The sequence below is a fragment of the Parus major genome, chromosome 1, assembly GCF_001522545.3.
Source record: "Parus major isolate Abel chromosome 1, Parus_major1.1, whole genome shotgun sequence".
Taxonomy (NCBI): Eukaryota; Metazoa; Chordata; class Aves; order Passeriformes; family Paridae; genus Parus; species Parus major.
Genome location: NC_031768.1, coordinates 69,900,598 through 70,188,955, shown reverse-complemented (window position 1 = coordinate 70,188,955; position 288,358 = coordinate 69,900,598). Strand labels below are relative to the sequence as shown.

Below are 288,358 nucleotides of genomic sequence, written 5' to 3'. Positions count from 1 at the left end.
TTCACTCTTTAAGCCTAGGCAACTACAACTTAACATAAATATCTGAAAAGCAGTAAAAAAATTTAGCATCCCTGTTAACAGCCCTGTAAGGAATCAAGACTTAAGCCATTTCTGAGTAATACCATTTTCTTAAGACTCTTGAATGACACAGGTTCCTTCTGCTTTTCAGCTAACAGAGACAACGTAGGTCAAGCTGTGAGCCAGATAATAGTGCTTTAGCTGGCTAAAGATATCTATTCATTGTACCAGCAAAAGAAATGGGCAGAAGGAAGCAACTGTTTTGCCCTTTGGTCAAATTAAAGTACCCAACAGAAGCTTTTGGTTTCTACCTTCTACATTTTAAGAATAAAATTGACAAAGAAAAGGGACTAAAATGTGGAATCTCAGTAAAGTGTATTTCTGCTCTAAGGTACTTTGTTGTCAATGATGAGTAACCATTTACACTACTTGAGTAAATGGCATTGTTTACATCAGAATCAGGTCTCAGTTATTTTAATACACTCTCAGTAATACATCTTCGAAGTTCAAATAAGTCCAGTGAGCTGAATAATATTCTGTTCAACTTCTGTAAGAATGCACACACTGCTTCTGCTTGCTATCAAGACCTGAAGGATACAAGTATTTGACTTTAGAGGCTGTTGTTACGAAAAATTGCATAATGAATTTCTGAGTTTTCCAGGTGGAACACCTTATCTCCTCTACTGCTTTTTTTAATGGTTTGCTAAATATGGCAGATGGCACTGAGTGTAGCTAACAAATTCTTATGCTACCAACAAGTATCAGGGATTATTGTCTTGCATTATAAAATATTTCTATGGAAGTTTTCTAACCATCTCTAAGAGGAAGTATTAAGAAATATAATATCTAATTAGTTAAGAGGATTATAGTTCTGAGAGGTGCCTCCACTGACAGTCTTTGACATTGGTTACATTTTTTTAGAATTAAAAATGTATTTTTAAACATTATATCACATTATATATATACACCAAAAAAAACCCTTTAGTTTTGCAAGATATATTCACTTCTAATGCTCAATGCACCAAAAATGTACCTCTCACTTTGCTTTCCCATCCTGTTTGTTACTCAGGTAGAAAAGGGAGAGATAACAGTATGGATGACAGTATTTTTTAAGTCCATATGCATTACTCTTATCCGCAGGTAAGTTATTAGTATCACTACAAATTTTGAAATAACCTATCTCTTCCTTATGAGCATATGGCATTTCATTCATTCTTCTAAAGCACTGAGATACTCAGCTGAGCATTCTTAAATACTCCTAAGGCAGGTTCTTTTACATGATGTTGCAAATTTTTAGGATGTGGGCATTTGGCTTCCACTTCCCCATAGGCTCATTTTGAGAGATTTTTCATGTGGGAGGCTTAAAAGATGTTTTATGTTCAACTGGGATTCTGTGCAACCTTAACACCCAAGATTTATAAATGTATGTGATACAGAAAGGTGTTTATGATATCAACACACCGAAATACTCATAAAAATGCCTTCTGCTTTTATTATTTCTGTAAGGAAAAAAAGAGAAAAAATGTACTCAAAGTAGTTCTTTCCTTTCTTTATAAGAGAAAAATTTAAAAAAAAAAATTCAAATGCTTCAGTCTGAGCAGGAAGAGCATATACTCCTAAAAATACGGATCATACTTATCTCACCAATGACAGTACCATTTCTTTTAACCTGTATGTAATTTATGATCATTGCTGCTTGTGCCCAGGAGCAATATGCTATTTAAAATGATAGTGTGTGATTCCATGACAACTGGCAGGTGCCTTATAAAGCCTTTCTTTGTTCAAAATGTGCAGGTGAGTTATTATACTTTAACACAGGAGAAACAGAGCTCTGGTGGATTTTACTCAGTGCATGAGCAAGCTGCAAATAAAGTCAAAGATTATTTTTATACCTACCTATAGGCTTCACAAATACCAATTGCAACAGCTGCAATGGAAAGTCAAATAAAATAGACTGCCCCACATGCTGCTGTATAAATATAACAAGCTCAAATTTTTAGCCAAACTGCTTTCTTCTTTTAGATGTTGCTGACTACAGCAGAATCATGAGTCTGTGTACTGTCCTTTTCCCTTTGCTAACAAGTCAGGGAAACTTTTTTTGAAAAACAAAAGAAAACTAACTTGTAGGCACTTTTCTCTCCTTTTCCATTTAGCTAGTTCATTTGTTTTAACTATCTCATTTGATAAATAGTGGAGAATCACTTGGTGTAATTATAGGTTTGAATGCATATGTTATTTAATATTCCAGTTAGCAGGAAGAACTCAGAGGCTGTCTTGTGCTTGACTTCTGGGATCACTGGTACAAACAGATGTCCCCATTACCTTTACCCACTCAGGAACACAAAAAAATAGTGGCAATATCTTAAATTAGCATCTATTTCAGCTTCTGAAGCACAGCATCTGCTTCCACTCAAACAGCTGAATATGTAGCCCACACCAAGACTGGATTCTATATATGCAGAAAGCCTAATTTCTATGGATCTCAAAAAGAAGTTGTGATCTTTTGCAACCTAAAGTATCAGATCTGAACATAGCACCATCATCCTTGGATGTAAGAGTTTAAAGCTTGATCTAGTATTTCCTGGAGCCAGTGGAAAGACTCATATTATCTTTGGCTTACTTGGGATCACACCAGAAGCTCATGGTCTGATTCTGCAAGCCACAAAATGTAAAGCCCTGTAGTAGCACCTTTTGCTTCCTGTGAAGGCTGGTCAAGCTCAGAAAGTAAAAAAGAAATGACAAATTGGGCAGATGATAAAAATTACAAAAAAAAAAGGCAAAAAAAGAAAACAGGTTTTAGTCTCTCCATTTAAGTTTTTCAGCACAAAAAAAAAAGTTTATTTTTATCACTGAAATGCTGATGTATTTTTACAGACTTCACCTGTCTGAAGTTGAACAGACACCATGATTTTAAGTGAGCAGTTCAAAAGTTTCTCAGCAAAAATCAGAAGGATGGAAGACCTTGATCTCTTCAGTATATTGATAAGGGCTGTCATAAATGGGAGCAGTTTCTTAGCTCCTGCTCCTGCCTGATAAGGATAGTCTCATCACCTGCTGGCAATAACCTGAGTTTTCATAAGCTGTATTAGCACCAATTCTGTATTTGTTCACTGTGTGACTCCACAAGGATGCCACTACCTTTGAAAAATCGTGTTGACATTGGAACATTTCTGTAATTGTGTTTTCAGATCTTTCTGTTGTGTCTTGCCTACATCCTGCTGAGAAAGGTTCTTCTGGTATGAAGTAGCTTAAGCCACAACTGGACACCAGTGTGTCTGTGCAGGAAATCACACAAGTTAATCGTGGGCAGAGACCATGAGCAGAAATCACACAAGTTAATCGTGGGCAGAGACCATGAGCTGAAATCACACAGGTTAATTGTGGGCAGAGACCACGATCAGAAACAACACAGGTTAATCGTGGGCTTTGAATGAGAAATCTGTAGCAGCTCCTCTTACATGAGTAGAGAAAGCCATCAGAGGTCAGGGCTTCAGCTTGTCTGTCATGAGACATGCAGGGATTTTTTGTCTCCTTTTAAGAGCAAGAGGCCTTAGATTTAACTCAGATTGAGAAGGGGGTGCTGCAGATTCAGTACCATTTTGTAAGTGCTGTGGTTCTTTCCTTGCTCTTTAGGGAAAACTTGTGTGATCCTATTCTAGCTCTGCTTGTCTGCCTTGCCTCCCAAATAGCTTATCTCCCCCAAACCCAGTGACCAGTGAAATCCAAACTAGTGGAAGTTTTTTGGTTTCTAATACAATCTGCTTCTTGCCAGTGCAAAAAAAGGCACCTGAGGCAGCCTGTTAAGGACCTGCACTGATGAAATTGGAGGTTTAACCTTGATTAGACATCAGAGGATCCACGTGGCGTGAGCCATTATTAACATTGTCAAGAAGTGAAAAGCTTCATTCATAGATCTTGCCTGCTTAGACATCAAAGTCAAGCAACCTCAAAAGAAATCTGTGGGGAACCAGGCATCTTTAGTTCTCATATTGATCATACTACTTGTTCTGAAAGTTTCATCCAAGCTCTAGCAGTGTTTGACCTTGCAGAAGGAACATGATGTACAAACAATGCAAAAGCCTGGGCTTGCTTTCTTCTTAAAGTTAACACCAGGTGAATAATAGATATAAAGTCATATATTCTGTAAATCATCTCATTTTCTGCAAATAACATCCCTAAAAAATTACATCGGAGAAAATTATATTAAGTTTTCTAGTATAAATCACAAAATCTCAGATTAATCATTCCTGTGCCTTGCAAAACATTCAGTGTCTGCTGTTCATATACCAGAAAGAAAGCTTTTTAGCTGGGTAGAGGTATAAATTTGTTCATTAGAGAAAACAAATACAATATGAGCATGGATCCAACCAAAATAAATTTTTTAGTTCAAGTGAATCTTCCAGGTAGTTTCTAGGTGATATATTCCCAGACCTTATCACAGCCTAAAACAGAGAGTGACTAAATGATACCACATTTCTCATCAAGGTACAGTCTGTCTCAGAAGGTGTCTGTTAGACAAGGCATTTATTTTGTTTGTGGAATTCCTGTGGCTATCACTGGGAATTCTTGTGAAGGAAGGCAGAACAAATCATGCAATGAAATTATCCACTGCGGTTCTTTAACTATATCAGATAATTTTAAAATGATATTATACTCTCTTAAGGGTTTAGATAAGGTTTTCCATCAACTGTTTTTAAGGAGAGGAAGTATTTTCAAAGAACAAACTTTAGCTGGATAAAGGACAAAAAGCAATTCAGTGAAATGTGCACTTCTATTTTTTAAAATTCTACCCAAACTTTTGATCCTAAATGCAAATCTAAGAACAACTGATAGCACGGGAAAAATAAATAGAAAATATATTGAAAATATTTTTTTGTACTCAGAAGTCTTTTATAGGTTTTAAATTTTAAAAATGATCCAGAGGGAATCTTTACATGGTTTTAAAATTCTGACTTAAATAAACAAACAAACAAATAAATCAATTCAATTATCTACAATAACAATTATTTTCTTTTAAACTAGTCAAAAGAAAGTAAGTAGGGGAAATTACAAAGAAGCCTGCAGGTGAGGAGAAATGGCTATGGAAAGAAGTAATCCAACGTGTGGGAGGAGACACAAATGGAACTGCAGCTGACCAAGAGGCTATCTCATACACAGCCCTGCTCAGCATATAGAGCTGGGGGAGAAGGAGGAAAGGGGAACCTTTGGAATAGTGGATGTTTGTCTCCCCAGGTCACCATTGGGCATGGTGGAGCCCTGCTCTCCTGGGGATGGCTGAACACACCTGCCTGGCCACAGGAAGGTGTGAAAAAGTTCCTTGTTTTGCTTTGCTTGTGTGTGTGGCTTTTGCCCTGTTACACTGTCTGTATCTCAGCCTCTGTGTTCTCTCCCTTTTACCCTTCCTATTCTCTTCCCCCTCCCACCAGGGTTGGGTAAGCCAATGGCTGTGTGTGCCTTGATTCCAGCTGGGGTTAAACCACAGCACCATTTCGCTCAGTCTGATCTGGAATGCTTGAAGAAGAGATCAGGACTTGTATGATAAAAGACAAACCTAGTCATGGGACTTTATTCAGCAAATGCACGTAATTTTCTAAAACTTACAAAAGTGGGAAGTGAAGAACCAAGGTGAGCCCTACCAGCTCCCTCAGGCAGGGTGAAAAGAACCACTGCATCTTTCCCCAACCCCATGGGGCACCCTCACCCACAGGGAGCCTCTGGAGACCCCAGACCCAGGGGGCTGGAGCCACAGTAGAGCGTGGTGGGACACCCAACTACAGAGGGCTTCTCCACCTGAGGAGACAAAACAGATGCTCCAGACAGGAATCTACCTTTTGACCAGCAGATTTGTGTTTAGATGCTGGTCAGGCAGTGACTCATTATTTTCAGGAGACACTGACCTTTCTCACACACTGGGGAAGTGCCTCCTGCTCCAGAACAGGAGTGGCACATTGTGCATTTGGCTTGAAGTCACAAAAGATAGAGGTGGAAAATTTACAAAAGCACAGGGCTGTGACCTTACCATTTGTGCTTTTATGAGGCATCTAACTTGGTATTTACAAGATAGCAATTATATTATTTTAATGTCGATGGCAAATGTTTACAAGAATGTAGCTATTTGATGAAATATAAAGAGAGAGGTTAAATAGCTCGTTTACTTTAACCTAAATGCTTAATTAAATAGCAAGAGAATATTCATTGGATAGTATGGTTTAACAAATATGTGAGCATTATATATATTAGTACTTTAAAATACGCTATTGATGTTGTACCTCATTAGTTAAACAGTCCCTCTGTTAATATGGTTTAAAAAATATGTAAGCAATACATATTAATATTTTAAAGTACACTATTGACGTTGTACCTCATTAGTAAAACAACCCCTCTGTTAATAGCACATTAGAAGTACTTACACTGTCAACAGTCCTGATTCCTAATTTGTATTACCTCAGTGCTGGTTTATTTTGCCCTGTTCACAGATCCCCAGACATTTACTCAAAAACCCAACAAAATATAACATTCGGTTCCCAGCTGTCTAACCTTGTGGAAATAGAATGCAAAATCATTCATTTTATGGGCTTTTGAAGTTACAGTCCAAGATACAAAAACTCATTTTGAAGTTATCTGAAAATTTCCAATGAGAATAAATATGGAATTCCAGAATCTAATTGAAGTCTAATAAAAAACATTTCTTTGAGATACACATTTTTCTAAAACAAGTTCTGCCTTACTAGTTGAGGTGCTGTAGTTAATGCTACTTCTTCATTAAAAACCCTTTTAAAAGATTTTTTTGTTCTTTGTTCTATAATATTACTGGAAAGAAAAAGGGAAAATTCTTGATGCTTTAATTTTTACATAGCATGCATTAGGCAATTACTACATTTATACACAAATACTACGTTTATATATTGTGTTTATATCTTTGGAATAAATGGCACCCACAGATATAATACGTCCTTACCTCCCTACACCATCATACTTTTAAGAAATACTTGAAGTCTCAAAACAAATCTCTTTCTTAATACCTTGACTAATACATTTTAATAAACCTTTAGCATTTTTTGTTAAAGATGTTGTGAAAAGAGAAGGTAATAGTTACAAAAATGAAATATGAGGCATTTAGGTATTTTAATAGTATCTTTTTTCTTTCCCACTAACTGTAAGGTGCTATTATGAGTTAGGAGCTCCTTTTCTGCCCTGTGACAAATTTCCAAGATGATGATTCTTGAACAGATTATTTTCATATGAGGACACCATTTTGCAGAATACATTTTTCAGTAGAAGAAGAAAAGCAAAGATGCTTTTCTGGTGATTTCATATAAGTTTGCTTGTATGAGGCTTCTTGACTTTCTCTGATGCTTCTTTGAAGAACTATGGCACTAGACCTTTAAATTTTCTCACGTCCACCATACTTTTACTCCCGACATTCAGTTTACAATCAGAACATTTATTCCTGAGAATCAGTTAATGACAATATAACAATGCTAAGTATTTATATCTGGCAAAGTGTTCAGCCTGAAAATGGTACCATAGTTCTTTTGATTTGATAAATATTCAGTATTAAAATCCCTAATGGTGTTATTGAAAACATCGTCACTCTAAGGTATTTCTATCTTGTTTGCATTTAAACAAATCTTACCTCTCCAGATCTTTTCAGGTTTAGTAAGTTCTAGTACCACCAGGGAAAATTTCACCTCTGACTTCTTTTTCACATTCCCCTTCTTTCTTAATACTACACTGAAGCAGCTCTTCCTTGTCACTTGTAGTCTAAATTTCTTAGTATCAAGATTTCCTTCTGTTTTATCTTGTCTGCCTCAACAGCCAAGCAATATAAATATTGCTGGCATTCCTGTTTATTTCAGTGCTGTTAAATTATCAGTGTAGCGCTGCCTACAAGGCAGAAGTTGCAGAACTTTCCACCCACCACTAATGCTGTGCTTACCAAACATTATTTTTCATACAACATAATATTGTTACCTCAACATCAGGTAATTGGCCTGATATTCCTCTTTTATCTCCATTCTTTGTGGGAACCAATCATCCAGTTAATTGCAATTTCAGTCTTGTCATGAATTTTCACTCTTCTTTCCCTGGAGGATGTACCTGTTGTACAGAGAAGTGTGTTCTGTCATAGCTTCCACCAGGAAAAACCCACAAAACAACAAACCCACAAAAAACCAGCCCTGATAATTTAATCTCTTCATGAGCAAATATACCCTGCCTGGTGAGTGACTAAGTTAATGGTACAATAATATTTGTGTTGTTAAAAGTTTCCCAGTGCCTTAGGTCACAATAACTTATGACATGAACAGCTCATCAATTGCCCCTAGGAAAGCCATGAGAAAAGAGTGGGGTTCACAGAGCCTGAGACTTTTCATCACAATCATAAAGACCAATAAACCATGCAATAAACCAGAAGTCCTTGGGTGGCTTGGGAGATTCCCACAATAATTTCATAAGCTAATTTTCTTGACAGATGACAGCACCTGGATCCCACGATTATCAGCTATCAGAAGAAACTACGGGGTGGCCATGTGTCACCTCCACTTTGCAGAGGCATGGTTTTTACTTTCTCTACCGCCTCCTATAATCTTGACTTTACACTTGATATTTGGCCTTAATATCCATGTTTACCCAGTGCTGTACTAAAAATAAAACTTAATTGGGATAATTCATTTACTCGGTGCCTGCTCATTTTTCTTGTCTAAGAAATAAACCAGCCACTTACCAAGTCCAACTCTACCCAGCTGCTCAAAATTACTTCTTATAAGAGGAGGACCTTCACATTAAGCACTACAGCCATATGTTCAATGAGCATTAGTCCTTATTTGCCTGGTCAAGTCCAACAGGGTAAGCTCCAGAGGAGTCTGCTGCCCTAGGCAAGCTGCCCAGCCCAGTCTGCTCCTGAATGCCCAGCCAACCTTGCCAGCTCGTGGAAACAGTACCTGTGCAAATGTGCTGCCCCTGGAAACTGGCTGTCCCAAGCAGCTCCCCCGTTCCCTCCCCGAGGAGAGCACTTTCTCCCAGATCAAATGTAATTTGGCAGTATTGTGAAAGTCTCTGGGTGAAAAAAATAAAAAATACATCTTCTCAGGGTTCATTAATTACTTTGCAGATGGGAAATACAACAAAAAAAGACCAGCAAGAAATCACTGTATAACTTGTTTGTCCCAGTAAATGTTTCCAGATGAAATTATATCCTACCAGATTCTCAAAATGTCAATGCAGATGCGCACCAACACTAATTATATGACAGGCTGTGGAAAGGATTAGTCCTACAAAACATATCATGCTGGGAAACCAAAGGACCAAAAAGAACAGTAATTTTTATCTAACCACAGAAATTTAAGTGGGCTAATGAGCCTTGTATCAAAAAAACAAAACTAATCAACAGACATAACAACTGTGAGAATTAACTTTTATGTGAAGTTATAGAGGGACTTTCTGCACAGTCCACAATATTTTAATTAGTTTTTGTTTTCCTTCTGTTACATAAACTGGTTTCACCATCCTGATGTTACCATTTAAATTACATTTCTTATTCATTTAAAGTAGTTTCAGTGCTACAATTGTCAGTAGTTAGTGCTACTTACCAGACTTCTGTGTCCAACATAATTAGATGCTGTTGTCCTACAAATTATTTCTAGGTATGTTTCAAGTGCTCCAATTATGCCCAGTGCACTGCATTACAAGGAAAACCATTGTTGCTTTAGTGTCTAGTGTACTGTCCATGGATAAAATCACCTGCACTGAGAGTGTTTAACTGCAGATTCAAGAAAGTCACTGCACAATAAACTCTCCTAAGTTGAAACAGAGAAAATGAACTTTTTTTCAAAAAATCTTCTGTTAGTTTTTAGCAAGATACAAAATTCAAACAAATGTGTTGTAGCTATCTAAATGACTGGCTAAATAACTCTGGCCATTTTCTTATGTGTGTCTTGTTCCAGATATTTTCAAGAGAAATGCCAAATTAGACCACTGCTCTATAAAATTTTATAAAGGTGGTGTCACATCTCTCTGCCTCTCCTCTATTTGCACTAGAAAGGAGAAAAATCATTTTAATATCAAACTGCTGAAAACTTTGTTGTGCATTTCCCATCATTGGAGATGTCCAAGGTCAGATTTGCAGACATTTGAGCAACCTGTTCTGGTTGAAGATGCCCTGCCTGTGGCAGCGGGATGAACTAGGTGGACATAGAATCATAAAGTGGCTTGGGCTGGAAGGGACCTTAAAGGTCATCTTGTTCCAAAACCCCAGCCATGGGTAGAGACACCTCCCACTAGACCAGGTTGCTCAGAGCTTCATCCAATCTGTCCTTGACCATTCTAGGGGTGGAACTACCACAGCTTCTCTGGGCAGCCTTTTCCAGTGCCTCACTGACATGACAGTAAAGAATTTCTTCCTAATATCTAAACTAAAGCTGCATTCTTTCAGTTTGAAGCCATTCCCCTTTCTTCTGTCCCTACAAGCTCTCTCTGTAGACAGTCTCTCTTCATCTTTCTTGTGGGCTCCCACCAGGTACCAGAAGGATCCAACCCCAAATCCATCCTATGTTTATATCAAATTAAAGCCACACCATTTTTTCTGCATTTGTTAAAGTGTTGTCCATAAATCTGTCAGTATCTCTGGTCCCATCTCCCCATATATCTCCCAAACTTCTCTGACTATTCTGCTAGTGAACAATTACATTTTTATCCCATCTCCCATGTTGGTTGTCATGAATGGACAATAACAACATTTCAGATACTTCAGATGTCCTCACATAGTGACAAAGTAGTTGATACCAGCTATTTTAATTATTTTTAATCTCTCTGGGTGGGATTCTCATTTCTGTACCCAAAGAGTAGCTATCTGGATTCAAACTAGTCATTCTTTACACAGCCAGCCAAAAGAAAGAGTTAGATTCAGGGTAGCCCTTTATCTGACCTATTTTAAAGGTCTTTTTTAAGGAAGAAGTGTTCCATGCCTTAGAACTATCTATTTCTTGTTCAGATAAATCATATCTTCTGCATCTAATCAAGTTCTTACTGCCACCAGTGACCTTGTTTTTCTTATGCTTCTAACATTTATCTCCAAAGTAACGATACAAGAAGTCCTGGAACAGGTTGTTCAAATTTGTTCAAAGTAAATCTATGCAAAAGATCTTCAAAACTAGACCTGAGTCTATCAGCTTGAGCTTTCCATCCTGAAAGGTTTTGAAAAATTTTATCTCTAACGAAATAGAACAAAAAGTTAAAATGTTGACATTTTACCTGACTCAACTATATTAAAAGAACAATAAAACTCAGCTAAAAAATGGTTGGTCTTAATATATCTGAAAAATTCTTTCTCCTTTTCTCTATACTTAAAAAACCCATTCAAATCTTCAGGAACATATTATATAAAATTTGGAAATGTATTGAAATTTTTATTTTAAAAGTTGAAAGGGCATCTTTCAACCATGTCAGTGTGACATCAGAAGGCTTCAAAGCCCATGCTGCTCTCCTACTGAGGTTTGCTTTTGACAGATAATTATTTTCTGACCTCAGACTCATATGAAAATTCCTGATGGATTGCAGGTAAAGTAAATTTAAATTTAAAAAAATGTCTTAACATAGATCAAGGTAGGTAAGGCTCACATTTCATATTAGTCCTAGCATGTCTGTATTTATTTCATACTCATTTTCACTTACTGTTGTAAAACTGAACAACTCAGCTTGGTTAGCAGTTATCACAGATGTTTCCAGATTGATGTGTTATGAGCTTGGTTCAAAGCCAGGACTCACTTCAAAGGCATGCTGGAGTAAAGCCATCTGTCTTTCTAAGGCCAGCACCTGTTCCAGGCAGCTCTCTAAACTTCACAAGATTGCCTAAATAATTGTGCTCCTCAGAGGCCCCTAATGGCACAGGAACACTGTGCAGGACAAGCACTGCCTTTGTGGAGTCCTGGTGACTGGACACCCACAGACATCACGCATCCTGGAGGTGCCATGGTGTGTCTGGGGAAAAACCTTCGTGGTAGACAACATGAGCTTGTTGTTGAAGTATTCAGCAGTGTTGGGACCTAACCTGATTTTATTCTGCACTGTCTAAAATGAGTTTAGAAATATAAAAGTAATTATTTCCCATTTCAGTTTGGCAAGAGTTGAATTTTTGATAATTTCAACAGGACTTACCTGGCCATCTGTGTCTTCCTCAGATTTCATTCTGGAGAAATGGCAGGCACTGAGCACAGACCCTGCTAAATCTAATTCATACTAGGCTACAAAGGATCAAACTGAGGGACTAGCAAGCCAACCTCTTCTGTTATTCTAGAAATTACAACTCTTGAATTAATATGGAAAGATTTCACTATCAGAAAATTAGGTCATCTGCTTCCCACCATATCAATATTTGTTTCACTGCTTTTACATGCAAGAGTATGTCTTCAGTGGCTCAAAAAACCCCATGTGGCCAGTTTGGGTAAATGCCTTTGTTCAATTTGTGCTGTAACTTTTCATTGTTGAATTGATTTCCCAATCCCATCAACAACAGGGTGGCCTTGAGCTTCTGGAAATGTGGTTTTTGCAGTACCACTATTTCAAACTAAAAATTCCTTCCTGAATCAAAGTATCTTTAGGCTGAAATTTCTCATGTTTTTACTAGACTCAAATAATGGGTTTGGAAATATCAGTCAATTCCATCTGACTGCTTGAGATAGAGAAGTAAAAAAAAAAAAATCTCTTTCATGTTTTAAGAACTTTCAGATGCTATACTTATATATGGATAATTGAAAGCCAGCATCTGTGCAAACACATATACAATTCTCCTTAACTGTGGACTTAATCTTTTTACATTTGATTACAGTTCTTTATTAAAAGGAAAAATAAAAGTGCAAAAATTTGAAAGGTTTTGGTTCACATATGAAACTACAGTTTGAAAAATAATATTTGCTAATTGGATCCAGGTGTTCTGTGTTCTTCTTGCTGCAGTGGAAGCAGCTAGTGCCTTCTTGTATTGATATTGTCATTCAAGAGCAAACAACTCTATCATTTCTACAGTCAGACAATGTTCACCTGAGAACTCCTTGCTGACATTTAGACCAAGGCAAAGCCCTAATTGCTGATAAAAGCTGGGAGCTGCCTGCAGGATGCTCGGTGACGATAAACTGGAGGAGTTCCTTCCCCAGCCCAGGGATTTGGCAGCCCAGCAAAGGGCTGAAAGTTGTGGGCATGCTCAGGGCAACTTTGTGCTCCTGAAACTGCTCCATGTGCAAGTCTTCTGGTCAGGGTCACTACAACAGGGCAGGAGAAAGCCTTGTTTTGTCACTTGCCTGCAGTTTCCACAGATGCTTCTGTACTTCAAAGGGCAGAGAAATGACAGAAGAAATTCATACTCTTTTAAGATAATACGTAACACAGTAGGGATGAATCCCACTAAGGAGCTATCTCCTGCAAACAGGACTGAGACAACCAGCTTATGTTAAACACCCCGTGTCTAGATGGAGAGAGATAGGCATGATGAATGTCATGTCATGTATCAAACACTTGAACCAAAATTAGAGTAAAGCTGTGGAGAAACCTGTAAATTTATTTTTTTTTAATGATGGTGTGGCAGTGCTGCAATAACTGTGTTTGCTCTTCCCAAAACCTTACAGGTTTTGATTGACTGTAAAACATTGCCAATTGCATACTAACTGTGACTTCATACATCCTTACAGCTGTTTAAACAGGTCTCTATGTGTTAAAAGAGATAAAAGATAGGTTAAAAAGAAAGAACCAGCATGACTTCCACTATAAGAATAGAGGAAAAAAGAGCACAAAGAACCCAGCACAACTTGGAGGTACTTCATCCCTAATGCAGGTGACAGCATAGGTAGGAAATTTATCTCTTCTATAATGCAAAAGAAATAGTTCACACATCCAGGCATAATGTCTAGAAAGTTACAGCTCATCAATCTTCATCCATTTAGGGTTCATTTAGATATTTTCTCATTTTATTCCTTTTTTTTTTTTTTTTTAACTTGAAGAGGCTGCAGAAGAGGCAGGGATTCAAACAAAGTGAGAAATTCGTATTCTAATGTTACACTGAAGTCATATTCATGTGCACTCCACATGTACGTACACACAAAAATTCGCAAACCCTTTGTCAATAAGAGCTAATCATATTAAAAAACCAAAGGCTTTCTGGGCTCTTTGGTAAATTTAATGTATCTTCTTATAAAGTAATGGGTTCTAATTGGCAATATTAAAGGGAAGAAAACACTGGGAACACTAAAATATCCTTCAATTATTTCACTGTTTTTCAAGGGATGTGAAAGAGACTTTTCAGTGGACATTTATTTCTTTAGGAAAAAAAAAAGAAACACCAAATGTTTATTTTTAAAAGCAATATGTTTAAGAAAAAGACATAATTGGTCATCAATAAGGACGTTTGTCAGTTATTAGCAACAATAAAGTACACTGCAAATTAAAAGGAAGTCTTATACTCGTGTTTCTTTGAATTATTGCAATGCCCTGGAAAAATCATGTCCATAGAAGGAATTCAGTTGTAAATCATTTTATAATAAAAAGACAGGAAATAAAAATACATAGATTATGAAGCATTTAACATTTTTATTTTCATAGTTTGATCAATCATTCATACTAGAGGAATAAGAATGTTTAATTTATTTACATTATACATTTATTTCATAATAACTTCTGAATTTTTTAATGAAGTGGTAAAGATCCCACTCTTTCAATGTACTTGGATCATATTGCAGTGAAGTGAGATCACATGTTTGAGAAGCTCAATCTTCTCCTGGATTGAGATTCACTTGCAAAGAGCTAGAGGACATTGCTTTCAAATAAATCATAAGAAGAAGAGCAAGAAAAGATCTTCTAAAGGATGTCATAAAACAGGTTTTGACAGTCAGCTGATAAACAGAGCTGAAGAAAAGTGAAAACTAGGACAAAAGATAAAATGCGTAAGGGGTTCACAGGAATACTGATGCAAAACAGTATATTGAGAAGTCACTAATACTGGAAGGAAAGAGCCTATGATGACAGAAACCATTAGAAAACCCCTTAGGCATACAAAACATTTTCTGAAAAAGGAAATTAAATTTGCAAGTTATTGATGTTAAAGCCTAAAACTACTCAGGAGCTATCTGTGATTTTATATACAACACCAACTGCTAAGGGTTATTTACAATCTGTAACAGAGTATATGCTACTTTTGTAACTTTTTATGAATAAAATTCTATATATCATTCTTCTAAGAAATGGGAAGAAAATTCTAGAAATAGCAAACTTGCCAAAGCAATGTGAAACTTGGAAAGAAATAACAAAAAAGAAGCTCTCCTGAGTAAGACTAAGTATTGCTCTAGCCCAGTTTCTTGTCCCTGGCAATGACTAATGCTGAATGCCTAGGAAAGAACAAAAAAGAGGACAAGCAAATAGTGATACCTCCTGTATATATTCTTCTCACATCCAAAAATAATGGATTAGAGGTTTCCTGAGCCAAAGGTTTGACGTATTTTATTGCTGTTTTTATTTAATAGTCCTGTGTAGCTTTCTCTTCTGAGCATGTGTCTCACCCTTTTTCTTTACTCAGTGTCAGCCTCTGCAAGTCGTGTTCCACTCTTTCTTGCACCAGTGGAGTTTCACAGCTTTACCAGTGCTGTGTGAACACTTCTCTCTTGCAATAATCACCTTCTTCCACTTCACTTTTCTTTCAAAAATCACTTTTCTCTGTTTTTCTCATCTTTGCCACTCACTATTTGAACGAACCTAATTGTATTTTAACCTGGCCAAACTTTTTCCAAGGGGGACAGTCTTTGTCAGTGTTGTTCCCTCTGTAGAAGCTTCCCTAGAGCTGGTTTCCTTGTTTCCTCCTCTATGCTTTCACTAATTATTAACTTGAATCAAAAATGTTTTCACTGTTGCAGAGCAATGGGCTAATCAAGGAAACCTCAAGGGAGGATTCAATACAAAGCCTGGTAAAACTCCAGAACCTGCTTGTTTTCCAAGTACTATTTAAGTAAAGTACAAGTACATTTTAAGTAAAACTTAGTCCATAAATGGGTTTAAGAGTATTATACTAGCAAAAACACTTATTATGAGAACCTACTGTTTTGGACCCCTCAAGCTGCTGGAAAAAGCCTGAGACATTACTTGAAAAGGTCCTTTAATTAATCTTTCTGTTCAAAGACAAGGTGACATAATTTAAGATAGGAGATTTTAGTATGATCAAGTATATCAAGCCATCTCATCTGGTCCTACTGTTGTTCGATTGCAAAAGAAAAGGTTCATGTAAACCAATTGGTTAGTCTGGAATTTCTCTAACCTGATTTAAATCATGTTCTCAGAGTGCAGAAACCATGACTGAGTCAAAATCATGAGGATCAGAAAAGATGAGATCACATTGAATGATTATTAGAAACTTGCAGAATGACAGATCAAATGAAATAATATTTTGTTTAATAAATGAAGAAGAAATTTTTAAAAAGAGGGTTATGTCAAGGACATTTTCTGCATTTACAGTCTCTTCACAATTATTCTAGATAAAGCAAAGAATGCCATTGGGCTGCTTAAAGGAAGACTGACACTGACTGAATAGAGAAGAGGATTTAAAAACTAACTGACATTATCAAATCAACTACTTTAAAGCAATAGTGAATTGCAAGTACTTTAATCCATCTCTTAAATTTACGAGAAAGGTTATGTAAATCTTGTAACATAAATTTTATTTTTTTTAAAGTGGATTCTTCAAATATATCAACACATTATTAGACAAAACTTCTTTCCAATGTCAGCAAGAAATAGAGAGAAGAGGTATTATTCCAAATGGTTTACCTCAATCTATAATCCCAGTATTTAAAAATGAGAGCAGGCCATTGAATAACATGGATTTGTGAGCAGTTCCAGAAGGAATATTGGGAGCAAAACAATTAATTCTCTTGTGTTGGAGAGGATTTTTGCTATCATTAGACATTTTTTTCTATTCCCTATCTTGTCTGAGTTTCTGAGGTCCATGTCAGTAGTGAAACTTCTCCTGGCATGGCTGAAACAAGGAAAAGAGAACCATCTCCTTGCCCTTGACTGATGCAGGAGACCCAGGCATTCCCCTTCAGCCTCACCCTGTGTGATCAGGAAATTTTGTAATTAATGTAGCTGTACCTGGTAGAACTGAGTCTGTGCCTGGCCACAACACTTTCTCCTGGGGTGACAGAGGCCCAACAGTGTTTGCTAGGGCCATGGGGAAACTCTGGCCTTTCAGTTTACACCGGCTTCTTTTCAGTGTGTCACTGTCACCCAGCTTGGGGCTTGGGGTTTGACTGTGCCAAGTCTACCTGGCTGCTCTTGGTGGTCTGATGACCAAGGTCATCGTTTCACCCTGCCTACTTGGTCCTTTAGAAGCCTCTTTTGAGTAACACCAAAGCCACAAGTTCAGCAGGAAGATAAACAAGTCATAGAAATAATGCAGGTGTTTCTCAGTTCACTATTCACCTCTCATGGGGCAAAATACTACAGCCTGTTCCCATAATTGAATCACTACGGTTCTTGAGGTTGAGGTCAATAATTTGCTGGGGAAGATAAGCACAATGTCAATGAAACATGTACACATCTGTGTCAGCAACTAATTTTGCTCACAATCTAGGGAGACAAAAATGGACCTAACAAATAACTGATAAAATATTTTAAAGAAAAATCTATTACCAGAACAACCAAAAACTTATTTCCTTAGATCAAGGAAGTAGCAGCAGCAGCAGCAGGTGTACTTCTCTCTCTGTCCTTACTCCCTGTCCTTTGCCTTTTTTAGCCAACATGCCTGAATCACCTCCACTGCCTTTCCAGCACTGAGGAGATGACTCCAAGCCAGGTCTGCCTACAGCCCCTGGAATGAGAGCCTAGGGTGGCATTTGACCTGCTTTTGTACTCAAGCCATTACACTGTGCACTCACAGACTTTCACAGTACCTCCCATCACTGAACACAGAAATGCAGCACAGAAGTGGTACTAGAAAAAAATTCACCAAACCACTCTTCCTATAAAGAAAAAAAGCTATACCTACTGTCCTGGTAATATGGCTGTGCTGAAATAAGTGATAAAAGGCAAATGCAAGACAAAACTGGTTTAATGTGATGCCCCAAAAATAGCACCTGTGTTCCCTGAATTGACACAGAGAAACCCCAGAGATGTTCTCAGAGCAAGTGATTCCACCTACCTGGGAATGACTTTTCAATATAAAGAAGAGATGGAGACATCTGAAATAGAGAGAGAAAATAGAAATATGCAGAGGGACTTTGCTGTAAATCATTTAAAAAGAAAAAAAAAAGCTTTAGAAATTGACCCAGCTTTATCTCAAGGAAATGTGGAGGCTGTAAATACATTGACTGGAAAAATATCCCAAATAAATCTACTTTTCCTGCTATTCTGGCTTGCTGAGAGTGACAAATCACTTGATATAACCCTTATTCATTTTAATACACCTTGAAAACCTAATAAAGTCTTTTAAAGCAGAAATGCTTTGAAACTTTTTCTTCTGTCATAGGGAAGGATGCCCCTATTATGCTGAGGTGAAGGAGTTTAATTTCCATTTATGATTAAGGAAAATACATGGATAAGTTGCTGCAGTGAGAGAGTTAAAGTCTACCATATTTCACAATGGCATATTTATGACCAACACAATGTGATGCTCTCATTCACTCACAAAGAGAACGACATATACGAGCCAACAGCAATCCCAAACCTCAGAGGAATCACTCACTACTTCAGCTTCCCGTTTAGTGAAAATAAATTATTTTAATCTGTAACAAGCACTGCAAAAATTTAAATAAGTGAACAATAAATACATAATAATAGGAGCAGATATTCTTTTCCTCTGCTAATTTCTCAGTTATGATAGAATTTAATGAGGCTTTTAAAATAAAAATATACTAAATACTTACTACCATAAATGTCCTTGAAAAAAACTAAAAAATAAAGAGGAGTAAAATCCATAGTGAAAATAAATGGGCCAGATACTATCTTCTGTTCCAACCCTTCATACAATCCTGTCAGGGTATAAGGCACACCACCTGTGGAGGTAGGAGTCCGTGTTCCCACATGATTCACTTAAGCTGCTCTAGAGGATTTCCTCAAACATCCCTTTCCTTAAACACCTCCACCTCCCCGAGCTGTACATGCTGTGCTCTCTCTCTCTCTCTCAGGGGAAGCAGCAGAGAATTTGACTCAATGCTTCTTTGCTCCCTAAAACTCTTGATGAGAACGGGACTGATGGCCCAATCAGGATTTTCCCTGCTTTCCCCTACTATCAACAATTCAGCAAAGTTACACTCTGAAGGAAGGCCAGAACTGGCAAAGTTGCCATCCTACAGCTCTCCCCAGCCAAGACTTGTTTGCCTGGCCTGGTGGGGCTTGCTGATGTGCAGCTCCTTAGGGCTCTGCCACTGGTGTGCTCCTGTGTTCAGACAAGCACAGTCCATCTCTTGGGCATTCTTAGTGTGCTTTCTGCTCACATACCGCAATTTAAATTCCCTTATATAACATCCTCAAAGTAATGGATTTTACAATGGACATGGCACTTGTAGGCATCCTAACAGAATGCTCTATTTTTGGTATGATTGCTTTGGATGACACCAGTGGATATGGGAAACTGAATGAAATACAACTCTCAAAAAAGCGGTAAACTTCTGAAACCTTTTATGTTCTCTTTTAAAATAAGTTTATTTGGAAAACTTGTCAAGGCCACTGCTTTTTAAAACTCATTTTCCACTTCTGTATCCTTGAAACACTTTAAAAATGTTTACTTGATTAAAAACTGACCACTCAACCTTGTCAAATGCTTTTCCTGCATGTAAAGACAAAGGAATGCATTGAGATAGTAAATTATAATAATCCCATAATCCTAAGAGCATGTTTACAGAGTTTTCATATTGCTAATTGCCAAGGGAGTTGGCATTTAATTACTTTCTACAATCTTCACACAATATTTCTCTTTTGTCTTAGCTTTTTAGAAAATGCAGTTACACTTTTTCTCAAATTACCTGAAAGACCCTAAATAATATCTGGTGTGATGAAAGATTTTATTTATCTATCATATCTGAAATTTAAATACAGTTTAATTTATTTTACATGTTGAGATTTCATATGAGTTTACTCTTTGACAGTCTTGTTATTTATTTTGTGTTTATTTTGTTTTCTTTCAAATTTATGCAAGATTAATAAATATATCTCTCACAGTATTGGCAGCTTTACAGATAATTTTATTAATTTTCATTCTTACACTCCATAATAACTTCCTCGGAAAGTTCACCTTTTATTTCCTCCTCCTTGGACCCTTGCCCAAATTCATATTCAAACAAAACTCACATTAAAGCTAAGAAAGAACTGCTGGAATAAGATTTTAAAGATTACGTCAAAACTCTTCAAGGCATAAATAAGCTGCCTGCACCAATATTACTTCTTTGTTTACACATTTATTTCAAAATTAATGCTATGAAATATCTTTTCACATAAAATATGAGAAATATGAGAAACTGTTTAAATGGCTGAAAGGGAAAATTAAGCCACAACACTAGATGAAAAGGTGTTTCCTGCACCATTAAGGAACATTTTATTCTGAAAAGCTGGAATTTAAAAGTAAGCAAAGTAACTTTGCTGATGAAACAGGATAGCATTTTCCTTTTCAAACAAATGTTTGTGATATTTAATGAAAGAAACAACAAAACAAACCCAAACAAACCCAAAACCCAAACCACCAAACTCCTTTCAGTAGGATCATACCAAGGAAACAAATCTGCTGTAAGGAACTAATTCCTTACAATCCTGTGCTCTGCAAAAAGATTTTTATAATTTTACAAAGTGTTCAACAGATCTCAGCAAAACATTTGTTTGAAGTACACAACTAATAGTTGTGTACAATTATACAAAGAGTAACCAAAACTGCTCGTGCCACAAACAGTATTTGTTTAAAATTTTCTGACAAAAAAAAAACAAACATAGATACTTTAAAAATCTTAGCTATTTTTTTTTTTGTATAATGTTTCTAATTTTTAAATCAACCTAAGAAATTCTTTAAAGGCAAGAATTTCAGGCTAAAGAATTTTACTTCAACTCCTAACACAAAATATTTCCTTGATGTTTCTTTTCTTGTCTGTTCATTTGTTTGTTTCTTTGGAGAGGGTTGTTCTTTTATTCTTTTTGTTGTTTTGTTTGGTCACAGAGCTGCAAATTCTTTTGTCTGCACAGCTGAACTGGCCACATGTCACCTAAAGCAGCAGAGAAGCTTCACGGAAAGCCAGCCCTGTCTCCAATTCAGAATACTTTTGGTTTGATCTGTAATGCATAGGGCACATCTTTGATTAAAAAGCTGCATGGCAGCAGTTAGTAAGATTCAGTCATCAGGGAATAGACATTATTCTCTTCAGAGAGTCTTCATAAACTGTAGAAGTTGAATTAAAATGAAATATTATTTTTTTTTCCTAGAACTTAATCCTCAATTAATTTCAGTAATCCTTAACACATTCATGGTTTGGGGGTGAATGTTAACAATTAGCTGTTAATCTAATTGTGTGATATACATGTAAAAACAGTTAACCCAAAATTTTTAATAGATCTTCTTTAAAGCATTTTTTCTAAATGACACTGGACAGAATTGGTAACCAAAATTGTATCCCTTCTTGCTACGATGTCATTTGGGGAAAAAGCATTTCTGCCACCGCCTCATCACTGAACACTGCAATGAACAATTCTCAGACAAATTTGAATTAAAATTCCTTTAAACTTCATTACCAGCCTTCTTAGCATGTTAAGCTCCAGCTGGCCAGTTCCTCACTCCCGAGCAGTTCCTGTACCTTTACCTTGGAACAAAGCAGAGTCATCCGTGTGATGGCCGTACCCATGGCACTGATGTGACTCTGTCTCCAGACATCGGGGATGATGGCCACCTTTATGAGCTAATAATTTTTGAGTGAGACATAACATTTTCATAGAGGAGGTGAGGGCTTGAGGGCTTCTTCTCCCATGCATCTCTGCAGGGATGAGATGCTGCTGGGGCAGCCCCTGTCTTCACTGCGTCTCTCTTCACTGCAAGGGTGGAAGAGAGATGAAGCCATCATCTTCCAATATTTCCTCAGAAGACTGATTTATTGATCTGTAATGATTTTCTACTTCACAGGAACACAAAGCTGACAGCAATAACAGCTGCTGTTGCACCAGATCACTAGAGATTTACGGAGTTTCTTGTTTCCAAGGAGTATTGCTGCAGTGTGGAGGTCACAGCCCTGACAGAGAACCGGCTCACAATGTTATACGGCTTTATTGCTGTAAAACTTCGAATCTAAACAAATAAATGTGTCCAATGCAATATAGTTCTCTTTTATGTCCTGGGCAAGTCTGCAGTTTCCATGGTTACCAAGGGACAGCCTAGTAGAGGAACAATCCACATTTTCTTTCAGCAGATTTTTTTGGGACTATCCTTTGGAAAAGTTGTACAGAATAAATCATCATTTATGAAGTCAACATATCCAACACATCTCTTGAATTTGCTGTTTATTTAGAAATTTGTTCAAAAATCAATTGCACAATTTAAACCATATTAGGGCAACTTTGAATATTCCTCATTCAAAACCAGCATGTCTTATAATGTGCATAGTCTTTATTTACATGGTTTACTGTGTCGTTCCTTCTAGAAATTAAAAAAAATTACCGTTACTTATTTCATATTATTTTAAAATTATTTAAATAAATCAAAACTATACTTCTAGAAATATTTCTGTCCACCAGGATCTATCTTTCTCTGGAAGACAAATGTGCACCCCACTCCTTTTTTTCTTGCCTTTTATTGCTGTGAAAATGCCTTAAGTTGTGTAACATACCTAAGTACTTTGAGTCCTAAGATTGGGCTTTGGGCTCACTATCCCATATCTGTTTAACAATCATGTTTAATCAGAATCTTACTATACCAATAGCAACAATAATGGTAACAACGGTGATGCAGTATGTTACAAACACTAGGTATTGACATTAAAGGTTGGCATCAAAGATTATCAACAGCATTCAAAAATAAAATGTCAAAATGGCAACATTTTAACGGTTGCATCTCATCTCTCCAGGTTGTTTGGAATTCTCGAACCTGATTTTAGTCACATGCAGGACCCAGTTTTAACTTCCTGACATAATTTTTCCTTTTCATATTTATTACTTTTCTTTTTTTCTCAGATGCCCATTTGAAAAAACCTTCTCCTTCCTTAGGAGGAAGCTCAGAGTGCTTGTTAAGAGTTGTTGAGGGGTTGCAAGGACAAAAAACCTCAGATTCTACCTCAACCCCATCCTAGTTCTTGCAAATCAAAGCAGGAGTAGTGCCCCCCATCAGATGAGAGCTGGTGTCATGAGGCTGAGCAGTTTCTAGCAGGGCAACCCAGACCTTTGGGCTAACCAGGTAAATCTCACAGAGTTTTTGATGCCTTCCTGAACTCTCCCTAGTGGGAGAGGTGATGAGCCCTGCCCTCTGCAACACCAAGTGCCACATTCAGCTGTCCAGCTTGGGGAAACTACTAGCTGTGTCAGGTGAACTGGAAAAGGAATTAATATTGTCCAAGAACCCAAAGGTGTATTTTCCATATGCAGCTGTCTGTAGCCCATAAAAAACCACATGCAGAGACTCTCAGTACATGGCTTACAGTGTCCATGTGTGGCTTTTCTCTGCTGAGCCATGGCCTAACACAACACTGCAGACCCTGCCTCAGCAGCCACCTGGCCAGAAAGAGCACAGTGAGGTCTTTCAGCAGCTTCTTTTGTAGCAGCCTTTCCTCACAGTTCTTTCTAAATTTTTTATTTTTTTTACTTTATTCATTTAAATAAAGCCTCTAAAACAAAGGCAGAACTTCAGGAACTGTTCTGTTAGAGCTGTGTGGCATGAGACCATCACCAGCTTTCTGCAGGCTTAATGCAGCTGAACAGTCTTCATCTATTTTCTTGTTGTATCGTGTTATAAATTAACATATCATTTTATGCCGTCTATTTCCTCTGCTTTTCATGTTTCTCTCATATTTACTATCACAGAAAATTTTAAAGCAGGTCTGTTAGCTCACTTTTCTCTAATAAGAACTCTAAATTTTCATTTACTGAATATATTAATTCTTCTGTGTTCTCATGTCATTTTTGCTTTCTTCTCTAAAAGTAAGAAAAGCTCTGAGATTGGTATCATCTTCACATTTAATTAATGAGATTTCTATTCCCTGAATAAGCTTCCCTGACATGTCTGCAGATGATGCAAACTATATTCACACTGCACATTACCATTAATGTACTAAGTGACCATATACTATTTTAATAATAGTACTAGTAATTATTACACTGTTTTCTGCCTACACAAACATGATTATACAGAAGAATGCATTCAGTGTTCTTAAGTCTTTAATACTGCCCAAAATGTATCTTCTTTGCTTCTGAAAATTATTACCTTTGGCTGTTTTGTCTTCATTATAATGTCTCTTCTAGCTCAACCAAGAACCCCTTTACTCAAATGCTCTGACAGCTACTTTTGAACTGTGAATTGAATTAGGTGGAGAATATAAAGTTTGACTTTAAAGAAATCAAACTGCTATTAAGTATTTAGTTGGAAGGATCTTATTGCCACTGTTGATATCATGGAAGTAAAACATTGATTTAAAAAGTATAATAAACACCTAATAATGCAGTGAAAAATTAAACCAATCGATGTGCTCACAGATTTAAATGCCAAAATTTCTGTTATCTCATTTTGAGCTCTCAGGTATGTGAAACTTTTCTGAATCTTTTTCAGAGGACTATTTCACTTTGAAATAATCACTATTCCCTTCTTCCTGCCAGGAAAGCAGCTGAATAAACTTCCAGGTAAACTCTCCAATCAAAGGGTTGGAGAGCATGTCTGCTAATGATTAATATTTAGTATTATTGGTGGGAATATAATTAAAGGCCAAGATATGGCCCCTCTGGTATATAGCTTATAATTTCATTTATGTAAAGCCTTATACATTTAGATCTGTGTAAGGATTTCAGGGTAAAATATTTCTCTGCTGACAGACACAGCACTAAAAAGAGACACTATTTGGGATCCTCCCTTCAGCAAATGAAACCAACCCTTTTCAAGTTAACTATGCTCACAGCTTTTCATTAGCAATTTATTACAATTAAAGACCCAAGAGCAGAGAGAGTCTCAAAGATTTCTCAAAATGCCCTGTAAAATCTGTGATAGAACAAACTGGCAATTCCACTTGGACTAAATATCTAGAGCAGTGGGAGCACAATTTTCAAGTATTTTAACTCTGGAAATTTTAGTGAGATTTACCCAATATCCTCCTGAATTAAAAAAGAATATTTTATTCTGCCGAGTTTAAGAGGAAACCTGGTGAAAAGAACCCTAGGGGTGATCTTATCAATGTGTACTGATACCTGTTTGGAAGGAATTGAGATAAGGGAGCTGGAATCTGCTCAGTAGTGCCCAGTGCCATCTCCCTCTGTAGAGATATTCAAAACCCAACGAGGCACAGCCCTGGGCAACCTCATTTAGCTGACTCTGCTCGAGCAGGTGGGGATGGACTAGACAATCTCAGGAAGTCCCTTCCAACCTCAACCACTTTGTGATTTTTTGAAATCTATCTTTGGAATAAGCATCTTCTCCTAAGCGACTTCTCCTTATCCTATTCTAAACACTGTGTGGGTTTTGAGCGCAGTGTTTTTTTTAAACCCTAAAACCATAAAAGAAAAGTGTGGGAGATTTAAGTAATTTAGGGAATTTCTTTATCAGATTTTTAAAACTTCTGATTTGTCAGCTTATAATAAGATCTTTGTATCTAGAATATTCTGTATTAGAGAGAACACTTTATTAGCCCAATACCAATTTCAATATCTGCATCTGATTATCAAATACATCTTTGTTTTAATGCTTCTTTGATTTATGTCTTTTAATGATGAATTTGTTTGATCTGCAAGCTCACATTTCATTATAGTTATAATGAAACTGTGAATTATAATTTTTAAGATGATTCCACTGTTTTACAGGGAGATGGATTCCACAACTCTTTCTCATTTTATGACTAAGAGCTATTTATTCAATGAGACTTTTTTTGTAACTCCTAGTCATTAATATACAATGTATTTACCTTTCCTCTGAGCTAAGGAGGTTTCATTTTTAAACCTCTGACTCTACAAAAGAGAAAATTTCTTTAACCTTAAGCCTTATAAGTTTTGTATAACTGTCCATTTCCCAGTTGTCCTCTTTACCTGTCCAGCTGATGCTGATGGATGTACTGTCCTGGGTCAGGCTGTTGGTTCTGTCTTTCTACTGACAGCTGTAAAGTGCTTCCATATTACAACTTGTTATACTGCTAATACGATTACTAATGAACTTTAATTTCCAAGATTTTGATTTATGGCTCCACATTGCATTATACTTGCCTCTCCTCATGACTGATATTTTTTGATCCTAAGATGTTCATAGAGAAATATATTTCTTTATTTGATTGCTTTAGTAATCATCATTTTTGTCACTGTACTGAATGGTAATAGGATAAGCATGTACCACAACTGGCCTTAGACTGGATGAAGTGTTATTAATCAGGTCCAATAAAATAACTGTTTTTAAAGACCAGTGATTTGAAGCTGCTTATAGCCTTGGGTCAGTCCCTCAAGGATAGGATCTTGAATTGTTGCTCCTAGGGGTCATTATATTAGTGATGCTGATTTGACCTTTTTTAACTCAGGTCCCAGGTGTCATCTATCTGTACAAGAAGCTGTTATTCATGAGTTCATGAATACCTTTAAATAACTTTGATCTTTTCCTCTTGGTATTGTTTTCAGGACTTTTGAGATTAGCTTAAAACTGATCCAGTAGCTATGTCACCAAAATACAGAAACTCAGTTTATCCCTGAAGAGCAATGTTTGGGTGCAGTGGCAGATAGCTCTTGTTTTGAAGGACCTTACACTGAGGCTGCTCTGTATTCTGAGTGCTAAGAGGATGTGTCTAAATGAAATCAATCGTTGACACTCGGTCTTGTGCTCCATTATGGCAGGGGAACTCTGCAGCACTCAGATCTCCTTCTGCTTCTCTCTGGCTCTGCAGTACATTGCTCACTGCACAGCCCTACAACCCAGTGGGAGAATTTTATTTATCCACAGGAGGAGCCTGGGCAGCACATCCCACTGTGGAGCACACAGGAGGCTGAGTACACCAGCAGTGATCACAGTTGCCTGCAAAGAGCACTCTGTCCTCATTAGTCCTCTCTCCTCATTAGTACAAAGGCTTTTAAGTGTTTCCAAATGCTCCTGTGATTTGAGATAGAGGTATCCTGACACTTGGTGATATTTTCCAGATTTGAATGTTACTTGGTGATACATGTAAGAAAAAAAATTGCTCAGTGCTTCTTTTAATAAATTAGGTAGATCAAATTCTCAATGTACTCATCTAATGGGAGATGTACAGAGTTTGTTTAAAGCTGGTTTCTGCAGAAGGAAGGGAAAGGGAAAGGGAAAAGGAAAGGGAAAGGGAAAGGGAAAGGGAAAGGGAAAGGGAAAGGGAAAGGGAAAGGGAAAGGGAAAGGGAAAGGGAAAGCTACTGGTGAACTTGATAAAATTTGTGTTACATTTTGAATTAATTATTTTCTGGGAATGCCTACAAGGAAACTGACAGTTTGTCTGTAGCTGATTAATTGATTGATTGATTGATGGATGGATTAATTGAAGACATCAGCATGAATGATAATAGTCCAATGCCAATTGCAGATTGTATTTTTTTTATTATTTAGAAATACATTGTACATATTCACATTTCATATTTTTAAAATACAAGCAGGTGTGGGAGAAATTTATTGTGGTAGAGGAAATAGGGGTTGAACTGTTAACACTGGAGTTTCAAATGCACACAGAAACACACACCCTCCCTCTTCAAATGGGCTTTGTCTGTCAATAGAAGCAGATTTAGATGTAGTTCTGAGATACTTGCTCCATGCATGCACAGAGCCTGAAATAACTACCTAGAGATAATGTCCAGATAGACAGAGACTGAGACTCAGCTGAACTCAACTCAATTTTCAAGGTAGTGTGAACACTTGGAGGTAAAGGAGTTGTGTTGACTTCAATGGACAGGCACACAGCTGAAGCACCATGCTGTACTTTGTAACCATGAAGTTTCAAATTGCTTTATCTTTCACTGCACAATCGTATCATTTTTCATTATATTTCTGTGCGTTCCTTTCATGAGAATTATTACATTATCAAGCAGAGCAGAAAAATGAGACATAGGAGTTACAGTTTCCTGCAAAAGAAGTGCCAGATATAATAGTTTTCTCTTTAACACATTCCCTTTCTTAGGCAGCCTGCCAGTTATTGTCTTTGAACGAACAAAGCTCTGGAAAGGTTTCAGAACCCTAATATGTCTTTTTCAAGCAACTTTGTCCATTTAAACTCTTTCTGAATGTTATCTATTGCATTAACAATAATGCATGTTCAGATGTTCTTCTGAGCATCCCATTAGGCTGTACTTAATGACTAGGTGCTTGGTAAATTATCTAATTTTCCCCATATTCATAAGTCTACTAGTCCTTTAAGCGTGATGCAAGACCTATAACACAGCTCCCCAGTGAAAAAAGTGAATTAAACCAGACTTCTTCTTCTCATTGGCTGATTTAATCTGCTTGGTTAGGTGAGACTATTGCATCCACACAGAACAGGCTACTTTTGCTCCACTGAAATATTTTTAGGAGGTGAGATTCTAATTGCTAGTTCTCTGCATGGACTTGTTCTTATTTATTGGATGTTGTAATGAATAAATTATCTGTACTTCCTTAATAGGATTGGTTTTTCATTTATCTTTTTAATGGGAGGAAACAAAGGCTCTAATAAAGCATCCTGTTAGAGATTTAGATACCTGGTTGCAGCAGAGCACACAATAAACTAGGCAGGATGTTTTTTGGATTGGTTAGAATGCAGATGACTAGCAAAATATCCCCAAATAGTGTCTAAAATCCTTGGCCTCCCCACTTCTTGCTTTTCTCTGAGGCATCTGAGTCTGTTCTTTGTCTACACAAAGCAGTTCTGAATCAGCAACACATTTGCTATGAGTTGAAAGCCCCCCAGACCTTCAGCAGCTGAATCAGAGATATGAATGGCAAGGGGATGCGTGGCTCTTCTCACCAGGTGCAAAGATTTCCTGGTAAAGCAGCTGCATCGATCCTTCCCTTGATTGTGGAGCTGGAGAGATCTCTGCAGTTCCTGTGCTGATAGGCAGACCAAGAGGAAGAGGGTTGTGAGGGGAAAAAAAGGTCTCTTTTTATGTTTTTTCCAGATGATTAACTAGCTTTTGTTGAATCTGATAAAGCTGCATACATTCACTGCTGTTTAGGAATACTTTACTGTGGAGTCTGAAAGATCTCATAGATGAGGCTGGTCTGAAACTTATGTAGGTTTTTTCAGCCAGCATGGTCAGATTCTTCTAAATTTCAGCTGGTCTATAAAGGACAACATCACTTCCAAAGTGTGTCTTGAATTGTGAAAATCATTCTATGCAGAAGAATTCTCCTTAGGAACATTCAAAAAAGCAAAATTCAGGAATGATTGAAAAAAAGTCTTTACGTAATATCTTACATTGAATCATCTATTTCAAAGATGTGGTGTACTTTAATATACAGCAATTGCTACAGATCATTTGCAATAACAAGAAAATACTTAGCTCTTGTTTTGGAACATGAGAGGTATTAAAATGTTTGTTCTGAGAAAATATTTCTTGATGAGTTGGATTTAAAACAAGAATGCCGAGAAAAGAAATGCTGAGTATTAGTAAGGAATTACTTATCAGGCAGATGTTCAGAACCAGCCAGGCATGATCTCTTCCTTTCTGAGTGTTTTTCATGTGTCTGTTGGGCTTACATGGCAAGGTTTAGGTAGTGGGTGGCTGCAGGGGTGGCTTCTGATAGAAGCTGCCAGAAGCTTCCCCCATATTCTACAGAGCCAATGCCAGCTGACTCTGAGACAGAACCATCACAGACCAAGTCCAAAACCATCAGTGATGGTGGTAGGACCTCTGGAATAACAGACTGAGAAACAGGAGAGGAGTAGCAGCAGAAGCTGGAGCCAGGAGTGAGAATATGTGAGAGAAAAAGCCCTGCAGACACCAAGATCATGTGTAAAGAGGGGCAGGAGGTGCTCCAGGCACCAGGGCTGAGATTGCCCTGCAGCCCCTGGTGCACACCATGGTGAGGCAGCCCTGCCCCTGCAGCCCATGGACAACCATGGTGGGGCAGAGACCCACCTGCAGCTCATGGAGGTTCCCACGCTGGAGCAAGTGGGTGTCTGAAGAAAGCTGTGTCCCCATGGAAAGCCCACAGTGGAGCAGGCTCCTGGCAGGACCTGTTAGCCTACGGAAGGACCCACACTGGAGCAACCTGTTCCTGAAGAATCCACACTGGAGCAGTTAGTGAAGACCTGCAGCCTATGGGAAGGACTCAGGTGGGAGAAGTTCATTGAGTTTGCAGTCTCCTGAGGGAGGGACCCCAGGCTGGAGCAGAGGAGGAGTGTGAGGAGTTCTTCCCTGAGGAGCAAGAAGCAGCAGAGACATGTGATAAACTGACTGCAGCCTCCACTCCCAGCACCCCATTCCCCCTGCACCATGCTAGGAAGAGGTAGAGAAGTCAGGAGTGAAGTCAAGTCTGTGAATAGGGAAGCGGTGGTGGAAACATATTGTAAGAGTTGTTTTTATTTCACATTATCCTACTCTGACTTGATTAGTAATAAATCAAATTACTTTTCCCCAGTTCTGTACATCATGGTAATTGGTGAGTGATCTCTTCCTGCCCTTATCTCAACCCATGAGAGTTTTCTTCTACTTTCTCTCTTCTGTCCATCTGAGAGGGCAGTGACAGAGTGGCTTTGGTCAACATGAGGCAGGTGTCAATCCACAACAGTGTGACTTCACAGTACAGTGATTTGAATATGAATGTTTTATAGCCAGAATTGTGAAAGATCTTTAACTGAATTTGGGGCCCTAACACCCTATTTTGGTAATTTCAGAGATATGTTGTTTACTTGCATATTTGCATTTGAAAGAATTGTTTTTAATTAGTCAGGGAAATAAAAAATAGGGAATAAAAATTAGATCATGTAGGTAAAAGTAATACAGATATTTAAACCCTTTAAGTGGATACTTTATTCTGTACTTGAACCAAGTTTTTTGACAAGGAAAAGGCATTTTCTGTCAATGTTTATTTTAATCTAATCTATTTCATTATTATAAACCATGTTAAGTTCTTTTTATTTTCATGTTGTTCTTCTACTTTTGATACATAATTTTATTTTCTCTACATCACCCCTGATTTTTGGAACCTTAGGCTGATACTTACCTTCAAAGTATGCTTATGCTGCCACTGAGTAACATAATCAAGCATTTCATAATTATTTTCTCTTAACATGTTTACAGGCTTCACTACCCCTTTTTTATCCTTTTAGTTGATGATTCTTAGCACAAAGAAGATTCAAGTGGCATGAAATATTTCCAGAAATTCAGGCTAAATAGAACAATGCTTCAGTTATTCTGGTCTGACTAGCAAAAAGGTTTTTTTCTTTGCATATCGACTTCATATGGAGCAAAACAACATACCTGGGCAGCGGGAGATGAGGCATCATTAGGAAATAATTTCACAACAAGAAGCACAGATAAAAGATGGTTGCTCTTCTAAACATTATCATGTACACAGGGCAACTTTAACATTCTTTACCACAGTAGGTCAGGACTAAGAAAGTTTTTAATCCTAAATACTTATTCATATTTTTAAAGAATATTTTAGAATGCATCCTAAAAGTGCATTGGACACGTTCAGCTGGCCAGCAGAATAACCTGCCTGTGATCACCACAGAAGCAAACACTATCCAGTAATCTCTCTGAAAAAATTGGTTTTACCATTGTATAGTATCCACCTGAAAACTAGATCCATTAATGTGGAGGTTATCCAATGTTGTTACATTTTTCTTCAGTGGCTGGTAGTTATATGGCCATTTCTAGTAATTTCTAACAGGTAGAGGCTGCCTGCAGGACTGCTAGTCAGCAAGATGCTGGGCTGCAGTCTTAGGAAAAGCAGTGTCCCAGTGTGTGACCTTGGCAGGTTACTCAATTTCCACCCACTCAGCTTCAATCAGTCCCCCTGGAAAATTGATTGAATGACAGTCTCACAGAAAATCACATGTTGTAAGCACTGAATTTTCTTGGGTAAAATTACAGTATTTTTAGGAATTAGAAAAATATTTAATTACAATTTTGTTGATAGTCCCTGTGCTTACAATCAGTATTTTATTTTTGTATATGTATAAATATATATAAGTGATGGCTTCTCTAAGAGAGGAATTTAGCTCTAAGACCAAGGGTATGTCTATGCAAGTACCCAATCATGCGCTAAAGGGGTGGATTAGTAAACCAAAATAGGTGTGCTGAGCCCCTTAATCCCACATAACTCATGGTTTATGGATATTATCTGGTTAGAGATGGTCTGGTCTCCTGGATTGAACATGATTATGAAACATGCACCTTGAATTTGTTTGAAGAGCTGTTTGAAGCTCTTGAAACTTCTTGGTTTCATATGTCTGTGTGCACTTGTGATTGAGTGATGTGATGAGCCCTGGATGGCAGATCCCCATTGAGTTTTCACCAAAAGACATCTAGTTCCTACCCCCAAACTGCTTTGTAAGTTCTGAGATATGGGAAATGAGATTATTCAGGACTTCCCTACAAGCTCACACTGTTGTTCCAGCCTGAAGCCCTAATGGAGATGGGGCCACATCATCTGAGTGGCATGAAGGCCAATGGAAGTACCTGCCTTAGGTTTAAAAATAACAGAGAGACATTTTATCAGGTTATCACTCAGTGTGCCAATACTACGTTTTGCATAAATGTAAATCTCAGAAGTGTGAAAGATGCCATAGTCAAGAAATATGCTGGCACTACCAGTGAGTCACAGGTGAAAGAGAAAAATTAATCTGACCACTGAGAAACATCTCCCAGACTGCACTATTTTCCCTACTGGACTTGGACCATCTTCCTGTACTGTCAGCAGCCAAATGTGATTCAGTGGCTGGATAGTCATACTTGCTCAGGTGCATGGAGCATCCCAGCTGCAAAACCACCGAGACACAAGACATCACACCCCACACACCTAAGGCCAAGGAATCAGGCCACCAGAAATAACCTCCTGTTTAAAGCTGCTTTGCTATCAAGTCTCCTTGCCAAGGTATGTTGTGTCATTTGGAACTGCTGAGTCAAGAATTGCGCTTATTTGTGCAGATGACAAGTTACCAAACTTACCCTGAATGTCCGCAGTTGGTGGCTTGGCATGACTGGGCATTTGAAGGTCAGATGAGCCACCCAGAGCTGACATTCCTAATATGGAAGATACATTTAGATATTTAGATAGGTCAGTGTTGTATTTTTCTTGTCATCCCTCCTTCCCTGTAATAGTTGCTACAGACTATGCTCAGCATAACACTACAATTAGCTTTAGGAGAGAGTTTTGGGTTTGTGCTTTGGCTATATTCTAGCCAATGAGAGCTTTCCTCATCTTAATCTTGAGTAAGTGAATCAATGAGAATGGCTGTGCAGTGCAGGACCACAGTGATCTTCTTGACAAAGCAAGTATGGTCTCAGAAGTTTTTCTGGTGCTGCTGGGAAATAGCTGAATATTTGCATGGATCTGGGAATGTGAAGAATCACATTCCCTCAGTGAAGAGGGTAGATTTTAATAGGGGGATATGTCTGGTTGCCCTATAGCTATGGAACAGTCCCTTGCAGCCCTCTGCCAAAGCTTTATCTGTGTGTGGGTAAAATGGACCAGGACCACAGCCATGGCCTTAACTGACATTTGGGACTTTGGGGAAGATGAGGAGGAGCACACAAGTGGGATCCCCACACCTTACTTCTGGGAGCAGGATGAGATCCCTGACTCCAGGCTTGTGGCAGAAGCACAGCTCTTGGGGCAGAAGCACAGCTCTTGGGGCAGAAGCACACCTCTAGAGAGCCTACATCTCCCACTTGCTGTGAGATGCAAAAGCTCCAAACAACCCTGGTCCATGCAAAGCCAGGAACCCAGCCTTCAGGTGCAGCTGGAGGCAGAAGGATATGAGTGAGGGATGGGGGACTGGTTGAGTCAGGCTCATCTAGCATGCCAGTGCCAGCAGAGTGTGATGCAGACCTCTCAGGGGAAGATCTATTAAACAAAATCAGAATTGTCATGGCCCAAGCACTACAGGAGAGACAAAGCAGACACCCACTCCTGTCATGTGTCACACAAGCAGGCTGTACCTTCACCAAGCAGACTGAGGGTGTCAGGAATGTAGACACACAGAGAACACATCCAATGGCTTGTGAATGATAGGATGTCTCACAAAGGCAACACAGGACAGTTTTCCCGTATGTCATATTCATATAATGCCAAAAACCCCAGAACTGCACGTGACATTTATATCTCTGCTTGTGCATAAATTATTACTTTTAATAAAGTGACCATTTCAGTCCTGAGTTTGAGTCCCAGAAAAGATGGAAGTTGTTGAACTGATGTTTTATCTTCTGCATCACTCTTATTCTATGCCAATGGACAGAGGATCAGTAACCCAAACTGCAGAAATTTATTCCTGCCATAGGGGTGATACTTTAGCATCCCCTACATGGGTACTGGTACTTGCAAAATATTCATCTGTGCCCTCCCTCCCAATATATGCAGAGACAGTAAGTCTTCCCTATATGTACATGGTCTCGGAAGCTAATCACTTTGTCTTTATATAACCTTGGGAGTATGTCACATTCTCACTTTCTAATTTCTATACAGTTATTGCATTCTAGGAAAAGTCCATTTAGTCTTTATCCAGCTGTCAGAACCATTAAAGTATATATATACTTTATGAGAAATAGCAAGAAACTTCTTCTTAAAAAGCATTTCAAACATTCAGTTTACTGCCAGTGTTTATATATGAAATAGAAGTAAAAAATATTGCCAGTATTAAAAGAGACAGGACATTTGCAGCTGGTTCCCCAGCTGCACCAAATTCTTTGCAGAATGTATAATCATGAAGCACTATCTCATTTTATAAGATGCCTCAAACTAGTTTGATGGAATAGTCTTATAATTGTTAGTGCAAACCCCCAAAAGATTTAGTAGACAGCTTTGATCTTTTCATTTCTTGATCCTAAAATATGATAATTTTTACTAATTGTAATTAAAAAAATTAATGAATTTTAAATAAACCAGCAAGTGAAAAGGTTACAAGCTGATACACTATAATTTTTGTATTAACACAAAACAAAAGTGTGAAATGGTAAATAAGGAACATGTGCAGTGAACTTATACTGATCATAAGTACATATGGAAAGCTGCTTCTGAAAAAAAATTGACTATTTTTCACTTGAAAATGCAGAAGGTATAAATTAGTAGCTCTTCATTGTATACAAAATGAGCCAACTACAAAAGATTTGTATTATGTGACTGACACTTTTTATACCCTTGAAAAGAATTTCAAAAATATCTAAATGACTTACATGAAGTCACTGGTAATTAACCTTCATCATTTCTTGCATGCTTTTGAAAATACTTAACAATTCAGGCTAGAATTTTTATGAGCTTAGAACTCATTCCTGGAGCTAGATTTTCTGAAGAGGTTAACAATGAACTCCCCCTGAAATGCTAGAATAAACAGCCGTATATCAAGAGTTCAAGAGGACAGCAAGTCAAGCTCTGCTAGAGCTTTCAAAGGTTATTTGAAACAGTGGCAAATATTTCTCAAATATTTTAATTAAAATAAAGCAAGGAAAAAGAAATCTGTTGAGAAGGTCAAGATTAAAGATAATCATGAAAGGTCCTCAAAACTAAATGAACACTTGCTTCACTTGTCAATACAATTAATGATGTTGAATTTGGGGGCAAAGCAGGACCATAATGGGAATGGAAATTATCTCAACTTAAGTGGAAACAAAACTCCAAGATACTAGTGAATTTTGACTAAAGCTTTGGTAGAGCTGTCATATTGGCTTGCAGATTCTGCAGTCAGGTTTCTCTAACGTTGTATTGCTCACTTTGTTTAGCAAATCTTTACTATGTTTTAAAAAGGAAAACCCAGGACATTGATAGCTTCCTCTGATTTGTTTTATTGCACTTGAAAAACACTATCTTTTTGCCTTTACTGAAGATCTTAAGATTGCTATAGAGAATCATTCTGAGGAAGGGTGGTACAGATGTTATGGTCACATGTGGATCAACTGTTCTTCATGTCTGAAATAAACATTTCCCATGCTATTAACCAAAATTAGAAGTACTGGTAGTGTTAACCATGTAGCCCAGTGTTTCATATCCATTGTCTGGAGAGTGATGTCCCAGATGTCTGGAGGGTAGTAAAGGTACTGCCCATACTAAAGAAGACAGACCTATTTGACCTGGGTCACTGCAGGATAAACAGGTGGAGGATTTTAAGGGGGCAGGTTAAGGAGAGGTGGCAGTAGGTAGCTGTTGAAACTAAGTATTCAAACAGAATGCAGACATTGCTGTAGATTAGATCTCAGCCTTATCATTTTTGTTTCTATCAAACTGGGTTCAACAAGCCCATGTGCCAGGTCCTACACTTTGATCACAACAACCCCACACAGCACTACCAGCTGAGGGCAGCGTGGCTGGAAAGTGACCCACCAGAAGAGGACCTGGGGATGCTGGTTGACAGCAGCTGAAAGTGATCTAGTGCGGCCAAGGTGGCCAGGTGGCCAAGAAGGACAATGGTACTCTGGCCTGGATCAGCAATAGTGCGGCAAGCAGCACTAAGGAAGTGATTCTTCCCCTGTACTCGGCACTGGCAAGACCACACCTCAACCACCTTGTTCAGTTCTGGGCCCCTCCATGAAGGAAGGATATTGAGGGGCTGGAACAGATTCAGAGAAGAGAAATGAGGTCTGGAGCACAAGTCTGATGAGGAGTGGATGAGAGAGCTTCTCCAAATTGTTTATTCTGGAAAAAAGGATGCTTGGGGGGAACCTCACTGCTCTCTGGAACTGCCTGAAAGGAGGGTGTAGCCATGTGGGAGTCGGACTCTTCTGCCAGGTAACAAGTGACAGGATGAGGGGGGACAGTCTCACACTGCACCAGGGGAGGTTTAAGTTGGACATCAGGAAGAACTTCTTCACAGAAAGGGTAATTAGGTGTTGGAATGGATTGCCCAGGGAGGTGGTGGAGTCATCACCCCTGGAGGAGTTTAAGGAAAGACTGGACATAGCACTCACCACCATGGTCTGGCTGACAAGGTTGTTGTCCAAGGCTGGACTCAACAACCACAAAGATCTTTTTCAACCTAATTGATTCTGTGATACTGTGATAAGGATCACAGGGAACAAGCTAAGTGCCATGTTCACAGATCTGTGTTTATCACCTTTAGCTCAGGCACCTCACTTCAGTTACTTAGCAAGTCTGTTGCCCAGAAGCCAATTAAAAGAGATAGAAAGGGACATGTTTAGAGAGCAATTCTGTTCTGAACCTTTGCTGGAACCACTTACATTTGTTGATGGACTACACAAGGAGCACACTGCCCTAAGAAAACTCTTTGAAGAGAGTCAGGGGAACTTATGCTGTGAGTTAGAAGGTAAATTAATGAAAATTATTATAAGGGGAGGTAACAATAGGTTTTTTTTTATTTGTGAAACAACAAAAATACATCACTAGGAAGCATTAGTTGTACAGGTAGTGAAGCATCATTCCTGCTGTAGAAAGTGCTCATGACACCTCATCTTTAATACGACACAAAACTTGTCACCAATGCTCAAGAAGAGTGACTTTGACTTGAGAAAGGTAAAAAGCACCATAAGCTTTGCTTGCTTGGTTTGACAAAATACAGGCTAATAAAATATATGGCTGTTAATAAAGACATATTGGGTTAAACTCTAAGAGAAAATAAAACTATTTATGCTAAAGAATAATGGGGGATAATAAACTGATCACAAGTATCTTTTAATTCTGACCCTACTGAAATAAATCTACCCACTGACCTGTCTGGAGCAACTTTCCAGAAAGGGTAACATGAGCAAAATATGTTTTCATGTTTAGAATTGAATTAGAGAACTTTGTGAAGGGAATTTGTGTATCCTGTTTGCCTGCAAGGGCAGAGAACTGTCTGCAAAGACTAAGGAGATTGTACCTTCATTGCTAAGCTCTTGTGAATGTCAGTGAACATGGGAATGAGGGTTGCTGGTTGCTGAAATATCTAGAAAATCTATTCCAGCTGAGTTGCTGAGCTGATTTTAAAATGTACCCTGCCATTTTAAAATTAAAGCCTATACGTACTTTGATACCGAACTAAGATCAGACAAAAATGACAGTAAAAAGTATAAAACCTCCTGTGTATGAAGCTCAGAATTTCTGTCTGGATTTGCCATTCTAAGGACTGGCTCTCATTCAGACTTGGGAATAGTAACAGTTTATCATGACATTGCTGTAAAGTCACTATCAGATGGCTAGCCTGCAACCTGCTTTTGCAGAAGTGAATATCAGGAGAAAACTTCAGATTCTTAAGTCTCTGGGAAATGAGTCATATAATCTAGGAATAACAAAAAATCTCCATCATTATGGGCATTATCTCTGCTTCCCATACCTATTGCCCCCCAAAAAAATCCATGTGTCCTTCATGGCATATGGCTAGCATAAGAAATGAGATTAACTTCAATTATTAGATAATAAAATATTTTCCATGTTCAGAGTCAAAATTGGCGTTGTAGTCTCTCTCTGATGGCATTCTTCGTTTTTGGTTTTTTTTTTCAAAAGCCAGGACAAGGTAGGAAAGATGGGAGTTAAGAGAGTTGGAAAGCTGGATACATCTTGGAGAGTAAGTCTGTGCTAGAAGTAGATGAGAGATGCAGTCAAAATATTCAGGATACGCAGAAACCCAGGAAAAACTGGGACTCTACAGAAGACACCAGCATTAAAGACATGAATCATAGTGTTAACCACACAGAAACCTGTGTGCATTAGTCCTCTTTGTAGTGTTCTGCCTTTTAGACTATAAACTCTTCAGGGCAGGACCTTGTCTTTCTCTGCAGTCAGATTTTTTCAATCAGAGTAATTGAATGTATACAAAATGGGGAAAAATAGCAGGAAACTTCATACTTGCCAAGTAAATAGCACAGACAACAGTTTTTTTAAAATGACTTCACGATGTATGAGATTCCTCAATACTGTTAAGGGATATACACTAATAAAATAATGTTTCTTCTAACATAACATTGTGTACTATGAGTTGGACAACAAATTTTATTCCAACATTGATTTCATCTAGTAACCAGATAGCATCAGACCACGGAGAGCCTTTGTTGCATGAAGGAGCAATTTAAAAAGAGTAAACAAAATATTCTCCTGAGGTTTACTTGAAATAAAAGAAAATAAATATCTGTAATTTGTAAATTTGATAACTTTACAGCTAAAGTTGTGGCATTGAAGACTTTGTAGCTATATTGTATTATTTCATATTAGCAGTCAACACAAAAGTTCCTGTACCTATTGGGCCTTATGAGAAAACTTTGTGCTTTGCATGTTGATGTTTTCCTGTATGAAATCCTGCCTAGGTCTGGTAGCTGAAGTGCTAAGCTAATCTCCCTTTTTCTGCAGAGATAATAACATGCTAATAGAAACTCCTGACAAGTGACTTGTATTATTTAGCAATTAGCAACTGCCACTGTAATAGAATTGAAACATCAGCAAGGACAAAATGTGAAAAATGGTACATTTTTCTCCCTGGAACCATTGTTATGTTGGAGTGCTGTGCTTCTGCAAAGTAAAACCATTGCAGGGTTGATTTAATGAAGACATTTTGAAACATACAAGTGCTTTCATTTTATCTTTCCTCATCAGTAGCTTCAGATAGTCCAGGACTGAATTTCTCCAAATTCTGTGTTGTTTAAGAAATACAACAAAGACCATAATTTTTTTTGCTCAGCATGGAAATTCAGCAGCTTTCTCCATTTTGCAGGTATATTATTTTAAATTAACCAGTACAAATGAAAGGAGGCACAAGCACAGCACAAGAGCACAATTCAAATAATGCATTTCCCTCACAAGTTCGTCTGGTTTCCCAGAGCATTTTGGTTGCACTGAAAGAAACACCAGCAGGGACTTGAGAAGAAGAACATCGTGGAGAACCCTCCTACTTCAGCCAGTCACCCAGAGAGGAGAAGCTGCTGCCTCCCAGCAGCTCGGTGCTGCTCTGGGACTGGGTGTGGGGCACCAGATGCAAACGGCACACAGCAGCACCACTGCACCAGAGTGCACCAAGCCCAGCAGCAACACTAGGTCAGCTCAACACAGTGTGATAAAAGTATTGCATCTCTTCTTTTTAAATTGTCCAGTTACATGCCTTTTCTCAAATAACAATGCAGAATTTGGTCTCTATTGCTTATGTCAGCAGATGGATCAGAGCAAATGGGATCTTTCTCCCTATGACTACTTAAATAATGACAGGTCAGTCCAACACCTCCCTACAAAAAGATTTAGCCTTCTGATCAAGAAAAGAATAAGCCCTGCTCTCAATGCGCTTTTATCCTGACCCATCTGATTTTCACATGTTTTTGCAAACTTTGTCACTATTTATGTATCTTAGATCTTATTTCAAAAATTTCATAATACATACAGATTAGCCTTTTGCTGATCAATGTGTTTTAAACTGGCTTCAGACTTTTGCAAGTCAAACAATACCTTGCTTTCTCCTACTTGGAAAGAGCTCTGTGTAAAAACCACAAAATCACCTTGTTCTCCAACAAATCCTCCCTTTAGTGCCATGTTTATACATGGAAAGTGCCAAGACATGAGTTAGACTGCAAATGCACTTTGACCCATGCTAAGGTCTATGAAGAAGCAAGAGAGCCTCAATGTTTCTGTCCTATCCTTTTAATTGCACTCATCTTCTGCCTTTCCTTCTATTCTCCTAGAAACCTGGGAGTGGAGAAGAGATTATTTTTTTTTAATTTGTTTTTGTGGAGGGCCTAATATATGCAGGTGTCTGCTTATGGATACAGATACTAAGTGATATAGAAATAAAAGTAATTTATAGGATTAGAAAGAATACTTGATATCAAAACCTTTTTTTTTTTTTTTTTACTCATTAATGAACAATTTCTATCTTTAATTGCCAGTTTCACAAGCTAAAAAGGGACTCTTCTGTGAGGAAGGTAGATACTCTGTTCTCTCACTACATAATCTAAAAGAATTATCTTCAGAGGCACGGGTTTTCTGTTGCTTTTTGCACTGCCCTGGCTGGGTGAAAACACAGAGGTCATTGCTAAAACAAAGCAGGGCCTGAGTCACAGTCTCTTGAAGGATGGAGTTTATATATTTATATATATGCACATACATATAAATAACCCCAAGAAGAGGCATTCTATCAGGTTTCACTAGCACCAGTTGGAACAAGCCTCTTCAAATAAAGCTTATAAAAAGGAAAGATGGTGACAAGACCTACATGCACTGAGACATCACTGCTACTTATGGGAGTACTTATAAAGAAAACTTCCAAACAAATGGACACCAGAGAAAAAAAATTAAGACTCTGCTCCTTTTCTTATCAAGCAAAGACATTAGAAAAGGAACCTCCGTGTTCTAGTTTATGAGAAAGATTTTACTAGTTACCAATAATTTAGTGCTACCAGAGTAATGGCAAAAATTGAGATAAATGATGCGATATAAACTAACATGATATTAAAACCAGTGGATTACAAGTTGTCCAAAAAATATAGGACTAAAGAGATCTTAAAACAATTGAATGTAATAGTTTGCAAACAGATATAAAAGAGAAACAAATTTAGCAGGCTTATTATGTTGGCTCTTTTATTTTAAAAACAGTAAAAATCTTGCAATAATTATAACACATTTTGCTGTCACTCCCTAATAATTTTAATGTCAGTAATTGCTCCCAGTGGTTAAAACTGTATGACAGCAGGGACACTAAAAATTTTCTTTACTAATAAGATATAAAAAGTTAATTGGAAAGCCAACAGGAAAGGAAAATATGTTATGTACGATGGTATATTTGGAATTTAAATTGCTCAGAATTAACTTTGCCATAGACTACTCACTCATAAATAGAAAATAAATTTGCTGAGAATTACAAAACTGCTGGCTTGTGGATAACCAAGAGGGAAATCTCAATATTTTCTTGAAATATTACCTATCTATATAATTTTTGTATTAGAAAATGATAAAATTTACAATGGAGCTGCATCTAGAGGATTTGTAGAAGTTACCAAGAAGGAGACAAAATTGTATTGCATATAAAAGTTCTTGGAGAAAAAAGGGAGAATCTGTTAATTAGAAAATGCCTCATCTATCCTGATGAACAGAGTTTGTTTTGATGTCTAAGTTGTTTCAAAGAAGAAGGCTATTATTTCCCATATGACAGCTATAAAAAGGGAATGATTTTTAGGGACTGTGCTGTCACAGCAATAGCCATCAGCTCAGAAAGTCTCAGATGCCCAGGTTTGTGGTGAGCAGATGAATTTAGTGCAGGTGGGACAGAATGAGTGATGTTCACATTGCTCAACATTAAATTACTAAAATGTATAGACTTACTTCTGAAGTAGTTGCTTTCAGAACATTTAAAGTCATGAGGAAGAACTAAAGGCATTTAAATCACCCCCTATCAGCCAGGTCCACATTTCTTCTTTGGCAGTGAAGAAGGACCTCTGTGGCCAGCTCAGCTAGAGCCACCTGCATTTTATCACATGAATCTGTCCTGCTCTGTGTCACTTTTACTTTGTTTTAAATCCATTTGAAACTCTGAGTCACATCTAAAAGTTCAAGTCACACCCTTTGGCAAGTAAACTACTTTTAGGTTTGAGAATTCAGCATAGTGCTCCATAGTTCCTGCTCAGAAACCCATGCAGATGCTGATATTAAGATTACTAGGTCTACAACCAAGAAGATGAGCTCAAAGATTTTGTCATGTCACATGGATTTCTGAATTTCTGTATCAACTGAAAGGAGTCTACCTGAGGGCTAGAAAGGATCTGAAGAAGGTGACTTCTCATTAGGAGAAAAGCTTTGTTCATCTATGCAGTAGGAAAAGATGGCACAGACATCTCCTGGTGTATGAGTTTCCTTGTTAACAAAATGTCTGGTTTCCTCATAGATCTCCAGTGAATAGAGCCACTGGTATAAATTAACAGCTTAGCTGCTGGTACAGACAAGAAATGCCAATTGGAAAGGAAAACTTTCAAGCAGAGATGTGAAAACAAGCACCAAACTGTGACATGAAGTCAGGATTCCTTACTTAGGACTCTGAGGCTACTCCCCATACAATGAGGTTAAAACCAGCCATTTATCTCTATATCCCATTTTAATATTTCATTATTATATTTGTATTTGCTTTTTTATTGTATACATTTGTGTCTTACAAGTAGCATGACACATCACTATCTTTTGAAAAGTTGTTTATAGATTTCAGTTGTTTTTTGGTTTTTTTTTGACAGAAATACTGAGGTAGCACAAGACACTTAACAGTCCAGTGAAATAAAGGAGTTGATTTGTCACTGATCCAATTTCAGCAGCAGCCTGCTCACCACTCTTGAGCAACCAGACTAATCATCAAAGCGAATGAATGCAGAGATAACTCCACAGTCCATTCCCCCACCCTATACTGTCTACAAAAATACTTGGTATCAGGTAAAAAAGACCCACAAAGAAGCATCCTTTAAAAGAAACATTTTGTTTAGCAAATAAATCACAATACATAAAACTATCCTATGCCACAGAGGAAACAGCAAGCCCAGCAGAGTTCCTCTGCTCCTGAGTGTAGGAGTCCACAGCTGCAGAAGCATTTTCACAGAATAGATGGGGAAATTAAAATATTGCCTAGGGCTACTCACATTTAACACCCCACTATCTTATAATACTACTGTAAATAAAGGACGGCAAACACACTGCAGCGTGTTATCATGTGAACACTCTCTCCTATGTTTATAAAACTTTTAATCTGTAGAAAGATCCTAATTATCTGTTTCAAATTCCAGTCAGTGTCACAGAAAGAGCACTGAGTCATGGGGCAGAGGATTCTGACACTGGGGTCACTTTCCTCCACTCAAGAAAATTTACGCTGGCACAGGTTCTTCATTTCAGTAAGCCCAGAAAGAAACTAAGCAATACAGGAGCGTTAGGGAAAAGTCTCCCCTTGAAGAGGTAGAAATAGTGCTGTGTTTGCTTGACACTTTTTTTTAATCTTTTCCACATCAGTGGGATAATATTAATTAGCAGAGATGAGTAATCCATGCTGAACATAATCAGTCCAACTTTCCCAGGTGGTTCTCCTCTCTTGGTCAAGTTTATTATTCATTTTAAGCTAAAACTTATCTTACTCTTTACTTGTCTTTGGCAATTGCATTGATACTTTCTTATTTCATTTTCCACTAAAAAATGAAATCCGCTTTACTTTTGGATCCTGTTGTGAGAATACAGAAGATGTGAGACACTTTGTGACATGGAAATAACATAAGATATTGCTCATTCACTTCAACATCAGAGTCTTTGAAAATAGGAATGATATCAAACAGAGTCTTTGAAAATAGCAATGATATCAAAGCAGCATAGTGTGGAATTATAATTGGGAACAATTGATGACAATTCCAAGCCTTCTTTCTTCTTTCTAGAGGAAGGAGGTTTATATAGAGGCATTGATACCTTAATATAGTTCATGATAAGAAATATCATTCATAGAAGAATGATTGTGATGATGATAAAGTATCTATTTTTTTGCCATTAAAACATATATGCAGCTTTTAATTTTATTTCTGATACCTGTGAATTTTTCTTTATTTGCCAATTTGTCTTCTTGTAGTGAAAAATAATTTTCAGGTTTTCAACTTTTCTTAATCTCTACATGAAAAAAGGGGTTTTATGACTGAGATTTGTGGTGGTTGCTGTTGCCAGTTAAACTGCCTTATAAACTAATTTAGAGACCCACCCTGCAATTAATAACGTATGAACAGACTGGTGCACCCTTACAGAGATCCACAGATGTCTGCAGGACTTCTTGATCCTTTATCATCCTACAGCGTGCTGTTAGATCAAGACCTTGAAAGGTTAAACAGGAGCCCAACCCATGTTACTTTGATAATGTGGGCTACTTTAAAAACTGTGTTGAAAACCTGAAAAATGCTGAGTTTGGGTCATTTGCTGTATTTAATTGTGATTTGGAAAGGATAGTGTATCAATTTTGATTTCTTGGGGGTTTGGTTTGGGATTGTTGTTGTTGTTTTTTGTTCTTTACTTTAAACATCAGAAGGAAAAAAAAAGAAAAGCATAGTATGAATAAGTCCCTGAATATGAAAAAGACTAAACTAGGAACATAGAATGCCAAATGTTTATACATTCACAGAAATCTTCCAAAAATGGAAAAGGTGCTACTAGAGCATTACAGTATGGCAAGAGGTAAGACTAACAGATCCTTGATAGTTACCAAGACTTCCTGGGTTTTGAAGCAGTGGGAAAAGCTACAGTGTATAAAAAAAGGAACAGATTTTATTGTTTCACTGAAGTTATTAACTATTACTACATTTGAAATCAGCAACAAACTATTTATTTCCTAGCAAAATCGACATATCTTTGTGTCTATGCCACCAATCTGGAAACTTTCTTGATTCTTGTAAAGAACTGTTAAAACTTTTGGTTTTCTTCTGTTTAATTAAGGCAGTAAGTTTGGACTCATGTCTGTTGCAAAAGTAAGAACAGAAGATGACAGATTTTCTTTAGCAAAGGAAGAAAATTTAAAATCTATGATTAAAGAAATGTGAAGAAAAGGGAGATGAGGCTAGCAATTTCTTATAGTATAGCTTTTATAACAAATACATCCTGTTTTGTTTACAAATATTTGATATTTATGGCAGTATCTTCCTTGTCCAGCTAGCATTCTTCTCTTTATTACTGAGCAACTCACTAGCTCTGTAAAAACAACATTTTTTCACTTCATGAAACTATCATCTGCTAACTGTAAATATAAATTCACATCATATGTAGCTATATTACGAGCTGACAATATTCTCAGTCTCAAAATTCTCAATGTTTTCCCATATCTTGAACTTTAGAACACATTGCCCATATCTGTAATCCTACAGAAAGTAGAAATTACCTGAAGTGGAGAAAAAATATTAGTTTAACTTGCTTTGGGTTTTGTTCATCACACATCACCAAAGCCTCAAATACTGACCACAGAATTGCTTCCTATGTTATCAAACCTGAAGATAATTAACAAGACTGAAAAGGTCTTTTCAGGGGTGGTTCTCTGCTACTTCAGTTTTGGAGACCAAGACTGGTGATCTCTCTGGAAGGGATCTGTTTCCAATGAGAAGTAATCTGTTTGCAGAAGCAGGACTTGAGGTACAGCTTCAGAACTGCATGATGTGGTTTGGGCAGTCAGATCAGTGGAAAACACTGTCTCATTTGCCACTGGAATCTGTGGGGGAAAACCCCAACTTTATCAAAAAATATTCAGAGTTGTATACTATCTGCTTAGCTTGCTAAATCAGACAATTTAAAATATTTGAAAATTGTCTATACAAGTATTATTATAAAAGCATTCTTTTTTTTTTTCCTTTTTTTTTCTCTTTATATATCTCTTAATAATATATTAGTTTCTCTGCTTTCAGTATGTGGTATTATCAATATCAGAATGTTTCATCTGAATGACAAGCTTAACCACACTGCTTTGTTTTGCAATTTGAATTAGCATTATTTTCACTGCCAGCTCTATGGAAGTCAGTTCTGACTCAGGTTATTTCATATGACATCAAGCAATTTAAGCCACAACTTCCTGCAAAAAGAATTATCCCATTCTCCTTGAGAACCAGGACATGCAGTGTTTGATTTCTCCTGTCTTTATTCACACTCTATTTCCTAAGGAGTAGCAAAAGATATTTATTCTTCTTACCCCAATGCAAGCAGCATCAAGTGTGGCTTCAACTCAAGAAAACCAGGGGAAAAGAGAGGTGACAAGCCAGGATCTGGGAAATATGCTCTTCTCTTGTATTTGAATTCTACTGATCCATCAGCAGACAACAATACCACACCTCTTTGTGTGGACTTGAGAAAGCACAGCTGGCATCAATAAATTCTGTACCTCTAACAGCAAACAGAGCAGGAGGAGATAAGTATAGGTGAGAAAATATGTTTCATCTTCAGAAACAGAGCCAGAGACCCTTGGGAGATTCTAAGCAGAACACTATTTAAATTGTGAGGGATTCAAATAACTTCATATATCTTTCTCATGCTAAACCTGCAGTTTCTATTCTGTTCTATCCTGAGCAAGATTCCTGGGTTCACTCTTGGTTGATAGGAAGATACAGGCAGTAAAAGGACCAATCCTTATATTCTAGCCACAACAGTTGCCTAAAATATATGGAAGGGATTCCCACTGCAGCCTTTCTACTCTACAGAAAGACACAGGGCAATTATTTTAGGGTAGAATTGAAGGGTTAAAGAACTGGCCTCAGAACTCCCCACTCCTAAGCACAGCTACATCTCGGAACTTAACTCTCTAGCTTGATTAATATAAACCTCACAGATAAAATGATAAAGAATCAGTAAAAACTGCAGTGAGAATAATTTAGCTATTTGAAAGCTTTGAAACAGTTGCACTTCATCTTTGAAGTCTAAGGAAGCAAGACTTTGTGAAGTCCTACTTTTTAATTTAATTTTCCTTTTGTTCAATGAGTCATCTTTTCATAAGGCTTTACCATCATTCTGTAGCAAAAATAATGTATCAGACATCAATGTATAAGGTCAAAGATGAGCTTTGATGACATTTGAAATTTGAAAGCAGTCTTTAGTAATTACAGTTTCCATTTGGATTAGCAGTTTATTATATAATGCTTCATATTTCAGAAAAAAAATACACTTGATAATTATTTAATTTATTATATTTAGTGACAGCATATTTCAGAGAACTTTCAGCAAATTTTTCAGGCACATTTGTTACTTTCAAGTTTAAATCCCACAGAACATTAATAGCTCTTATGCTACTAGAGATACTTAGTTTGAATTCCTCATGTTTATTCCAATAGAAATTGAAAAACCCAACTGGTTTAGGTTTAGGAGTCTGACCACAGACTCATTCATGTATAGGTAATATATATCTTGGTAATTTATCTTTGTGTAAGATAGCCTTTCTAAATGCAAAGGTCTTTTCTTTTGAAGGCCAGCTAAGACCTATGCACCATGTTAAAAAACTCCATTTAAGATTGGTTTGGTAAAAATATTAGATTTTCTATAAAACTAATATTATATTAGTATTATATTAATTATATTAATATAGTATTTAATAAAATAAATATTTTAACATTTATTAGTTAGGATTTAGAATTAATGTAAGCAGTGTACAAAAATGCAGTGGGTCTACTCAAAAAGGGAAAAAAAACAAACCCAATTATAATCTACTATTCCTCTACAGTCAGGTACATTAGGCAGTCTACAGACATACAGCATTAAAGCAAAAGGCCAGTTCTTTCAGAAATGTGTTGGTAATTTGATATATCAGACCACATATGGGAGTAAAAACAACTTCACTGGTATTACACTAGAGGTAGCTTTGGTGGGGAGGGTGAACCACTCATTAGCTAAAACAAAAATCAACACTTAACTTTCTAAACAGTCTCCTCTAAATAAGTTTTCTAAGTAGACCTGTCAAGGATGATTGTCTGGAATAAGTGTGAACTGGCCTCAGTTCAGTGGGTCTCTCCCACCTCCTAAGTCAGCAATGTACTAACAATGATTCTTCCAGTCTTTTCAGTCAGGTCCTCCCTACTGGCAACACAGTTTCCCACTGTATTTTTTTATAATGATACTGTGAAATACTTCTCCTTTGCTGCTTGAGACTACAGCTCAGGCATTCAAGCCACCTTTTCTGACACACTCAGAGGCAAATCCACTAGTTTTACAACTTTATTTAGTTGCACAATATCACAATTACCTTTTCTCCATTTTCAGTCCCCTAGACCATTGTAAATAAAACCTTCAAGCACCAGACTTATTAGAATGAATCAGGTTCTTTTTGATGTGTGGCTAGCACGTAGACATATGTAGACATAATGTAGAATTTGCTCTTGAAGTTGGACTCAAAATGGTACCAAAGCTCCATAATTAAGTTAATTTTCTCTTCAGAGAGTATTTTCAGACAAAAGCTTTTTTTCCTATTTTAAATTATACAGACTAGAGTGAAGTCATTACGTACAATTTCAGTACACTGCACTAAGAAAAATAATCATTTTCAGCAAAAAAGAAAAGCCATGACATTGTTCTGATGATTTTGAATACTGCAGACAAAGTTTTTGTATAAATCTACAGTCAGTCAGAAAGTGATTGAATAAAATATTAATGCAACACAAAAACTAATTGGAGTATTTTAAGAAAATTACTGATTATCAGGTTTACAGTATTATCTTATTATCTGGAAATATTTGGAGCCTGAAGAATCTGACCAGCACATGTAGACAAGGTCAACAAGAAAGAAGCACTATTTTTTCTTGTTCAGTTCTTTGTACAGACTTGGAGACTGTTTCACTAAGGGAAAGAGAATTGCTTACCAGGAGTGCTGAAGAGATAGGGGTGACCACCCTGTCTGACCTCCTGGCCATAGAGCCATGACTTTAGTAGGTATCATCAACACAGTCAGAAATTTTCCCCTGATTTCTCACCACACCTCTGCTCCCATGACAATCAGAAACTACAGCAGCCTCTATTTCTATATGTTTCTTTTCCATTGCCAAATCAGCACTTTGTACTCAAATATTTACATAATATTAAGATTACACATAATCATTTCTGAAGGAAAGAAGCATTTATTTTTGGTTACCAGCTTTTCTGTTCTGGACTCTATCCACATAAAATCTTATTATCAATGAAAAAGCTGTGACTGCATTCCTTGTGGAATGTTGGCCATTTAATGGCAGTGAAACAATTTTTAAACAAAAATTAGTTAGATAAAAAGGTCATATTTAAAGTCAGAGAGTCAGTCTCAATACTTTCTTACAGCTGATGGTAAACTACACAGTTGTATTTGGTTTGCATAGGCAAACTCTCATAGCGGGAAGGGGCTACAGGGGTGGCTTCTGTGAGAAGCTGCCAGAAGCTTTCCTCATGTCCAGCAGAGCCAATGCCAGGCAGCTCCAAAGATGGACACACCGCTGGTCAAGCCTGGGCTGATTAGAAATGGTGGTAATGCCTCTGATATAATGTATTTAAGAACAATTTTTTAAGAAGTTACTGCACAGATGTAACTGTGGCCAGGGCAGAGCAGGGTGAGAACACTGGGAGAGGGTCAGCCCTGCAGATCCCAAGTGCAGAAGGAGGGGCAGGAGGTGCTCCAGGCACTGGAGCTGAGGTTCCCCTGCAGCCCATGATGAAGCAGCTGTACCCCTGGAGATCCACAGGGGTGCAGAGATCCACCTGCAGCCCATGGAGGAGCCCACGCTGGAGCAGGTGGGTGCCTGGAGGAGGCTGTGACCCCATGGGAGGCCCCTGGGGAGAGGAGCCCATGCTGGAGCAGCCTGTCCTTGAAGGGCTGCAGCCCAGGAAAGAGTGACCCACATGGCAGCAGTTTGAGCAGGACTGCTGCTCATGAGATGGACTCACACTGGAGAGTTCATGGAGAACCGTCTCCCACGGGAGAGACCCACGGTGCAGCAGGGGAGTGACTCCCCTCCCTGAGCAGCGGGTGAAGCAACATGTGATGAGCTGACAATGACCCATTCACTGAGCCACTGGGGAAGGAGGCAGAGCTCAGGAAGGAGGGAGGGGTGGATGGAAGGTGTTTTGAAGGCTTTATTTTACATCTCATTACACTGCTCTATCAAACCACTGATTTTGTTAGCAATAAATGAAATTAATATCTCTAATTCAAGCCTGTTTTGCCCATGACAAAATTTGGTGAGTGATCTCTCCTGATCCTTAGTTCATGAACCCTTTTTTATATTTTGTCTCCACTGTCCAGATATGGACAGGAGTGTTAGAAAGGCTTTGGGGGGTGCCTGCCATCCAGCCAGGGTCAAGCCACTACAGCAATTTATAATTTCCTGTTCCATATCCCTGGGACACTTAATAAATTGTTTGTGTTTGGACTTCTTCCAAAGTTCAGAAATCCTTTTCTCCAAAATGGACATTCTAGATGTCTTTAAAATATTCATTTAACTTTTCAGTCTATTTGCCCCTTCCCAGAACCACATGTTTTGTTCTGTTTCAAAATCAAGATGAAGTACAACCTAGATTCCATAGAAAGTCTTGCAGGTTTTCCAGCAACGCCAATAAAAGGATTCTTAGCAATAAGATTAAATTTATTACTATCCAAGAAACTTCTGTATTACAATAATTAAATAGCCTATTTAATCCTACTTAGATGCACATTAATAAAACAAAAACTTATTTGCAAATAGTCTTCCTAAAATATGTAAAAAAATATTTTATATGTGCCTATATACATACATATGTTATCTAAAAAGGCCATGGATTTTTGAGGGTTTTTTTCTGAGCTCTCTGAATTTTAAATGGAAAACTGTACACTCTATAAGTATGTATTTTGAAGTGTGAGGCACTTTCCTTGCTTTCTGCTTAAAAATATTCCAATTTGAAACACTGGATAAAAAAGAAAAAATCAGAAGAACAATATTCTAAATAGTCAATGTATGAGTGCAAAGTTATGAAGCTATTATAAGCTAGTTTATTTTTCTGTGCTGCTTAGATCCAAACTCTCGCAAGAATAATATGAAACTTCATTTTTTTACTCGGGGTCTTCCATGGAAAATGTGGTCTTCCACATCTGAACTAACCAGAAGGTTGAAAACCTGGTCATCACACTGATTTCTATTGCTTTGACTTCAGACAAAAGGGCACTGCCTACTGGGCCATTTATATCATCCCATTTGGAAACAGAAGTTTTCCATGACAGATATATACATTCCTAGGTTGTGTACCAATCAAGTGTGAGTTCACCTGTCAAAATCATAGGCCAAGGCCAAACAGCCACAGGTAGCTCAGAAACAACATGGAAAATATTATCATAATAATAAAAGAAAGGTTTACCAAGTTTATGCATTCTCACTGGTGATTGGCTTTAATTGTTTTTCTCCTTTAACTAGATAAGAACTAATGAAGAAAAAAAGTGTTTCTTTGATTGTAAACTAAACAAAACTCATCAGAGACCTTTATTCTGAATTTCAGATTTGAACAAATTAACTTTCACCTTCTGTTATACTAAGACAAGAGATTATTATAATTTATGGTTAAAGAAGGGGAAAAAAGAAAATATTAAAATAATTTATTTTCTCTTCCTTAGCCTGCACCACTGATCTCAGGCAGAATTGTGTTTCTTAGCCCTCCTGTGATGTACCTGCAGGGTAGATGGGAGGACAATTGGAGAATTCACTCCAGCTCTGATGTGGGCAAAACTGACCATGTAGGCACGCAAGAAGTATTACATATATTCAGAAAACTGCTGCTTTTTGCATTTGCTTTGTATTTATGAGTCTTCAGCAGTAGTCAAGCTCCAACACCAGGCTGTAAATTACTTTATTACAATATTAACAAAGGCACTAGCATGTGGGAAATCCAGAGGTTTGTTTTCATTGTATGCTGTAATCAAATGAGAACTGCTTGCATACAGTTGAACAAAGCCGACAAGAAAATTTTGAGACCTTGAATAGCTATGTTAGGTGAGTTTTATAATGCAGGTAGCCAACAATTTAAAACTCTTTGACTACAGTAAAGATTTAGGGATGGTTATTATTTCATTGTCTCAAATTGTAAAGATTTAACTTCTTATTCTAGAGCAAGATAATGGGAGTGAAAACATTGAAAGGCAAAAAGCTATTTTTATCAATTACTTCTCCTCTGAGTATGTAATCCTCATTTGAAAGAAACTCATAAGTGGAAAATAAATCCTTCAAAACAATTTTCATAGCTACTCTCACTAGAATAATTTAGACTAAATACCTCATTATATTAATGCAAATTAGTTTTTATTATACAATAGATACCTTTAAATAAATCCTTGTCATTTAAGTAAATTCAGGAACTATCAAAACACTTCAGGAATGTATGAGTACCCTACACACAGGAAAGGAAAAATGAGCTTCACAAATCATTGGACTGAGCAAAAATATATACATAAGTGTAGTTTACATTTTGAATGTTGGTTGTGTGCAGGTATCAATGCAGATCACAGGGAAATGGCTATGGAGCTTCTGAGAGTCTCCTCAGATCATCCATTTAACATGGATGCTTAATATTAATTACCAGTAAATAATAATAATTGGTTTCTATTTGACCATTAAAATATTCAAGGTCTGGTGTCACCTCAAATAGTCCTGTTCTGAGGGGCTTACTACAGAAGAGGTTTTTTTTCCATACATGCATTTTACCCCTAAATGAAATGCATCTGAAATGTTGATTTTTTGTTCCAAGGGATTCTCATTTGTCTTCTGTTAAGGACTGATATCCATAAGAAACAAAATAACCTTCTATGTCTTCCTTGAACCCCTCAGGAACTTTCTTCTTATATTGCACATGGGGATAACATGAATAGCTTAAAGCCATTGCAATTATAATGTTTAATTTCAACACTATATCTATTCCCATAGTTTATTACTTTTTTCAGTATTCCTGCTATATGATTTTATCTCAAGTCTTTCATGAATTAGCCAAACTACAATATAAGTACTAAGTATACTGCATTTTCTGTCTTCAAGTATAGACATCTTCTAATACAATTAACATTCTTTCAATACTTTACAAATAATTACAAGCATAATGGAACTTGAGAAGCAACATAATACAGACAAACAGGCAAGATAATTTTTTTATTATTGCTTTAAGAAAGAGGATTCCTCCTGAAAAGAGGAAAAGAGACAATTAAAAGGATGACAGTCCTGGACTTCAGAAGAGCAGATTTTAATCTGTTCAGGGATTTGCTTGGAAGGATCCCAAGAAAATGAGAAGAGTCCTGGCTGCCATTAGGGAGGTGCTGCCAGCAAGCTGACCACCGGCCACCTCTGGAGTGCAGCGTCCACCTCTGGGGTCTCCAGTACAAGGAGTGAGTCCATTGACTGACAATGAAGAAAACTGAAGGGATTTTTAGAGATTGAAGCATCTATCATACAAGAATCTAAGATACAATTTTTAGAGACTGAAGCAGCCAACAACATGAGAAAGGATGCTTTACTTCTAGAAGAGGGCTTTCATTAAGAATCTTATCCATGTTTATATGGACTTGATGGAGAGTAGTGAAAAAGGCAGAGCCAGATTCTACTCAGTGACAGGACAAGAAATGGGTATAAATTAAATTCAAAAAAGTCCACTTGCACTTATGAAGAAGCTTTTTAATTATGAAAGTGGTCAAGTACTGGCACAGGTTGTCCAGAAAGGTTTTGGAGTCTACATCCTCAGAGATACTAAAAACCTGACTGGAGATGGCCCTGCTCTTTCTGACCCCTGATGGACTAGATGTTCTCCAGAGGTCCCTTGCCACCTCAGCTGTTCTGTGACTTGGTAACATTTGTAAACACTGAGCTTCCTTTCAAAAGCAATCACAGGTGTGAAAGAAAGCCAGACTATATGGTCTATCTGAATATTTCATGGACTAAAACAAAGGGAAGTGAGTATTCTCCTTTGTGAAAAGGAATTAAGTTCACCTGAAGTAGACTTGCAGACGAAAGTTCATAGAGACAATTTGTTCTATTCTTCTCAGTCTTGTTCTACCATTAAAAGGCAACAAATCTGACTGCTCAGATTTAAAATGTGATGTTCATTTTGAAGGCTATTCAAAAGCAAGAGCTGGCAAAGACAGTTTAAGGCTCAGTGAGCATCAGGCAATACATATCACAGCTGTGAGCCCTGGAAGGCTATTGATCCATTACCCTCTTCTAATTGTTAATGGAGGTACAAATATCCTAACTGACATGACACTGAAACTAATAGCTCCAGGCACCTGTAGAAACCTCACGGATTTCCACTTTAACTGTAGACTCAAAAATTTTATCACAAGCATGGGAGAAAATAAAGTCTGTCATAAAAATACTTACAAGCATAAAGTAGCACTTGATTAACATACATATTATTATTTGTGGGACTTGCAGGTGCCTTTGAGAACCTAGACAGGGCTCTTCTTCAATAACACTTTACATTTTTCCATGGTACTTTACAATCACAGACAATGGGGATATTTATGGATTAAAGAAAAATCAATTAGAAACTCAGTCCTTGGTTCTCCAGATTTCCCCCCAAGGTCTTCATGCTACAATGGTTACTATGAGGATTAAAGATCAAGATTTCAAACTAATTTGGTTTGTTTTTTTTTTTTATAGATGATTGATGAAAAGCACTAAAATCTGGAGAGTTAATATATTGAGTCAACATTGTAAAGTACCTAAGTTAATTGGAATACTAAGCCACAATTTTCTCAAAAATGATTTAGGGCCAGATTTGCAAAGACATTTAGATAAAGACAGAGGCAGCCATAAGCAATTCATACATCAAATAGTAAAATAGTATTAAATCCCCATTTACCATCCATAAATATTTTAGGTAATTATACAACTATTAAAATATGTTCCTCAGACATTTTGAAACAGAGATTTGGATATGATATCCAGACACATGCAAGGGATTCAAGAGCCTTAACTCTAACAGTCTTCCCAACTATGATTTTAAATCACTAAGTCACCTTGTAAAAATGGGACAGGCTTCAAAGTTACTTACATGCTTTTGAGAAGGCCACTATATTAGAAAATGAGTTAACATTTACCCAGCCTGGTCACAGTAGCCTGAAGAACATTAGATTTCAGAACCACAAGTAGGATACTAGGATCTTAACTTAAAAATCTATTTAGATATAAAAATTAATGTTTATATGTAGTGCTCAATCTGAACTCAACTATGTAGTTTTAAAACAATGCTAAAAAAATATAATATTAAGTCTGCAAAATTAACTATGCAGAGATTAGAAAATGTTAGATTTAAGATTTTCCTGTGTAACTTTACATTTGCTTTCAGGTGCTTGGGTGCCTTATTTAACTGTATGGTCATAAAATACTTTTCTCTGAGGATCTGCCTCATTCAGGGAATGACAGTGCCCACAGAACTAATCAAAGTTCTGTACTTAATGAGTCTATAACATGATTGCATGCAAATTTATGCACAAATGGCCAGTTGTTCATCTAAATGGCTACTTGTATATGTCATTATCTGATTTCCATGCATAATCACTGAAATTAGACACAGATTTAAAATGTAAGACCATAGTGTTTGCTGCTGAAAAATATGACTTAATCCATGTATTAGTCATGCCTATTAATCAATCATTTACTTACAATATGTTTACATTAATCAGCTGCTCTTTGCATAACTTACATTCCTCCTTGCCTACAAGATTGATCCTGCTCCTTTTACCTAATCACTGTGTCTGTCATTCAGGAGGCAGACACTACAGGCACCTCTGCCAAATAGCAATCTGCCTCTCCTATGGCTGCAATCTGTGATCTATGGACTCTGTACTCAGTTATCCCATATAAACTGAGAACAACCTTAAACTAGGACAGATCTATGCATCAGAATTAGGTAATATTCCCCATTCCAAGTAGTATGAGGTTCTATTCCTCACACATTTAAGGAAATTTTCAAAAACTCTGTATCAGTTCTGAATATGTACTTCTAACTGGCCCTTCCCCAGTGCAATCCAAGATTGAAGCCACAAATTCTAAAGGCCAGAAGCAGAAAAGTGCAAGAAAAGCATGAAGACACGTTACTCTTTATCAAGCAAACATGTTGCATTTAATTTGGATGACTTGCTGACCTCATCTTATATTTTCAATTCCTTACATTCTAAATTCTCAATACAGGCTCATCTACCTTCACTTTTACATGAAGTATTAATGGGAGGACCAGATGACCTCTATATTTTGCAGGGAACAGGCCACTACTATTTTGTGATCCATATGGCAGTCTGTTCTGCTATATATGCACTATTATCTGTATAAACACCCAGAGATAAGGAGAAGATATCAGTAAAACATATGTGTACGTGATCTTCCTTAAGTCTAGGCAAGCAAATAAAGTCTGTTGCACGGAGATCTTAGCCGTAAGATAATTATTACACATGCATTAATCAGAGAAAAACTGAAATGGAATAAAGATGTCAGCAGCAGTAAGCATTATTTCAGGATCTCTGAAGGCACTGTGAAGCAGAAGAGGCTTACAAAAAAAGAGCTGTGCATTAAAAGGGTTCCCTGAGGCCATGAAGCTCAGTAATCAGTCAGGTACTAGTTTTCAAAATACATTAAAATTAATTTTAAAATTAATCTAGACTCATATCCAGGTGGCAGTATGCTTCTTTGATGACCTTTGGTGAGACACATCAGTGATACCACCAGACTGAAACTAACACTTAGAGAAAGACAAGGTGCTCTGGGAAAACAGGAGGCAACTGCACTGAGCACCACTGCTCCACAGGTCTCATAATTAAGCTGAGCCAACTCCAAAAAGAGACTATAGAGATGAGAGTTACTATGTGACCATTTGACTGTGACTATGCTTTTAGTGCATGTGTTTAATTAGATTGTTACACTTAATGGCTTGCAGCATCTGTCAGCATATTCCTCATGATAAACCTTCTTCAGGATAACTGTATGAAGCTGAAGCAGAGAACCCTCCCTGCTCTTTTCAACCATTGCTCAGAATGCCCAAATTCCTTGACAATGCATATGTGGAAAAAATTAATCTGACTGAGAGCTTTCCTGTTCAAGCATGGGAAAATAAAAATAGCAGGGCCAGTGTCCCTTGAGCTAATACTGTTAGTACCACTAAAATGATAATTCTAGCAATCCCAATCCCCATAGACTTTGTCTTGGTGGGAATGGGCATGACAGAAGAGCACAAAATACTGTAATCTGCTTTCCATTTTTATGACATTTAGGTAGGCCTTATAACATCAGTGTCCCACTGGCAGCAGCTCTACAAGTAAGCGTATTGAGGGTATGTCATGGATGTGTTATGGAGCCATATGATAACGTACATGCAAACTTCAGCATAAAAAGGTCTTGCTTTTTCAAACATTACTGGCATACACATTTTCTAAAACAACTTGACATGTTGCTTAGAATTCACATTTCCTTCTTTTATCCCTATTTATTAATCTATCCTTTTTTAAGACCTTTATATAATACAGGCCCTCTCTCTAATCAATGGAGAGAGAGTAATTTTAAAAGCACCAACTAATTCTACCAGTTTAAGAAAAATGAACTATTTTGTATAATTCCACTTGTGCTGAGTCACAGCAAAATTTCAAACTAAAATTTCAAACCAAAACCAGAGTAAAAACCTGTTATATCTGAATGATGGTTGTTTGCTACTCATCCTGAAATGACTGACTACATTACACACATCTACAGATTCTCTTGTATGCTGCTTTCACCCCTTTTATTGTTACTTCTTTTCATCTAAGTCATAAAGGAAACACAAACATTATCTTTCTTCTCCATTCAAATTAATTTCCATTCCCATTATTCTATCAGCAACCTGATAAAAACACTCCTTTAACTTCAGAAAAGATCTATGCAAAGCAGAAAGAAATAATAAATCTATTTGAAATGTAAAGATAAACTGAAATATGCACATGGAAACTTCCACGACCGATTCATAAGGAAGTGATGGAGGGAATGCCTAGCTCCTAACGTCTATTATGCGAAACTAAATTATTTTTTTATTCTTTACAAAGATATTCACGTATCCTCTAATGCAGAGAAACATCATGAACATACAGGGGAGATAGGAGGCAGATAAACAGATCAAGAATAGCTCTGTGTGTGATACAGGGCTGCTGCCACCACTTGAAAGGAGATGGAAAGCAAGGTGCAATCATTGAAAGCAAGGCATCTTTGCTTGTCTCAACATGAAGAAGTGTACTCCTCTAACCACTTGTTCTGTAATCATCTATACTTGGGTAAAGGCATTCAAAAATTTTTGCTAAACTTTTCTTGAAAATGAGCATTTCTTTACTCTCCCAAAGATTAGAAATTTCCCAAGGAATTTTGAAAACAAAGTTCTGAAATACTACTGAATCCTCTTAATAAGTTGTCTAATATATAGCCTCCCCAAAAATTATTAATAAATCTAGCTGTTTTATTTTGAATAGATGTTTTATTAGTTTATTATGGTTTTTTTATTTTTTTTATCTTGTGAACACCTTGAGGTACCACTTGTATGTTCTATTTCTCCACCAAACCAGGCACCCTAGACAGACCCTTTTTACAAGAAAGTTTGCACCTTTTATTTGATGATGCTCCTAAAATATTTACCATAAAGCAAAACTAAAGAACCTTTTTCATTCTTTTAGAACATCTTTAAGTATGGTTTTATTTTTGAATACCCTAGTGTCATTGAAGACATCACCAGCTGAATGTTTTGCACTGAATGTTTTATAATTGTATGATATTTCCTCATGACAGTAAGAATTGTATTCATAATTATGCAGACTGAGGTGTGGCAGATTCCATTCCTTGCTGAAATGAAGAAATAAACCTGTGAATGTTATCCACAGGCAATCAAGTTACATTCAATCAACTAATGAACACTTTTCCTGTGAGCATATTAAGTGCATCCCTGCATGAATGAGTATGAATAATGTCACTTACTGTATCTGAAGCAGGTGACAGTTGAAGCAAGAGGAAAAAGTGAAGACAATTTCCCAAAAAGTATTTTCAGCTTCACAGTCTGTGCTTTAAAATAAACCAAGTGTGGTAGACAAACCTTGACGAATTAAAACGCAAGGTTCTCTACCGTTCCACAAATCATGTAACAATGATAAGAATTTTACTTGGAGACTTGAAGGTGCATTATCTCAGCTGAAGGTTTTTTATTTTAAATGAAGCATCACTGAAGTGCTTGATGGGCGTATATGAAAGGAAAAGTTTTCCTTTCTGATTTAATGTTCTATGTCTAAAGTCTATGGCTCATATTCTGAGCAGCATCACCTTCAAAAAAAGGAAAGGATCCATGCCATTTTACACCACATGATGATCTACTTCCTGCTCCTCCTCCCAAAACGATATTGGATATTTAGAAACACTCACTCCATTTGCTTCTTCTGATAAATGTATTTCACAACAATTTCTATGCAATTGTAATGGTTTTAAATATCTCAATGTATATATTAAAAAAAATTGGTGGAGGTCACACAAGGAATGTATTAGATTACGTCCCTTTACCTCTTTGAAATATTATAAATTTATCTATTACTGTAGTGCTTAAAGATTCAGCTTACCTTCATTTAATAGTTAATATAAGTAACTATATGATAGAACCCTATGCTCAGTTTGCTAAAATTAATTTGTTCTGTCACCAGGCTTTGATAAGACTCAGAATGTAATTTTTTACAATACTTGCAGTTGTTCACATCAGTCTTGGAGGTTTGCACTCTCACATCACATACAGACTTTGATGAGAGGTGCATAAAACCTTAATGCTTAATTAATTAGTTGTTGCTAGTTGTAAATCACATTCTCAGGGAAGGGTCAAGAACAGAGGCCAGCTTGCACGACAAGCAAGAGACAAACTAAGTTAGGCAGCACAAACTACAAGCATGTAAGAGAAGCCTTTCAGAAAGCCTTTCAGAGAGAATTAGGTGCCTCTAATTCGGCTGAAGGAAACTGAATGGGAGACAGCTTCAGATTAGATCCTCTCTGATTTAAGTCACATATTTTATCCTCATTCTACCACTAAAGAAAACACATTACCCATAGTTAAATGTTAGGATCAAGGGCCATCAGTTCTTTGCCTAAAAATATCAGAATTGTTGTGCTCTCCTGTCATATAAGACACAGAACTTTTCAATAACACTGTGTTGATTCCAGCCACAGAAACTACAAGAACTTTAGCTGTCCTTGGGAAATGGAAAACAGGAAGGTTCAATCAAAAATGAAACCCCAATAATGAGCTTAATACAAGATCCAAACCTAGGGAGTGAACCCCATGCAGACAGTCCTTGTTTTACTTGTATTCCTATTCTGCAATTATTCCCTTGTAAATTATTACATTTTGTGTGAAACCTTACATGTTCATTAGCACAGAAGTTGAAAGGAAATACCTCTAAGCTCCGGACAGTGTGCATGCTAGAAGCACACTGTGCACAGATTTCTGCTGGAGCTTTCACTGCAAACAGGTTGCAGTAGAGGAGAAAGGATTCTGTTAACACCAGTTTTCCCCAAGTGTTTAAAGACAGCACTAAGATCCTTCTTATATATGTAGCTTTTGCCTTGGTGGATTTTACACTGGAAATGCAGATACAGTAATGGCTGCATTCTCTTGTTCAGCATGGTGATTGTTTTTCTCACATCACTGAAGGCTGGGTGTGGAGTGCTTGAAGTGAACAAGCTTAATGTCCCTTCTGCCAACATTTTTTAAAATCCTCTATATCATGGTTATTACACTTTACATGGAAGTATGTATTGCTGCAAGCAAGTGGTTAGTTTCCATTGTCTGTTACTATGTTTTTATTGTCCATAATTGTCTTGCTAATTCATGACACTGTCTTATTGTTATTGTATAATGGGAATGATTATGTAAAATGTTCCAACATGCATGAAATTTCAGTGTTATAAAAATCTCATATAAAAAGCAAAACCCAGATGTTAATTCAAAATTGAATGCAGATTTCAGATATTTGGCATCTCCATTGTTTTTACTCCCTGAGCATATGGCTGAAACTTATTTTAATATACTCTGTTTCTCATACAAATTTTAGAAACTGAAAAGCAGCTATGATTAATAAAAACAATTCTGAGTGAAATTATGATGCCTGCTGAATGTCTTCTTGGGCATGTAGGCAATGACAAATCAATTTCTAGTATGCTTTGTGACAGCTGAATGTAGCTGTGCAACCCTTAAGCTGAAGCAGTTTAATTAAACCTTGGCATTTTAACAGAATAAAAGAAAATTAGCTATCCTATTTCATTTCCCTATAGTGTAAACAGAGTGTATGACAGGCATCTGTGTGATATATAATTAATCCCACCAGTCAAAAAATTATTTCAAGGATAGTTATGAAGACTTCAGCTCATGTATACAATAAAGTTTATATCCAAAAGTTGCTCATTATGTATTCCTCAAATTACTTAATGAGATGATTTATTGTTGTACACACTGTGAAAGAGAAAAGTATGGTTATATATAAAAGTAGATGGATTATACATTCATATTTGTAACTTCAAAGAAAGAAAACTAGAAGCAACTTGCACCTAACAGAACTAGAGAAAAAGGTCTTCAAAGTACATTTCATGTGCTACAAAAACTGTGTGTAAGGAAGAAATACTTTTCATTACATTTTAATAAAATATTTAATAAAATATTTATTCATTGGTTTGAAATAGGCATCAATGAAGTATGAAAAAAGCATAGCATCTTTACTAATAACACTGAATGACATCAAAGTATATTATTGAACAGCAATTTATGTTTAAATTGATTTTAATAAGCATGCAATTCATAATCAAGCCAATTTTCAATTAAGTGATAATTGAACAGTGACAGCAGGGTGACATACTGCTGCACAGTGGAGCAGAAGCAGCAGAAAGGGTAAAGAAAGTTTCCACATATATCCTGAAGGGGAAAAGAAATAAGCACATAAGTTCTCAGCTAGCCAGGAAACATTTACTAAAATTTCAGATTCTGTAGGGTGTTTTAACTGGCTTTCAGCTGCTGCTCCAGAAGGACAGTTGTCTCCTACAAATCCCATGGTACACCATTTTGATCCCATGGTTGCCTTGGATATACTAGAGCACACCAGGCCCATTTGGTTGTGTAAGCAAATGAATCAAGGCCCAGGTCCCTGCTGATGATCATGGAAGTGTAAACCTTTAGTTTACAGTTAGATATAGATGGGCAGGTTTCTAAATCTCAAACTGAATCCTATCCTTAGAACAGAAGTGAAAAAAACAAACAGTGGGAATAAGCATACATCCACATATAAGTATCTAATGTCATTTGAGTTGTCTTATGTTGTCCAAGAAACCCTTATGGGACAAAGGACAAGGAGGGAACGTGCACACTGCAGGCTGCCAAGTAGGATACCCCTAGGGCATATCAAAGAGCACTGGACCCTACAGATGTCAAATTGACAGGAGTTTCATAACATTTATTTGCCTGTAAGACAAAACAGTGGCTCAGTGGTGCACCTAATCTTAGAGGGTTTCTGATTTGATGTAAAGCCCTCTATTCACAAGCAGTCCTGAACTGACACATACTCAGAGCAACTTGGCCTCCACAGCTCAGTGCCACGATCCCACCTGACCTGAAGTGAGACAGATCAAACAGCCCAAAGAACCCAACATGCAAGCTCTACACAGAGAACTACAAGTGCTTCTATTAGAGACACACAGCAAAAGTGGTGGCTCTGTTTCTCCCAGTTGCCTGTAGAAATAAATGGACTTCTGTCTCCCTCATCACTTAGGAATATATCCACTAATGTGTTTATGCAAGTCAAGTTGAATTGACCAGTAGATACCATAAAGAGGGAGACATGCTCTTCTTGGAGGTGAACTGGGCTGGGAGGAGAGGAAACAGATTGGAACACAGAAAATTCAGAGCAGATATTAAGGGGATAAAATTACCTTGAGGGCTATCCAAATTTTGAACAGAGAGGTTGTCTACAGACTCTGAGATGTTCAAGGCTCAGCTTCACATGGCCCAGAGCAACCTGACCTAATTAGAGCTACTTTGAGCAAGGAATGAATGAAGATGACCTCCAGAGCTCCTGTTAGAACAGAACTACTCTATGAAGTAATAATTAATTAATTTAATCACTTAATTAAAAAATAATGAATGAAGCAATTGCTCTATGAAGGTAATTTTAAGCATACGGCTTTAGATACACACATACTTCATTGACACTAGAATGCAACAGGTTTCAGTTAATCTTCACAGTTAATGGAGACTCTCCTTCTTGGTCTGAAATACAGGAACTTACCTTAGGTTCCCTAAGGCACACATATGGTGCTATCAAAGATAGGATTCTCATAATGAAATCCAAAATAACACAGAGGTTAACCAAAGAGCTAAGAAACAATGCCCACAGAAGGATATCTAGCCTTTCATTCCTTCACTCTTCAGAACTTCTAAAGAATTAAACCAATGTACTCACAAACTCAGCAGTGGAAATACTGATCCTAGAAATAACAAGTTATTCAGGAACTACATTTATGCCTATAATAACACTGAGGGTTGAAAAGTTGAACCAGAACTGGGAGTAGTGGGAGTTTACAGGAGATTTTAAAACACTTTTCCTACATTATGTCTGTATAAGCAAGTCTCACCTCTATTACATTTATCCTAAATGAATTTATGTTTTGCAAAGAAAATTTATATCCTGCACTAGTTGCACAGAAGCAGGATCTATTTTGTCATCCTTTTCAAAGCCATAATACAAGCCTGTATTTTGTTTGAGAAAAAATATGTTTAATACTAAAATAAAGGCTGAGATACTTTTTTTCCTTTTTTTAACTGAGAAAATATGCTAAAGAATTCTATGATTTAATAGTGCCTTTCTTCGTGACTATTTCATCTCAATTACCATTCCTGAATTCATGAGACTGGGCTTCAATTTTGCAAAGGTAGCCACAACTCTAAAGTAGCTATTTTATTCTGGCTGCCATTTGCTATAATTCCCTCCTTTTCAGTGCGAAATTATCTGTGTCTCTTCATTGTGTTTCAGAACAGCAGAAACACAGGACTGAGGGTTCTCAGAACATCCTGTATTCCTTTAGGAGTCCCAAGTGATCTGCCACACCAGAATCTAACTTCAGAATCTTTCTGAACTTCTGTAAGAACATAGAGCAGAAATTCTTCTATAAGCAGATAGGGGACAATTTGGGGTACACTCTGTCACTAACTTCTCGTAGAAAAATAGAGTTTCAAATATCATTGTAGCCTCAAGACTGAAGGGGAAAGTCACTTTATTTGGGAACAAGCAATTCTGAAAGGCTCTAAATTATTTGGGGATTTCGTAACAGTCCAAATTTTTCCTTTTTGAGTCGGGACAGAAGCAATGGCACAGCAAACAGGGCACATCATTCTCACGTGTGAGATTGTGGGATAAGACCTGACACTGATTCTCATGGACTACTCTAAATGGTTTGATCTATAGGTACTATTAAAGGACTTCTCTATGCATTACTGTACATAAAGTAATGGTCCATGCTGTAAATATTTAACCACATATATAACTGAATATATACCCAGCACAAAAGCTGAAGTGAGTAGTATACATTCCTAACAGCCAACAAATAGGATAGAATTCATGGCCTATTCATGATAATACTACTATGTATTAATTTGGCTCTATACGGATGGTTGTAATTAGCAATATTTTATTTCTTTATTGTTATTTACTTTCCTTGTGCTCCTTATTGGGACGTGTGTTATCCATATTCTTAAAAGCAAGAAATAAAACAAAGATACACATACTGATATAAACCAAGCTTAAAATTTTATGATAGATATAAGATGTGTTGGCTGAGGTAATTCCAGCACAACTAGCGTGCAGTAAAAGAATGATGTAAAATAACATTTCAGTGTAGTAACATAGCTGAAGCACCAGATTTATTATTACCATTACTTGGTACATTTAAAAGACGTACAGTGAGCATGAATTCATCTAGATGACACAAGAACTAGTGGCTCAACGAAATGATTCCTCTTCAGGGCTGTATGACATTCTTGCTAAAGTCTGAATAAGAGCACAAAAGAAATTTCAAAAGTACTGATTACTATTACAAAGCCTCCAAGGAATTCACATTTCCATAGATAGTGTCATGAAAGGACATTATTCAGCTGACAGTAAAGATTTGAAAATAAAATTGTTATGCCGCATGCATGTTGATAGCAATTTGGCAAGAGATATAGGATAATTTAGATAGAAGAAGTAAAACCAGAACAAATGTAAAGCAGAAAACCCCTGTTAACCATATTCTAAAGCCCTTTTTCAGAAGGATTTTAAAGAGCTTGCTTATAACCACTGTTAGAATACCTACAGCAGAGATCCATCCTTTGTATGACTCAGATCCATCCTCTGTATGACTACAGAAAGAGATACTAATAATTACAGGAAACAATCCCATTTTTTAAAAAAAGAAAAAGATAAGTCTTAGTTGTTGTATTTGACCAGTTTAAATATAGTACACAATTTTACCATACATCACTGTGAGACAATTACTTTTCAAGCACTTGCCACCCTACTACAAATGCTTTACAATAACAGTTTCATGCTTATGAACAACCTTTACCATGACACTACCAAAACACTTATCCAACTACGTTGAATCACTGACTGATTTGGTTTAAGCAGGTAGTATTAAAAAATAAATTATAAAAAAAATGGTTAAAAATTTTACTTAGGGACAACGTATGAACTACAATACATTTTGTGACAAAATGGGTCATAATAAAAGGTTATTTTTAATGACTAATACCTTATTTAGGAGTGCAATATGGCATTTAAAATCTAATTATTTTACTCCTTTCTCCACAAACAGAGGGGAAAAAAAGAGATAAACTAGCAACTGAGAAGAAAATAATACAATATAAATAGGTACAGAACTGGTAGAAATGAAAATTGTGTTCATTCTGCTAACAGTGCATTCATATTGGTCAGATCTAAAGGGTACAAAAAGACAAGCAAAACGTGTAGTCTGAATTAATTACAGTAAAATTGCATTGAAGCAAGAAATTGTTGAAAGAGTACATTCAAATATAGGAGGAAAAAAATCTTAAGAGGGGTTAAGTGAAAAAAGGAGACAAAGAAGGCATGCAAAAAACTACCTGCCAGAAATGACCAAGGAAACTATACTGCCTGTGTTTCTTCTTGGAATGTAGCAAGTTGGATCTAGCAGGTTTGCATTGATAGGAGCCTTGGACTGAACCAATACCTACACTCTGGGGCCCCTCAGTGGAGAAGGCACCAGAAAAGGCTGCAGACCTGTTTATAAATGAATCCTGATTTTATTGCCTAAGTGTCTGTAGAGTTAATAGGAGTAGCAAAAAGTCTTCAATCTTCAGAATGCTAAGGATACTTTTTGTTTGCTATATAAAGAGCATAAACAACTTTGAGACACAACCATGGATTCCAGATACAGTATGAGGAATAAAATGTCACAACAGAAGAGCTGAAGAGGAACATGAAATTCTCATTTCAGGAGCATGAATTTCTCAGGAGCTCAGGGTTATAAGAAACAAAGTGCACTTCACAACTGAAGGTTGCCCATGGGTTCCAGTCCTCTGGATCTTATACCTAGGCTGGGTTCTTTTCATGGACACTGAGTCTGAATGTAGAATCACCTTGTCATTCTATCCTTGGATTTCAAGAGGGAAACTATTACCAATACCTGCCCATGGAACTTAGATAAAGGCCTGTATTTCTTTAATATGTTGTCAAGGGCTTGCTTTATGTTTTGTATAGGTGCTCACAGAAAAAGCAGGTCATATGACACATAGCCACAGAAAAGCTTTTGGATCCTTTAGGCCAACCCACCTTGCATTTTTCAGACTTGAATTTACACAGTTGGGTGATGTCCAGGGAGATGGCCTCATAAAACCACCTAAGATTTTTTTCTCAGAAGGAAGCTGACCACTCAGGCATAATCCCTGAAAATATTAAGAACTCTAGGGTTTGTTGGGTTTTTTTGTTTTGTTATTAGATTTTGGGTTTTTTTGTTTGGTTTGTTGTTTTTTTCTTGGGGGGCATCATTGCTTTTTTTTTTAAGTGCGCAAACCAGAGCATAGGATTTGTAGCATGAGCCACAGAGACCTCCCAGAGACAAGTGGGCTATTTCCCAGTCCAATATACAGTTTTTGAAGGGTAGATTAACATGTAAATGCTAATCTGCTATGCTGGCAGATTAACATTTACATGGCACATGACAGCACTGTGGAAGTCACAGCATAACCCAAAGGCTGCGTCTTTGGAGAACGATGACTAAGCTGCTATGAACCAGCTGAGTACAGATGGATCCATGCCGTCAGTATGAGCTATTCCCAACTCTGACCTTGAGCTTCTTTATTAGGAAAGCTGTTTAGCTTCTGTCATAGCTGAGTAGCAATCCAAAAAAAGACATAAGCAACATGGCCAGTGAGGGGTGGATGGGGGGGTTGGGACAGGTGAGGGAGGAGAAGGTGAACTCAACTGTTTACATGATGGTATAAATGCCACAAACCTGAACTGATCAACATATTAGACAGCTCTTAAAAACCCAAATATCCTTACATTTATATCTCACTCACTGCTTATTCCACTATACAAGCAATCTGTCTTCAAAAAGAAAATGGAGAGTCACTCAAAATAAATGTGTGTTCTTCAGGGAGTTTATAGCTGTTAACCATAATACAATATTTCATTTTCTGTGGAATAGATTCTTATGCACAAGTTATTAGTACCATTGAATCTAGGTGATCAACATATCAAATTCTAATGCTGTCCCAGTGATTAAAGCATACTGTTAGGATTTTACCCATACCGATAATTTTTAAACTATACTTTGGATTTAAAAATCCTTGTACATTATGGATTATGTTAACAAGCACAGAATTTGCTAACAAGTAGATACTTTTAAGAAAGTGACTGAATTTTCCACTGATTTTGATGAAACTTGCTTGTTTATCCAGGACAATAACTTGCAGTACTTTAACTCAAACTCAGACACATAACAGTTCAAGGAACTAGAAGAGATTTGTTACACACAATACAAACTGGTACCAAATACCAGCAAGCACCTATGACAGCGACCTTTCACAAAAGATTTCTTAATTAGCTACAGGTCCTCATAATGATCACAAAAAAAAAAAAGGGGGGGGGGTGGATGACAAAGCTCAGAAATAACTTGAAAATGCTGATCTCACATTGCTTCATATATACAAGATTTTCACCAGTTCTGAGCAGCAGCTCCACAGGTAACTGACAGAGAACTTCCAACTCCTATGAACAACCAGCTAAACATTCATTTTTAACCATCATTATTTTGTCCAATACTACAACAGCATCTGGAAGTCCAGACCGGCACACCATTTCTATGTAAGAGATGTAACATCCACTAGATCTCAGGTAACAACTCCCATAAAAATTTCTATATACATAAAATACGTAAAATTAGTGTTAGATGTAATTACAGTGGTAGGACTGATGAGCCACAAGAAGAAAGATTCTGCACAATAAAGGGGAGGAAGAAAAGCAAAGAGAGAAAAACAAAGGGAAAGATATAGATTACATAGCCCTACCCCAAAGCAGGCTAGGATACCTCCTTTTTCAACAACACATTTCAGTGTACACACAGTAATTTCTACTCCAGTTTCACATATCCCATTTTGTATCCCATCATATCTCAAGTAATTTTCCAGGAGGGGCAGCAGACATTCCTGGGAAGCTCAGTTCAGTAGCATGAACTTCCAGTCAGTAAACACTGAAGGCAGTGAGTCTGCATGTCCATACATTCTCCATACTGGGCTGGCTAAATGTTAAAGCTCAGTTCAGATCTCCAAGGACTAGGATGGTATCAAGTCTGTATGGAATACTGCTTTTACTGCTGGTCCTGGCTGGTCAGGATCCACTTTGCTATACTGGTTGTAAATGTGAGTTTTGTTTGGAGAGCTTGAATCCAACTCTCCACTACCCATGTGGGATGGCACATTTTTCCAGAAAATGCTAAGATACACTGCACAATTCTTACAGAAGAAGTTTCTGGACAGGGTGATTTCTATCCCATATAGAAGCAACACTCCCACACCTTTCAACCAAGAAGTTTGTGTGTTCTCCCCAGATGCACTAGCTGTTTCAGGCTGGGAATTGTTCTTTTGATCTCAGAGTTCCTTCTTGCCAAGAAATTCCTGCAGTGTTTATTCCCTACTTTTCCAATGCTTTCACTTGGGAATATTTTCCCTAATTAAAATCCCCTCTAAGTTAAAATCACTTCCTCAGTGACTCATTTTTCTAACCTCTAGGATAAGGCGCTAAACTTCTCCATACCCATCATCTAAGTTTCACATGTATTTCCTGCCAAGTCCAGTAAAATTCTGGCTTCCTCGGAATCCTTATTTCCTTAGTCTCTTCATCTTCCCAAAACTTGCCTTTGTCGACTTACAGGACATATTTCCCCCTTTGCTGCCCGACAATCCTCTCCTTTCCTTTTCTTCTCTCAGTTATCAGTGAGATAACTTTGGTTATTGGTATTCAATCCTCCCTGCCTTTCTGAATACCCTTTCTGCAAAATTTATCAGGAAAAAATGTTTTTATCATTCATCTTCCCAACCCGCACGTCACCCTTCTTCTTTGTCTCAGTCAGTTTCCCCTCTTTTCCTCCCCGATCCCTTTTTCTTCTCCTGAACTGCGCAAACCTCCTCCGGCATCCTCCCCCAGCTCCTTTTGTGCTCTCCATCACATCTGTCCTGTCCCGGCTCCTACCACACATCCCGAATCCTCCTCAGCCCGTCCGTCCCACCCTGAGGCCGGCCCCAAACTCCATCCCCGGCCGCGGGCCCAGTCCGGCCCAGCCCAGCCCGGCCAAGCCGCCGACCCTGGAGCCGGCTCGCTCCGATGAAGCGCAGAGCTTTGGGATCGGGGCGCCCTCCAGAGGCACCGCCGAGCCGAGCCCTGACCTGCCCTGTCCGCCAGAGCCGGGGACCACGGCAGGACGCGGTGCAGCAGAGACCGGGGTAGCCCCGGCGCTCCCCACGGCCGGGGAGCTCGGCCCGTCCGCTGCTGCCCTCTGTCCACTCAGCTGCTGGGGCGGAGAGAGGGAGGGCACAGCTCATCTCCCGCCCCCTGCTCGCCTCCTCCTCCTCCTCCTCCTGGAGCCCGTCCCTCCGTTCCTCCTTCCCTCCCTGCCGCGCCGGCGAGACCGCGAGAGCGGCGCCCGCCCCGCCAGGGCGAGGGAAGGAGGCGCAGCCCGCGGGCAGGAAGCTGGATGAGGACGAGTGTGCGGGCAAGGCAGCCCCTTGGGCATGAAGGGGACCGCGGGGACGCTGCCGTGCCCTGCAGCCGAGCGGGGACGCCAGGTAAGCGCCCCACACGCCTGCCCGGCCCGAACCGAGCCGACACTCTTCCCGTGCCGGGAGAGGGCAAGCGTCCCCTGGAAAGTTGTCCTGCCGTCCGGCCGAGGGGCGAAGGGCGGGCGGGGAGCAGCCGCGGTGTAGGGTGCCACATGGGTGGGTGTGTTCGGCAGGAGCCGCTTGGCGCTCCGGTGGCCCGGGCTGTGCCCCGAGGTGTGCCTGCCCGCCGGGAGTGCGGCCCCGGCATCCCGCGGCCGCAGCGGCTCGGCACTGGTGTCAGCGGCCGGGCCGCGCCCCGGAGAAAGTTTCCAGCGGGCTGAGGAGCAGGGAGAAGCGGGAGGGGATCACCGCGGGACGGGAGCGTGGCCGGGGAGAAGCAGCCTGTCTGTGCTGCCGCGGGCAGTGGGTGCCGCAGCTTCCCCCCGGGTGGCAGGAGCGGTGCTGCCAGCAGTTCGCTCAAACTTGTCTCACTCCGGCGTTGTCTTCACTCCGGTTTGTTGCAAAGGAGTAGGATCGAGTATCCTTGCAAGTGCAGTGTCGGCATCTTTACTGGCTTCATCTTGCTCTTCTGTGAAATTTACCTACCTTCTTGTGTCAGTTTAGATATATTTAGGAAAAACAAATAAAGCAAAGTCTTACCAGAAAGAGACGCACAGCAGAATGCCTGAGACTTCACTGGGTTTGTTATGTTGTATGACGTAACAGTAAATGCAACTGCTGCTCTTTTTGGTTCACATCTCGCTGGGGCTTTTTAACTGAGCGTTTGTGGATTAAGCAGAAACTTTTAGTGAAATGTGTGACTCATCATAACTCGGCTGGAGATCATATCCCAGTTTTAATGCTTTGCAATTATTTTCTTTCCCATTTGCTCATAATTTATATAAAGGACAAACTCGAATAGTTTGCTTAGTTCTTCTGAGGTAACTTTAAGAATAAAAAGTGAACAGAGTTCCACACGGAGGTTCTAGGTACCTTTGCTGCAAAGCAATAAAACAACAATGGTAACCCCTTTAAAGAAAAATAATCAAAACATCTGTACCTTAGGAAGCCTCCTTCCCTCCCAGCCTGAACAAAGATGTGTACATTTCAAATGCACTGAGAGTGGAAAGATCCAAGCTGTCTCAAATGAGGCAGTTTCCCCTTGCAGAGAATGTTCTGCACTAACTTGCTTGGTTATAGCCTACCTTAACTATCAGCTGCAGTTCTGTTTTACTTACAAATTTTCAAATACAAAGGTAATTCTACAATATTTGTTGCAAAATCTGAAGAAAAAACTGAAGTGCAATGAACCTAATTTCATTAGATCAAAGAAGTATGAGTAGCTTTTTGGTTTGGGTTTTTTTTTTGTTTGGTTAGATTATAATCTAACACATTTGAAACCAGATTTAGGGGAGCATTCAAAAGCAGACTAGATTTTGAAATGTAAATCTGTTGCTACAGGTGATGCCTGATTGTTGAACATTGATAAAGCACCATACTTAAGGTGATTTCCAGGTTGGGACTTTTTTTAATAGGCACATGAATATATCCTTTAAGAAGGTCTATCACAGTTAATGACCCAATGCAGCTCTAAGATTTCTTTACATGTGTTTAGGCTTTTATTAATGGACTTTTATATTGCATTAGGCTGAGAGAGAACTGAAGAAATAGAATAGACATGTATAAAACTTGAAATGCTTCCCACTTTTCTGCATTTTGTTCACTGGTTGGGTTTTTTGATTTTTTTCTTTTTTATTGTCAGATTCAAATACAACGTCTCTCTGGGCTTTCATGCAAGCAGCAGGTTTTATTAAACATATGATACAACTTTCTATTGTAAAATGTTCTGTAGTTCTTACTTCCTCAAAAAGATAAGATATGACTAGGGAATTATCATTTTTCTTGACAGCATGACAGTTAAAACTTGGTTTGCATAGGAGCGAGCATGTATAGTGTATTAAAAGGAGATGTCATTCTGAACTGTCTGACAAACTTTTCAATGTGTTTTATTTTTTTCATGGAGGTGAATGTATTGCTTGTAAAATCACTGCTAGGATGTAACTAAGATGTAAGGATGAATTGATGTAGTGATGTTGGGTCTAACTTAGGATTTTTAGTATAGTTTTAATATTTAGAAACCTATGGATTTAGTGCTCAATTCTGTAACCAGATACTTGAATTAATTTTATTCGTATCAGCATCTTAGTTAAATTCACAGAAGTACTGGTACTGTAACTATGCAGAGGTAGAATATGGATATAATATACTGAAGCAAAATGGTTTGTTTGCTAATATCGTTCTGATAACATGTCCAAATTGTGTATTGGTGTATAGGGATTGCTATCAAAAGCTGAGCTCATGTTAGGAGTCAGAAGCTTAAATGTGTCTGGGTGTTCAACAAATGTTCTTTTACAGTGTATCTTAAGCAATGCAAATGGCCAGGTGAGGGGAGGGGGGCCTATAAAATACCAGTAAGGTATGGAAGTGTTGGAAGTTATGTAAAGGGGGAATTGAGAATTTGGGATTTTATTAGCTGTGAGGTTTTTTTATTTGTTGGGGTGGGTAGGTCTGTTTGTTTGGTTTCTAACACAAACATTTGCTCTAAAAACAAAATTACTGCTTTTGAAGGTAGTGCATACCTTGAGGATTTTTAATAAAAGTGTACATGAAAAAACAGGTGAGATATTTGCTTTTATCTGAGAACTGTGGTTGCACGTGCAGCTTTTTTTCCTTATAGTTTTGTTTACAGGCTTTGTGCTGCTATATTTAAAGGCATCTCTTGAACCATGATAGAAAACTTTTTACTTCGTTGCTAAACCCATCTGGTGTGGTTGGAGTAGATAAAATCATTGTGAAACTAGTTAACTGTGTTTAGTGTTTTTACAGAAGCAAGGAACTGATAAAAAGTGAAATGGCTTAAGAAAATTGCATCTTAGTTACAAATTCATTTCCCAGGCACTGAGAAGTACATATGATAAATCTGTAAAAAGACAGGGCTAGATTTAGGGAAAGGATTCCTTCTGGTCACAACAAACAGGTAATATTCCTGCAGAATGAGCTTTTACTTTGCCTGCACATTCTGGGTATTGGTTTCCTCTCAACTGAAAGTTCAGCTGAATTCCTCATAATTTCTTCCTTTATTCCATAGGTAGAGAATGTTCTGTAAGGAACAGCTGTAGCCTTACCAACAAGTAAACTGTAAAGATTAGCTTCAGTTCATGTAGTGTGTTGTCTTTTATGCAAGAATATGATATTGCTGATCATTTTTATTCATGGTAACTCTAACCACCAAATACCAGAATAGCTACATACTGTGTGTCCTCATCCAGTATTTTCTCAGTTGATAATTTTTAGTTAAACTATTTACATTCTTTAATTGAATCTTAATTTTCTCCTAGATCATGTTTTCAGTTTAACATGATTATTCTAACTCGTTATTCTGAGATTTTGTCCTGAACCAAGATTTCTAGTCCTAGCTTCTAGATCTCCGTGGTCTAATGTCATGCTTAGATGTAAAAACGATACTTTTTCACTTCTATTATTAATAAAGTGATTAATATCTATCAGGAAAGACTAGGGGAGCCTTCTCTTAATATGGTAATGTAACCTGTTTTCTTAATTAACCAGTCTAATGAGTTTCAGTCCATAGGTATTATAAGAATGTGTCAATATGGGTATTATTGTCTTTTAGAAACTACTATGAAGTCCAAAGCAGTAAGTATGTATTGGTTTAAGAAAGGTTTTGTTGCAAAATATCCCAGCTTTAAAGGAAAGAAAGTCCCTTTTAATCTAGAAATTATTTTTAGTACAATAGTTTTACTGAGCAATCAAATACCTTTACCAGAATGTCAGGTCAAAATACTCCTAGGCAGTGTCCCTTGCAGTCGTATCATGTATACTATTTGTAATTAAAATGCTGTACACAAACCTCATGAAAATGAACAAGGTGATAGAAGTGCTAGTTTTGCATTTTAGTTCCTGACAATTACTTGTAGTAAGTAACTTTAGTCACCAAGTAATGGGGAATAATATATCAAATTATTGAGCTGTTTGATTAACTAGTATGTCTTAGATAATTTTTATCATTCAAGTTTCACATTTATACATGTTTATGAAAACATTCAAGGAAAACTAAAATAGTGTTATGAAAACTGATTTTCTATTAGGGGTGTATGGCATTGAAAACCCTAACAGTCTTTTATGAAATTGCCATAATATGAAATTTGATGTTATATTTGCCAGTTTTCTATGAATATGTAGAGTCTTAGGTTTAACAAAGCGATTCTGAACATCTAATTATTTTTTTTCCACTTCACTGAATTGAGTCACTGTGATGTTCCAAATTAATATATTTGTCGATATTGCTGTCAAGTCACATTACATGTATCAGCTTCTGAAATTGAAGAATTACTTTTGGAAACTTCGATATATGTGAGTCATAGAAAAGTACCTAAATAAATTCCTGGCTTGTGGTTGTGCATTAACTATTCTATACTTCTGAGGATGTATTTATTATAAATAATTCTGAAAACTTCATAATATCATGTCTGTATAAATCTGGAGAGATAGCTTCTTTCTGTTTTCTAAGAATTGTACTATGGAATTTGGATTTCGTATATTGAACACCTTTGCTTTTATCAAAGATAATGTAAAAACATTGTTTTCTATGTTGTGGAAAAGTAGATGGCTTTTTGAATAGGAGTTTTGAGGAAAAAGTTCCAAGATTCAAGAAATTGCTCAATGTATGCTGAGAACCCCATTCATTAATCTAAAAATGACATAATAACATATATAAGTTGATTCTAAACCATCAATTTATTTGCTTTCAGAAGCAAGGAATTACTGTTCGTAACTGTCAGTTTTCCCAAATTATTTACTTGCTAATGAAGAATTGTAAACTAATATACAACATTATCTGAGAAAAATGTTGTATGTGAAAAATTATAGCATGATACTGGTTCCCTGATTTGATTTTCTTGGATGCAACACTTTCTCAGGCAGTGAAGATTTTGCTCAGAGATTTGAAGACAGCAATATTTTTTACATGTAGAGGTGCATATGCACGTAAATAAAAAGGACTCAGTCCTTTCCCATTGCTGACTTCAAAATTTTGAAGTACTTAAACAACAAAGGAGAGAGAAACAAAATGGAAAGATCTGATTAAATAAATTTCACTGGAGTCTCTCAACCCATTCTCAAAAAAAGACCTTCCCAGATAATTAGAGAAAAAAAAAATTGTAGCCAGTCCTAAAAAGACTGCAATAGCAGCCATTGTGGAAGTCCAGAGACATTCTTCCTCTTCCTCCTCCTCCTTCTTGTTATTGGAACTAACCCTGGGTTCTGAAGCCTTCTATTATTTAGAAAGAAGGTTCAGTTTTTAGTAAACCACTTACTGTGTCTTGGCAATGGTCAGAGTTACTTTCTCATCTGAAGTGCAAGGTCATATTACTTCTGTCAAGAAGTTGTTTTCTTGAATCATTCTTGGATGAGCTATGTTCTTCATGGATCTGGAAGGAAGTCAAGATGTCTTCTCAGGATCTTTTAAGGAATGTGATGAGCTTACCAAACCTTTAGGCAATGGGATCTTCTTCCCCTAGTTCACTGACTGGCTAATGCAAGATCCTCCCAGAAGTTACAGTGTTGTAGAATGGCTTGGGTTGGAAGGGACCTTAAAGATCATCCAGTTCCAAACCCCTGCCATGGGCAGGAACACCTCTTACTACACCAGGTTGTACAAAGCCCCATCTGAATGTCCCAAAAGAGTTAGGGATCATTCAGAAGCCTCTATATTATTGTAGGTAATCATATTCATGGCTAGGAATTGCGATCTGCATAGAGAAATGCACAGGAATATATGCAGCAATCTGAGTTTCAACAACTAGTGTGGAAATGGCTGTGACTGTTCTGCCAATATAATAGTTAGATGCAGGAAGCACAGTGCTATGGGAAGATGTGTGCACTGTCTTTACTTATTGTTACTGACACAGTTTCAGTGAGTGACACAGGACAGCTAGCCTTCAGAGAGCCTTCTACTGTAGTCTAATTAAATCATCTTGTCAATTACGGTGTTTTAATTCTAGAACATTTAATGCTTTCTTCTTGTTCAGGCTGTGTAGAGAAAGTTACAGTATTAAATTTAGATGGTCTGATTCACTTATTACACCGTTGAGCTTAATAGTCACGTTAAGTTGTGTTACTACTTGGTTTGAATACACTTTAAAAAGAAGAAGAAAAAAAAAATAATTTCTGCTTTAGGGGATAGTACACTCGCTCATCATGCCTTTTTCAAGGGTGGAATTACCATGAAATTTCAGTCAAGTTTTGCAACAATTTACCCAAGGTCTTTTACCTAAGGACTTTCTCTGTTCCAAGAGATTATTTCAGATTATTTCAGACGTGCTGCAGTTCTTGATGCAACTGAACATAACTTTGAAAGCTACAGCAATATTAGAGTATTGCACAGGTCTTTATTGATTCTATTGCAAGGGAATACATTAAGAAATTGGAAATGGAACTAAAAATAGTTCATTTTAAGGAGTACAGGTGGCTTCATGTTACATTTGAACATTGCATGTTTAGGATACACGAGACTTGAGGTCACTGAAATTTTGATTTCTAATTTCTCAATGGAAAAGTAAAGTCAGCTTTACTTAGATCAGCAGTGAAAGTTTGTGCCCGTCCTCCAACCAAATTAACAGGGCTTCAAGAAAACTATATGCATTTATAGGAAAAGGTATTTTTTAACTTCTTTAATAATACCTTTTTGTTAGCATATTCTGTCTTCTTAACAGCACAGTTGACTGATGGCTTAGAGCTATATAGCAGTCTCATCAGGCCTGCCTTTTTAGGGGAAGTCATTATGCTACTTCTGAAGTGTCTGCAGTAACCCATCAACATGGGTTATTGAGTTCTTAATACTGTGTAATTAGGATATATGTATGATTCTGCTCTTTGTCCAGCTTGTATGTTGCCTTCCCAGACCCTTTTTAGATTCGCCAAGAATAGGGATTGCATGTATTTTTTTAAACACTAGTGTTTAAGCAATACAATAAGAAAGGAATATTGTAAGCAACTTTTCACTGTCAATGCTTTCTTATTCCCATTAGTGAAGGTTAATCTTAAATCCGAGACAAATGAAATATCTCTGCTAAAAGGAAGCATCCATCCCTCTTAAGTATGGTGCTGTATATCTTTTATCGACTAGTTAAACCTAATGATTGCCAAACTGTTCTCAGTTTTGGGAGTGTTTTGTGGTAATCTCACTAAGACATGCCTTAATATTTTTTTGGGGTTTCTACTGTTATATAATGTCTCATGCACTACACGTACTGAATTCCTTGGAATATTTTGAAATTGTTTTAATTATGACAATTTTTGTCAAGGGCTGTATTCTGATATTTTTGTGGGTTTGTTTTTGGTTTTTTGTTGCTGTTGTTGTTTGGTGTTTAAATAGTAGGTTAACTTGCAGCCAGTTGAATCAGTAACCCAAACTAAGCATCCATTGTTTTTGTTTGGTCAACTGAGTCCAAAAATATGCTTATAACAAATCCATTCAGTCCTCTGTTCCAACAAAAAATGCAAGTGTGCCTAAACATGCCAGTGAATTCTTGTCTTAGGTTGCTTGTATAGTTGGCACCTATGTCTGCACATATGTCTTTGAGCATGCCAGATCTTTATCTGTGATGAATGCAACAGTGATTGAAGACATTACACTGTCAGATAATAATTTTTGGACATGCATACTGTCTCATGTATTTTCTTTAGTCCTATCATCAAGCTGGTGAGCAAGTGCAGGAAATTTTGCCATTTTTCCACCCCGCATTTCCAGCAGATATTTGCTGTATCCACTCTTGGCTGACAGGCTTACTTCAAGGTCCATGCCTATCCAGAAATCAGCACCTCATGCAAATACCCAAGAGTTAAGGCCATCTGTGAAATCTGCTTCTCATCTATCTATCATTAGGGTTTATTGATTGCACTGTCATTTTCAGCTATAATCTCTGATCAGGGTCAGTCTCTCCCATGAGTACTGCAGCTTTCAGCCCACTGTGTAAATGATGAGCATGGACTCAAGGAGTCTTTTTGCAGAGTGTGCAGAAAATCATAATTAACGGCAGAAGTGACTAGACTAAAATAATTTTTACATGGCTGTATGTAAAATCCTGTTTTTATTTTAATTGCAGCTCCATAAGGTTTTGGAAAATTTAGTTGAGGTATGGGAATACACTTTTGGTTGAGTTCACTACACATTTACCTTACAGCTATGTCTACAATTCATTTATTTTTCCAGGCAATCTTTTCTTATTCATGTGGCAAAACATTTTTTAAAAAGTTAATATATATTTACCAGTTAGCACAGGATTACTTCTTGGCACTTGAATTTATCTAGGCATGTTGAACTACTCTGTGACTTTTCTATCTCTTACTAATGAGTTGTGGCAGTATTCTGCAAATACAATGCCTTCATGAAAGTAGTAAGTTAACTAAAACCATCAGCAATCATACTTTTTCTACTTTATTGGCAATTGTGAAAAAAGAAGAAAGCGCATACCTGACAATAAGCAGCTTGACTGAAGTTGGTTGTAGTAACAAGCTGTCTCTGCATTCAGCTGCAACAGAAAAGACATCACCTAGAAGTAGCCCAATGCTGATACAAATCTCCTGATAGCTGACTTTGGAAAAGTCTGGCAAATTAATTAATTCTTTCTGTTCATCCTTTTGAATAGCTTATTATTGAAGACATTATTCTAAAGGAGATGCCAGCATGTCTTTTCTTCCTGTTAGTTTTAGATGTAAACTCATTTGGTATTAAGTATGTGAATTATGCTTTTTCACAGTCTAGGTCTGTGATGGTCACAGTCTAGGATGGGGGAAAAAAAAAAATCATGATATAAAATTGACACGCTCCAGGCCTTTGTCATAAGAAATCAATTGGTACTGCATGAGGAACAGGGACAACTGGTGATATCTTCAATAGTTACAATAGATTGCAGAAACAGGATGATTTGAATGGAAAGAAATTACTCTCTTTTTTTTTTCCTAGCCTTACACTAGATAATTATTCTTTAAAATCAGTTGACAGAAACAAATGAGACTCTTTAACTGAAACTATATGTCAATGATAGCATGAAAACAAATGTAAGTCTGAAAGGTACTCAAAGTAGTTTCATTTGTCTACTTATAATGGGTATTAAAATAATAATAATTTTCTGGTAACAGTTCTGGGAAATGGTATACTCTTCCAGTATGTGAAGTAAGTGTCCTGCAACATGGAAGGAAGTCTTTATATCACAGAAGAGAACCTTGAAATTGTTTGGGTTGGAAGGGATCTTAAAGATCATTCAGTTCCAACCCCCTGCCACAGGCAGGGACACCAGCCACTACATAATGTTTCTCAAAGCCCCATCCAGCCTGGCTTTGGACACCAGTACATCCCAAAAGATTTATATAATACAGTAGCAAATTGGAGATAATCATATTGACAGGGATTGCTGTCTGCATAGGAGAATGTGCAGATACATGCAGGAATCTGGGTTCCAGCACCTAATGTGGAAATGGCTGTGACTGTGCTGCCAATATAATTGTTAGATGCAGGAAGCACAGTGCTGTGGGGAGATGTGTGCACTGTACTTATTGTTACTGACAAAGTTTTGGTGAGTGGCACCAGGACACTAATACACATGACTTTATTTGAAGAGAAATCTTCAAAGAGTTAATCACAAGAACTAATTAAACAACTGATACAAAGTTCTCTATTTCTGAGCATATGTATTTGTCACTATATTTTAAACTTTGATCTGATATGTTCTCTATTCTGATAATTTATATTTAAGGACTTCCCTGGGCTGAGAAATCCTTGCATTATTGTGAAAAGTGTAGTAAGAAGTTCTAAAACTAGACTTTGAATTGTTGTAGACCAGCTATAAATGGAAAAGTTTTACTTTTTTTCTTGCATTGTTTAGTATTTCATTATAAATAATCTTTAAAAATAATCTCTGAGAGTCAAATGTTTGAGTTATTATGATTCTGTATGAAAATTGCATTTACAATATTTACGAACATTACAAAGTTCTCAGATGCTAATCCAACAGAATGTTTAAGTAGAAGTAGTTGAATGCTTTTGTCTCCAGGAAATAGTAGGATTCGATTTCCTGTGAGTAGACAGAAGTGAGTTTCCTGCTACAAACTTAGCAAAATAATTTATGTTTCACAGTAGTTGAGTCTTACAATATTCACTACTCAGTTGAGAATGAAATAAGTTTGGTGATACTTCAGATTAATACTTTAGTGCTAACTCTGACTTGTTATAAGCAAGGCAATTTTCATTACTTTCCAGTTTTGAAGTAGTACTACTGAGTTTTGTTAAGCAGTGTTGAAATTTCAGCATTTGTGTCTACTCATTATAAAATCATGTAAATGAGCTAGCTTCTATTTCAAATCCCTTAATTTCTTAAAGGAAGTGGAAACTTCTCTAAGCTTACAAGAATTGGTAGCAGCAAGTACTTTCCATCTATACTATGAAATACTGGACATCAGGCTATTTTTTGATGGGACACTCCTGTTGCTCTCTATTCTGTGCTTCACTGCAGCAGATAGTTTTTGTTGTCTCCACCCTTTCTCAGTCCCTTTTATTTTGTTTGCTTCTCTTATTGTATTTCTTGGTTTCTTTTTTGCATGTTATTCCTATTTCTTCATGCTGCTTACCTCCTATAAAACAATCTTATCACTTCTTTTTAGTATACATGACTCTTCCTTTCCACCTGAGCATAAGCATACTGAATTTTGAAAGTCCAGTAAAAAGCTATGTGGCCTTATTGCATAGCAAAATTCCATAGTGAGCTCTGGGAACTGGAAGGAAAAAGAAGAGAGGAAATTTTGATTATCCTAGTGAAAGATTTGTCTAGAAGCAGTTCCAGGAGATGATGACAGATTAGTTTTAAGCAAAATACAGGGGAAACATTATTGATATGAGTTTTCTTGAGCTTCAAGAAAGACTTCCCGAGGAGCCATTAGTGTTGTTAGTATACATTGTCTTTCTTATCATATTTGTCAGAAGAAACCATGAGGTTTGTTTTAATGAGTTTGATAGTTCTAATTTTTATGTAAGTGTTCTCCATCATCTTCATTATCGAATTATTGTCTATCCCACTAAGAGATCTTTGGACTTTTACCATCACAGAAGTGACTGAACAGACAAAGAGGACATTTTGCTCATTTGTGCTTCTTCACAGGATTAAACAATATAATTAAAGCTGTGGTGCCGGTAACTTACTGTTCTTGAATAGCTCAATTTTGTTTCTGGAAGTAACAACACCATTTTGTGCCATTAGGAGTGCCTCAGGATATTTGTCTTACATTTTAATACCAAATTTAATACATATTTTATGTAGCTAGAATAATGTGTTAGTGAGGAGTGGTACTCTACTTATTTGTCTAATTTTATAATAAAATCATAATGTTCTAGCTTCTGTAAATAACAGACTAAATAGGGCCCAACTTTCCAAGTGAATAAATCTCATAGCTTATTTAGTGACAGGCGACACATCCCATGCCAGGTAACCTTTTGTTCAGTCACAGAAGGTATAGCCTTACTTAGAGGTGTCAGACTATACTGCAATCATGTAAGAATCCAATTATCTTTTTTTAACTATTCCTACTTTTTTATTTTTTTTATGACCAGCCATGCTGAAATTTTAATGAGAAATCTCAGGCTTACCTCAGCAGATAGATGGCAGAATGAACATTTTTATAACTGGAATAAAAGCTGTTATGTTTTATTACAAGACCTTCCTATTGTCTTGTTTCACTTCTTCACTTTAAGATAAGTAAACATAAACCTCAGAATAAATTTCCAGGAACCCCCCTAATTTTGTTATGTGTATACATAAAGATCTATACATATACACTTTTTTTTGTATTACATCTGCATATTTATTTCTCAGCTAGACTTGCTGATACACTCTGATTATGTAATATTTCCTGGTTACACAAATCATTTTTTCACATTTTCATTAAGCCTGAGTTCATAGTAACATTGAGGTCATCATGTTTTTGTAACACAACCATGGGAGCACCTTATCAAAACTCCTTGTTGCTAAAGCAGCTTGACCTTGCATTTAATTTACTAATCAAAAGCAATCCTAGCAGGCATTTCAAACAAAAATACCATATCTTTGTTTTCCTTTGTAAGTAACAAACAAGGTCACAGTAACTGGACAAGGGGAGGGCATTTACCAAACTGCTTGGGCCTGTATTTCCCCCTTATATTGCTGAAAATAAAATCTTAAAAGTAATTTTTAAAAAAGTTTTCCCCAAGTGAGAAATATTAGGCTTATTCTGTATTCACTGTACACTTTGTGTGCTACTCCAAGTAGTCTGGAGTGAGCTGCTGCTCTCAAAAACATGTGATTAGCTGCCCTACTCCTGATCTTTTCATAAAGATCTTTGTGAGCCAGTGGGGAAAGGCTGTGGATCATTCTGTTGTGGTTGCCCAGTGCCAGTCACTATTTTTTTTCTGAAAATTTATGGATTCTGCTTTGGCATGAGATTGCATTTGCCACTGTGACTGGAAGTAGACTGTTTGGTCCTTTGGAAATCAGCTCACTGGAAATGTGCCACCATCAGAAGGGCAGTATACTTCTCCAGTATAGTCCTTGTTCCTTGTTTTTTGTCCCAAGGATTCTGAAAAATAAAGTACCAGAAGTGGATTGGGCTGCTGTTGCTGTTAAAATTAGTTAATAGCCTGGCACTGAAAATTCTCTGTAAAAGGGGATAGCTGAGAGAAGGCTAAATATGAAGTGAGTTGTTGTCATATGCTGCTAATGCACTTTATAAGAAATTGTAAAAGCAGATATGTAGCACATGTTGCATAGGCAAAAAGACAAATTCTGTTTTGAAGTTCATTGAAAGTCAATCTTATTACAAATCCTATAGATTTGTAAGTATTAGATGTTTGGAATATTGCTATTCTTAAAATGTATCCCACCTGTTTAAAATACTATGAGTACAGGACACATGCATAGGTAATAAGAGATCATAAATATTAGCAAATGTCAAGGACAGGTAAAATGCTAAATCTTAGTAGGAGAATTCGTGATCTTTGCAAATACCTCACATGCCCAAGTTACCGTTCTGAAAAATTATGGGTCATGACCAAATGAATGTAAGTTTCTTCATACTGATGTATTTTAACTGATTATGTTCAGGATTTTATTTTAAGAATTTACATTGTATATATGGACTGTGTTTCTTTAAGTTCTTGAAAGTTTTTTAAATAATTGCAATTTACCCACTGCATGCTGAGTAAAAACAAGTGAAATTTAATCTAATTCTTCTTAGATTATCAAAAAGGAAATGATGTTTGTAACATTGAACTTTGCATACAAACTTCTAAAATGCATAAGACCAAATACAGTCTTATAAAGAGGGCTTACCTGTTCACAACAACTAGCAAGGTATTCCTTTTCTGAGGGGTATTTCTTACTAGGAATATTTTGGGAGGCATTTACCAATACTGAATATGATCTACTGTGCAATAGAGCTTTAAAATAATTTATGACTGTGTATAGTGCACATGCAGTTAATGTAAAATAGTGCAATGACTATAAATTTTAAAAGTTCAAAATTCTGTCTCCAGAGCAGAAGCAAAGGAGTTGTTTTACACAGGAAAGTCCTGAATTTTATTTAATGTAACTTGGAAAAAGTTGTAGATGACCTAGCCATGTTTTTGATTATAGACTAAAAAAGCGACAGGGAGGTGGGAAACCAAATTCAGAAAGTTACTAGCTGTGGAAGCATACTACTTCACCTTAGCAGAGAATGCCTTAACTGGAGATTAATGTTAGATAGGTTCAGTCTCAAGCCAGTGTGTTTCATGTTAGATCATTGTGCAGCAAAGAATAATAGATTTAGATATAAGAGAGAATAATAACCGGGGACATTGTAGCATAATCAGAAAAAGACTTCGGAGGAAAGTGTGTCCACTGACTACATCTGTCCCTTGAGGTGATTAGTGGGTACTGGCTCATGTCTGTTCTTCCCAAGCCTGAGACTCTTCAGAAAGATAGGTTGCATTCCTGCTGCATATAAACAGGAGTGTAGATGGTGTAAGAAGCTACTTCAGAAGATTTGGGATTTTCACAGCATAGGTTTCCTTGTTCTTGAGCTGCTTTATCTCTTGAATGTGTTGTGCTATTTATGCAAGCCATCAGTTTGTAGTAAATGCCTAGATGTGATGTCACTGTAACTTCACCGCTAGTGAAGCTGTGATCTCAGAGTGCTTATATAGGGTTATCTTGGTTTATGGAATACAGCTTCACAAGCTAACATGAATTGTTGTAATTTGGCATCTGTGATCCTATTATACTATGAAGTTTGAAAAAAAACTGCTGTCTTGTGAAGGGTGATTCTTTGTATGTTTGATTTCATCAAGTGTTATTCCTCGCTACACAGAATGTTCAACTTAGTTGTCCTGTTGAGCTGAGATCAGGATTGGGTCTTGAATTTTTCTGTCTAGAGCCCAGGATATCTGATGCCTGCTCTTCTGTTTTCTGGACACTTGTTCTTACTGAGTAGGAGAATGATACTTTTCTTTAAAGTGTGCCAATCCCCAGCTTATACCTGAATAATGGCTTCAGCCTAAGTAAGTAAAATCTGAGTCTTTTTGTGGCCAGTTGTAGAAAATATAACTGCAAATCTTCCATATTGAAAACAACCAGGTTTATAGGGGATATGTTCAAGGGAGGTTCCCGTTTGTCTAGGGGTAGTATATGGAGTCTATTTAGGTGGCTTTCTCTACTTAATGTTTATAACTAGCAATTGCAGCGCATAGGTGTCTACAGAGATTTGTGGACAGCCAGGGAAGATTTGTGGATTCCTTGAGTGGTTCTAACAGCTGTACATTGTGTAGGTCAGACTTGTTCTAATGATGTGTACAGCATTCTTAACCTTTACTGAGATGCCATCCGTGTCAATCTCAAAATATTAGTCTACATGGTGATGGTGCCACTCAAGCCCTGCTCTCCACTGCGAGTGACAACTATTATTTGATAACAGAAGCCAGTAGAAGGGACAATAGCTCAGTCTTGAGCTCTTCCAGGTAGAAATGAATTATGCCTTTGTTCCCCTTAACATAAAAAAAAGAAGAATTGAGAGGTGTTAGAGGTGCTGTTATCTCCAGTGCTGTATGTATGATAAATTTTGGAAATACCTCAGCTCCATCTTGCCCAAAAGTCTGTCTTTGACAGTAGCTCACAACAAATGCCTAGGAAAGAACATAAGGACAGGAAACATCATCTTTTTAGTGACATTTCCTGAAATATTCTCCTACTCTCTTTGAGTATTTCAAGACTTACCAGAGCCTGTTGTCATGCCTTTGTATATGACTTTTAGACATATTTCCAGGAATGTGTCTACCTTATCTTTTCAATCTGGTTAAAATTTTAGCATGTGGGCTGTCTAGGAGCATCATTGCCTTTGAGCTGTTTACTCTTGCCCTGAAATAATTCTGTACTGTGACATGTTTTCACTAGTTTCGTACTCTAGGAAGTCCCTACGAAAACAGGGAAAGAAGTCAGGCCCAGTCCTTTTCTCCCTCCTTCCTCTGGACCAGGAGTTTAGTCAAAGAATCCGGTAAATTTCTTACCATCCCCTGGAAGTCAAACTGTAATTCAGTCTGAAGTCATTGGCCAGGTATCTTCCCATTAGATGGACTAGCATATGGACATTGGACACTGGCCAGCCATGGTCTGAAATGTGATCAGAGTCTGTGGAGGCAATAAAAGCAATATTTTGGTAGCTGGACTCTGTTTCCCAGGCTTGACATCTGGAATCACGCGTAGTGAAAGAAAAATGCTGCAGGCTGGAGTAATTCTATCTCAGATCACACATATAAATAAGATAACCTGCATGCCAGCTGGTGGTAAATGACAGTCTGTATTCCTGATAATGATGGCAGGAGCCATATTTCGGTGGTTAGGAGGAGAGGGTTTGGGATTGGGTTTTTGTTTTCATTGGGTTTTTTTTGTTGGCTTTTTTTCTGAAACTCTACAAGTGAAGGAGGAAAAAAGAAGGGAAGAACTGGTTTCTGTCTTCTGCCTTCTAACTGTTAGACCTGTACTGGTCTAACAGCTGTCTGTGTTTTTGTAGTTTACCTTGAATAAATAAAAAAACTGTATTGCTGTAAATGGTGGATCTAGAAGGTCTTTCTAAAAGAAAGAAATTGAGAGAGCTCTTCTATATGCATGTATTCACTAGTTTTTTCTTTATCAGTCCTAAAGAATTTCTTCTTATAGAAGATGTGGGTTTAGAAAAAATTGAGAATACACTGAAAATCACTGCCCCCTTTTTTCTGCCCGCTTTTTTTATTGTGCCTAGATCACCATGCATAGATTGCCAAAATAGATTTCAAAATTCCTTGCACTGGTTCATTAAATAGATAAATTAATCGTACCTGATTTAAGTAGCATGTTCCTTTACGTTAATAATTCTGATTACATGGTTTTTCAGTTCTATGGAATTTTGGTTTTTTTGACAGTCTCTTCTGCCTTTCTGTAAGCTGCAAGCTGCTTTTTCTTAGAAACTTTTCTCTTTGTATTTTAGTGTGCATCTATCCCATGTAAACCTGAACATTTAAGCTGTTACTGTGCTCTTACTTGACTTAGAAACATCTGACTAGTTTCTAACACTTTAAAAGTAATCTTTCTATCAAAAATTGACAGTTTTCAACCGTCATTTTAATACTGCTACCCCTTTGATAGTTGTACTTTAATTTTCAGAAAATTGGATCCTAACTAAAAGCTTCTTTGCATTCTGTCAGTCTTTAGCATTGTCGCTTGTAATTTTGCTTCTTTGATACATCTGAAAGTTTTAGATGCAGCTTTTTGACATTGATTTTGTTGTTCGTGTATCCTGAGAAGATGAATTATTAAGCTTCTGAAGTATGCTTCATGAAGGCAAAGCAGCTATGAAATAACCAGGTAAAGCAAATTATTTTGACTTGGGATGTGGCTAGTTATTTTTGCTTTCAAATTTTAGATAAGCCTTTTGAGCAATTCCAGTTTTAAATTTCATTCTAGCTGTATGACATCATGTGTCCCTGCACGTGGAGAATAACATCACTAAAAATTCTCTTGTTGATTCCTCAGGAAGTTTTCAAGATATTCCCAAACCAGAAATTTAAGAAGCTAAGCAGCTGTGTCACAAGTAGTAGGGTTGTGAAAGGATAAACAGATGGCTGAAACTTGGAAAACAGAGAGTAAAAATACATGCTACATTTTTGCATTGTCGTTGCAGATGTGCAACGGTTTGTGCTGAGACCTGTCCGCATAACACAGATATTGCACAATGAACATCACGTGTCTTTTCTATGACAGCACATATCAAAAGGGCTGTGTTGGGGTTTGGAGCTCTGAAGTTTGAAAATAAGTTAGAAATAGGATCAATTGAAAAGCTTCAGAAGGACCCTCTGAGTGAAGTGACAGTAGAATGGCAAATCCAGGTGATGGAAATGCAAGGCATGCTAGAATAGACTAGAACAGAATACTTCAGTCAGAAGGGACCTTCCATTGGTCATCTAGTCCAGCTGCCATGTTGTCCTTTTGAAAGACAGAAAATCACTCAGTATGTTTTCTTGATGCTTTCCTTTCTGCCTCAAAATACCGTTAAAGAGATTAACAAAGAACCCCTTGGTGTTCTTTGCTGGCCTTAAGCTTCTGAAGTTAGCTCTGTATTGTTATGTGCCCAACATAAAAAAGGATGTTCAGCCTTACAGAAAGCATCCCTAGCTCTTCTTTCTCACAGTGGGAAGTGGGTTCTGTTGTTTCAGTGTAGCAATTTGTCCTCGCATATGTGGTGCTGTGTTTGGAACCGGTTCTGATACCGGTTCATGGTACCAGGCACATGGTACCAGCCCATGGTGGGATCTAGGTGATATTCATGGTCCTCTCCAACCCAAACCAACCCATTGTAGGATTTTACTGGTACTTAGTGACCTCAGTACCTGTGTTCTTTAACATCTCACCTCAGACATATTGCTGTAAAGCCACATATCAAGCACAGGAGCATTTTCAAAGTCTACAGTTGTGTTTTCAATTCACTGTTGTTTAATTGGAGGTTGGGTAGTGCCATGCCATCTGCTGTCGTTAGAATACTTATGTGAGCTCATCAAAGAAAGGGGTAGAAAAGGCAATTTTTTCTGTGTATTCTCTGCATCTAAGGAAGTGATTGAAGGTATCAGTGGTACAGAAATGGCAGCAGGTATGTTCTGTCTTGTGCAGTGTTGGTTGGACATTAGGGTTAGAGCACTCCTTCCATGAACACTGCAAGGGAAAACTTCATTCTTTTGTGGTAAGTTCGCCCTTTGTTAAATGCACTTGGGAATTATCCAAGGAAGGAGCACTGTTACTGGTCAGGAAAACTTCCCCCCTTGGTTTTGATAGCTGCATTCATGAGAAGGGGCTTCAAAATGCAGCTAAGCAAGAATATCAGCATAAAAGGGGGATTGGAGATATAACAGCCCTTTCAGCTGAGAAGTTGTAGAAGATGTTGGATGGCGTTAACAGAACCATCAGAGATAAGCTTTGTTTCTCTTCCTAGCTACAATGTGTGGTGTTTATGAATGCTGATAGGAAAATTCCCATATGTAATGCTGAATTAGAGTTTCACAGACAGGAGCTTGATGAAAAGAGAGTTTATTTTTGGGGCTTGAATTAAGTCCTGTGGTAAAAAGCTGTACAGTCATCCACTTCAGTGACAGGTGCAGGGTAGATAGTGAATACTTTGGTTTTATGCTACACTTTTTCCATTTTTTTGTAAATTAGTTGAAGCAGCTGGAAAGTAAATACTATATGAGAAAATTTTATCTCAAATGGAGTTCAATAGCTACTCATCAAATAAAATTCTAACATGGAAAGTAAAATATTTATAGACAGTGGAAGACAACAATTTCTTATTTACAATTTGGGAAATTTCAATGAATTCACTTTTTTTTAAAAAAAGCTTTTCTAGGAAGTTAAATCCTTTCCAAAGGGACTGTTTGTTTTCTGGTTATTAAAAAAAATAAAATGAAGTCATATTGTAACTATGTATGGTCCTGCTGTTTCTTTTACTGTTCTTATATTGGGGCTTAGATTCTAGCCCTATACTGAATGGCTGTGAAGACAGTAAGAGAACCCTGGCAGGCAGATTGATGTGATACATCAGGATATAATTTCTGCCCCCCCCCAACTTTTCTAGAACTTCTGTAAATACCTTCTTTCACTTTATAGGCTGACTGCAGTTTCTTTGTCCAGGCACATTCACAGTTTTCTCTGTTTGGGCCCTCTTTAAGTCTGTCAGTATGAGATTCTATGATTGTCTTACAGCCATAAAATACTTCTCTGCTTCCACCTTGATTTCATATTGCTATAAAGAAAATGGGTAATGCAGAAAGTGTTCTATAGCTGTGGAATTCCCTGCATTACTATAGTTTACTATAGAGTCATTTATGAAAAGGTTTAGTTTCTGAAAACATTTCAAAGCATCTAATTTGTAAAACTCTCTTTTGGAGATTATTTTAGTGTAAAGTTTCATTATCTCCATAAACATCCCTCTTTATAAAATCAATATCCTCCTTTTAAATATTATGTAATTTATTAAGTGAGACATTGAGATTTTCATATAGTTTTTTCAAAAAAGGCTATTGTTCCCATTCATTAGGCTGGATTAACACAAATGTACCAGGCACATCTTTGTTAATTTCATTCTCAAAATCATACGTTACATTTTCATTATTAGAGTTATTCTCGATAAGAATTATCTCAACAGTTCTGTAGAAGTCAGGATTTTCTCATTACTTTCCTCTTAAGATTGAATCTTTCACAGTGCCTTAAAAGAAGCAAGATGACAAAAGCATCCATCTCTAAGAAAAGTTACAGATTTCTCCAAAGGCGCATCACTGGGTTTAGCTGAGGTGGACTCAACTCCCCAAAAACATTATGCTATTCATACTCAGAAAAGCATTAAGTCATGGAAGCATCTCTCACAAGGATGCTATTTATGGATTCTTCCTAGAGCAGGTGAAACCAAGAACTTTAATGAATTGTGTGGGATTGGCTTAGGAATGAGGAGTGAGAATTGTTAGTACTTGACATCGTTACAGATGCTGCATTGAAATCTACAGAAAATTGGGAAGCATCCTTCAGAGATAGCCAGTTATCAGTAGAACTGCTTCTGCACCAAGCACATTAAATATGTATCTCAAAGTTTGAAATTGTTGGTGATTCTGAGAAAGTGACACAGAACCTTCTCTGCATTGCTAATTATAATTATTCCTTCAATAGGAAAAAAAAATACAAAAATAAACAAAAATAAACCCCTAAAGGTCATTTATACTTAGTTACCTTTTGGGAATGCAAAGAAAATATAAGGTCGCTTTCGTTTATACAAACTTGACACACTATTAGTTACCAAGTGTCCATTTGGTCGTCTTGCTATTTTTTACCTCATCTTGCTAATCAGGGCTTTGCCTTCCTCTGCATTTGTTCCCTGGGTCTACACAGAACAAGTAGTTTATTTTATGTGGTATTTCCAGTAAAAACTTTTGGAAAAAATATTTTAAGGTAGCTACATTTTTCATAGAGGAATGCAAGTAAGCATGTAAATTTTGCTGTTTACTAAGCACAGAAGTGGGACTATGAATCTGTCTTTTCTTGTCATATTTAATTTGGTAGTTTCTGAATATGCCATTTAAAAATTTATAAAGCCCAAAATATTTTCTGTTATTTATGTAGGGTTTTTTCCTAATTATAAATGAGTGTATAACACTCATATAAACATGAATTAGGTTGATATATTTTCTCCATTTTTTTAACCATACAATCATTAACAAATGCAAATTAGCTGATTATCTCTACTGCTATAAGAAGATTTAAAGTGGAGCTATTTGACAGTGTATAGACCATGTACAAATTATTGTTTGAAATGTTGACTGCTTGGAAAGAAAGCAAGCTACCTAAGGTATAGACTTAGTATAAGAAGATGCATGTAGAAATAATGGTATGAAACAAAGCCCAATCTATTCTTTTGCAGTGAAAGACAAGTGAAGATTTCTCTTGCACTGAAGCCAAGATCCTTGCAATGTATGAGGATATAAAGTGCTACTTGAGCAAAGAGATAGAATTTAATGTAGGAGAGCCTCTTTGTCTTTTTGGCCCATTCTTTACAGGCTGCATTGTATGATTCAAAGAGTATACTAATTTCCTCTATCATCTTGGGGAAGGTGCTGCTGGAAAGTGTTCAGTGTGTACAGTTTTGTTGCGCACAGAGGTTATCTTTAACATCTTAAAGGCCATTCTCCTTAACCTGTAACTTGCACATTAAACATCAATAGCAGAAGTGGTGTTTTTCTGTTGCAGATTGGCTACTAAACTGGCAGCCTCAAATTGCTCCTTCTTTGTTCAGGGTCTGTCTTCTGTGGTGGGATTTCCTCCATTAGTTTCTCTCAGAGTAAGGTTAAACTTTCCTACGGTACCTTACCAGCTGCTCATCCTGGTCTCTCAATGCATGGCCTTTACATGAAGCGTGGTTACAATCTGCTCCAAGGATTAAACAACTTCCCTAGCAACAGTGCAAACACATTTCTATTCAACTCCTTCCAGTTCCTGAATGTGTAACCTGAAGGTGAGTCATTGTCTTCACTTTTTCAGTCACTTGGGTATCCATATCACTGCAGGAAGAGTATTCCGATCTGCTGTTAGATGCTAAATATCACAAATGCAGCACTCAGTGTCTGTCTTTCCTGACTTTCCAGTCTTCAGCCAGCAACATACCCAGGAAAGCTGTCATGAAAATCAGTATGGCTGGAGGCAACCTCTCTTCTAGCCTCAGGTGTCAAAGTGTCAATCCCTCCTTGAATCAGTCTTAAAAATGTAAGGAGAACACAAATATACAAAAATATTGCTTCTCTTCCTGTGCCATTCTTGGGAGAAAATCTGAATATAATCTTGACCAGACCTTTTCTCCCCAGACTATTTCAGTAGCAAACAAAACTGCCATTCTTTCCATTTTCTCGGTCCTGTGGAAAGCAGTAGAGAACTGTGGGGGAATTTTGGGAGATACCTGTGTTTTCACATGCGCACATGAATGTATTAGGCCATATATCTGTTTTTAAAATGCATCTTCATTAATTTTTTTCTTCTTTTGTCTATCTTCTATATTATATAGAAGATAGACAAAAGATATTATATCTATATTATATAGATACATATTTTCTGCTTCTTGTCTATCTTCTATATTATATAGAAGATAGACAAGGAGCACTAAATTGTATATGAAGTAAGAACTGCTAGCTATTGTAAAGCAAGATGCCCTTGACTTAAGATAAAGCTTAAAATCTAAGCACGTCAAGCAAAGTTAATGAGGAAAGAGAAGTACATCAAGTGTCTACTAGAACTTACTTGAGAATATAAAAATAAAGTGCTCTGGTATTGATGGTTTTGCTAAGCCCGGAATCAGATTCTAAGGTTCCTATGAGGCAAGTAAAATCAGTTCATTATAAAGTCTAACAGTGACAATTCAAGAGAAATTCAAGATGTATGCACATTCTGAAAATCTGACAGGCTTAGCACTGACTACTTGTATGTTGCTGGTTATCCTTTAAGGCCTCTTCCTATCAATATTCTAGGAAATATCAAGGATTCTTCTTAGAAAGTGTTATAAAAAGTAGAGATGGCTCTAAGTCATGGTTGAACTGGATATTCAGCTAGTTATACTGTGCATAAAAGGGTCCATTCAGTTTTGTACAAGAGCTGACTAGAACAATGCATTTTTAGACCGGTTTTGATGCTTATCTGCTGGATATATATACCATAAGAGAGTAGGTGTGATAACCCACCCTTAAGAGGAAGTGTGGTTCATCACAGTAGGTTGGAGATGGCCAGACACCTTTATCTTAGGAAATAGTCAATTCCTGGAAGTTGTTTTCTGCTGGAGGGGCTGATCTCTGCCTTGGCTTTGTATTTAGCACTGCAACCCTTTTCTAACAGTCAATGGACTGGCTGTTTGACTGCACAGCTGAAAATGAAGCAGCTTGTTTGTGTAGTTATCCAGACAGTAAATAAGATGATCATACCAACTAGGATGCAGCTGTTGTTACTTCAGCTGATGCAAAGCCAATGAAGTGTGAGAAATAAAAATGTGACATTAAATGTTTTGAGAAAATAACAGGGAAAAAGTCTTTTAACCATACATTCTGGTTATGGTTAAAATGAATGTATTCCCTGCTAGTCAATTACTTTGACTAGTAATTGTGAAACTATTATGAATCACAAGTTCTCTAGAGGAGAAACTTGGGCATTTGGTAATAATGTTTCTTTCTAAAATCAAACAAATTGTCTTCTATTTTGCACAACTAGAGAAGCTGAGAAGATCCTACTTCATTTTGTTATCCATTTCTGTACATTCTTTATTATTTATTATTTTTCAAAGTAGCCCATTAGAATGGGATGCCAAATTAAAATAAACATTGTTCCAGATAGCACTACTATTATTTCTTGTTTAAAATGATACAACTCTTTATTTTGCAAGTATATTCAAACTCTGCTCAATGAGTTGGGATGTCATATTCTTAAAGACTGCCAAAATTTATCAGTTTACATCTGTCAATTTTAAGTCAACACTTCCACTATGGTTACCTTGCTTGCTGTGGTTGCCTAGAGCTCAGCCTCGAGGATAACCCTTCAAAATACTAGATAATTACACTATTCCCATAGTTAATTTGAGCATTTCAATCAAACAGGAAATAGCTTATAGTCTGTTCCCTGGTTGATTATAGTTTCTTCTGTATTAAAAGGGCGCCACTTAACATTTGCTTGCTTATGCCAGATGGCAAGTTCCTAATTAAATTCACTTCTCACGTGCCTAATTTTTCTGCTTGCATTTTGGCAAAGCTAAAATTTCAGTAGGACAAACAGATAGTTGAGGTATATTAACAATATTATTATTGTTATTTTTACAGTTTTTCGTATGACTAACTGAATTATTATTATTATTATTATTATTATTATTATTATTATTATTATTATTATTATTATTATTATTATTATTATTATTAAGTGAATTACGGTAGCTCAAAAAAGATCTTATGGATCAAGAGCTGTCACTTCATCTTTGGTACTAAGGCTCTGCTTCAATACAATCTCAGAATACCACAACAGATTCTTAAAATTTATTTTCTCTACACTTCTACTGTTGCTCTTTAAGGGCTGTTCAATATTTTTCCATGGAAAGCAGGAGCACAAATTGCTATTTTATTATGGTGGTTGATAAGAGGAATTGCTTGTCCATTTTCTGCTTTCTTTGCATCAGCCTTCTTTTTATCTCCTCAGAAACATTAGAAGAGGTAAAAACTCCTGAGCTAAGTGCTGAGCTTCCTTTGTGCGCCTGATGAGGACAATCATCTTGATCTAGAAGAGTGACTCTGAATTAAGTACTTCAGTCTTGCATTCTTAAATATGCTTCAGTAGATTCTTCATGGAGTGGTCTTGGGAAATCATCAATTAAATTATATTTTTAAATGGGTAGTGGGTTCACCCTAACTGGATGCCCAGCACCCACCAAATCTGCTCTATCTCTCCTCTTCTGAGCTGGACACAGGGGAGAGAAAATATAATGAAGGTTTCATGGGTTGAGGTAAGGACTGGTGAAGATCACTCACCAAATAGTGTCATTTGGAGAAAACAGACTTGATTTGGAGATACTACTGAATTTATTACTAACAAATTCAGAGCAGGATAGTGAGAAGTAAAAACAAATTTTAAAAACACCTTCCCCTACCTCTGGCTCTTTCTCATCTCCATCTCCTCCTCCCTAGCAGTGCAGGGAAATGGGGGTTACAGTCAATTCATCACATGTTGTTCCTGCCACTGCTCAGGGAGAAGAGTTTCCATTGCTCCAGTGTGGGGTCCCTCCCATGGGACACGGTTCTCTACAAACTTCTCCAACATGAGGGCATCCCACCGGCAACAGTTCTTCACAAACTGTTCCAACATGGGTCACTCTTCCACGGGATGCAGTGCTTCAGGCACAGCCTGCTCCAGCATGCTGTATCTCCCACAGGAGCCCACAAGTCCTGCCAGGAAACCTGCTCCAGCATGGAAGCTTCTCTCCATTTGTCTGTAGGTCCCTGCCAGGAGACTGCATGAGCTTCCCACAGGGTCACAGCCTCCTCCCAGGCACCCACCCACTCACTCCAGCGTGGGCTCCTCCATGGGCTGCAGGTGGATCTCTGCACTGCTGTGGATTCCCATGGGCTGCAGGGGCACAGCTGCTTCACCACAGTCTGCACCAGGGGCTGCAGGGGAATCTCCTGAAGCACCTCCTGCCCCTCCTTCTGCACTGACCTTGGGATCTGCAGGGCTGACTCACTCGTGTGTTTTCACCCCACTGCTCTTAAGCCACAGTTACCTCTGCCCAATAGCTGGTTTGTCCTTATTAAATATGTTACGCCAGAGGCATTACTGTCATTCCTGATTGACCCAGCCTTGGACACCAGCACATCCCTTCTGGAGCCAGCTGGCACTGGCTTTGTCAGACATGGGGGGAGCTTCTGGCAGCTTCTCACAGAAAGCCACCTCTGTAGCCCCTGTGCTTTCAAAACCTGGCCATGCCAACCCAATATATAACTGTTTTGTTAACCAAAGACTGCCAGGCCTTGCCAGGCCAAGGTGTGAGCTCTTTTGCTGGGTTGACTCTGTACCTGTATGGTACATGTGTTAACTATATCTTGGGAATTTAAAAGTGAGGCACTCAGTTTCACAGTCAAAAATGGAAATACTATTAAATACTATATATATAATATATATATTATATATATAAAATACTATATAGATAATATAAAATATTGTAGAATAATAGCTAATATATCTGTGGTTTAGGCTGCTTTACTCTGTAGCACAAAAAATGCTTTTTATTGTGTTTTTTCTCACCCTCCACCCCATTTTTGGCATTTTAAAATGCTGGGGTTTTTTTTCCCTGGCATTCTTTTAGTGAGTCATAGGGTGCAGTATGATTTTGATTGCAAAATTAATAGTAATCTACTTCAGAACAGCTTTTCAATGGGAACTTGTAAAAGGAAAAATCGTTAGTCATTCAGCATTTTATAGGACAGTTTTAAAGGAAAAGTATAATGTTTTGGGAACATTGCTTTTTCTTGGCTACCCAAAAAAACACAGGAGATAATGAGTATAAAAGCTTTTCCTACACTGACTGCAAGACATTAATTCATTCAGTAGCAGTGAAAATATGTCTGATTTCAGAGAACACATAATTTGGTTATATTATGGTGTACAATGTGCAGATTATTGAAGAGCAGCATGTCCTTTTGTCTATTAGCAAATTCATTCTACAACGTAGGTGAGTATGGCCTAACCTGGGGGCTCTTTCTTCTTCTTGATGTGTTCTATTTGTAAGACTGACTATATCAGGTAAGACCTCAGGAGGAATTAGAAAACATTGTCATTCCTTAGGGGCATATAAAAATACTCTAAAAAAGTCAATTCCAGAAATGATAAATTTATCAAGGAGTAAAAAAGCAGGAAGAAGCTCAGTGAAGGTCTAAGAACCTGCAGCTCCAGAGGAACAGTTAAGAGAAGAAATTGCTACAAAGGCCACAGAGCTGCAAGTCAAATTTCACAGGTGATAAAATGGAAACCTCCTTGAACTTGAGGTTTTGCAGTAAAATTACTGAGGGGACAGCGATCAGGTCTAAAAGGAAGGGTTCTCTGAGCAAAGAAAAATGGCCAGGAAATCACTTGTTCATAAGCTTTCTTTGGTTTACATTCTGTCTCATCAGGCTGCTTTCATCTTCTCTCTTTAAAAAATTAAAAAAAAAAAAAAAAAGTGTAATCTTGATATTTATTTTTAAGAGCTCATCATAAAGGAAACTTTGAAGCAGATTCAGTTTAAAGTTCTGTTTTATATGCATAAATGTAAACACAAATCATCTAGAAATGGCTCATGTAAACTCAGGTAATTTTCTTATACAGCTGAAGCCTTCATTATTCTCAATTCCCTTTTACACCTAATATGCATCAGAATGCGTGAACAGAAGTTTCATGTTAAATGAAAAAAATTTGCAACTTTTGTCTAGATTAGTGCTAAATAAAATTAAAGATACAAATTCTTTATATTCTTGTTTTGCTTGTTCACTGATTGATGTTAGCACCTTCATTTTACTTGTATCAAGATTTAATTAGGTAAATGATTGCATTTTACATATTAGCTAAAACATACCTTTGGATTAACTCCCTTTTCAATTCTATTTATTTTCTTCAGGTAGCTTTTAAATGTTAGTTTTATGGGTTGGGGGTTTTTTTGCAAGAACTTTTGATACTTTATAAGCTGAACCTGTGCAACAAAAGAATTTAAAGAAGTTGTCTTTAGGTCTCATAACAAATTGTTAAGAGTCTGTTCAGCCAGTCTTAATTATTCTCTTTCTTTGAGCATACATGCTGGTCTGTATTATGACCATCCTAAAAATAACTTTTCCCTCTTGGTTAACAAGGAAGAAGCATTGTTTTAATACTGTATCTTTATAGTATCAAATAGTTTTCCATCTTTTTATCACTTTTATTGAAGTTTTAAGAAAATTACACTAATGCAGATTCCTTCCATAATTTAATAGTAAGTTGCTCCAAATATACAATAGGAATCCACTTAATTCTGAGCATTGGGTCTGTCAGGGCATGTGTTCTGGGATGATGGTTCCTGTTAGAGGATTCTGGCCAGAGCACTGTCATTTGCATATTTTTGCTTCTCTTCTTCTAAATCTTTTGAAACTGGAGGTGTTTTTCTTGTTTGCCTTACTTTCTTTTGTTTCTGGGAAGATGCATGGTGGTACTGAATGAGAAAACTATTCTAACTAATGAAGTAGATACTGAATAACTGGATTTAAACAGAATTTTATGTACTTTATATGCTTTTGTTTCAAATGCAAATTAGATAAATGCTTTCTTTCTCAGAATTAAATATATACTATGCTACTGAAATATAACATTTAATAATAAAATGGCAGACTTTTATATCTCACAATCACCAGAACTTTTGTTGGTGAGTAGAGACAGAAGGAATAAAAATTAAAGAAGATAAAAGAAATAGGAAGAAAGCAAATGAGAGTGTTAAACTCATCGTATTTTTTTAGGGTTTGTATCTGTACAAGCCATTATGCGATACAAAAAGATGGGTACAGAGGCAGTGCTTCCAAGACCTAATAAACCTGTTCTACCATGGAGGGACAGTCATTGCATCTTCTGTTTCATACAGCAACCTGTGCTGGGTGCTTGCTGTGTGTTTCACTTGAATGCCTCAGAATTCGGATATCCCAAGACTGGACCATCCTGCTCTGGACATTCGGTGCATTTCAAGCATTGTTTTTGTTTTTAGTAAAGGCCAGATGATACAAGAGGAAATGTTTTGACCAGGAAACATGAAATGTGGTTCTCTGTTGGTTGTCAGTGCTGTTGGCATTTGTTGTAGAAGTGATTTGACATACTGTATGAAATAGAATTGTAAATACACAGTTCTGCCTGTCACAGAGTGCTCGCTGATGGAGCTGTGAGTAGGTGCACAATGAATCATATCCTAAAATAAAAATCCCAATGCAGAAAATAGCACAACTATTAAAAAGTGCTTTGCTCCACCCTCCTGTCCAGAATACTGGAGAGTCTGATATGAACCAAAGTATATGTTTCTGTATGTTTTGGTAAGTATACTAAAGGAAAAAACTTCTCTGATTTCCTTCCTGAGAAAAAGCTAACAATTAACTTCCTCAAGCTAATAGTATTTGCACTTCATGCTTAGGAGAATGCTTGAATTATACCAACAATGCAACAGGACAAATTAATTACAAATCTTCTTGGACATTTAGTGTTTAGTGGGTTTTTTCCTCCTTGATACTCAGGCAGCATTTCCTGCTTTTAGAGTAGTGCTGTAGCAAGGTCCCTCCATTGTGTCTTCCAGCCTGCATAAGCTGCAGACTCTAAATTAATCTCTTCAGCTCGGCTCTTTGCAAGGGTCTACAAACATGAACTTTCTTGTTTGCCCTTAGAAGATAAATTTATCCCAACTAACCTATATTCCAGGGCAGCTGTTAGGCTCATCTTTGCACAGAGTGCAGTGGTGAGCACAGAGTACACTTGCAGCTTTTCACTTGTTGCTTCACTACCTAATCTCTTTAAAGATTAATGCAGAATTATACTTGCAGAAATGAAATCTTTTTTAATCAGATAGTGTGAAGATGCAGTCCAAGCAGAAAATACCATTTAACACATCCTTCCCTCAAAAAAAACCTTAACTAGCCCTCTGTGACAATTTGAAACAGTTCTATATAAATTAACTTTGTGTATATGTGAATTTGAAAAGAGATTGAGTAGAGCTGGTGAACAATAAGTGAAAAAGATTCTTCTTCTGGACCCACTGAGTGTACTAGAGAAGAAAGGTGATAGAATGCATCAGTGGGATGGATAAAAGGAGTGTGGCAGCAAGGAACAGAAACCTAGCAGCTGAAGCAGCAATTGAAACTGTTTGAGTGATCAGGTGATAGACCCATAGCCAGCTGTTTATGCTCACAGGTGAAAAATGTTCCTGGAAACCACATCTGCCTTGTACTGACACATGGGGCGGTTGGGCTTACAAGATCTTTAATTTTCATATTTTCTTGCATAGGACTTATCATATTTTTCTCTTTTAGATTATTGTTGTTCATTCTCTAACAAAACAGATATTCTGAGTTTCAAAGCTGTTTTGAACCTCCATATATATGTGTAATGGAATGGTCTAAGCAGATCTCCCTTAAAGTCTTATATTTGTGGGTTATATGTTTGTATTTTAAAAGGTTCCTTTGGAGTATTTTCCACTTTGGAACTCTTTAAAAGAATTGCATTTTTATAGATTTAATTGGTGTAAGAGTAACTTTCAAGTGTTTCTTTATATGGGAAAGATATAAGGCACTTTTGGCTCACTCTTTTGCTCAGGTTTAGAAGATTATATCCCATTTTAAATATTCAGCAGACCCTATCCTTAGGAGGAGACAAGGTCTCAATCTGTCAATAAATGAAGAGCTGTCCTATCCCTTAAAAATTTAAAAAGCACGTTCAACATAGCACATTCAAAGTGCTCTGGAGGGAAACACTAGAAAAATTGTTTTCCACACTTCTTTCTTGATATCACATTGGAGCCTCTAACATAGTGGGAAGTCAGGAAAATGGGAAAACATCAATTTTGAGATGGTGATTTTTCTGTGGCATCAGTATTTAAGCTCATGAATAACTAAAACGCCCAAGAGCAAGAATAGAGGCTACTTGAACATTTGCCCTCTGTTATTGGTAGTCCAGAAATGTCTGGTAAATAATTACTCTTTATATTTTCTGGCCATTATTAAAATTATCCCTCACTTTAGTTGTTTTAGAATTTGGTTAATTTTTGGTTTTGCATTCATACTTTTTTCCCACATGGTTTTATCTTTAAATTTTATCTTTAAATTTGCTTTTGCTACACTGCTTGACCTTTCTGAATCTTTACCAAAGTATTTTTTAATGCTTCATATGTCAAAACTCCTGTTTCATAGAACCTTTTAGTTTGAAAAAGATCTCTGCTATCATTTTGAGTTACACATCTGCACAACCTAATTTTAGTTATTTTTAGTGTTTTCCACATAATCACAGTATTTCAGATAAATTCTGTTTGCTATACAGGCTAGAATATTCTTGTTTCTTAAACACTCTTTGCTTATTACAGCCTTTAAACATCTCACAGACTTGAAAAATACCTGACAGGACTGAATGTCTTCTGTGTCCTTTCTAGTTTGATGTATTACTTAAACTGATACCTCATAGTGTCTTCTCCACCACTGTGTTGTTTTGTACTTCGAGGAATAAGCAGATGTTCCTGGGATCTTACAGGCATGCACTGATGTTTTGTTAAAGAAAAAAAAAGAGAGGGAAAAAAATGTAGAAATGGTTAAAATAACAGAATATTGAAAACATAATATCTGTTCGTTTTCTTTTTTCCTGAGATGAGTTTGCAAGTGCTTCTAGTTAGTCAGGTGCTGGTATGGGTGCATTCTGACAATGTGAAAGATAAATATGTCTGCTTAGTTACCTTTCCACAACTAAGTCTCCAGCCATTGACTTTCAAAATCCAATTGAAAAGGAGGTTGGCAATTTTGGGGTTAGGAATGGGATATCAGCATTCTTGAACTGTGCAGAAAATTACTTGAGGGAAAGATTTAAATTTTGTACAAATGAAACGTAACCCCATAACTGGAGGTTATAACCCCATAACTGAAGTTACTTTTCATTGTACTAACGGATTCCAATCTTAAAGTTGCAACAGAAATATTTTTTATTATTTTGCACATAGATTTTTGACAAAAGTTTATTTCTCATTTACTGTAAACTCTGCTTTCATGAGCATTTGCCATCCAAACAGCTGTTGGGTGTCAGGCATTTCATTTGTTTGTGTCACAGTTTTAAGCTGAGTGAATTTTGGCCTATCACTTGTAAGATGTTGTCAGTTAAAGCAGTGACGAGGACAGTTCTTAAATATATTTTATTTTTTCTCCATACTCAAGTAAAATTTTGCTTTCTCTTTCCCTTCTTTGCATTTAAATAGGAAGACAGCTGCCTTCAGATGGTACAGAACTCACTGACAGTTGCTCTTGCCTCAGTCCTGCTTCATGAGAACTTCAGAAGTTACTAACTGAGGTATTTATTTGTTCTTTTCATTTTTTTCAAGTTTTAACTTTTCAGAAACTAGTTATGGGGAAGAGCAAGACAAAGGAGACATCTAGACCAGTGATGAGAAATTGTATATGGAAAATAGCACTAAGTTCTGTCATAAAGAGAGCTACTGCGTGATGGGATCTAATCTTTCAAAAGCTAGGCACTATGTTAGTCAACCTTTTTTATATGTTGAGAAATCAAATAACTACAAATATGTCAAAAGAAAACATGTTAAAATGCAGTTAAAAACATTGGGGTTTTGAGGGTCATGTACCCAGTTTTATCTGATCCTATGATTTTCTCAAAGAACGAGCAAAAGATTTTGCAGAAAAACCCTCAACATGAATACCCTATTACATAAATAATGACTAAATAAGGAACCTTTCAAAACTGTCCATCATTTATAGGTCTCTTCCTCTAATACTTGAACAGAATTTCAGTTGAAGAAAATCTTTGGTATTAATACAACATGCAAATGCTTTCCTCACACTTTATCTTTTATACAACCCTGAGATTAAATACAAAATCCATTTTTAAAATATTGATAAATATTTTTTTATTGGAAATATTTGTCATTTTTGGAAGATATCAGTAAATTAATTTCTTTGCAGAGAAAAGAACACCATTTGCATATGTAAACAGAGTCTGATAAAGGATTTATGGCCTTCATGAAGAATTCATGAAGGGAAAAAGTATCTTGTAAGCCTGTGATCAGTTGGATTTGTGTCAGTCCTAAATTTATGATCTGCAGCTGTTAAATGTGTGATAGAAGTCTCATCTTCTAAAGCGTGATGACAGTGTGAGCACATGGCTGAGAAAAGGGAAATGTAGTGCTTTGAGAAATGAAATTGTCCAAACGTGGGTGATGACTGCAATGCTTCACATAGCACAAACTTTTTATTCCGTAAATCTTGCAAATGTATGTTTTAATGCTTTTTAAATTGTGGGAAGCTACCAGCACAGACTCTAACATACCTGAGGTTGAACAAGAAGTCTGCTGGTCAGTGTTTGTGTAGGCAGTGTAATGTAAGCAGTGCCAGACTCAAACCTAAAAGTATGTAATATATGCAGCTTTTTTTATATATATATCTGTATATATATAGCTCATAGTTTTTATGTGTGTCTATGTATATATATGTGTCTGTGTTTTAGATACCAAGATAGGCTTAACTTCTTGGAAAGATTGGTAATTGTTAGTATGGTTCTTGTATAAAACTTATATGTGCTATTATAGGTATATTACAATACCTGCATTTCCTTTCTTAAAGAGAGTTTTTATATGCCAGTCAATATATATTATAGCTAGAATAATGTTAGCATTGAAATGAAAAGTTTTCACAAAACAAGCTCTTAAAATTCAGTTGGGATGTTACATAAAGATTAGAAAAAGAAAGCAGAAGTAGTTTTTGTTTCTAATTTTGCATTGTGCGCTGTTAGCAGCCAGCTTTGATAATGGTTTTTGTGTGCAGGTTCTATGGAGTGCTCACATTCTCAGATGTTAATAAAGAAGTTGGCATTATGTGATAGGTTGAGTGATTTCAGTACACATTATGGATTGGTTATGTCTTACAGTGGGACAGTTCTTTTCTGGAGTCAGTACGCAACCATTTTAGCAGTAGAATTAACCGCTTATGTCACAGATTATAATTAGCTGTGTCTGTGTGCCAGAGCAACAGGATGGAATGCAAAACATAGCCAAACATGTGAACGAATTTTCTTCCAGTGATATTTGGCCAGACCTAAAATATCTTCCACTCCAGATCTGAAAGTAGTGGAAAAGTTAGACAATTCTCTCTTGGAAAGAGACCGATTGTAGTTTATTCACAAGTCCACATTGTTTCAAATCTCCAAGGTAAGTAATTTTTAAAATTTATTTTTATATCTGTATTAAACATTAGCATGTTAACAAATGGGTTATTTTTGTTTGTTCTTTACTTGTTACATGGTTGTATAGAACTTCTCCTCTGCCTAAGTCTCTGTGCAACATTTCAGACTGATTTTGTCCTTATTTAAGGATCATTTTGATGCTTATGTGATTTGTTTTAGGGCCTAAATCATGTGTTCATTTTTGACTACAATTACTATTTTAGATTCACATAGTTTATTTATACTTCTTTTTACAATTAAATGTGACATTAAGTTACATAGTTTAAACCCTGCACTTCTGTAATACTAAGAAGCTAACTTAAAATTCTAAGTTTGTAACTTTTAAATCTTTTACAGTATCATGTCACTGTATTTACATAAATATCTGATTTGCAGTATTAAACCTCTGATGTTGCAGCTATAGATTTCTCTCAGTTTATCATGTACCAAAAGTTAAATTTAGTCAAGAATGGATCCATGGTCCTGTTGAACACTTCTTTTTTGGCTTGATTGTGTGATAAAAACCTCCCACCTGAGTTGTTATCAAAATTGTTTCTAACTTCTGTGAAGCATACTTGAATTAATAGAGGGCATATAGTAATGTTTGTACAGAACTCCTATTGCAAGTTTGTAATCTCCTTGAATTCAAATACAGTTTCTCTTGGATAATTTCATCTTTGGATAAGTGAGAGAAAATTACCAGCTAGGTATCAGTGGATTACTAACTCATTGTCAAATGCTTTATTGGATGGTACTTGGTATCTCGCCACCAACAGGTGCTTGCACTGCATACTTAATCATTAATCTGAATGAGCACATAAGTTCATAAAACAGGATATTGCCAAAGTGTAGGAATGTGATTTTAGTGCATCAACACCAGTTAATTAGGCTCCTTTTACTGAGATATAGGTGTTTTTACTATATCTGTCTCAAATCTCCTCCTACTTGAGGAGGAGATGACTTGTGTCCTAGAAGTGTCTGTCTATCTCCATTTTCTGTGGAGGGGGCCTAGATAAGTGCGGCTGATGTTGTGTGTGTTTGGAGAGATGAATTTTCGCCTGCATGGCCACTCACAAATGAGTAATCCATTTGAGTGAACTACAGGAACTCTGTACCATAAATTTCTGGAAGTTTGCCATCAGGTAAGATTTTGGAAGTTTTGGTTGCGATACAGTCACAAACGGTACCACTTTGGCTGAGATGGATTTGTATTTATCTTCTAAACAGATGTTCTATTAGATACACCCCTCTTTTCTATTATATAAGGAAGGAAAAATGGTCCTAGAATACCTCCAAAGGATAAGAATAACTACATGGGGATTTAAATTAAAAATAAAAGGGTTAAATTAAGCTCAGCATAAGAGGGAACCACTTAAAATCCCTTTTCCTTTATGCTTTTGCTAACAGCATGCAGCTTTTTCCTGGTTGAAAACTCAGTGGTTTAAAGCATGTTATATTTTGAATTTTATTCATAATCATAAGGCATATAAAGTTATGTATACAAAGATCCTCTTGCTTGAATAGCCTCATGAGATTTTTTCCATCCTGTGGAAAGTAGTGCCTTGTACATGAAATATAAATCCCAGGTCCTAATCTCTTGCTGTTTTTAATTATTTTCATGATTTGGAATTAAGTAAGCTGGATTTCCTGTGGGCTTATTTCTCAGAGTTGATTGTCTTACATGTTTAACGAGCAGTGATTGAAAGTTTTTTGTAACAGAAACATTTACAAGGTCTTTTTCTCACATCAGTTTTCTGATATTTTCTAAGGTATTATGCCCATTGCAGTCCCTCAGTAAAGACATTAATGAGGGTTCTTATTTTCGCTGTTATTTCATTTTCAGAAAGTTTTCATGAACATAGTATTTGAGGCATCTGCTTGTCTGTTGAATTTTGTAGAAATTGGCCAAGAAGCTCAAAAGCTATTGAAGAGGTAGGGAAAATGAATGAGAGACAGCTAATTTAGACATTGACACAGGGTTTGGTTGCTTTTTTATTTATTAAATCAGGCTAAAAGCATCATGGCAGTTTGGATAACAGGTTAATTCAATATCCTGGTCAAATTTTCAGCTCGAGTAATAATATTCTCACTATTTAATTCATCTTAGCTCTGGCTACCTGGGCCAGTCTTCTCATTAAACTTTTCTGTATATCTGCCAAAAGCTGTTAAACAGCTGCTGCATTTCATGCCATGGTTGGTTATGTTTCTGTGGTGGATGAAGTCTGTCTAAGATTGTGAAGAGGAATATAAACTAAAATACATAAATATTTTTTAAATGGAGTGTGGTATGTACTGAAGTCTTGGATAATGCTGGTGGCAGCCATAAAACATGCTTTTCAAAAAGATGTATGTTTGCTTGCGTTTGTGTATATGTATATCCACAGGGTTGCCTGTAAGAATCACGTATATATGTATTTTTAATAAAGGGATATAGAGATGAAATCATCTTGTAGTAATTACTGTTAAATAGTTTCTCCTTTTTTATTTGCTGTGCTGTCAGTGCTCTGAGGATCAGAAGTACCCTTGCTTCACCTTGCCTTTTCCCAGTTGTATTCCAAGTTCCAGATACTAAATTTTATACAGACTTTTTGCATCCTTGCCTTATTAGTTGTGGATACTAGTGGCTTTCAGAAAAGGCTGACTGTGTAGGGTACAACAGCCCGTTTCATGTTAAAGTTTCTCACAGGTCCTACCTTGAGTTTCCAAGCTGTTAGACCTTTCTGTGAGAAGTATGCAAGCTCCTGATAGAAGTAGACATGTCTGCAAAGTTCCACTGTCCCAGATTTCCTCAGTTTTAAGGAAAATGATTTTAGGTGAGAGGAAGTAATAGTTAAATAAAAACCATGTTCTGATGTCTGACTCCAGACTGCTGAAAGCAGAATAAAATGGAAGAGTTTCTTAAAGACTAAATGCTCTGGAATGAAGCTGAGTCAGTAGAGCACAGCTGTGGTAAGGAACCCTAACCACAGACCAGGCTGTGTTAGCAATGCTGGAGATACCAAGCTCCTTCCAAAGGTCTCTTCCAGACCAGCTTTGAACTGGAATAGATGATCTCCAGAGGTCCATTGCAGCCCAGTTTTTTCTAGGATTCTCAGAATTTGTTCAGATTTTCCTGACTATTCACTTTATTGTCATTATTAATTACCTACTGGTTTTGTTTAATCACCTGCCTGTCTTACTAGCTGATCCAATCCGCAATGTTTCAGAGTTCATGGAAGAGGGCATCACAATTTAGTAAAGAGGTGAGGTTGGTAACTAGCATATTCTCCAGCCCCATAAAATTGCTCTAAATCAATGAGAATTAACTGTAATATTTGACTTTTACTTAGAAATACAAGGAAGGAAATAGATGGATTCAGAACTTCAAGCTGAAAAACTGAGTGTTACTTTAATATCAGCATTCCCTATGAGCTGAAAATCCACAGGAGAGTATTTGTACACCTGGCAGAAAAGGTTGCTGTTATTGATTGCCTGAGTGAAAGTTTTCGCAGTAGGGACAATAAAATAATAAGACAGATTTCAGTATGTGAAGGAAGAAGAGGTTGATTTGAGTTTGGCCTGAGTGCCAAACAAGAAAGTGAGCGTGAACAATCCCAAAGGAGACATGGTTGAGGCAGAGAGGGCAGTGTCAGGTTTGCTCCCTCCACATTCATGTGAGTGTCCTGATACACATTGTGCCTTTGCAGTATACTCCAAGACATCTAGCATATATTCTGGTGCTGTAAAAAGAGTTGTATTTGAGGGCTGAAGTTGTCAAAGTTTACACAGAGGGTACCCAAAGCCAAGTTTTATTTAGTATGGATGGGTGTGGCATAAAATTTTATGGAGGTGGAGCCAAAACTTTTATAGGATGGGCAGCAAGACCAAGATGAGACTTGTTAGTCCTGTACTGCCCATGCTGCTTTTCAGGGTATTTTTCCAGTCTCAAATGCCCAAACAGACCTGATGTAGTCTGTACACCAAACAAACCTGCCTAATTTTCAGCCATACTGTTTAGTATAAGAAAATTTATTTCTTATTTTAGCCCCAACACTTTTTTTCCCTGTAACATTCTACTTCTAATTTCATTCTGTTATGGTAGGTATTTCCCACTTAATAAGAATACTGATGACATCTGCTGAAAATTGTTACCTTGCTTAAACATGGAACTGCATTTAAAAAATGGTTAATTTAATTTTGAATTATTTCTTAAGTAATTTAATAATTATATTTGATGCATGTGTGAAGATAATACTTCCAGAAATGCAATTTTTATATTAACTTTGTTTAAAACTATTAATGTATTGTCAACAGAGAAAAAAACTATTTCTAAGCTGTATTTGATAAAACCACTGTATTTGTTTGAGCAACCTCCATTCTAGTCCTTTTAATATTTTTTACTTATTTTTTTTAACTCTGTTAGAAACAACTTTCACAAGAGTGAGGTGAGAGTACTTGCTTTTTGAATATATGTTCTTACTTTATTGATTTTGCTTTTAGTTAACATCTGTAGAAGTGATAGTATTGATTCAGACTTGATTTGTTTTAACTGATTTTAGTTACATTAATGGAAGAAAAAGCTGTAACCCTTTAGTCATATTGAAATCATCTAAAATGCTATTTAAATTGAGAACATGAATATGGCTGTCTTCCTGTATCAGAAATGCCAAGACACTTAGTAACAATTGGCTTTAACACAAGAAAAAATGAAAACCTAGCATTCAAAAAATTATGTAGAAATAGCTTTGATTTAGGATTGTTTAGTAAGTAAAGTGTATAAATGGCTAGAATGCAAAATAAGGAAAAAAAAGGCAGCAGAAAGCAAAATTATATTTCTTTACATTATCAAAAGATTCCATCTTTTGGTACCTTCTTCTTCTTTTCGTTTCTTTTTTTTACTTTCTTCAGAATCCCTAGGTACTTCCTCCTTCTCCCCATATTTTACAATCTCCACTTATGCATCTCATGTTAATTTCCTGCGTGTACTCAAAACTGAACCTTTTTCTCTTATCCTCAAGTGTCTACTCACAGTGTTTATTTTACTGTAATTAAAATGTGGAGATTTTTTTACATGTCTGATCTCATATTTTGTTAATTCACAGCTAAAAAGAAATATAAACATTCTTAAGACTATTTTCTCCTACCAAAAGAGATCTCCACCTTGTGGTAGATATTTTTAAATTTCAGCTGAGTTTATTCAGCATTTCCTTTAAATTGAAATAATAGATTTTAAAGCTTTGTTGGCACTCTGCTTATGTACACCAGAGGCTGACAAAAATCTCTCAGTTGTCCTTATGTTGAACTAAAGCTTTCCAGAAAAGTGATTACCCTCCAGAAATATGTGTGACATTGTTCTTCTGCTGCCAAGTAGGGAAGCAAAAACTATCCTAGGCAGGGTTTAGTTACCCAGTTTTTAGAGAACAGTCCAAATCACTGCAAACCTGGACTAGGTGAACCTGCAGGCACTAAGATACAGCGTCATTTATCTTTATTTTGCCATTAGAAACTTGTGTATTTTTCCAGAATTTGAGTTTGGGAAAGCTTGACTTGCAGTTCTTGTTTCTCTGGTAATATCTCGTGCTACGAAAACTGATTGACGGGTAAAGCACTATTGTCCAAATTTGAGGAACAAACATCTGACTGAAGTTTAAAAACACAAGTTACACTTGTGCTCTATGAATGTCTTTTCCTATGTAAGCTTAAAGGATAACTTTAGAAACTTCAGATATATTTTCTGGAGAAGGTAATATGCTTGTTATTTGATCTAAATAGAAATTGTTTTCCAATTACTCAAATTAGAATCTTTAAAATGAAGAAATCTTTAAGAAAAATAACTCCTACGTTTCAGATTGTACTATGTGATTTACATCAGTAAATCAACTTTCAACAGAAGTTAAGGATTTTAGTAATACCTGCTGATTTCCATTTTGGATTAAATACTTCGTATGGAAAAATTCTACTTTGAAATACAAGGAGTATATATGTCAAATAGGAGATTTTAGTTTATCTTGGAAGGCCTACATACTTAACAGTTAATTTGGGTTTTGTTGATGGTGCATTTTTTTTTACAGCTAACTGAAAGATCAGCTATGTCTTTCTTACAGGTTTTAATCCAAGAACTGGTATACTGATCAAAACCAGTATTTATACACTTTTGCATGTTCTTGATCTTTTGTGTTTCTTGCATTGCATTAATCCTTTGTCACAGCTGCTTAGAAAGAAACTTAGCGATGGTTGCTGCCTAAACAGTTGGAGTCAACAACACCAAAAAAGGCTGCTGCAGTACAAGTCTTTTGATGATGTCCTTATGTGTCTAATACACATTTAAAATAATTGGGTTTTCCCCAGTGTAAGTAAAAATGAGTAATAAAGCTGTTATGATCAGGACTGCAAAGCAACAGGAACACGTCATTTTGTAGTCATTGACATTTAAAATTCATCAGAAAAGGGCAAAAGTTTAAAGTATGTAATGAGACACAGTGTATGTAGGAAAACATTTTGCTTCCCCTGCTACTGAAAAGTGAATTTTGAATCTTTAGTTTAGCTATATGTGACTTGTCAAAAAAGGTATAGTTACTTTTCAGATGCAAGGTCAAATTATTCTGTCATCATTTTAAAAGTATGAATGTGATGAATCACTTGAATTAGGGAGCAAAGACTTGAGGATTCATTTTCATCTCTAGCCTCTACATCTAGTTCAATTCCTTCTTCCATGTACTTTTATTTTAATTTAAAAAAATAAAAAATAAAAAAGAAGCTTCACAGAATAGCAGTATTCTGTGAAGTGTTTCACCATTTGCTATGTGAAGTCATTTATCAAGACTAAATAAGCTGCTTTTTGAGGTCCACAACCAACACAGGAAAGCACCACAAAAGGGAGTTATCTTGTAATTGTGCTGGTCTACTGAATGAACTGGAAGTATACTTCTCAGCATTCTACCTAGGAGTAGCACCTTCATAAAAGCAGCAGCAAGACAAGGAAAAAGAGGGAAAAGTTATGCCAAAGTGTATGTCTTTGTGTATTTAAATAGAGCTATTTGTTTTCACTCTCTTCTCTTCCCAGCTCTGACGACATCAAATTCTTTTCCTGCAAACAACATTGAGGGTAGTGTTAAAGGGTTTTTGCTAAAACTCTCTCAAAACAGGACTTGCTTTGGGAACACTATTTCTATAAGATACATCTTGCTGCTGGTAATCATTGTCATATGATAGGAGAGTTCTTCTATCAAAAATATAATAAAAATACTTTAAAAAAAATTTTAAGTATTTTTAAACAGAAAAATATGCAATTGCTTTTTTAGAAAGTATCTAAATTTATTCTTTGTCTGGTAAACATACATACAAGATTATGACAGCAGAGATTCTATCATGATTTGCCTCCATCAGAGGGATTGTTTTAATTTTCTTCACATTTATTTGGGATATCAGATCTTTTGATGTGTTTCAGTGACCCCAACAAAGATTATTTTCCCATTCCTTCCTGAGTGAGCTTTGCAATTCTGGACACTGTATCACACTTCTAAGTGTGACAAATAACCAGAAAAAGCATGACAAATGACAAATTTTTTTTAAAAAAAATTATTACTACAAGTGTTTTGAGAATTCTGCTGGTGTCTCCAGTGAAAGAAAATTGAAGGCCACAAAACAATTCTTATCTGCATTTAATGGCACTGAAGAAATGAAATTTTGTACACAGATATTCCTAATTTTTGCTGCAACTCAAACTTACTAGCTACCAGATCCTGTCTGAAAGTTTATCTTCAGTGTGTGTGAAAGTAAAACTTTGTGGTTCTTTGTTTTGTGATGATCCTGTACACTGATGATAAAGGAGGAATTAAATATAATTGAGAGCATCCAAGTCATACAGTAACAATACAGAGCAAATAAATCTAGTTTAGGACAACAATATAAATGGCAATCTAAAGAGCATGGGATGTATCCATTCTGTCAGATATGTGAATAAACTTCTTCCCTTAATGTCCATGGCACTCAGAGTCAGGAAAACCACTCTAAAGTAGCTAGAATTCTGTTTAATCACCTAGGTTAAGAGTAGTACTGCTGACCTGATATAATAAAAGTTTGAATGTGATGAATTAAGGGGAGTTCTTACATGTTATTTCCAAATAAGTAGAATGCTAAATAAGTACTCCTGTTTATCAAATGTTTCACACTTGCAAGAAAAAGAAAATATTTTAAAATGTAATCTTTTTGTAAAAGCTATGTAAAATATTGCTCTACAAATGGTTGCTGTCTATTGATATTTCATTCTGGTTGAATTTTATTCTTTTTATATTTTTAATTAAACTGACAGAATTCAGCTACAAATTCAGAACTGTTGTTCACCTCAAAGTTTCTGCCCATCCCACTTCCTCCACCATCTTTTTTGACTTTGCAGTCAAATTTGATTTTGACAAAATAAAGGCAAAGAAGTTTTCAAAGTGATTTATTTTTTTCAAGTTTAGTGAAAGTGTCTTGTGAGATAATTCCTTCATTAGAGGAAAACTCTAGTCGTGGTACATTCTGTTGGCATGTGAATAGTGTCTACTGGGTCAGAATACACAACTGAAGCTAGCTAGTACTGATGTGTGTTATATTTGGCTCAGGAAATTATGTAAAGCCCATGGATAGAGCAGAAGTAACAAGATAACTGTGCTGGTATGGGTACTTGACCAAACATACAAATCTGTACAGAACTAGGCCTCATCACTACTTCTGGTTATGTAACAAATTGTTAAGCTTTCACTGTTTCTTTGCTGCTTTTAAAAGATTTTTAGACCCAGTTGAAAGAAGCTGCAAACATATACAGGTCCTGTACTCTAGTCTCTTTTTATTTCCTCTGTACTTTGCTGCTAACCTCAGTTTTATCTTTGCTGCTGATTCAAGTGATGAGCATAAACTGGGCTTTCAGTTTGCCCTTTCTCAGCATTTCTCCCAGATGAAACAGTTACCTCCCAACTCAAATCCTGAATTTGTTTCAGAATATTACTGCTGTGTTCATAAAAGGTGTTCTATATGTTCAAGAACAGTGTGTGACCTGTTTCATGATCAGAGGTAGTGAGGACCAGTCCCTCATGTCTTACAGGCTTTCGTAACGTCTAAGAATTCCTGTGTTGGGACACTCTGAGGTATCGTAAGTCAACTTTGGTAGGTGTTAAATTAGTATTTAGACCATAGAGACAGAATTTCTGCTTTGTGGTACGTCCTGAATGACTTTGTATGTGCCTAGATATATGTGAATTGCTGTCTTGAGAGTGATTTTATTTTTCTCCATGGATTTTAGCAGAAATGGCCAGAGAAGGTAGACTTGAATATTTTCCTTAACATAAGATGTGCCAAGTTGGATAACTTCTAACAATCATTTACAATTGGTGTTAAAAATTATTAAATTTTTGTGAATAATACTGTGATATGTAATATGTGTAATAATATTGAGAATAATATTTTTGGTGATTGATGGTGCAAGTATCTAATGTGATACGTTACAAGATTATTTGGAGGTAGGTTTATACAGTCAGAAGTATTCATTCAGTTCCTTTGTGGATAAGGTTTGGTTTTTTTACTTGACGTGTGTTTGTTTTTTAATACTAATACTATACATTTGAGTACTGGATATATACTGAAGATTTATATTTTGAGTGCCTGAATGGAGGTGTCAGAAAGAAAATCCTAAAGGAGTTTCAATGTTCCCCACTGAGGAGGTCTGGGAAACTTCTCTATATACCTTTTCATTCTGGAGGATGGCTTTGAAGAAATGTCCCAAATGAGAAAAAAATCATTAGAAGTTATTTCGGGATAAATCAATAAAATTGATAATAATGATTGTTTTGTCCTCAGGACCAGATGTTACTCATTCATGTTCGGAAATCAAAAATGTCTTCTTGTAACTTTTTCTGGTAAAAAAAGCAAGATAGCACCAGATGTGGCTTCATCTTAATTTTCAGTCCCAAGAACCTCTGATATATTTAGGTATTGCTGACTGCATTTTAGCTTTACTACCACAATAAATCTGTTTTATATTTATATATACACACATACTAAATTAAATTATATATATATCTGTTATACCACTGTCCATTCTTCCGAGAGCTTGAGTAAAGAGTAGAATAGTGACGAGAAACACACATAAATCTTCAAGTATTATGCAATTCCTATTAATTTTTATATGCTAACAGGAAGAATTTTGTCATTTTCAGAGAATACCCCCAGGCAGATTATCCCTGTTTTCATATTTTGAATAAATAAAAGATCAATAATGTCGGTTTAAGCCAAAATGTAACCTTTGTTGTATTTAGAAATGGTTATAAAGGGATTGTGAAGGAAGAGCTACTAATGAATAAGTAAAATGTAGAGTAAGCAGAGACTATCAGATGTTTGCAAGCAATTGGGGAAGAATGTTTTACGTTACAGCCACTGAACAGAATAATTTCCAATAAGAAATCAGAACTTCCAAAGGTACTGTGGACATCTCCATAGTCCATTGTAATGAAATGTGAAAAACAGTTTTTCTTAAAGAATAAAGGCAATGTCCTAAAAACATGTCTTTTCTGTAGCTGTCTCTCAAGTGCTGTAATTTTCTGGACTTGCCAGTGATATTGTAAATCTAAGTGAAAGAGGTTTTTCTCTGGAGGACAGTAGAGAGTTTAATGTACAATTGAGAATACAAGAATACTTCTATAGAGCAGTCCTGGAAATGAATATCAGTCTCACATGTAATTTTCTGTCTAGCACTTTCTAGCAGGTCTGGATGTATTGCTTTTGCAGGCACAAAAGCTTGTGGCATAAAAATATGGTATGAAGATTAAAAATTTGAATTTCATCAAGAGTCTTCATTTGTCAGTCCTCAAATTCCTAATACAAAACAGAAATATATCTCTAAACAGCACAATATGTTTCATCTTTGCTAGAAATTTCAACTAATTTACCATTTGGAGATGTTAATGAAAAGGCTATGGCAGGGAATTAAGCTCAGAGCATATTCCATATTTTTTTTATCAATTATGATGACATCTTTTGTGCCCTACATGCATATCTAAGGAAAATCATACATTTTAGTTATATAGCCCTATAGGGCTACTATGTGATGCAAAACAGTTCACTTCCTCTGTATAAGTTGATAAAACATTTTGTATTTCAAATGAGGAATTATTTGCTTTTATAAAAGCAATAAGTTTTTTCTAAGAAGAAGATTTGAAATTGAATAACACATGGCATTCTTGTTCTCCACAGAGGGATTTAATAATCTTAGTAATTTCCTTGAGTATTATTGACTTCCTTAGGTAGGTAGATACACAGCAAGATGTTGCTAAGTCTTGGTCTGAGTAAATATGTGATTTTAATTGTGATGTTTAATTTCTGATTTCAGCTGACTTTTGTCTTGCCTGACAATTCAATTTTTTTAGTAATAATAAAAAATTGGATGTCTGGGATAGAAAACACAATTTATATACTGTAGTATAGTATTACTACTGTAGTCTGTAGCCATCACATCCTTGTTTGATATTTGATTTTGTGTATATGAAATTTTATGAAAATTCTACAATTTGATGTTTTAATCAGAATTTTGGTCCCCAGATTACTTGGCAACGATCTTCAGAATTCAATGCCAGACTTTTGCAGTAATTAACTATAACAAGGAGTGAATGGAAAGGCTTTATCTGCATACAGTGTAAGGTGCACATCTCTTCTGAATAAGGAAATAATTTAGCTGTCACCGAATGAAAGAACTAAAATGCTAGTGAACAAAAACTACCTGTGGTAGATTATAGTGAAAGTTCTGTAAATTTGACAGCCACCTTCTCTTCATTTCTCTCCTTGAAGTGTCAGATTATACAAGGATTGCTTTGTAAACCCTTATTACTTGCAAGGAATGATTTATTTTTTCCCTAAGGCAAGTTTTCCCAAGAGAAACCTTCCACTTTCACCCGAAGAAAAAGCCCTTTGACACCTGGAAGGATCAAATGATCAGAATAAGAGAGGATACAGTGTTAAGAAATCTTACAATTCTTTCAAACTATCATATTATAAATTAGAGTTGGAAAATTTATTAAATCCTCAAGACATCCCTGTGTGTTTAATTTTATTTTGTCCTCCTTGGTGAGAAAGCCCTTTATACAGGAGACTAAATGCATAAGTGATTATTTTTCATAAAGACAGAATTTTTATTAAACTATAAGGAGACAAAGAAGGGTGATTCTCCTAGCCTTTCCACAAGAACGAGATGGCTCTCAGCACTCCTTACACATTAATATTTTCCTTTTTCCACCTGTCCCAAGACAGATCTCAGGCAGATCTCATGCTAGCTTTTGAAAGACTTGCCCATACAAACACAGGTAGTTAAAGTTCATACCTAGCTTAGTTATAAACACTTCTTTAAATGCACAATTAAAGAGAAAGAGTGATCTAGGGGAATGAATCTACTTTGGCTTGTGTTTCAGAGAGAGAACCTCACAGCCAGAAGACTAGAACGATTTCTGTTTTGATATTCATGGCAGTACATTATGTATATGTGTATTATGTATATGGTGTACTTGCAGTTTTAAAGGAAAAGATAAATCATGTTGAAGAGCAGCTACTATGGGGGAAAAGTGTATTGGACTTTAGAGGGCAAAATTTATTTCACAATTAGGTTCATTAAAGCAAATTGTTCACTATCGCATTTTTATCCTCTACTCAAGGCCCATGAGATATCTTCTCAAAAGAGTTGGAGAATAAAAACTGTACTAGTAAGAAGAGATTAGTTACCTGTTGCAGGTTTGACTTTTAAAATGTCTTTGTGGAAATAAACCCTGTTGAAAAACACTGAATGACATTCAACAGGATAAGACAGTGTTTTACATGCTGAAACTATGAAAGTTCATTATACAAAGAACAGTATGTAAGGAAACAAATGATCTTGACACCGTTAATGTGTCTCAGTCTTTAACTGTTAAGTGAAAACAATGGCTGTGCAGACCTCTCTTTTCTCTCTTCTTAAGGGATTATTTCTAAAATTAGTAATACTAGTGAGAGTTCCACAGGGTTTAAACAGTAGCCTCACCTGCATCATCATTCAAGCATTTCTACATCAGTTATTCTAAGTTCTTAGTAAAAATTAATAATTGTGAGATTTTAATTTTCATTTCATACTATGGTCCTCAAGGTCACTTAGCTGTAATAGTGACTGAATTTCAGAGAGAAGGTTCCCTTTTTACATAAAAAAGAAGTCTCATACTACAAATTAGCTGCTTCTTCAAATGCTCATAAATTATGTAAAAATTTAAAATAGTTTACAAAATTTACAAATTTTTACAAATAATTTACAAAAAGTCTATGTAATATTTTTGTGTGGTCTTTTAATTCTGGTGGGAGTAACATGAATTTTTATTTTTTCTTACCTCATTTATGTTTTCAGAACTTTTAAAGGAGGAAAACAAATCAAATTGAAAGATAGAAAACAAGGTTTAAAAAAATTTACTGTAAATGAGATTCATGACTAGACATATTAGACAAAGAGTATTTTATATAGCATATTAATAATATGTTCTAATAGCAATATTGTATATTTTATGTATAATGTTTATTTTATATACATTAATTGTCATTAATATTCATATAATCTTGTGCTGTCAGTGATGGCCTTTCAACTCTACTTAAAATGTACAAAGCTGTTAATTGTGACCATGTCATAGTTATTATGCAAATGTGCACCACAGGGTATGCAAATAGTTAACTAGGCCATATAAATTTCTTCGCTGGTTTCCAAAAATTGTGCTGCAGGGATCCGGCTCTTTTCAGCTGATGACACTAGTTTATAATTCAAACTGTAATATGCTATACAACACAAAAACTTCAACAAAGCTAGGTTGGGCAAGATTAAATACAATATGATGGAAAGGCTGAAAGTAATTATAAAATTTTCACCTAATCATGGTTGGATTTTTCCCTGCGTTTCTGCTTTTGTCCTGAAAGCTTTTCTATTTGGATTTCAAAGGTTTCTCATATTTTTCTCTGAACAACAGGATTGTCTCAATTGTCTTTCATCTTTCAGTGCCTGTTTCCTGTTGGAGTAATCATTGGACTGCTTCTGTGTTTACAAAGACAAAAGTGTTCGTGCCTGAATGCACTAAAGTGTGAAGTCTTGCTGTACTTGTGATGTTCATACTATAATAATACAATCTACATCTAGCCCAATACAACATGGACAAAAAATGAACATAATATTCCTTGAAGATACTGTATGCAGAGCATAAAAGTAGCTCTCACTTGCCTCCGCTGACAGGTTGTTTAATTTTAGTTTGCAGTTTGTATACAACGGCACAAGAATTTAGTTTAAGAGGTTGAAATGGTCTTTTCACTCTACTGGTTTTGTTTTGCACTATCACCTCTTTCATGCATACTGTGAATTTTCTTGCCTGTGAATGCCACTTGCTCCCCCTCCCTTCCAACTGGAATGACAAAAGGCAAGGATTATGGCTTGAGATAAGAACAGTTTGCTGGAAACAGCAATGAGATGAGAAAACAAACAGTAACAGCAACAATATTAACAAGAGAAGGTATAGGACAAAGAAATTACTTGCATGAAAAGCATGCAAACATTAAAAAATACCAGATCACTTCTTCCCAAACATGTTTTCTTCCTCTGAAAGGAATGCCCTTTTCCTCAAAAGCCAGAGTCCTTTCTTCCCCACCCCTGGCTATGACCTGCTGGGGTACAGAAAAACATCAGGGTCCTGGACACACCCATTCAACAAATGTCTCCTTCCAGCTGTCGCAAAAAATTAACCTTGTCCTGGCCAAAACCAGAACAAGAGGGAAGAGTAGATGGACTGATGACTGTTCAGGAAGAACATGCATAGTACGAGCACCAGTGGTGCAAATTTCATTGTGAAACCTCACCAGTTCTTCTGAACTCTGATTTGAAAAGGTTTTATTGAATGCTAAGCTTTTTGTCTCTTTGCTGAAAACATTAAATACTAATAATTATTAATAATTATTATCAATATTAATTATTATTAATGTAATTACCGCTGGTTATTGGTATTAACCAAGTTGTTCTGTATTTAAATTGTTTTCTAATTGTATATTATTAACAGTTGCATTATGACAACATGACAAAGTACTTGAGTGACACAGTTCTGAACTGTGTATAAACGGGAATTTTATTTGCATGAAAATAACAGCCATTTATGAACAAAAACAATGAAAGCATATTTTTACAGTTGAAATATACTGAGATTACTTATTTTAATTCAATTAATATTCCATTTTCAGTATTTCCTACAGATAAATTGTTCCTGAAAATAGTACAAATAACATGTTTTCACTCAGGCTTGCTTTCCTAAGCAGGTTAAAGGATAAGTATTCAAATTTTAAAAACATAGCTGCCTTAAGTTAATGTTAAGTTTAGAGCTGTCAGAGTAGCTGTTTGAACTTGATGCCCAAACTAATCTCTGTCCAACAGTAACATTAGTGATAGACAGTTTTTCAATGTCTTTCATTAATCAATATTAACATAAAAATCTCCTGGACCTCAGAATCACTCAAATGACAGAGACCAGTTTCTAAGCCTTGCATGGAAGAAGGTGCACAAGAGCTAGGGAAATGTTCTGTCATGGTTATATATTTTTTGGTGGACAATTTTAAGTGTGAAGAACATACAGATCTTTCATGGGCAGCTCGTATGTATTACTACAGGCATGAATTTCATGCCTTACATGCAACACACACAATGTCTGAACACATGGGAAATCTCATGAGGTCAAAAATCTGCAGTGTTGCTGCTTGTTCATTAGTTTGATCTGTCATTTAAGATCTGTGAAAATCTTTTGGCAGCTAATTAGCATTCAGTATCTTATTTAAATCAGCAAAGAGACAAGAAGTAATTTGGTTTAAATGGATTCCAGTAAAATAGATTATGACAATTGGAAACTACTTCTAAATAACAAACTATCGTGACAGGGCTTGATCCCATGAATTATGGCCAAATCTACAAAAATCCATAAGAAATGTGCTGATTGTAGAGGCCCTTGAATAGGAACACCAAGAAATTCTGCTTCCAATTAAGTAGTTTATTTGTAGTAGTTTGTTTATTGTGGTACTGCTGACCTGATGCAAATAGGACATTTTCATGGACCATATGAAAGACGTAAGAATTTTCATTCTGAAATTCAATTGCCATTTAATCTGCACTGTAGGTTGCCAGTATTTTTTAACTCTTGGTCACTGTGTGCTGCTTCCTTGTAAAATAACACAAAGATAACATTTACCAGAGTCATTGTGCATTCTGCAGGTTTCTTGCTTCTCCAACTAGACTGTGTACATCCAAGTGTCTAAGTCACCACTTCTTTCTTGGTGCTTGTTTAGAATGCTCCTACACAACTAGTTTCATGGTTATTCCACCTACAAATCACACTTCTCATTGTAGTACAAAGTACCTGTTGTTCTTCTTCCATGAGTCTATCTTGAATCTTGGCAGACTTCACAAAACAACTATGAGGTCTGCCTATCTAAGGCTTTCCTTTCAGCCCACCTTTCTAAAACATCCCAGACTTATAAAAAGATTTCCCTCTGATCTCTCCAGACAGGTCTGAGATCGTTTTCCTATGTGATTTCAGCTCGTACAGAACATATTAGTCAGTAGTGTGGAAAGTTGATTCTCCCAAAAGAAGCAGTCCAACAGTATCAGTTCTGAAAGGATTTCTGTTGTAATTATGTAATTGTAGGACATTAATTCTCTTAAAAAACATTAAATACTATGTTAGGGAGAAAATCCTTCTCAAAGCATTCAGTCGTCTAGGCCAGTACTGACTATTTACTATGACCAAAGCAATTTTTGGCAGTATTAATAATGCTCAGAAACAACAGAACTGTTTTCTGTTAGGAAAAAATAATTCATGCAGGGAACAATGCTGTGCTGGGAGATGTCCCCTGTGGAATTTCTGAAGGGCTGAAAACAATCACAAAACTCATAGGCTTTTTGCTGAAACGCATAATGGATTTTGACCTCACCTCATTAAACAGCAGTACATAATACATTACGTATAAAACCCTCAACTCACAAAATAAACATTTTACAACAGGGTAAAAATGGAACAGAGAAGAAGAGAAATCAGAAAATTCCTATCTTGTAAAATTACTGCTTTTGGAAATCATTCTGGTTGAAATGTCTACAACATATAGGTATACATGTATGGGAAAGTCATCCCAGGCTCTCTCTTTCTCTTGATGGAGAGAAGTTAAGCAGTTCATTGGATGTCTAAAATTCACATCTAACATAAGTCAGATAAATAATTCCCAGCAGGGAGACCTATCTCCATTAACCATAAAGAGAGTCTGGGTTGATGGGCTCACATATTCAGGGCTAAATTGTTCATATCTAACGTTGTGAGATGAATTCCGACCTCAGAGACCACTGTAATGAGGCTGTATAAGAACATGAAGTTGTAACTCTTTGGCAAATAGTCTCTACTGCAAAATTTACATTGCTGGTGTAGGGAACAGAAACACAAGGAACAGGCAGAGCCGTCTGCCTTGTGAAGGGGACGTAGAAGAGATGCAAACAAATTTATATGTGAGTACTCACCACACAGAAACCAGCAACCCTGACCACTCACCTGTGTACAGCAGGACTGGAAGGGAGCCCTTTTCCCCCACCACCCCCTGCACATGGCACCAAGGTTGTAGGATAACCTCAGAGTCCCAGCCATGCCCCTCCTGGCTACTGGAAATATTAACCTGGCCAGAGCCAGGACATAGTTGTACTACTCATGAGCAGTTACTGCACAGCTTATTTCTCAAAGTTTGTCTCTCGTTACCAGATAAGAGTTACTGTGTCTTGTTCTGTAAGTTATATGTGGAGAAGAAACTTGTGTGGAAGGGTAAATTTTTGTCTAAGCATCTTATGGAACCTGTTGTATGTATAAATGTGCTAATATCTCATGGCAGCACACAGTAACAGAGATTTCAGGTAAGGGGCAGCCTCTGTGTGAGTAATAATGGTTTCCTATACAATAATTAGGTAGAAAACAGAAAAAAATAGTATCAACTTTATGATACAGCATTCTGTAATCAGTACTATGTTCTTGAGTAATCTACAGAGCTAAAATACCTAATCAAATGTTTTTAAACGAACATAGTTCATATGGTGAATACTAAGTAACATCTTGTAAATCTTGTAAGCATTTTGCACTAATGCTAAGCCAAGTTATTTAAGAATCTGTAATTCCTCAGTAACAAGTTGTTACACTATTTTTAGCAATGAAAATATTTATATACATAAGTCTATGACCAACTGAGACTGATAGCAGAAAAAAAAAATTATAATATTATACCAAAATGTCTTTAAGCAAAGTTACATTATGAGCTGCCAATTATTTGGTCTAATTTTTGAATATATATAAACAAGAAAATTTTTTTTTTTTTTGGTCGATTTGGCTAATGCGTTCTGTTCAATTGTAAGCTGATATGGCATTCTCTGTCTTGCTAGGAAGCTACAGGAACAAAAGATGATATCTTTCTAAAGATGAGGGTTAGAACTGAGAGCCACAAGCATGTTACAGACACAGGATGGCTCTGCAGGAAACTTGAACAGAGACAAGGATGTCATTTGATCATGTTTTGAAAGGTGTGTGAGCAGAGCATGGTGATCTCATTGATAGCAGGAAATTCAGAATTGAGAGTAGACCTTGTGTGAAACCTTTCTGAAGGCACTCTCATTGGAAGCATTATCTTATAGGAAAGTGGACCAGGTGTTGGATGTAAGATGTCTGTGGACATACCTGGCTCATGGGAAGGGCTTGAATTTATAATGCATAGTTTGTTTCTGACATCTATGGTTGGGTTGTGGGTTTTTTTTGCTCTGTCTCGGTGTAAATGAGTCAAATATTGCCCACTATTCTTCTTGATAAGCAGCTTCAGCTGCTGAGTTTTCACTCTTTTGGCCAAAATTGTAAGCTTTAATAAATGGTTTGAATTGTTGGTGATCTCTGTGCTGCAAAACTGGAAGTTAGTGAATATTCTCATGCTTTGAGGAAGATTCCTTTGTAAGATGCCTTTAAATTCAAACAATGCTTCTTTGAAAACTGTAGTATAAAGATGTTTAAACCCAGTAGGCAATGTTTTTAATGTCGATATATTTTTAAATATGAATATCTGATAAACTGAGAAATCATTATTTCCTGTACATCATAAAGAATAATTTCATTTCTTTACATACATATTCTGAAGCTTAATATATATTGACATTCCAACTGATACACACTTGTGAGCTGTAGATTATGATATGATCCCGTGAAATATTTTATGATGGGAGAATTAGAATATTATTACAAATGGGTGGAAAGTTTCGTCATTCTTTATAAGATGAAATAAATTTAAGCCTCCTGAAAACAGCAGTTAATGCAGTTCATATATTAAAACATCATGTTGCATGTATCAAAAGCTGAGATGTAAGTTGAACGGGGCACAATGAAAAAGCTTTCCAGGTAAAATTTCGTAAGAGTTTCTGGTTCCCAGCTATTACAATTATATCTTCATATTTTCCTTGGAGTTTTATATAAATATTGTCACTTCAATTAAACAACTAAGCAGTTCCCTTTCTTTTTTTCTTTTACATAGCAGATGGTACGTGAACAATATACAACAACGACACCAGGCACGAGCCTAGAGAGGCCGAAGAATGAATATATCTACAAAATCGGAATTTATGGCTGGAGAAAGCGTTGTCTCTACCTGTTTGTTCTCCTCCTGCTTATCATCCTAGTTGTGAATTTTTCTTTGACAATTTGGATTCTTAAAGTGATGTGGTTTTCCCCAGTAAGTGTCCTCTTTAATTTTCTATTCTTGTCTTCTCTTCCCTGCCTCACCACTTCACTTATTTTGTATGTACACCAGATTCTCTGTAGGTAATGGATGGTTCTTTCTTCTCAACTGTGATTTGTACTTTGGCTGAAAGTAGGTTAGAAAAATCTGTCTTTGAATGTACTTCCTCGTATGTAATTTCTTTATTAGTAATAACTTTTGAAATACTGAAGTTGTTGATGCCTTAAATTGCAGTGAATTCTAACCATTCTATGAGAATGTATTTTACCGTTGTCTCATAGTCTCTTTTTAGTTGCTGTTTTATAAATGTGTTGGCTGTAATTTTATCTTATTCAGAATTCCTTAGTTAAAATATTGCTGACAGTTGCTGTGGTTTTTTAGCTTCTTTCTCCTATTTATCAGCATCTAAAATTTAACAATTTATTTGCCCAATTAATTACAGCTCGGAGGTAATTATCACTACTTCATGCTTGAGGCCAGCAGCTATATAATTCAGAAGTAAATTTAATAACTTTCCACTGTCATATATATTTTAATATTTATAATGTAATTTTGCATGCAGTAGATTAAAGGGTAAGTTTCAGAAGTCTGCAAGATATGGCTTTAGTCAGAATGCAATAAAATGCATCAGTGAATATTGAAGCTAAGCTAATTTGCTCCTAACATGAAGTTGTGATACACAGATGATTTGAATAGACTTGTTACAAGAAAAACAATAATAATAAATTTCTACAGCTCTTCCCTGGCTACTGAAGAAAGTTTCTGATATCTATTATTATTACATCTCTGTCACTAAGTGAAGGCTACTTTTTCTTAATATAAATATTTCTATACTCACTAAAAAGAAAGTATGTTAATTTTAAGTCCTACTTACTAATACAATTTTTAGTGCTTGAATTCCTGTGAAGGGTCTTCCCCTACATGAATTCTTAACAGCACTATTACTGTCATACAGATTACAGTGCAAAGCTTCTTAGATCACATACAATTTTTCTCTTATGCAGCTCACATGGAAGATATGCTTTTAGTGTCTGCATGTCATAAGTCACAGAGAACATGAAAAAATTATAATTGTTTTCTTTGTGGCTCAGGGTTCTATATTTAAGGAGTTTTAAAAAATATTTTGATTTGATTTCTACATATGAGCCTGGGTATTTTATGATACCAGTGAGGACTAAAAAAAAAATAACATTAGGAAGTCTACTTATAGGAATGCCTATCTCCTGTGTGGAAGGCACCAAATGCCTTGATCTGCTGAGGGGCAGTGCCCTTCTGCTTTTGCAGCAAGAGCAGTGGAGTAACAGCTCTAGCAGTGCAGGTTTACATCCTTTCACAGAGTGGGCTGTGAATGCTGTAAGTACAATGAATTTCCTAATTCTGTGTCAAAGAATCTGTATGCCTGACACACATGCCCAATTGGATAGTGACTTAACAGTAATGCCTTCCTTAATTTGGGAGAATTTTAGGGAAATACTGAAGTTTAGATAAATATCAACTGTAAATACATTTGTGCAAAGGGCACATGTATGTCACAATCCTCAGCAAAAGTACATGTGACATTGCTAAGAACAGAGAATTTTTTTACTGGGTGTTGTTTTAATGGACTACATCACTCAAGACAAGAAGTAACTCTGAGGATACAGAAATATTGCACAGAGAATCTCAGAGAAGCACTGCTAGCCACAAATTTTAAAAACAATGTAAAGTGCATATTCAAAGTCTGGAATTAAAATTGAAGCATCACACTGCTCTCCTGTGTCTAAGGAGACACCAATTGTGAAGAATTAGTGTAACAGTCATAAGAAATTTCCAATGCTATTGTAAAACACTTTTCATGATGGAATTAAGCATTTTTGTGTCCAAGTATTTTGTTACTGTTTCAAAAAGGAGGCATCAATATAGTGTCAGAATTAGATTTTGATGATTTGTGAGTTCCAATCTTGACAAGTATTTGCTGTTCAGGAAATGAGTGGATTGTTGGTATATCACACTTATCCAATTAAGCATTCCCATGATTGGGAAGAGTTTAAAAGTAATAGTAATCATCAGTTATTTAGCAAATATTAATATGTCAACTGTGATAACATTTATATTTATTAATTGTACTCTAAGTATACTGTGTAGAGATTATGAGATTTATTCATAATAGATGTTGTATTTTTAGCTAATACTTTAAAAATATTTGGTCCTAGTTTTAAAAAAATTCATTAAGATCACTCTTAAAAATATCACTCAACAATATTTAAATATGGATAGCTAATAAGATATTAACAGCTTTTTTTTCTCTGTAAAATAATACAAGAAACAAGTTGTATTTTCACTAAGGTTGATAAGCATATTTAGAAATAAACATTGCAAACATTTTAAATTATATTTTTATAGTAGAGTCCTGAAGAGAGTTTATGCTGAAGGAATACTTTAAAGATAACATGACTGCAGTGTATAGTTTCATTAGGAAAACAGTTTTTCAGTAATAGGGATGTTGGTGCTTTAGTGATTGATTGACATGGTTCTATAGCACAGCCCTTTCATAAGCCAACTCAGAGCTGACAGAATGGTTATTTAGACATCAAAGTTTCTTTTGTTGTACAAAAAGTGTTCTCTTTTTCTATAAAGCATCTTTGTCTCTTTCATTAAGTAATAACTTGCAGTATACAAAAATCAATGCTATGTCTATTCAGAGATCCAGAGTAAAATAATAATGAAATTATGAACAGAGCTTGAAGAAGCTCTGGCATTGAATTAATCCATGCACACATGTCCTGCCTTAACCCCCATAAAACGAGACAGGGTGATAAATACTAGCAAAGAAGCAAAGCTGATAAAGGGGGACATGAACCAGATACACTGCAAGATGAATAGATTTTGATCTCCTTGCAAGAATTCGGAATGATGAAAGACAAACTTTTCTAAGCTCTATTGTTTGAGAGGCCTTCAGCATCAAATGTAGATGACTAAATTGAACAGAATTTCATTGTTTCATTTCATTTCATAAAAACTAGTCTAAAAGAGAACAACCTGAACAGAGAATATATCCCTTTTCTCATGCTGCCCCAATTAAAAAACATATGGGCATCTCCAAATTGTTCTCATTAATTCAAAGATATCAGCTGTGTCTCATTCTTTTTTTTCCTTTCTCTTATGGAGTTCAGAAGGACAGGGTCTCAATTTTTTTTTGTGGAGATGAGCAAAGAAACCTGTGAATTCATTATATTCAGCTGTTTCAGAGAAGACATTCAAATAATTATGCCTTGAGCTTGGTGAATAAGGTGAAATAGAATAATTTAAAAACTAGCATTATTTTTGCACTGAAATCATCTTTTAAAAAAAAGGTTGGACTTTTTCCCAACATATTCCTGGACAACATACCACATTTTGCATGTAATGGAAATTTCATATTCTGTTTTAATACAATGAGACTTTCTGAGCACTAAAGGGGACTGCTAGTTTTAAGAGTTTAGAAAACTAAGAATCTTAAGGGATTTAGGGCTGTAAGGATGTCAGAAGTCCTGTGGACAATTCTGAAGGATCCAGTAGGTCTGGAAGAGGGGAACTTCTATGTCTCTGGTATCTGCTGAAAGACAAGTGTGGCAGGATGGAAACAGTGAAGATTTCCAGAGGGTGTCAGCAACAGCTTCTGAAGAGGACAATTAAAGGTGGCACCCAGCTGGATCTGCTACTCACAGGATCCCATGTGAGCTAGATCTGAAGGGTAAAGTTACCCAGAAAAGCTTGATCAAGTTTATGGACTGTACCCTCCAAATGTAGGAATGATCAGTCCTGATACTCAGGAAGATAAACATCCTGGCTTAGCTAGGCAGGTTGCTTGTGATAGAGCTTCAATGAAAAAGCAGTATAGAAGAGTTGGAAGCAGATACAGGCTACAAAGATGCAATTTCAAAATAATGTCTGAGCCAGGAAACGTGTCAGGCCTTCTGTGTCAGGAATGCCAAAGCTCGGCTTCAGTTAAGAATTACAAAGAGCGAATGGCAACAAGATGGTGTGCATCCATTGGTGCAGAGAGAACTGATTCTCTTGCAGCGTCATCCTCTGCAATGTTTGAAAGGTTTTGAAGACTGGAGAGATCCATGATGACTGGGGGAGTGCAAGTGTTGCACTTGTCTTTAATAAAAGGGGCCATGGGTTTAACAAGGGTGAATGATGCCTGACCAATCCAATTGCCATTTTATGATAAAATGTCTAGAATTATAGATGATGGGAGGAGACAAAATATCATTTACCTTGACTTCAGCAAGGCTTCTGACTCTCTCCGACAGAATTCCTGTAGCCTAGTTAGGATATTACAGCCATGAGGAGTGGACAAACAGGTAAGTATAAAAAGTAAACTGCCTGGGTAGTTGGGCTCAGAAGGTAGATACTAATGTGTTGTGGTCTGCATGGAGGGCACTAATAAGCATTGCAGTTGTCTTGTCCTGGGTCTTGTCCTTTTCAAAAACTTTATCAACAATTTGTAGGAGGTTACAGAATGCTTACTCACTAAATTAGCAGGTTATACCAGTTTTGGGGTACCATTCAATACTTCCACGGTTCAGGCTGGAGGTCACACTAGCTCTAGTCCAGGATTGCCATGCTAGGTCTCTAAAATTCAGGCATGAAAAATGCACCTGATCAGGTGATTACAATTCCTGATGCTCTAGCAAGTCTTTTTCAGAAACCCCTCAGTAATTCAGTTATTGTATTATTTAGGTTCTGCCACATTATAACACAGGAATAGTTGTGTGACAAAGATTATTTCTAAATTTTTTTAGCCTCTGATGGAGAAACCAATGTTTTCCATGGATTTTAGTGGATGCCTCAGCTATCATGATCTCCCAGAATAAGGAAGGAAATTGCGCTCTATTTCATTTTGATATAAGGACAGATAGTAATGCAACTACAGTGCTCGCCAGGATAACTGGGTGCCTTTCTTCATTGTGGAGTTTCCTCTGACAAAAATTCTAAGCTCAGTGTAAGAGAAGTAGACAGGTCTTTATGGTTTTAGATGCACTATTAGTCAAACATAATTAAAATCTGCTCTCCATCTCAAGTTCTCCTGCCATCCATATCAAACCTTACTGGTGTTTGAATCTAACAAGAAGAAAGTCCTATACCAAGCCTTAGAATAACTAGAGGGTGACCTTATCATGACAGGGAGTAGCTTGGTCTGTGGAGGGCCAAATCAAACAGTGTCCAGTCCAACGATGCATATCCTAAGCATGGTTCTTCCTAAGAACAGGGCAGATGTTTAGCCCGCTCTTGTGCCTGCACCTCAGCTGGACGTAGAAACAAAGGCAATGAGGACTGGGAGGGTTTCTACACATTTAAGATAGATTGTGAGCTTTTGCTTTCTCTGTTATGCACATAACTTTCTGGCACTGGAACAAATGGGGTAGTTGCCACAGTTGTACAAAAACATAGAGGGTTTTCTAGATACTGACAGATGTTTCCTTCCTTTGGCCTACTTTTAATTAGGGAGTACTCTACCCATGCAGCCATTCCCAGAAACTGTTATCACAGGCATAGCACTCTTCTAAACTTCTGGGGTTCCCATTAAAAATGAATATAGGCAAAGTATTAAAAATTATTTTTAAATTATTTTTCAAAGTTTTCCGTAAGGCAGTAGTAATTTGTTGATGGTTCATTTAATATGACATGTTGAAAAACAAACTATATATAATCTTTATATATACATATTAGTTGGCTGGCAATGAATGGTCCTGGTCTAAATCTATAAGTACAATATGTATTTTGAAATTAAAAACTGATTTAAATATTTGTGTAAACAACTGTTTGAGCACTTGATAAACTCAGGCACTGAAGATGGAGGGAATTGTTTAAGGAAATACAGAAATATGAAACTAGGAATATAATGAACTAAGAAAGCAAAATTTTAACTGCTAATTAGTTAACACTTTATGACAGTGAGCCTTAATAGACTGTGTAATAGCGCGCCTTATTAAATTGGAGACAGTCATTTGGAACACTGAAAACCAGAGCAGACAGCGATGAAAATGTACAGTAAAGAACACTTACAGCAAGAGTTCTCCTCACTAAAGACATACATTAGTGAACTTGTACTGCCTTTCCATGCATTTTGTGGTTAACAGTGGGTGCTCCATGAATTAGTTGCAATTTGGGGAATGTTGCATTACCTTAATACTCAAATGAAATAAATTATTGAATTTTTCAGAAATTCTCATCCAAATTTTCATGTCAGAACACAAACATTCCATAGTTTATATTCTGAATAATCCTAAACAGCTGTATTTTGCAACTTTCCTAGTAAGTTAAATACAGTTTGCCTCCCATCAGGCTACAGTCATTCCCATTGTCTCTATCAGACAAATATTTAAATATTTTATGCAAAGAGTAATAATTGAATAGAAAGATATTGAGCTACTTAGTGCAGAAGGCTGTTGCCAAAGAGAGACTTTTCAGTAGTGATATGTATTTTAATTTAAATATATTTTTTAAGTATTTGATTATTCTGAATTATATCTTTAATCAAATCATGTGTATGGAAAAGGATGTAAAGGAACACCTGTTTTAAGTCTACTGTTGGAATAATTTATAATATTAATAAAGAGCTAGAGTGAGATTAGTGTGTACGTGCAAGTTTAAGAACTGGATTTAAGAAAACCCTTTTGTCAACTTTTACAAATCAAAGGAAAATATTTAATTCCATTTCTTTACCTGAGTTGCATAATTTCAAGAGTTAATATAATAAAATTAATTACCCAGCTTATAAAAACCTAATTCCTGAATAAATTTATGTAGCAGTGGGAATTGCAGTCTATTCCTTCATAGTCTGTTTTTCTAACACAGGAGATGTAATGGCAGATGTAATAGTATTTTTTAATACCTGTGCAGCGTAGAACAAAATCCAGAATTTGGTCCTTGCTGAACAAGGAAATGAAGCTAAAACTGAATATGTTTTGAGAATATATTCTTTCCTCTGGAGTAACACCTGTTTTAATTAATACTTTAAGTAAGGAAGTTTGTTATTCTGTATATCAGAACAAAGATTAGAGAGGACCTGAAAATACCTTGAAAGTATGGGTCTTAAATGTGGATCCTATTTTATGAAAGAAATGTTGTAAAAATAAGCAAACATTAGTGGTTTGATAATTTGCATAATTCATAGCTGTTTTCTTACAAATCTATTGAATTCAAAGTGGCCATCTACTTTTCTAAATCTCTAGATATTATCTAAGAACTTTTCAGTGTTGTCTGCGAGTGGTGTTTTGGTCTGTATCCAGCCCTAAGCCAGGTGGGACTAACTTCTGTACCAAGAGTGCTTGCTGTTGCCAAGGGCTCTGATTTGACCAATGTCTTTGACTGAAATGACTCTACTGTCATCTAAGCAGATGAGTCAGATAAGTCTGAGCCCAGCAAACAGGAGTCCTTGCAACTGAAAATGAGATGAGGCATCAGTAATGTTATTATACCGAGCACGTACTTAGCTCCAAAATTGATATTGTAAGTCAAACAGAGAGTTTCATCAGATTCATTACCAATCCTGTTTTGCTGATTGCTCTTTAACAATCTCTACCCACAGCCCTATTATCTCAATGAAACAGTACACTCTTGTTTGCAAGGCAAGTTCTCTAAATAGTAATTGCTGCAAGAAGTACTGCAGTGCAAGCTGGATCTATAAAGCCATTAATTGAACTAGCTTTGAGGCACAACAAGTGATGTCTTGGCCTGAACTTGCCATGGTCTTTCCCTGATCTGGCCTAGGAGGAGGATGTAAGGATCCTACAAGAAAGAAAAGGATTTAACTGAGTGGAAATGCTGTAGCACACTGGACCCGGATGGTTTGGGGGGGTGCTACCTTGGAGATAATCGGCATGAGGTCCACGGGTGGTGATAATAAAGAGGGACAGGCACAATTGTGTGACCCAAAAAGTAACTTTAACAAGAAAACAACAAACATAAGCCAGACACAATCAGGGGATGCATACAGAAGGGTGCAGGGTATTACAGTAATTTACAGATCCTAGGTTAGGGGTGGAGTTAAAGGGAAAGGAACCATTAAAACTTGGGATTAGGTGTATGTAAAATAATACAGCAAAATTTACCCAATAATAACAAAGAAACCATAGAACTTTCTAGCACAGTTAACATACAACTTATCAGGGGGCATTGTGGGTAATACTTCTTACAGCTAGAAGAGTTTTTCCCATGGCCTTCCATCAAGGTTTTTATCAACCCCAACCAAATGCTGTGTCCTTTCTGCTCTGAAGTTTATATCATTACCAGTTTCATTCAGCCACTGCAGCGTGCATGGACTTTTAATATATGGAAAGGTTGAATGTTCAGGGAGTAGATACTGCAAATCAAACATGCTTTTAACTCCTGAGCTACCTGATTTGAATTGAATGTGTGTTAAAACTAATGTTGGAGTCAACTTTTGAGAATTTTTTTGGTGTAACCATGGTAACATATTAGCTGTTACAGAGAGCAGAAGTTCAGTTTCTCTTATTCAGAGGAATCTGAGGACTCCATTTGAGTCTAATGCTGAGAAGGTGAAGAAACAGTGATGATGTGATATGATAGGACATATGATATGGAGAGTGGTTGGCCAAATCTAGTGAGCCAATGTTTATCAGTTTCACTGTGGGTAGGAAAATAAATGCTAGAAATGCTCATTTTTAAACTGAATTAATGTTTCCCATGCCTCATGCCCTCATGCTCATTTCTAAGGGCCACATGCCTACAGCAGCAGAGCTACATTGTCATATTCCTGGGATATAAATGCCAAATAAATTACCTGAAGCTTTTTTGCTTCCTTATGCCATAGGCAGCAGGAGGCTCAGCTACCAGAGAGCAACTCACCATGTGTGCAAGAGCCCTAGAGCTCTTGTTTTCTGCTTGTTTTCCACTCCTAGAAGTCTGGAGTCTGTGTTTAGAGTCTAAGAGAATAATAACATATCCAAGATGGTCCTGCCATCCAAGTGTTACACCACACAGTGCATCTTACCTATGATTCAGCAGTGGTGGCTACTCAATTTCAGCTGCTTTGGAGTATCCCTATGTAGATAATTCACTGAAAAGCTGGATGTCAAATGTCCTTTAGACTGGGACTTCTCAAAGTCTTTTGATGAGCTTTTATGAGTATTCAGAGATTGAATTTTTTTGGTAGAAGGCTTTGTCTTTGTTTCTCCAAGCACTTATCTGCTTGGAAGCATTTTCAAATTATGAAAAAATGCTTCTACTGCAGTTGAAGACATCCTGTTGCTGCAGTTAGAGTAAGTGAAGCAGTTCTGAAATGAAAACTGGTCACACCTTTGTGAGCACTAATGCTAAGTTGCATCTATGGTGCGTAAGAGTTTGGCAGCTGCCAGCAGTTTCCACGCTAGTCAATTCCTTGCAGCAATAAAACCTGATTGCTGTCTACAGAGATGCCAGTTCATCCTTCCCTGCTGTACAGATGTGTCCCTGCCTTGCTGAGGGCTTTAAGTAATTACAAAATGTGAGTCTCAGCTATATCTGTATGTACAACAGCATGTTACAGCTCAGGTCCAGCAAACTTGAGCAGTGGCAGTCACCAGCATCAGGATAATCAGGATAACCAGGATCCAGACTTGGAATACATCTCCTGTGTTTAACAAAGCACTTCTTTTTCCCAACCCTAATCAACAGCTTGTTGTACAACTGCATCAAAGTCCACATCTAACTGATATTGGGTCCCTTTCCTCAAGTCAGTAGAAGTATTTTTATTCAATTATTTGAATAGGAACAGAATCAAATCCTTGAAACAGAAAGCATGAAGTTTGTTCATCACTGAGGAAGCCACAATACTCAGTAAATAGCAATTGGTAATGTAAGCAGAGTGGTTGTTGAGAGAACATTATGTCTAACTATTGTGCTCTGCCTTTTCCTGGAACGTAGCGTTGGATCTCAGTGCATTGGGGTGGTTGTTTAGTCTAAATCCCTCTCTTTTATATTCCGTGTAACTTTAATTTCCCAGTTATAAAAGGGTCATAATAGAATTCCTCTATCTTACTGTACTGCATAACTCAGTCCTTTTACAATCTTAAGATGCTCAAATATCGTATTACTAAGAACATAACAATTGTTTGCAGTCACAAAGGTAATAGAAGTGAGGATCATTATATAAAATCCACATTTTTATTGTTTGCATGCATGTTACAAAGTTTATGTTTTTCCTCACTGCTAGTTATTTGTGCACATACTCAAATCTAAATTTCCCTGGGTTTGCACTTCCAAGTGGTCAGTGAGAATGGATAATGAGGCTGTTAGGTAAATATGTGAGAATATGTGAGCTTTGTGTCAATCCTTAAATTAAATATCTGATGAAGAAAATATGGCATACTGGAGGACATACTTATACAAAGTAATCTTGAGGGATATGACTGGATTTACTGAAAAAAAAGGAATTTTCAAGTAAGTTGAAAGTGCTGAGTTTTATCATGTGGCATACTATTCTTTAGGTCAAAGACATTTCTTTGTCTATATAGCATTTTTAACAGTAATCATTGCTGTGAAACCTGAATCCATTAGAATGAGTGTGCTGAGTAAATTGCATCATTTTCGTCCCATGATTTTTTTTTTTTTGTCTACTAACAATTTTTTCCTGTCAAAGCCAGGACAGAAACTGTCATCCAGGAGTTTGTTAATTTTCTCCAGTTTGCTTCAGAGCAAGATTAATTGCTAGTACTTCCTCTGCCTTCTTAAATTCAGATTTGTCAATGTCATTTTTTTTGTACGTATTCTCTAATGTACTACTTATTTAGGTCTTTATATTCCATAAAAATATGCAAGCTCTGTTTAAACCTCATAGCTAATATGAACTACTTTCACTTGATGGGAAAAGGTATGAGCCCAGAGTTAATCATCAGACCCTAAATTTGGTTAATAAAAGAGGAGATACTTGGTGGTATTTCTTTATAATATCCTGATATTTCACATCAGACTTCTCAAAAGTGTTTGTCTTAAAACCTATGTGTCTTTATAATGTTAGAGTGTTACAGATTAGAAAAAACTGCCCATGGTCTGCACTAGAAAAATACATTTCTAAATCAGTCAGTGCTGGCTAGGAATTGTCATTTTTAAAGCTTGTCATAAGTATTATTTTAGTTTTGCCTTATGGGGTGTATCAGTATATACCGGGTACTTTTTATACCTTTGCACTGGTCTAGAATTTGGAAACCAAATTTGGAAACTGTTTTCACTGAGAAAAGTCAGTACATTATATATTTCAAAACAGTACAATATTTGACCCTGAAGAACAGATTCCATAAATAGCTGCTCTAAAAGCCTCTTTCCTGAAGCAAATCTTGCTAAGAAAGAATTATGGTTGTACTCTCCAGTGGAGCGAATGAACATTTCTTACCTTATGGAATTTAAGCAAAACTTGTTTCTGTCTTTGTCTCCTTTCAGGCCTGCTAAAAAAAATAGCTATAATTTTTCATTGAAGGCTTGTTTGATATGTTACTTAGCATTACATATATACATATATAATCTCATTAGTCAGAACATATATTTGAAAGCAATTACCATCTCTGCAGTTGTAACTTTTATCAGTGGCAAGCATAATTCATTAGATGAACAGTTTATTGATGTATAATCAGTGGTAATGTATATCAACCGCTTACATGGAGAACTACCTGAAAACTGTTAGGAGTGGAAATACTTTTTAGTGTTTATTGTTTTGTATTTAGTCCTTCCATCTGCTCGTTTTCTTGTGGCCAAACTGGAAGGCTTAATTTTCTTCCTTTTTTTTTATTTTTTTTTATTTTTTTTTATTCTTGGCAAGTTTTCTGTCACTCTTTATGTTAGGGAAAGGGGTGAATCCTTTACAAATTAGCTAAATACCTGTGAAAGACTTTGCAGCTGAAGCCTGAAAACCCTCATGCACTTACTGAAGTAATTCCTCACTCATTTTTCACATTATCAATTCTATGATAATGATGAAAGGAAATAAAAAAAAAAGAAAGAAAATGAGATATCAGCTGGAAAGAATAACTGGGCTCAAAGCAGGAGGGAATGATGAAGAAAGGAGCTGAAAAATGAAAAGCAGCTAATAGAGAAAAAAGTACATGATAATGAGATATAGAGCCTTGACCTACATTTAAAGGAGAGAAAACCTAAACCAATGAATTAAAACTTAATTAAAAAGAAGTAAGTGCTGAAAGTGAAAGCAAATAAAAATCCCTCTTTGCCTGTTCTGTAGGCTTACATTATTGATTGAATAAACCCTGAGATGTTAACGTAAGGTTTTTTATGTCTGTACTCAAATGTAAAAGTTTATTGTTCATTACATTTTTAGAAGGCAAGTACAAAAGTTGTTTCAGCACAGTCAATACAAATACATTTCTTCTCAATTTAATAACTATGAAACTGTATTACCACTCCACGCCCTCCCTCCCCCCAAAAACCCAAAAAACAATCACCTAGTTTAATAACTTCATGAAACCTGCAATTTCTCACAGAAAATTACTCCTGGAAAAAAAAATAAGGAATTCTCAAAATTTTATGTGCATTACTATTTGTATATGTATCAGTAGACTTGAGGCAGGCAGCTCTGAAAATGTTTAATTCATGAAAATTAAACAAAATAAATACAGCAACAATAGTAAATTGTGCATAATTGTCACATCTTCTCCTCAGACTGGAATGGGACACCTGCGTGTTACAAAAGAAGGCCTTCGACTGGAAGGGGAATCTGAATTCTTATTCCCTCTTTATGCCAAAGAAATCCATTCGAGAGTGGTAAGTGGGTAATCTTGGAATAATGCTAAATAAAATGAATGAACTTCTGAATAATTGAACTTCTCATGATTTCTGTCATGTTAAAAAAATATATATGTATGTGAATGTACATGTATATCTGTATATACACATATTTCTGTATACTTTACAAGGTCAGTGTTATGATGATTTGTCAGAATTAACATTTATCTCTTAGGTATGTGACAAGCAGCTCAAACAGGAATTATAATTGCTATCATATGTAAGTAATCCTAGAACTTGAGGAGCATATAGAAAGGTTTTCATTCTTTTTAGTGAGATTATTTTTTAATACAGGCTTCTACTAGGAAACTGCTTGTTTTCTTTATTCAGCCACTACAGAATAGTTTCAATATCTCTAAAATTAGTGGGTCCTAATGGAAAAGTTATGATTTCTCTAATATATATAGTTTTTTTCACTTTAAAGACAATGCCATGAAATATCTGGCATGTTTGTATATTTATGTATATAAAATTTACAGGTCTAAACGGAAAGACTTAGTCTTTAATCTGGTTTATCTAGATAGAAAAGTTTGTTGTTGTTATTGCTAGTGAGGTAAAAAAAGAATACCATACTTGGTCAACTATTTATCAAAATGATTAATTTTAAAATGTCACTGAGAATGGAAAAGGTATGGAAGTTTTGGGTGTAGGAAAAGGAAGAGAGAATCTGATTTAGATTTTGCTTATCCAGGGGGATGCTGAAACTTACTCCTGTGAATTTTTTGTAGAGAAATAAATAAATTATCCAATAAAATAAATATGCCCATAGTCCAATGTCTCACAAAATAAAGTTTTATGTTTTGTAAATATCATCATCAACCAGTGGGACATTTCATTAAATAAAGTACTATTCAGTGACAGTAAAAGCCAAATATGGCTCTTTCACATCCTCAAACATGTAATTGAGAAGAAATAGCCAGCCATGAGACTTTTCTCAACCTAGGAAAAACGTTAGTGTTTATGTTGCTATAGCAAGAGAAAATGTACAGAAATTTATCAGAATGAGGCTGTTAACATGCTTGATTACTAAAATTTAAGCAACACCAACATATTTTACTTATATTGAGCCTTTCTTTTTCCTCTCTGCAACAAGTATTTCCAGTTTCAGGAACAGCTCTTAATTAAGACAGTGAAATTCCATTACTATATCTATATTTTCATTTAGCTTCTTATGCTGTATTCTTTTCTGCCTCACAGGCAGTGAGAAAACTATTTATGTGCTTTGGTGAATTTCCCTTGAGGTTGTTTATCCAGTAAGACATGTAACTTTTTAAGACCAGCACAGCTAATGTTTAAGAACTCCCTCTAGTCCCAAAGATCATTTTGAAGTGTTAAGCTTTGTGCTCTCTTAATATTCCTTTCAGCTCTTAATACATTTAGTACAAATGTAGGAAAAGGAGGTGTGGCAGCATCTAATATAAGCTCAGCTGTCCAATGACCCGTCATGATCATTAGTAGCATGCATTAATTAGAGCCTTCAGGCTACTGCTTCTCTCTGCCTACTGACAATTTATCAGAGGTTTTTTGTTTGTATCCTTGCTTTTTAAAATGTTTGAACTCTCTAAAGGCTTAACTGCCTGCAGCTTGTTCTCCTGAGTTGCCATTTATGTGTTTATTCTCATAACATTACTTATTTGTTAAGCTTTCTTTTTCTAAGTTTGTCTTGGAGAACCTGGCCCCTCTCAGCTTTCAAAGCATCTTTCTCCCTTGCCTTAATAGTTTTCTCCTTGCAGTCTCCTAACAGATTTTCTCACCTAATGAGGTCTCCAAAGCGCTAAGAAAATATGTAGCAGAAAATCTACTTGCTGTGCATTGCCTCTGGAGCCTATTACAAGTTTATGCCTTCATTATGAGTCCAACACAGAGCTGTGGTCAAGACCATTGCACCTTTGCTAAAGCATCTTCATGGAAAGATAAAAGACAAGCATTTTAAAATATGTTACTAGATTTTAATTAGTCAATGCCACATATGTGGCAGCAGCAAGTCTAGAGTACAGTTTATTCACACTTCCATTTGATATCACAAACTACTAAATTATTTTTCACATCAACCAGTGGCAATCAAATAAATGTAATAAAGATGCCCAGATTTTTGGGTCATTTAGCAGATTTACTTAACTGTACTATATTTATCCAATCCCCAATCTTTTTTGACCTTCCTTTTCCCACTTCATACTAACTTATTACCATTAATGTTTATTCTAACACATGGCTTACTTTTTTCCTATGACTTAATTATTTATGATAATTCTGTGAGCTTACTTATTTTCCTGATATAATTTATAAAGTGTGATTCATTTATTTTTCTCACTTAATGACTTCTTTTGATAGAGCCTTTCTACCTACTTGTAATATACCATTTGTTTTTAAAAAAATGTGTAAGTTGAGTCCAAATTGCATGTTGCTTTTTAATCAGCTTCGTGGTTCTGTTACTAAATAAGTATTTGTAGTAAAATCCTTCACATAAAAAGTGTTTAAAACTCTCAGGTTGTCTCATACCCTAAGCATTAAATTGAGATGAGAACATGCCTTGGGGTTATTTTCAGGGCTTAGCCCTTCAAGGTCCTGCATGAGTAGCTAGAAACTCATTTATTTAGGAATGGGTATCTCCACTGAGGTCACAAGCAGGCAGCTTGCTGATACCCTCTTCATATCATTCCCTGATACTTTGGCAACTGAGATATGCATAGGCACTTCTTAGCACTTACTGAGTTCTTGTTCTTTAGACACAAAGTATGCTTTAGTATGAAAACACCTTTACTGCAGAGAACTTCATCCCCTCTTTTTGAAGTCTACCAGTGTATTACATTTTGCTGATACAAATGAGAGTGATGAGTTTTTGTGTCCCTAGAAAATTTTCTGATATTTAATGTCAAGTAAAGACTGTGGCCACTATGGTTACCCTGAAAATCACCTGTACTGTCATCTGTTAAGGTCAGCATTGATCTAGTCAGCCTGCCACTCTCTCCATCATTCACTGTTGCAGCTTCCTTGCCTGGAGAGTCAGTTCCAAGTGCCAAAATTAGGCCACAGCCTACAGACTGTGTTGACCATTGAGGAAGCAGAATGCACATGCATGTTTCTCAACAAGTAAATACAACAGTATGAATTCTCAAAGTGAGGTGCTCACACTCAATTAAATGGCTTCCTCCAGGAATCTCAGTTATGTACTGGAAGTTAGTAAATCTAGTACTAAAGCAATTTTTCCAAAAGATAAAATGTAAGCAGCACATTCATTGGTCCAGTAGCACAGATTTGGTTCACTTGACCTATACCCTTTAATTAATTTTCTTACTTTAAATCTGATACAGTTGTAATAATCAGAAATATTGCCCACATTCTTTGGTGATATTTGTGGATAGTTTTCTAGCTGCAATGACCTTTCAATGACTGAGTTGATACCAACACTAGACTAAATTTTGAAAATTGTTCACAATTCTGATTGTTCTGTCCAACATACTGTTTTTCTTTCTCCATACTTCAGGACTCATCACTGCTTCTCCAATCTACTCACAATGTGACTGTAAATGCTCGCAATTCAAATGGAGAAGTCACAGGCAGGCTAAATGTGGGTAAGTCTGAGTGATTATTTCTTGTCCACTGCTTTGGAAACATAGTGAATATTTGTATAGAGATTTGAGAATATAAAGCACTAAACACATTATTATTTATTACTATTATGGTTATATTTGAATAGTCCACCTGCCACTCAGTAAAAAGCAGCAGTATATTTTCAATTTCTCAGTTAAGCATTAATTCTTTAAATATTTGAAGCACTTCTTTATTACAAGAAAGGTCTCTGCAAAAGTTACCCTTTTTTTCTTGTGGAAAAATGTATTGGTAGTTGCAAATCAATTTCTGAGAAAATGCAATAAGAAAACATGTCTAGAGTCTCTCTATTTCCTAGTATTCCAGAAACCAATACATTTAATCCAACATCCTAAAAAAAAATTTATAAATTTTAAGTTTTTTCTAGTTCAAAACTCAGACATTTATATTCTTTACTATCTATGGAAGCAGTAAAATACAGTGGTTTACTCAGTAAAATCAATAGATTTAGACAGATGTAAGTGAGAGATCTTGGTAGAAAAAATAAACAGACCTGACTCTTTAAATCATATTTTTAAGGCAAGAATGGCAACAATTTGTGTGAGCTATGACAAAATTTTTCTTAGCTTTGTTACTATTTTTCAGTCTTTATTTGACATTGGAGAAAAATGTAACAATTTATTAGCTTATTTCTTACAAGGTCCTCAGGCAGCAAAGCATAAATTCCTGCTTATTTAACTGTAGCCTAACCTGATATGTTTAAGTAGTTTACTAAATTGGGACCCAGCAGAGCATTGATGAGTAACTTTTCCATGCTGTTGAGGCTATGTAACTTCTGTGGCAACTCCTGTCTGAAGAATTACCATTTCAATTCATAAAATGTTTTGCAAGCTTCACTGTTTTCAAACAGTTCTATAACAAAAGGGAAAAAAAATAAAATATATGAAGGAGCTTGTTATTCTCCTTAAATATGTATAATTATGCAATTAATTACAATTCAGCCTTTAAATGTTTTAAAATTCCCTTTTTTAATTCAGTCAACCATAAAGTTCTGAATGACTTAAGAAAATACCCCTAAATCGTTACCAAAAGGAGTGTGATAAATAGGTGTGTGACATATTTACTTTATATGCATAAGCATTTTCTGAAGAGTTAATATCTTCCACAATTGCCAACATGATGGAACTATGCCTTAAAATTCTACTCATCTTATAAATAGGACTAGTTGCAATTGTGAAGGTGTTGTATAGATAAGCTTGGAATTGTTCCAGAGATGACAACATAATATAGCATCTCTCACAAGATTATAACAAAAATACCTTTTAACTCATGGAAATTGTGATTCAAATGATCTGTTAAAAGAATTTAATAAGTTACTAAGAATGATTTAAATACGCAGTCTTCAACAGAAGTAATTCACAAGAGAGATGTGAAACAAATCTTTACTTGAGTTTCTGTGAAATTCCCCCTATGAAGATAACAGGCACATATTATACATTCCCTCATGAATCACAGATATACTAAAAAGACAGAAAATGTGAACAACTTCCAACATGATCACTCTTGCTTTAGAGCTTCTACGTGCACCTCAGTTCATCTGCATGAAACATCTCTTGGAGGAGTTGTCTGAACATTGTTTTTTAAAACAAAATGCTGTAGATGTTGAGTTTTGAACTATGACCCATAATTATACTGCTTTCAGAAGCCTCACTAAGTGCAAATACTTTAAAAACTGCTTGCCAGGAAAATAATACTTTCAAAATAATAGGGATCATAATTAAAAAATGAACAAACAAACCAATTATGTTATTTACTGTTTTTTGACTTCAGTGGCCCCCTGTATGACAAAAATACCCATTCTCTTTTAATTACTTTTTACAAATAAGCATACCAGAACAAAACAACAAGGCATAAAGGAAAATAAGAGCTTTATTTAGAGGAAGTGATTGCTTTATTTATATTTCTAGGAAAAATGGGACTTAGAAGGATTTTGGCCAACAACATCCGGACAGGAGGGAATGTAAGCAAGGCATAGTTCTGGCAATGTACAGGCTTGATGGTCATAGGGAATTAAGAAAGTTGTGGAGAGAGTTGCTTATAGGCAAGGCAACAATATGTATAGAACAGATGGTAGATATTTTCATTAGAATAGCTCCTCTTCTTAAAATCCTGAATAAGATTCAGGTGTCATTGTTATGGCTTGCTTATCAACTTTCAAAACTGAAATATCTAGAATTATCTTTGGTAATCCAAGAAAGCTGCTAATTAAGATCTCCAAGATTCCTTTTCTTAACTACTTAAAAGCCTTATTCAATCCTAGAAAAAAAGAGCAATGCAGCACTTTCAATTTATATCCTGAGCAACAGTGAATCAACTTAGTGCAAAAAACTTGTCAAACCTCTTCAATAATGAGTACTGATAAATATGTTACATATAAAAGAAACATACAGACTTTATAGTCAGTTATCAAATCATTAAGAGCAACATTGGTATCAAACAGTTTAAATTATGTTTTACCTAAATAAGCATAATTCTATGACAGTTTATCAGCAGATGAAAATAATACAGTCAGCTTTTGCAGTTGTGTTCCAGTCGTGGATAAGTAGTCAGTGAAGAACAGCATGTTTCCAGCTAGCACTGCTGAAAAATAGGACCAGATTTTTTGAGATATCTGTCTTTCAAGGATCATGTAAGGAGGTTTCAACCTCCAGAAGACCCTAAATTCTCTTTGTAATATGTCTTCTTCAGGAGAAAAATAAAAAAAAAAATTAAAAACTTTAAAAGAAAAGAAAAACCAAGGTTTCCAAAGTTACATAAGTTCTGTGAGAGCAGATTCCGGTAGAATGGTTTGCTGATCCTCATCCTAGTTTAATTTTTTTACACCAAGGAATAGTAACATCAGTAGCTTCAGATCAGGGGTTCAGTTTAAAGTCTTTAGAGCTTGTTGGAATTTATTGAGATAGTTGGATTATGAAGCTGTTCTGCATTGTTAAGCATGAAATCAGCTTCACTCAGAAAGCATGGGAATATGGTGAAAGTCAAAATGGCTTATGCAGTATGAAAACAGAATTACAGTCAAAATTCTGCTTAGAGACTATTTTCATGTCTATAACATTAATCTGAACTGCTGTTACAATAAGAGTGTTTGTGCTGTCTGTTTTTTTCAGACTGGGACAACATTCCAAGGGAACAGATCAGTGTCAGTACCTCATACATTGCTTTAGCCCTAATAATCACCATTTAGAAAACTACTGCTTTCCATAGTCAAATCATGTACAGTTTTCTTATCAGCATTTTAATATTTCATTTTCAAGTGATGGTATTTTTTTCATAAGAGGCATTGGAAGAAGAAAACAGTGCTAAGGAAGCATGATGACTCTAAGAAGAGTTTGATCTTGTTTTCACAGGGAAAACCCTGAAGCCAGTTTCATAAACTTAATGACATTGTAAAATCATTTAGCTTTTCCTTCTTTATTTTTCCCAGAAGCCTTTCATTAAAAACCCCATTTTTGTCCAAATAAATTCTTTCTTATCTTTAAGATAAAAGGCAGAATGTATTTCTTGAAAGTCTTTGTCCGCAAGAAGATGATTATTTGCATAACTTTAATTGCTGTCCAGCTAGGCTATAATAAAGGAAGATATACCATAGGAGAAATTAGTAGAAAGATAAATCTGAAAATTCATTGAAGTATTTTTGAGGTGATTAAGTCTTGCTATGATCAAGGATATACAATATTTATTCCAAGGGGTTTAAAGTAGGAACGTTTACTTCCTGAAGTATAGAAATTTTAGCTATCAGTGAATCTGATCATATCAAGACATACATGCTACTTTATTTCAATGTAAAATTTGGTTAGATAGATAAGATTTAGAGGATGACAAATGGCTGCTAAAGTTTTGTGCAGCAGGTCTGCAGAAGACACCCCCAGTCCTGATGGACAGCTTGAACATGTACCTGCAGTGTATCCTTGTGACACTGAGCACTAAGAGGGGGCTGGAATATGATGGAGCTGTGAGCCAGAGGAGGAGGTGCCCACAGGGAGCTGTTCAGATGGCCAGGGAGTGAAGCACATGAAGTATTACAGTCTGAAGAGGTTGTGTTTGTTTAACCTGCAAGAAAAGAAAGCTTAAGGAGAGCTTCTAACTTGCACCTGATACTAGGAGGGCTAGAGACAAAGTAAATCATGGAATCATTAAGGTTAAAAAAGACCTCCAGGGTCAAGTCCAACCTTTGACCAAATACCACCATGCCAACTAAAGCATATTACAATGTTCCACATCTCATTTTTTGGACAGTTTTGAATCCACTTCCCTGGGTAGCCTGTTCCAAGGTTTAACTGCTCTTTTAGTGGAGAAATTTTTCCTAATATCAAACCTGAACTTTCCTTGCTTGAGGCCATTTCCTGCTGTCCAATCACTAACATGAGTCCAGACTCAGGGTGCACAAGAAGAGGGCAAAAGGAAATGGTCCTGGCTTGCAGAGAAGCAAAATACAACTAGATAGAGGGGGCAGGGGAGAATTACCATTGTTAGAATGGTTAACCATGGGAACAAATTGCTCAGGGAGGCTGCTAAATCCCCTTCCTCAGAGGTAGTAAAATTTCACCTGGACAAGACCCTGAGCATCTTTATCTAACTTCCAACAAAACTGACCCTTATGTGGTTAGGAAGTGGGACTTATAGAGCTGGCCTCTGGCTTGCATTCTTCTGTGATTCCATCTTGCCCAGTCTTCAGCTGACACACTGAAAAGGCTCACATTGCTTACAGACCCCATGTCAGACTTTCTGGTCTGATCCAGAAGTGCTAGATACTCTAGGACATCTGAAATAAGCTGAAGGCCGGGCACAAAAGAATGTATAATGGTAGTAGACAGTGATGTTGTGAACTGAATCGTGCCCCATCTGTTCAGCAGGTCCTCTCACACTGTCCTCTGCCCAGATCTAGTATATATGCTTAGAATACTGCTGAAACACAGTGCAGGAGCTGACCTTATGGAAGTACACTCATGGCTTTCTTTTTTTAAAAGAAAGAAAAAAGGGGGAAGAAGAATATCCATTACACAGATGATAAAGTAGTTAAAGTACCCGCTTAGGAAGGAGAGACTCAGCTCAGCTATCCTCTCTGCATACAGGATTTCAAATTATCATGCCTCATCTCCTTTAGTATTTTCTTTTTCACCTTATCTATCTGAGAACTGTGTTTCAGCTTTTCCTGTTGAAGTTCTTCATCATGAAACAAAATTTGTATTCATTAAGCCTGTGAGGAAAGGTGACCAATTTTTTAAGATCTCTAGACTTGTGTTCAATCACAGATAACAACAAAGTATAAACAGTAGTGACGATGAGGCACTCTTGCTTTGATCTGAGAGGATATAACTGTTTCATCCATTGAATAAAAGGAAAACTGAGAGAAAAAGAGGAAACAGGAGCAGCAAGTGTTCTATTAATTATTATAGTTGTTGTTCAAAGCTATGAGAGATGTATGATATGGACATAAAATGTGTATGTGCAATATGCTGCATATTGTCTGTAATAATGCCTTTGTTCTAATGAAATACCATACTGTTCCATATGAAAATATAACTAATTTTATGTTTCTGAAAGTAAGGACTTTACATTTATTGGAATTGTATTCTATCACTCATGGAATGAGAACTGAATCTGTAGGAGTATTACATTTTTAATACACTTTTAATGAGATCTTATTTTAAGTAAGGTGCTTTAGTTTAATAAAAATTAACTAAAAAAGGAAATTGCATAGGAATACCAAAGATCACTCACCATTTTGGTTTATACCCAATACTTCAGTGATTCTAGGTGGTAGGAGAAGAGCAAAGCATACAGAGTAGCTGACAGCTGTAGGTTAATTGGAAATGGCAGATAAAGTAAAGAAAGTAAGAAATAAGAGATATGAAATTACTTATTGATAGAAGGAAGTCCAATGTTGGAAAGCCTTTTCCTCTGAAAGATCTAAGGACACTAAAATGCTTAGAATTTGGCAGAACTAACTATTTGAAGAGTCTGCTTTCTGGTAACACATTTACTCTCCTCAAATTTCATTGGCATTAAGCATTTGTGGATATTTATTTCATGGCAGGCCCTGTATTTGACAGAAGATCCTTTGCTGTCTGGTACATCTCTATTTGTGTTAGCGCTCAGACACACACATAATCATAGATTGATTATAATGCAGGTGCTTTATTGAATCGCGCGGGAGCTAGGGGTATCAGCAACCCAAATCTAGCTCCATCATCTTTGTCCAAAGTGCACATATTTATACAATTTCAGCTGTAGCAGTAATCACTATAACAACCTTATCAATATTGCTTCATTAATATTGCTTCATTAACTTTATCGATATTGCTTCATGAGAGTTAGCTCATCCTTGTACGAACATGTACAAATCTTATCTCTGGGTGGGTATCGTGGAGACCCCAAGTACCAGCTCCCTTTACCATAAACATTTCAGCTTGCTAGACCATCCCTAATACCAAGCATTTTTGTGGCCTACTTCTACATGATTTTCAGAAACATTTAACCCCATAGTAACATTTGTATTGGCCTGGAATTCAAAGGTTGTGTAGCTGTAGAAGGCAGTTTATTAAAATGCTTTTCAACTGAAATGGAGTCACTACACCAAAGGGCTTCCTTCCCTGAAAAATCTGTAGGGAAGTAAAGAGTGAGGACAAATGAAAACAAAGACTGTTTAGCAATATGACAGTTTCTTTTTGGAAAAAAAAAAGTTCAAACAAATAGTTTTCAAACAAATACTTTCTATAACCTGCATTCAGCTGGGTTGCATTTTTAATTGTAGGATTTTATCAGCAAATGTGATTATATAATATTAGTTGACTTACATGTAGTTAATATACTAGTGTGGTAAACAAAACACATTCAGGCATTAGGAGATTACACTTTCAGATACTGAGTTTGGCTTCTGTTTGTGAGTTGAAAATTAATCTCACTGGGATTATGATATAATTAGTGTTATTGCAATATAGCTAGTTTATGTGTATTGTGGAATACCATTAAGAGAAATTAATGGCTACTTTTCATTACATAAACTTATTCCCATTTATGTAAAAGCCTGTTATTTCTTTTTGAAACCCTGAGATATCTCTTGCATGAATAAAACATACGCTTGAATTTTGTTAACCCTAGGATTCCCTCTTAAGATTAAAGATACATCAATTTTTATCCATACCATTCTCTGATAGTGAAGATTATCTATAGGAAAATACTTGTCTCACATTAGTGGGGTACTTGTGATAAGAAAACTATAGACCTAAAGATTCTTGTTAAAGATTTATTCAAGTGTTCGAGGTCCAGGATTAAACAGTGTAAATGCCAATCCAGCATGGCATGGCATGAGTTGGAATTTCAAAGAGCGACAAGTTAAAGTACTTTTGGAATGTATAAAATGTTCAGTGAGTGCTCTCACAGTGCCTGTAGAGTTTTTCCTTAATTGAGCTAGCTTTAGAAATCATGGGGTTGGATGAATGGGAAGGATGTGGGACCAGCCCCTGCAGCACTGGTAAAGTTGATAACATCCATTTTACTCAGGCCTTTGATTTGTTTGAATACACAGGGACCTAGCTACTCTGCATAAGTGGCCAGTTTCATTATTGTTGCTGGGCACAAACAAGAAGAATCAGTCACTGAAACATAAAATGGCTCAGATTGGAAGGGACCTTAAATAAAACCTGAACCAAGATTCTCTAGGAAACTACTGACAGGGATCTATCGCTGCCTCACTTACCCAGAACTATTTCTTTTGCTGAAAAAAAAAAAAAATTAAAAATACCATTTAAGACCTTTTCACTTGACAAAGATATTTTCTGATCTCACTTTTTGCAACATACCTATCAGAAATAAAGTCACGGGCTTCAGAATAGCTTTAGAGAAGAGCTAAATTGGGGTCCATAAGGCTGTGCTTGGGTGCACGTGTGCAGCAAAGCATAAGATAATGCAGAGCTCAGCCTTCTATCCTGACTATTTTCAAGCAGAATCAGTATTGGGCTTTATGCCTTAAAATTGTTACCCTAGTTTAGGACATTACAGCTTCTCTAACTCTTTCTGTGTTTAGTGGGCAGTTAAAATCAAGGCTGTGCATCTGCTGAGTGAAGCAATAAGCAATTTGTATGGATCCTCATGCTGTGCTTCTCTCATACCAGCCTCCAACCAGATTTTGTGAAGTACCTGCATGTATTTCTCATTTCATAGCAGTATCAATCATCTGTCAGCTAATGCTCATTTTACATAAGATCTAAAAATAAATAAATAAATAAATAAAAATTCCTCTTTCTTTTGAGAATCCCTGCCTAGAATATATTTAACATTTATGTGGTCAGATATAGGAAACAGGTTCTTAATGGGAAGGAAGCAATTCAGTGACTCTCAGTCCTCTGGATAGTCTGTGAAATACATTTATTAAAACTTGCTGAAAAGGAGTCTTAACTGCTTTGACTATTCTCTGTAATTTTAATTCTGAACATAGATTTATGATGACAACTCTATGTAATAGATACTCAGGCTCGATGTGGTGTGAATTTTAATTGATCAGGTTATTAGAAGAGGGAATATTAAGAGTTTGATTTTTATCTACTTACCAAGCCAACACTGTAGAACTTGAAGTTTTAGTGAACTTAGGATCTAGAAGTATGCACAGATTCTCTTGCTCATATTTTTTTTCATTTTTGGAGTACCAGAATCAATTGCAAATATTCTTATAGCTTCTTGAAACCCTTAGTAACATGATCAGTAACATTTGTTAGGTATGTGGAGCCAAACTGGCATCTTTTATGAAGATCTGAAGTCCTGCTCTTACATGGGATGTTTGTAATTTTAAGGCATTTGGTCCTCCCTAATGAAAAGGGATGATGCTTCAAAGACTTTGATAATCAGTTTCTGTTTTATATATCTATATCTATATATCTATATCTACATATATATATATATATATATATATATAAGATAGATTAATTCTGATCGAAGCAGTTTAAACACTAAGAACATGAATGTTTGGATCAATTTGTGTGGGATTTTCTAGATTCCCTGGAAACCCAAGTATAAAGGAAGACTCCAGTCATGGTTTTAAACAACAAATTAGATCATGTTAATAGATTTACCCAATTTCAGAACTTACAAGGCCACTATCCTTAGACTATCTTAGTGCTTCATGAGCTTAAGTGTACTTCAGTGAATCATTAAATTAAATTAAAATTATTAATAATTTATATAGAAAATTGAATAATTATGATTAAATTATTCCATTATTCTACTGTGTTTTGCAGGTCCTAAAATGGTAGAATTCCACAGTCAGCAATTTCAGATCAACTCAAAGGATGGAAAGCCACTTTTCACAGTGGATGAAAATGAAGTTGTAATTGGCACAGATAAGCTTCGAGTCACAGGTTTGTAATGGTTTAGGAAATGCTCAGATAATACCCATGTGAAAAGCACAATAAGAATGGCATTTTTAAATATGTTATTATGTCTGAATTCAAATTCTTGTTTTGCCTCATTAGGAAACAGAAATATGAAGATAATCTGACCTTTTTCAATAAATAATCAGTAAGAATTTTTAACACAAAATAATAAATAAATATATATAAATATAAATAGATACATATATATATAAAATATGTAAACATTTCTGTATGTATGTTTTATTTTAAAGCCATTAGTAATAGGAACTTTAGTGGTGCATCTTTTTATTAATTATTTAATGTTTCCAGTGCATGCTGTCTGAGGCTGAAAAAATTCTAGATATTCCATTCTGAGTAGTAACAAGTCTGATCTGTAAAAACTTGAGAGAGAGAAATATCTCTCTGATATTTTTATATGATTTTATCTTTCAAAGTGAAAGCTACTGTATTGCTGTTTCGTGAGTAGCACATATGTCACAGGAAGATATTTGTAGTGTATTTAAATGTCACCTGTCAAGAGAAAAGTTTGTCTTAGGCTGTTTCTTCAAATCACTGAAGTACTCATTTACACAGTAATACGTCAAAATTATCACATGAAAAGCTACTTCCTTTCATGCTACCTGTTAAAGTCAACCTTCATTTTCTAGGTGTAAGGTTGCATTAAAATAGATACATCAAGGTGTGATTTCTCTTTGAGCAGAAGAATCCATCAAAAGAAATACTGAAATTACTCTGTAGTTTCTTTTCAATTCATTTTATAATATTTTTTACTTGTTTGCAACTATCATGCTTGGCCTTTGCTGGTTACAGGTCCTCTGAAATCTTGAGGTCTTCGTTTTAATAAATAGATTCATATTATATCACTGTCAAAACTATAAATATGGCAGTAACTATACAATTAGTGTTTGAAAGCCAAAGTTAAGTTATAATAAACGTGTTAATAAATTTTGTTTATGCCTGAGGGTCTTATCTTAAGGTTTTTTATTTTTTAACCTAATTGAAATTACAACTTTGTTTAACCAGGAAACCCTATCAAATAATTATTGTTTGCCCAAGGGATGCTAAACTTTAATAGAAAAGCGTGTTTAACAAAGATATGAAAAACTGCATAATTGTTAACTGATTTGGAATAGGTCTATCTCTGCTCAAAGTAAGTAAAAATCATTCATATATGAGTTGAAATTGTTATGTTAATATTAATGACTCACTCATCCAATATTAATCTTTACAGTGCATTTATAATTATTTACTTCAGCAGGTACTGTACTAAGACACACTTCCTATTTCTTTTTTTACACTGTAGTAAAATTCAAAAGCAAATACATTAAAGTCAGTGAGGTTATTTCAGTGTAAAATTAATGTAAGTGAGAGGAGATTCATGCCTACTTTGCTTCAAATTAACTTATTAAAATTGTGATTTAAATGATACTATTAGCATGAAGGATAAATTATTGTGATTCAAATGATACTATTAGCATGAAGGATAAATTAGTAATACTTTGCATACTGAGATTATTTTTAAAGATTTTTGATGGAGAACAAGATCAATGTGAAATAAATTTTGAAAAGTTCATACCATAAAAAACAGATGATCCTGGGCTTAAAATACGCCAAGAACATTTTGGAGTCTTTTATGTACAGTGTAGAGAACTATTTGATTTTACTTCTCCTTATTTATGTGAATTATGAAAAGCTCAGTAATAGTTTTTAAGAAAACCTGACAATTTTCAACTAAAATATAATATAGCAGAGGGCAAATGGAGCATTTGATTTACAATATTTCAAGACTAAGGAAAAGGTCTAAGAGTAATACAATCCAATCCAACACCTCGAGAATTGTCACATTCCTACCATTAATATGTTTCAACTCATACTATTTCACTCAGACATTCTCTGGCTCCTGTGTAGAATAGAGTAGTGCAAATCAAAGAAGGACAAACACCTGGGGGAAGCCTCAACCAGGAGTGTGCCTCCGATTCCCCGCAGGGTCGCTGGCAGGTGTGGGTGGCCACGTTCCCCTGGAGCGCGGAGAGACGTGGGCACCTGCCCCGGGCAGAGCTCTTGCTGTTCTCTGCTTTGGGGAGGGCTCCAGGGCTTGTCATCTCCCTTGGATATAGTGGCTGAGCTCAGGTGCTCAAACATGAACATCCAGCTGCAGTGTGAAACGCCCTGGGGCATGTGAGACACCACATGGTATCACTTTATCTCCAAGAGATGCTTCCTGTGATCGTGGCAGCTGGAGCCCAGGCAGGATGCACAAGGGTGTTCCAGATGACACAGAGTCCATACGATTAGGCAAAGAAACACTACCTCTGGCTCATCTGTGGCAGCTACATGTTTCACTGGATATCAGACTGAGGCTCAGCTTAACCCTTTGTGACAGTGACTGCACCTGAAGGAGCATGGACTACAGCTGCATCTTCTTTAGTATTATTTCAGTAAGGACCTGCATTTTGCAGGCATTTGTTATGTTGCTGTGGTGGTACCGAACATCCGTGATTTGTTCTGGGAAGGTTTTGTACATTCAGCTGCCATTGGTGACAGTGAAACCACCTTGTAACTGTATTGGCTGGCAAAGAGCCAGCTGCGTAATAATGTTGTCATGGCAGGCTCTTAGAAACATAGAATTGTAAAGGTTAGAGAAGATCTCTAAGATAACACCCAGCCATTAACCTAACACTGCTATGTTTGCCACTAAACCACATCCCCAAGTGCCACATCTACGCTTTTTATTCCTTTTCCTTAAAGGAAAGCTGGCAGGGTAGAGAGGATCAGTATTTTTATGGAGAAGCATATTTATAGCACCCTTTCTCCAGTTTACTACTTGCCCTTCTGCTTGTTTGCCTTTTATCAAAATCCCCTGAAGTATTTGCTGAGTATTGTCTGTGATTTTCTAGTGCTCTGTTCTGTGCAAAGGTTTTCAGTTTGTGCAGCTAATGCTGAAGTGCGATGTGACAGTGTGTGTTTAATTTAAACACTTCTGCTCAGAAGGTAAGTTAAGTAGGAGGCAATTTGAGGGTGTGAGTAAACATTCTGTTAGATTTTGAGAAGGCAAATGGTCCTTGCCTGATAGGGTGCGTGGGGTGTTAATGAGTCTTGCTGACTTCAGTCCTCTCATTGAGAAAATTAATGTCTTTTTTTTGCATATTTTATACATAAATTAAAATGTCTTAATAAACAGCCTATAAAACAGTAAATATATTAGTAGTCCTATCACAATTAAAAAGATAAAGTATGAAATTAAGACAGGAAATCAATTTAGGGGCATTTTCCAAAAAAAGTTGTCCAGAGATTTTTTTTTGTATTAATGGCATACTGTTATAACTTAATGCTGTTTGATGAAGAGGTTTTACTCACATTAAAGACAAAGTTCGACTCTTGCTTAAAGATGACAGCTCTAGAATATGGAAATAAGCCTTTTCATTCCATTTTACACCACCTGCCCACCGCCTAGAACATTAACACTGATGTTCCCTGTTCTCTTTCTTCCATCAGCCCCTATTTCCATGAAACTAATACTATCTTTGTAAGCACTTACTTGTCTTTATAGAATCATAGGATCTTAGAATCACTTAGGTTGGAAAAGAACTCTTAAGATCACCAAGGTGAACCATTAACCCAGCACTTCTAAGTCACTAAATCACGTCCCCAAGTGCCACATCTGCACTTTTGACATATCAGAACATCCCTGCAAAATATCTTAGCTGCACCAAATCAGCATTTTCTGATAAACATTTTTAATTCCTTTAGGTGCAGAATAATCTTAATGAAAATGAAATGAAATGTTAATGAAGCAGGGTTAAAGCCCTGTCTGAATTAATAAATTTTAAGTTTTCCAGTATTATATTCATGCCAGTTTTTAATTTACAGAAAGATTAATCTATTCAAATTGATGAGGAGGGTATCAAAAGCTAAATAAAATTTAAATTCAAGCTTAGTAAATCAATGAATCCTCAAATTGCTGAAGTGATTTGATATAGTAATTCTTGTATCTTGTTTACTTCTCTTCCATCCAAGCCAAGAGGATTTCATTCTAAGGAATCACGATTTCAGATAAAACTCTTCTCAAAAAGCAGCACATTTCATGCCTTCTCAGGACATTCTCAGAATTTTCCTGCAGTCCTCATGAAGTGAAAGTCTTTCTGTCAGTTGTCTCAGCAATGTATTCATTTTTAATGTTTTTCTTGATTTCACTTCTTTTTCTGTGAGGTTGCCCCAACCAATTTTCAATTATTTTTCCCTTTATGCCACATTTAAAACAATCTAATACCACATTTATACAATCTGCACCACACTTTTTAATCATCCATTGCCATTCTCTGCCTAGACAGAGCCCAGATCCCTAACACTGGGATTTTTAGAGCCCAGAATTCTTTCTAGAGTAATGGCATAAAGAGCAGCCAGACAATCCACCTTGACTGATACCCTAACTATTGAAATATATTGCCTTGCTGCATATTTACCTGGAAAGTTCTCACATATGTAAATCCTCAAGGCCAGAGAAGATCTCTCAACCTAAGAGCTCTCCAGTTTTTGATGAGTATGTTCACAGAGCCAAGGAACAGAAGTTGAGAGTCTCCACCCTTGCTGTAGGTGGTGGTGTCCAGCTGCTTTTTTGAGCTGTCTCTGTTGCTGAGGGGCTATTGTCCAACATCAGCCAGTTTCCTGGTCCTAGTGGAGCTTAGTGGCCACCGGCCTGGTGATACTGAAATAATGGATACTCAGGAGAGCAGAAATGGAGGTCCTTGGAAGATTTTCAGGTCCAACAGGGGGTCTCCTGGTGAGGCTTGGTGCCCACTGTTTCTTCCTCTTTGGAATGAAATTACTTGTATATCAAGACATAAACTATCTGATCCCATAGTCATTTACATTTTGCATGCAGAAACAGCATTTCATATTCAGCAAGTCTGCCTATAAATAGGGGAGAATCTTTGATAAAGCTGTATGGCAGAAGTTGTGATATGCATGGAGCAGTCTACAATAACACGATTATTTAGGGCTGTAGTATTTGCAAAGTTTTCTGGGATTTTAACGTCTACAATAACACGATTATTTAGGGCTGTAGTATTTGCAAAGTTTTCTGGGATTTTAACTGTAGTGAAAGTTGCATTGTATAAATCTTATTTACTTATTTTCTCAAGTAGTTTAAAATTCCTCTGTCTTCAGACTTCTTAGATTTCATTTTTAGAATTTACATCTGTACATTTACATTATTTCTATATGGTATTGTTCCCACCAATACTGCAATGGTAATAAGGTAGCTATATTTCAGTTGTCTTATAATTCTTATAAGACAACTTATAATTGCTTATCTTGATTTCCAACATCAAAGTGGCCATATTAAAAAAACCCCAAACTTCTTGCTATCTTTGTGTTGTATTTGAACTGTTACATTACAGTATTTTTCTTCTTTTTTTTTTTTTTGTTTTTTTTTTTGCAGGGCCTGAAGGAGCACTTTTTGAACATTCTGTAGAAACACCACTTGTGAAAGCAGAAGCTTTTAAACAGCTTAGGTAAGAATTTATACATAAATCTAATAAGTAAATGTTATTTTCTATAAATATTCATAATTTTTTGAACACGTGATTTTTCCACACAGAATTGCTGACAACTTTTTTTTTTATTTATGTAACAAGTTATTATTTTGAAGGAAAATCATATCTATTGTTCTGCAATTTTTAAATATATTATGAATTATTTGTTGCTGATGATGAATATATTTAGAACCCCTGTGAAAAGGTTTTCTGTAAACTTCTATTTTTCAGTTTTGAAAAACATTTGGAAATATGACTTTTTTTACAATGTTACTGTCCTAGTGCTAAACCCACCACATGATTTGGTTCATTGGCCAAGAAACTCAAATTGGCGAATCTAAACCACTACACTAACAATATAAGTTGCTTGTCTGCAATAGGTCATCAACCTGTAATTAGTCAAGGTTTTTGAAAACTAGTATCTGAGGAAGCAGACTAAGAGGAAAAGTTTGGAAATGTATGAAGCTCTAATGTAGGAAAAGAATTAAAAATTGGTTGGGGAAACCTCAGAGAACATGGTAAAAAGAGAAGAAGTGAAATCAAGATACTAAATACTTAAAAGCAATTTGGGCTGAGAAAATCATTATTAAGTACTTTGTATGTTTCAGAGTTCCTTTATTCTGGGATAGTATTTCTTTGTGCATTATTCTATTTAATTTTGAGTGTCCCAAATTAGTTTATAATATGCTGGTTGTTATGAGGTAATAAACTCAAATTAAATTCTCTTCATGAACATGTTATTTTTTCATTTTATAAGCAAGTTCAAAGAAAGATTTAAAATTAAAGAGGATCTCTTTGATGATTGTATTTCTGTCCTTTAATACCTTGGCAGTTTGCTACTTTCTGTCATGATTTCTCTTCTTAGTTTTCCTCTTCAATAGGGATAGCTACTAGAGAATAGGGGAAGCTGATGAAAGCTTTGAAAAACATTGACTGTATCTTGCTGATCGAATTTTCGAATTGAGAATGACAAATGAGAGACTGTTGAGATAATTATTTTGGTTTTTTTGTTTCTATTTAAGATTTACTTTATGTGGTGCTTACATCTGACAGTATGAGCTCACAGAAGACAGTATGAGCTCAAGGCATTATTTTTAACATATTGATGTCTACTTTCAAAAATGTTGCTTCTGTTATGGTAGAATTTGGATGTGAGAGACTGACCAATATACTGCTTTACAAGTGCACATTGTCTAGTTTTGTAGGGAGTAGATTCATTATGTTTTAAATTTGACATTTTCTGTGATTATCTCAACTTCAGTGAAGTAGGAAATCGAATTTCTTAATTGCAAAGTCAAGAAGCTCTCTGCAAATTTTGATTTGATATATATCTATTATTTTCTGTGGTTGTTACATTGCTTCAAATACATAATCAATTAATATTTTAATGGGCTTAATACAGTTTTATTCTACATCTGTTATGCACTGTTACATTTTAAGTTCTTATTTGCATTTTTGGTTTACAGTTACAATGGTCCTGACTACGTACAACTATTGTTAGTATAATTTCTCTATCTCTTTTTAAAATAGGATAACAGTAGGAAGGAAAACAGCTTAATTTAAAGTGTTCCTTCCTCCATGGATGAGTTTAGCTCACAGCTTGCCTCTTTAGTGAATTTTACCAAGTCAGCTATGAGCACACGTTTTGATCTAGAATGTTGCTATTTGTTAGCAGAGCTTAAAATCCCACTCAGTTCTGTCTTTGATTAATTTAAAGAAGTGGGAAGTACAGACTTTTCCAGAATTAACAGAAGTTTGCTAGTAATTATTGTCATGTCAGGGAACTAGGAACATGACCACTGACGTGCTTATGTCTGCATTTGACATGAATCCAGAGCTGCTAAACACCTCTGCTAAAAACTGAGTTAGCTTAACCCTAAGAAAACTGATTTTCTGGGCATGAGGCTGTGCAATGTACTCACTTGTACCAGCATAGAATAGCTTGGAAGGGACTTTAAAGATCATCAAGTTCCAGCCCTTCCTGCCATGGGCACTTCCCACCAGACCAGGTTGCTCAGAGTCGCACCCAGCCTGGCCTTGGACACCTCCACCATCCACAGCTTCTCTGGGCATAATGTTCCAGTGCCCTACTACCCTCAGCCTCTGTTTTAATCATTTCTTGGTCTTTAGTCTTCATTTCTTCAGCAACTCTGCATTGAATGACAGTGGGCAAAGAGGAAAAAACAGCTCAATACTTAAAATGGATGGAGAACTAGTAAACAAATAAGTAAAGAATTTTTTCCCAGTTCCTAATCTAAATCTTCCTTGGTCTATCAATACATGCCCTTGTAAGCATCCCTCTCCTGTCTCCTGTCCTAGTAGGCCTTTACCCATAGCAATTTAGGATGCTTCAGTCCTTTAATTTATTTTATTTTTCTGTCATAATCTGTGTCAAGTTTGAAAGCAGAGATGGGAATGATTTTATTTTTTCTTGAAGGGCTTCTGGGGAAGTTTAAGAAGGAAATGCACTGCTCTGCAGTGCAGATGGTAAATGAAGATTTAGGGAGAGAAGACCTTTTTGTCAAGCTGGAAAAAGGTTACTTTCAAAGGCAATCTTAAATGTCAGCATAAACAAAATTTATGCATTCTGTTATGAAAGAGCTCTGACAAGTTTACCAAAAAATGGATATTTTATAATGCTTCATAAATACTCCATTTCATTCCACTCTGTTGAATACAGGTACCTACCCACTGAAATATGAAAACTTAAAATGCAATTTCAAGTATGACTTTCCTATTTTAGATTTGAGCATGCTTCCTTTCCAGACTAGACTAGTGAGTAGAGAGTTATAATTAATACAACAATTTGTTTACCTTGAGCCTTATCTCCACACTTTCACCATCTATTAATCTTCTGCAATTTTTCCTTTATTTTTCCTTCAGTGGTTGTGCTGTGCCTTGTGGATGTGATATGCTGGATGAATGTGTTATAAAGTGCCATGCTCTGCAGCATTAAGTGTGGGGAATAGTGTTTTGAGAAACCCCATCCACTACAAATGGAGTTGAAGGATTCAAGGAGCTGCCTGGAAAGCTGTTAATGCTTGTAACTTTTCAGCTTTTGTCATATGAGCAGGGGCCACATTCCTTCTCTGTCATTCAGATTTAGAGCAGGGTTTCAAACAAAGCTGACACAAATGGCCCCTGAATTACACATTCTGCTGGCTTGCTTGTCCAAATGCCGAGTTTCAAGATAGACTGCTTTTCTGGAAACAAAGAGATATGTGTGTTAGAACTGTCTTTTTATAGCTAAGTTATGGAGACAGAGGGATACAATTACGCTGCGGTCAGTAACTGTCTTTTCATTTGTAATTTGAAGGAAAATTACAGAGTCCTTTTCAGTCTAAAAGATCAAATTTATGACTCAAAGAAAAGGAGATCTGCTTGCGCTTGCTTCCAACTGGTAGGAAGAATTAAAACAACAAAATCTACATTTCAAGATCGTAGCTTTCCTAAGTTTAAAATAACATTACCTACTTTTTAATTTCTTTAATGGACTTCTTATATTTAAATAAGATATATAGTTTTCATTTACAAAATTCATTAAGACTTTAGGACCTTGTGGACACCTAAAAACATGGCACTTGCATGTAATAAGTGTCTGACAGACATCTCAAAGACATGTTTACAGTCAACAGGGAGGTTTGGATATGTCCAGGAAATATCCTTCCAAGACAAACACTACTGAGGAGGCACCTGGTTGAAAACAGCCAATTGTCAGCAATTGTCACGATCCATCTCTTTATTCCTGCCAAGCTATTTTGTAGCCTTTTCCATGGCTCTTTATGAGGCCTTGGACTTTGGTGTGTATTTGGCACCTCGAGAACTTGCCTCAGTTGTCCCACGTGTCCTGAGGACCCCAGGTATTTATTTAGCTGACATCTACAACTGAATCACAGCAAAGTTTTAATGGAAAACAGGTGTCTTGCTTCCCAGAAAAACCTGAATTTAAACAGAATTAGGAAAGCTCATGTTCAGACATACACCTTGTGACCCAAAATGTAGTTAAAAAATGTGTAACAGCAACTACTGGAAGTAGATGATGTAGACAGAGACATTTATAACAGTTCCCTGAAAGCCATCTTTTCCCCAGGTTCCATGTTAAGTACTGGAAGTAGGCTCTTCTGATGTTATCCGGAGTTTCATGCCAGCACACACACCTTTTTATATCCCTTGTTATCAAATAACATTCTTTGTGAAAACTGGTGTCTAAGTTGAGAAATTTTTCCAGTCTGATGCTAACATATTTCTCCGATAACTTAAAACAGCTCAGAATATCATTTAGTCTATTCCTGTATTGCTCCTAAATTCTGTATCCTTGAATAACAGAGTTCATACCTAGTTTTGTCATTTTGGTACCATTCACTTCTTGTGGTCATAGCTTGTGGTTTTCTAAGGGAAAACAGTGGATCAGCAAAACTCTTTAAATCTCAAAACAATGTTTCTGAGCTGAGCATTTGCATTTCCAAACTTACAAAAATGTGCTTACGAATGTGGCATTTTTCCATTTATCAGCTGTATACTTTGAATAATGAATATAATGCTTATGAATTAGTACTGTCTTTGTTCTCATATTTGCCATGTATGACTGTCTGACAGCCAGCAACTGTGCCTTCTGAGCACAAATCCTGTGGGGAATCACTTTTAGCACACTCAGTTTGTGGTATTCTGACAGTCCTTTAACTGAGGTTTTACATGCAAGTTCAGAATGATCCACATCATTCCACTACCATGATTTTGGAAAGCAGAAATGATATTACTGTTCCAGAGAGTCAACTTCTGTCAGAGTATGATTATAAATTTATAGAGAGATATATGTTACCAGAATATGGGTATATTTAATGGTTTATGTGTATATACTGGAAATATTTCAATATTCCCCAAAGAAACTGATGTAGTCTAAACAAAGGTATAATATTGGTATTAAATAAAAATTTAAATGTGTAATTTAAGAAGCACTGTTTTATATTTAAGTGAACTATCTTTCCAACACCTAAAAGCATTAAAATATATATTTTTATATATATATGACTGACATGTTACAAAATATTGATAATTTGAAGGCCAATTGTATGGTTTCTAGGTATCTGGTTAGGATAAATTAGTAAACTGATGGTAGACTTTTCCATGTCTATGTATTTGTAATTGACATATACCCTTTAATTTTACATCTGTTTTGTGGCAACCAATAACTCTACCGATGGAGTTACTAGAGTTAGCTTCTGCTTCTCTCAGATTCTTTCTGAAGTCTTCTTTTTATCCTTTCCATTCCTCATTGATATTTTTTTCCTTCTGCACTTGAAGTATTTGCTGTGGCTAAACTATGTAATAAGACAAGAGAAGAAGCTGGAAACTGAACTTGTGGAGCCCCATGTCTGTATGAGTAAGAATTATGAAGTAAATCTAGAGAAATGTATAGAAGCCAACCAGGGGAAAAACATTTGCCAAATAATTGTTTAATCATATTTGTAATACTAATGCATACATGCTAGTTGCCTTAATATACCATCTAACTAACTGAAGTACAGTCATTTTGATTTGCATTCATTATGTAAATCAAAAGCCCAGTTAGTCAGAAGAGAATGAATTACATAATGGAAAGTAAGACTAAGGTTATGATTCAGTGTTTACAAGGCACCTCTGCTCCCTGACTGGTGAGATATTTCTGCTGCAGTGTAATTTTATGAGCCCTGGCCTTAACGTGCTAGATATAAATTTGCATTCATATACTTTACATAATCAGGTTAATTAACAACACCATCAAATATGTCTTTTGGAAGCTTTAAATAATTTCTTTCCATTTATCTGATGGACTCGAATATGTAAAAAGGTGTAGTTTAGAAGGATTGGATAGTACAGGGCATCATGTTGATCATCTCTTCAGAAGCATTTCTGACTTGGATATTTTTTAGAAACTCTTTTAGCAGAGTCTTGTGTATTACATCACATCTGGTTGTCTTGTAAGCAGTGATTTTACCTGTAAATGTTATTTCTAAGTGAAAATAATTTGGCAGGCACTGTCATAAATGACTTTCACTTGCTCCAGTCACATGGCTGATATTCTTCCTAAAGCCTCAATTTTTCAGAGATGTCACCTAACACATTAGAATACAAAAAAAGTTGTTTCTGCTGCTTGTATGGGGCAGTAATTTAAGTATTTTTCATGGCTGCTTATGTCAGTAACAGAAAGAGCAAAGCTGTAGTGATTAATGCACCTGTTGAACAGGGTCCCTGAAAATGTCAGACTGCTCAGTGAGATTGCTAAAGTAAACTTGCCATCAGTGATTACAGCATATTCCACCAGAGCACAAGCCACTGTCAAAACTTTGTTAGTGATTGTCACAGTTTTAGACACCACCTCACAGAGGACCAACCACCTGGAGGCCAGTTTGTAAGCCTGATTCTGCTGTCAATGATCCAGTTTGTAATACTGTCATACTCAGTTGTAATACTGAGTTGAGCAGATCATTCCTTATGTTATCCTTCACCTACATACCTAACTAAGGCTTCTGATCTTGTTTTCATAGTTACTGATCTTGTTTTTTAGTTACTTTACCAGGAAAGTAACTATAAATATAAGTTGTTTGTACATTCCTTCTAAGAAATGTCTTTTGATGGACATGTTGCATGACCAGTGTGATTGGGAAGGTGGTAACTTAATTATCCAATCCCTGGTCATTGTTGATAATCTATAAATACTGGAGTCAGAAAGTAAAGTTACTTCTTTTTCCTCTCATACCACTGAGATGTGTTCGTGTGAATCATTTTGTGTCATTTAGCGACACCTGTCTCCACATATATTTAGAGAACCAGGGAGGAGCCATGAAACAGGATGTTGCAGTTCACAACTGCAGGATCATATCCAGGGAAGCTACAGTTTCTGGGAACCAGCATGGGACAGGAACAAGACGGGCCTCTGTTCATGAAACTATTTATTCAGCATGGAAACAAACTGTCATTCAGAGACAGAGAGCCCCGAACAAAAGCAGGGTGATGGGTTTTGAGGGACAGAACCCTTGAGGGTCTCCACCTTTGAGGGTGGAGCTTAGGGTTAGGGACCACTAGAAACACAACAAGGGAGAAACCCTCAGGGACTCAAACCCAATCAGAACTCCTGGGCCACTCCTCCCAAGAGGTCTGGGATGGGGTAACTTCATCCAGGGCTCACATTGCCCATCCTCCAAAGCAGGAGGTCAAAATTCACTAGCTTGGCTCACAGCCATGCCTTTCACATTAGCAATGCTTATCTGAAATTAATCTTTGCCTCCCTGAGGCACCTCACAACAACAGGAGACATCCACCATAAGGGTGTGGGTGTGGCAAACACTGGAAAAAGAAAAGGAAGTGTTTGCCGATAAGAGTGACTTTTCCAAGACCTGTTGCACGTGCACACCATCACTACTCACTCTTTCTCCTCTCCCTCAGACTTTGTGCACTGTTGGGGTACTTCAGGTGTGAGGAATCTGATGACAGTGTGCCACATTTAGCTGCTGTACTAACAATCACAAGAAGGAAAGGGTATGACCTTCTTTTAAGCAAAGCCTCTTCACTTGAGTGTTTGTTTTCATGGAGAATATGTGGACACTATGAACAGCATGTACTGAAGAACTCCAGTTACTTAAAATCTTGCTATGTTTCAGCATAGTAAATTTAAAAATTGCTTGAGATACGTATAAAAGAAAGGCATGACAAATTTCAACCTGGAAGATAATTTTACAAAACTACTCATAAGGAAAATGCTAACCCCATTTTTTACAACAATGATGCAAGTGCTGTTATTATATGAGATTAAAATTTTATAATACAACACATTATTTTATAATAATATTAAAGTAATTTGAAAAAGATAGCTATACTGGAAACATCTGTGATGTGCCAGATTTAATCACATTCACTGGGGCCTTGGTCATTTTTAATTACCTGGAGAATCAGCACATCATAAAATTGAGGTCATCACAGAGACCTCTTTTGAATTAGCTCTTACCACTCTTCATCACAACTGTCATTCTTGAGAGAAGCTTCTATTTTAATCGTGTCTCATTCTTATCTTTAGTCTTCATTCCTTCAGCAACTCTGCATTGAGTGACAGTGGGCAAACAGGAAAAAACACCTCAATATTTAAAATGGATGGAGAAGTAGTAAACAAATAAGTACACTGCAATAATCGTATCTGCTGTGTTTTGGAATACGTTATAAATGTTGTTTTAAATTGCTTTTAGAGCCTTTTGAAAGTGCCATTAAAACTGGGAACTGTCTTATTCTTTTTTTAAGAGAACATATGAATGCATTTGTCCTAGAAATTTCAGCATTTCTTTTATGTGGCTTACATTAAAAAAAAAAATTCTGTTAACCAAAACCTTGGGAGCTGGAAACATCTGTTACTCAAATCTGGCTTTGTAATTGTGCTTGTGCACAGAGATTCCCCCCTAAGCCATAAGCAGTGTTAGTGCCTGCTGTGCTTATGCTGAACAATTCCCTTGAATCCAGAATCTCATAACTGAGCTTTACTGGAATCATCTGCTGCCACGCACTTCAGATTTACAACGTAAACACAGAACTAACTTGGAACACAGGCTATTTCAAGAAATAAAACTATAATAAGAATTTTTTTTATTTAAAGGAAAGAAAAATATGCTGAAGAAAGCACCAGCTGACACCTTCAAGAGCAGCAGATACTCCCAGTATTTAAGAATGGTACCCAAAAGGAATGGAATGTCTTGGGGTTCTGCTCTTTGATCATTTTTAGCATAAGGCAAAATGAGCTTAAGAAACCCCAGTAGATTTATTTATTTAAAAATCAACTATGCTTCCTATGCATGTGGAGTAGGGCTAAATACTGAAAACATACAAAAACCCCTTCATCTGCATGTGCCTAACATTTTTGCTCATTCTAAATTATTTCTTCATTGTTCATTAAGTGATTTAGCTGATGGTTCAGCACACACTCCTGGTTATCATTCATCTCTTACATATGTAGGCTGCATTCATGCAACTGAGTCCAAAGCTAGAGGACTTCTGTGTGCCCAGAATAAGCAGATACATCACAGATGTCCATCCAGGTTTAGAACACACCTCTCTCTGCAGGCAAAATCATTCAATCAATCATTCATTCATTCATTCATTCACTGAAGTGGAAAAGGATCCTCCCACAAGCCACCCACACATAAAGTAATATTCCTGGAGCATAACCCCAGGGTTTTACAACTGTTTGGGCAGATGTTTGGGTGGAATTGATTCAATTTATTTGAACATCTAGGTGCAGATACCTGTACCACGTCTTATCACTTTTGGTGGAAGTCTACAGGTATTGTGAGGGCATTTTACAGAGATAACTAAAACAGAGCAGATTAATTATGCTCTAGCACTGGTTCTTTCTTTCTAGTAATTTTGAAGGATGCACAGGGGTTCGATGGCATTTCTTTAGGAATTGTGCACTTGCCAACTACACCATGTTTGGTTAAGGTCTGAAGAAATGAAAATTCATCATAAGAAATGAGGCACTGCGCTGGAAAATGTTCAAAATTCAGAATAAAGGCTTTCCACTTGGAACCCAGTATTTCATAAATTCATCTAAATTGCTAATCATAGTTTATATAACTGTGTGACTAGGATTAGAATATGCTGCCAATTACTGGTTCTTGTTTGATATCAGGCATGAGGTAATGAGTCCTTCCAAGCTAATAATTAGCTTGGAGGCCCCAGCCATGGTATGACCTTTTATTTTCAGGAAAATCATGACACCATCATATTTACCTAAAAGAAGTATCCTTTCTTAGTTGGTAAAAATCCCTGTTTGTCTTGGACTCATTATAGACTTAGGGAATTTCAAATACAGTCTAAGTGTTTTCATTGCTATCAAGTTTCTGAATCTCTTCTTCTTTCAAAACCTTCTCTGTATCTTCTGCATCAAATACAGATTTCTTTTTTTATACTTACCTTGATAATTGTGCATCCCGTGTATTTACACTTATATTTATTATCTTCTACAGTTGTTCCCTCTGCTCCGGCAATTCTTGTTTTCAACATTTTTCTCATTTTCTATCCTACACTGCACACTCATCTCCAATGTCCTCCTGTAACTGACTTGTTTCTTAAAGCTTATGAATATTCAAATATGTATCAGGAAAATAGCACAATCTCTCTTTTCTTCCAACTTGGGGTCATCAGATTGCCCACAACCTGAAGCACAACAGAGGACGAAAGCATTATATTGTTAGTGCTTTTCTTACATAGAATCCTTAGCACAGACATCATTAGAGGAACACAATCCAGTTTGGTTTCCTGGGTCCTGCATCTCTAATGCTGAAATATGTAAAAGTTAGACACCCTGATGCAGCAGTAGGGCACATAACAGACTTGACTCCGTATCCAAGATCTTTGAGCTATAAGCTTGTATTAAGTCTGTGGATTAAATTATTTCAATAGAGGAATAAATAAGGATAAATGGATTAATTTATCTATAGAAAACTAAACTTAGAATAGAATCTGATTAATTTTAATTTTATTTTCATACAATGATTTTCTTAACATAAAAAGCCTAAAGAGTGTGAGATCCATTACTGCAGTGGCTCAATATTCCAAAAGGTCATTATGAGATTGTTTCAGCTTTAGAAAATGCATTCTCTATAGGTTGCATATTTGAGCCTAGTGAGTGTTTGTGATCTGATTTCTTGGTTTCTCCATTCCATGATTTTATCATTTCACTGTTGACTCCCCTTCATTCCAGCCAAGCTCAGTAAGCCCAGCTGTGTTGTGTATGATGAAAACTCCTTCCCAAGAATTAGAAAAAAGGGAAATATGGAAGTGGTTCAGTGAGGTTTCTTTACTCTCCAGATATGAGAACTCAACCCTGAGTGGCTGAGTAATGAAGTGCTCCTATGCCTTACCAACACAGACCTCTGGAAGGGGAGTCTAAACATGAAAGAAAGGATTCTGCAGCAGTGTCCTGTGCTGCTATTACATATTTATATATATAAATATATACATTATATATATATATGTAATGACTTGCTTGTGTTTCACACGGTAGGACTGACTATGTGCATGAACGTGATTGTCTGGAGAGAGACGACTACCAGAAAAAGCAGAGCCTACTACAGCATTGTGTAGTTATTTCAGGGTAGTTCTGCTTTTATGAAAGTATTAGAATGTTTCAGTGCATTAAAAGGTACATTTCTGTCTATTTTCAGATGTCAGAGGTGTGTGTTTCAAGCTGTCAGCAAAGCGCAGCACATTTTGAGACTTCCCCAAGTGATTGGAGACAAAATGATGGACCTTCCAAAATTAAATTTTCATTAATAGCATTTAAGCAATAAGCAGAAGAATCAAGAAAAAAGGGTTACTTTTAAAATCAAATTAGAGCAGATTATTCTATCATTTTGTAGTCTTTACAACACAAGTTCACTAAAGATTTTTTTTAAAAAAAAGCTTCAGATTTCCTGGAAAAATTAGGTGGTTTATGAGCAGTTATATTCCAGCCAAATAATTTTTCTCTAATGGAGTTCCTGTGTACATACACTTGCCTCTAAACAGATATTTTCATAGTATGTTTCTCTGAATTCACTTGTACCCTATGTGTTTTCTTAGTGTTACCAGACAACTTTTCTATATTTTCACAAGAGACTAGTGATCTTTTTTTATCACTGGCACAAAAACTTTATTTGAGTTAATAATTTTGGCATAGTTAAGTTGAAACCACAGTTTTAATATTAAGCTGTTTCAATGCTACTCTAAGTTTTCCTGTAAATTTTTCTGCAAGGGAAGAGCCAGATTCACTTGGTAAAAAAATTACTAAATGCTCTTTTTTAAAAAATTTAAGATAATTGCTATTAAACTTGGATCCATTAAAAACATACTGGTTTGCATATAACATTTCATTGTGGCATAAATAATAAATTAACTTAGTATTCAGTGCATAGAAGCTGTAGATATTGACATTAGTCTTACTGAAACAGAATATGCATCCAGGTTCAGGCAACCCCAAGAGGCAATTGACTCGGTAATTCTCCAGTGTGGCCCGGCTAGCTCCGTGATGATGTTTCTCTTCACTCGAGTTTCGAGCCAGCATATGTTTGTGGGGTTCACTGATTTCCTTCAAGAACCCAAGTCTATAGAGCGAGTAAAGAAATCAGGGGGGGACTCTTTCTCTGGTTTGCATTCCACAGTTTATTTCTGTGAAGGGGAATCCAAGAGACGAGAGACCCAGGATTTGGGGTCTGGGGGGTCTCTTTTAACAGGGTTTCTCGGAGGGAGGGAACATCAGAGAAAGAACCAATTATTTTCTCAGTTAGTACATCTTACAAACTTTCTACAAATCAAGGTTACACACACCAAGATAAGAAATAACAGACACCAACTTCTTCAAATGCCCACAAAGATGTAGGAGTATTCTCCACAGAGGGGCAGAGGGGGAGAGAGGGGGGCTTGGTTTCCTGGCAACACAGGGGGGAAGCAAGGGAAGGCAAGGTAAGCAAACCCTCCCAGCTTCCATAGTTTAGAGGCATTCTGGGACAGGAAAAAGTTACAAACTTCCGTGTTGGAAAGAAGGGTTCTCTTCTCCCATCCCCGTGCTTTCCTGGGCTAAAGAAACTTCAAGCAGCTGGAAATGCCAGCAGGGTCTTCTCTTTACTCTATCCGGCCTCTCGCCGTGGGGCTGAGGAGAGAAACTTCGGTAACCATGGTAACTTGACACCAGGTAAACAGTTAGGGGAAAGAAAAACTGGGGGGTAGAAATCACAACTAAAAGATAGGAAAAAATACATTTCAGGCTATCAATTACAACAGCAATAATCCTTGGAAAATGATTTTTTTGAACTAAGCTACAAAAATTGGGAGATAGATTATAACCATTGACCAACTAATGGGCTTGACAAGGAGTTTTTCAGTTTGTCAGTCAATTTTCCAGTCATTTTTTCAGTCAATTTTTTTCATTATATTTCATTTAGTTTAACTCAGTGAAGTTCAGACTTGGAATATCAAAGTGAATGAAGGCAATATGGAAGACAATATCATCCAGGTGGGAAGCGATTATTCCACCTCTAAATGAAGGAATTTAAAGGGTGTGATGCAAAATGGGACATTTTAGAAAGAAAAATCAGTCAGCATTTGAAAGATTTATAGAAGTTATGTCAAATCAGAATTTTGTTCTAAGGCCTGACTAACTGCTATATTTTCATTACGCAGAAGCTGATCGGGGAAGAAGATTTAATGAGTCATTAGTATTTTCTATTCTTTGACACTAGTAAGAGCTATCACAGTTTACTGTTGAATTCTGATACTTCCGTGTCCTTAAGATAGACACGGTTGCTGGAATATGCTGTGAAACTCATTTTTCCTCTTTGCAAGGAGATGTAATTTTAGGAGCTGTTCCAAAGAAAATGCTTTTACAAAATACAGAAATGAGGCATATATGGAGACTGAGATCTCAGTCCTATTGTTTTGTCCTTCTTTGCCTTTGGACCTTCTGGCAAGCAACCAAAAGCCACAAGGCAGAACACCAAGATCCTCAAGTTTGGGTAATGATGTTCTTCTTGCTACATCCTGATCGCCCTCCCCACTCACCTGACCTCTAAACAGCAAGCTGCTGGGACGTAAGTGAATATGGGTGGGGATTGGCAGCAGGCATTAGTCCATGCCTGCTGCTCTCTCTCCACCTCTAGAACTCCAGCCCAGTTTTGCTCAGCTCATGTCAACAGGAATCCAGTTTCCACATAAAGAAAGGGTATGGTTTGAAATTGTGTATATTGCGCCATAAATAAATGCTGACAATCTCTTTTTCCTGTGTGACTAGTGCATGCTTTGCTTATGGCTTACAATGTCTAGCTGCATGGCTGGGGAATTAGACCACTTTCAGACTAATCAAAAAGTCAATATACTCCTATTGCCTTTTAAAGGTTAACGCGCATTCAAAAAGCAGGGCTCAAAGCATCTACATCTACAGAGAACCAAGGCCAATTAAGCCTACAGAATCCTCTAGGTTACTTTTTTGCCTTTCAAAACATTAGTACCTTGACAGGTTAAAAATTTTCTTTTTTCCCCTTTTTCTGTCATGTGTTTGGTTTTGTTTTCCTCTTCATTTCTTGCCTTTTCTATTCATCCTTTGCTCCATAACTCTAGTCATTGTATAATTTAATTTATTTTCCCCTTTGACCGTCACAAAGTCAGATGAACTTTGGGCCAGCTGTTCATGTCAGGATTTTTTTTTTTTGCACACCAAAGATATATGAGGGTCTCTTCCTTACCTGATGATGTGAAAAAGATGTTTTGATTATAGAATCACAAAATGGTTTGGGTTGCAAGGGTCCTTAAAGGTCATCTAGTTCCAACCTCCTGTCATGAGAAGGTACACCTTCCACAAGACCACGTTGCTCAAGGCCCTGTCCATCCTGACCTTGGACACTTTTAGCACAGTTGTTGGGTGCACTACAATATTAGAGGTAGTGTTGATCCTGGACCTGTTCAGTCTTGCTAAAGTAACCCTGATCTTCCTCAGATAGGTGCTGGAAAGAATGCATACAGATGGGCAACTTGTGTCTAAGGTCATACCATGGAATTCTCTTCCCCTTGAATTCAGGAAAGACGATGACTCATGATCTGGAAAGGTCAAAAAGGGGTCAGAAGGAAAGGGTAAACAATTACTCCAGAGCAAGCTGGTTCCTCTGTCCTACTCTAAGGGTCAAGCAACCACAAACTGCAGTAGGAAACTTGTGATACTCTTTCTTTAGTGCTGGAACCAGCTTTCTAATGCCTTGTGGTACTTAAAAGATCTGTAAGGTATCCTTCTGGCTCCTGCCAGACCAGGATGAAAAAGGAGATCAATATTACTGCAGCATGCACAGGCAGTGTCATCTGCTTCTTTACCAGAACTGCTGCCGGCTGTCACTGCCCTCACATCCTCCCTAACAGCCAAATGAGCAACTTCTGGTGATCTGGCATCTCCACAAGTTAGCAACATGCTTATAGGAAAAGGGAAATCTCCAAGCTTTTAGGTTGTTGGGATGGTTTCAGATCCAGAGCCTGGATACTGTTGAGGTTCCCTCAGAGTATTTTTCACACTTCATGAATTATTTAGCACAGCTCAGCACCAAATTTCTTTGGCAGCCAGACAAGACAGTATAGTTGACTCCTGGAACTCTTACCAACAAGTAAGAAGACAGCAATGAAAATATTACTTTTGCTGTAATCAATTGCTTTAGTTGCAATGGGCTGTGGAGAACCAATATCCAGCAAATGACAGCTGTAAAATATTACCAGGGACCACCTATTCCCCCACCCTTCCCTGGCTGTCATGAGCTGACCTGGTGCAGTTTCTCAGGCTGCAGGCATCACGGTGAAGGGGAGCAAGGCAAAGTAACTATTTCACAAGTGGGCCCAGCTGTGGCTTTCATTGCCTTACAATCTGTGGGTATGTCGAGTGTCTTAATTCAAACATTAATTAGGAACATGCTTTTGAGGGAAGTCTCACAGTGGGCTGAGCTCTCCTCTTCTTGGTTTTCATTGTGGAGTTTTTGTGCAGTTTGGGGTACATGGACAGGGTGACATTTGTGTTAAACTGATCTGAAAGCTGTGATCTCTCGGAGAACACCTGTTGTTGTTCCAGCCTTTCTGGGCATCCAGTTGGCAACAGCTAGTCCAGAGTACTCCTCAGGACACATAATGGGCTGTCAGGTCCTTGGCATCAAATGTTGTGCTGTCCAGATCAATTTCTCTTGCACCACACCCCTTACTAATTGACCCTGGCAGCTACCACAGTACCTAGAAGCTACTCATAAGTACAGAATCCATCTTCTCAAGTGAAATAGAGGCTGTGACAGATGTCACATTTAGGACAGCACATTACATAGATTAATTGCCCTAGATGGTAAAGATCATTCACGTTATCCTCTTAAATATAATTTATGTGTCTGTAAGTTTAAAAAAAAATATAAAGTGACTGGTAACAATATATTCTGTCATCATTCTAATGCATAAATTCAAACACTATAAAGTGACCAAAAACTCTAAGACAATTAATTAATTTCTTCCCTCTTACTCTCCAAGCACCCTCCCATCATTCACAAACAAACTGAATTCTTGTTTTGCCAGGACACCTGATAATGAGGGATGCACATCAATGTGGGGACTGAGAAGGGACATTCAATGTCAAGGTTCAACTCAGGCTCTTTCTATACTAGGTGCCCATTTCCCTTTGAGTACATCTGTGTTTCAGACACTGAACCTTTGAATACTGTACGAAGAAATGCGTCATTACTGTTATTGACTCTTGCCTTTGCTAGAATCTCGTATATTACAGTTCGCATCACTGATTCACGGCAGTTTGCATTGCCAGGAAGCTTCAATGACGTGCTTAATTAGGCAAATCCAGGCTGAGTTAATCTAGAAATAGGACCTGTATAAACAGCAGAAATTTAGGTTTGTGATTAATATAGCAAATGTAATTCTGCAATGTAATTTAAATTATGTGTATGTCATATCGTAAATCTAAGTGCTTCCGAAGTCTGTAGCCTTCGTGCCAGCATTAATTTTTGTAGAAAGTAAGAAATATTTCTCTTGTGTTTGATTGCTTTTTAAATTCCAGGTCTGATATATTCTCAGAAATTTGTCCCAGTCTTCTGTCTTCTAATATTCAATGGAGTTTAAAAATAAAAATTTATACCTACATATATAGTTTGCTTATGTAGGTGAAATACTTTACAATCTTATGAAAATATATTATATTAAAATATATTAAATTTATATTTTATATATATTTATATTTTATATAAAATATATTAAATTTTAAAAATTGAAAATACAAACTCTGTTTAACATTTCAGTATATAATGCATACAAATGTGTGCTGTAAAATATTCCCATGAAGCAGATCACCCACATGAATCACATTTGGAAGAACTGGTTTTTTATTTCATAGAGTATAAATCTAGAGATCTGAGGCAAAAATTCATACAAAAGTTGTTAAATTCCAAACACTGCTTAATAAAGATTACTAATACTATACTGGTTGTCTGATGCAGAACAAACTCATACTCATGCCCTGCCACACAGCATGATCATGACAGAAGTTTGTACTATCTCGGACTCATGAAATGAAGTATGAAATTATTTTTTGGATATGGTCTCAATATGGAGTCATGATGCATTTACCCATTGTTAGTATTTTATTTTATTTTATTTTATTTTATTTATCAGGCTGGAGTTTAAACTAATTGAAGGTGATGAACCCAGGAGGTGTCACAGAAAGGCAGATCATAGAAACATAAAGTCATAGAATGGTTTGGGTTGGAAGGGACCTTTGAAGATCAGAGAAGATAGAATCTTCTGCTAACTCTGGCCAGCAGTGATAAGCCAATATTGCTTGAGCTATTTTCAGATTTGAGGATAAAATATGAAGTTTCAGTGACTGTGCTTAGATATCATGGATTTAGGTTTTAAGTTATCAGCTGGATTTAACTTCTTCAGAATTCGAAGATACAACTGAACTTTCTCACAAGAACAAACTCTTTTCTTTTATATTCTGGTTTTAATGAAGTAACAGGAAAATGAAAAGAAAAGGAAGAATTGAAAGAGTCTCAGTAAATTAGGCAGCTTGTTCCTGCCAATGACTGGCAGTCAGAGTCTGGACTCACTACAGAATGCATTCCCAGTGAAGAACCCGCTTGGGCCCAGCTTCCACTCAGCCAGACTGGCAGCTGTGGAGCACCCGTGGAGACAACAGCACCTGCTGGGAGTGCATGAACACACACACACACACAACCCCCTACATTTCTTCATTTACATACAGAAAACAGTGGGTGAGAGCATGCAGGCTTGGGAACAAGTGTGTCCGTGTTCTGCAGTGTGGATGCAACCCACATTCTTTGGTATGTGTCCAGGGAATAGGAAAGCTAGCAGAGATGTAAACAGGGACCACCAGTTGTCTCCCTTTCTCTAGCCTTCATATTCATCTGTTTAGTGCTGGCTAGTGTCATCAGGAAGGGTGAGTGTATATTCATGATCAAAACTTAATAGGTATCAATTCTGATCCTGCCGTGCCTCCAGCTGAAGCAGTTCTAGGTAATGCTCAAAAAAAGCAATATAATCACTAACTTGTTGCTAGGATTGGTGCTTTTCTTTCCTTCTCGTGATTTTTAGTTAGTACTTCTATCCCTGCTACTTGGCATGGAAATGACACCAAAATTCTGAAGAAACAAAGCCTTATCTCTTTGAAAAATAAAAATCATTATTCCTGCACAGCTGATCTGACAAGGAGATTACTCAGATAATACAGTGCCTTTCTGCCATCTTGTGGCACTGCAGGGTTTGCAACTCCCTGTTTGTTACACGTATAATTTTTATTTCAAATTAACAGTTTCTAAGTTTCAGATGTCATCTAGTTAAACAACACACACACGCATAAACACACACACACAGTGAAATCTTGGTCCAGTTAATTGCAGTGTCAAAAATCTCATTGATTAAAAAAAAGTTCCAGACTGTATTAATTGTATTTATTTCCATGTCTTATTATGTCAAAAATGAAAACAAACTGAAACTAACTAGTGTAAATCTGGGTTTCAAGTTAATAGATTAAGTTATTGTAATACTGAAATAATCTGCAGCTATGTATGAAATAATACCTTGGATTTGTATTAGAAATTAATTTATACTTTTCATTTGGGATGCTTTGTTGGTTTTTGAAATAGGTGCCTCCTTTTTCAAGTCTACCTGAAGAAAAGGGAAGTTGCATATTTTGTAATATTTCAGGCAAGAGCCTGCAAGGGCTTTTTCAATATTTACTTATTTTTCTTAAATAAAAGAACATATGAGGTTGTGCTACTGTCTGATTTCCTGCTCCTGCTTTTAGGCTGGAATCACCAACTCGATCTTTGAGCATGGATGCACCACGAGGAATTAATATCAAAGCACAAGCTGGGAATATTGAAGCTCTTTCCCAGATGGATATCAAACTACACAGCAGTGATGGCGTGGTGAGTGCAAGCCCTTCTTTTCCTAACTGTGATTGATCCTCTGTGTGACTACAAGTCTTTTTTTCAAGCTCTGTTAATTTAATTCAGGTTTTAGATGGCAGTATATAAAAATTAATAGTGCCAATAATAAAACTCTTATTTATGTAAATAATACTACCAACAGACACGAAGTTGTATTAGCTTAGAGAAATGCTTTCTAATAAAACTTGGATACTGCTTAGCTCCCCATTAGCACAGTGGTTCCCAGGCACCCCCATGGAGAACCTTGGCTCAGAAGCAGATGCAGCCCCCAAGTGGCAAAATTAAGGAGTGAAGCTCTACAGACATCATTAACAGCAGGCAACATGCAGTGGCCTATTTATCCCCTCTGCAAGGCTGTGCTGTGACAGTTCTTCCAGAGGCACTCCACACCAACCCACATCCATCCTCCTGCTGGCTCCATGGTGTGGCCTCCACACTCAGGACTGACCTGGGTCCAGCAGCAGTGCTTGTGTCCTGCTGCTCTGTGCATGGCCACCTAGCCTAGAATCACAGACTGAACTGTGCTGGAAGGAACCTTAAAGATCATCCAGTCTAACTTCCCCTGCCATGGACTGGGACACCTTCAACTAGACCAGGCTGCTCAGACCTCAATCCAATCTGGCCTTGAACACTTCCAGCAATGGGGTATCCACAGTTTCTCTGGGCAGCCTGTTCTGTGCCTCACCACTGAAATTATTTTTTAAATCAAATCTAAATCTATCTTCTCTCAGTTTAAAACCAGTATCCCTGATAAAGGGTCCCTCCCCAGCTTTCATGTAGGCTCCCTTTAAGTACTTGAAGGCTGCAGTGGGGTCTCCCCAGAGCCATTCTCTTCTCCATGCTGAATAATCCCAATTCTCTCGGCCTTTCCTCATAGGAGAGGTGCTCCATCCCTCTGAGCATCTTTATGTCCCTTCCTCTGAACTCATTTCAGCAGGCCCATGTCTTTCTTACGTTGGGGGCCCCAGAGCTGGATACCACATAGGTTTTCATCCATCAATACCCCCACATCTTTCCCCTCAGGGCTTCTCTCAATCCATTCATCACCCTGCTTGTATCCATTTTGGGGATTGCCCCGACACAGGTGCAGGACATTGTCCTTGGCCTTGTTGAACCTCAGGAGTTCTCTGCTAAGAGGAGGCTGGGCACCAGCTTATTCCTGTCCTGTGTTTATGTCGGCCAAGAGCCCAAGGCCCAGAGAAACTTTGTACATAACAAGCCCTATGTAAAAGGTCATTCTTAAACCTCTGCCTAGCCAAATTCAACTCATCTCATGGCACATTATTTATTGCCTTATTACCTCTAACAACCCCTGCTGTTTGTCCTGCTGTTTCCCACGCAGCTTTTACTCGATGCTGAAACCGTGCGACTGCCCAAGCTGCCTGAGGGTGCAAGGGGTGGATCCGGGATTTCTCAGGGGCTCTATGAAATCTGCGTGTGTCCAGATGGAAAGCTCTACTTGTCAGTGGCCGGCGTGGGCTCCACTTGCCAAGAATACAGCCGAGTCTGCCAGTGAGGCACCCGGAGAGGGCCCCTTGCGCATCTGAGTTTTGTATTACCCCTGAAGAGCATCGCTGAAATGAAAGCATATTTTTCAGCATTTTAAAAACAAAGTACTTACAATTTAGGAAACAAATCTGCATCTATAATTCTGGAATACAGGGTGTAAGGGGAAGAAGAAGAGCACAAATGACATTTCCACTTCAGATGAATGACTTGAATCAAATTACATGTTTTGTCAGTAACACTTGGAAAACAGCCTTACAGAGAGCATAAAAAAATAAAACAAATGTTTCCTTGCTGAACTATTATTCAGTCAGATGATTATGTCATTGTTCACATTTCTGAGATCGTGGGTTTTTCCTCTCACTACATGCAAACACTTACTGTATTAGTGGGTGAAATTAAATTGAGGGAACTACTTGAATTATTTGTAAGACAAAGCATTATTTGGAGAATTCAGAAAGTGCCAGCAAATGGTCTATGCAATTTTGTTCTTGCAATAACACAAGATAGAAAAGTGTGGTATTTGTATAAGTTCTGTATAAAAGATGTTAATTTGCTATTCGCTTTCTATTTTAATTTGGCAACACATATGCTGATTTGCTTCTTACTGAGATTCATATAAAAATAACTAAAGCAAAAAGCTCCAGAAGCCATGAAGGCCTCTCTGTGTCTCAAATCCATTCACTATACAACAGAGAAATATGTTAGTATATTTTATAATAGCAATTGTTTGTTCTACTGCCTGTACCATCATATTCATTTAAATCCTTTTTTATTTTAGGACATGCTAATTCAACAAGGCAATCTGTTGTGCCAGCTGGACTAGTAAAAAGGAAAAAAAAATTGGCTTCAGATTGTCTGACACAAGGAACTATTTGGGCAGTGGGAAAAAGTCATTTTATGCTGCCCACAGATTTCAATTAAGAGGAGTATTTCATTTCCACCTGCATATGTTGACTGGTATTTCTGATCCTGTCAGAGTGGGACTCCATCAAAAACAGAGAGAGTAAAACTGTTATTATTTTTTACATTAGGACTTTGGATATGAATAAATGCTCACCAGAGCTGACAAACCGTTTATTGGCCTTGTAAAGAAACACAACTGCAGACCCATTCCCCTGTACAGAATTGCACTGAACACAAATAAATTGTTTGCACACCTCTGGGTAGCAAGATTTGTATTTAGTTGTCTGTTGTTTAAACATGGGTTTTTAATTCCTTTGATGCTGTTTTGTATATACTTCATGATTTTATTATCCAGGAAGGAGCTATCACATAGTGCCTTGATGTCTATTTACAGAAGGATTTTAACCCATAGTGTTAGCAAACCACCAATATCCACCTTTTGGAAGAAAATTAATCATCCTCTTTAAAACAGAAGAATTAGGACAAAATAACTAATAACTTTTTTTAAACTTTAGCTCTGGTGAGCAAAGGAAGAAAACCAGCACTTGGATGAGATCCCCAGGTACACACAAAAGCCTGAGAAAGAGTCCCCTGTTGACATTGTCCACTCTCACTGTGGTAAAGCCCAGGGCAGTCCCTGCCTCAAGGGCTGCCTTTGCAATTTCTCCAAGAGTCTGATGTACAGAACTGAAACTGCCCTTCAGTAGCAGGATCCAGCAGCAGCAGGAGCCCTCAGCAATTAGAGCAAACTCAAAGAGCTTCAGTAGCACAAGTAGGAAATACTTAAGGTGAGCTTAAGCAAGTGAAGCAAGGTTTGACAAGTTATCTGGAGAGTGCTCCAATTGCTGTTACACTGCCTAAAGGAGAAGTAGGAAGCCACACATCTTCCATATCTGGAATTCCAATTTCTCAGGCTTAGGCTCACTCACTCACTCCTGTCTTCAGGAGTGAGTCCAAGGCTATTGGGCATAAGGAGAGAAATGTTTATCTCCACATCTGTTTCTCTTGACTATAACTGTCTCTACATCTAAGCCCTCAGCTGAGGCACACTTTAACAGAAATCTGTCTACAGTATTCCTTTAAAGTCAGTTCAGGCGGTTCCAGCTCCATGCACAAGCTTTTACAAACCAAAATACAAGCAGACTTAGCTTACTCACTGGATAGAAAGTATGAGTACTAAAATAAAGGTCAGCAAATACCCTTGCATGTGCCAGATACCTAAAACCTGCTGCTACAAGTAACTTAGAGAACTGCAATGTCACCAATCTCTTACAGGTGTAGTATTAACAGGAAAACTGGGACTCCAGTTCTTAGGAATTTCAGTTGTTCTGAAATCAAGGAACATATTCCCACTTCCATGGAGCATCAAATAAATCATTCACCTAATCTAACCCCTAAATATTAGCCAGATCCTGCAAAATAGTTACAATCTGCTTCTTTGGCTGGCAATAGAAGTAGTTCACTTTTTAAGTTATACATTTTTAAGCTTTTGTTTTGGAGACACATTTTCAAATGTGATTTGCCAGTTAATTCACAGCAGAGGATTGCACTGAAGCTTTCCTCCGGGCAAGAATAACCTGGTCCTAAAGAGCTGTGAAAATCAGGGTGCAGTCCCCTGGCTGGTAACACTATTAAGCATGATGGCACTTCTTTTAGACACTGCAGTAACTACCACCTTTCTTGTGAAGAGAAATCTTCTGGACTTGCTTCAGTTCACAGGCACTCAGAATCCTACTGAGGTACTATCCACAGGTTCTATTCAGAATCCTCTGAGTAGTACCAAAACCTAAAGAAGTCTTCTTTACCCTCAACACTGCCATCACCCAAACCACCAATGTGATCCTTTTCATTGCTTCAGTTTAATTCTTCCTTTCATTATGCTACAACACTGACATCAGAAGTATTGTTCCAGTATAGAAGTTGTGCACATTTTTTAAAGCATGACTGGTGAGATCTTGTCACTATTTTTTTTCTTTTAGATATGGTTAGTAGAGAAACAAAACTTATGCTAAAATTACCAGAGTGTAATCAGCTGATGCTACAATCTGAATTAGTTTTAATCTGAATTACTTTTAATCTCAAGGTAGTTAATACATCACTAAATTATAATTTCTGATATCTCCATGTGGATGTCTATCCCTCTGTAATACTTCAATTATTGTTTCTACTTGAAACAAACTTCAGTAAATAGTTACAGAGTAACAGAAAATTATGGCACAGGGAACTGAGAGTATGCAGTTCTCTAGTTTATTTCCAAAAGTATTATCCAAATGAAGAGGAAAAAAAATCACTACCAGCATAGTGAACTGATTTGTTTGCATATTTACTCCCTCAAAAAGAATTATTTACAGCACTTCTTGCAACTGGTTGTAGTTGTTACACAGTGGAAAAATAGTAGAAAAACTTCACTGGTGATTGCCCAAACACAAGCCTTTTTTTTCCATTTCACAGTCCTTTAGTAGTTGCATTTGTCTATCTATATATAGCTTTATGCAAATCTATATATAGCTTTATGCAAAAGGAAATTGCAAGAATTGGAAACTGAGTTCTTGAATAAACTTTATACATTTTGAACAGTCTGCTTCTGCTTTTCTATTCAAATTAAACACAACTTAAATGAATTATTTCATTTTTAAAACAAAATTATTTTTCCAAGACTAAGAATGTAAAGCATACTTTATTTTAAAATATGAACAAAAGTCTTGGTCCCAGCTAAAAAAGGTACTTTGCAGAATTTAGAAAATGCTTTACAATTAGGTTTCATTGGACATCTAGAATTCCTTTGTCTTAATCATTAGTAGGTGAAAGTAAACACAGAAAACATGGCAGTGCTACTGATTTAATCATCCAGAAAACAAACCAAAGATAAAGTTTTGATTAAAAATTCATTGACAAATCCCTTCATGTGACAAAATATGTGTGTCTTCTTCAGATGAAAACATTTACTTTGTCTGCCAAGTTTAGTTATTTTTGAACACTTAGCTCTGCCTTTGTTCCCCAAAACCAATCCAGCCTTTCCCAAAGAGTTTAGATCCAGCAGCAGAAAATCTCAAAAGTGGTACTACCCTCCTCTACTTTAATTGGAAAAATTACAATAGATTTAATTGCAGCCTTGTTTAAAGCAACCCAAGTATACCAGTACCAGGTGTATGCAATCCTTACAACAAACTTTAACTCCTGTTTCATAAATCATTACAGTAACTATAGTAATAATGATTGGAGAACAAATATTGCAAAGCTGCATTTTTTACACAAGGAACCATTTATTTTTCTTCTGGTAGTCAGCTACACAAAAATCTATTTACAAAACAAAACAAACTCACAAACAAAATATATTTTTCATGCCACTAATTGCTGAGGCAAGTGTCCTGTGCTTTTTAGAATAGCTGTGAATGCCATTTTTTGAGAGGAAAGCTTTTAAAGCACAAGACAGTAACAAGCCTATCGAGGCTTATTCCAATTGCAATTCCTTAGATTTAAGCAGACCAATGTATAGTTAAATCAGCTTCATATACCACTGTCTTTTTGTTAAATTCCTCAACTGTAATTTTGGGAAAAAAGAACTGAAGCTGCTTTTCCTAGATAAACTGCTGGGACCTGTGGAAGGTAGGAGACAGACCTGAATGAAAAGACATTTTCTCCAAGAACTCGTTTAATGTGCAGAATTACTTGTTAAATGTATTTTTGTGGAACCTATATGCTAACATTTCCTTCTACAGACCCCTACTACAGAATCATTATATCCTAACTGTTCTAAGCTTCCATACCTTAGACACATTCCTAAGCCTCCCAGCTGAGCCAAAAGAATCAATTAAGCATTTTATTTATTTGATCTTTTATCATGAATTGAATGCCACTTACAAAATCATGTTCTGTCAGTGGTTTCCTGGTCTCACAAAGCCTCTTTATTTAGGCTAGCTGTTACTGTGAGTTAAGCAAATAAGATGCTAGGAGACTTCTAACTGAGACATGACTCTTGCTTGTCTCTCTGAAGCCATATGCAAATTATATTGTTAGTTTCAATTCAGGAACAACACAATTAGTTTTTCTGTGTCATTCAAGTTTTCTTTCCCAACATGGCTCAGTGTTAAAATTGCTTCAGACCATTAGCTTACTAAGAACTGGGACTGTTTTCTTTCTCAGTGTCAGCACTCAACAGTATATACAAAATAAAATAAAATTACAACAGAATAGTTTAATGGTTCTGCACAGCCATTTTAACAGTTCATAATAATAATACTGGTAAGGCAACATAAGTTGCTTATAAAACACAGTTATACATTTAGAAGATTTTCTTCCTCAAGAGCTCATGTGAGAACAGGAAACTGTTCATGGTGCTCCTGTTACATTTTGCATGCTGCCATGAGACCCTATGTTTTAGCTCCATTTGAAATGAAAAGCATGAGAACTGTTTCCTTTTCAAGTATTTTGCTTACCCTGAATACTATTCATCTGACTTAATGCATGAAGCAAGAACCACAAAGGAATCTATTTAAAAAACACAGGGAATTAACTAAACTGATTAATTTCATGGCACACCAGGATTTGTGTTTTCCTTACATGCTGTTTATTGCAAAAAAACAGCAAAATATACAATTTCTTTGAGAAAACTGCAAACATTTGTCAATGCAAAAAAAAAAAAAGTTTCCTTTTCAATAGTATTTTAATATTTGTACAATTATCTAGAATTAATCAAAAAAAGATTGTGTATTTACTGATAGAAAAGCTTCAAATAATAGGTAAAGTTAGCTTACATTATCAAACCAAAACATCGGACTGAAGTATATGTTTGCATTTTTCTTTATTAAATTTATGGCACTTAATTTAATTGCAGAAATCATAATAATTATAGGGCTCCACAATCAGAAGCAGTATCATTTTCCAAATGCCACATTTCTTCGAGAACAAGGCCTTTATAATTTACTCAAAACTAAGACAGACCTCGTTGTGGTTTTTTTATTTTTGTATTACAACACTAACACAGCTGTATCCGCCCTGCAAGCTTGCTGTTGTTTATTTTCCTTTGTATTCTGTAAGTTAAATTGCAGTTTCACTCTGATGTCAAGTAGACAAGTGTAACAGCATGCCACTGGAAAATGTTTGACATTTATGTTCAATGTGGCTGATCCAGCAAAGAAAAATCCTTACATTTAAAATTATCCTTCCATTTTTTATTTTTTAATTTTTTTTTTACAAAAAGCTAATGTTGAACATACTGCATGGCATTACCAAAAGTATTACAAACTATAAAAGAAAGAGTGTGAACTAATAATCAGATTTCTTGAGGGCTGTAGTGAATAATAAAATAAAACCAGCATTACATTGCAGCACCTTTAAACGTGTAACAAAAAACAGTGCTTTGTGTACACCAAAAATGAGTTACTGAATTGTACTATTACCAATGTTTGTGGAAATATATATATATATATGTACACACAGAAAGGCACACACGCAGGGGCAAAAAAAAAAGGAACTCAAGCATTTAGGCATCTGAAAACTGAATTTTGGTGCTCCAAAAAAAAAATCATAAAACACCATATAATAATGTTCACAGATTTTATATCATCCACATGCTTTTTCATTAAACAAAAGATGACAGGCTCTAAAAAAAAAGTAAATTAAATATTTCATTATTTTATAATAAAGTAAATGCAATCAATGCATGACATGATGTGGCATGTTGAATCAAGTATCGTTATTCAGCATTAACATAACTGTACCAGTTTACAGGTACTAAACTATCCTTTAAATGTTTACAGTGTGATTCTGCAGCAAATTTATAATCAGATCCAGCTGATAAGAGTATTACTATGAGTGACATGAATGTCCACAGAACACAAAAGAATACAGACATGTTTTGGAGCAATACCTCCATAGTCATTTTAACTCCACCCATCTCCCATTTCTTTGTATGTGCAGTCTTAAGATTAGTACATCGAAAACTGACATTACCCTTTCAGAAACATTACATTAAATGAAATAAATCTAATAAGGTGTTATAATTACAGGCTTCATCTAACAGAAAGCTAAGCTTTGGTTATATAAAGTGCAGTTCGATAATATGCCAATTAATCACAATGTTGTGCATACATCTAATTTTTTGCAGCTCAATGTCTTTGCAAATTCTAAAAAATATTCAGGTTTTACAGTTTGCTTAACAGCAGGCTCAGTTAAGAAAAAGATCACATTTAAGTAAATTTCAGTTCTAAGTACCTTGGTACCATCCACCTTTGTGCACTACACTTCTAAACTGCTTGGCACCATATAATCTCTTGGACATTCCATAACCTGCACAACTTCATTTGTGAAATTCACGTGCACCACGTGAAACACCTAAGCTCTTGACAAAACAGTCCCCTAACATCTTCAAATCATTTATACTTTTTGTTGTATGAAGTTTTCAAGTTTTATTATGATGCAAGCAGTACATTCCATCACTCTCATAGCAACTTCTGAAGTAAACCTGTCATTGGGAATCTGTGGAAAAGGAAGTAGGTCAGGATACCTAGTTTTTAAGCTATCTACTCCATAAGCCTCCAATGTCTGAACATCATTTGAAAGTCCTTCAAGTTGCTGACTGTACTCTTCTATTTTTTGTGCAAGGGCTGCTGGTTTTACGTCTTTGTCCGACTTGCCCTTCACAGCGTAGTCAGCTGCAATCAAGGCTAGTTTAGTAGAAAGGTAGCACTTAAAGCACACCCATTCATTGGCATTTTTATGAAGGTCATTTCGTGCAGCTGAAAAGTTGGCTCGGGCCTGCCTAAGCCATCGACGTGCCTCCACCGGATTGCCAACGGACCTGAACGTAGGTGGGACGAAAAAGCGCTGGGAGTAAGATGGCCCTGTGGAGGAGGGACATTTTTCTTTATACTGCTGCCTTTCTGATTTGTGGCTTGTTGCTTCCTGATTCCATGAAGTGTAAAATCTCTGAAATGAAAATTTATCTGACTGAAATCGAGAAGCAGAAGATGAAAATGGTCTCCTTGAGGCTCTGTCCATATTTTGATCCATAAAGGCCTGTTTTTCCATCCTATTAATCTCATTCTGTAAATGTTTGAAAACCTCATTAGCTATATCAAGATTCTCTGCATTTTTATCTGGATGCCATTTAAGATACAGCCTCCTAATAATCTTTTTTCTTTCAGATTCTGGAAGCTTCCAAGCCTGTTCAATCACAGACGTCACTTCTCTTAATATTTCTGGCAATGAGTTTGACTTTATCTTTTTTGGGGAGTGGTGTTTTGAGGACATTGTTTTGTGACTGTCTCTACCAGTGAAGATAGGTGGAATTGCCCTTGGTCCATGTGCTGGAAATTCTGTAGGACTGGTTGGGGTAGAAGGTGTGCTATCCCTGCCATGAGAACTTTCTTCTGGTCTGGAAAATTTGTACAAGTCAAGGGAGCTCACTATTTTATACTCACTATATCCAATATCAATCTGGTAAATCTTCCCTAGAAAACTGGGGCTTTCATCATCTTCTCTTTCTACTTCTTGCACGATGATTGCATAGGTGTAAGTAGGCTGATATGATCCATATATATCACCACCTTCAGAATCAACAAGGTAACCAACATATTCACCAGGATAAAATACATTCATTGGATCCATTAGAAGTGTATAATGAATTTCAGCTGGTATAGGAGTACCAGGTGTTGGTAGTTCAAGTTTTGATGGCTCAGAAGAGTCATACTTCACTCCTAAGCTGTCAAGCTTCTCACTGATCCGATAAATATCGTTACAACCCAGCATGGCAATTAAATATGAGGTATCAGAAATCAGGTTGTCAGTTGCAGATTTTAATGTCATGGCTAATGCTAAGAGGAAATTTATGTCCTTGCTGTCAGAATGCTGTATGTAAAGCAGTATTACTGCATTTCCATATCTCTTCAAGAAAGCAAATGTTTCGCTCTTACTGTGGGGAATAGGAGCAAACCCTTTAACTCTTAATGTTGTTTGTAACTTCTCAAAACAGGAAACTTTCAAACCTTCTCGCAAAGCTTTGCAAAGTCTTACTGCTTTTTCTTCGTTAGCCAGAAAAGCATTGTCATTTTCATGCTTCATAATCCTAATGAGTCCTGTGATGAATTGCTCTGAAGACAACAGTAACTGTAACCTTCCCTGCAAAGAACACAACGCTCCAAACTGACAAATTTTGGGAGACTCCTCATCTAGCTGTTCTTCAAGTATACTGCTAAGTAAGCGAGGCCTCAGTTTCTGAGGGAATAACATGATCAATTTAGTGTGAAAGCCATGGTCTTTACCTAAGTAACACTGGCTAAGATCAACAAGCATCTGCACACCAATGTTACCTTGGATTCTGCTTTTGTAGTGGGGTGCATCATCAAAAACTAAGATACTAGACTTTACCAACCTACCGTCTTGACTGGGAAGGTAAAGGGCAAAATCTCTCATATTCTCAAGGTCATTCCTAACCTTTACAGAATCATTCTGAAGACTTTTGAACAGGCCTGAAACTACTCTTTTAACTGTGCGCATTTCATTAGGATCCAATTGCTTTCCTTCCGAGCTCTTATATATGCGACCTAGAACTTCAACATACTGCTTTGTTGAAATAATGTCTTCAGTACCCAAATGTTTAAACAACTGATGGAAAGTTCCAAGTTCTAAAGGAAGTTTGTAAAGATAAGGTTTAAAATCAGATTCATATTCAAGGTTTATTACCACCTCCTCAGGCTTAAGGAGCTTCCAGCCGTCTTCCACCATTACAAAAGAAACTCCTCGAAGCTGAAAGCGGAATTCCCTCTTCTCTGTACTGAGAAACTCATAAATGCTTCTTAGGACCTTGGCCCTAGTTTTCACCATGTCCTCATCCAAAGTTGTAATATTGCATATGTTCCTGCAGTTATTGATGACTTTGTCCAGAGGAGGGTCCAAATTAACATTCAGCATGGTTAAAACTTGCTCAAGCTGTTCTTGTGCACCAAGACTACTCCCCTCTTGTTCTTTGATGCTTAAAGGTGTTGCTTTCTCAGGAAGAATAGGACATGACGTCCACAGCAACTGCAACACATCGGTCTGCTTGAATTTAGGGTTCACCTGTGCCCCATTGAATCGTATAAGAGGAAGAGTTCCATTAACTTCTTGATACTGAGGATGAAATCTCACAAATTCTGCTGGAGCTCGTTCAGGGCACAGAAAAGGAATTAAAGACAATTCTTTCAGAAAATTTCCTGAAAAAAGGTCAGTTCTTTCTTGAAATATATGATGGAGGAGGACATCGACAGTATTCTGTAGTGTTTCTTTAGACCAGTTTTCTGTATTTGCTCGCATGCTGATTTCCTTAGCAAACTGCAGTAACTGCTGCTGTGAAATGATGAATTTCAATCCGATATGTCGCAGAAAAGTAACCCATGATGGAAGGAACGCAGCTTGATTTTTTGGTTTTGTAAGTTGCTCTAGCTTCTTAAAAAAATCTTGAGGTATAAAGAATTTTTCAGGCAGCATAACTTCAAAGACTTTTACAGTCCTGTCATAAAAGTACTTTGCAGGTTTTAACCTATTGCTTGCATCATGAATGATCAAAATGCTTTCAAGCTTTTCAAACAGCTGTTCTTTCATTTCTGAAGTTTCTTCAATGCTAGTTAGCCTATTCTTTAAGTAGATCAAATGTTCTAATTTCGCATCGTAAGACAGACTTTCAATTTTTGGCAAAAGATGTTTCAAGTACACTTCAAGATCATCCACATAGACACAGCCAAGCATAGTATACAAATCTTTCAAATGAACCTTCTCCTCAAGAAAAGCCGATGAAGTCGACTGTGTCCATCGGTCTACTTCAACTGATGGGATGCTTTTCGTGAGGACATAACATGTCCCATATTTTGCAATGCTGATGTATCGGCCACTGATTGATTTGTAACATGGAAGAGACTTCAAAATTTTAATGTCATCCTGAGATGTCAAATGACATAAGTTGCAATTGAAGTACATTAGGAGAGCCTCAAAGTCACTTTCTGCTAACTTTTCAGTCTTAAAAGTTGATGTCTGTACCATATATTGTATGGCTTTCAGAATGCTGGAGGGATTATCTATGTTTGCTGTACGTCCCGACAACAAAGGCACTAAAGCACTGTCTTTGGAGCAGATTTTGTTCAATGCCAGTTGAATACAGCCTGTTTTCATTAAAGCATGGAAGACTTTATCACTCTGAGCATTTGGAAAGACAGCTATATGCATGATGCTGAGTGGCAGCAAAACATCACACTCTGGCACAACCAGGTGATTGGCTGAGACAGTAAACTTTACACCTGGGAGCAAAGTCCAGTCCTTCAAAGTTTCAATAACACCATCAAATTTTGCTTGCGTATCTTCTTGCTCTTCCTTAATATTTAGACACTCGCTAATAAAATGCCAAGCACTTTTAAGCCAAGATTCACTTGCAAAGTTTTCCTTCCACTTCATACAATTTCTAGTTTTATATTCTCTAGGTAGCACAGATGACAACAATTCAGCAAAACTCCTGATATCAAAGACTTTAGCTACTTCACTGCTGAGCAGAATATTGTTGTATCTCAAATACAAGGTGTTCATAAAGAGATCCTTGCGAGATGGAATCAGTTCATGGTATGTTGTCAAGAACTTTGGTCGCTTTGAATCAAAAACCTGCAAAACATTGTCAAGAGTAATGAGGAGTGGCAAACCCTCAATTTGGATTTCATTTTCTTCTGCATCTTTGAAACAGTAGTCAACCAGGAGTTTGAGGCTATGGAACAGTTTCAAATTTGTCTGCTGAAGACGACAGGGTAACTTTCCAATGTGGCAATTGGAGTCTGGAAACGAAAATGTCATCAAAAACAATCGAACATCAGCAGGTGTCACATAGGTGACAGGAATATCTGCATCTACCAAACAGTGGTAAAGATTTGCAGTCTCATCACAGTTATATACCAAATTAAATCCAATTTCTAAGAGTAAATGTTTTAGTCTGTAAACATTTTCGGCCACTGTCTTCCGTGTTGTGATGTTGTATTCTGTATTTTTGAGGTGCTGCAATTCATCTTGTAGCAAATTGTCGAAGAATGGTCTGCCTTTGTTCACAGTAGACATGTTAACCCACGTGATGATAACAGCAGAATGCAAATCAGAACCGTCAACATTTGGAGCTCTCATAACAGGTAAAAGACGCTTCAAATCTTCATAAATGCAACTGTAAACTGCTTTCACTAAGCAATACCAGTCTGGTTGAATATCAAGCCTATTAACTGGGAAAAAGGATAAAAACTTTTTTATAGTGTCTTTCACAGCATGAGTAGGTGTGTTTTGCAGCACTGATACTGTAGGGTCAGTGCCTGGAAAATATCTCTTCTTCAGCTGAATCAGCAGTTCAACATAGGCTGGTGCTATCAGCGCTGTCATTAAACTACTGTTCCAGTCACTTCTTACTCCAACACCGTTATCATCACGCCACAGATTTCTTCTTGCAGAGTCCAGAGCAAAGTGTCCATTCACATGGAAAGGCAATCCAGTTTCCAATGATAAGGGTAAGAAACAGAATGCTCTGTGGGGCTTTTTGTAATTATGAGTAATGCAAGCTGCTACTCCACCACGAGGGAAAAGAGTAATGTCCTCATTCTTGTGGGCTGAAACCACGCTTTTGGATACCTTTTCCATGGCAGAAAAGCCTGACCTGTTACAAATTAACCAAGTGGTGAGATTTCCTTCAGAGTCTTCAGTATCCATAGTGTAAGTAATCTGCTGTACGGGTATTTCACTTAGCTGTTTCTTTTTCGTTACACTGTCGATCACAGACGCATGGAATTGCTTTCGTTTCAGTCTGTCTCCATCAGTGATTTTGCCTTGTACAGAGTACAGAACATTCAGTGCTCCTGTTGTTTTTTCTATCTCACAAATAGAAATTTTTTCCATGTGGTTCAAAAACATTAGGAGTTCTGCTCCATCTGTACGCAGCTTATCCAAAAGATTTTGGACCATTCTATCTGAGCACGGAACTGATGAAATTTCTGACACTTTTGCCATTTCTCCATTTCGAAGAGGAAACCTAAACATTGTACAATTGTCCAGTTTAAAGTGATTTCCTAAGTAGAGATCCAGTACATCTGAGAACTGTGTTCTGAAATCTGCATCTAAATCTCTAAACATGCGGCCAGGACTTGTTGATGTTGAACCTGGTGCATATCTTGCATGAGGATCAAAAATGCAAAGTATATCATTGCCAGACAGGAAAGAAGGGCAATCAGTAATGTGATAAACAGAATTGAAACCTATACCGTATTGTCCAGTTTTACATGGATTTCCTACTTTTGTACCTTTTCCAAGGTTCTGGATTCCCCGGATATCATCTTCTGTAAAAGGCTGGTTGTTGTAAACACAGAGTGCTGGTCCCTGAAGTGGTGCCCATTTCTCATCAAATATTCTATCGGCTGGATGCTGTCTAGGATCAAACACGAAACAGATCTCTGTAGCTTTTGCATCATCTGCATTCTGAAGGAGCTCTTTCAGCATTTCTTTTTCTGAAGGGTAAGCATTGAGAATGCTCTTAATTCTACTAGTCAGTTTTTCTTTCTGGCCAAATTCTGTTCCAAGGGTAGTAAAACAGATATTCGATGCATATCTTTCTAAAGCTTTATGGCGCTTTGGTATTGCTCCAAGCTTCACTGCAACTTCTCTTGGAATATCACCATGACAATATTTAACAGTTGTGTCCTTAACTTTAATCCATGGACAGTCATTGTAACACAAAGATTTTGCAGGCAGAAGTGCAAGACGAGTGTCTGGCAACAAAATCTCACCATACTTTTTCTCACAAAATTCCTGCTTCTTCTCTCTAATGAGGCCCCATATTCCTTCGCTAATTATTCTCCTGCAGAGCTGAAAGTTGTCTTCTGTTAGTTGTTTGGTCCCTCTCTCCTGATTTATTAATTCCAGAACTACAGCAAAGTCTTCGACTGTGAAAGCCTGTCTTACACCCACACTTTCAAACAGCTCACGGAAACTATTTTTATATTTGTTAGGCAACTGATAGAGATAGGGTGCTGCTTCAAAATTCAAATGAAAAGACACTTTTGATGGATCAGCATACACATTCTCAACCAAAATAAAACTACAGTTTGTTAGCTGTTCAATTATCATGGCTTTTGTTGATTCACTCTCTAACATGGCTTCATGCAGATATTTGTAACAAGCATTAGTGATATTTTCTTGATACAATGTGATTCCATCAAATGACTTTGCAACTTCTTCTAACTGATTAATGACCAAAGTAACAGCTGGTTTCTTAAGTAAACCCAAAAATTCTTTGACAGCTAATGACAATGTACCACAACCTTTAAAAGAGTGGGAATTTTCATTAAGAATTGGTTGTGTGAGGCAAACTATATCTTGATGATCAGCAGTGAAAAGATCATCTGCTGAAAACATCGCTTCAGGCTGAAAATCACTGCCTTTCCAGTGCAGTGAGAAGCCTGCTGGTTTGCTAAGGAAAGGAAGGAAAGGAATGTTTTGACATTTCGTAGCAAATTCTTTAGCTCTAGGATCTCTAGATTTCAATTTTTCATCAATAAGACTCAATATAATGCTGCTCCTGAGACAAGCTGCAGCATGATCAGTCTTGTTAATTTCAGCTACTGACTCTGCACGTTCTATCAAATCTTCCCACAAAATATCATCTTTAGCCATTCCCAACTGCACAAGTTTAACCAAAATAACAGGGTTAAGATAATCCTGAGTGGTACCATAAGGAAATCTTCCGTCCTCAGCATCATACAACTTTGCAACTCTTCCTTCAGGATGGATCAGTCTTGATGGTGTAACTAATGAATGTCCATCCAATGAACAGGGAATACATGGAGTAGCACGAAGAATTCCTGAGAACTCCTCAATTTTTTCATTGAGAACATAACGCATCAAAGGATCACGTAGCTCTGCATCAATCTCCTGAACATTAGGGAAAAATACCTCAGAAAAGAACTGTTTCTCAGAGAAAGTGTTCTCCAATAATATGTATTTGCATCCCGCTTCTTCAAATCCTGTCTTTACCCAGGATGGAAGATCTACAGCACACAGATTTTTGGAACCAGTTTTTTTAAGGTACTTCAGAAAGATCTTGAAGGCTGACGGCCCAACATCTGGTCGTTTCAGTATGGAGTCATCTAAAAACCTTACATTCTTCATGGAAACCCAAGACGAACCATCAGAAAACACTCTGATCCCTTCTTTGCTTTTCATATGAGCTATGTCCTCATAAAACCCCTGACAAATAACAGAAAAATCATCGTGAACTGAATCAGGATCTGGCCACACTGCACAGTAACTGTAGTCAACTAGCTCACCATTGATTGCCATGTCACGTAAAACACAAAGGGCTTCTATGTAGGCTTTGACAATAACATGCCTCATGAATACTGTATTCCATCTTCCTTTTGTGTCTGTTTTCCAGATCTCTTTCCGATTTGAAGTAACTGCAAAGCAGCCATTTATGTGGAGAGGCAAGCCTGTTTTTATTCGCAGAGGTAAATAGCAGAATACTTCACCTATGTTGTTGCAATTGGGTTTTACAACCCATTTTTGATCCTGGGTTTCAGACAGCAACACTCCTACACCACCGCAGGGAACTAGACCTAGTCTTCGTCCACTTTCATGCAAAGAAAATTTCAAAGCATCTCCAACATCCATGCAAGAACATATAAGCCATGTTGTTGAATCTACTGTTTTCTGTGGCAATTCATCACCTGATCTTTTCGTCTGTCCTGATTTAGCCATTTCAAAGAAAGCAGCTGGATCATCTTCAGTACCTCTGAAAAGTGGAGACTGTAAATCAGCAATCCGCCTAAACACATGGTGAAATTCTTCTACTACTATCTGCAGGATACACGATGACTTTGGTGTTTCACTAGGAAGTTTTTTAGTACTGCTGCTACACGCCTTCATGAGTTTAGCTGCTTCCTTTAAAACACTTACATTTGGTGTAGTCAAAGCTTTGGAAGAACACAGATTTTTTCTGATAGTGACAACATCTTGTGCCACTCCAGGATCATCTGCTTCAATTTTCAAGTATTTCAAAACCATTGAATTTACACTCTGAGCAAATATTATCAGCCTATGACCACAAATGCTAAATTCATCCACAAGAGAGTAAATGTCTGCTGTATTGTAAGATGCACTGCTGACTTCACTCACTTTAGCTTCCTGCTGGGTCCTAAAGGACAGCCTGAAAAGTGTCCCTTTGTAGCTATAGGGAGATTCTACTGTCAGTGGTAGCTGGCAACCAAAAACTCCTATAAATGGCTTAAACTGATTTGGAAATTTTCGCAGTCTCTTCTGTTGCTTACTCCAGTTGATTTTGATGCCAGGGTTAGATTTATCTCTGATATGTTTACTTATATGGTTGACATTTGGATCAAACATAATCATGAACTCTCGGCTCAAAATAATAGGAACATCAGTGATATGATAAACAGAATTGAATCCCAGTCCAAATTTTCCTACTTTGTCAACTTCACTCCTTTTTAGAGACTCTCCTAATCGAGTTATATTTAGGAAATCAGAGTCAGAAAACTCAGAATTATTGAATGACCACAAAGCTGGCCCATGACATGCTGCCATTCCTGGATCCAGAAGGTTCTCTCTTATATCCATATTTCTTCTCATGTCAATCAAGAAATTACATTCCGTTGCATTAGCATCATCAGCATTTTGAAGTAGTTCCTTAAAGATATCTGAAATGGAAGGGTATTCTTCCAATATGTTTTTAATTCTCACAGTCAGAGGCTCTCTTTGCCCAGATTGCTCAAACCCCATATTTTCTGGATTAATCAGTCTTGTGCTAAGGCATGGGACATTTAACCACTCAGCAGTTTTCATCGGTATGTCTTCATGCACCAAAATTATGGGTTCAACAGAATCCTCAAGCAAATCGTTTAAGTCATCAACTTTGATGTCACAGTAACAGCACTCATGAATTGGCTTCATTGCAAGTTTGTAAGGAAGTTTGCCACTGTACAGTGGCATGGGCGTATGCAGACTGGCGGGGATCTGATTGCTGTACAGCCATCTTATGATGCTCAACATAATGTGAAGGCTTTGCTTACTCTCTTGTTCCGAGAGAGACTGCTCACTCTTCAGATATATTTTCTGAATGACCATAGAAACGTGGTCTGGTGTTAACTCCTCAATTGAACCACAACATTTAAACAACTGGTGAAACTTCGCCATAGTTTTTGGAACATAATGTAGATACGGTTGGAGATCAAGATCAGGAACTGATTTTATAACTGCTTGTGAGAGGGAACAAAATGTTTTACCTGTCCAAACCCAGGGAAATTTCAGGGCTTTGAAAGCTTCCTTGCCTTCTTCTAGATGATCATGCATGAATCCATAAATCTCAAGCAAGATATGCTGAAATTGATAGTAGTCCTCATCACTGAAGGTCTTAGAACTATGCCAATCAACTACCACCTTGAAATGTTTCAAGACTGCTTTTATGCTGGGCTTGGTGGGGATTCCAAGTGCTTTTTCTATATCCAGCAGTACATTTTCCACAAGAGGAACTGAGGAACCCACTAAAATTGCATGTGATATATCGCACATTTCTGGTGGTGAACACAGATCACAATGATCTCCTTTCCAAACTAAGGACCCTGGATAATTTGGAGGCCTTTCCTTACTTGCAGGAATCCATTTTATCTTTTTCATCACAGCTTTTGTTTCAGATGATTGAAGCAGCATATGGTTTTTGTTCAAAATTGTCAAGAGAGTTCTAGCTTTTCGTAACAGCAAATCATGATTGGTGTTAGAGTCAGCATGCAAACTTTCAATTTTTTTTGCCACTCTCAAGACATCATTTTCCTCAAGATTGGCTTCATTTTTTAAGCCTATTTGTCTCAATGAATGAAGAATATCTGAGGATGTAAAAATAACAGGGGGGAAGCAACTGTCCTCCTCAGCATAAAACAAATGTTGCAGAAGTTCTACCTCAGGATCAAAGAGTTCATTTGCTGACATTATCTTTTCTGGTGAGATCTGAATAAACTTAAGTGGTGTCAGCCAATCTATTACATCTGTATTCTCATTTTTCAGAAAAGTCAGATTTTCAAGAACCCATTGCATTATCTGTGCTGTTTCATCATACGAATAAAAATCACTTCTTATGTCTTCTATAACAAACTTCAAGCAGTCTGTGCTCTTTAGCTGTTCTACTTTCAGCAAATTAGCTAAGCGAATAGTTGCTTCATCACTGCTGTCAATTACTGGAACAGAAAACCTTAGACCAGGAGGAATTTTGGCAGTGTGGTGTAATACCTTACTACCTTTTAGCCCAGTAAAAACAGGGACACTTTCATCAGACGATTTTTCAATTTTTTTAAATATTAGCAGTTCCTGAATAATTCTCTTCTCTTTTTCACTTGCATCTGTTAAACTAGCTAAGAATGCCCTAAGAGCATCTTTATGTGTCGGTGGGAATGAAGCAACCTGATTGCATAGTTTCTGTAAGGACATTTTTTCCATTATTTGTAAAACAGCACTTGGCAATGGTGGATGCACATATTTTTTTATAAGTGGATGTTGGATAGAAATATCCAGTTTCTTAAGTACAACTCCACCAATTTTCTGAATGATATCAGCTAAATATTCTGGGAGCTGAGTCTCAGATTCGTCTTCCAGAATGATGGGTGATGGATTCCTAAATCTAACCAGTTCCACCGATGTGTGATTTTCCTCCAGCAGCGTCTTGGGGATAAGCGGCATTTCATCAAACACACTCAAGTCATCAGAAAAATGTATATATAGATTCTTCCAGACCATCTTCAGCCAGGAAACTGACGGGTGCTTTTTTTCTTCCAAGCCTGGATACCACTGTACAACCACATCTCTCCCAGGCCACACGCTGTTCATAACTTCTTTAATGAGCCGGGCAAACCTTTCTGGGTTCAGAAGCTGCAGCTGAGTGCATGGCCTCCCTGAAATTACAGCAAAAGGAAAAAGCTGTGAAAATCACAGAGCACAGTTACTTAGCAAATGGCTTCAGGGAGCAAAGAAAAAGGAAAACAAGGAAAATGAGTCTAATCTGTGCCCTGTCTTTTTGTGGAAAAAAAATGTTTGTTAAAAAGGACTGCAGATAGCAGCTTCCTTTGATTTCAAGAGTTAATTAAAAGCAAATACATTCCATATTAGTATGAAAATAGAAACAAATTGAAAATTATCAGTATGGTATTACATTTGTTAGTTTAACACAAAATTTCTCAGGCATACATAGCAACTAGAGATTTAGAATTGAACTACAAACATATTTTTTGTTCAGTTGATTCTTTACCCTACTTATTTGCCTAGTGACAAATAAAAATCTAATCTTTTTTTTTGTATATAATTACAAATGTTCAAATAGATTTAGAAGATTATTTATTAGATATAGCAAAGTGGTTCAGCTGCAGCTGATCTTACAACTAAAACTGACAATAAACTAGATGCAGTTAGGCAGGAAATGCTGAAACAAAGTCTATATGTTTTTATTCATATTGTTGAAGTTCTCACTAAAAGAAATATGTCTTTACACTTCTGTCTAAATTATAATTAGGAAAGTTTATATTTAAAAACCACAGAACTTCTGGGGGTAAAATAGCACAGAATAAAAAAAATACCACTACCTCCCAACATATCAGAAATAAAAACAGAAGTGAAAACAAGACACCTATTTGAATTTCAGATCTTTCATCACACATCTTGATAACATTGCTGTTTTCTTGAAGGCAACAGTCCAAATAAAGATTAAGAGCAGTTATAGATATCCTTCAAAAAAAAGTATTTTTTCTTGCACTTCATGCCTACAGAGCTACAGATTGTGATAGCTCTATTTGACAGAAAATAGGTAAACATATCAGACTTGTGAAAGTGAGGCAAACTTGCAGAAGGGGCCCAAGGAAGATAAGAATCTACTTAAAAGCTAAACTTAAATCACGTTTTTTTTATTTGAGAACAGAAGTTTAAAATACTGTTTTTAAAACTATACAAGTAATCTTAAAATACTGGAAAACTTCCTGCATGTAAGATTATTAAGAATGTATAAAGAAACAAATTAAAATAGTGACAATTTCCATGTAACATCATTACAAAGGTTTCTTCAATATGCATTTTCCACTCAGCTGTATTTAGAAATCTTTTTACAATTATGTTAGGTTGCTATCTCTTGGCAGCACTGTTTGGCAAGGTTTTTTTACAAGAAAGCTGGGGCAATGAGAAAAGCTAATCACCAAATTCACACAAATATCAAGCTTCAATCCAAACCAGTGTATCTTCAATTAATAACCATACCTGAAAATCCCCAGAGAAGCTGTTGGGCTAGAATATAATCAAATCCATTTTTAGAAAACATCCCGTGAGCTACATATTAATACACTAAGTATAGAAACAGTTACTAACTAGACAAATACAGTTCACATTTTAGGAGAGTAAAAGTCAGATCTGTTCATCTTTGAACAACACAATAAAAACAATTGCATCCCATCTCAAAGAAAAATAAAAAAATTTTCTATTTCTGCAACTGTATCAGAAATCCCTCTGATGTAATTTCTACAGCTATGTAAATAAAATTCTTGACAGATTAAGATTTCTAAACCTCTCAAAACCCCCTCTAATACTTATTGTTTATAGTAACACACAACTTTTATGGTAGTGCAGTTGTACAGTAATGCCAAATCATTGAATGAAGAATAATTTAGGAGGAGGCAGAATGAAAAGTAGGACACCTGAATCTTGTAAAGAATTATCTAATAGTATTTAGTAATTTCGAGAACATTTAGAAGAATACTTGCCATTTTTATTTACAAAAATAAGTTCTTCTAATGAATGAAAGCATAAAGTCTTCATAAAGGCTAGAAAAATATCATCAAAAGAAACTGCCAGAAGAGTGAAAAAAGCAAGACTTAAATGTGACCTAAAATCTCCCCAGGATCTAAAGGACTAAAAATACTTCATTGCAGTCCTGAGACCAAGCCTGCAAGGGAAGGCATGTCCTAGAACTCAGCAAGGGACTGATTTAATAACATAGGGTTTTCTGTTTCTGTTACCTCTGTGTTTTCTGTCAAAGATGTATTCAAGCATATACTGTATTTTGTTTCGCTTGTTTTGCTCTGTTTTTTAACTTAAACCTGCTTTTAGATCACTTTATGACATTCACTTGGAAGAAATTGTCTAGGAAAGTACTGATCTTGAAAATCAGTTCAAGGTTTCATCACACAGAACAGGCGTTTTCCAACACTAACATTGCTGTCTTACATAAAATCTTCATGCATCTAATCTCACTGTGGTAGTCTTGATAATATATATATCCATTCCTTAAAAGGTACTATTGAACAGCAGCTCCTTATGATTCCATCCTAGATCATGAATATTCCCTTTCTGGATACACAATTTGAAGTAGTCATTACTTTCAACACTTTACATTCTCTTTAAAAACAGTACTGAGGGAAATTAACAGTAGAGAAAAAAAATTAAACCAAGGATATTCTACTGCATCAACAGACACAACACACATCATCTAACATGCTGATAGGACTTTGAAAATTCTGCTTTTTAAAATAAAGGTTTTCTTTATAATACTTTCAAACTTGATGTCCTTCATACTCAGTTAAAGTCCCAGATTTAATGTACTTGATACATTTTATATTAAATATTTACATGTTTTACTCTACACAAAAAGTCAATTATTTTAATTTTTTCATAGATGCTTTACCATAGTTTAAAAATTTATGATCTTGCTTCAGGATTACCTTGTTTTTCTTTTGTTTTTGATAATGAAAGAATGATCAAAACATGGAGAAAGGAGGAGCTTTAGAACTCAAGAAAAAGAATAGTAAGGAGGAAAGATTTAAAGGACTGAAGGGGAGAAAAGGTCAAAACACAGAAGAAATAGACACTAAATGACATTGAAGAACAGCTTACTTTTAAATAGTAATAGTATATGATGAGCTAACAAGTGATTTTATTTGGGAATTGTGTTTACATGAAAATATTTCTGAGATTTAGGCTTCAAATTTATCAATCAAATGATTGATTACCACACAAGGGTGGAAAGGTAAGTGCAGACAAACTCTGAGGAGAACAGAAACCAGAATAAAATTAATTGTGAAGACAGTTAAACATAGAGGTACCTTCTCTATAGATAAAACAAACTCCCTTACCATGTCTTTTGATCATGATTGGGAATATTTCAGTAGGTCCACACTGACACAACCATAAATGATGAATTAAGAATCAAGAAACTTATGACAAAATTATTTGATCTACAATATGCTTGAGGCTAGATACTTAAACTGATCTAATCGGGTTTAAAAGAAATATACTGAAGTACATTTCTTGCAATTAATGAAATAAAGTACATGCACTTGCAATTCTGAGTTAAAAGATGATCCACAATACTAAAACCATGACACACCTATTGCATATGCAAATACTATAAATATAAAACAGAATTAAGAGTGTCTTAGGTGGAAGAATGCTACATGAATAAAATTCTTCACCCTTGAATACATTTTACTAAACGAGTCTCTATAATTTCATCACAAATTTTCATCCTTCTTTGTGTCTTTGTTAATTTATAATTTTCATTTGTGTCATTTCCCATCCACACAAGTCTATCATATCTTAATGGTCTGGTTTTTTTTTAGATGACTGTCTTATTTATGGGAACTCAACTTCAAGAGCCATTACTTTAAATTTGGGTTTACAGCTAATCTGTTTGAATCACTGTAAGTTCTGTAAGAGAATACAAAAGACACATTACCTCGACTTTTGGCAGCTTCTTTCAACGCAGCAAGGACCTCAGGCTTCAGGTCATCAGAGAGTAACCTTCCCTCCAGGCCAGGAAAGAGTGATCTAGCCACAAAAGCAGAGGGAAAAAAAAAAAAAAAAAGGCCCCAACACTTTAGCAAAGCCTTATTTATTTATATTACTGTATAGTCATTAATAGCATGATAATCATCATGGTAGAACAGTAGCATGGACAGCCATCATGTGCATATGCAGAGCAGGGCTTTCAGTGGGCATTTTCTGACAAATAAAAAAGTTATACATTTAGAGGAAGAGAGTAGTAAAAGTAATTTTTCCTACTCTTCTTTCAACTACTCTTCTTTTCAATCCAGGTCCAAGCAAGTTTTCTTTGATAGAAAAACTGGGATTAAAAAACTATTCTCACTATTTGTACTTAGGAAAAAAAAAAAAAAAAAATAAAGTTAAAATAGCACCTGCCATTCTATGTCTCTTAAAATTCAGTTTGAAAAGTTTATATAAAATACAACACATAATTCTAGAATGTCACACAGATCTGTGGATTTGAAAAGATCTACAGATTTCAGAAGATCTGCAGTCAATACTTAGAATTATTGTGCCAAGAGTCAGTCTCATCCTCCCCTTCTCTTACTTTGGCACTTGAAACTAAATCAGTTTTCAGGGCTTTGGTCTTTGTGGAATCAAAAATAAATACCCAGTGTAGTTCTGATTGCAGGTGTGTTCATTAGACATAAATCAACACAGAATCCTGTTCCTCCACAATTAGCAAAAAGAAAATTTCTAAGAGCTTATTTTACCTTCTTAGCAGGCTTCAAATCTGAATAAGAGCATATCTCCTAAATTGAAGGGGTTTTGAAACATCTAACATACATAATTTATCATACTTAAAGATTTAGAATTAAAGATGCTTGTTGTAGGCAAGAATAGAGGCAAAGAAAACGTTGCTACTTCAAACTTCTGTTTCATCACAGCTAGCAAGGAGATTTATGCCTGTTATAATATGCTTTTTCATCAGTTTTACGAGACTAATCAAACCAGGTCCATTACCAGTGGAACATGAACTGAATAAGAACTACTGGTACCCTTAAGTTTCAAAAAATGTGACTTATGACTAGTCTGAAGCAGGACTCAGACTAGTCTAATTAGACTAGTCTAGCCTAATTAGTCAGGGCTAATTTGTTAGTCTCATCATGAGAATGTTTTCTGTATTAGTATGCTGGCTTAACCTCTGGAAGGATTAACAAAGTGAAAGAACAAAAGATAAATCATCTCATGAAAGATGCTAAAAAACATATTTTTTTAAGAAAAAGACGTTAGAATGATAGGCTCTGCATAGCTTTAATCCTCTGATAAATAACCTGAATTGTTTAGAGCAAGAAAAGATTAAGAGTTTATGATTATGGGTTTAAATTTATGGAGCTCCTGGACTGGGTCCAGCAGAGGGCTGCAACGATGCTTAAGGCATTGGAACATCTCTCTTATGAGGAAAGGCTGAGGGAGCTGGGCCTCATCAGCCTCAAGAGGAGACAACTGAGAGGGGACCTAATCCATGTCTGTATGTGTCTGAAGGGAGGGTGTCAAGAGGGTGGAGACAAGCTCTTTTTTCTGGCGCCAAGAATTCAGGCAATAGCACAGGAGTGAATGAGCAGAAACTGATGCACAGGAAGTTCCAGCTGAACATGAAGAAGAACTTCTTTTCTGTGCAATGACCTAGTACTGAAATAAGTACTGATTGTTCAGAGAGGCTACAGAGTCTCTCTCATTAGAGATACTCAAGAACCATCTGGACACAATCCTGTGCCATTTGCTCTGGGATGGCCCTGCTTGATCGGGGAGGTTGGACCAAAATAACCCCCTGTGGCTCCTTCCAACCTGACCCATTCCATAATTTTGTTTAGAATAGAGCAGAAAAAGAACAGCAGCAGGCTTGAAGATGTGCAAACTGTTTTCAAGAAACATGGGAAGAAAAGTTACTTGCATCCAACTGCTTTTCTTTAAGATTGGCTATCTATATGTATATTCAAAACACTTTATTTGACCTCATTTGAAGCACTTTTTACCTTAGTAATACCCATATGGGCACACTCCAACCCACCTCTACTTCCCTTTTAAACAGTCCACAGATATGTAAAAAACATACACCAAGTGTCACGTTCTCTCAGGTTGAGAGTCTGGAAATTAGTGGAACTCTGAGGCAAAGGAGAAGGAGGGATCACTGTAATCATGCATAGAGGTAGCACTTTGTAAGGGGAAACAGTAAGACATCTGGTGTGTCTGGGTGACTTCCAGCCTTATGTCTTTAGACATTGTGTGCAGAATAGTCCAGATTTAACAAGTATTTAATATGTGCATAATCCAGTACAGACATAAAAAGCAGTAGTCATGCTTTCTCCACAGGGACTCCAAGCTCATTTATTCCAGCTAGCCTGCTCTTTGCTATCCCCTCCCCAGAGTCAGTGCAAGCTCTTTTGGCTGATGAAATGAGAAACAAATTGGAGCACTGATGCAGCTGGGAAATAAGCAAGGGAAAAAAAACTAATTGAAGAGGGACTGGAAAGAACAAAGGGAGAGCAGATGTGAAAAACAGCTCATCATAGTGTCTGCTTACTTCTTGAAACCAGCTTACTGAAATTAAGTGTTGTGATAAAAAAAAAAAAAAGCCAGATGCAATCTCAAGCCTTAAATTTAATAAAAACTCTTATCATCACCTAATTTAATGAACTTCCTAGTATGCATGTTTCTAATTTCCTCGTATTTGTAATTCCAAGAAGAAAATAAACTGGAAATGTACCCTAAGGTATTCTCTGAAAGAATCACACAATTCTTTTATAAAGGGTTAATGGAAAATAGGTATCTAACTTTTCAAATGAGACATATGCACACAGACATATACATGTATAGAAACTTGAGTTCTATCTATGCCTTATTTCATCACAGGCTGCTGCATACCTTGTTTGTTGACAAGCACAGTCTGAAGCTCTGTTTTAACATGTAAATTAAAAAAAAAATCTAATAAAAAACCTCCCCACAGTATTACAAATATTAAGCATACCTGGGATATTCTTCTGAGGTTATATAAACTACATCCTGCTCTGAGACAGATGAGGAAAAAGGAATAAATTTCCCATTCTGTAAAGGCAAAAGCTCCAATCCAATCAGTTCACTGTAGACTCCATCAGAAAGCACAAATTCTAAAAGATGAAGCTTTTCTTCAGCAGGTCCACTGTGTCCAGATTTCCTTAGCACTTGACGCACTAGAGCAGGAGTCACTTTTTTCACAGCTTTAGCAGTAGAAATAGTAAGATGCACTGCACTAGCAATATTTGCTGGTACCTTGGCAATCTGCTTCCCTGAATTCTGGAGGTAGTTGAGAACAGACTGTGTGTACTCCAAACTCTCATCCATTTCAGAAAAGTGAACCTGTTCCACATTTATCCACTGATTACTCACTGAGTAAATAACTGTGTGCTGGAGCAGGTCTTTAAAGAGAGGTACTACAATTGGTTTCCAGGGTACCCTGATTTTGTTCTCATCAGGCCATAACCTATAAATTCTTTCAGGTGACAATGGAAAATCTGAATTCTTCTCAGTCTCCATTCGTTTGATAGCTTCCAAAATAAGGGTGGTATATGCCTTAGGCACTATATTAACCACAAGAAGATCATTCCACAATGCTGCTGGATCTCTCCACTGGTCCAGCTCTCGCCATTTGATACTCCTCCTATTGTCTGTGAGACCAAAGAAACCACTAACATGAACTGGAAGTCCAGTTTTGCTTTCTTCGCCTGGAGGCAAAGGCAGAAAACAAAATGCTCTTCCGGAAAAGTCTGCTACAGCTCCGTTTTCCTCCTCGTTAGTTGCTAAAGACATGGCTATTCCAATAGTAGGAACAAATTTCAAGTCATCAGCTAAACCATCCAGTTCTGTACACATTCCTCGACCACCCACACAGTTACACACTAACCATGATGTTTTCTGTGCGTCCTTAACACTCTCATCCTCTACAACTATATTTACATGGTATGTCACACATGTTACGCTATTGCTTGGAACTCCCTTACAATACTGATTTATTGCAGTTCCCAGAATTTTGATAGAATTGGGTCTTTCGTGTTTCAAGGCCTTGTTCTCACTGGCAGTTACTCTAAAAACCAGCCTCTCTGTTCCATCAGCTTCCCGAACGTGCAATGAAACATCCTGAACACTCTTCAGGAAAAGCAACACTGTGTCCGCATCTGCTCTGAAGGATTCAAACAGCTCCAAAACCTTCTGTTTGTCGTAAACATTGCTGCTGAGTTGGGAAGGCTGCAGACGAAGTGGGAAACGAAAAAAAGTACCAGGAAAATTTCCATTCTTAAAGGTTTCCTTAGTGCTGCCAAATACACCAATGAAAGGTGCAAATTGGTCTGTAAGCTCATTTATTTCCTTGCTATCTTCTTTTAGATTCCAACACTGGCCCGACTCATGAGGTCCAAAGAGGGTTTGATGGGGATCAAGCATTCCAATCTGGTCACCGCTGAAGATGCTAGGGACATCTGTATACATGAAAAGCAATAATTATTAATAATCCTACAACAACATACTTTAAAAATACAGTGTTAAGGAAAAAATTTTAAAAGGGTAAAAATAAAATATTCTGAAACTGTGATGAACTGAGTACAATCCCCAGGGAAATGGCCTGAGACACCATCCCTGGAGGTATTTAAAAGGCATGCAGATGTGTGACCCTTAGGGATATGGCTTAGTAGTGGACTTGGTACCATTAGGCTTATGGTTGGACTCAATGTTCTCAAACGTTTTTTCCCAACCTACTTGATTCTATGATTCTGATAACGTAATTCAGTGCTTACCAAGAGGGAAGAAACAAGCACACACCTGTTCTGCAACTGAATATATAAATACTCATTCAACCATTTGAATTCCAGCAGTGAGCAACAGGAAGTACAATTTCTTTCAACTACATACTTCTATGTTTCCAGTACTTTTAAGGAAAAAACCCAAAGTAATTTACTATGTGTGTGTTCTACTAGATTCATACTTTGCAGATCTTGAAGGCTGGCAAACAGTAATTCTGTACATTTAAAAGCACAAATTCACAGAATTATCAAACCACTGAATGCACTAATTTTATTCATGCTCAGCTAGGTAAAATATTGTTAAAAATATCATGTGTCTTACAAATTCACTTTGCAAGGTAAAAATTTTTATTTCAGAAAAAATTTGCCTCTTATCCTGCACTATTATAACTGTGGAGACTGTAAGCATTATTTATGCTTCTTCTGTACCACAATAAAACATTCTAGGAGAATAACAGATTTCAAGACTGAGTATTACAAGCTTGCAAAACAGTATGTACTACCTCTTTCAAGTGTAAATGTGCATATACTTCCATTACATAATATATTTTCTAGCAATAAATAAAAATCACTCCTTATTATACAAAAAACCTGCAGAAGACTTTCAGTCTACTGAGTAGAATTTTCCCACTTCTACTTGGATACCTACCCTATATTATAAGCCTCTATAAAATGAGCAGCAGTGTATAAATATATAAATAAATACCAGTATATAAATATATTTACTGGTATAAATACCATATATATTTATATGTAACTATATAAATAAAATACCAGTGTGAAGGAATGTGTGAAATCAATATAAAGGACTAAGTATATAATGATGCTAACAGAACAATCTTCTTCAAAAACTATCAAAATAAAATAGATACCTTATAAGATTAGAAAAAAAAATAGGAATGCTTCATAAAAAAATCTAACCATGGACTCATTTTAAAACACACTATAGAGAAAATATCAAATGTTTGTGAATATCTAAGGTAATTTAACTATTTAAAACTTCAACTTTTTCTTTTTAAAATAACTACTAAGTTTACCTGTTATATGATAAACTGAATTAAAGCCAATTCCAAATCTTCCAACTTTCAGGGGATCATCTTTCTTCCTACTTCTTGCTATTTCCTGTATACCATGCCAGTCCTCAGGGGTGAAAATTGCATCATTGTATGCATAAAATGCTGGCCCTATAATAAACAGGCAAGAGTTAAAAAGATGACAGAAGAAGAAAATTATTTAATGTTCAAAATTTCTAAGAAATTAACTCACAGACCTGAGAAAGCATGTCTTTGAAGTACATGCATGTGCAATTTTAATGGGGAAGCTATGACTCTAAGATGACATAAAATTATGCCTGGTAATGAAAGAAAAGCAAAATGCAAAAGCAAGGAGATGAATTTACCTCTGCAAATGGTACTCAGATTTATATTCTGATGTATTATTTAACTCTTACATCCACATTTTTAAAGAATGCTTCTGAAAAATTGAACAAAAAGCAGGAAACAACAAAACTTCTGAAAGAAGTGTCATGTGGCACAAGGCGTAAACTCAATCTGTTCCGACTATCAAAAAGATGTTTGAAAAATGTACTAGTCACAATCTAAAGATACCTCCACTGGAAGAGAATATAAGGCAAGATAAAACAATAACTTATGTCTAGAAAGTAAGATAGACAGATCCACATTAGAAGACATAATAAGGCTGATTAACAACCGAAAAAAGCTGGAAGAAAGCAGTGGATCATCCACCATTGCAACTTCAAATTACAACTGAATGCCTTTCAGGATGACTATGCAAACTAATTTTAAAAATAGTATTAATAATAATAATACTTTTTAATACATAATTGACCTTTATCTCACAAAGCCACAGTAAATTATGTAAAAACCTTAAAGTTTCAAGAAATTTGTAGGACATTGACAACACGGAGCAAAGCTGGGTGTAAGGTCAAGAGAAAAAAGGATGGGGAAGAAAACTGAACTGCCTGGAGAATGCTGAAGTGTAAAGGGCAAAGGTCATCTTTACATCAAAAACTGGTGTGCTGGCTTGGTCCTCATGGTAGCTGGGGGCTGTGTTTTGGATTTGTGCTGGAAATAATGACAATAACACAGGGCTGTTTTAGTTATCATTGAGCAGGGCTTATGCAGAACCAAGGCCTTTTCTGCTTCTCATGTGGCCCAAACAGGGAGTGGGCTGGGGCTGCTAAGGAGTTGAGAGGGGACATGGCCAGGACAGCCATCCCCAGACGATGTATTCAATGTGTATTGAAGAATAATGGCCAAATTTAATTTAACTTACACTTACCCTGATATTGTGCCATGTCCTTTGACCATAACGTTTCTGTTCCATACTGAGTTTCATCATATAGAAACCTAACCTCCGTGGCACCAGCATCTTCTGCATTCTGTATCAGTTCCTGAGGCAGACAAAATAAATCAAAACAAAGTGTAATGCAGTAATACATATTCTAGTAATAGCTTTTGAACTTAAACAGTAGAAAATAACAAGCAATTGTCTCAAGTGTAATTGTTTTCTTATGTTTCAACCAAAACAGCTTTATCCACTTGACCTTCATAAGAATAGGTATCCTTGTAAAACAAATATTCAGACAAATACTATAAATATGATTTGAACTTGGAGCTAAAATACCATACAAAAGCAGTCACAAAGCTGAGAAATAAGTTATTAAACTGTTACTACTACATTATCCTGAATCAGAGCTGTAGAAGTCTCAAAACAAGTCAAATGTGAGAAGAATTTTAGATTTATCAAAGTGTATTAGCTAAATCCTCACAAACAGTTGTACAACAACACCGAGGCAACCATTCACAAAAGGATAATGCACAGCACTCTTCCTTACATCAACTGAATTAGGTTCAAGGTAACATTTCACAGTATGAACCAACCAATCCTGGGCCATAGTGCTCACATTTCTAACAAGGGCTGCAAAACAGCTCTGACCAGTAACTCCCTAAGTCATGAACCGACAGAGCAGCAGCCCTGTAGAATGAAACTCACAGACTGGAAAGAGGCTTATTTTAAGACTGCTACTACTATTTGTTAAATAGTAGTAGCAGTGGTGAGAGCTACAGAAAAGTCAAATGTCAGTAAACCAGGTCTGTAAACATGAGCATTAATAAAATACGCCTATCCAGTCCCGTTTTCATCAACAGTAGACACGTAAGCATGATTATAAATACCTACAGGATTACAGCCTCACACAATGGTCTATTTACACTGAATCACCACAGTGTACCAGGGCTCCAGACACATAAACACGTGTGTATGTTTATGTGGGTGTGTGCAAGCTTGGCATAAGCAAGTATTTCAGTTCAATTGAAAAGCAACGTCGATACACCACATGCAATGTATTCATACACTTCACTCTCATTCAGTTATACATAAAAGACTTCATAGAAAGATGAAATTGTACTTAAAAAATGCATCAACTAGCAGCAAGTATTTCAGATTAGGTTACATCCAAGTACACTGCTGAGACTAAAATAAGCTCACTGTTAATATCTAGTTCCAAAATTATAACCCTTTTATTTTGCAGTTTTTGACAGTATGGTCAGTCTATAATGCATATTATGTTGTCCCTTCTACACAGTTTTGAAGTATTATGAAATAGCAAGAAATATACCTACAGTTAAGCATAAATAACAAATGTTTAAAGAATTACAAGACATTTATATGCAGTTCTTCTTCTAAAAGAACAATCGTGACAGTCCTTCACGAAGACACAGTAAGCCCAAAGTTTCCAGAAATATTAAATACTAGGTTTGGCAATCATCGTGAAGTCAGACTTGCATTCATGCTGTGGCACACAGGGTAGCTGCTACGTTCAGCTGTAACAGCATTGTATCTGAAGAATCAAAACACTGAAATAAATTTTAAGGTATCAGCAAAATTCCTGGTAGTAATCTCTCTCTAACAATCTGTTAACCCTAAATTGTAAACTATGAAAATAGCACAATTTCTACTTTTAGATTTACTTATCTGATTTCTAAGGAAATTTTTTCTTCATGCCAGAATGAAAGTTTGGGTTTTAAATGTTGAGGAGATCTGAACCCTTCTTATTTCAAATGAATTTTACAGATGCAACTAGTACTGAGAAATAATAAAAATGTAAACATTTTTATTATTATCATCATCCTACAAACACTGCTCAGAACATACCCAGGAGGCAATTTGCCAAAACAGTTGAAGATATGCTTATCTTGGGCTTCCCCACTAAGCATAATCAGCTTCTAGTTCCATGGTTGCAAACAACATAACATACATAAGGATCTGCCATCATCTATCAACATTTGTATTTGTGTGTTTTGTATGCGTGCATGTATAGACAGATAAGATGTATCTGTATCAAATCCCGTTAGTTAGAACCTAGTATTCCCATACACTAAGGAAATTAAGTTCCTACCACCCATGTAATGATGCATCCTGCATGAGAAGTTTAAGTTCCAACTAATCACCCCAGAATGCTCTAAAAAAAAAAAAAAGAAATCAAACTGCCATTTTCAAGCATTAGCACAGGAAGTTATGATAAATGACACAATTCATCATCTACTAAGCAAACTCAGAAAAACAAACAAAGAAACAAAAAACCACATAAAGCACACAACTCACTTCGCCTTGTCCACAGAAATGGAAATGGAAACATATCTTCTAGAATACAGTGAATATAAGATAAACAACCACAAGATTTGCTGGGAAGTGTTAAACTTTGGCATTATGTCATGCATATTAAATGACATATAAAAATACTATTTATTTATTGTCTACCTTAAGAATCTGTCCTCCTTCTGGGTATCTTCTTAATATGTCCTTTAGAAAATCAACAAGTGGTGGAGTTGTTTGTCCAAAACGACCTAAAAACAAACAAACGGGAAAAAAAACTGTATTATGCTGCTATGCACTTAATTTCAGATTTTAAAAAAATACTAAACAATTACTGAAAACAATAATTTCTTTAAATTAACTGAAGGCCTATTATTGTAAAATCTTGTCTTTTCAGAATCAACTGTGAAAATACTACATTATAAATCTTTTAATTAAAAAGGCGAAATAGCAGTCTTGGTGTTGAAGTCAACAAGCTGCTTCATATCTAGATGAAATAAATTTGGAGTCTAAGTCTTTACAACCATTATACCACAATTCCAAGTACATGATGTTCAAAAGTAGCAACTTCTAAAAGACTGCTTCCTTCTAAGTAACAGGCCTGTATTCCAGGGCAGCAGTGGCTCTAACTCTTTTACAAGCAGTGATTACCCCCACTGACAGCTACACACACAGGCACAGAAGAGTTTCACTCTTATGTTTGGCTGTAATGGCTTCCTGTTCTGACATACTCTGGGCATGGACCTGGTGCCAGCTTTGGGGTTGCCAGGGCCTAATGCTGGAGGGAAAAGAGTCCCAGCATTATGAACATCTGCTCCAAGAGAAAAAGTCTATCACAAAATGAAAGGTTCAATACTCTTAATTTCAAACTCCAGTCCGAGACTAAAGGGCAGCTCCCTAAACCAAAACTCTAAAACATGTGCTTCAAACAAATTAGCAATGATGCAATCCTCACATGGAAAAAAGACCCTAATGATACCCCATCAAAAGCTTCCTTCTAAAATTATTAACAAGTAATTATTCTCTCCCTCTCCTCTGAATATACATGTATTTACGAAGCAGACAGACTCAAACACATGTATTATGTATATTCTGGATTAAAACATTCAAATGAGAAAGCAAAGTGGAAAAAAGTGGAAAAATAGAAGAGTTCTATTTGCTGAGAAAGCATCAAGTAAAATCATCAAATATTTTGACTATAAAATATTTTTGTGCCACTTTATTTACGGTAACTTAATAGCATTAATGAAAAATTAAGCAAGAAATTCCAACTGACAACTGAATGTGTGAAGTATTTAATAACTTCTGTTATTCTTGCAGTATACAGAAGTATTTGAAAGTCAATATGCAATATATATACCTGCAACATAAGGTGAACTGATAACAGAAATTATCTAAAATAAAGAAACTGATCTTCTCTAAGATGGACAGATAGGTGGAAGTGTTTAAACAACACATTTCATGCACCATGGGAACCACCACAAAAACAAACAAGTAACTTTGAAGTGATAGGAATGAAGACAGACTGTTCTCTTTCAGAGCAGAGGTCAATGTATGTCACAACAATTACTCTGGCTATAGGCTAAACTGATTTTTCTTGAGTATGAGAGCTAGTCATATTTGGTACCACAAATTTCAAGGAGAAACTTGTTCTACCATAAAGGCAGTCAAGCACTTAGGAGCCCAGAAAGTCTGTGCAATCTCCATCTTCTTTCCAAGTCCAACCAGATCAACACTCAAGTGACCTGGCCTGACCTCAGAGCTGCCCACACTCTGAGCAGCAGGCTGGAGTAAAAACCTCCTGTTGTCCCTTCCAACATGAATTATTTTGTGATCATATAAAAAGATCATGCATTATTTGATAGACACCAGCAATGAATGAACACAAAGAGTACATGGATAATCTTCAGAGTACTTCAGCAACCCATGTGTTTGGTCCTACTGACTATAAACTATAAACAAGTTAGAAATTCAGAGCATTTCTTCATTCACTCGCTGTAAGGAAAAATCTCTGAGCTGGAAGATTACAGAATGAACACAAAAGGCTGATACTAAAGCCTTTCAGATGTTTTAGATTGACTTACATCAGAACTGTAGACCAGGAAAGGTTAAGCATTTTATCTAGACATAGACTGCTTACAGTGACATCTCTTAGAAAATCTCCAACCCTAGGCACAAAAATACAGCAACAGTTTTCTTTCCCATGAAAGATTTCTTAGGGCCACTACACATTATTACCTATACACTTGCATGACAGAAAATAAGACTTTTTATTTAGTCTACCACAGCCTACACACAGCATAACATCAGAGCAAGCAGTCAAGGGCAACAGAAAGAAAAATGTTTGATGTCATAGAACCATGAGGCCATTTTCATAGGTGTTTTCTAACCACTTCAGGTTCTAGAGAATGTGAACATGAACTTCTGCCTAATATACAAACTTCCCTCTGTCACTAAAAATCCATAATGCCTTGAACAGGCTAAGAAATACAATGTTTTGTGAGACCAAATAAAATAGCTGCATGAAAAGAAGGGTTTCTCTCTTCATCATGCCATTTCATTAGCATTTACTTCACTGCCTTACAATAAAGTTATTGTAAGAAGAATATTAGTGCTAGCAGCCAAATAAAATAATCATGACAGATTTTCATTCGACCATTTCTGATGATATTCAGTTATCAAGATACCATATGAAAAGATACACCTTCAGTTTTTTTTAATAAAAATGTAAATAATAGATAGAATCAAAAGAAAACCAAACTGTCAAAGAAAAAAAACTAAAAAGAACAGAAGAAATCCAGAAATTTTCACCACTGTTATAATTTTTTACATGGTGGTTACTGAAAATATATCCTTTCAGTATCTAAATTGCTTTCAAGTATCCAGCTTATTTTATATGAGACAAAGCAGCTACAACACTACTGAAAGGCAAATCTTATTGATTCTAAAGCATAGCAATAACCAAAATTCCACACATTATATCACAGGAAAAAAAATAAACACCAAGGCACTTAAAAAGAGAAGTTTAATTTTTTTTAGAGCAGAATGAAAAGAACAAGTGACAAACCTAAGACTTACATGAAAAATAATTGCTTCCCATTTAAAGAAGATAAAAATTTCCATTAACTCCATATTGCATCAGAAAATGCTTTGAGCTTCTAGTTTATAAGCAGAGACAAATATTTTTCATACCTCCTCCTTTCAACCCTTTTGGCTGAAGCTCTAAAAAAACTTGATTTTGAGACTTCTGAAGATCCACAATCTTGATACCATCAGACAACTGAAGGAAAAAATAAGACAGATCTTGGTCAGAAATTTTGGTTTGATAATAACAACACCAAAAGAAGTCAGGTGGAAGAAATGTCTGTAGAAGCATACTAAGAGCAATCCATGGCCTCATTTCTACAATTGAAAAAGTTTTGTATTCAGGGAAGTTCTGGAAGCATAAAACTAAAGCAGTTTTTGTTCCAAGGTGCATTCCCACAAAAAAAATTAGCATATACAGGAAGTATACTCCACAAGTACATCTGGGTATGCAATTTCATAGGGGGCTTAAACTAAACAGTATCAGCTCGAAGCAGCTGGCAAGACACTGCATAGAGACAAAAGTGTGCCAAAGAATCACCCCTGAAGAATTCGACCACCTCATCCTCCATTACCTCTACATGCAGACCCATCACAGCATGATCAAGGCTGAAGAGACCACTGAAAGTCACCTAATCCAACCTCCAGTGCCTCACATCATAGAGAAACTGAGGCAAACTAAGCAACACATTCCTTAGCAGCCTCTGGGAAAACTATTAAGTAATCATAACACATAAAGGTTTTGTTGCAATTCTAGTTTATATGATGTGTGTCTGGAAGACTCATATACGACATATGCTGCACGCAACAACAAATGCAGAATTAGAAAGCCACTGCACTCATTAGAAACTATATTAAAATATAATTATGCAAAATTATTATATTAGTCTCAGTTTATGTTAGATTTTAGGACTACTTCCTCACTTTGATGGTAAAAACAAATCATTAGAAAGCAGTCAGTGTTAACACAGACATAGATGATTATAATCTAACTACATTTAATAAAACACAGCCCTAGTCCAGAGTATGTAAACATTATTTAACAACACTAGTAAGAAAAAAAACTTACATTATTTTTTACTTACACCAGTTTTAAATAGTGATTAAACAGCAGTGGGTTTATCGTAAAACTGCAGAAATATTGTACTTGACTTTAACTTTCTCAAGACATAAAATTGGGTGTAACTACTCTGAAATCATTAAAATATTTATCACTAAAATATAAAGCAATACACATAACCCATCACCAAGCATGAAAGGGATAGAATAACCAAATATCAGCAACATGTTGTACAACAGTTCTCATGGGAAAAAAAATTATTTACAGATGGATATTCCACAACTCAGAAAATTAAAAAATCATTTGATCCCAATAAACAGGAGTTTGAAAATTTATAAAGGATTTTCAAATTTGCTACACTACAGAATAAATATTCCCATATATATTCTAGTTTATTATTAAAAAAGAACCACGAACAAACAGAATAGCAACTACAGTCTCCTTACTGACTGTTCCCTGCAAAGTCAGCCAGTCTTTACTTCCATGCGATAGAAAGCGATACTGTCTGTCCTCCAAAACAGGAAGGCCTGGTGAGAACAAAATCAAGGACACACAAAACCAGGCAAGAAAACAGAAGATAAACTACACAGGCAGTTTGCTTCAAACCTGAGCCCTCAAAGACTACTTGTGTTGCCCAGGTTCTTAAAAGCTTCCTGAGCAGTACAACCAACTTTCCCTATATCGTAGAATGGTTTGGGTTGGAATGGGACATTTGAGGACCATGTAGTTCAACTCCCCCTCCTACCATTGCCATAAACAGGAAATAGATTGGGTCTCTCAAAGCTCCATCCAACCTGATCATCACCATTTCCAGTCATGGGGAATCTACAACTTCTCTGGGTAACTTGTTTCAGTGTCTGATTACCCTCATCCTAAAAAATTTCTTCTTTGTGCCCAATCTAAACTTCTTCTGGTTTAAAGCCATTGTCTCTTTTCCTATCACTTCAGGCCTTGGCAGAAAGCAGCTTTCCATGTTTCTTAAAAGCTCCCATTATATAGAAAGGTCACAATAAGGTTTCATTAGAACCCTCTCTTCTCTACACCTCTGCAAATCCCTTTGCCCTATTTAACATTAATTTCCAACCTCCTCTCTCTCCCTTCTTTCTTCTACTCATCCCATCCCACCAGATCTCCAGGTTCCCATTTCCCAGGAGCGCAGCTAGAAGCACTCGAAGCAGTACTGAAAGACTGACAGCAGGCTGATGACTTCAAATGAACAAGGTCATTCTTTTGACTCTCTCCTGCGCCCAGACCTCAATTTTTAACTTGTAACTTTCATCTCACTGTGATACCAACTCTGCTCTTGAAACTGGCCAGAAAGGCAGGAGGGCAGAACAAACACACCAGCGCTCTCGGGTGAATTTCTGCTCTCCCCAACATCTCCCCAAAGAAATTAGGATAAAACACACAGAGAACTTCAGGGAAAGGAAAAAAAAAAAAAAAAAAAAAAAAAAAGGCACAAAAACTCAGATGATAAAAGCTGGCACCATCAAGAGCGGTGTGAGGGTCGTCCAAACGACCTCCGTGCTTCCCACGAGAGGAGCACCTAAGGACACGCACCCACCGCGCTGCCCAGGCAGGACACAAGCCCCGGGGCGGGGATTCCCCTCAGCTCCGCGGCGATGCCGCCGCCCCGCCCGCCCTCACCTCTCTGCCGCGGTGCCACAGGCGCTGCTGGGCGGGGGGCAGCCCGGCCTCCGCGTCGATCCGCCTCTTCACGTCCCGCACGGCCGCGGACGGCGGCAGCTCGAAGGTCCTGCAGCCCAGGCAGTCATGGAGGACGGTCACCCGGGCCAGCCTGCGGCAACACGACACACACCAGATGAGAAAAGGCTCGTCGACGCCGCTCGCTTCCCCCTCGGGCACCGCGGAGGCCCGAGACGGGCGGCGGAGCCCTCAGGGTGCAGCGATGGGCAGGCGGGTGCCTGTCCCGTTCTCCGAGGGGAAGCGGCGGAGCCGATGCCGCAGCCTGCCCGCCCAGCCCAACCCAGCCCGGCCCGGCCCGAACTCACATCCCGCCGCCGCGGCACACAAAGCCCCGCTATCCGCCCCGCCAGCGGCGCTCCCCGCACGGGGAAGGGGTGGGGCTGCGCCGCCCGGAGGTCCGCGCCGCCGAGGAGGCGGAGGAGGAGGCGGGAGCGGTGGAAGTGCCGCCCTAAGAGCGGCGGCCGTGGCTGCGGAGGGGCGGCGGGGGCCCGGGCGGCCCCTCAGCCTCGGAGGCCTTTCCTGGCTCCCCGGGGCCCTCGAGCGAGAGAGCTCGGGCGCCTGGGGCGAGGCAGAAGCCGCAGCTTCGCATGGCCGGCGTGAGCCGTGACTGAGGGTGAGATCTAGAGGTGGAACCGCAGGCACATCCCTCCTTCGGCAGGGAAGCACGCTGGTGTTTCACGTAATCCACAGCATTCAGGCATCACTGTATGGAACACACGTAGTTACAGCCTTTAAACTTCATTCTTTGTCAGGGATGCAAAACACAGAAGGACACATACCTTTTCTGCTCTCTGTCGGAGAGCCTGTCAGAGGTCACACATCCTGCCCTATCTCCAAGGGTGGATGTAAGTCCTCATACCATTCAAGACTTACGGAAAGTGCTCTCGCTCCTGAAAGGTGAGTCTTAGCCTGTCTGTGATGCCAGTGAGTTGAGAGGGCACTTCGAGAAACTTATGGAGGGGCCAGCAGGACGTCTGCTGTTGATCGTGTACAAAGTTCTGCACCCGGACCGTGGGCTGTGCATCAGTGAGGGGCTGAACAGCAGCCCTGCTCCAAAGGAGCTGGGCAATACCAGGCTTTGCAGATCAAGGGAAGTGAGTCTCTGCTCAGTGCTGATGAGGCTGGGTCTCAGATACCGTGAGCAGAACAGCGCTGTTTGAGCTTGCTTCGTTCCTAGGCAGAGGGTTACTGACATGATCAGAGGCCCAAAGCACATGGCCTACAAGGAGTATGTGAGGGGAGTTAGGTTGATTAGTCTGAGGATGAGGAGACCATAGGGTGCAGTATGGCAACATCCTGCATATACCTGAAGGGCAGCTTCAAAGGCCATGGAACTGAGTTCTTCTAAATAGTGCAAGACTAACAAGGAGCAATGGAACAGACTGTAGGTTGGGAGCTTCACGTGAAACAGCACGGAAAATCCTGCTGCTAGCAGAGGAGCTGTCTAGAGGTTCAGGTCTGACCTGAAACAATACTGAGCCTTGTGCTTTGTGCAAAAATATGGACTACAGACCTCCAGCCAATGGTTCCACTTCATTCCTCAGTTCCAGTCCATAATTAAACTAAAAACATTTAAGACCTTGCTCAGTGACAGGGAGCTAAAACTGATGCTTGGCAGCCAAAGGCAACAGAGTTTCTGTGGAAGGGGAAGAAGACACAATGAACCTTTGCAGAAAATGTATCAAGCTAAGAAAAAAAATAAGCCCACTAAAATTGATAGAAGGCTGAAAAACCACAAAGATCAGGTGGATCAGGATCCAACATGGTACCTAAGTAGATAGATACCAGTGCTACAACGAGATTACCAGTGCTACAACAACTGATTTTATTCATCAGCAATATTTGTATATTGAATTCTATAGGATCATAAAAAAAAATTGAAAATATTGTGGGTCTGATCATGCTTTCACCAGAAACAATACAAAAACAATTTTAACATAAGCAAGATGTCTCTCTTTGCTTTGGTTTAGGACTTTGTTAATTTTTCTATCATTTGTCCTTTCAACTTTCCATTTTGTTACATTCCCTTCAGAGTTCATCATCACAGAATTTTTCCTATGTCCAAAAGAATGAGAAGGTTGCTTTCTAATCTGTTAATGTTTATCTTTTTATTTCTTAATACCTGCAGAAGGGACACAAATGAGAGTGACTGGGCAAAATGGAAGGAGTTGAAACCCTATGCATTTCCATCCATATTAGCTCCGAAAATACTCTCCAGACCAATTGTGAACCACCAAGCTGCACTGGCAAAACCCAATTATTCTTCTTTGCTTAGGATCACAGAGGTGATTTAACATCTTATGAAGCACTCACAATTGTTTGAATGGGACCCTGGAGAGGAACAAAGCTGTCTCAAGTAACAGCCACCCCTCCTTGTGAAGCTTCTTAAATGGTGGGACACATTCAGGGCCATGGACCATCCTGCTATCAGTCCCAGGCTGAAGTTCACCACCTTATGTCACATCACGTGACAATACTCACAAATTATGTCCTGTGATGATTTAACATTAATGTTAGAGGAAAAACACTTCGTGTATCACAGATTCTGTCTAGTATGTGACCTCTTAGTAGAAGGGAAGAGTTGGGAAGAACTGGTAATACAAAAGTGGAACCTTTCAAGGTTCTGGACAAAGGATTTAGACTCTTGAGCTATTGGAAATTAGCCATGGCTGTTCTCACAAATTCTTTACTGTTCTTACTTTTTCTTCACATCTAAATAAAAATATCCTAGAAATTTATGATACGCAAATCACACTGACTGACTGGAAAAAATAAATAAATAAAAGAGCACATCTTCCAGCTTGCAGATTTTTGCAACAACAAAAATAAGTTTTAAAATCTCACCTATTTGTAAACAGAGCTTGGAAGCTGGATAATCCTAGCAAAGTTCAAGGTATCACGTACAAATTTGTTATGTGAAACTACTAAAAATGATTTTACATGACAATGTTAAAAAAAAAAAAATTGACCTTACCTGCTAGGAATTTTTTTGCTATCCATGGTAATAAAAATGAAAAAAGAAGCAATCAACTTTTACATATAAAATGGTTGGGTCTGGTTTGAGAGCTTTTTAGTATTATATATAGAATTTTCTATGCTAACAGTTTTATAACCTCTTTTCCAAGCAGAACAGCATTTAGATTTAAAAATACATGTGGAAAATTCTCCTGTGGCTATAAATAAATTCTGTTTGGTTCAGAATGAAGTCATATAACCCATACAAGAAGGGACTGCAATAAAAATAATTTTTTAAAAATTTAACAGTCTCTGCAATTTTAAATTATTTTTATAAAATGAAAGCCATTTTCACAGTAACATTTCCTTGAAGACAGAAAATTCTGCAATGCAGAATCACCTCATATTTCCAATTATTTAAAATAAGACTGCAGTAGCAGGAAAAAGATGGATGCAAGTCCCTTCCATCCTGTCAGTGTGATTAGAAAGATGGAATGGAGTCTACAAAAGGGCTGTATGGTGTGATAAGAAACAGACATGACTAGGTCACTCCTGCCAGAGGAAAACCGCTGCAGCACAGTGGCTTCCAGCACAGCAAGTAACATTCTGCAGTGCTGGCAGGCAAAGAGCAGTGACTCAACAACTTCCTCTGGGTTTGAGACAGTGCACACCAAACTTACAGAAGAGCTTTCTGTGACTTAGCAAGCACTGACCTTCATTCTTAAATCAGCTCCTTAAATGTCACCAACAGATGTTTTAAACATTGCACTGTATGTATTTCCCAGCAGTCAGATTGTGATGGTCTATAGTCACTGCCTGGAGCTTACTTTACCCTTCCTTACTAATGCCTTTTCAAGAAGTTTGGAAATAAGCCTCCCATTTGTTGATGACACATGTGCTAATCATTGTCAAGTCACCCCTTGCTGAACAGTTTCTGTTTCGTTTGAATAGTTCCACTAACAGAAAACATCTCTTTTTCCTCTAGCTAGAGTTCTATCTAGTACAAATGGCCAAAAAAAACCCCCAGCCTGTGGCATGTGAAGTGTTTAATTCAAAAAAAATCTCATTTTTCCTCGGATCTATTACTCAAATTGTATTTTTTATGAAACTATTTACTTTAGATTAGTGCAGTGAGTATAAATAAATACTCCTACTTTGCACCCCTCATGTGAAACCATTATAGCAGTTTCTAAGGAAAACATCAACATGATCATAGCTTCATCAAACTTTGAAAAACCAAAGTAGTATCTTATTCCTTTTTCAAGCTGACATGTTTCTAAATATCAAATATCAACAGAACAGAATACTTTTGAATACAACTAAAAACAAGCAAAACCTTTAAGGGCAGAGAGACCAAGAAAAGACATTTATTTTCATTTTAAGATTTTGATCCCTCTGTGATTTGCTTTAGTGTTCAAATGAGCTCCTTTATGGCACTAAGCAAGTTCTAAATTCTTAAAAGACCTATAAAAGTTGTTTCAGTTTATTCTTTGCAAATAAAGAGCAAAGCAAGAAGGCAAAAAATAAATTACAAGATTTCAAAATCTCAGATGCTGACATAAAATTTCCTCTTTGATCCACCTTTAAGAAAATACTCCTTTAGGCTAAGTCCTTGAAGAGACAACTCATCTATAGAGCAGTAACTGTTATTCCACAAATTTGAATTGCTGAGAATCAGTTTTCAGTTCCAGATGGCACAAATAACAAAATACCAGTTCAAAATGTTTGACATTTCAACTTATGCAAAAGATTATATCAAATGCTAAAAATAAACTCCTCAATTGCTCTTTAGGGATTGCAATAGGAGGGACTGCAGTGTTGCAAGAGCTGTTGTTGGCATACACTTTTTTAATATGCAATATGTTCAATTACTGGTGGTATTTTCTTTTGGCCTTTGGTGCTAATAAAAGGGACAGATTTAGAACATTTGCTTTAACCTTGAAACATCAAAAGAGCAGAGCCTAAATTTGCAAGTTGATTTCAGGGCCTAATGTAGGCTCCTAAACACATTCATTAATCCAAGCCTAGGTTTTTTTTCTTCCATTTAGGGCATATTCATCAAATTATCAAAGCTAGGGTTAAGACACCAAAGCTACCTTAAGACATTTTTCCTATTTTAATTTCAGAGTTAATGAAGCTACTATCTTTCCACTGAGGAAAATCAATTCAGTAACTACAAGGGCCTAGATTACACACGCATTAAACATTTTAAGTAGTACTTACTGATCCCTATTTTTTCTGACTACTGCATCTAAGAAACTCCAAAGTTTCATAACATTTTCTAGGCATCAGTGAACAGAGTCCTTTGTATTTAGAGAAAACTAGAATATAAAATAGAAGGAAATACAAGACAAGTAGTTTTAATAATTGTGAAAAAACACAACTTCAATCACTTCTGCATCTCCCTCTTCATCAGATAGTAGATGATATCCAGCAATATCCTTCCAGATAATCCTAGCTCTTTTCCACCTCTGTATCATTCTGTCTCCCTCATACAAGTTCCATACAGAAATACAAGCTACAATTTATCCTTCAGAAAATAGAAGGACAGGTGGCACAGAAGAAGAAACATGAGTCACGTGTAAGGCCTTGTAAGAGGAAGGGAAGAAAAGGGGAAGAGAGCACGCAGGTCATCCTCTTCTGGGTAAACACAGAGAAGTCAAAAATTCCTCAGAGATGCCCAGATATGTAAGATTTGTGGTAGAAGGGCCTGGTTAACAAACCTACAAAAAAAGAGAAGATTCAAACCCCCAAATTTTCTACCCCACCTGGTGAAGGAAATATATAACTTCCATGAATTTTCACAGAATTACTCAGGGAGCCAGTGGTACAGACCCTGAAAGAGTAGTCAGCTGTTGCTAATAACCACTGTCTAGCACAATGCAGAGCCCACCTTCTTAATGCACAGGAAAAAGCAGAGGCTGTACATTAAAGAACTGCGCATCAGATTGCAAGGCTGAAGGTGGAAGCTGTCTTCTTCCTGCAGGCCCACTGACAGTGAATAAGAACACTCTTAATTACAATTTAATATTTTGTAACTTACAACAAGTAAACACCTATCTCATAAAATTTGTTTAGACACCGTTCACACAACTTTGCATTTTAGCTGTTGGCAAGATTATACATTCATCCCAGTGAAACAATATATTGAATTGTGCATTTGGCAAGCACAGGAAGGGAACTTTCTCTTTCACTTGTTTACAAGAAGTGCTATAGTGGAAGGAGACTGTAAATTGAAAGTTATACTATGAACTCTTTAATCACAGGAGTTTTTTCAAGAAGTTTTCATTAATTTCGTGGAGACAATTCATAAGTAAAGGCAGCAGAACCTGGCACCTATATAATATTTTGTAATTTAAGAAATTAATTTCACCTTTAAAAATAGCAATTTTGTACAAACACTAGACAAGTTTCAGACTTATTTAAATTTCTGACCATGGATATTTGATCAAGAACATGCCAGCCAAACAGTAAATTTTTTCAGGAGATTTTTTTGTTTAGTTGGTGTTTTTTTACCTGTTCTTATCCTTGATCTCCATTGTCTCTTTTTCTTTGATATCTTCTTGATAGGAACATGAAGCAGATTTTGGATTTATAAATTAGAAAGTCGTTTTTTAATCCTTCTTGCTTATCATCTCTTCATTGGACACCAGAAAGCCCAAGAATATGAAAGTCAACTCAATCTTCACTCCATCCCTCTTCTACCCAAGGTGTCTCTGTGCATCACCATCTGCTACTTCTCCATGTTTCTTTTAAAGCACTTGCTTAATTGTTCACAGAAGTTCATTCTCTTGTAACCAAGAACAGGTGTAACAGGACAGATCTCAGAAAGCAAGGAGGTCTTGTTCAGTTTCTTTAATATAGCCTGAATTCAGGCTATATTCCTGTGCAATTGATTTACATTTATCTTCTAGAAAAGGAGCAGGATTCTGGAAGCAGCTGTTGCTGCATTTTTTTCTGGAAGCAGGCACAGCTGGAAGAGTATTAGTGAGGCCCAAAGTCTTCTTCGTCCCACCTGCTAGAAGGTATTTCTTAACATCAGCTCAGGAATTCTGGAAGAAGAGGCACAAAGGAAAAGGGGAGGGCCATTAATACAAAACAGAATTAAACCGAAGGGTATGGAAAAGCCATTTCCTTTGAGGGCATAGTTGCAGTTACCAGTATTGAGTGAGTCATGATACTAATTATAAACTGCCTTGTGCATTGCTTGTAGGCACACAGAGGGAGAGCTGACACAGAGCAGTGAGGTTTCCTGCTTCTCCTCCAGTTTAATGCCATACAATCAGCACAGTGACAAACACACAGAGCTGTAAGTATGCTGATTGAATGGGTGTCATGGTTTAATGCCAGCTGGCAACTAAGCACCCAGCCACTGCTCACTTGCTCCCTTCCCAGTGGGCTGGGGAGCAGAACCAGGGAAAAAAGTAAAATCTGTGAGTTGAGATGAGAACAACTTAATAATTGAAAATATTATCATTAATGTTAATAAGAATGAAGTAGTGGTTATGCAAAGAAATGCAACAAAAAGAGAGACAGAAATAATACCCAAGAAAGGAGATGCACAAAACAATTGATCACCACCCACTGACCAATACCCAGCTCATCCCTGAGCAGAGATCCATTCCTCATGGTCAATACATCCCAGTTTATATAGTTAGCTTGATGCTCTGAGAAAAACAGAGGAGAGATGTCTGAAACATCCCCTCAACCCCTTTGGGCTTAGCTGTCCTGGCTCTATTCCCTCCCAGTTTCTTGTGCACCTCCTTGCTGTCAAAGCACAAAAGATCTTGATTTAGTGTAAGCACTACTGAGCAACAATGACAGCATCAGTAAGTTATCAACATTATTCTCATACTAAATTCAAAACCACAGAGCTATACCAGCTGCTAGGAAGAAAATTTAGTCTATCCCAGCCAAAACCAGCAGCTGGCAACTGTTCTAGGGTATATATTCCTCTACATTAGATATTATAGTCTAGATACAAAATTATGCCATCAAGGAAGATAACAGCCTGGGCAGAACATTCATGGAGAAGGATTTTGCCCTTCTATTCAAATAGCTTGCAGTTAGGGGAAGAGATTAACTAGCTTGCAATGACTTTCCACTGGGAAGATTCAAACTCTTCCCAGCTAATCCCCAGTCCCAAGCTATATAGATCAACATCTACCCTATGCTACCTTTGGAAACAGTTTCCACTGAATTTCTGTAGCACCAGAGCAGTGTACAGGTGAGGCAAGGTGTGTGCCGTCAAGCTGCAGAAAACAACATACTTCAATATTAAGTTATTACCCAAGGAAGGTATGTTTAAGAGAGCTGGGAGTACTGACAGTGGTGTTCCATTATTGTTCTGCATCTGTGCAAATGTAAATACTTCTCTGAGCCTCTGACAGTGTTGGCAAGTCTGTGCAGTTGCATATGTCCCATTTCAAGCAATGCAGACATTCCTTCCTGACCCAGAAAGGAAAACAACTGTGGCGAAATTGCGAAAGATTAATTAGATGTAAGCATGATACTGAAATACAAATGGTATGAAAGAAAGGGAAGTAGAATTTGTGGCTTGAATACTTTTTTTTCAATACTTAACAGTTTTACCTCCTCAGTAAATAAAGTGTTGAAATGTATGAATTCTGAATGCATGTTTACTGTGACAAGCATCATGAATAATTTAAACTAGCATAATGTGTTATTAACGTGGCTTCAATATAATTTTTTCTTTCTGTGGATGCTGAGATGTAAATCTGCCTTATAATCCCAAGAAAAGTCCACACTTAAGTCATACTTAAGTAATAAAGACTGAAGCAGAGGGCCTTGCAAATCCAGCCCCATTTTCCCAGATGTGAATGATTTCATAAAGAGTAAAACTATTGCAAGCCAGCTGCATAATGGGTTGCAGTTCAGAGGCGAGCACTAAGGAAAGACATTTTGGCTGCAGTGGAAAGCCAGGCTCAAGAGGTCCAGGTACTATGTGTGTACCCATGGCTGGAAGATGGGTAACTTATACCTGTTCCCTTAAAATATCATTAGAAAAATCACAAATGAAAATTATTTTAAGTTATTTGAGCAGCTTCAATTGCCTTGAGGAATAATAAAGGAAAAATATGTTATAATAGAAAGTAATAGAAAGCTAATTATGATTTTAGGAGACAGACTCTCCATAATTAGTGAGTGACACACTTTCTCAGACTCCATTCCAGTCCATTTCTAGACTTTGTCTCTCAAAGATTATCCTTTATTATGTTGCCCCCTTGATATGTTACTTTTCTTGGTACTGAGATATGCTATAAAAACAAAAATATCTTCTAGGATTTTTGACAATGACACCTTGTTCAGAAAATTTAGAGTTCCAAATTACCTAAAACCAGCCTAAAATTATTGGTACAATAAATAGTTTGCTTAGCAGAACAGCACATTATAGCACAGTGTGAAGTGACATCTCTACACCAGCAGGTAATTCCAATAGTCCTCGAAGGTGCTTGGTCTTGCCAGCACAGATGTGACCAAAAGGTGTTGTCACTTTGGTACCAGATCACATTACAGTCCTAGAAAGATTTCAACACCATCATGTCTATGTTATCCCCCATGGTATGAAACAGAGCCAACTTGGCTGTCAGATACAAGATACAAATTTATCTTGGCACACTTAACTTGCTGACCTTACACTTCCCTGGTCCCTGAGCTGTTCATACAGGTTACCTTATACTTTCATATGATACTGAGGTTCAGCATCTGAGAACATTCTCTAATAGAATTTATTGCTATAGCAAACCATAAATCTCTTCTGGGGAAAAAAAAATTACAACCAATGCCTATGCCAATATTCTGCTGTGAAATTTATTACTTTTTGGATAAAACACCTTTGCTGGAGGATTTATGTGCATCTTTAATGGAATTTTGGTGGAGGAGATTTAGCAATCAAAGTGCAAAAAGAATCTTCCATTTTGTGGATGCCTGTCATTAGTTGTAGGTAGGAACCACGGGTATAGCTACACAAACACCTAATTTTGCCTGCTTTATTAATATCGAGGTAGGTGTATATATATATAAAAATGTATATATCATGTGTATATATATATAAAATACATATATATAGTGTGTGTGTATATATAATATATATATCCATATATAGATAGATATAGATATACTGCTACAGAAATCTTTGTTTCATAAATGACTAGTGGTTGTCTGATTATTCATGCCTCCTCCATCCTAATTAATATTAGGATCAGTCTAAATGATATACACTAAGTTTCTTTCTGCAGTGATAACACCTAAATCAAAATTGTTAAGTCCATCCAGCAGCAGGGCAAAAATACAAGAACCATCAGAATTACTGAATACAATCCATAGTTCTGAGTAGGAAATCTGTGGACAAAGTACTGCAGTAGGTAATACTTAATTTGTGTTTTAGACAGTATAAAAGCACAAATTGTTCCTGTCAACACACAGCTTATACTAGCTGAGTTCAAAATGCATTTCTATCAAATTAAATTCAAGACCATCACACAATTGCAGGTACCACACAAATGTAAAGAGTTGCTTCTCAGATACCTGTTCTGAAGAAATTTGAGACAGACCTGATACAGTGAATTATAATAATGTGACATCAAGTATGTAAAGTAGATATGTCTTTAGTACGTTAATTGCCTAGGCAGTTTTGGGGTAGCAGCTTCAACTGAAATGAGTAGTCCACACCATCAGCAGATAGAAATCAGTGTCATCAGCAAAATATATGGCTCTGCATTTCTACTGTGATGAATTACAGGAACTTTCATGCTTTATCACATAGAATTTTAAGATTAAAAATTTACTGAAAACATTCAAAACTGCCAATACTTTAATAATAATTATAGAGTTGATAATATTAATCCTATGAATTCCACATCATTAATGCTATTTATATTATAATCAGTAAAAATGCTGTACCTTTGTTGATTTTTATATAGAGAAGAGAGTGATTGAAGCTGTACAAAAGTGATTCTTTTTCTACAGCGTGATGATTTTGATGCATTTGCACAGCAGGCATTGTTTCTTTTTGATGAAACACCACAAACACACATACAGGGATAAAAATATTTAACAGATGAAAGTCAGGACAAATACTGCTGTCAGTTTTCGAGGGAAGGATTGCTTGTGCCTACCCTTTCCAAGGCCACACCAGCACCAGAAAAAGCAGCAGTTATTCCCCTTAGGATGGCCATAAGCTGTCAGTGTGCACTCCCAGCCCAGAAAGCCAAAGGTGTCCTGGGCTGCATCCAAAGCAGCGTGGGCAGCAGGGCCAGGGAGGGGATTCTGCTCCTCTGCTCTGCTCTGCTCAGACCCCACCTGCAGGGCTGCAGCAGCTCTGGGGTCCCAGCACAGGGAGGATGGGGACCTGCTGGAGCCAGGAGGGACACCAGGATGATCAGAGGTGTTGCTGTATCTTTCAGTCTTTTCAGGACCGAGTTCTTTTGGGATACTCCCTCATGAGGAGTTTCACTTATCTTGGTTCTGTGTCAGGAAGAATACTCCAAAGGCTCGTTAGGCTCTTGTTCCTCATGTTTATTAATATATTATCAAATGTCTTGGCAGGCAGACTTTCTGCTCAAGTTCAGCCCACCATTGCCTGGCTCAAATTGGCTTGAATGGCACAAAATGGCCACAAAATACACAGCTCTTTTATCTTTATACTTATTTTCACCCAATTAACAATAGACAAGTAAATTATTTTTCTTAGTGACCCAATGACTCAAACCTGTGTTCTGCACTGCGGCATTTTCCGTCCAATCACTTACTACTACCTAAAAGCCTTTAGAAGAAGAACATGAAGAAGAAAGAAGGACAAGGGACAACACCCTAAATTCTCCATCTTGTCTTCTGTTCTCTAAACTAGTTTAAACTCCAAACTTTAACTTTTTCACCCAGTGACTTTAGAAAACTAATTTACACACTTGCATTCCTAGTTTTTATATTTAACAGTTGTTTTCACGGTGTTATATGAAATTCAGTGTTTTCTTGGATGTCAGAGCCAGGTATCAGAGATAAGGGCACACTCTTTGTGTCTCCAGCTCCAACAAGAGGGATGGAGCTCCTCTCCTGTGAGGAAAGGCTGAGAGAATTGGGATTGTTCAGCCTGGAAGTGGGAAGGCTTCATGGTGACCTAAGGATGACCTGAAGGAAGCTTACAAGAAAGGTGGAGAGGGACTTTTACAAAAGCCTGTACAGATAGGACAAGAGGGAATGGGTTCAAACTGAAGGGTAGCTTTAGATAAGAACTTCTGAAGAACTTTACTTGGAGTGTGGTGAGGCACAGAACTTTACTTTGTTGTGAGGTGGTGAGGCTGCCCAGGGAAACTGTGGATATTCATCTCTGGATGTCTTCAAGGCCACATTGGATGGGGTTCTGAGAAACCTGGTACAGTGGAAGGTGTCCCTCACCATGGCAGGGGGTTGGAACTAGATGATCTTAAAGGTCCCTTCCAACCCAGACTACTCTGTGATTCTATGGCCTACAGAAAGGTTCTGTAGTTCCCTCAAGATGAGTGAAGACTCTGTCCTGCTCTTTGCCTCACAGCGTGGCAGTCATCTCACCATCACTGAAATTTATTCATTGTGAAAACTTCTTTATTATTAAAGGAAAGAAGACAGCCTCCAGCAGCAATCAGTGAAGGTATAATGGTAAGTAATAGTTGTGGTGTGGATGCATATGTAACACATACTGGAAAAGATTTCAGAGTTGCCTGAGCATACAGCAGCCACTAGCTCCAAAACCAGAAGCAGCCTAGCACGAACAATCCAGCACTGCAGCAAGCAGAGCTGACAGCCCTATTGTTCTCAAGATTAATCCACTATCTCTTCACTGCTGCATGGACACATCAGCTGACCATTATCTTAAGCCATGGAGTTGAGGAAATTTTTCTCAGACATAAAAGAATAAGTTAACTGAAATCAAAAATAAGTCCCATACCAACTCTGATTCACTCTTAGAGGAACAAAAGCAACATTTTAAATTCTTAAAATGTAAATATGCTTAACACAGGACCTGCTATACTTCACTTATGGAAAAGGTGACTCAAAAAGTATGATTACATGCAACAATAGGAAAACTCTAAAAATTACTTGCAGTACTATGAATAAGTTTGATTCTATGGTATTCAAATGATCTCACAGTAACCAACTGGGACTGTGTGGTTGAATTATGCATAAATAATCCTTTCATCAAGTTCTGATGAAGTGAACTCAGATACCAAATGATAATGTCTCAAAGTGATTTCTCAACAATGCATAGCAGCTGGAGGAAAAGGCTTAAAAAGAACCCCACAAAACTGAGAGAAAGAGCCATGTGGTTAAAACCTCACTGCTATTCCCCAGAAATGTGAAGATTTTAAGACCTTTTCTCTGAAATTTAAAGCAATGGTTGCCATAAAAAAGGACAAGCAGAAGAAGAACCATTTGTGCCTAATCTTGGTTCTGAATCATTTAATGGGATTTCCAATGAAATTGGAAACAGACACTGTCTGTGGACCTTAATATTGAAGCCTAAAGAGCACTGCAGCCACAAAGTTATAAACAACGGGCTTTTAAGCTGAGGAAAAAATAGCGTATGAGTTATGACTTGACTGCATAATATGATGCTTTAGAGATACACAGCTTAATTGATAAGCTCTTCTTCCTCTAAAGTAGGGTACACTAAGAATGAGCTGAACACTAATTCCTAGTGTCTGAAACAGTCTGGACCATCCACCACAGCAACACACTCTTCAGTGCAGATTTGCCAATGCAAGAATTTGTGAATTATCTAACAGCGGGGTGTCAGTCTCACAAATCCCTGATGAGAAACCAGATGAAGGACAAGATAGGAACTGACCCCTTATAGAGAAAATACTAAAATTTTGTAATAACTACATAGTTTTTGTTGAACTCAGTCCCTGTAAGTGTTACAGGGCTGGAAGGAAAAGTAGTTGTTCAAGTGCTCTGAAAATACAATTCCACAGGAAGGAAGGGAACTGATTATTTTTACAGATTTCCTTCTCTCTTTGTTTTTATTTGATTTTGTTTGGATTTAATTAAAAAATATCTCCTTCAACCACTATTCTTCAAAAGTAACCTGGAAAACTCACACCTTAATAATTATTTTGCAACATTACTAGTGGCTGAAATACCAGGAAAACCCAACACCCTTCTTGGTTACATAAGGGCACTGTACTGTGCTGACACAGAAAACCATTATAACAAATACATGAAGTCTCAGAGTGCACCTGAAATACATTTTGCAAATAAGCACTTAAATTGCAACAGGAACTGAACTAATTAAAGATGAACTTAGAATAGTTATATACTATAAGGTCAGTTATGCCCTAAACGCTGAATACCTAATCTTGGTATCCAAATTCCTTATACATTGCCTCCTGCACTGTAAGCTAACAGGCAGTTCAGGCTTAGGTATACTGAACTATACTAAATAAGAATACTTGATTTACTTGGTTTTAGATGTACAAAAATAACTCTTCATTTACATTCAAATATTTAAAGCAGAAAAAAATATACTTAGGAAATTTTCCTACTAAGTAAATCAAACTCCAAATAATTATAACAAGTAATACACATATATAGAAAGTTATCCTTTCACACATTGTATCTAAAAGTATTTTTTGTTTTTACCCTTAAGTGAAGGCTTTAGCTATATCCAAATATTGTTACTGATCTAACTTCAACATTCCAGTGAAAAGTAGATGGGTTCAGATCTTGACAAAAATTATCTCCAATGAGTAAAATGAATTGATGTTTGATTTAGGCATTACTGATCCCTGAATGCTATCAATATGATAGCAGTGAGGCTACTGTCTCACTACTTTCTCTAGCCTAGCATCTTCCACTTTGGTCACTTTGCAGCACAGATGGCCAGGAAGGAAGGGTACCTGATGATAAGAGTAGTTGTGGTTTTAGTTGGACTTTATGTCTTCTAAGAACAGTTCAGTGCCTACTATTATTATCATTATAATTATCATTATTGCAATGAAGATTGAAAATTATTGCTTATCACAGTAATTTGAAAGTCCTGAAAAGCAAAGCTTTTTCAAGTGTGGATATTTTTTTTTTTTTGCTTTCACTTAATGAGTATCTATTATTATATGGAAGTTCCCCCTAATGTTTACAGTTACATGAATGCAGGAAAGATTGATTGCCACAAAGCACTAACCTGTATCAGATATGCATAAATGTGATTGATTGATTGGTTGATTGTATTAATGTGTTTTGCAATATCTCATTCATTAAAGTTTGAGTGAGATTGAAATTCTTAAGACTACATCTCAGAAATCTGCATTTGACTGATAAAAGCCTGATGAGAGAATTTCAAGTCTACAGTTACAATATATTCCCCATATTTCCATGGAGGGGAAAATATTAACAACTCTCAAAGGAGCATTTATGAAGGCAAACCTTCTCCTAATACTTCTCCTGACCTCAATTATTCTTGTGAAGAACCTTTGTTGACATTGGGTTACTGGAATGCTTATGATGAGGTAATCTTGATGGCATCATGAGCCTGCCAAGTCATCCTGTCCTTTGGGAGGGATGAGATATGCAGACAGCTTCAGTTTGAGGGATCTCCAGGTGAAACAAAAGTGTATTGCTGACATAAATACATCTGACGAAACTGAGCTCTGATTCATCTTGCAGCAGCAGTTTTGGACTGCAGGCTGTGTGCAGTGCACTTGTTCACTGAACAATGCATTTCCTACCCTCCAATAGCTTCCAAAGGATTTCTTGATACAATTTGGGATATGGTCTTTTTACTCAGAAAGCCTCATTCTCAAACTATTATAGAACGAGCTAGCAAAGGCAAGTAGCATTCCCTTTTATTTTTAGCATTCAACATGGGAACCAAATGATATGGCTAGTAGAAAAAAAAGTGCAGAAACTGAAATTCCCTAAATGAGGTAGGAATTAAAGTCAATTCACTCTAATTAGAAGTAATTAGATTATCTCTGAAATTGCTGTTTTTGTAGGAAATATTTTTAATGAACTAGAGATTAGTAATATATACTGGGAAAAATTGTTCTGGGCAACTACAGATCCTTTATGCATCATGAGCAGTTATGCATCATGTACACTCATGCATCTCAGGTTAACTAAATGTAGGCTATAAACCAAAAATTAATGGATACATTAAGAAAAAAATGCCTTATTGTGCTGTCCTGAAACAGAAATTTGCTGTTGTTCAGTCAGCTGGCAGAGAATTTCAGTGTTGATGTTGGTGATTTTGTTCTGTTTACTTGCACTCGAGCATTCCACAAGACCACTCAAGTAAAGGTAGAAGAGCAAAACACATCAATTTTGCCTTACACCCAGACATATCACAGGACTGTCTGACTTAGGCCAGGGAGCAGAAGATTTTGTAATAACTCTTCATTTGATATAGTAGCACTGTAGCATCAAATCTAGAATAAAGGCAACTACCCAATCTGCAACTACCAGGAGGAATCATATAATTCGGAATCTACAGATCCATCACAGCCACCTGAGCAAATAGACCAGACCTATGCAGAAAGAAGACAAAACATGACTTTGGACCAGGCTGATCCTGACCTAGAGAAAAGAGTATCAATACTCTCTCTTTTGCCCAGCTGGTGATGCTGTTTTATGCACCCTGGGATGGGGTTTGCCCTCCCAGTTGCCAGGGATCACTGCTGACTCCCACTAAGCTGCTGCCTGCCAAGAACCCCAGATCCCTCTCTGCTGGGCTGCTCTCCAGCCACTCCTGTCAGGGTTTGTACATGTGCCCGACATTACTTGGTCCTGGGCGTGGAAACTGAAATATCAGATACACACCGACTCACCATGCTCAGGGTCAGAACCAGGCTAGATCTGGGCCATGCATCCAGTGGGTAACCCTGCTCCCAGGTTTCTGTGCCCCCTGTGACATCCCCATGATCTTGAGAGATTTGCAGGAACTTTGAAGAAGCAGGGCTCGTTTTTGGTCAAAAGACCTGAAATAATGACAGTTACATTTTGTAAAAATAGTACTTCTTTAGTGCAAAGTTACTAGAACAGACTTAACCCTGCATGTCTCCATGACTGGTGGTTAAGGAGAGAGGCAGGTCCATGACTAAAAAATAGGGAATATTTTGCAGGCTATCTTCTTTCTCCAGAAGAATTCCACATGGTAACCAGCCAAATTTCCCCGCAAAAGACAGGGAGCTGTGTCAGAAACAGACACAAGAATGAGATCAGCTCTGATGAGTGCTATTCATATACCTGGCAAAGGGTATTAAGACCAACAGATAAATACTTCTGAAGTGATTGTTACATGGCTAATTTTTGGGTTTTTTTGGTCAGTTACTGATGTTAATAAAAAAACTCCTTTTTTCTTCATTTCCTCCATTTTTATTTTTTTTTATAAAAACATCAGGAAGATATTTTTATGATCAATACGTACTTGTACAAGTATGGATAGGACTTGACAGACATGACCAGAAGTCATAGTTTTTTCTCTATGTCATTTGTCAGCCACAATTGATGACAAATGGTATGGCATTTTCTATCTATGACTAGTACGGTTTTAAGCAGAGAATCCATCTGTATTAATTTCTACTTCATAAGTGGGAGGAGCTTGTCTCTAAACTGGGACACATGCTGAAAACTTTCAACTAGGAGTTATCTGCCAAATATTGCAGAAGAAAGGAGATTAACACAGATCTGGCTTGGTATGGCATACCAAGACAGTGCAGAGGAAATATTTTAAAAGCTGAGACTACCCGAGTCATTTGCAGATGCTGCCAAGTGTAAAAAGCACTGAAATGTCACCTGTTTATGTAGCAGGTGCCATCCATGACAGCAACTGTTGTTGAAAAATAGCCTTAAAACTCTACCAAGATCTGCTGTGCCCAAGGCTTGACACCATGTCCTTTTCTTCCATTGCTTCACAACATACCCAATTCTACATAGTATTTTCTAGAGGGATATTTAAAGGCCATTTTTTCCCCCAAATCAAAAATGCCAAAAAGGTGGCCTAACACTGAAGGAAAATGACTGAAGGTCTGAACATGGATTTTTCAACACACAAAACAGCCAGAGCATTATTTATAGACAGATATATTAAGCAGCAGATGCTGCATAAATAAATAAAGCTGCATTCATGAGTGTATGCAGAGTGTTTTGAACTACTTGATTAAACTGTACCTTATTAGTGAAAATTATGATTAATGATGAGCTTATAACAACAAAGCTCTCTCTCTGCAAGCATTACAGTAAAAAGAAAAAAATGAGAAGCACACTTTAGTTTGCAGCTGCTATGCTAATATTTAGTAAATGAAGCCATGCTGAAAGGGTATGTGGAAGATTTTTATATTATAGAGTTTAGGTTGACCAAAAAGCAGTGCAATTTGTTCTGTTATTTCCTGGGGTCTTTTAGAAAAGAGTAAGACTTCATCTTTACTTGAGTTTTGCAACATGATGGGAGAGATGCCAAAGAGCAAGATAAAGAGTCAAGCAGGAGGCCCTGGGATAAATACACTTAAGGGAATCTAAGCAATTCTGTTGTTCCATTATGTTCCATAAATTAAGCTGGTGGATTTTCCATCCAGCTGTAACATTAATCCATTAGCTGAAGAGGAGACAGGGTCCTTCTCATTTATTATTTGTAAGACAGGGCATGCGCAACTTATCTGACATCATCCTTGTCACAGCTAATGAGAAACTGAAATAAATCCATCTTTTTGGATCTCTCACAGAAAATATAAAAAATCTCAGATCTAATGATCCATCTTTCTGCAGTAGGGAAGGGCGTGCAAACCTACACAACTAAATAGATTATTGTATATGATTGTTGCATATGATTGTGTATGTCCCAAAGGGATGGGCTTTCCACAACACTATTTGAGGGATGTCCCTGTGTCCATATACATATATTGTATAAATACCAAACAACCAGCGCAAGTCAAAGAGATGTTTTTACCATCAACAGGAGTAACCAAAACAAACCAGAAAGCAACTTAAATAATTTAAGTTCTTCAGCTCTTAAATCTACTTTACTATGGTGGATCAATAGTGTTAGGCTGAGATCCTGACTGGCACAGGGTGGGGTAACACAAGCCAGTGCCAAGATCCTGGGAACCATTTTCAACACCAATCCAATATGAGCATGAGGGTAGTGAGCTGAAAAGTGCTGGTACCTGGAATGAGACTACATCACTGTATAGTGCAAAAATCATCCTCCAGTGCACATCTTGCTCTCTCTTACCCATGAACTAGACAGAGAGCCTGGCTCAGAACACACAGGCGGGAGCACGGCTGCACCTCTGAACACAGAGAGCTAAGGACATGAGTAGTACTTAGTTCCCTGCCTCTTATTTAGCACTACATCTGTGGCCTGGAGAGTAAGAGAAATGCAAAATGCTTCTGGAGGATTGGGGCATGCTGGGGACATTGCAGTTACAAAAAAAAAACCCATGGCAGTTGGTCAGAAGTGGTGATTCATGTGGGAATTGTCCTGATATGGAGACAAAGAGCAATATGAAGGGAGAAATTTGAGAAGGAAGGGTAAGGTTTACAGAAGGTATTTTATGGGGAAAGGGGAGGTAGCACAAACAAGGATCAAGGGCACAATCCTGCAATTCCCCTTCTCTACCATCTGACATTAGCAATTTCTTTCATAGTGTGAATGATTTTATGGGATAGGATTTGGCAACAGCTGGTGTTTTCTTGCAAAGTGCATCAGACCACTCTGAAGTGACTATCACATTCCCCAGGATCTCAGCTTACATTGTTTAAAATCTGACAATAATTTTGCTGTTATCTCTGCAGAGCTCCACATTGCATCACACATAAATAACAAAGACTAACAACGAGGTAAATTAGCCTGTCCTAAGAGATAAATTAGCCTGTTCTAAAATGAAAAAAAGTACAGGCTGTTCCTTTTGCTTCACTGAAGCTTTAACTGAAACTCTGGTGTGGTTTAATCCCAGCTGGCAACTAAGTATCATACAGACGCTTTGCTCGCCCATCTTCCCCCAGTGGGATGAGAAGAAGAATCAGAAAGAAGGTGAAACCCATTGGTTGAGATGAGAATAGGTTAAAAAATGTAATTAAACAACAATAACTTTCATGCAAAGGAATACAACAAAAAGAGAGATAGAAACAAAACCCAAGTGAAACAAGTGATGCACAATGCAGCTGCTGACCAATGCCCAGCCCACCCATGGGCAGCAACCAGCCCCTCCCACCAGTTTATATACTGCACATGACATTCTATGGTATGGGATATCCTTTTGGCTAGTTTGGCTCAGCTGTCCTTGCTGTGCTGGCTCCCAGCTTCTAGCGCACCTCCTCGTTGGCAAAGCATAGAAAACTGAAATGTGCTTGATTTAGAGCAGGCACTACTTAGCAACAACTACAACATCAGCGTGTTATCAACATCATTCTTATACTAAATCCAAAACACAGCATTGTGCCAGCTACCAGGAAGAAAATTAACTCTGTCCCAGACAAAACAGCAATTTAAATACTAACTTTGTTATTTCCTTCCTCATGGGAGACCAGAGTGCTAAAGCTCTGACCTTTGCTATTTTCCACCAGCTGTCATATCTGAAATAGGTGGTGATTGGTATATTTAGCCAGCTGTAACATTCTCCTGTAAGAAAAAATAAACTAGATCTTACCACTGAGAGGGGCCTGAGGCACATTCATGCCCTCCTGTGAGATCACCAGAGGAGATCAAAACACCTGGCCCATCTGCTCATGAGTGTAATCATCACCTATAAGAAATAATGCCTTATTTTGGTTTCACTTGGGTGGAGAAAGTTTCTACAGGTAATTTTAGGGAAGATAACTAAGCCTCATTTGTTTCTAGTCTGACCTTCATGGCTGCACATTTTTTTGCACATAAACAAATGTAGGTCTTCACAGACAATGTGAAATCTTCCTTTCTCACAGCTCTGGTGTATCACCATCCCAACCAACTTGCTAAAATTTCCAAACAATAACTGTCTTCTGCTAAACTGATCAAAAAGAAGACAAAAAATGCTAGTGAACTAGATCATCCCATTAAAGGTTTAGCTCAAGGCTGTTAAAGGGTGAATATATCCATTAAATACAGACTTAGAAGAAAAATGTCAACCTACTGTACCAAATAATTGTGTGAGTTGTTATATTTCATAGCTGAGGCAGAAATAATTGCTGAATAATTGTGTGTGCAACAAAAAATATTGCTGAGTGAATTAACACTTTTTTCAAAAAATATTTTAAAATCTTTCAAAAGATTAAATATTTCAAAATCTGACATGCATGTCTTCAATTCTGTGTGTTATTCCAAGGGTTCATACAAACTGAGCAACTAGACACTGTTTAAAGTCTTAAATAAAATGCTCTTTTGCCTTATAAAGCCTAGATTTTGTATATTTTAACAGAAAAACTAATCCAGTATTTTACAAACTCTGCTTTCGAGTGTAGGGTCCAAGGGCCCCCAAAAACTGTGAAGTTCAATGGTAATGGGCTAGTTTTAGATATATCAGGTTTTTTTGGAAGTGCTGCTGTGCTTCCATTAACAGAAAGAAAATACATTTCAAACCTGAGCATCCGTATTATACTTTATAATCTGTATTATACTTTATAATTTATAATTATACTTTATAAATCTGTGCCTGTTGCCTTGGAGGTCATGAAAAAAATCACATCTAAGAAACAGGAAAACAATCAAGAAAGGACAGAGAAACAAATGTTTTTGAGTTGTCCCCCAAAATGCCAAATTCACCCTAGTGTAATTCTGCTGAAAACAATGGAACTACACAGGAGCTGAACCTTTCCCACTGTCTTTACACAACAGTAAGAAGATAGGAAAACTATTTTATCCTGCACATTTTCATTTAGGTTAACAGAACTTTGCTATGTGGGATTGAGGGGATTTTTATTACTTTTGCATTCCTGCAAATGATTACTTTCTTAATCTTTGGAAATCCTGTTTCCAACCAGAGATTCTAGTCGGTGTTGAGAGGGTGACAATCCTGGCACAGGAGAGGAAGGGGCAAGAATGAACACTGACAATACCAAGCTTCAGCATTCACAATGACTGCCAGAGCACTCCCCAGGTAACAGTAATTTCCTATAAGCTCATTAAGGGATAAATCTGGCTTCTTATAATTCAGTTTCTGATAGCAAGCAATAAGAAGTTTTGCAAAGAGACAGCTGATGGAGCTCTTGTACCTCTGGGAATACAAGGTGAGGGCAGCTTCCAAAGCAATGATGGTAAAACTTCCCTGTGAGTTCCTTGGTGTGAGGAAGGCTCTGCCTTAAATCCCCACCGAGATGATCAGTGTGATGGGGCAGAAATGCATTACCTTGCAGCCCTCAGCATCAGGAGCTGCAGTTCTGTCGGGTCCTAAAAGAGATGCACAAAGGAGGCTCCTCCTTGCAACAACTACCCACCCTCCCTAGCAGGCCCACACAGGCTGCTCATCACCATGTCACCATCACCCTGCTGTCACCTCCCCGACAGAGCAGTGAGATCACAGGATGAGATCTCCCAAGGGTTTCTGCAGGAGCTGCGTTAAGCACCAAGGTGCAGCCGCAGAAGACATCAAATAGACGAAATTCTCTGCCTTAGACCAAATCACCATAGCTTTATGCAGCATTTATGAAAGCAAAATTAATATTCTCATGAAATAACAAGGAAATACTCACTACATGAGTTCTTTTACTCTGCTGATGTGTGTGGTTTTAGATACAAAAATTTTGTCTGATTACCAAAATAATTTGCTGAGAAAGGCAGTGCAGTAAACTTGCCTTAGCTCTGCTTTTTCTCTTGTTTTTAAAGCTAGATCATTACTAGATCATTAGGGCATATGCAGAATAGAAAAACAGCAAATCATTTGCCAGAGAGAAAGGCATTGGATTTCTGTAAGAAAAAGGCTTACATTTAAAAATATATACATCTACTTCAGCTAGCAACAGACCAAAGTGTAGGGAAGTGTACATTCCTTTGAGTAATAAATCATACTTGGCAGTTTCTTTGGGAGAGCTGTGTTAAGAACTAGTCTCCCAATAGTAACACACAAAGCTATTGAAATTTCATAAACTTTCTACAATGGCATACATGAGAAAAAACTAAAGTAAAGCAGTTGGCATGAAGTAAGTTTGTATAACAAATAATTCTAGGAAGTGTGAAAAAATGTATTGTGCATCCCTGTGCTTGAAGGCAGAGCTGAAATTCAGCGAGAGGCTTTTGCATAAGGAGGGTGGTGCTGCAGCAATCTGCTAGCACATCTATAGAGCAGAGCCCAGATAAGCCATCAGGAAAGGAGAATAAGCTCATGTGCACAGTCTGCTCTTCATCCACCCTTACCAACACACTGCAGCCTATGAATCACTCAAAAATCCTGTAGAGACACAGACAAGAGTAATTTGCTTAAATACACTATGAAACGTGTCGCAGTTAGTGCTCTCTCCACCTGTAAGTTCTAAAAGCATCAGGATACCCATAAAACATCGCCCACAAACAACTGCAGTGACCGCGGGATCTGCTGTTGAGCTCGTACTTACATTACAGCATCTGCCGGGACAAAACTCTGCATTTAACTATTTCTTCGTAAGCTGCTTTCACATGCTCGTCTGCTCATTGTGCCATTCCTTCCATTGATTGCTTGTGTTTGACAGCATCTGGACTGCAAAATGATCCTTTGCCTCCCACTTTTGCAAAATCAGCAGGCTGCGGAGGGATGCGTGACCACTGCTGCAGCCGATGTATCCAAACAGCCCAATGCAGCAGAGGCTTTAGCTCCCCCTTCCCAGCCTGGGCTTTTTCTTTCTTTGTCTGTGTGGGGTTTTTTTTTAAAGAGATATGGTCCTGAATAACCTCAGGTTTCAGGAGCACAATACAAGTTCCAGACACGGGACAGTCAAACAGATGTGGAAGGATATCAAGACAGAACGCCAAAATGACACAATTTTAAGAGATGTTACTAAAGGCATAACATGCATTTGAACTGTTTCCTGTAACAGATCAAATTTTGTGATTGGTTCTGTTTAATTCAAATTTTTCTTGACATTTTGCTGCTTTATTTCTTCACTTTTTTTCATTCTTCTAACTTACGCAATAAATAGGCTTTCTGGTTATTTATTTCACTCTTTGACTCCCCTTCTGTGTCAAAGAATGTTTACATTTTAAATGTTCATAATTTGAAGAAATCTGTTAAAACTTCTGTCTATATAGTAGTTTTAGAAAATATCTTTCCTGTTCTGCCTCTGTTTTGCCGACATGGTATGCTCACAGTCTTTAGAACTTACTTAAAATAATTTTGTCTTTGCTGATTACATCAAGAGTCAGAAGTCTGTGGGCTACCAGTAGCATCTCGTGTGTGGTTTCTCTTTTCCAAGCTAGCACAGGTAGCTGTTAGCACTTCCACATTTTCAAACTTATCTCCTAATTAACTTCACATTCATATTCCTATTCATGTGATCAATTGCTTAAAGCAGACCTCAGCAATTAAGGCATTTCTAAGATTTTTCATTCTCTCCCCTTGTTAATCTGTCAGGTTGTCCTCCAGGAAAACCAAGAAACCTTTCCTTTGAGAGCCCTTCTAATCTTGTCAGTTGTGTTTTTAAATTCCACATTCAAGTGCAGAATGCTGCCCCTCCCCTGGATCCAGCAGCCTACTGCCAGAGACACATCATTCCAACCTGTCAGTTTTCCTTTAAAATGCTGGACTAACACAGCACTTCACAGGAGCTTCAGGACTGGCTGAAAGGATGAGATTAGGGATTTCTACAGAATCTGGAGCTCTCTTTTCCCTCTGCACTCCTGAGCTGCACAGGTGATGGACTAGAAATATCTGCTCTATGAGTAATGTCAGCAGAGGCAGAAAAAACAAACACAAAGTGCTAATTCAGCTTTGTACAGACAGAGGACTCCTCCTTAGACTACTCCTGGATCTTACTACAACTCTGCTGCTTTTGATTAGAATAACTTGTTTTCCTGCCAAGGAGCTGAGGCTGACTTCTGTCACGTTGAAGGTCAAAGTAACATTGCAAATACTAAGAGGTTAGTGCTGCATTGTATAAAAGAAAATATTACTCTTCCAAGGAAAAGAAGTCTGTTACATATTAAAGTACATCTGATAGTAAGTGAAATTATTTGTGTTATCAGGAGCAATTTACCAGAGAATGACAACATCCTTCTATTTTGGGTGCTGATCATGGAAGTTCAAGAGGATCTGAGCATAAGTAAGCAATAACACTGTTGCTACAATATTGCTTTTTGCTGCATAGAGATCAAAGAAAACACATTTTTCTGGTCATCATATCTCACCTTTAACCACAGAAACAGCAAGAAGCCCTCTCTGAGTTCAAGTAAACAAAAGGACATTGAAACCAGGCAGAGCAGACTGTTTAGCCAGGAAAACATGTGGTGCCAGTCTCCAAAACATTGCCCCACTGGGTAAGCTCCTGCAGCACAATGATCTCACACAGCTGTCATGTTGCTCCTAAGTGTCACTGCAGAGAGGATTGGCCCCAATGCAGTGGCACTCTGAGAGCAACCTTCCTGAGCAGGGCACACATGTCGGCTGCAACTGCCCGTGGCCATGGTGGCCACATAGGCCAGTAGCCTGGCATCAGCCCTGTTTATCAATGTCACATTCTGAATGCAGAAAAAAATCCATATAGGGGGGTGGCAATGAAGCTACAGATGACACAGAAAGCATTGCAAGGATAGGAGGCAATGGTCAAAATAAAAATGCTTTAAAAGCACTCTGTCACAAAGTGCTCAAATCCTTTTTAAGCAGCAGGCATAAAGAGCCCTCCTTTGAAATTCCATTCCTAGAGTGAAAATAGATTGCAAACGACTGGCATTATTAGCAATCTTCTTATAGAAGAATGTCAGCTGAGGGCAGCCCTGTGTCTGAAAACTGAGCCTGAAAAAGCAGCTGGACTTCCCTCGTGAGAAGCAGGTGAAGGGCAAATTTCCCCTCCAGGGACATTTGAAAAACAAGGGCAAAAATAAATATTTGATTGATGCATTCAGCATCCCAGCTGTGAAAATCAAGTAAAATTAGAAGGCTCATTGCTGCTGCTGAGTTTCTCATTACTGCTGCTGAGTTTGGTATGACTTCTATTGGTGCTGACATGGGTGAAGTGCAGCCAGCTACTTAAATTGGTGGCCTATGAAGCTGATACCTTGTAAAGTTCACCTGCCTCCTCTTTCAGTCAGAAACATTTTTCTTATTTCTCTTCCTCTTTAATTTCACTTCCCTCCTCCTCAAATGGGACAGCTTCTCTCACACAGTACCCTCAGCATTAGCAGCCTCTCTATGTTGTCCATGAAGGGAGAGGCACAAAGCCACATCCCCTGATGCCTCTTGGGCATTCACTATGGCAGTGGCAGAATGGGGAGAGCTGGGTTCCCACTGGGCAACACTGGGCTGGAGACAGCCAAAAACACCTCACTCACCCTGTCACATACAGGGCCACTGTCACATTCCAGTACAAGCAAATGATTTCATCATCCAGATGCAGCTCACAGCCACTCCTGTAATGAGGGGAGCTGAAATCTTCCTCAAGTGGTCGTGTATTGCATCTAGGTAACAGACACAGTTCAGAAGGTACAAGAGCACTTTGACTGCTTTAACTTTGGAAAATCTCATAAGAGCTGACCCAACCACCCTGAGAAATATGAAAAAAAAATGCAAAATCTTAATCAAAATTAATTTTTATAGTGAGCTCTATTTCCTCCACCATTTTATTGGATTTTCCCAGGCATTGCAAGATCAACTCTTCAGCTGTAGAAGGAGGACTGGCAATTTTCTGTTTAATTCTTCTCCCCAGCCCCCAGCATAGCCAGCCTCCAATTTAAGGGAATAAAAATGAAATTCAGCCATAAAACCTTCCTACAAAATCCATGTGTAAGAGACCTGCACTATATGACAGCCAAGATTAAGTGGAGTCTTTGATGCTGGTGAATGTATAACAGATAACTAATCAGTGACACTTGAAGATAAGCTCAGTTGTTGACCACCTGAAATAATTTTTCTAAATATCAACAATATTGACAGGGTTTTAATCCTCTGAGGTTAAATATATGGAACCGCATTAGCTGGATCTTGTAGTAAGATCATTGTAATACTTGGAACAGCAAATTCTTCACAACCTACTTCAGCTGTCTCAAGTGACTCACGTGTGGTTTAAAGCTGCTGCAAGGAAAAAGTTTTTTAAAAAGACAAAATATGAGGAAGATGTGACCTAACTGAAAATTCTCCAGTACTGTGAGTGCCAAGACACCTGATTTTCTTCTGTTTTAGGTTGAAATTGTGAATTCTCATTTTGTAATTGATCATATCTGCGGTAGACCTCTTGTTAACCTAGATAAAAAGACAAAAATGTAATAAATTAACATTTCTAGGCTGTGATCCAGGATGATTAAAATACCGTCTTGCCCAGGCTATTAGTGCCATAACAATTATAATGCCAGCAAGGCCAGGCAATTAGTGTTTGGGTGATTAAAATACCAGCCTTGTCTTCTAGAGCCAGAGTGATTAGTATGTTGCCCGTCCTAGCTATTAGTGTTAGCACCACCAATGGTGTGGAATTTTATAGTCCTTTGAGAATTAATTTAGGCTCATATTAGCTTGACATGATGCTTTTCCTTTACCTATTCTTTACCTCATTGAAATACGCATACTTCAAATATTTATATAATCATACGAAAAAAAATATTTTTGTTTGTTTGTACCACCATGATAATGGAAGGTTTAACATATTGTCTGTGTAGGAGGAGTCATGAAAAGTCTGGATTATCAAGCAGGAATTCCAAGCAGGGAAATTAAAACAATGATGAAATTTGTTTACCCTCTGACTAAAACTTAAATGCCAGCTCAGTCAGTCCCTGGCATTCAGCCAGAGCTGTGCAGCCTGACTGACCCCATTTGCCCAGGGCAGTGGATGCATTAACCACTGCAGTGCAGTGCAGCCCTCTCTCCATCCCGTGGTGAATGCAAAATGTGTGGCTCCATGGGGAGATTTGGCTTTGACACCAAGTGTTCAAATCCAGGAGATGGGCTTTTTCTATAATAAATACTGAAAATATCAATGAAAGGAAAAGTTTAACATTAAGGGCAAAAATGTCAGGGCGGAGACCTTGGCTTAGGCTGTCTAGAAAAAGTGGGGCCACCTTTGGGTGGGGTAGAAGCAGAGACCTACAGAAGGCTGAAGCCATGTCACAGCAGATTGTTGGGCTGTAGCACTCAGGCCATAGTATTCAACTCAGAATTGCACCTACACTGCATCCTAGGATCTGTGTAGAATTTGTATTTATGTATTTCTATATATACACTCCATACTCTCTATATAATCATATATTCATATTGGCCATTTACTGCAAGTCTGCATTTTCCACTATTTAATCAACTCTCCAGATATCCATTCAGTCTTACTTTGTGACCGCTTCGAATTCCTAAAAAACCTTTGGCAGTGGACTCCAATGCCTTTGGAATTCTAGGTAGACAGTATTTCCTGTATCCCTTTATGCTGTTCCTCTCAGTTCAAGTAAGCATGCGAGGTGTGATTTGCACTCACAAAATTTATGTTGACTTTCTCATAGTGTCATAGTTATTCTCATGTCCTCTTATTTTATTCTTTATTATAAATCTTGTAGAAGAGTCCTGTAGAGATAATAAACATACCAGTCTGTAGTTCCTGTTGGAACTCTTTGTGAAAAATGGTCCCATCAGTTGTTTTCCAGCACTGTGAGAAGCAAAAGGTTTTGAAGGGAAAGTTGCAAGCATAGACAGCCATCCAGGTATTTTCTTAAAGAGTTTTTAAATTAATTGATTTTTGAAAATGTCTAGGCCCTGGCAATGTGTTATTCTTCATTTTCTCTACTGTTCTATGTATATTTCACTCCAAGGCAGCAACTCTGCGTACTTTCTGTCTGGAAGGATGCCAGCATGGAGATTTTCCTGTGCTTTATTGTGGTGAACAAAGATACAAATAACTGAATCAGCTTTCCCTGTGATGGGCTTATTTGTTTTGTTTACCATGGAAGAGTTTGAAAAACTAGGTGGAATTAGTTTTGCACTTTTGCAGGTTGTTTATCAGCAATCAGCTCAGAGCTGTGTCACTTCCAGTCTCGGCTTATTTATGAATTTGCCTCTCCTACATGAGAAGATGTTTCACCTAAGCACTGGTAGCTAACACCTTCTTCAACATGACATCACTGGGAGTGTAAGGTAGGCATGAGCTAGCACGAACCACTGTGTTCAACAGTCAGGCAAGAGCCATGCTTAACATATTATTTCCCACAATTTAAATACCAAAGCAATTTATTCCAGAGAGAAAGATGAAGACCTGTACATAACCATTTGCAGACCCCCCAGTGGATGTAAGTAAAACTTTGGGAAAAATTTTAGGGATCTTTCTCTCTTGTACCTGCTCACAGGAAATCATGGCAGGACAAAAGAGCAGGCTGTGTGAAATGAGGGGTAGCATGAGTCAGATTGCAGGGTCAACACTCTGCACCCTGCCTCCATACAGCAGTCAGAGAAAATATTAATTACTGCAGTCAGTAATAGTAAAAATACTATGCAAAATGCAGATGTTATATTTAATGTGTATGTTCAATAGATAAATAAATACAATGGAGTTTTAATGTATTTATTATTTCTTATTAATTATAAGAAACAAATATATTTCTTTCCAAAAACTACAAATTTGATAATCTTAAAAATTATTATAAAAGTTTTTGATAACCATTATCTGCTGACATAGTGCAGCTATGAAGAGGGAAAGTGTGATCTACATGGGTCAGAAAATGGTAAGTTACTAATGAGTGAGAGCTAATTACAAGATTCTATCTGATTCTGATTTAGTCCCAGTTAAGCAGGATGCCAAGAAGACATGGAGAATAGATTCAGAGAAGCCCTAGCAATACAGCTAGAGAAACAGTTCTCACCTTAAAAGAGATTAAACCTGCTTAATTTGTTTATCAAATGAAGGTGAAAAAAAAAAAAATCATCCAGAAAAGCCATGGATAGCCAGGAAGCAGAATGTATTTTTAAGTTACTAAACAGTATTCATTTCTTATTCTCAAATGCTCTTCTCAATTTTTTATGCATTTTTTCCCTTTTTTTGTGTGTCTGTTCCACATTTCTCTTTTTTTTTTTTAGCAAAACTTATCCTTGAGTGTAAAGTTAAGAAGTATTTCCCTCCCAAACAATCTTCTTAAATCAGCTTTCACAAATTTCTTGATAACCAGCTCTGCTCTTTTTCTTCCAAGGGCATGTAGTGACAGGACAAGGGGCAGTGGCTTTAGGCAGGTTTAGATTAGATATTGGGTTATTGGGAAGAAATTCTTTGCCATGGCAGTGGTAAGACACTGGAACAGGCTGCCCAGAGAAGTTGTGGATGCCCTGTCCTCTGAAGTGTTCCTCAAAACCAGGTTGGATAGGGGATTGTGAGCAAGCTAGTCTAGCATCCCTGCCCACAGCAGAGGTGTTGGAACTGAAAGATCCTTAAGGTCCCTTCCAACCCAAACCATTCTGTGATTCTGTGAGAATTGTTCCAGTGAGTCATACCAAGCTCATGAGCCACAAGATCAGCACTGTCATTGCAGGGCCATTTGGTCAGAGCTCTTGGTTGCATTCCTGTCTCTCTCAGGTGCTGAAGGGCTGGGCACCTCTTTGATGAGCTCAGAGGAAATAGATCCCCTGCACCACTAAGTGGTAGTGGCACTAAGTGTCTGAGGGTAAGGGAAACTGAAGTGCTTTAACAGTGCTGATACTCTCAAGGCTTTTAGTCAGTCACCTGCAAGAAGAATGGGGCAGCTCACCCCTCTCTGAGCCACCTTGAGCCGGTGAACTCAGGAAATCTGCCTACAATGATGGCACAATAGTTGAGATATTTTCTTCCTGGTCTCTTTGTCAAAACAAATTCTGTTAGTTTCTTTGTGCTTTCTGCAGGAATTGTTTGACAATGACAGCTGGCGAGCAAGTCTTTAAATGGTGTGTAGGATCTTAGGAGGCAAAACTGGCAACTATAGCAGAGGAACCACATCACTGCATCACTTAATTCAGAGCCCTCACGATAGAGTTATGGCATCTGAGAAGTCAGGACACTAAAACAGAGCAAATACTGACTACGTGATTAGCTGTGATTAGCATAATCTTGATCCCAAGCTATTAAACTCTGTTGAGAAGCAATATATATTAGCTTAGGCTGGCTGCCACATAAACACTTGGAGCAGGAAAAGATTGAGCAGATGTTGGTCTACAAAAAATCATGTAGCCATATCATTTGCTTGCATGCATGGATTTATCTCTAATTAAATTTTGCAGATGACACCAATTTGGGAGAAAATTACTGAATACTCTTGAGTACAGGCCATTCAGAAGGATATAGACAGGATGGAAGAATGGTCCAGCCTTGTGAAATTCAAGGACAAATGTTCCTGGAAAGGAAGAGTCTCTGGCACCTGTGCAGGCTGATCCTGCCTGGCTAGTGGCAGCCCTGTGGAGAAGCAAGTAAGCAGCAAGATGAGTGTGAGCCAGCAGTGCCCTGGCACCAAAGAAGGCCAACAGATATTGTGCTGGGGCAGAGCCAGAGATTGTTCCCCTCCACTCTGCACTTATTATATTACTGCAAGGCCCTGAATACAGGAGAAGCATTGACTATAACTGGATCAAGTTCAGCAGAGGCACCACTTTGGTGAGAGCTGGAGCACTGGCTCTATAAGGAGATGCTGGAGGAGTGGGATTGCTCAGCCTGAGCCAAGATAGAGAGACCTAACTGCTCCTGGTGCCAGCAGGGATGTCACTGAGGCAGAGCCAGGTTCTTCAGCAATGAAGGACAGGAAGATGGGAACTAGTAGGTATACTTTGAAAGAATAAAAGTTAAAAACAGTGTGCCAATTTGGGCTGGAATAGAGTTAATTTTCTTCACAGTAGCTGGTAGGGGCTGTGTTTTGGACTTGTGCTGGAAACTGTTGATACCACAGAGATGTTTTCCTTAATGCTGAGCAGGACTTGCGCAGGGTTGAGGCCTTTTCTGCCTCTCATACCACCCCAACATCAAGGAGGCTGAGGGTGCACAAGGAGCTGGGAAGGGACACAGCCAGGATATCTGACTTCAACTAGCCAAAGGAATATTCCAGACTATATGGCATCATGCTCATCAATAAAACTGTGAATGGAGGTTGGCAGGGAGTCAGCTGCTCAGGGACTTGACTGCGCATTGGCTGGTGGGTGATGAGCAACTCTTTTCATTTTCATACCTATTTTTTTTTCTCTGTGTGTGCTTTATTTTGCTCTATCTTTGATGTTTTGGTGTTTGGGGTTTTTTTCCCCTTAAAATTAAAAAAACAAATCAACTTTTAAAATATTGAACTGGTTTTATCTGAGCACATTAGTTTCTTTCTCACTTTGACCTTTCAGATTCTTTCCCCCATCCCACTGTAAGGGAGTGAGCAAGCAACAGTGTAGTGCTTTATTGCTGGCTGAAGTTAAACTGTAACAACTGAATAGAAGTTTGTCCCCATGAGGACACCCAAGTAGAGGCACACGTTGTCCAAAGAGGTGATACACTCTCTGTCTTTGAGGGTTTTCAAGCCCTGACTGAATGAAGCTCTTATCAGCCTGGTTTGACCTCAAAACTGACTCTGCTGGGAGAGAAAGTTGTACCAGAGGCCTCCTGTGGACCCCCTGTTTATATTGCAGTCCTGTGATCCCATGATCCTTCAAATCCATCCTCCAGTCCATTAAAATTCTGGACAGACATCACAGAAACAGCTCCACTTCTGCCCTGGAAGCTTGTGCAGAGCCACCTCTTGCTGTACCTTAACTTGTACTTGCCTGAGGTCCAATCTCAGCACTGCAGCTGCCCTTCAGCAAGCTGGCTGAAACATTCTTCAGATTTCTTTGGACACTGAGTGGGAGAAGCTTATTCTTCCCTCCTCATAGTAGTTCTTGGTTAAAAAAAAATCCTGAACAAATAAAGAAATTAACAATACATTGCACCTTTCTCTTACTTTCATATACACAAACAAGTAGAGAATGACTGATGCTCCTTTATCTCTCCATTTAGAAGCTTAAATGGGAATTTGGGCTATCTGCCTTGAAGACACACATGTAGGTACATTTCCATTAGATACTCCAGAAGGTAATAAAAATCCCACTTATGAGCAGTATGTGAGTTTACATTTGTATCTGATTCTCTTCTCAGTTTGTCTCATGCATAGTTCATGGCTAAAGAGTTTTATTCCCAGACCAAATGCATTGTTCATATTTTTTTATGAAACTAGAATCTTCAAATTTCTTCAAACTCTTAGTTTAGGTACTTTTGATTGACAAAAAAACAGAATGTATGATAGAAAGAAGAAACATTGAATTATATAAGCGTATACTGACATTTCTTTAACTCCAAAAAACTAATGCTACAGGAATAGATAAAAATTTGCAACATCACTGCCAGAGGAAGAGTGAAAGCATGTCCCTCAAACTGGGATGAAAAAACTCTTGTGTTGGGACTCTGTGTCACTGAAAGGACTGAGAATTACATCCGCACAATGAATATAGGCATTAATTACTCAGAAAACTGAATTTTCATGCTATATGCTTTCTAAATATAAGCAGGTGCTCATGTTTGCACCAGCACTGGCATTGAGTAATAGTCATAGAATCATAGTCATAGAAAGACAATCATACCCTGGGCTGCATCAGAAGAAGTGTGGCCAGCAGTTCAAGGGAGATGATTCTGCCCCTCTGCTCCTCTCTCATAAGATCCCACCTCAAGCGCTGTGTCCAGGTCTGTGGCTCCCAATACAAGAACGATGTGGACCTGTTTGAGCAAGTCCAGAGGAGGGCCATGAAGATGATTAAGGGCTGGAGCACCTCTCCTGTGAAGACAGGCTGAGAGAGTTGGGGTTGTTCACTCTAGCTAGAGAGGAGAAGCCTCTGGGTAGACCTTAGAGCAGCTTTCAAGTACTTAAAGGGAGCCCAGAGGAAAGACAGGGCGAGACTGTTTATCAGGGATTGTAGTGCTAGAATAAGAGCGAATAGTCTAAAACTGAAAGAGGGTTGATCTAGATTAGAGTTAGGGAGAAGTTCTTCCACTGGTGGGGCAGTGGAACAGGTTTCACAAAAAAGCTGTTGCCCATTCCTGGAAATATTCAAGGCCAGGTTGTACCATTACAGGCTTTGACCAACCAGTCTCTCCTTATGGCAGAGGGTTTGGAATGAGGTGAACATTAAGGTACCTTCCAATCCAAACCATTCTATGGTTCGATGATAATCATAGAATCATGAAATCTTAGATTTGGAAAAGGTCATTGTGTCAAAACTTTAGCCAAGCACTGCCAAGTCCACAAAAAAACAGGAAAAAAAAATGTAACTAAGCCCCACATTCACAAATTTTTTGAACACTTCTAGGGAAGATGATTTCACCACATCTCTGGCCAGTCTTTTCCAATGCACAACCATCCTTTCAGAGAAGAAATTATTCATAATATGCAAACTAAACCTTCCCTGACGCAGCTTGAGGCCATTTCCTCTCATCCTGTCACTTGTTACTTCGGAGATCAACCCCCACCTGGCTACAACCTCCTTTCTGGCAGCTGTAGAGAGGGAGAAGCTGCCCATGAGCCTCCTTTTCTCCAGGCTAAGGAACCCAGTTCCTTCAGCTGCTCCTCATGGGAGCTATGTTTCAGACACTGCACCAGTTTTGCTGCTTTGCTTTGGACACACTCCAGCACCTCAAGGTCTTGCAGTCACAGCGTTGTTTATTTTCCTCTTGTTAATTTGCTCTTATATTCCCTTTTTCACTTCCAGTCTGCTTCCCTGGTGAGCGCAGGTTTGCTGCGGGAGCAGAGGAACCGAGGGATGCTCTCCGTTGCCACCAGGAGAGGTCCCCCCAGCCCCGCCAGCCGGGGCTGCCGCCAGCGCTGCGGCTGAGCCCGGCGTCACCTCAGTCTCCACCGCCGCTGCTGGCACCTTGAGAAAGCCACTTCGTCAGTCCTGGGCGCCTAAAACGAGCACCTGGCTACGAAATTTATTTATGGGGTTTTCATCCCCCACCACAACGGATGTATCTGTATTGCGAATAAGAACAGGAATAGTTAAGATCCAGCAGAGAGCAGTCTGCTTGTAGCTTATCCACCCAAAGTGTGTCATGGTTCTTTTACCTGAGAAGGTATTTAAAATAATGGTCCTTGTAAATTCTTGCCTCATAATCTCATCTTTGCACTTACATGTGCCTGTGTTTGAAAGACTGGAGTTACATGTGTGGGTCTTTTAATAGAGTATGTTAGAAAAAAGAACAAAACAAAATAGCAAAACTAGAACTATGAGGGGGAAAAAAAGACATTGACTAAATAGTCAAAATAATTTAGAAAAATATTCTGTCTCTAGTAAGCCCTCAAATAAGCCCAATTATTGTCTCTTCTCTCCAACACTACTTTTAAAATTATAAGTGGTGTGCAAATATTTTACTGCCAAGCCTGGGCCCTTAGCAAATGGATGTGCAAAAACTTTTTCACACAGCACTTGTCACTGAATCATATCTGGAGCTGCATTTTGGTAGGCACCAAGATGACTTCAGGCAAGGGTGTGCTCCAGGTGAATTTTGAATATGAATAAAGGTCCGTGGCAGTGAAAGTGACACATACTTCTGCAATATTCATCAACATGAAAGGCAGGTGCAGGCAGCAGCAAATTAACCATCCTGTTAGGTTTGGTAAATGCTGCATCTCAATGGTTGTCACTCACTTTTTAAAAGTTAATTAAGAATCATATGAGAGACCAACTCGTTGCAAATTAATTGCTATTGCAAAAGGTAATGGGTGAGGAACAGATTGGCCTAGTTGCACAGTTAGAAAGAACCAAGGGCTAAATTACGTGAAATTGTGCCCTAGCCTTAATCCAACAAAGCATGCATTCAATTTTAAGTCTGTAAGCAATTCATTGACATCAGTATGATTATTTTCATGTTTGAAACTATGCACCAGTAAAAATGCCATACAGGATTGGACCTCTCCCTTCAATACCCTCAGAGTGTTCACACAATAGTGCTCTTTATAGTGTCTGAAAATCTGGTTCCTCAGCTTCCTTTGCCTGCAGTGATACTGTCTCCTGTGAGAAACAGGGCATTTTGGGCCTAGTCCTGCCATGCTCTCCCCTTAGGCAGATGTCAAAGCCATGAAGAGTTTCTACAGCCCAGACCTCTTAAAGCCTTTTTGCAATAACTGCAGTGATGAATCCAGGTGCCTGTTGCGTTCTTTCCCCACCAAACTGATTTTGGAAATACAGCAAAACTACTTCAGGTAATCCAAGATCATTGCTGCATCAGGGGAACAGATTTAGCTTGCAAAAAAATTAGGCAGTGCCTTGTCTTGACAAAATGCCTTGTTCACTTACAGCCTCAAAATTCTGCAAGTGACTTATGATTAGGACACTGTAAGAATACAGACCGGTAGACTTAAATGTTTGTTTACTTAAGCTCCCAAAACTCTTGCTTAATTCCCAGATAAAAAATGTTCAGTAAGTACACAGCACTGTTACCAAGCGAAACTGGGGAATGAGGCTGTGCAGGAATGTGCCTCAGTGCCAAACCCCAGAGAGGTACTGCAACACACAGAGCACAGTGCCTATGTTTGCATGCACTAGTCATAAATGCTTCAGCTTTAGCACTGGATGACCCAGGGGGAAATGAAGTAACCTTGTAAGTGGCTGATTAGAAGTGGAAAATGCTGTCTTGTCATTAAAGAGTGACTGAAAAGAGGAATAAATTTCCAATCCAAAGACATGAACTAAAATAATTTGAATTACTTTCTGATGCTAAGTATATCAGGCATTTGGACAGTGGCCATCGTTGCAAAGCTCCTGTGTGGTGAGCCAGGAGTCAAGTTCACCACAGAACTGTTGCCACGGAGGAGTGGGTGAGGAGTGTCCTTCCCAAAAGGCACCAGCACACTGGTCACATGGACTTGTATTGGAGCTCAGCCACACTGTAAGTTAGAAGCTTTACAAAGTGCCAGGTTGATGTTTCACAGTAGTGCCTCCAGCCATGGCACCGGCTTTTTGTTTGAATATTAAAGTGAGGAAAAATATTTGTGTGTATTCCTACAGGCATCTTATTCCACTCAGAGAAAGTAGAATCTGACCCTTAAAAGGGGCTTCTGCAGAGATTAGAGCACAAATTTCAGAAGCAGTTGCCTTGAGTCTGCTGTCAGCTTTGTACTTAAACAATTTAAAGTTCTGAAAATTGTGTTTAGTGGATATTTCTAATGTGAATGGAAAATGAAAGAGAGGGCTTATATGCAAACACAGATTGGAGTTTTGAAGCCAAGTGTCTTCTAAAAATCCTATCAATTGTGTAGAAAGATCTTGAACAAACCCATATGTTTGCATCAGCTTTGAAGAAAGAAAACATATGAAAACCTTCTTAAGGCACACACTTCTATGTGTTATTAAACTATGATCACACATATTTGTATAGAAGGGCTTTTCCATTTTTTTTTTTCATATTTCATTGTCTTACTTTACAATGGTTAGTACCAGAATTACTGTAGAAATGGGCAAACTGTATCATATAAAGTGCATATGTCAGTGAAAATTCATGATGGAAGCACATGAAATATGTAAATAGATATAGAAGGCATTAGTAAAGTCTCAGTAGCAGAGTGTGTGCTACACAATTATCACCACTGCAGTTGCTCGTGGGTGTCATGTTTCCCCCCATCACTTCATTTCCTCAGTTTTTTATTCTCTTCTCTTCTACATGGAAACAGTGGTTCCAAGATGTGATTTCTGCCATGGGGTGCAGAAGGTGCCTTCTGTCCTTTCTCTTCACCTTCTGCACAACTCTGACTTTACATTAGGGAGTGGCCCTCCTGCTGATTTATGAGCTAAAGTGTAGGACTGACTTCTCCAAAACAGATGTTTCTAGAAATGCCCCATAATCTGTAAAAACCCCCAAGTCTCTGAATATGTTTTTTATGTCATTGATACTAATTCAAATCTCATCACTGCAGCACAAATTACAGCTTAATTTGGCCTTTGCTGGCTTTGAAGCAATAAGGGAAAACATGTGTGTAATCATTAACATCTGTGAATTTGCACATTTTGAGGCACAATTTTAAATTAAACGAATGTGCTCTCTGAAGATCTTATATCATAAGATATAAGATCCTACATAAATCCTACAGCTATACTGAAGTCTGAAGTGCAAATAACAGTAAAGCTTTGTCTTCAAATGCTCACAAGAATGTTCATAAAATATTCTACATTGGGCAGTTGCTTTATCATAAAAACTCAGAAAAACCTAGAGACCATTGTGCTGGGAGTAGGACAGATCAGAAATACATACAGAAAGACAGTGTTTTTAGGAAGAGGTAATAAAGACCATATTTGGATAATATAGACCATATTACCTCTATTCATATACTTCATCTTATCTCCTTAAATGGTCACTGCTACTGTAGCACTAGACACTGCCCAGAGGCAGGATTCTCAGTGTGAAGTGCTCTTCATGTTTTTTTCTTTAATACATTCAAAATGTTTTAACACATCTAGGAGTTCACTAGTAACACCTACCTGATGTATCAGACATTTTGATTTTTAAATAATCATTGCACATTTGAAAATGCCTAATCAATCTGCTCTGTGCCTCTGCTCATTGAAAAGTGGGGCTGCACAGAAGTGTTGTTCCCATAATCCAGCAAATGGGTCCAGACAATAGTGGAAATATTCCAACCATTTCCCCATCATCCTATTTAAAACCATTTAAACATTTTAATCCTGTTAAATGTTTGGACCAAAAGAGGACAAATTTGTGCCTAAGCACTGGAGTTACCTTTGTAAAGTTTAGAGGTTTTCTTTTTATTTTTTGTGTCTCTGTCTAAAGCACAACTAGTTGCCAAGGTTGCCAAGGTGCCTCATCATCTGCATCCAGCTCCCTGACTGGCCAGGCCAGGCATCTCTTGGAGTTCACTCTAGCGTTAGCCTGGCTCACATCTCCAGATGTCCTTCCTACGAAATCCATGTATCTGAGGTGAGATGGCTGGCATGCACATGGGTTCACCCCAAAATGTGATCCAGACATGACCTTTGTGCACATTCTGAGCCAGAAACTCAGATGTTTCCCGGGTTATGGTGTCTAGACATAGGCTTAATGCTTCTGGGACAATAATTTACCTTTTCCTGCACATAGGTTTCTCATTGGCATAGTGGAGGTAAAATGGTGCTGCTGTCCATGTTGCTTGCTGTTGGGGGTAAGAATGGCCTCCTGAGCTCCTTGTTGAGAGTTGAGACATGCACACTCTAATTTCTGTTTAGATCTCTATCCAGTATTGTAATTAACACACACACAATAATTTGTCGCAAGGTGTTAGGGCATCTATATAGACCATATCATACTTCATACTCTGAGAAATCAAAAGGGCAGATAAAATTGAAGTTTGATCTCTCTAGGATATGTAATGTGTGCTTCTCTGCTACAGCCTGGCTGTGGTGATGGCTGTGGTGATGCCACATACCACAGAAATGCAGAATGCTTATAAAAAAAAGTATGTCACAACACCTGTTCTCATCCAGCTTTTCTTTTTTTTAACTAAAGCAACTGCAAGTGAAAAGCAGACTTTCAAGCCAAAGAAACACTTCAGCCAGCATCCAATTTCAAAGGGTTCATATTAAAACTGTATGAAGAGAAATCCAACAGGAATAACTCTGAGAATTCAAAAGCACAAAAGCTGGCAGTTTCAAATTCCATTCTGGAAGATGACCTATTATTAGAGACAAATGAAAAATTCTGCTTCATTTTAAAACTGTTCTATTTCTGGAGCTCCAGCCATCTGTCTTCTCAATAAAAATGAGTAATAATAATAACTACAACATGTGAACATTTGCCTTCTCTCAAGGTCTCGCAACCTTAAAAAAAACCATTTCTAACAGTTGCTGCAGTGATTGCATCCATGGCCACACTCACCATAAGTGAAGTTAACTTTAACTTCTGGCAGCAAACTTTGTTAGGAATTATTCTGGGTAAATATATGAAATGCAAGCTGTCAGGAAAAGTGTGCATCTGAACACCTGTTTTTCATTTATAACATTGGATTAGGTTCATCTCATCCTGAAGGCAGGAGCAACATCATCTGAATCCATCTGTGAAAAGCCGAATAAATGATAACTATGCAAGAATGTAGAAATTCCCTTTCAACTAGAAGTAAACAAAATGGGTCACTGGTAATTAAATTATTGATTAACTTGGCCTGCCACACATTCCACAATGATAACTGATGTTTATGCATTTAGACAACGCATCTCAGCACACTTTTGAACACAGGAGCCCTGATAATTTGAACAGGTAGTAACCTCACAGTTAATATATAAATATTTTTTTCTAAAGCTCAGTTCTTTCTGGACCAGAAGGAAAAGGGGAAAAAAAATGGTGAGTTTTAATTCTGTAAGCAGAAGGACTCTGTGACTAAAGTCTTTTCTACCATCACATTTTCTAACCAAACTCCATTGGCTCTACATTCGGAAGAGCTTTATTACAGCTGAAGCAATGATACACATATAAAAGAAGATACAAGTGTGGGGGCCAGGCTGCCACATACACACATGTGTATCACACACTTGTACACACACACAAAGGTGTGTGATAATTTAGCATCCTTCTCTAGATGAACATGCCATAGCTATTGCCTTCACCTAACATGCAACATCCATATTATACTGATCTCCCTAATACATGGCTGATGAATGCGCTTTCAACCAGTAATTTTGGTAAAATAAGTAAATACACATATAAGTACTTCAAAACTATTATCAGATTTGCCCAAAAGTGTAATAAATTACATTCTTACAGCAGTGAAGAAGTAGAATATCACAATTGCTACATCACTTGAATGATTTTTTTCATCATAAGGTTACAACTCTCAAGTAAAAAGTCATTGTTGTGAAAGATGACACAATTGTCTCAAAAAAAAAAAAATTAAGGCAAATCCATCTTTATGCAATTAAATGTGTATTTCCTTAAACAGTCACATCTGTAAAGAAGACATTAATTCTGTTTGTGGACAGAAATAGTCTCAAATAAAAAGGATTGAATCCAAAATTAACTATCTCAGCCAAAACCAGGACAGCCTCTGTTTCAGTGTGTTTGCACCTAAACTAGCCCTTTTTTCCCTCACTATTTCCTCTATTGCTACTTGCCAGTACAGCAACTCATTTTCATTACAGAAATCTAAACTGTGAAACAAGAGCAATATAATAGTTAATCAAATACTATACAAATAGAAGCATTTGTATCATGGCCTTAAGGGCATTGGCTGATTTTAGATTGTAGTTTTATCTTGCACATCATATCATCTACTGTAATATTTGAATATAAATATGAGTGAAGACATTGAGGTAAGCAGCACCAAAGCAACTTCAGCAGCATCTCCAGTGTCTTGGTTTTGAAAAACAGCTGCATATAAGGCCACTTTTTTTTCTTTCTTTCTTTATTCATTATACTAATGTTACCTAGGCTTACCCATTTTGAGATGCCTGCTCCAATTTCTTTTTTGGGAACATGTCAAGGTGAGAAGCCAAATACAGCTTCTGACAAGAATAACTCGGCAAGAGTGTTCTCAGAGAGGGACCCTTAGATGGGTTTGTTATTTCATCCTAAGCAAAATTTGCAGCTGTTAGGTGCTGACTGAAGACATTCCAAATTTTTCCTTTTTGTTGTGGATCTTTGGATATCATTAGTTTTGTATATGTCTGCCTAACATGTCTTGACAGCTACATGATCTCATATTATCTGATAAGAAAATGTAGAATAATTTACTATTATTAATTATAAACTCCCTTAAGTGCTACTTTGCAAATGCAAAAGGAGCAAAGTCTACTCACATAAAATGAGCAACATATGAGTATGCCCTGACAAGTTTTGCCTTTATTTCCAGCAAAACCTCTTTTCCTTATGACTTCACTCCAGCTGGTTCTGGGGAAGGAAAGATAAAAGGGTGCTGGGCTTTGCTGCACATGCTCTGCTCACCCATAGGTACGTCTCTGAACTCCCTCAAACCGTGCAGGCAACGCAGCTGTTGAGATGCTGAAGGCACTCTTCTGCCTCTTGGTGTCATGCTTCCCAGCACCAACAGTGCTGGGAGCATCCTGGTCTAGGAATACAGCTATAATAATAAAATGGCTGGAATAAAATTTAAAATTAAAGTAGACATGTTAAAAATCAAAAGAAAGCCAAGTTTTCCACTCTTTCTACAGCTGCACAGAGGCTTGTGGGCATGTCTCTGTGCTTTGCTACCAACGGTTGCACATCTGCCAAACCCATCTCCCAAGCCTGGCAGACCTTCAAGGGGTCTGTATTAACAGACTCCTGAGTTTTAGGAAATAAATTTTTCTGAGAAGCATTAAGTATCTCATACTACACTAACATGTTTGCAAGGATGTCAGTCCTGAGCTGGCCCTTGTCTGGCAGGTTCAAAATGCAAGTGCCCACACCTGCCCGTACAGACACAGCACAAGGGTCTGTATTTTTCTTCTCTCCATATACATGCAGATACATTCCTTCCCAGTCCCTCAGAACTGTTTTCCCAATGAATTTAACATCACTAGCTCTAAGATAAAGCCTTTGCTTTTTTCTTTTTCATTAAACCAAACTCTCTCATGGTGAATATGGATATAAACCTGCAAACCATTATTTCTTTCTCTAGTCTTTATGGATGAAATTCAGCTCTGGCACAGATGGCTGTATATATCATCTTGTCCTAGATGAAAAGATTGCAGAAAAAGGCACTGCAGGATTTTCTATCCAAAGTAGCTCAAACTCTTAGGAGAAAGGTCCCAGCTCCACTCCTTAGTTGCTGCATAGTGCTCCAGCCTCCAGCAGTGACTTTGGAGGTGTGTTGCTGTGAAGTCAGTGACCCCCAGAGCTATGCAGTTTGTCTGGCAGCAAGACATGAAGGTCTAAGCCTGCAAATGCTAAACCACAGGCTGCTCTCTCCTAACCTCTCTGTGCTGTACCTCTAATACTGCTGCAGAAAACCTTGTGATTTATCTGCTCCTGGCACATTGCTCCTTAGACTTCAGTAACAGCACTCTCAGGAGCCTCTGAGCCTACAAAACAAAAAACTCTGTCATTTATCAGGAGCATTTGTAATCTAGTATTTCAATCTCTTCATGGATTAAGCTAACTAAATGGAGGTAAAAAGCGGTTTTGCTGCAATGCCAGTTCAGCTGTGAGGTTCCTGCAATTCAGCATGAAGGAGGTTTATCAAATCCCCTGTTAATACACTACAGTAGTGAGTCCCAAGCTAAGACTGATGGAATGAAATACCTTTTGATTATAGAGCAGACTTTCAAATGAAGCCGTAAGTGCCTAATTCTTTGCCTTGAGATTATATCTGAACATTTTTTTACAAATCTCAATCCCTCTGAACTTTAAAACTTTACAATAGCGTAATTGATTTTAATCTTTCCTGAGCATTTATCTGATATATGAAATGAGATATTTTATATTGTGATTCAACCCTCAGGCTTTAACATTTGTAGATAGAGTTACTGTGAGAAATAGAATGTAAAATCAAAAATTATATCTCTAATGACAGTGTTAGATTTCTCAGTTTATGGTTTTAATATTGTGATTAATACACAGCCTCTGTGCTTGATGTAAAAGGAGCCCACAATTGGGAGATCTTCTGTCCAGTGTAGCACAAACCAACATTAATAATTGACTTCACTGAAATATACTGTCAAGTACACTAACTCAGCTATGCAGGACTGTTTATAATACAGGATTTAAAAGATAATATTTAGGCTCTTCAGCACTTCTGCCAGTGAATGTGACTGTCATTTTAATGCCCAGAAATGTCAAACTCCACAGAAGGGTTAAATGCTTGGAGCACTGCTGTGGAGTGAGGCCACATGAACATCTAGGTGATGGGGCAAAAATCAAATTCATAACCAAAATTAGATATTGAAGTGTCCACACTACCTGGTGGAGTCTGAAGCATCTACAAATGGGATATTTACAGGAGAGCACATTGACTGTGTAGCCAAATACATAAATTAGTAGAAAATGGGGAGGGAAGGGTAGGTCCCATCGTCCTCCTATGGGCCTGAGGGCCCTGCTGCCAGATCTGCAGCCAGCTTCAATCAAAAACGTGTATGGGTGCCTTTTGATTAAAAAATAGTTGTTCGAATTGCATAAAATTTTTGGATTAGATTATCCCATCTTTCAAGCAAACAGATTAAAAAATGGATTGGTTGTATTCAGCCAGAATCACTGTTTCATCTACCATCAGTGAAACAAAGCAGGACACTTTGGGAAACTACTTGCAGCTTTCAGATTGTCTACCTAAATCTAGCCTGCTTAGACTTGTCCTCACCAGAGAGCAACCGTGGCTCATGAGATCCTCCACAGCGTCAGGGCTGGCTATGACGGGGGCAGAAGTGGGGTGGCTGGAAAGCAAGAGGTTTAGCCCTTTCATCAGTCTTTGTGCAGTGGAGGAATGTTAAGGAGCTTTCACCAAATACAGCTGCTCCACTCATCCAGAAATTGTGAAGGCAGTTGGGGCAGTCAGGTGAATCCCCCCAGGGCTCACTTGGCCAATGCTGGCACAAGTAGATGTAATTTCAATCTCACAGGTCAGCAGAGGTGAAGTTGTGAATGTATGTATCTCCTGCTTTTAGGGCAGGAAAATCATAAATTACAAACTGAATGTAATGTCTACAAAAAGCTGAGGTATCTTCACCTTGATTTACACGTTGCAGTACTTAAAATTGTGCCCTAATATTGATTGAAAATGGAGGGGATGCATGCTTCATAAGAAAGCTATGGGAGCCAAACCTAGAAAATACACCAAAACATTTGTTTGTTTGTTTTCTCTGTTTTTCTTTTTTCCTAAATTGCTCACTTTATGGCTACACCACCAGGTGCCAGTCAAGAGTGGGATGAAAGGATACAAAAATAAAGCTGCAGTTTGTGCATTTGAGGACCCAGGTGCCACTCTAATATGAGATGTTGTATTCTGACTACAAAGCATCTCAGGGTTTAGGACACAGAAAACAAACAGGACCAAGCGCAAACACTACAAAGACTAATTTTAGCCCTTAGCTTCTTATTATTGAACTGAAACAGAAACTGCAGGGAAAAAAAAAATCCTGAGAGCTAAATCTCCATCTTGGATACATGGATATTTCTCTGTTGTATGACACTCTCCAACCTGTCATGTTCTGCTGTCACTCAAAACCATTTATAACTTGTTAGCAAGGTGGCGAAAGGAAGGTGAATATTTTCCCAGAATAGTATTTACACATTTTATTGAAGATAAATGTCTTGATCATTTTAAGGCCACATAAAATAGTGCAGCAAAATAGCCTTCTTTGACATCTGGAAAAAAATTCATTTTCTAGAAGATGCTAGAATGTCAGGTATAAATTACTTCAACCAAAGTCAGATTGACCATTGACAGGAACAAAACACATGCCACAGATTTCTTGATAATTTCATAGCTGTCATTAATATATTAGAAATAATATTGTAGGAAAAACTCTGTGGAAGCTAGAGGAAGCTCAGGCTGGGGAAGAGTAAGCTACTGTGGCCTTGATGCAGATTTCCCTAGGAAACACGCATTGCTTAAATTCTGAAGGGAAATCAATTTATGATTTTTACAATGCTCACATATTTTCACCATGCTTTTCAGAAACTGCCCCAAATTATGTATTCAATGATTAGATTTATATAATGTGAGTGACTGAAGAAGGTACATTTGATATGTCTTTGTGAATTAATGTAGATGTAAGTCCTGTCACCATGTATAAAAATTTAAGAAAGATGTAACTAATAAATAATCAGTGAAATATAGTGAGAAAAATACAAGGCATAATGAAAAATAAAATGAATGTTGGCTTCATCTCTGCAGTCCAGGTAAGAAAATATAATCATCCTTAAGAGCTTAGCAAAGCATCTATAAAAGACTCAGTCTTGAAGCCCTGAATTAGAAGAAACTTGGCATCTGTGCCAACATCTGCTGAATCAAAGTTCACATTGAAATTAGGTTTCCCTCTTCCAAATTTTCAGTTTTCTTTGTTTCTTTCAACCCTCATTTCCCCTGCACCCACCACCACACAGCCTCTTTTTTCCTTATTTGTTGCCAGAATGCAGAAAAGTTCTTTGAGCATTTTTCCCAGCCCCATCTGAGGGAAAACATCAAACTAAGTAAAATGCAAATAAAAATGCCATCTGTTTTCACATGTTTTAAAGCGTCTGACTTTTTTTTTTTATAATTTTTAAAATTGCCTAATTTTAAAACCTCAGACTTTAAATGATATCTTCATTATGCCATGAAAACTAGCAAGAGAGCAAAGGATGAAGAAAACAGGTTTTTAAATGAACATTTTCTTTTTCCCTGACAAGCTTTAACAGAAGCAGCTGCAAGAATGAAATAATTAATTAGCTGTATGACATCTAACCCTTTGGATGCCAACTTTAATCTACATTTTTTAAAGCAATCAAAATGTTTTGTGCACTTGCTCTACTTGCCTCTCAAGTTAAGCTTTTGGGATAAGTACATTCTCCTCTCCTCAAATGAACACCAAAATGAAAGCTCCATGCTCTACTTTTGCATGTGTTTTGCTACTAGTTACACCGCTGTCCCAGAAGAATAACTGAGAGAAGTTATAACCACTAAGTCACTGTCATTTCTGTGTCCAAAAATGCAATCTTTGTGTGAAAATAAATTGCTGAGATCCTACTCCAGGCACAACTGGGCACTATGATAAATAAATAAAGAAAAAAATGACAAACAAAAATTAAAAAAAATACCCCAAGGTTTTGTGGGTTGTGTTTCTAACATTTCCCGAAGTCCCATCTTGAGATGATGTGTATCAGTAAGAGTATAAAACTAGGCTGTACAATGATAGCATATGGTGGAGAAGAGATGGGGTCTAGAAAATGAATGTCAGCCACTCTTGCAGGCCCTTTATCCCAGGCTTCTAAATGGCCAAATTAACCCCTGGTATCACATGTGATTAAGTCTAATTCTACAGAGTGAGAGCAAGACCACAGTGGGAGGTACTACTGAGGCTGTCCCATGTCCTTGGGACCCCTGTCCCAATGGGCACACATTTCTTCATGCTATGGAGGTCTCCAGACTGTTGGGTTTTTTTGAGTACCACATGCAGCCTGCTAACACACAGAGGCTGAAGACAGAAGGATTTGGCCTGATTTGGCTGTACATCACTCAGGCTCCCATCTGATTTCTTTAGGAGCAGGAAACCACAGGTGCCTCGAGGCAGAGCAGGGCTGGGGCACAAAGAAGAAAGTGGCAGTGGCAAGCAGCCACAAGCCTCCCCATGCGCCACCTCCTTGCAGAGATGCCACAGCTGCAGGAGCCACAGGCTGCTCTCAGAGCTCCAGCCACCACTGCTGCACGGGACTCTCATGGCAAAAAAAGAAAAGCCACCCACCCATAGTTAAGAGGCATCGTGGTCATCTCCTGGGGCAATGCTTCCTGCTGCAGTGGGGTGCAACCTGCAGGGCTGCCTGTCATGCTGAGACATAATTTGTTTTTCTTTGCAAAGCAGAAGTGCCTTTGATCCACAGCCTGGATTAAAATTCAGCTTTGAAGGTTTTTTAAGTGGTGCTACATTTAAAACTTTCCTATAAAATAATTTCAAGACCTAACAATTACCTTAGAAAAAGGGTTTTCAAGTTCCACAGCTGTGTTGCTGCAAACTTCTTTCACAGACGCTTGGCTTGGAGTAAGATATCCTTTCTAAACTCCAAATATAGCATCCCCCAATCCATATTTTACCTTGGGACACCTCAGGTATGTCCCAAAATACAAGCTGAAAGTTATTTCCCTAGATAAATGCAGCCACCTCAGAAAAAGTGGGGTTAGATGGAAACATGGATGGCAGCCATGAGCTCCAGCACACAAGCCTGGTGCCAGTGAGATGGACTAATCCTACTCCTCAGTGAGCATCAAATATAGCCCAGGGTCCTACACAGATCTTTCACAGAACAAGGAATTAGCCAATTGTATAAGAAATTTGATCCTTTGCACTACTTTGGAGTACTGTTTTTTGGGTGCTTTTGGCAGCCTATTTAACCTATTTGGTTAAAGACACTCTAAAACCAGCTCAGACTGCCTGCTTTCATTACTGTTCTAGCAGTGTATTATATCCTTGTTGGCTGAAAACTGTTAATTAATGGCAATAGCTGGGAAACAACCTGCCAAATTAGAATAAGGTCATTGCAATTTGCACCCAATAAAGAAGAAAATGTATTAAAATACATCCCCAGGAAAACACATCATTAAATGGATGGCACACAAGATAATTCAAGGGTTGCATAACCTTACAATCTAGCCAAGTACACATGCACTAAAAAATATTTGCTGATCATCTAAGGAAATGTTCAGGAATTTTAGAAGATTTTTAGAGCATGTTACTGTTAGTCCTCTGGAAACACCACTGACAACACTTTAAACACCTCAGTGACTTTTGTCACTGCTGCTCCAAAATATATTGTTGAGTACTTTATGTGTTTTTTACCCTGGTTCCTTTTACATCTTTAACTGTTTGTCTTCCAAGATCCCTATCCATCTGTCCAACTCATACTCCCTCTCTGAAGCTACCTTTTTTCTGAAATCCTTTGTGATGCTCTATTTGTTTCAGATTATAGCTAATTCTCCTCATTCTACATAGACAAAGTGGGGTTGGTTAGATTCATATTTAACCAGGCCAGAAATGACTGAGATCATCTAACCTAACTCTCTGAATAATACTGGCCACAGGACTGCCTTGAATTAACTTCCCTCTCAACTGGAGGAGACCTCTAGAAACACATATGAACTTGATTTAAATGATTCCAATGATGGTAAATCCACCACAACCCATGATAAACTGTTCCAGAGTTTAATTAACATCTCTATTAAAAATGTGTGCTTTATTTGTAGTTTACATTTATCTGCTTCATCTTCCACCAACTGGAGGCTATTAAAGCCTAGTTTGTTTCAGATTTCAAAAAGCCTTTTCACAGTGGGTTTCTGGTTTTGATATAGGTACTTAAGCATTCATTGAGTCTCACCCCAAGGCAAGTTTTTGAGGACTCTGATCATTACTACAGCCCTTCACCTTCATGACATGTAGACATAAGACCCTGGGACTATATTTTTTCTCTAAGTTCTGTGACAATCTAAAGCCACAAACAATATTTCAGGTTGAATTTTCAGCCTATATTCCACTGGTAGCATACCCAAAGAAGGAAAGTGTATTTTTCAACAAAGCATCATGTTCTGATGAAAATAGTTTTAAAAATTTCCTGCATAGGAGACAGAGACAGGGTGACAAACATCACAGCAAACATCTATCAGGACACCATTTATGAATTGGAGTGTTACTACTAGCAGCATCAAGCTGTTCTTACAAATGGCGGGTAATGGTACACTCAAGTGCAGAGACACAGATTATCCTACTTCTATAACCTCTCTCTTTCATAGTTTATTTATTCCCCAGCATCTCAATATCAGAAAAAAGTTTTATATAAGAGCACTGAGAATCTTTTTTATACTATTTCTCACACAGATCAGCTTGACAGACATATTAAAATATGTAAGTATGCTTCAGTATTTAAAGATTTTCTTTTTTTATTTTAAATGTTCTTCCTTCCCTCAAAAGATCTTGAAGTGAGCTTTACATATTCTGAGTCCATTACAGATATATCACCTTATATCTTCATCTACAAAGATAATCATGAGTGGAAAATAAATCACATTTTTCTACAGCTCCTTGGAACTTCTAGAAACTTTGACATTTGGAATATATCAAAACTGTCTTTGAACAGTAAATCATGTGTTTCTGAACTGAAATGTATTGCTCACTCATGATGTGCTCTGTAGAATATTTTAGATTTTATTCTTTCATAGCTGTACATCAAAGCAATATTAAATTTAGAAACAAGAACATAAATATCCCCAGCAGTAATTTTCTGCTACTTCCATGAATTGTGAACATTTTGGACAGGAACAAGGCACACTAATCACAGATCCTCAAAGTCTGCTGAGCTCAGCAATAGAGCTACCTCTGGCTTCAATGTCTATGAGCCAGTCCCTTAACACTAGGACTTAAATGTTTCATCCACAGGTTTTGAAAAAAAAACATTAAATTATTTTAAAAAATAATTCACTGTTGTACAAAATAGCTAGTTTTCCTGATTATCTAAAGTTGTTAGTTTTAGCAAATAAATAAGTAAACAAACAAAAAAAGAAAACCAAAACAGAACAGCTGAGCTTGGGAAATAGAGAATATGGGTACTCTTCTAAGAGAGTGCAGACTCCCCAACTCACAGATCAGAAGTGACTCTACCAGTAAATCTCTAATGATCACCTTAATACACTAAACTTTTTTTATACAACTTCTCCCATATGGGCACATGTTTAAAATCAAACTTTTCTTCACTGAGGTGGAAGAGAATTTATTAATATTTCTGGAGCTGTGTAATATATATATATATATATATATATATATAAAATATAAATTCTGCATCCTGGGGCACTCTGTTGAATTGAGCAATGTTTCTTCTGATTGTCCCTATCAGACTGAGTCGCCTTTACCAAGAGATGTTCACATGTGAGTGTTTGCAGGACATAAGGTTGTTATACAGATCTGTAGCAGTTCGGGTTTGAAAGTGTGTGTAGTTTTACCCAGTAAGACAACCTTCCTAGCAAGGCCTCAAGCATGACATGCAGCTTCTTTTGAAATCTTAGTGTGCTCTGCAAAAAGCTGGGTATTATTTCTTTTTCAGGAAAGATCCCAAAATATGTGAGGGAAAATTGCCAGAAGGCTATGACTTCAAGGAGCTTTCAAATTTTTTAAATTTTCAAACATTTTCAAGTTTTAGTCTGATGATGAGGCATCCATTCTACAGTTCTGCTTCTGTTCTATCTGATAGTGAGTTGTTTTTATTTCATCTTTCAGTCTACATTTCATCTTTGCTGCACTGTGAACTTGCTTTTTTAAGTTTAAACAAGCCCAGTACATGGCAGATCCCATCTCTCAACTCTTATTTCTGGCTTTCTCTGTGACCTCAGGAAGACAATTCTACTTCCATACAACCATACAAATAAACTCACATACTTTCTCAAACTTCAGGGCCAGAAACATTTTAAAACTAGGGCTGGGAGTTTCTCTGGAAATTTACCAACTTATTCTGGAATAATTACTTCCATAAATTCCAGTAGCTTCACAAGTGTGGGCACACCCTTGAAATGGAGACAACAATTCTGCAGTAAGGGGTAAATTCCACAACAAATCCTCTCCATAAATTACTGCCTCAGCAAGGATATAACAATTCCTCTACATCAACACATCTGGTCTTGTTTTTAATATCTGCCAAAAGATTTTGAAAGGGTATTTTTAATACGAGGTGATTTTGTCCTCCTTTGTTGTTGTTATGGTAATAATTCTGACCTGTTCCTTTTAAAAACTATTTGAGGATCTTTACCTAGAAGGGTTCACCAAATCAAGACATTATTATCATAATTACTATTGTATTAATTGGAAATTTTATTTGCTGTTTTCATGACAGTAAGAACAAACTGGCTCTCTTTGCTTTTTTACATCAATGGGGTGTCCTTGTTATATGATAATTATTTTATTTTTCAGTACTTCTATTACTTTGTAAATGGTGTAGCTGTCTTTTGTGTAACTGGTTGCATTCCACACCCAGTGTGCTTACCTATCATAGCATTAATTTCTGGACTCCTTCTTGATGTTTTTTGAAGCCTTTTCAGCAGATAAACAATATTTTAAAATACACTTTTTTTTTTCTTCCTGAAATTGTCATAAACATATTTAAACATAACAATGTGACAAGTACGCAGTGAAACAAATGATAGCAAAATTTCGCCACATGGTATCTGTCTGCAAGCATGCACATGTCTCTTATGTGCACATGTATCAGCCAGTGTAAACACTGGCAGCTATGACATTTTACCATCCCAAAGTCACAAATGTTAGTTTTAAGGAACTTGCACACAGAATGTGCCAAAAACATTTTCCTTTGATCAAAGTTGATAGTTCAATCGACCATTGAACCAAATGAAAATCATTTACACAGGGGATGACTTAGAGCAGTGGAAAAAAGTGAAAGGTGTTGTTATTAAAATATGATCAAAAGGAATAAGTGTAGGCAGTGCATTTAAAAAAGACAAGGTGAAATAGCTTTTCATTTCTTTACCTAAAAGTATTTTCAAGACTTGCCATTAGCGTTCCCATTCTTCTCCTGTAAGCATTTAAAATCTTCACAGGAGCTGAGGCCAAATGTCACATAGTATATACCCTGAGATCTGAAGGACACAGGAAACTCCAGGCATACTTCAGAGGATGAGGGTGATCATAGCACAGTGGGAATTCATCTGTCCTGTGGTGATTTGGAGAAGTGCAGAGCACAGGGCTTGGAGTTACATTTCCTGCTGTTGTTGTTCCCCCCACCTCCTGCAGCCAGAAGCTGCAGCAGTCCTGGCAGCCTTCTGCTCAAGTCTTATCATGAGAACTGCATCTGAATCACCTGCAAGTCACGGCTGAAAGGCTACAAGCTTCCTCACCCCAGGCTATGAGATACATGGAAGTGTTTAAACAAGCTGATTTCAAAGGCCACGGTAATTTTTGGTTCTGATCCTTTTGGCCTTAGTGCAATTCCAGAGAGCTGAGTAGTCAGTCATGCAGCACAAGTGGTATAATGCATTTTGTATATCTTATCCAGTTTTACCACTTAAAGCAGTAGAATTAAAAAGCAATCAACCAAAAAGTAGTTCTTAATCACTACTCCTTGGTAGGGTGGGAACGGGCAGGAGGAACGAAATCACTGTGAATATCAAACTAGCCAAGATCTCATTAAGTGAGTACAATCTTCTACAGTGCTTCAACAACTGGCCCACCTCAGTGCCTGCAGGGAACTTTTCACATGTGGCCCTCATCCTCCTCTGGAAAAAGAGACATTTGAGGGTGTGTCTGCCACTAACCTCTCTCTCAGGCACCCCCAGGAGAACCTGTCACAGGTGGCAGAAGGCAGGGCTTGTGCAGCAAAAGTCAGGACTAAGAACCACTCAGGGCTTCCTCCACTGGCCAAGCAGCATTCCCCAAAATATCTGCGGTAGAGCTGCAAGTCATTCTCTTTTGCAGAGAGCTGGAATGTCCTCAGAGGAGGACAGTGCACCCCCAGACTGCAGACTGACATGTGAAATGGAGATAACACATCTTGTTTGCAGATGGTTTCCTTGGACCCTGATAGCAACACAGGATGACAGCACAGTGCTAAGTCCAGGAAAATTTGTTCCTCACCATGCTGTTCATTCAAATTGTTTCTCACCCTTGAGTTAGGCATACTTTTCTGCAGTTACCTTGGGATGAGCACTCGGCTGGACCCTGGAATAAACACAAGTGGTAGGGACTGACATAATTCCCCATGAACCAAGGAGGATATAGGATATCTGCCCAGAGACAGAGTCTCTAGGTTTACAGAATGGCAAAGAAAGTATTATTTCCTTTAAAAAGGCCTTTACAGGAGATTTTCACACACACTTCCTAACCAAGAGTATATCACATAAGTTTTACCATGGGAAGGGGAAACCCGGGGCATTCTGATAACCCAGAAAAACCTGTTTAAAACTTCTGAGCTTAGGGCATCTACATATAAAATATTCTTAAAAGGTGGGTGTATGCATGGAACAACTACATCAGATTATACACACTTCCACCTCCTACAAAATTACAAATGCAAAATAGGGAGGCTACATGTAAAAGAGAGAACTACAATTGTCTGCATCAAGATAGACACAAGTTTCAGGAAATTATTTTGGCACGAGACTTGGAATACTAAATTGAAATATAATGATAAAGCATAGAATCATGACACATCTTCAGTTTAGATAAGGCTGCACAGCATAAAACTGTAGAACGCTGTTTTTACGCCATGGCAGGTGGCTAAAGATTCCTGCCAGACAAATGACAGCTGAGAGACAGCAGCACTTAGAGAACATAAATCACACAAACCAATTGTAATATTCAGAAATTCTAACTAGTAAGAGCTTAAGTTACTCTATGGGTGGGCAGAATGAAATAGACTTTGAAATCCATCAGGAAGTACAAGACTTAAAATATGGGAACAGGGCTGATTTTTCATACTAATTGAAGATCCCTCTAATTCTGCTCATGGTATCTTCTATCTTGCCCTCCTACTGAAAGGAGCAGATACTTACTGAGAAACATGTGAAAATGTGCTTCAGCACACTGTACACATGATACTTTGAAATTAAAATTTACATTAGGAAGTCTTTGATTTAAAGCAGATAAATAAAGTTTCTTTCTAGTAAAGTGAATAGCTCTATTTACTTCAACCAGCAGATGAGGCAAGCAAAAAACCCCAAAAATTCCCTACATTTTCCACCTTTTGTAACTTGAGTACTTATGTCTTAAGTAAATTTCTTAAGTAATTAAATTTGAACACTCACATTTTATTTTCCAACATCTGTGTTGCTTGTTCAGTGATAACATTTTGTCACCCATGTCATAAACATAAGCATCTTCATTTTGTTTTGTTGTCAGTCTATGTCCCTCACGCATGAAGAAAAGCTTATAAGCTGAATAAGGGTTTCATGCATTTTTAATAATTTTAATACATTTTCTGGAGAAAGAAAAAGGAAAGACTAAAGTAAATGGAGGGATCACAATTAACTCAGAATTTACAGCACACTGTGTCTTTTGTTTGAGCAAGTATATTTTTACAAAAGAAGCCCCAGACATAATGCCTGCATTTGATGAGAATAAGTAGAGATTCTACCTTAGAGAGAGTCCACTTCTTTATCTATGGACTAAGAAGTCAACTTGTGGCTTTCAGGAATTTTTGTGAAGATTTTATATGCTGGGATTTTTTCTGCTATGATCTGTTACAGGAATTTGTGTTTTATTTTGAAGCATCTTTTGAGGCTTTGGGCTATGCCACCTCAGTAGGATTTGTATAACATCAGGGCATACGTAGAACAATTCAATGAGAAAGGAAGTGTCAGATTACTAAAAAATTTGGGCTTGCTCTAGTTATCACTGGTTTACACTCCAGTAAGTGAATAGTGAATAGTGAGAAGTCAGAGAAAGGAACTCTGTGAAGAAAACTTAGCAGTCCTATCACCATGAGGACAGTGGGAGACTTCACAGTGTGATTTCTAGGTAATGTGGTAAAAATAAGACCTCCAGCAAAATCAAACAAATCCAGACCTGTCAAAACTTGCATTTATTTTTGCAAGTAATGGAATTTTCAAGTGAAAAAGGTCTAAAAGGACAGTAAGGCAAGCTTAAGAACTATTTTTTGAAGTTAATTACCCTTTATATAACTCCTTATGTCTCCACCTTCTATGCTATTTGTAAAAATACCAAAATTATTATAATGCAAGGAGACTCCTTTGCTCCCTTTCTCCCTATTGTACTGAAAATTATTTCCAGATATCAATAAAGGAATACACTTCATATTAGTATCAATACAAAATTCTTACATATTCCCATACCTACTAGCTTATTTTGACAGTTGTCCATTTTGGTGGCTAAAGAATTTATTAAGTAGATCCAGGTATTTCCTTGGTACAAAAATTGGGCAAAGTCTCAGCTCCCTGGCACAGCATGATTCAAGCAATGGGAAGTAGAGCTGCAAATCCTGCACCTAAGCCAGCCTTTAAACCGAAAACTTTTTTACCACATGTTTTTCTGCAGTGCTGGACCACAGTAGCCTTTATTCTGTTCTCACTTTCTGCTGCTTATTTCAGAGTTTCTTCAGTGTTTCTATTGCTGTGGTCATCAAAACATACATCCTCCTGTACATCCCCATACTGACTTTATACTGACAAATGTCTGTACGATGCTTCTGATTCTTTCAGGCAGATAACTCAAAGAAGTTTATTTTTCTCTTCTGTTTACCTCAAAAGAAGGATCTCATTGCACTAAGGGCTGAGAAAGAAGTTGCTGTGTCTCAGCTAAGCTCTGGTAGCTGCTTATGCCTGTTCTAAATGTAAACTTCAACAAAACAAAAGGATCTAAGCCAAAGTATGTAGTAATACCATATTCTAACAGCGCACACAGGGAAAATTATTCTGTTTCAACTGTTATATTAACAAGATGAAAAGTCCAAGCTATTGCCTTCTAATGGATTTAACCCATTACAGATGCTAAACCTGCCACTGTTATGTGAACTGTAGCAGCATCACCATTAAATGTGATTAACAGTTGCCAAGTATTTGTAACAGTTACCAATATATTTGTAATTATTTGGAGGAAATGCAGCAGGCATTATATAGAAATAGTGGCACTTTATACAGGAGGTCTTGTGACAATTAAAGCCAGTCCCACCCTCAGCACAGCTGCTTGCAGCAGTCTCCTCCCTATGGGCTGAAATCATGCAGCTGGACAGGCATGGAAATCCTATGTGGGCTGTATCCTTTGGATATTCCAGGGCACTTTGTCCATTACAGCAGCTCCCTGAGATACACATATGGCTCTTTGCAAATGCCAGAAAGGGAAGAGATGGGCTTTTTCTTCAGACCTCTGTGAGGTAGCATTGACTAACAGCACCATCTAAGGCCAACATAGACCTCAAAAATCTGTTGGCTAAATGGAAGTCATCTCACCATGCCCACACATTCTGCAGTCACATCTCCCAATGGCAACATGTGGATAACCTCACATGCTTGTTATTAAAGACCCTTTTATTTTGTAAAAGGACTTTTACAAAAGTACAAAGTTGTACTGCTTACAGCAGTAGTAACTTACTTGTTACTACTCAGGGTGAAGTCTTCCTGTACTGAGGACTGCAGAGAGATGGTGTGGCCTCACAGGAATACCCAAAACCTTTCTAGATAATCCTGCTGTGGCAAACCCACATCAAGGGAGAGACTTTGGTCTTTCTAGAGAAAGTGTTATTTAAGTTTCTTTGCCCTCTCCAATCCCACTAGAGTCAGCATGCAGTTGTACTTTTCTCATTCCTTGTATTCAAGAAACTTTAAGAATGTAGGGAATTATGACTAATATCCCCACTTTCCCTCCCTGAAAACATTCACAAAGGACCGGTCACATCTGCCAAAAATGTTTAGAAATCAAACCAGACAATATTACAAATCTTACATTAAATGGGATCTCAGATGTAAAATTTATTGCCTTCTAAAATAGCTGTAGATAAAACATTCCTGTAACACAGTTTTTAAAGATTCTCAGTGTCTCACAAAGCATATTTTACAAATTTTTTACAAAATAAATGATCAAGTCTTTCCAAACTCAGTGAAAGTTATCCAGTCTTCAGCCCATCCCACAAGTGCAGCAAGTAACATTTAACCCACACAGTCGGAACAGACTAATTTACTTCCATTTTTTACAACTTAGCTAAGGACCTTCTTTTCTTTCATTCTTGTGTTGTGACCCACATATATCAGCCTACTTTACATGTGAAAAGAATACCTTCGAGATGGATTAACTCCCACAAGAGATTATTACTAATATATATGCATATGAAGCATGAAAAAGATAAAATAACAGCAAACTAAAAAATACCAGTTCAGATTTATCCTCCTCTAACTAGGGAGGGAAGGAAAGTCATCCCCCATAAAGTGTTTTATGGGCCGGAATTTAAAACCTCCAGAGGTACATCAAGTACCTCTGAGTATTCATAGTTTCAAACAACAGGAGTAGCCAAGGTAATTTTTTCATTTATATGGTAGGAGGATATATTGAATTTTCAAATAGTGATAGTTTGTTGTGAAAGAGTGGCCCTCACTCTCACTATTTCTTCCCTTTTATAAAGACATAGCACAGATGCAGGAAAATTTCATTATGCCTGAATATCAGATATAAAACAATATTTTCAAGAAATATTCAGCCTTGACAAAACACAAAATAATTTCGGATATGCACATTTGTCTATGGCAGATTTTGTTTTTCATCATGAGGATGCAAAGATGTCATTCACCATCACCCCATTCTGCTTAAGATGCTGACAGAGCACTTCTAGTGCACACTGCTGTGGTGGCTTAGCAAAACGAGGAGCTCCAACTGTCTGTTCCACTTCTTTGAAAGAAGAGTCCTTTAAGGGTGATCTAAAACAAAGTCTTTGCCACTTTTGTGCCAAGTCTAGGATTTTGACAACCCCTCTTTATGCACTGCTTAAATGAAGTGAAAGACACTGTGTCAGGAGAGGTTAAGATTAGATATCAGGAAAAGGTTCTTCCACCAGAGGGTGGTTGGGAACTGGAACAGGCTCTCCAGGGCAGTGGTCACAGCACCAGCCTGACAGAGCTCAAGAAGTGTTTGGACAATGCTCCCAGGCACATGGGGTAGTTCTTGGGCTGTCCTGTGTAGTGCCAGGAGTTGAACTCGATGATACCTGTGGGTCCCTTCCAACTCAGGATGTTCCATGATTCTGTGCTTCTAAGAGGTAGGAATGGACAGAAGCCCCTGAAGAGCTGTTCCTGCTCTCTCCATTGGGAGAACACAAGCAGTTAGCTGGGAATGGTGTGGTGACCTCTTGGAGGTAGGTCTCAAGATCTGTGTGAGCTCATCAGTGTGGTTTTCAGTGCTACCTTTCTTATTTTGCATCCAGTGAATCTTCAGCTTTTACCAACTTGCTGCATTTTGTTTACATACCAGATTTGCTGAGGGATCTTTGCTCTCCATGCCAGAAGAGAGAGGGGAAAAAAGAACCTTTGGCTACTTTTGCTGCCCTCCTTTCTAGAACTCCTTCATCATGAAACATTTAAACTTTTTCCCACAAGGTATCAAACAACATTATCATTATCTTTAATTACAAACTAACCTGCTGTATTTTTATAATTAAAGGGAAGGAAATCACATTTAGAGTTTAACCGTGAGCTTCTGTGGAAGACAGTGGTTAAGTTAAATCACTTATTGGAAATACAAAATACTATTCACAAAAGATGAAGGTGAAATGGACATAAGGACAGACAAATATGAATCATACTCTCAGTACCTTCTATTTCAACGTAAGTTTCTGTATGGTTTCAGCATGAAGAGAAAGAGCCTAGCTCTCAAAAGTAGTTGGGGTAACCATATCATGACACTAAAATACAGCTTTACAATTACATTTCTTGTGAAATAGGGATGAAAATTACTGTTGGCACATCCTTAATTAAAAGGTAGCTATCAAAGCCTTTTAAACCAGAGAGATTACCAGTTCCCAAAGTGTAAAGCTTGTAGTCTCCTCCTTCTATACAACTCACATGTCTGTTCTCAAAGTGTGTGTGCTGAGGAAGCGGCACATGAAAGTTGTGCATATCAAAATGGCAAGAGATATATAGCATGACCATGACATTCAAAGGATTAAAGATCCAGCAAGTAGCACAATTATTTATACTGATTCTGTCCATTCCGAGGTGGCGTGACATGCTGCTCCCTACGTGTCAGGCAGAAGGGATCAAGGAGCAGATGATGTGCTGCACACTGCCTTTCCCACAGGATGGCAGGCAGCATCTGCTGCCTGACTCAGAGCAGATCACAGCCCCACCAGGCAGCCCAAGCCAAAGGCAGCCAGTGCTCACTGACCAGAGACCCAGGAGCAGCATCTGCCCATGCAGGCAGGGCCCCAGGGAGCCTGCACAGGCTGTGCCTTGGCACAGAAGGGCTCTCTGCTGAGCAGACTATGCAGGCAACCTGTTTTTCAGCACAGGAGTCAACAGCCCCACAAAACCTTTGTGTGATCTGAGCCTGGCAACACTGAGCTTTGGCCAGGCTGAACCAGCAGGGCTGAAGGAAGAGCAGATGTGCAGAGCTGATCTATACAATGTGTTGGTACAGCCCCGAACTGCTGACAATTAAGTCACTTTCCCATAGCTGGCTGAAAGATAAGCTTTTAACAGTGTGAAAATGCTGTAGTAAATCATAGTGCCAATAACATACACAAACATACTTACAACACTAAGGATCCGAAATGGTTCTTACATCAGAACCTTTCATTTTATGTTGCAAAAGATAGGGTCTTTATTATAGCACTTGCTTTTTGTAATTCTGTCTATGAGTTACTGTAACACTATTCAAGGTCCCATACTTTTCAGGGTTGCTCTGTAAATGTAAAGTCTTGCATGAAAATGTAGCACTGATGTGTAAATCTCTGTGCATTTTCATAAATACTGCAGCAAACCTCTTAATTGCAGATTATCGTCTTAATGCAAATGTCAACACATTTTCATCTGTGTTCACCTGCCACTCTGCCCACTGAATTTCTCAGTGCTAGAGATGTTTTCCAGTTATTTATGATGGGAGACTTCCATCTTCCACTGGCTTTCATTCTTAAAGTGATGTGTGGGCCATCATCAGGAAAAGACAGGAAAAATCCTTATGTAAAGGGATTTGGACTTTATCTGCACACTCCTATCAACATGACAAGTCTAGGAAATAAGTGTATTTGAAATCACACAGCAATGCCTCAAATGACGAGTATTTGATACATCCAGATAGTAGAGTTGTTCTGAGGCTTCTTGAAGCTGCACCTGTCATCAAGTATATCCTGAACCCACTGCTGACTAAAGATTTTTCCTGGCAGCATAAATAGCATGAACAGTACTGGGCACCTCACTATTCAGACAGGTTTACAAAACAAAAGCCTCTTGTTTCCAATCAGCCAAAATTCTAACACCACCAAGCACCAAGCCTTTGAGTAATTAGATCTTTCTCCAGGTACAGCATACAGCTTTGTGAAGTGGGACACTAGGAACAGGTTGAGCTCTCTGAATGAACAATGAGCAGTTGTCCTGTGCATTTATCAGGAGGCAGTAAGATCCCCCCTTGTCCCTTAGATATACCAGTCTCAGAGATATTGGATGTCCCATCATTGCCTCCTTACCAGAGTTTGTTCACTGTTTTTTTCTGTGGCTGAAGAAGAGGTATAAAATTAAATAATACTTATTCTTTATTTTTGAACTATTTATATATATTTATCCAGTAGAGATAGGAAGTGAAATAAAGAGCACACATATAAAATGGATTGTTCTAGGTGTTTCCTTATCCCAGTAAGGTGCTTGTTCATCAACACTGCATGGATAAATCACATGAATAACTGCCTCACAAATGCCCAGCAACACAAATTTTCTTTCTCCAACAGAACACCTCCAGGTAGCACATGACAGAAGTGCCTGCTGCCCAGCATGACAGAACTGATGACAGCCTGCACGAAGCCTGACAAAGTAGTATCAGCCAACTTGCTTCTGATCACCTCAGAAGATGGCACAGTTATTAAACCAGCACCTGATGTCAATACAATGCCAAGTCCATAGGCAAATCTGCATTTTCTCCCACCAGTGACTCACTGAATCCTCCAGAGGGGAAGCCAAAGCTCTTGATGTTTCTGCCTCCTGCAGAAGGAGAAGCTGCAAGAAAATGCTGCTCTTTGGCTGTGGCTGTAACTCAGGTCATAGAGTAAAGTAAGACTGGGCATTGCCTTATGTGCTACATTGAATTTAAGTTGTTGGTACGTTACAAACACTTTCCAGCATGTGAAAGGGAAGGTAAAACAGGTTCTTCCATTAGACTCTCTGCAAAGAAATTTGAATACTGGCACAATTTTGTTTGGCACAAAAGATACCTCTGTAGGAAGCCCAGTGCCTCACCAAGGCTGGAGAAGTCAGTGTTGCTGCAGTTTACCAGAATGTGAGTACAGCATAGCTGCACAGAACAGGTACTTACAGCTGATTTGAATTATTTGTTTTTCATTATCTGAAAAAATAGTATACTGGGGACAGACATACAGAAGCTGATGAAATAACAAGTTTTATTCACTTTAAGTTAGCAAATACAGCAAAGATCATCAAAGATCAGGAAATAAGAGCAAATCTTTCTCAGAAATCCTTTCATACATGTTTTTCCTGTTGTAGTGATGAGTGATGTTTTGTGAACCTTTCACTGATATTAGTACTAAATTAGTATCATGAAGTCATAAGTGTTTCAGTCTTACTACAGTCTTTTTTAGAAACAATCAGTGCCATTCCAGAACTGTCACTTTTGTACCATGGAGGATAGAGGATGTCTTCTTCTAAAATACTGTGCTTAGTTTTGATCCCAAAAAAAAAAAAAAAAAAAAAAAAAAAAAAAAAGTTAAACACATTGGAGAAGGGCTAAATGATCAAAGGACTGGGAAACCTGCCATTTGAGGAAAGACTGAGAGAAAAGGGCTTGTTTAGCCTTGAGAAAAGAAGGCTTAGGAGAAACCTTATCATCATATTCCAATATTTAAACTATGGCTACAAAGAAAATGGGGACTGACTTTTTGCAAGGAGTCACATGGAAAAAATAAAAGGTAATGGGCACAAGTTACTCCTGGGGAGATTCCAACTGAACATGAGTAAACATTTTTCACAATGAGAAAATTAATCACTGGAATAATATCTCCAGGGAAGTGGTGGATTACCCAACATTGGACAATTTTATGATTTGGCTGAGCGGGGTTCTGGGCCACCTTGTCTTGGCCATGCTTTTGTGAAGAAAGTTTGGACCAGATGATCCTTGATATCCTTTCTAACTTGATATTTTAAGATTGACTCTATGTTTCTATGATTGAAAATAACTTATGACAGTGGGTGCCACAAAGCAGACTGGTTCTCAGAGGCCTGAGGTCTCCTCTGTGTTCACCTCTCCTGTCTGAAGGACCCATTTTGTCATCCTCTTCCTCTTTTAGGACATACAGATTCTCTACTGAATACTCCAGTCTGCTCTGAGAAGAAGCAGGTATTTCAAAAGACAGAGAAAAGGATGTGAAAATACAGAGAGTTTCAAACATTTCTGCTCCTTCTTCTGCTAGAGAAGTCAGGTCTACTCTGCAAGTAACATTTGTTCTGTCTTGCAGGAGAAAGGCAGGAGCAGTGTAGGGCCAGATGATGTAGGTTCATGAGGAACAGAATAAAAGATCTGTATTGTGATCGCTGCAAACTGTTACACTGACATAGCAGCAGCACCTAAAATTTCTGAAAACACTTGCTACTGCTGATGGTGACCTCAGTATCCAACCCAGAATTACCCTACAGATCTATTCCCATTCTGCAGCTTCTTGTAGACTGCATCTTCACATAACTCCTGCTTAAAAAAGGAGTTCAACAGGCCAGAGGGCTTAGCCTAGACATTTGCTGTGGTCTTGTGGAACATATAGGAACCCAATATCTCACAGATCAGGGCACCCTTCAATTGCTAGTTATTACTACTTAAACTCAAAACAAAATCCCAGGTGTTGGTATAGAACAAATTTTCCCTGCTTATTTCAGGATGAGAATTTGTGGGTATCAAATAAAACAAGTCACAAGGTCTAGAAAAAACAAAAGAAGGAGTTGCTTCATCCAACATGATGTTAGGTTGCAGAACAATAGGGGCATTATCATGTTACTGGTGGTTTTGGCCATGATATGAAGTTCAGTTCATTCCTTGATAAAAGTGTGTATTTAATAAACAAGTACATAGAATAGGTCAGAGGCTGGGATATATCACTTAAATAACAGATCCACATTTCTACAGCTCAACATGTTGAGAGAGAGCAAGTTTGTCACCCAAGAATCAATCAAGAAATAAAACACTTCGTTATGCAATGCCATGTTCCACAGAATAATGCTTCTAAGAAATTACTTTCCTGTGGAAAATCAGTAAGGAATTAAAAAGCTGCCTTCTCATCACTTATTACTTGGAAGACATTAGAATTTAGATTGCTTTTCCTGAGGCGTCTTCACTGAGTCTTTACAGTCTCTTGTTTTTTCCATTGTTTTCAACTATTTTTTGAAAGCTGGTTGCTTTTTAGAGGAACACAAAGAGCTTTAAGGTGAGGAAGAGTGCAAAAATGTATCTAGGGAAAACATTCCAAAACTTTGAAAATCATGAGCTAGGAACTGTGTGTTAAAGTAGATACAGAACTCCAGACTAGAAACAGATGAATGTCAGAAGAACATCTGCTTTGAAAGAAGTTGGCAGCAGATTGGCTGAGCCTGATCTCTTTTATAACCTCTGCTCTTTTGTTTATATTTTCCTTATTCGTTTGATATTTTTATGGCTGTAGCTAATATGGAAGATTTCTTAAGGACACTAGGATAAAGCTGTGAATACTTCATACAGGAAAAGTATAGTTTATCATCTATAACCAGGAAACGGGGGCGGGGGGGAAGAAAAAGAGCATATCTGTCAACTCTTTCAAAGTAGAATATGTGAAAAAAACTTGATGTATTACAACTGGGACTGCAGACAGTTGCTTAGGGATTAGATCTAGTTACTATTTCTTCTGAGACATCGATCCTGTTCAGATGTTTTCTTAATGATTGTGCTGTTTATCAAAGCTGCTTGTTTAAGAAAGGTCACAATCTGTATATCTTCTTGTCTTTAATTTCTTCAAATAAACCTACTCTTCTCTGGGAGATGAAACTCAGCCAAAAATTACACTAATGCTGCTCTACAAGTTAGTTACCATATCATCGTCTGAGGACAGGTTCTTTATGTCTGAATATCCAAAAATAACATGCAGGCTAGGCCTCAATTCAGAAATACACATTTATTTATGTCTTACTGACTGTCTCCTACTTAAAGATATGGCCATATAAGCACTTTGTTATATGGATATAAGGATGGAATTAAATAAATCTCAAGTCTCTCCCCCTTTTGACTATTGAATATGATTATAAGATTTTTAGTGACTAAGATTAGGCTCTTGACTGCAGAGGGAGTAAGTGCCCACAGTTTGTGGTCATTCCATAAGGAACTTGAATTGCTCAGCACAGGAACTTGGATTTTTGTTTGCAGTATGTACTTTGGAATATAGGATTTGATACAGGCAGCACATGATTTTTCATTTGAACTACTGAAGTGAACTCCCAGATGCCAAAGTAATGACAAAGGAAACTAGAATTGTATCATTAAGGGCTGCACTAATATAATTCACAGGAAACTACAAGAAGTATTTGAGCATCTTGACTAATGCATTCCTACAGGTTCATACTTTAACTAAATAGGTACTGAATCAAAGCTCTGGTGTAAAAGAGTATTTTAGAAAACAACTTCAAATAAAGCACTGATGAAAAAAACAATTCCAAATAGAACACTGACCAAAAATAAGCTAGTAAACTTGTTCTTAGTTTGTTCTTGATTACCTGTGGGGAAAATAAAGGCTGGGAAAGAGGGCCAATTCTGCTTAATATTGGCAGAAAAAAGGGAAAAGGAAGGGAGAAGTAGTACAAGATCTGTGAAATATACTGAGAGTGTTAATTTAAATGGGGAAAATTCTGAGCTAGGAAAGGCAAAACTGAACAAATTCTTGAAGATAGAAGTGTGGTGATGTGATTGCAATGTCTCTATGATCAGACATAGGTATTTATAAACAACATTTTGTCTAAAATAAGAACATTCTTTTTAGTTGCAGCTAACTTCATGATCATTTAGAAATTATTTTGCTAGAGTTTCCTTAAGGGAATGCTTCTGAAACTCTGTTTTGATAACAGCTAGGCAGGTGGCCAGCTATGATCTCTGCTCTGGATCACTGAATTGTACATCTCAGGTTTCTCTATTCTCTCTCTTTCCACTTAGCCTGATTTCACTGCATCTTCTATAGAGCAGTTACAATTGGATTTGGAGTTCTGGGGAGTTTATATTGTTTTTTGCAAAATTTGGCATCTCATGGGTGAAACCTCAGCATGCTTTAAGAGTAAAGGCTGGATAATAAAGTGCTTTGAAGAAAAGGGTGTGTTATAAGGTACGTAATTTTTCTTTAAAGTAGGATGAGAATACAGTGTTTCAAAAATATATGATGGCTTCTAAAACACAAATTACAAAATCATTGAATTTCCTGTTTCAGCTGCATGAACAATACTTCTAATCAAGCTTCAGCAGCCTCGGGGAAGTCAATTCACTGACACAACTCCACCAGCACCTCTGGAAAGAGTGCTAGGTTATTAAAGCTTGCAGGCTGGTGCAGAACTTCATCCACCCTAACAGGCAGAAAATCACAGTGGACGATTTCAGTACAAGTGAAAAACTTCCAAAACTTCCAAGAAGGAAGGAACATTCTGTCTTTATTTAATGAGACAAAAAAGAATGAAGACATGACAGAAGCCTCTTTCTTTACTTTTTGGATATGTGTGAGGACAGGTAAGAGCTGTGAAACTTCAGTGCATTGTAAAGTGAGAAGCACACTCTTGCCCTTGGGATGCTTGTTATTCATGTTAATCTTCAAGAACAGTTTCAATACAGAAACTTCTGAAGTTTCAGAACCAGGTTATTTTGGTTTGGAATTCACGAAGAATTGCTTTGCATTATTTCAGGTATGGTATTGCAAAAAATTATTTTTACATTATTCTAAGGGGATAGGAAAAGATACTGAGGGGAACTGGATGGCCATCCAGCATAAATTGACACAATTCCTTCGATTTAATTTTAGCTAAAACTTACACAGCTGAGAATCTAACACAGTGAGAAAAGGTAACTTGCCTCCAGTCATAGCCATGTAATAGAATCAGGAATAAAACCACAATTTCTGACTCCCAATCACAGGTAAATTAGCTATTACTTCCTACAGCGTGCATCTACATTATCCTTGAAGACAACCTCAAAGCCAAATTCCCAACCTTCCACATTATCTAGATGTGGCAATGCCTTTGAGGCTTCCCTTAGAGTGATCCACCTGGTGAGCCGAGAACTAAAAATCTCCATTTTGCTTAGATCTTAAGGTACTCATAAGGGAACAAATCAAAGCTGTCTCCTATGAAGACCCATGGAGGGAAAAAAAAACCCACAGGCAAATTGGAATAAAAATTCAGGACCAAAGACAAGCAAAACAAAGCTGTTTTTTCCACCCAAGTCATGAGGTCAGAGATCTGCTATTGCAGAACACATAAATGGCAGACAGAATTTTTCTCCTTGAAAGTCAAAATCTAATGAAACTACATCCAAAGCTAGTATTAACTAGAGCAAGTTGCACTGCAATTGACTGTGCAGAGTGTTGCAGATTAGGATGAGTCTGATGACACTCTAGGTGATAACAGTGAGCCAGTTTTTCAGGAAATGCCAAAGGGTCTTGGTTTTTCTGCCTAAAGGTTCTGTATCTGAAGTTCTTAAACATTATGACTCTTAAGGAGCTTGCAAGTGCTGAAGCAGGAAGTGGGAGTGGGTATCAGCAACACCTGGACTAACAACACCCATGTGATGGAACAGAAAGAGGATGTTAGCTTTTATCGGGATGGCAAGGCAGATAATGCAGGAGGTTGGATTTGGGTATTCTAAAACATCTCTCCTGACCACAGGACTGACTTGCCTCATAGAACAATATCCCCTAATGCTTTAGGAGCATGATGATCAGCACTTCTTACATCAGCTGGGACCAGGACAGATAAGCATTGCTTCAGTGACAGTGCTGATCTGCCATAAAAGGTGAAAATGGTCTTCTAAATCAGCATCTCACCATTTATCATCAGGAGACAGCAGCCACAGTAGCTGTGCATGATGAAGGCTTGTAACTGCACCCATGCTGCTTGTGTGATATTTGTGGCACACTTAGAAAGGCTGCAGCTAGCACAAACAGTGGCTGCATGGCCAGTGAGTGGGCCCTAACAACAGCACTGCTTTTCTGGTGGTGATTCCTGACCTCCTCTCTGAACGTCTGCTGGAGCTCCCATCTACTGAGGGAAAGCAAAGGGAAGAGGTGCAGACAGCACCTGTATAAAGCTACATGATAAATCATTTGATGTATATGATTTAAGTATATAAGGCATAGCTTGAATATTAGATATGTTAAAAATTGAGCAGGGGTACAAACCCCTTTATTTGTTTTGATTGTTTCTTCCACAAATAATTTTTCCCAAGATTTTGTTATATTTAAGAAACTTCTCCAGAAAGCTCCTATTTCTATCAACTGACTATCTTTCATGGCTTTGACCCAGTTAAGCGCTGGCTATGAATAGCAGCCCTGGACTTTGTTCCATTTCCCTAAAAATTCTTAAGGAGGAATCTGAGAGCCTGAGATCCTCATATGGTAAAAAGAGAATGATAAACACACTAAATGTTTCTCAAGGAAAATTCTGTCTAAATTTAGAAAAATTGAGATAATTAATTAGGAAGAGACTGCAGGACTTCAGAGACACCTCTATGGTTTTGCACAGGAATCACAGAAAAGCTTCTTCCAGAAAAGCTTTTTATATACCTAGAGAGTGAGTAAAGTTGGGTCCCCTGTTTCAGTAATTTCTGTTCCTACCCCAATCATTTCAGTGATTAAAATCAAGCATCTAGAGAGGAACCTAGTGTATTTCAGGCCAATTTTGCTTGAATGCCTTGCTATGTTAGTGACTACGACAGAAAGCATGAGCTGATGATCAAAAAGTGCAAAATTGAAGTGTCATCTTAGGTAGGTTCTGTCTCTGGCTCTGGTCTGTTCTGTCCTTTATACAAATCACAAAATATCATTATCAGCTTTCGGAAAAATATTGAACTATAGAGACAATTGTTTTTATTGTTACACACATCTGGCCAAATTTTGAGGAGACATAGAACAGGAAATAGCAGATAGTTCAAGCTGACAGGCTCCACAGTGAACGGTAGTGTCATAAATGCAAAATGCAACTCTTAACCTTTAGAAGGTTAATAATTAATAATTAAGGCAACACTTAACCTTACTTCTATTTTTCATACGTAAGAAAGAAAGATCAAAGATCTCTAATAAACCATCAGGACTTGCTTTTGCTTAAAATCCAGAGAAATAAGAAGTGCTTTCTGTGAAGACCATTGCTCTTAAAGCACTATTGAAATTAAAGGGGTTATTTTAGCTCTGCACAGCCCACACATAAATTTTATTTCAATATAAGCATTTCCAGTTTTACCACAAAAGCTACAAATGGAGTTTTATCAAAAAACTTTCTGGTGATAGAGAGTTGTAAGTCAGAAGAGCACAAATCAATGTTGAAAGAGAAGTAAGCAGCCAGGATAATTTTCTTTTTTTTATAATAGATGGAAGTGGAAATTAGAGAAAGAGAGAAATATATGGTTTGTTCCTGTTTTTTTTTTCCCAGAAGTGTATACCTGGAATACCAGATTCATAATCTGCACCGTACTCCTTTGTACGTGCATCATCTCTTCTCCATCTCAGTTACCCGAACATTCCTCAAAGGCCTGCCTGGATAGGTGACACAAACCAATACTTAAACTCCGTCCAGCCAACAACAAAATTACATTCTGCAGCACCCTTTGCAAGGTTCTCGAGTCTTTCTAGAAATGTTCCCTGCCGTCTCCGGGAGGCAGAGTGCTCCTTGGCGGCCCGGTGCTGCCCACAGTGCACCATCCCACCAGCAGAAGGCTCCCTATCCCACCGAGTGCCGGGGAGCAGCATCCCCGAGCTGAGCCAGGCGAGCCAGGAGGCTGCAGCTCACACACCAGGAGCAAAATGAGGGACCTATCCAGTCCCCATTACCCTCTGATGCTTTGCTTTTGTTTTAAGGCTCAAGGCGACTGTGTCTAGCATATCGCCTCTTTCTACTTTTGCCTTTTAAATGAATTCCCGGTTACTCGGTGTGCAAATATTTGCATGCGTCTGCCGGTTGATAGGGTGGTATCACTTTCATCTGCACGTGGGGTATGCCCAAAGTATGGGGCATGTGTGGATGGGAACTTCGGTGACATCTTCAGTATGGCTGGTTATCCTAAAATCCATCCTGCTTGATGCTCGTATATTTCATTAACAGATCACGTACAGATGAAGTACAGAGGGCTGCATTAATCTCTGTGCCGAAAGCTAACTTAGCCTCAGATCACAAAACATGAAATTCAGTAGTACATTTCTTCTGCCCTTCTTCTGCACTGCAAGACAGAAAGTCACAGCAGCCTTGAGGATTCCCCTGCTCACCAGGGCTACACAGAACCCTCGAGCAATCCCAGGGACTATGAGCTGTAGCAGCAAAGAGAATGTCTGCCCATATACTTTCATGCCACAGAAAGCCTCCCTCTGATGAAGCTTCAAATCTGTGCTGGCTAAAAAATTACACTGAAAAACACTTCTCTGAGTTACTTATGGCAGCTTTACAGCTCATTTACGCAAAGGAATCATGAACAACAGATGAATCAGGCTCAAATAAAATGATTTGCAAAAGGCCACACAGTAAGCAGCAAGGAGAACGCGAGCCAGGGACTAAGAGCATGCTCTTTTGTGCTTGGTTTTGCCAGTGCAAAAATCCAATGCCAGTGTGCAAAATACACGATTTTCTCTGCTCCAAATCTCAACAAAGAGAAAAACAAAAGTAGTTTTCTCTCGTCTCTTACAGCAGCCTAGCAAACCGACCTTCATGTCTGACTTTCAGAGCTTTAAAATTGTAACTTTCTTTTGCAGACAAAATTATAAAGCATCTTTTAAAGAAAACTTTATAGCTGCACTATTCTCCCTTCTCTGGAGGAAACTTAAATGTGGTAAAGACTTTGAAGTGAGCCTTGGGTTTGTTACAATGGACTAACCTGATTAGAAATCATGCAAACTCTTGCTGCTCTTTAGCTGCATTCCCCCACAGGCTGTATTACAGCTCTCTAACCAGTCCCACAGCATTGAATGATGTCATGGGATCTGCAGCTCAGCGAGATGAAAGGGATAAAGCGGAACCCGCTGGCACTGGGGAAAGCTTCCAACACACAATCCACAACACAGCTTGGGAACTCAAAAGCTACAGATCCAGCCACTCAACCCCAAGCATTTCAGAATCGTGTGCATTCTCCCAGCACAAGCAAGGAAAGGGGGAAAAGAGCTAGTGCAGAGCACTGAGAGGCAGAATTTGAGTGCAACTACCTGCTGGAAAAGGAGCTCTTTTTCCTCGCCAAAGCACTGCCTTTGATGTACGGCAACTGATCACTGATCAGATTACAGGCATTTGGTCTCAGTGCTCGTCTGCCTTTGATCTGCATGGTTAATTTTATTTTCCCGGATTTGGAGTTTCGTCTGGGCTTGTGCTGACATACTTTTTTTTTTTTTTTTTTTTTTTAAGGACGTAAAAGCATTTAATACAGAAGTTCTGGCGGTGTGAAATTAAGCTGCAGAAACTCTGGCACTGGAAAACTTCATCAGATAACAGGTACTGAATTTTGGGGTTTTTTTTCTCTTTTGTGTTGCAAGATTTTTAGAAACTATAAAGTTCACATAACCGATAATACTACACATCGTCGTGTGTACAAAGTTCAAAAGATTGTTTGTAACTTATGCAGCATTTTGTTTGCAGCTCTTGGGCAGAATTATATTGAGAACAGACTGTCTAGAATAATAGAAAACTGAAGCAAACCCTGCTTCAATGCTTTGGGGATACAAAGGGTTTTGGGTTGCACTGCTCATTCATACCATCTATAGCTTTGTAAATTTATATTTGAATACATGTATGACATGACTCAGGGGAGTACTTATTTTCTAAGAGAAGACCAACCTTATCTCCTACACACTGTCATACTTTGCTCTCAGTGTGTTTATTAAACTGTGTCTTCTTCAAGAAACACTTTTAAGCCTAATAGTTCCATACTCAAGATGAAAAAAAGTCTCCACTTCCACAACTTATTAGAACTAAATTTATAAACATGACATCCTTATACACAAAAGGAAATGGTTTTAAGGTTGAAGAGATTATAGTTCAGCTGTACCATATGAAATCTTGAAAATAAAAGTAATCTTTTAACCTGATGATAGAAGTTTCCTCTAAGGCATTTTAATAAATATATTAAAGATACCTTAGGTTTGTCTGGAGCCAGAAGTTAGTTTTGCTGAACTTTGTAGAAGTTTTTCTGCATTTTAGTGATGCAATTTCCATTCACAGTGTTTGTATTCTGTTCCTCAAACTCCTACTTATGAAAAGTATTGTGTTGAAGAAATTTTAAGACATCAACTCCAGAAATTCATTATAAGGGAACAATCTTTTGAAGGTTTAGGATTATTCACATATTTGCAGTTTTAAAGGGCCAGATCTCTGTGTGAGTTTGGGCCAAATCCATGAGTGTTCTGTGCCTGCAGCTGGAATCAGACTGTTAAAAGAAGACTCAAACTCCTTCTGTAGTATTTAAATATAATTTAGATTTTCAGAGGAACTTAGAACCCATAATTGGGACCAGACTTGCAAACATTCCAGACACTGAGGTCTTTGAAGATCTAGTCTTAATGGTAGCTAGTAATACTGAGTTATATATTCCTAAGTCCAAATTTAAGTGTTTATACATCTTAAATGCATTTATAACAAATTGCAACTAAAAGTCAGCATAAATTACAGCTGTTAAGCATTATTTGAAAACTATTCTTTGAGAGGTCTACCAGTCCACAGGACCATCAATATCTTCATATTTCAGTATGCACCATACTGCAACATGCAAACCCAAATTTTAACAGTCTGCTTGCATCTGAGTAAGATCAAGTTATCAACACTTCCAGATAAATGTAGTTAGCTTTCATTACTCAGTCTGCAAAATTTGTTTCTTCTAATTAAAACTGTATTTGTATATATAGAACTTCCATTTACTGAATATCAAGAGATAATATGCCAGACACAGATCAACTAGGCCTGACTTGGTATCATTTAGTTTTCTATGCCACCAATTAATTCGTATTCTCACTTAACAAGTCAATTATATTATAAGGAAAGTAATTAGCACTGTATGAATAATATGTGTATAGCTGTCAAGGAAGAATATAATTTAATGCATAGCCAAAGCAAAATTTAGTATTTCTCCCTAGCAATGGTGTACTAAAACATGTTCCTTTAACCCTGAAAAGTTACAGGGTTTATGGCTTTATTTATTAATTCTGTGATTCACTGATAATTTTCTCTTCCTTTCCGGTCCCCTCTTGCTTGTTGCTTGTTTTCCAATATGTACAATTATTTTCTGAGGAAAATTGTTTCTAAGCCTTATCTCTACTTGGTGTAAAGTAGAAAGGGAAGCAAATTTTAAAAAATAACATGAGGAGTCTTTTTCCTCAGAAGACAAAATTACTATGGAAGTCTAATACAATTAAACTATCACTACAAGGATCTGACCTATCACACACATGGGTGAAATTGCACTCAGGAGGAACACTGGTTAATCAGATAGATTACAGTGTTGAGTAGGATTTGCATAGATAATTATTTGCAACATTTGGGCCCTGAAAATGCATTTAAGAAACAAAGTTTTTTTCATTTTGCAAAAAGTCCCTAGGATTTTAGGTAATCTCCGCAGATATTTAAACAAAGATGGGCGTCAACCCAATTAAACTGAAAAATATCTTTGTTTGTCTGTATGTAAGTGAGGCTGAAATGAAAACACACTTGAACACATTCAAGCATGGTGGGAAGAGGATTTTCAGCATTTTTGTTGTTTTACCTAGCAGTTCTCTGACAGTTTAGCCTGTCATTGATCTGACTTTTAAAGATTAAATAGTAATAATTCTTGGCACTAGTAACTTTGCTTTTACTAAGAGCTGTATAAACATTAATTAATCCTCAGGCTTAAGCCTTCAGAAACAAAAAGTTCACAATGCTTTTTCAAGCAAATCTGACTAGGAAACTCACCAGTGTATGATTTATTTATTAAAATAACTTGAGCAATTTCTGATTATAAATGGATCCATTTCCAAACAGTGTGCCTTAGATAACATCATAAACATATTTTAAGGTTTGTAATAGTTAAGATTATCAAAAGACATTGCACAGTTATACTGACATCAGTTTCCAACAGCTGTCATAACAAGAGTAGATCTATCTCACAGTTGACTGGGGGAACTGTGTTAGCATTTGAGATATGGAGATAACAACTTCCTATTGCTGTACAATTTCTGCTTCCACATCAGATATGTCACGCAACTTAGTCTTATCAAAGGGGTCAGCTGAAACTGCTTTCCAAATATTTCTTTTTTGCTTTCTCTGTTGTAGTGAGAATCTCTGTACTAATTTCAACAATTCACTTCTTCAGTTTCCTGGGAAGCATCATGATTTAAAACAAAGTAAATACCACAATTTGCAACATCTTTCAGTGATGAATGGAACTGATTAATCCATTTTAAATTCAGAGGAAAGATTTTTACATGCTGCAACAAGGGCTTAAAGATTTAAGTTTCAGTGTTAGAGACAACATGTTGCTCTGAGTTCATTAGCATAGGAACCCACTGTCTGATGAAAGTCTTAATGTTTCTTTATATGGTAATCCTGAGTGTTTAGTCAACACTTCAAGAACTCTGGGGTATTTTAATACCTTTGTCTAACTATACTACTTTAAGACAAGTATCTGAAACATACATGATGATTCTACTAA

The 288,358-nt window shown here is 37.3% G+C and overlaps 3 protein-coding genes across 7 annotated transcripts in view; 2 read left to right on the top strand and 1 right to left on the bottom strand.

Moving 5' to 3' along the window:
• Positions 1-70,852: 70,852 nt before the first annotated feature.
• SGCG (sarcoglycan gamma) lies at positions 70,853-177,349 on the top strand. Of its 4 annotated transcripts, none has more exons than XM_015627734.3 (10): positions 70,853-71,046; positions 102,664-102,755; positions 104,497-104,625; positions 124,215-124,409; positions 137,052-137,153; positions 140,659-140,746; positions 150,017-150,136; positions 155,592-155,664; positions 174,524-174,647; positions 176,011-177,349. In XM_015627734.3, the coding sequence occupies exons 4-10, from the start codon at positions 124,215-124,217 to the stop codon at positions 176,182-176,184; spliced, it is 876 nt and encodes a 291-aa protein (XP_015483220.1). In that variant the 5' UTR covers positions 70,853-71,046; positions 102,664-102,755; positions 104,497-104,625; the 3' UTR covers positions 176,185-177,349. The 4 variants fall into 4 exon arrangements, with proteins under 4 accessions (XP_015483220.1, XP_015483200.1, XP_015483211.1 ...); XM_015627714.3 differs by having other exon boundaries at positions 70,854-71,046; positions 124,212-124,409; XM_015627725.3 differs by lacking the exon at positions 104,497-104,625 and having other exon boundaries at positions 70,854-71,046.
• Positions 177,350-180,323: 2,974 nt separating this feature from the next.
• On the bottom strand, positions 180,324-237,846 carry SACS (sacsin molecular chaperone). Of its 2 annotated transcripts, XM_015627684.3 has the most exons (10): positions 237,630-237,846; positions 220,635-221,170; positions 214,104-214,254; positions 211,505-211,592; positions 208,478-208,563; positions 205,997-206,108; positions 204,733-204,879; positions 201,892-203,374; positions 198,835-198,926; positions 180,324-195,016 (listed from the first exon to the last, which is right to left on the bottom strand). In XM_015627684.3, exons 2-10 carry the CDS (start codon positions 220,655-220,657, stop codon positions 183,456-183,458), a joined length of 13,743 nt encoding a protein of 4,580 aa, XP_015483170.1. In that variant the 5' UTR covers positions 220,658-221,170; positions 237,630-237,846; the 3' UTR covers positions 180,324-183,455. The 2 variants fall into 2 exon arrangements, with proteins under 2 accessions (XP_015483170.1, XP_015483177.1); XM_015627691.3 differs by lacking the exons at positions 220,635-221,170; positions 237,630-237,846 and adding an exon at positions 214,469-214,551.
• Positions 237,847-284,711: 46,865 nt separating this feature from the next.
• The window catches only part of TNFRSF19 (TNF receptor superfamily member 19), a 54,919-nt gene continuing 51,272 nt past the window's right edge, over positions 284,712-288,358 (top strand). The window contains exons 1-2 of the mRNA XM_015639283.3: positions 284,712-284,935; positions 285,085-285,171. The gene's annotated coding sequence lies outside the window, so the exon portion shown is untranslated. The remainder of the gene's footprint in view (positions 284,936-285,084; positions 285,172-288,358) is intronic.

Bases quoted from the DNA above. Each gene is read 5' to 3' on its own strand.
- SACS (XM_015627684.3), bottom strand. From the start codon at position 220,657: ATGGAGATCAAGGATAAGAACAG. The intron at 211,593-214,103 runs GTGAGGGCGGGC...TTTTTCCTTCAG, and splicing joins TGTGGCACCGCGGCAGAGAG to TTGTCTGATGGTATCAAGAT. The intron at 206,109-208,477 runs GTAGACAATAAA...TGTCTGCCTCAG, and splicing joins AAGGAGGACAGATTCTTAAG to GAACTGATACAGAATGCAGA.
- SGCG (XM_015627734.3), top strand. From the start codon at position 124,215: ATGGTACGTGAACAATATACAACAACGACACCAGGCACGAGCCTAGAG. The intron at 137,154-140,658 runs GTAAGTGGGTAA...TCCATACTTCAG, and splicing joins AAGAAATCCATTCGAGAGTG to GACTCATCACTGCTTCTCCA. The intron at 150,137-155,591 runs GTTTGTAATGGT...TTTTTTTTGCAG, and splicing joins AGATAAGCTTCGAGTCACAG to GGCCTGAAGGAGCACTTTTT.